General features: G+C 39.7%; 2 protein-coding genes across 2 annotated transcripts in view; one reads left to right on the top strand and one right to left on the bottom strand.

The window, feature by feature from the left end:
- The first annotated feature begins 14,363 nt into the window (after positions 1–14,363).
- On the top strand, positions 14,364–155,896 carry luzp2 (leucine zipper protein 2). Its single transcript, XM_041942812.1, has 12 exons — positions 14,364–14,465; positions 86,743–86,860; positions 91,069–91,139; positions 94,512–94,593; positions 99,789–99,851; positions 123,003–123,065; positions 133,187–133,249; positions 137,017–137,091; positions 137,854–138,021; positions 146,152–146,256; positions 149,893–149,967; positions 155,789–155,896. Exons 1-12 carry the CDS (start codon positions 14,404–14,406, stop codon positions 155,894–155,896), a joined length of 1,053 nt encoding a protein of 350 aa, XP_041798746.1. The 5' UTR covers positions 14,364–14,403.
- Positions 155,897–281,441: 125,545 nt separating this feature from the next.
- Positions 281,442–288,358, bottom strand: part of muc15 (mucin 15, cell surface associated) — a 13,601-nt gene continuing 6,684 nt past the window's right edge. Inside the window, exons 3-4 of the mRNA XM_041935459.1 lie at positions 286,322–286,492; positions 281,442–283,304 (exon numbers count right to left, since the gene is read on the bottom strand). Of these exons, the coding sequence (XP_041791393.1) occupies positions 283,189–283,304; positions 286,322–286,492 (287 nt within the window). The 3' untranslated portion in view covers positions 281,442–283,188. The remainder of the gene's footprint in view (positions 283,305–286,321; positions 286,493–288,358) is intronic.

Below are 288,358 nucleotides of genomic sequence, written 5' to 3' on the forward strand. Positions count from 1 at the left end.
AGGTCAAGTAATCTGTGTAAAATGTTTATCACAGGGTTTATACACACCAGTCAAAAGGTAGAAAAAACACAAATCTAAGTCCAATATCGCTTCTTCTGTTGTCCTTGATTATCAGTGTCAAAGCACTGATAAAAATCACAAGGACAGCCCTCAAAGGACTTTGTCAGTATTCGGCTAAAGCAAATGTTAAACAGCCGTAGATATGGTGCTCAATTATTCAGGTTTTGACAGATGGTGACTAAGAATGTGTGAAGAATGGCAACGATGCAGCTGGATAAAAAGACAATGGATGACTGGCAGTCAGATATGCATGGAGTAATGAGGCTAATGTTTAATTAACTGTATCTCCAAACAGTCACAGAAAGCACTGGACTTCAGTGATATCACTGAAGTGTAAAGTACAGATGGGCTGTATGGATAAGATCAAAATGGTCTTGATGTTTCAGTAAAACATTCACAGCGTATAGTTTTTGTAAAGGCAGCAGCTTTTTTTTGAGTGACAGTTTTTCCACTTTGATGAATACTTTTGTCACCAAAAAAACTGTCACGTTTATATTTGAGACTTTCATTAGCTGACACCTTTGTTCAGAGAACACATTCACTCATGTGAATGTTCACATAGAAATGGTTTCCTACTACTCTCAGCATTTTGCTTATCTTTTCAATTCATTATCATACTCTGACTCACTGAGCCACATATTGTATGTGTGTGCATTTGTCTAAATGACATGTGCAGTACATCATCTTGGAGTTAGCTATAATCCATTAACCAGCTGTAAAGTAAAAGGTAAAGCATAACCAAAAGCCAAAACATGTCTTTTAATATAAAGAAATCCACATAAGATGTGCCACTTAAAATTTTTACTGTTTGAAGTATTGTGTAATATCTATATATCCATTGCTGTGTAAAGTCTTATGCCAGTAATATTCATAAAACATCCCTGTATTGTCAATGGAAGGATTCATTGATGGAGCTCTTAAGTTTCACTTTAGCTGCTCAAAATTTATTAAAGAGCACCACCTTGTGGATCAGAGCAGTAATGACAATGGTTGAATTTATTCATGCTTGTTTGCACATTTCCTGCAGCATTTTGGTGTTTTTGCTTTTGTGAACAAGTCATTTTATCTGCAGCTGTAGCCCTGAAGGCATACAGAACTAGAATGATAGCCATTACATCCAAGAGAAAACATGTTATTATCTTCAATACATTAATCCCCATCACAATGCTTTAAGTGTTTTTTAAATTTGCAAGACACAGGAGGAGAATCACGTTTTATTTGGCAGCAGTGTTAACATCATTATCATTTGAAAGAATCATAACAGCGGCGCTAATATTACCAGATGCAGCTGAAAATGTTTTGCGTGGACTCTTTTATTCAGTGAATAGCCCTCAGAACTATGAAAACAGACAGCTTCCTCTTGCACAATGCTGACTGCACTGGGTGCATGTAAAAGAAAAGTCTATGAGTGTGCTATTTGAGCGTGACATATCTGCTGAAGATGTTTTTTTCATTTTCTGCTGCAGTGAGGGAATATGAAGAAGAAAGAGAACACCTGTCCCCAAAATTATGGAGAATGCCACTGAGCACAGAACCGATTGTGTGTATAATTGTATAAGCTGTGAACCATGTCCACCTTCCATGCTTGGCAGTCATGCACCATTTCCTATGACCTTGCTTTACATGAGAGAATCTAAACTGATTTTGTGTGTTTTCAATCATTTTGCTCTCCTGTTTAATTATATTCAGAATAAATTATGTTTTTGAGTCATTGTGCTTAGATGTATGCCCTATTGAATTTGCTGATGTCTAAGGCAGTTACATTGAAATACAAGATTCTTCACACACACAGTACATTTTTAAAGGTTTCCTCCACAACAAGCACAAGCTGGAAACACCAGATTTCCTCTTCATAACATTTCTGAGTTGGACAAACAACATTCACAAAGAGGAAGGAATATTATAATTAGGTCAAAAAAATTATTCTCTTCTTTATGTTGTTAAAACCATCCTGGTCTACTTGCAGGTGTCCGTTGTAGATATGGGATTTAGAGAATTGGGCAGAAAATGCCAGGGTACTGCATTAGTCATTAGCACATTTTCCGTTCTTATATTTCACAATATGTATTAAAAATATATAGTTTTATTTATTTTTTTAGAATAAAGGCAACGCAGAGAAAAAGGGACTGTAAACAAGGTGTGTGTTTATATGTATGGATGTATATATAAACGTGTATATGTATATACACGTGTGTATATAGGTTTGTATGTATATACACGTGTATATATGTATGTATATATGTATATATACACAAGCTCATTCTTTATTTGACTCCTTTCCATACAAGCACACTAATTAAATGACTTAAATGGTGTAGTTAAATTTAAAAAAAAAAAAAAACACGAAGAGTGGACAAAATAACATAATAAATAAAAACAGGATTACAACTAAAGCTTCAGAAAACCACCCTTAGGCTTGATACAAGTGATAAGAGGAACTGTTGAGTGCAGATGCTCGTAATATTTTCTAGCTTACCAGAATTTTATAAGCTCTAAATAGATGATATGGAATTGCTGGCATATGTGTATTTAAAACCTCTCTGTCTGCATATAAAGAAATATTAATAGCCTCCGGTGTAGTGGGATATATCACTGCACTGAACTCTGCTTTACCCAACTTCTCTTTGCTCCAAAACTTCCCACCAAGTTTTAGATCCTGTGATTGGGGAATAGCTTTCTGGCACTTGTCAAACCATTGTTGAGTTTGCACAGTAGTTTCTATAGGGGCTTTGTCATCTTTCAATATGGGAAAAGCATGAGGGAACAGCGTTTGCACCATATGGTGATCGTGGCCCTTTAAAATCTCTCTTCATTCTTTGGTTATTAGATGACCATTCAGAGTAATCAGCAACCTAATGATTTCCATTAGTCTCTTTGACTGTGTGATCATAGTTTAAATAGGTTATTATTACAGATCTATCCTCTGGTGAAGGCAAGGGCAGCCCAACAGGGATTATAACTAAGATGAAACCAAATGTTTGTAACTCTTTCAGAGCAAAAATAAACCCAGACATGAGAAACTGACTCGTAATCACATTAAGGGGCTCAGTGTCAGGTTTCAACATAAATTAAACTATTGCAAATGTTTCCATTTTAAGAGAGAGGGGAGTTTTTGCACAATACATGTAATCATCTTTTCTTAATTCAGATTATTCGTCAACCAATTATAGGCTGCTGTGTGTGAATGTGTACCTTAGCATGTCAACATGCAAAATAACACTATATGCAAAGTATAGTATAGTTTTGCAGTAACTGGTCTTCTGACAAGTTTTGAGCTGATGAAGATGCTACATTCAACATTAAGTACATCAACAAATTACAATTGCTACAATATTACAATGCATCTTGAGGGACACACAGGTATTTTAACCAAATTTCCAAATATGTGAATCACACATGCTCAAAATATTTCTACATTTGAAAATGTAGAATGTGTGTGTATGTAATATCTATATCTCTATATCTATATCTGTATATACATCCACAATATATATAGAAACACTTTGCCCATTACAGCCCCATGACTGCAGTCTGAGTCAGGTTACTGACTGATTACATGATAAACACCTCCCTCTACAAAGACTGTTGTGTGTAAGAAAAAAGAAAACCAGCACTGTTTTCTATGAGACAAGAAGACGCAATGCCAAATTGAACAGTTGTTGGAAAAGGCACCTCACACCCTCCACAAAGTGCTGGCTGGTGATCCATGAGCTTGAGAGGTTTAACAAAGTTGAGTGTTTTGATGAAGTGGGCAGGACTGCTGACTTCTTCTTTTTTGTCCACTTAGTTGGAACAAAGAGCCTTTGTAATGCCTCATCACTCCTGTAAAAAGCTTGGCTGATGTAAAGCTCACACACCACCATCAGTCTCTGACGCCAGCTGAATTACATGACAGCTGCTTCCGGGTGCTTGCTCTAAGTATTTCTCTCCCCACATCAGCTAGTGGGCCTGTGTCTGCTCAGGAGAGCCATTGTAGGGACCTACCTGCCTTCAGAACAGCTCAGTTATGTGGGACCCTGGAGGGCCATGCCCAAATTTACTTGGACCTGTCACAGCCACACAGCGGCAGGTTGTCAGGACAGCCAGAGCGATGCTGTAGTGTCCTCCTTAATAGGGAAGTTTCTTCCCTCTGGCACGACGCCTAGTTGAACAGGGTGAGAAACTAGGTTTCCATGCTATGAATGTGCTTAGCTCTGGTTAAGGTATTTTATACAAAATAATTGGATTCTGTTATCACCATTGTTTATTTAAAGGTTGTTCTACCAAACAGTGATGATTGTTGTGTCTTTGGTTATGTGTGTGTTGTTCACGGTTAGTGTGAACCCTGTGTACAGGGAGAATGTCCATTTGAGACAAATTGAATTGAATACAAATGATTGAAGTGCTACTACAACAAACAGTTACTCTGAAAACCTGAAAACACATGACAATACACGCAATATACATGTCCTTACTTGTTAATCCAAGTGAAAATCTTTCTCTCATTGTGTCATTATTTGTTATCTCGGGGTCCAGTTGAAATGTAAGAATTAAACTAAGGGGTTAAAATGAATGAAATACACAAGAAGATGGGTTCTGAGAAATGATTTAAAATATGTTACTGATTCTGCCAGCTTCAGACAGGGAGCTATAGTTTAATTAAAAGTCAATAACACCATGTAAGAATACTCCAATACAGATCACCCATCTATCCAATATCTATATCCACTTATCCTTTGCAGGATCGCAGGGAGCTGGAGTATATCCCACCTCACACTGGCCAGAGGTGGGGTACACCTGACCAGATTTCCAGTCTGTCACAGGGCAACACATACAGACAAACAACCTGGCAACCACATTCACTCCCGGAGGCAATTTAGTGCAACAAATCCTCTGTTCAAAATTTTATGAAATAAATGAAATTCTATTAACAGCACAAAGCTGCTTAAAGTATCCTACGTAAAAATTCACATAATTAATTGTCTCTATCACAGTGATATTGATGTATTAACATGCAAGCAGCATTTTAACACCTTAATCTGCAAAGTAACTAGTACCTACGTCATCAGATGAAGATAATAAATAGAACTGAAAAGGATGCTACTTGCATGAAATTTGAATAGTATGAAGGACAAATAGAAAGTGAACTGAAGCGCAGTCCTTGGCAATATTTCACCCTTGGACAGAAAGAGAGAAAAGAGAATATTGCATACTTTACAATATAAAATGGCAATAAACAAACATAGCTTATTTTGAAGAGAACCCCGTTGGTCCCCGTGGCATTTGTTGCTTTCAGTTTGTTTTTAAAGGAAGCTCCCAGCAGACGCACTCGGCATTCCCTCTGTGCTGCCATCAACAACAGAATCTGACAAAAACAACGACAAGTCACTGCAGCATTTTAACTCGGTACTGCCCGTTATAACTGTTGCCTCAGCTGAGTCTCGATCTTCCCTACTCGTGGTGCAGCCGCACTTTGTCAGTCTTTATCATTTTGTCAAGCGGTGCAGCTGGCCCAAAGATGCAGAGATAAACCTGCATGTTTATGTCCTCTTGGCTCGTGCTGTGGCCGGCTGACTGGAGGCCTGTGTTTCTGTTGCAGTTGTTCATCCGAATCCATTTTTAATCGTGCATCCCTGTGTGTTGCCTGTCCCTCCTGTTGTCCAGACAATAGCTGATCAGTTACAGTTTTACAGGCTTCAGGCTGGATCTCTAATCCGGCTGTTCGAGTGCAAACCCAGCAAGTCCTCTTGTCAGTCTTTCTTTTTGGTAACTGTAGTATTTGAGGTATTGCTGCTGCTGCTGCTGCTGTTTTAGAGTGCATATGTGTTAGCACAAATTTCATGTTTGCTTGCAACTTTCTTTCCAAACTTTCAGTTTCCTGTTCTAAGATTACAACCCCAAATGTGACCTTTACATCCCAATCCACTGGACAGAAATGTATGTTTTCCAATTTTTAATCTATTCTGTTCTTTCTTTCTTGGTTAACCTTTCACACACACAAATCATTCCTGTTATAGGAGATAGCGAGAACATTCTGGCTGCAACATGAATGTTTGTTTCTTGACTTTGCCGAAATAAGTGAAGATTAAAAATTAATTAAATTTAGCCTCCTTCAAATTCAATTTAATACGTTTTTAACTCATGGGGGGGTGATTGGACTTTTCCTGTTGTGATGTTGATGCCTCGATGTGCATTTAGTGCTTCAATTATCCACAAGACTGTTAATAATAGAAAGATGTTGTATCATTTTAGAATACTCTGACGAATATAGAAAAGATTAACCTTTCTAAAAATGTCTTTGTTCACTTCAAGCATTTAATCTGAAATTCAAACAGTTAGCTTTATACTATAAAGCCTGTGTCCCTGGTAGGGTGTCTGACATAATAACAGCAGTATGCTGTTAACACTGCTGTATCTGCAGTATTTTGTTTATCCAGGTCATGCAGCAGCTGTGGAACAGAAGCAACTGTGCAAGGTCTTAAAGATGCCTCACTGCCTTTTTGAGAGGGTTCAGCAGTTTGTACAGAAAAACAACAACAACAGTATTAACAAAAGGCGCACAATAATGAATTTTGTTGCTGTGGTCATTGCTATAAGTCCCAAACCCTTGCAGTTTAAGGAACCACCTGAAGATGGAAGTAAAAATCCACCAATGAGTTTAAAAAGCAGACAGCCTCTGAATTACGAGCCTTGTTAATCCCTTCACCTCAGTCAGTTCAGTTTGTATTCTTGAAATACTTCATACTTCCCTCCCCTCTAGAGTCATGTATTAAGGACACCCACCGATGCGATAGCACAGCAGTGTGAAAATACCATAACAATTCCTCGGATAGAATGGGAAGTGATTTTATTTTCTCGTTCTGGCTCATACAATAGTTTTACCGAGAGGGACACCTCATTTCAGTGCAAAGTAGGTGCTCAAATCAATATTATATGCATTCACAAATTCAATCTCTCACAATACTCCATCTATGGAACAACTCCAATTTGTGTTTCATAGCGTGACAGATGAAAATCTTGGCATCCGTCTGTTTTTTCACATTTCAAAATTGAAACTGCAAGATAATGTTATAATATGCAAATGGAAAAGACCAGCATCCTGGGAAAAACACGGATTAAACAAAACAGGTGCTGTGTTTTGATGGCTGCAATGCATATTTTAATGAATTCTTAAAAGTAAAAACAGTCACCAAGAATGCATGATGCTATGTAGTTTCTGTAAACCAAAATATTGCACGCTTATTACACCTCCTGTCAATTTCTATATAGGCTCAAAGTAATTTGTCTTTCTGCCAAACGTGACATTACAAGCATTTCAAAACAATGGTGTTCATAAACAAAAATCCACCTACATAGCAGAGTATTTATCCTGTGGAGTCATCATCTAAAGGCCGGAGCCTACTCCAGTGAGAGCAAGAGAAGGTCCCTGAAATGGTCATTTAATGGCACAAAACCAATCGAAGACGGAACAGGGAACTGTTCGAACGTAGAACCTGGGGGTGATCACATGGCAAAGATGCTGATGTTACAGAAACAAGAAATCTATATGTTTATAGATCTCCAAATGAATAGATTCTTTGCCTGGAGCTACTCTGTGGCACATACAGTAACAGCCAAGTAACCCATAGCAATAGGCTATCTCTGTATTCTTTTCAAGGCCACAAGTCCGAGACATTGAATTAAGTAGGTTTTGGAAAACTGCCAGTTTTTATATCTCAGCAGCAGAGCAATGCAACCACATAACGGTTGTTAAACATTCACCACTAGTTGTAAAACCTTGGGCCTGACAGTGTGAAAGTTAGGATCTATAGTACTCGTCCCACTCTCCTATATGTTCCTCCTATGCTTGTGAAAACATTTCCACGTTCAGGTTAAATATTCTGCTCCCTGTGTCCTTAGACCTTCTGGGTCGAAATAATCCTCCCTTAATGACAGAAATAATTGTGACATCTGTTATCATCAAGTTTTGGCCACATCACTGCCTTTCCGAATAATTGAGAGGATGTAATGTTGCTGATGAAGGACTTGAAGCTTATTCTGCTGTGAGTTGCTCTTAGTAAGATTATCAACTAAAGCTCTGAAATGTAAAGTCATAATCAGCACTTAATTATACTTGATGATACATAATTAGCTTAATTCGTAATAGTCTTCTTATAACAATCACATGGGTGAGTAATTTGTTAAAAAAAAAAGCTGTTTAGCAGTTTTGCCTTCACTCAGAGGATGCAGGGTAAGTAGCTCACTGGCTAACAACCCCACAGAATCACAATAAACTGAGGCACAATCCCACACAAATGCTCCTCTCCAGTGGCAGCATCACCGTGGTTTAAGGCCAAGGCTCTGCTCTGGGGGTCTTTCTGGAGCATTACAATGCACCGGAGTGAACAAAGCTAGACTACAATGACTGGCTTTTCCATACTGGTTTGAACTCTGTGTGGTTTTAAAACGTTCTGTACTGCGTTATCATACAAATCCATAGCTGCTCTGCCACGAGACATGGATGTCCTGCTGCTGTCTCAATGCTACAAGTGGGTGTCCTGGCATCTTACTACAGCTTCCTGTGGGTGTCCTGCCAGTTTATCGGCTTTAAATGTGGGTGTCCTGGCGTCTTGCCTCTGATTGTGGGTGTCCTGCTATTGACTTTGGTTGTTCTACCATTGTAGCCCCTTGGTCAGACAGCTATGTTTAGCTGTCCAGCAGTTATTAGTACCGATGTGAGGGGATTGTTGCCTCACAGTTAAAAAGGCCTCTGAAATTGATCAAATTTGCATTGGTTTCAGTTGAAAGATTCAGTGTGAATACCAGCATCATCTGTATTTTTGGAATAACTTGTAATGATTTAATAATTCAACCTCTTAAACACAGAGTGCAGTTAAACTTAAATGCAGTATGTTTTCAAGTTAAAAGAGAAAACACGTATTCACATGTATATCATATTAACACATTATCAATTAAGTGTTATTCCAACACTTAATTGGAGCTGTAATAACCTTTATAGTAACCTAAATATTCAAAGCAAAGGTATATTATTATGGCTGCTCTATTACATCAACTGGAAATGTAGTAGATGCTTGATACTTTAAGGCATCCACAGGCCAGTACAGCCATTTGTAGAAGGAAGTCTTCATGTGTAAAGTACCTGATGCCTCATTTACCCAATTCAGCTGCAGGACATTAAAATGAATTATGATCTTCCTTTAAAAAAAGGCTAAAAAGATGTTGACATAATTAAATTGTTGTTGTGGCGTGTTGCATTGCATTTAGTTTGTTTGGAGATGTTTTTCATTTTCATTTTCTTTTTTTTCTTTTTTTTTTTTAGAAGCTCCAATAAAGAGAGTTTAAGATGCTATGGAGCTGTTGCTATGGTGACAGAGTTGGCTGATTCAAGCTCAGCCCGACCTGGTCTTGGGAGTTGACTTGAAATTGCTGAACTACTATACAGATGGTTCATGAAGTAGGGTCTTTGATCTCTAAGAGTCTCGAATGGAATCCCAGAAAGCGTCCTTGAAAATCAAAAGAGTAATTCTCAGTAATTTCCAGGAATTCTTTGGTGTCTTGCACAATGGCTGTGTTGGCGATTCTAATTAATTTTTAGTTTCACATGGTTCTCCCTCTGTCATGTAATCAGTTCTGTGTCATATCGCACAACACAGCGCAGCAAGTGACAGAGTACAAAACTTCAGACTCAACTTATCAATGATTTTATATTAAAACCCTGGTATGAATGATTTTAGAAATTCAAACTTTGGCACTGAGAGGGGTAGTATGGAACAAAAACACTGTGGCTGACAGGTGTGCATGCAGCAGACAAAGATAGAGATTAGCTTGTGGAAAAAAAAATTTAATGAATGCAGTTTAAACATAATTAAAATAGGAACAGCTCAGTCTGTTCATGTCCATCTTTTTTTGTCTCTCAGTATACTTTATTTTCTTGGCACAATGCATGGCAGAGTAGACAGCTGAAACTTAACATAGAAACTTTAAAATGTGCCATCTCCACCAGGTTGTTGTGTCACAGGGTTTAATAAAATAATATTTTTCTTCTGTGCCCAGTATTGGTTAGCCTGACATTTTTTTTGGATGTCACATATATTGGTTTCATTTGAACAGATGTTTCAGGTGTGGTGTATGCTCTACCTCTTTGTTTATCAATAGCTAACTACTGACCAACAACAGCTGTATGGGGATTTGCGCTTAGTGACATTGAAGCTGTTTTTCTAGTGTCTCCGTTCATTTGTTCTGAACTATGATGACAAACTAAACATCCCAGGCATGATGTTGAGAGCTTATGTCAGCACCAGTTCTGAAGGCACATTTCCATACTCCTGCTCTGAGAGAATAACCAACTGACAGGGAACTGCCTTAAGCTTCAGCCTTGCTGCCAGACTTCTCTCTTTTTTTGTTTTCTTTTCCCTTTTCCACACAAAATGTTGAATGGCACTGTAGATGTTGAGAATGGAAATTTATGCAAGGGAATGCTGGATTTTTTTTCCTCTCTTCTAGTGCAAACCCTCTGTAAACATACATAATAGACTATGGAGATTTCAGTACTTGCTAACTTATCTTCCTGAGCTTAATATTCATGCAGAAGAACAGCAGAAGAGGAACTAGGAGCATCTTTGCAGAAAGCAAACAGTCATTGGTAAAAGCAGCAGCATTGCTGACAGGCCATTATTTCAGCGAGAGCAGAATCAGGATATCTTGATTTAGCTACTTAAGCAACTGTCAGTCAATATCACTGTCCTTGGATATGTTATTGCAGATGTGGAAATGTTGCCTGTTAGGACTATTGTAGCCTGATGGTAAAGACAGTGGCTTGAGACCACAAGGCTAAAGGTGAGGATTTCTGGACTAAGGAAATGTGGAGTAAAAAGTAAGGGCTCTAAGTGCCAAGAGCAACTACTTAGTAGAAAATGGTACTGGTTTTATGTGTCATATCCACAGGTGAATATACTTAAACTGTTTAAACGTGACATAGGATGTTGCTAAATAGGATTTCAGTATGCTGAAAAAGCCTTGCATGGCTAAGTAAAGGGTTTAAAAAGAAGACAAAAACATCTAAACTCATGGTGTTTTATGCTGGAGCCAGCTGAAGAATATACAGCTTCAAAGGCTCTCTGGCCAGGCCTACTGTGCTTTGACAGCTGGTTAAAATTCTGTCTCACTTTAGAAAACTCTCATAAAACCCCATAAACAACACGTTTATACTTTTGTAAGAACCCTTACTGACATAATGCATATAGCACATAACCCCCAAACTTAACTTTGACAATGAGGCGAGGCAAGGCAAGGCAGTTTATTTACATAGCACATTTCATACACAGTTGTAGTCAAAATGCTTTTCAAATTGCACACTAAAGTAAGTAGTGGTTTACAAAATACATTAAGACATCAGTGTCAGTTATTAAATGTCCACCAAAACCTTCAAACCTTAAGTCTAACACTGAGTCCCTAAGAATGAATCCCTCAAACAACCCTTTTGAAGAAGCGGGTACCGGTCAGAATGTTTAGCAAACATCAACTCAAAGTGGTCCCAAGACAGACAGAGGCACAAGGACACACATGCACACACAAACAAAAATACAGCTATATGTTATACCAATATACAGCAATTAATGATTTAACACTCAAATATGTCTCTCAAAACCAGTGAATCAGCCATTTACAGGACTGTCAGATCTTTCCGACTCATGCAAACCAATGCTACAGCATAGTACCATTCTATCAGATCGCCTGTTTGTGCTGCAAGCCCAACATTCATCATTTCCTCCGCAGTGACCACAGTGGGAATAAAAAGCAACTTTATACTTTTACTTCATAGCCAAAAAGTTGAAAATTGCCAGCATAAGATTTTTGTTGCATCACTCCGTGGATGCTTATGACTTTGACTTTGCTTTCAGGCATTAAGAAATTATTGGAGGAAGTGCGAGAAGAAAAATATGCACTTATAATAGTGTTTCTAATATGCCTCGCAGAGCTCAACCACAGCCCCTTTAATTTTTAAGTTAATGCAACAAACTCAGCTGGAATGCTGGGATTCATTCTACCTGGTTCAGATTATGGGGAAGCAACTAGAATCGCCTGACATCGGCAGTGATTTTGTGTGTTTTGGAAATCTAAAGAAATTTGTGTTTCCGATGCTCAACTGGCACAAAGCAATGGGATCTTTTCTGTTTGCAAAGTTGCTTCGATTACAGAAAACCTGCAATGAAAAGTCTCCTAGCGTCATTGTGACTCAGTTTGGGTGTGCAACTATTATATTATTATATAAACAAAGAACAGTCATACAAAAACATGTTTTCGTCCAAGTAGAATTCATAAAAATCATTAAACAGTGCCTGGCTCTGACTGAATCAAAGCATCCCATTGAGGCATGATCAAAATTCAAATGAAGCATTCATAAACAAAATATACAAATCAATTCGTGTGACATACAGGCTCAGCTATGGGGATTTATCCAAATGTAATCTTGCATAATATCAACAATTCACGCTCATTTAATGGTGATTTTTCTTCATTAAGATAAGATTATCAACAGGTTGGCTCAGAGCACTGGGACTACAAGTTTCTGGCTGATGTGATACATGATTGAGACAGATAACTTACGTCTGCAGAGGATGCTCTCCCCGGTAACCAAGGCGAGCTGTGGTCTAGCAGACTCATTACAACTGGTCACCATGGGTTTCCATGCATGAACTTCTAATTATACCACATAAATGGGGGGGAAATCTTTCAGTATGGAAAATGGACTGTGGCTGGGGTACAAAAGACTCCAAACTCTATTAAACCTGTAATGGAAATCATTTATCATGCCTATGGTGTGTGACCTCCACCTTTTTGTATGGACTGCTTAATATTCTACCTGTATTACATGGCTAGGAGTCTCACTTGGAACATCCTCTCAGTTCTCAACATTTTGTTCTTGAGCTGTTCTTACTTTCATAAGGTTAACCTCGAATTTCAAAGTGGTCTGCAGGGCTAGTAAAGCCGGGGGTGAGATGATTTCATTACTACACATTTCTGTTTTGCTATTGGTGTTGAAGCAGAGCTCTTTGTCTCACTTTACAACACAGGATTTCACTTTGTAAAATTATTAAAAGCTCCAAATGAGCTTGTTCCAACAATAAATGGATTTTATTCCCCTAATTAACATCTTGTGCTAACGAGACATTTTCAGACCATGTATATCATTGTAGTTGTTGTTTGTTGGTAATGTTGCCAATAAATGTGTAGTGAGAAATGGTGGCATTGGATTTTACTATTTCCATTCTGGTTATTTTATCCATAAATAGCATCTCAGTATAATTTCCATCAAGTAAGTATATCACAATATACTGTTTATCAATATTGTAATGTAAAATTACATATACTGTGATTGAGGATCTATGTCACCCAGTCTTACAAATTTTAATTAAATTTTAAATGATAATTAAAATCTGGTAATAACATAATAAATGAATAATGAATAATTTTTTTTCTCCATCTTCGTTGACTCTGTGACAAAAATAATGGCTCGCAAGTTTTCTGAGATGATGGTTTTCGTTTTTGCTTTTAAAAATTTCAGTTGAGCCAGTTGTTCCTCAAAAATAAATGCATTCATTTTCTTTTATGCTATTCGACACATCATATATCTGGAAAGCAAGGGAAAACATATAAGCCTAATAAAGCAAAAAGAGAAAAAAATCAATAATAGTTGGATCACAGTTTATTATTTCAATTAGTGTGGGATTTTTTCTATGCTGAAGATGAGAGTTCATTCACAATTCAACAACCTAACCTTGCTTCCAGTTTTCATGTACTTCATTACTAATTACACTTTAACTGTATTAGTGTGTTACCCTCACTGAACTGTGACTTTGCCGATACTGAACTGAGTGTTTTCTTGTGGTGGCGACCTGTGCTGCCCACTCTTGAAGCTAAATGTTTTGCTGTATCTCCACCTATAAGACCGCAGGTAGTAAAGAGGCAGAATGAAATGAATGGAGAGATTTATTGTTGGTGGAACAACCGGCACCAAACAATGGCAAGAATGCCTCTCACCAATAGCTGAAGCTGCCCGGGCGCTGACATCATATCACTCCCACATCTCCCTCACTTGATTTCAGCCCCACCCGCTCCTTTCCATTAGCAAGTCGGTCCGTGTCCCTGTGTTATTTAAAGCCAGAGATCCTCCCTCTCGCCGAGCCACTGTGTTGCATCTGTCTGCCTCGCTGCTTGTGTGTCTGGGTGTGTGTGTGTGTGTGTATGAGAGTGCGCTAAAAAACCCAGGCAGCCAGTGGGAGAGCTAGAGAGCGAGGAGAGAGACACGGGGGGAAAGGCAAAAAGCATCTGAGAAGGGAGAAGGAACGGGAGTGTGAGACAGCTATGAAATTCATCCAAGCTATTTGCTTACTGCTTCTCTGTCCAGCTTTGAGCCTCAACACCAGGTAAGAGACGGATAAGAGGAGAATAAGACCCTGCTTCAGACTCTGAAACAAAAGGGGGGATAGGTTCAAAGGATATAATGGGCAATCTTAGATTACTAATCTGAAGGTCTGTTCAGTCCTGCCAAATACTGAAGCCTTAATTCGTCCTGGCAGAGGCTCTCTGTGTGCTAAGCATGTTGGAGGCTGAAAGACTTAAAAGGAAGAAAGAGCTTATCTGTTGAACTAGGCTATTATCTTTCTCAGTTCTGGACGGGCTGAGAGACAGTTGTCCTTTTGTGGTGGTAATTCACTGACAGCGATGCCTCCTGAATAGTGGTGACATTGCTTTTTGGGACTTTTGCTGCCCGCTGGTCTGGGAGGGAGCAAGTTGAAGTCAGGGGGACTGAGAAAAAGGACAAGGCTACTTGTGTTGCAGTGTCTTGAAAAAGAGCAGGTGTGTGTGCTTCGAGATATATGTGCGTGTGTGTGCGCGATGTCGGGCTTTTGAAGAAGCTGAAGGAAGAGTGATGGACAGGAAGAATGCATAAGAGAGAAATGTGTGGAGAGGGGAGAGTTTTGATGATTAATTAAATCATTGATAAAATCGTCTTCTCTGCCAGTGCCTGACACCACTGCCTTAATGAGAGCCGTGAGAGGAAATTCAGGGCTTTGACTATACCGCGGAGACATCACACACAGGAAGGCATGCATTATAAAACTTGCCTCTCCTCTTTCTCCTCAGTGCCCAAAACATTTAGATACTGTTGTCGTCTTTTCTTGGTGAATTAGTTGAATGCAGTTGCAGAGGAATGCTTGCACCAGGAGAATGATGGCTTTGAGCTGACTGTTTTGTTGTTGATATTGACTAAATATTTAGACCAGTACCTGCATTTTTGTGGTGTCATTCGTAACATGAAAGGCTACAATGAGAATTATTTCTTTAGCCTCAGGAGTTACAGTGTCTCGAGACTTGTCGTGGAAGACATCAAGGTTATTGCCTACATCCAACAAATTTGTCAATACCAGAGAGGTACACTGATGATCTATGAGTGGTATAACTAGGGGCTGTATTGATGTATTAATCTCTTGGTTTTAGTAGTCAGCAAATTAAGCGCTCACACACCCTTGAACACACCTACAATTTTAATGCTCACATACAGCAAATACATAAAAAACCTTCAGGCAGCAGCTTTGGAAACGTCGCCTTATTTTTTTTAATTGTGCATACAGAGAGGCGTGTTTAGCTTTTTTCTAAACTGTGAAACTAATCAGTGCTTCCGCTGGTTTCTGTGGCGGCCCACCACAGAAAAACAAAATCTCGTAAGAAAACAAAATGTGGTCAATCATCTGATTTACTTCCTCAATACATACGCAGTTGTTGCAGCGCAACACTTTCTTACTCCCTGTTCCTATGTCACCTTTCCAGATCCACAGGTATGAACCATAGTTGGGAGACCTCTTGGTTTTAGATTATTATAAATAATTACAGACTGCCATGTAGCTGGAAAGTAGCGTTTCAATCAGCTCTGAGTGCAGGAAGTAACAGATGTAAGATTGCATTAGTGGAGGCTTTTTATTTCTTTTCTATAACAGCAAAGACAATACACGGCTTACCAGTTACTATTATGCTTATCTAGCTAAGTTCTGGCTTATGAAAATAAGTTAAGTACCCCTTATAGCATGCACTTTTCTTTGGCTGTGGCTATGTGCTGGTACTTCTGTCACATACCGGGAGAGACTTACTTCCAACAACAAACCCGCTCGACTACCTCACGCCCACAATATACCCACAAGGCTCCACTGGCAACATATATGTGCAGTTAGGCTAAAAAAAGCTACCTATTATATAAATTCAGATAATTTGTGTCAGGTAGTACTCAGATCTTTAAGTCAAAGTACTAAGTCCATACTGTAACAATACTCACGGTTTATGTCCCGCATTGAAAATGTTTCTGGTCAGTTACTGTTAATATAATCAGCTGTTCATTTTGGACAAGACTGCAACTATTGATTATTTTCATTATGGATTAATCTGTTGATTATTTCCTCCATCAATCGACTGATTGTATGGTGAAAATGCCGTCACAATTACCCAGAGCCCAAAGCGACGTCTTCACAATGCTTGATTTGTCCAACCAATGGTACAAATTAACAATGACTTAAAATTATTAGAATAATTCAAAGGAAAAGCAAATCCTCCCTTTTGAAGCTGGAACCATGACATGTTTTTGCATGAAAAATGGCCATTATCAAAATAGTTGCCAATTTATTTTCTGTCAATCGACTAGTCAATTCAGCTGTACTTGTATATTACTGTTGGGTAGTTTAATTCATATAAGCTTGTTGTATATTTTGGTGTGCAAAACAAACTAGTGGCTAAAGTTGTCAGAAAAATGTAAAGGACAATATTTTCCTCAGAGATGTACTGGAGTAGAGGTAGAAAGTGACACGACTCAAGTAAAGTACAAGTACCTCAAATCTGTGCATATTTGAGGAAATATACTTAATTACATTCCAACACTGGAGAGGGGATATGGATTGAACATAGGGATACAACAAAGCAGTGTTAACCCCTCCCCACCCAGTAACATTGCAGCCAAAGGAAACACTGCCAATAATGCTCTAGTTAATTTAGATGTGTGAAAAATACAGTTTGTGTCTCAAGGTTTGTTTTCAAATAGTGATCTTTTGGGTGCTAATTGGAGAGGGAGGCATTACTGTGGTAATTTGGTAGGTCAGCACAGACTGTAAGATACATCTCGAGGGGGAATGTCATGAAAAGTAATTACCAGAACACATAGATATAATCAGTGTTTCATTAGATAGTTCATTTCTGAACTCAGCTCAACTAAGGCAACAGGGTTTTCCAGGCAAAGGTGGATACCTCAACTGTGACCTGCTGAATCTGATTTATTTTTGAAAAATGGAAAAACTAAACATGAGCCAGGTCCTAAACAGATATGAAAGCACAAGCTTCGACCAGCTAGTCTTAAAATGCTGTAATTGAAAAAAAAAAAATGATATCATTTAAATAATAAATGGGCTCTCATTACAAATTAGTGAAACAAAAATTGTTACAAACTGGGTCTTTTTCCATCATTCATCTGTTCCACAAACTGAAGAATATCTTTTCCAGTACCGGGTGCTTAAGATGCAGACTGAAATACTTGAAACCAGCCTTTAAAGCTGATCATAATCAGTTCTGTTGACTTTGCATCAGAGGTGTTGATTGAATTCTAGGCTGTAATTTAGCATTTAAATTAAATAACACAAATTTTGACAACAATTTCTTTCCAGAGCTTCCTGTTCAGTGTTTTCTGTGTCAACATGTGACCTACATGACCTAAAGCTTGTAATTGAACCTTGAGTTATTCTCTTTTGTTTTGTTTTGTAAAAATGTTGAGGTTTTACCCAGGACTAAGTGTTTACATGGCATCATTTTTAAATTTGAATGAAAAGGACAGCAATGAGGCAAGGGCACCTCAATGTTATTTTCTTCTTGCTAAAGATTTGTCATCACTACGCAAGCATCCACGGATGGATTCAATGAAAGGTCAACACCGAACAAGGAAAGCAGTTGATCCATAACACCTGTCTGCTCCGTCATTGTTACACTCCTCCTGCAGTGGTTGCCATGCGTTTTGTCTACCATTACCCCTGACAAAAATACAGAATTAGCTATGCTTTTAATAGCCAGTGCTAATTAACTACCATATTATACTGCATGTTATCTTTTGATCTACCGCCGCCCTGGAGTGGTTCTGCTGAGGCAATAATAGTTGGCAGTGATGCATTTAATATAAAGCTCTTGAAATCGGTTGGATTATTGCTGACATATTCGAATTTCATTAAAAGCAGTACAGAATTTTAGATTTTTTTCCTCCTCCTTTTTGTGTACCTCCTCTCAGCTCAACATATTTCAGAAATATTCAACTTTGTAGTTTTCTTTCTTTTCTAAGTCATCAAAACCACAAGCAAAGGGAATAATATAGTACTGTAGGCTGATTTTGCTTTTAATCTATCTGGTACTCAAAACCTTTCTTGAGTTGATTGGTGCCTGAAGCACCTTGTTGTGATTCTGGAGGTCATGGAGCCAGACAAGGCTTATCGTATGTGACATCCTCATTCTTTTTGTTGGAATGGTGTAACATCGAAGAGACTAACTGTAATGTGTATCTGCAGCAGGAGAATGAATTGTGACCTGAGCTGTCTAGTCTATGTATTGCTCTGCCTTGCTGTTCTTGATTCACCATCATCACATCAGTGGTGTGTGAGAGAATCCATTTCATATGTTAACTGCAACATCCATTGTGTAGCCAGATGAAGTTGCCTAAGGAATGAGAATGAATGAAATAGGAACTATTTCAATTTTTATGTAGCACTTTATTTAGCCTTTGGTTTATGCTTAATTCTGTTTTATAGCCTTAAAATCTAAAAGGCATCTCTTGTACTTACCCAGTGTTGCTATGAATGCTAAATAAAGGATATACATACAACATTTTACAAGAATGACCAATTTGAACATTATAGAATATAATTTCTTATTATGTCTGTAAAATTAACCATTTTGGTGCCAGCCCCTACTTATGTGAGAGCCCCACTAAGAAGAATTCGATTTTAATGAATTGAGTGGATTACTCAGGCCACATAATGGTGGTGCAGGGCTATGTGTCATTGCAGAAATCAATTGGTACTCAGGCAGAACACAAGGCTACATTGACACTAGTCCCATGAGATATGACTGTCCGCCTCTGGGTCAGGGTTGGGAGGCTACTACAGTAAGACTGCTCTTCTGCATTTGGCTTGGTTTTCTTTCTCTGTGCAGATCAAACAGCTCCACCTTTTTTACACTTTCAAATATTCCCTTTCAGAGTATTTCATGAAACATATCTGACACATTTTCTTGACACTATCTTTGATGTCTCTTACCTTAGCACGCTCTTCTTGGAAACGGTGATATCTGGTGGGATCTCCACAACATCAAATATTTATGAGTATTTTGGACGGCAATTAAAAGGACTACAGAGAGCCTTGGATTATAAATAGAGTGCAGACACGCAGCCACATTGCTTTATATCTTAACATCTGCCTGTGGATATGAGCATATTGTAAATTAATAAATTAAATCTCTTCAAAGTTACAGAGCCAGACATGCAAAGGACGTTGTTCATGACGTGTAGCAATTAATGATGGAGCCAGGTAGCAACTGTAATGAATTCTACATGATGTTGTTGATCACGGTCATTTCCTGTGTATTATAACCTTTTGTGAACAGTAGGTTGTGCTTTGATCCCTTCAGGTCACTTTCGAGCAATGTTGTGTCAGAATTTACATTAAAACAATCAACTTCAATGTGTGAGGAAACCATCATCTGCATGAAACAGATGTAGTCTCCTCCATGTCACCCATAGGTTTCTGAGAGTCATTGTGAAGCTCAGTAACAGTGACTCTGGCTGTCACCATCTTGGCAGTGTGTGACTGGCGTGGGCGGAGCTAAGGCGGACTGAAGCGGACTGAAGCCTGTTTGCTGGAACCAAGTGGCTAGCTGTCACTCAAGGCAGCCAAGTCATGTACCGAGTTGTAAACATGCCTATTTTCGCTGTAAATTTGGGCATTTTAATCTGAGGGTCGATGGGGATTGGCTCACTTTTGGAGCCAGCCTCAAGTGGCCTTTTGAGGAACTGCAGTTTTTGGCACTTCCACTTTTGGCCTCATTTTCAACCCTGGAGTTTGTCGCTTGGGGGAAACATATCAGTATTTGTACATTTTCTTGTCAGTGAAACTGTTTTTTGAAGGATAGACCAACATCTCATTGTGCAACTGTTTTCTCTCTGTGTAGCTGAAATAGCTCTGAAAGGTGGTCAGCCTCCCATTCATTCATCAGAACAGGTGCCTTTGTCTCAATTTGTCACGAGTTTAGAACATTCCACAGATCATCATTTACATCCAATCAATACTTTCTCACAAGTGAGAATGAATACATTTAACCAAGATGTACAGCAGCGGAGAGAAACTCGACAAGATATCTCACTGAATGAGCAATCACAGTCTGAATTTTGCTTTGCTTTGCGCTTTAAAATGTCTAGTTGATGCTTGCTGCAAAGTTGTTCACGAATGTTGTCTGATACTTTGGGAAAGTGAGGATTGACTAGAGGTCAAGTGTAGTGCAGATGTGGAATTAGACCTAACTATTGACCAGGAGGAGGTGGTAATGCCAGTCCATACACTGATGGACTGCAAATGGTTAGCAGGTATAATGACTAAGTGGAAACAAACTGCCTCTTATCCCTGGGCATTGAGTAGCACTTGGATGATGAAAGAACAACTATTTTGAACAAATAAGGCTTACCTAAGTAAGTGTGGAATGCAGAGCTCACCTATATTTCCTTTCTTTAAGTGGGGCTTGGCATGTGTTGCCATTTGTTTCGATTGTTATTGATTGAGAGCTCCATCATCTACATGAACAGGTGCTTTATTTATACTGAACAACATCGTAGAGGCCTGGTATGTTTGAACTGACTCCTTTGCATAAACATTTATGCGTTTTGCAGAGCAGCAGTTTGGTGGAAAGTGGTTGAAGTGTCTGGCTGGAGTGATGGTGCACCTTAAAAGATGGGCATCTGCTTAATTGCCATGCAAAAGCCACCTCTGGGTGACTTTTAATGTGCAGCAGTGACGTGTGTCATGATTGGGCCGATGCACCATGAAACATTTGAATGTGTGGAAATAATTTGGAGAAACAATAAACATGATTTCCCATCTGCACTCTGTTTTTCAAGGCATCAAATGACAGAGAAATGATTATAGATATGACTTTCATGGATGGAGTTTGACTCCTCAAGATGAGAGAAAATGATATTTGTGCAGGCCAGTAACGTCCTCAGCACAAATCAGACTGTGAATGATAATTGAAATTCAAAGGACATGGCATAATGTTCACACCATGGCAACCACATTGGCCACATGACAGTAATGAAGTGGGCTACAATAAACAGAACCTTGGGTGGCTCCTACAAATGAGAAAGTAATTAAAAGGACCATGATGAGTGCGAGCTGAAGAGTAGCCAGACGTTTTATATGCAAGGCCACATTTCAGGTACTGTGCTGTTGCTTTCATTGCGCTCTCAAGCCATTTGAAATGACAGCAGTGTTTATTCTTCAAATACTGCAAGTGTGTGTCATAGATTACTTGATATCGCACTTCCTGGAACACATAAGTTGAATAGCATCATCCTCGAATGTGGCATGCTAGAAACAGAAAATTTCCTGTTGTGTAAAACAAGGATGTTTGGGATGATATGTTCCAGGCATTAAGAGGCTGGTGTCATCTCATTATGCAATAAAAAGTATTGGTATTTTAGAGTCAAAGGTATTTATGAAGGATTGAACAGGAAGTGCAGTGTTGGCTTGACTTATGCAGTGAAACGAATCTGACCAGCCATTAACTCCATCACCCTATTTAGTCTACCCTTATTGATATAAATGCGGTGCGATATTAAAAACACTTCTCAGTGTAACATGGTATAACTCAGCAGCACTATATTGTAACTGTAGCTGCCAAAATTACCATAAATTATCATAATAACCTTCATGAAGGGATGATTTATTGCAGTGCTGGTGTGTTAGACCAAAAGCAAAAGGGACACATGTATATTTTATATTTTTTAGTCGCATAATGGTGCCCCCTAGTTTTGCATTAATTTGAAGGAACAACGTTACAGTATCGGTCTGCGTAGATGGCGACGTTGTTCTGACACAGCCAGTCAGATTTTACAAAAATCAGAAACGTCAGCGTTTTATTATAGTCAGAGCAGACGGGCAGACTGCGCCAGAGGGCAGCTGGATACACAACAGCCACAGACTTCAGCAACAACCACAACACAACACATTAGCTTTCCTGCAAACGTCTCCATCTTATACAACTTACAAACAAGAACACACATCTTGTCCTGCACCATAGCTTGTTGAAGGAGCCACCAAACAAATATTCAGCAGGAAAAGAGCACTGCTAATGTCAGTTTGCAGGCTGGAAAGCTAATTAGGTGCTCAGCTACACCACAAGGAATAGCTTTTAAACGTACCTGCAAATATCACTTTGGTCCGGTGTGGTCCATACTCTTCAATACCTCTAACAACACGCTGTCTGCTCGTCATATGTGGGCTACAGTGCAAGTTTGTTTACTTTGTCTCGGCGCTAAGGCAGCCTGCCAGCTGCTGTCAATCAAACACAGACACCGACACACCCTCCATCTGGCTGTGACAAAGAGGAGCATTTCTGATATTTCCTCAAAGATTGTTTTCTTCCTTTTTAATAATAGAAAACAGTACCACTTTATTTTAAGGTACACATATTCATCATTGATTTGTTGCTGATTAACATTCATATTAGTAATATATTGGCTGTTAAAAAATAGCAAGCACAACATTGACATGTTGACATGACAATATTTTTTGTTTTGTTTTGTTTCTGGCCACCCGACAAATGTTCACTATCCATGCTCTGGTTTGGTTTCCATTATATTGGATTATATTTGGCTCTTTAGCTTGCTAGATTTTCATAGCGATTCACTAACTATATTTGCTACAGTTTACTGCTGGGCAGGTGAAACAGAGTCAGTTTTAAGAGCTTTGCTGAAAACCAAAACAAAGAGCTGAAAGGTGCTAAAACCCTTTGTAGGACTAAGGAGAACTGGAGTCGGGTGATAATTCTCTACACACTACACAAAGTCAATTGTCCAAATCAGGTATTTGGTAGTTGAGTCAAGGATCCTCAGACAAATGTATCCCAACTGTTATCAAAACAAGTGTCAGTATCCTTAGACACCTTTTCTTTTTCCGTACTCATTGTGTTGCTGTGTACGGAAGGTGCACTTTTGATGTAAATCTTTACTGCTGTATCAACCGGTACTTCATTTCTCTCCTTTGCTGCTGTCAGTATAGATATTAGTGTTTGGTTTTCACAGTCACTGTTGTAATTGGCAGGCACTTAATTGCTCAGTCGCTGTAAACATGATGTCCGTGTTCTTTCAGTGATGAGTCATTAGTGGGAGGCTTGGCTTTTTGTTTTACAGTGAAGTGCAAGATGTATAACCATAATAAACAAAAGCTGAGCACCATCGCTCGTCACACTGGCACCACATATAAAAAATGCATCTGTTGTTTTCGGTGGATAGTTGGCGAGCAGCTATTTCCTTTGAAACTAAAGGAGAATCCATCAGGTTTTTGCTCATGTATGGAGACCAATGTTTCATATGTTCTGTAATGTAGATGTCAGTCATGGCATTAGATCGAAGTCAAAGTCTATTTATCTTACATGCTTTGTATGATTTTCACTCAGTCTGAGTCTGACATCTGTGTCAGTTCCGTCTGATTCAAATAAGGTCTGCGTTTTTTGTTTGTACTTTCTTATAACAGTTGTTCGACATTACTTTTAAGTGATGGGCTCCGAGGCCCCAAGACAGGTAACATCTGAATCACTTCAGTGAACTGTATATTTAGCTGATTACTATTAGGGCTGCAACTGGTTACTGTTTCATCACAGACTAACTGCCTGTAAAATGTCTGAAAATAATGAGAAATGAACTTTTGACATTTTCCAAGAGTCCTTGATAGTACCGGTCCAAAACTCAAAGATACTGGGTTTATAATATCAAACTAGGAAAGCATCAAATACTTATATGGGAGTAGCTGGACCCAGAGAATGTTTGGTGCTCTGGCTTAAAAAAATAATGATTAATGATTTATCAATTCAACCTTGAACCTTATCAAAGTAGCTGTTGCTTAATTTTCTGCTGATCGACTAATCAACCAATCATTGCAGCTTTTATGACTTATTAAAGGTTGACAAGTGTTAGCAACTGCAAATCTGAGCCCGAGAAGTTCACAGTTCCTGTACAGAATTGTTCTTGACGTTTCTTGATGCCTCTCAATTTCCAATTTCCATACTCTTTTTCTTATTGCATGGCCACATTCACAACAGCATCATCATTAATAATACAAAAATAATCATAAATGCAAAGTCTAAAACTAACATAAGGGTTGTGGCACATTGTGTTATACAAAGATTTACATTGCGTTACAGGACTTTTTGCAGTGGGAAGATGGATTATTCCAAGTTTGCTTACCGCTTAACTTGCATATGGCCACTTGTTATGTACAGTTCACAGTCCAGTTGCTTAATCTTAAACAACTCCAACAGAAATAATTCTCATAATTATATTTGTTCCCTTTATCTCATCCATGGTAGCTACTCTTTTGTACTGTGCATACCCTTGAATACTACTACTGAAGCTTGCAGCAGTATATGCAGCAGTATACTGAGTTCATGGTATTAATAATGCAATGCAATATAATAACAATTGGTATTTTCTGTGATAGTTATCGTGCCATAAAAATCTTATACAGTTCCAACCATACTACTCTTGCTATACACTATTTACTACACAATATTTTGCATCAGTGGTGAATCAGTCATAATTTTTATTGTCATGAGGCACGTTTTACGTAACCAATCAATAATCTAAATACTAAATGATGTTGAAGTGTATTTCCAGGGAGAAGAATCTTAAAATGACTGACGTTAACAGAAATAGATCTAAATTGCTTCTGTATAAGCTCAAGACACACACCCTGTGTGCCTTCAAACACAATGGCATGAACATAGTCATTTCTCTGAGGGCAAGCTTAGTGGAAATGTTAAGACAAACAAACAAAATGTTTGACCAAGACAGACCATTCTGACAAAGAAAGGTCATTAATTCTCCTCAACTTAGATTATATTGACATTCCCATGTGATCCTGGACATTTTGGGCATTGTAAACACTCTGTTCACATATTACAATTGAATCCTTGTGTAAATATACTCCTGATAAACAGATATTCACTAAGACATTTTCTCCACCACAAGTCCTTAACATTATAGAAATTCTCTGGGAATTAATTGATTCCAATAGCAACCGTACACACAGGAGTTTAAATATCAGCGTAAATGTCATTCAGACTGAAGGAGATGAAAATGTTACTTGCTATTTGAATGATTTTCTTGTTTCTTTGCCTCAACGCTGCTATGGTGTTTTTTTTTCTCCACCTTTACTTATCCAGAGAGGAGTTGCTAAGCAGACACGCTCTTTCTTGGAACGGCATGTTTCACATTCGTAAAGTTACGCTCTTTCACACCGGGGAGCTGCCCTTCACAGATCACATGGTCTTCGATTGAACAGCTCCACTGAAGTAGTTAGTTTAGTGCTTGTTCAAGACAACCTCTATAGTAGTCATCAAGGGATAGAGGAGAATGTTCACCTTCCCCACCTTGATTTTCCTCAGCCTTTCTTGGGATTCTGCTCTCAGTCATGGGCTACTTCTCTAATCATTAAGCTGCCACCGGCAATCTATCCATGCCCCGATTTCATTCTTTTCTGCTGCTTAATTGGTTCACTATGGAATGAATCAAAATGCTCAGAGGCATAGAGGATATTCTGGGATCAGAGAACGTGGGGATATTGGTTTTGGCATGAACAGAAGACGGGGATCATAAATAACACAGGTCTACACAAAATGCTTAGATCATGTTAGAAAAACACAGAGGAGGCTCAGCGGTTTGTCTTTTTATCCATATATTTATTAAGTTCCAGCATTTGTCTGTGCTCTAGATCTGCTGCTGTCTGTTGAGACTACTCTGTTTCAAAAGCTTTCATTAATTGCTGTTCTTTCATTATTTTCCCCATAATTTATGTTCAGATGTGTTGTGATTTCTCTACATTTTAAAAGCCACGGCAGCATTTGAAATATGTCTGTCATTAGTTCCGACCTCTGAAAAACATCCTTAACCCTTACTAAATACTGGCATACTGTTTTTTTTTTTTTTTCTTTAACACTAACTACCCAAGTCTATGAAGCCAGATTGGAAGTAGCATATTAATAGTTTAAGTCTGACTTTTGTTTTGAAGTTTTCGCTGCTAACAGCAAAAATTACCTGGAGACTTAAAACCTGTTGGATGAAATCTACCAAAACCTCAATTGTAGTAAGTGGTAAGTAAACAATGGGAGATGTGATATGAAATCTATTTCAGCTCAAGTGCTGGACATGACACCAGGAACACCTGTGCAAAATAAAGCATTCCAGTCAAACAGCTGTGCTATGAATTCAGGGTCTTCAGTTCTTTGATTTCCTAAAAAACAGAAATACACACTTGCAGAGAACATTGTATTAAGCCATGCCCTCAATCTGCTTTCAGAGTAGTGTGGTGCGAAAAATATTTCTTTTGTATCCAATAATATCCTGTTCCCACAGAGTTATGAACCATGCACAGCTAAAGTGCTAAAGGGTAAAACAACGTAGTGTCTCCCTCAGTATTTTCAGTCTTTGTCTTGTCAAATTTGGCAGATTGTGAATAGCAATTGAATAGGTTGCTGCCTTTAACAACATGGTATTTTCTTTAGGGAGCAGCAACAGATGTTTCAAAATATTAATTTTATAAAATACAATAATTAATCTCAACCAATCAATGGGAATCAATTTTTACCACATAATAGCAAATTAAATACTGTAAACCAAAATTTTTAAAACATATTACATCCCAATTTCATGTATTTACATCTTGTGTTGTGCATACAGAATCTTAAATTACAAGGACCATCTATGAGCCATAACTAATGCATATGCCCATAAAAGTGTTTATAAATTCCATTCCAATATATCTATTTTTATCAACATTACCATACAGTTAAAGTAACAGTTCCAACAAAAACTGAACATTACAACCATCAGAAAGGTAAGATTTAATACAGCACTGTTGGTATTAGACTGCATTCTACCTAATAAACTTTAAATTTAAATTTAACAACTATTTGTAGAGATTGTTTTTGGTCTTGAAGATGGTCTGTTACACGTAACTGGCCGCAAAGCCATCCGTGGAAACTGTTTGGAAAAAGGCAGGCACTAACAAAAAACAACTTGACAGGTGAATGGATGAACCATTTGTCTGTCACTGTCTATCATGACGTAACTTCTACCAACCAGATCAGAGAACCATATGACATAGTAGGAGAGTGAAACTCTCGCCGAAGCCAGTCAGACAAAGAGCAAAAACATGTTTCCCATTGAGAAAAGGCTTCACTGCTGTTTTTTCCTCCTCTTTCAACACACACACACTCAAGCTAATATAAGTGATGCTACAGCAGCATCTACGCTAACCTATTTAGGAGCCGCTACTGTTGATTTCAAATGGACTATAGCTGTCGTCTACGGTGGCCGACAAAGGCAAACGTGCTGCAAAAGCCCAAAACATTTCAGGCCTCTAAGGGGAGCGCTAAGTGGAACAGCTTGATCTTTTGACCTGGGAGAGACCAGACGAGAGAGTGTGTGTTTCTGATGCTGGAAGAAAAGTGGAGTGAAGAGGTTGCTTGCTGTTGCTTTGTTGTAAAAGTATAAAAGAATATTGCCAAATGTAAAAAAAAAGAACATGTACCTTTTTATGTCGTGTTACCTCTTTACCCCACTTTTCTTTCTGTGTCAAAGACAGGGCCTTCGTCTGAAAATGAAGTGTTTTTCTGTTGATTAGTTTTCAGAGTTTGTGTGCTTTAGACTTTGCATCGTTTCTGTGCTTGTTTGCTTTTAATATATTTGCTTTGGCATTTTTTCATTTGCACATTTCCATTGTATTTGTTTTGGATTTTCTTTTGTTTTTGAATTGGCATTGGTTTCTTAAGCCGAGGCACGTTTCTCCTAATGGAAATGTTTCCAGCCTTTGCAGCATGTTTGCCCTTGTCGACCACCGTAATCGTCACACGTAAACCACTCCCGTTCCATCGCTGGATGCTGCTCTGTCAGAAATTACTGTGGTTTGGCCACAAATCCATAACTTGCAGTCTGGCAAGATCAATTCTCAGCTCACATGATCCCATTGATAACCAGAGATGTTAAAGGAATAGATATTGTACTTTTATTGGGTTGTTTTTGATGATTCATGACTGTGTGAACACAACACAACATTGAGGGATGGGCATTTGCATGTTCCCTTCCCCCTTTAGGAATTATGACAGAGAGCAGCATGCATCAGCCATCAGATTCATCTCTGCTGACCATAGTTTGGTTTCTGAGCGTTTGTGGGCCATTTCAAGTGACAGTTTTGCAACTGTTATCCCTTGCAGGTTATTGCAGTTGAGACTGAAGCAAATTTGAAATTAATTTGGTGCAGTGCAGTGGACTAAGTGTAAGCCTTCGTGTAGGTACCACGTCGTTGAGTAATTGAGGTCTGATCGGTGTTGAGAGCATGGATTGGATGAGTGTCTGAGCTGCCAGAATTTACTCCACAGCTGTCAGTGGTCTTGAGCATAATTCAACAAAACATCTTTGATGTGAGTTGCCCACTTGATTACTAAGCTCCTTCCTGAAATACACAACCCAGCTACAGTATCTACAAAGGCAGTCATGCTATACTGCATGTTGGTATATGGCCATCAGAACGACACTACCTGACAGAGATATTAACTGTCAATACTCAAGGACAAACAAAGCAAACTTGCATTCAAGAGCTGAAATTGATTTCCAAACGTATGACATAGAGCTGCCAAACTGGTGCTGTGTTTTTCATTTCCTGTCTTTTATTAACCCCTACATATTTGTTCTGTGCTCGCTGCTGGGTATACTGTACATCACAGCCAGGCTCCAATGTACCATTTTTCAAGAAACATAATATCTGCTTCTTTTGGTGAAGGCTACATAAATCTGAATCCTTTATCAGCCACCAGCACACCTCCTCGAAGACGCCCGGGCGGATTCTGTTATTTTTATCTAATCATTTCCTGCGCATATTCTGGTGTCAGGATCCATCCTGGCTGACAAGTGCTGGTTCCATTTGAGTCCCCTATCGCGCTGTTTTTCCAGTGTTTTGCCATGACACCTGACTGATAAGTGTGGTGCTCAGTGTGTATGTATAAGGAGAGGATTGCAGCAGTGACACGCAGCATTTAGCACAGAGAAGCCGTTCAGCAGTGCCCATGGTGGCAGTTTGTCTCATAAATGTTTTTGTTTTATATTTTGATTGAGGATTTTATGCCTGCAGACCTCAGCATCTGATGGCACTTTTGAGACTCCTGCTTATTCACTGCAAAAGAAAAATGGTGTCTTGAGGAAATGTGAAGTGTCAAAGATGTCATTAATCCACAGGCTTTGGTCAAAGGAGCCACAGTTTGCATTCTTTTGTGGCCACGATGAAACTAATGCCAGATTTAAATTACAACTATATTTTCTGCCTTTGTTGAAATTTTATTTTATTGTGAATTATGGCATTAAAATAGCAATGTGCCATTTTTTAGACTGGCAAGTCTCCAAACCGATGCCCTCCTTTGTGAGTGTGGCATGGCAAAAAACTAAATTGTAAACATCCTATAGCACACCTAGTCATAAATCTTGACCCTGAAACAGTGCTTGCTGAATGATGGTTCTGAGATTAAAGGGGTTTTGTCACTTGCCAATCAATTTTTAGTGTCAGGTTTGCTATTTGGCAATAAATGGAAACCCACTCATGCAGTTCACCCTCTTGTTGATTGCATCTCTCTGATCAATCTGTGTCTGTCCTGATTTTTTTTTTTTTTTCTTATTCTTTTGCCAAAGACAACTGCAAACTGCCAGAGAGCAAAGAGGAAGTCCAGGTTACAAAATATAGCCCTTCTTCTTTTGTGTGTGTGCGTATGTGTGTGTGTGTGTGTATGCGCATTGAACCTCACCACTGGTCACAGAGAGGGCAGCAAGAGGGTGTTATGTTGCTGAAGTCCACCACTCCCATTTGCCTGTCTGTCAGATGTCTTGCTTGGCTGAGCTCCACACAGTGATGGTGTTGACAAAATGACAGGAGGGGGGCACACTCCAGTGAATGTCAATTTGGCTGCAAAGCACCGCTTCCCCAGGAGCACTGAAGCTCCCACACACCAAAACAGAAACGGGAGAAAGCTGTAGTTTATGAAAGGCAAGCCCCACAGAACTGGATATTTACATAAAATATACAGGGCCATGCGCATGTATAACAACATATGATACACAGTCCCTGCATTTACATGAGTATAATGAGCACACGCCATGACTGAAATTACATCCCATCAGATCAAATTAGCTGACATGTTGACAAAATCACTATCAAAATGCTATCTGGCATTTTGTGCGTATGACAAGGTGGTGATGGTTTGCATCCTTGCACAGATTCAGTGTCATTTGTTCTCACAGATCCTGTGTTCTCAGAGCTTTTCCTCGGCTTGCTTACTGTCCCGACTTGACTTGTGGGATTAGAGATGCATTTTAATGTGTCTCTAATCTTATAATCTGTCTAATAGGGGCACAGTTACACTCCAGCCCTTTTAAATATATAAACATAGATTGGCTGTGGAGACTGTGGAGGTTATTGGGGACATTTAGTCCAGATCTGAATCTATAATCTTGCCATCAGAATTCACAGAGTATTCCTGTTTGTAACTGCAATAAGTTGGAGTTGCATTCACAGAAGTCACCCCAGATGTTAAATAAGTTATACCAAACAACCTCCCTGGCGTGTTCAGCAAATTAGCATTTGATGACAGGTGTTTGGATTAACACTGATTTAATGAGCTTTGTGAAAGTCCCTGGAGGATGAATGCAGGGTTTTGGGATTACCTACTTCCAGGATACTGTTAAAGACAGGCAAATGGAAAATCTCTGCTCCAAATCCATTAAAATGTGTCCATGTCCATATCTGCTTAAACCCCACCAGGAAAACTGAAACAACATCACACCACAGTTCAACATGAGCAAGTGAAATATGAGGATGAAGATGCCTTTGTGCTGCAGCACATCAGATTCCTTTGGGTGTGTCTTTGTAAAATGAATGAATGTCATGATGACATTCTTTATCTTGATGGTAAACTTAATTGGAAATGCACTCACAAGGTCGTTTACAAGACAGCGGTCTCCAAGGTATCCTAAATGTTTTTACCATAATTTAGAAAGCCGATTGTCATGGCAGCAGTAACTCTTTTACTTTCACTGATCTCTTGTGTTAATCAGTATGATCACATTAAAACATTAAAATGCTTGTTACTTTCTCTTTCTCTTCATAGCAATCTTGTAGCAATAGCCAATTGGTGTACAAATGCAGTCTCAGGTCTGTTAGCTCAGGTTCATACAAGAGAACCACAAAATACACAAACACACACGCATATATATATATATATATATATATATATACACACACACACGCTGCATACTTTTTCATACCACAGTACTAAATAAATCAGAAGTGTTTATTGTCATTACACAAGTGCAACGGGTTACACAAGTGCAACGAAATTACATTCGGTTACACCGCGTTATATAGACGAACAGAGGCTCTATGTGGGACCTGCAACAGTGTCGGAGACAATGTCAAAGAATGGTGTCAAGCTGTCAACTTGACAAGTTTAAAAGATGTGAACAATGGTCACCTGTGGGAGTAAAAAAAATTTCCCCACTGAACATGACCTTGTCAATCTTCTCCTTATCGGGCTGAATCCTGACAAAGGGTCTGCAGTGTCACCTGCTGTGGGCAATGACTGCAGTCAGTAAGAGCAGTTTGAGCAGATGCTTAAAGAGCCACTACTTCAGATCCTGCATTCAGAGGTACTTCACGGACAGAAGACTGGGTGCCTATAGGTTAAGGAATACTTAGGTATGCATTTATAAATCCACTTTTCTACAGAGGCTTTAAAATCCCATAGAACATTTTCAAGGCAAGGCAAGTTTATTTGAATTGCATCTTTCAAAAACACAGCATATGAAAGTGCTTTAAGAAGGGCTTAAAAGGCATTAAGAGGAGAAACACAAAGCTGTGTAAAAACACATTATAAAAGGCAGATTTGAATAGGACTTAAAAAAGTATAATAAAGAAGTTGATAGAAAATAAGATAAAAATAAACAAAAGAGATAAAACAGGAGAATAAAAGTTAAAGTGCAGTTACAGTGCAGTGCAAGATATGAATAAATAGTCCCAAATGTAATTCATTAAATTGCACTGGCAAATAGTGTTTACTGCAAGAGAAAACTAAACACTTGGAGCTTGTAAAAGCTGACAGTGTGCTCGGAGTCCACTGTCACTGAAAATGGTTTCCCTCTCAGACTGAAGTATTTAGCAAAGTCTCAGCAGCATATTGGGGTGTCCCCTATCTCAGACTCTTCATCCTGTGAGTCTCTCACAGCTTGTGTAATATGTTATACAACTTACATTAATCCAACACCTCCCAACCTGAGTTGACAACAGGTTCCTCTGAATATAGTGCTTGGCTGCGTTGCGAGCAGAATCCCATTACTTAAATGGCTAGGACTAATAATAAAATATTACTTCCGACCTAACCGGATTAACAATGATCTTGTGCTCATGGGAATTTGTTGAGCTGCCTTTCCACATGAACACCTTTTTATATATACAAAGCTTTAAAGCAAGTTCATTTTGCTTCTGCTGCTTTGTGTTCATGGATTGGAGGAGGGATAATAAATGCATGCTGGACAAACAAGGAGGAGAAAAGGCAGGGCTCTTTAGTCTGTTTATGTGCTTACTGCTGCACCTCACTGTATAGCTGAATTAATGCCAAGTACACACAAGTTAGGTCAGCAAGGGAATGCTAAGCATAGGAAAATATAAGCAGTTTGTAGACTTCACGCCACAGAAAATGCAGATGAAAGAAAAAGGGTGAGACACTGAATCAGCAACCAAGTCTGAACAGTGAAGCACACTATACGCAGCATTCTGGTCTTCTAAGGTGATGTGATGGTCCAGAAAGAACCCTTTAAAAATACAAAATGAGTCCAGGGGTGCTGTAACAATTAGCTGATCTAAAGAAAATTAATCGCCAACTGTTTTGATAATCAACAAGTGCTGAGTATTTTTCACAAATATATTGACTAAATGATGACTCATGGAAATAATCGGCAGATTAATCAACAATGAAAATAATCGTGAGTTGCAGCCGACTTTACAGCTGTGTCCTAAAGCCATGCTAGACACACATAATATATTATAAGTGCTATACATTTATAATGTAGCGTGTTTGCCGTTAATATACAAAATTCAAGTACATACATTTGTAAGATACCAACCCAATGGAGACCGACAGGGAAGGGGTGTGGATTCCTACTGAATAAAACTCCTCGCTGCTCAGTGTGGCGGTGCAAAGTGTACTTGGCTGTTTGGATTACACAGGATTTGTTTCCATGATCATTTGGGAACCCTGAGAAAGCAAAGAAGGTCCCCCAGAGAAGGCTCCATCCCCCAAAAGCTGGTGGAAACATCTACACTACATCCCAAGCAGGTCTAGGAACCTTATTCTTGATACAACAACAGCCATCTGTGAATCACCACTGTAGAGATTACATCAGAGTGGCACCGCCTGGGGAAAGGCATCATAACAGGCTATACCGTCTCTGTCACTCTATTTTCCTTGTGCATGAACATGCAAGTGAAGGTTGCTGTGGTGGAGCACAGAGACCCACCACCAGTCCCGAGTTGTGGTTGCATCAAACCCTGATAAAAGAGTTTATGGAGGATCTCACAGTGCTGGGAGGCAGGTGGCTTCTGCAAGAGCCAGAGAAGCTCACCACTTGGGCCAGGGTGAGCTTTAAGCAAAATCAAGATCCCTCGGGCTCAAGAAAGACAAGGTCACCAGCAAGTTCGGCCTTTCTCTCTGTGGAACCCCTATCCCTTCACCAATGGTGAGGAGCCTGCTGAAGGTATTTACAATGCTCCCTTAGGGATAATGCCTCAATCCAGGAAACCAATCAGACTCTGGAGTCCTGGCTAACATCTGTGGACAAATCAGGCTTACCTGGCAAGTTCAAAGCCTGGATCTACCAGCATGGCATACTTACATGCATCCTCTGGCCTTTGATATATGAAGTCCAATTAACTACAGTGGAGGGCTTCGCGAATTGGCTCAGCCATTACCTCTGCCGATGGCTGGGCCTACCCCAGCCCAGCAACATCGCCCTCTACAGCCACCAGTCTCACCTCAGGCTTCCTTTGAGGAGCCTGAATGAAGAGTTGATGGTCTGGCATATGATATACAAGCTGCAGAACAGTGTTTATTCCCATGTTTGCTAGCTTACAGGCTCATTCTTCGCTGTCTTTGCTGTTTCTCGTCGTGTTACCGTTGCCAGCAATCGATCAGTGCAATAGTGCTAAACCCTCAGCAGAAATGTGCACCATGTTGCTACATGCTTTGTGTATGTGTATCCTCATGGTGAGTGTGACATACGGGAGACATGGGGAGGTCCTTGTAAAAACATTGCTCCATAGCGCTCCCGGTGGCCAAAAAAAGCAAATGTTATCCTAAAGTTGAAATGCTGCTTTTGTTTGTGCAAAACTTCCTGGAGATTCTGCCTCACCACAATTTTTAGCTCCATCTCCTTTGCGCTTAGCATAGTTAACACTCCGCAACAATGCCTCCAGTAGTCAACCAACACTCTTGGAAGAGGACAGCTGTAGTTCAAGAAGATTTCCTTTGATGGATTATGACATAGCCGAAAAGTGAATTGGCCTGACATGAAAAAAAAAAAACCCTTACATTTTGACCTCATAATCAGCAGATAAAATATTATCTCGTCACTGTAATAATAGTTACATATTCTTACATGATATGTGTGATTCATGTGCATATGTATAATTCAGAGCTGTTGTAAATCACTGCAGAGGTATCATGGGGCTAATTTAATGAAATGTCTATGACAGGAGCTGACCAGTGGATAACACTACTGAGACTCTTCTCAACCATCCTTTATTCCAGCATGCAAGCTACATATTACATTTCATTGCCTTTAACCCCAGTTTCATAGCACACACGGTAGTTACATCAGATCCCCTGTATTAGTTAATGAATATAAGCCCTCCTAGCTCACAATGGTAATATGCTGTGACAGTGCTGAGGACCTATTTTTGACAGATAAAGGTAGTTGTGTTTGCGCTGCAGAATCATAACCGCTGTTCTTACTGCAGAGATACATATTTGGCATTCCAGTCACAGCCCTCCAGTGGGCCCGACTGAGCAGATAGAGCGATACCTTAAGCAAGAAGTGCAGTAATTGTGGTTGAAGAGTGACCTCCTCAGTCCTCATGTTTGAATTTGCAGGTTTTAACTCTAATGTGTGGGACTCTGTAATGGCACACAGGTCAACTGGCAGATCTGAATTTTGAGACTGAAATGATTAAACTGTCAAAATGTCCCTTCACTGTAATGTGTTAGTGTTAAAATGATATGGATATTTTAATCATCATCCTTGTTAGCATCCACTTACTGCTTCACACATCAGCTGCCATATCACTTTTAGACTAGAAGTGTGTCTCCCTCTTGAAAAGCAAAATATACCACAGTTTAAAGGAACCGAGCAAAATATTTATTGTGATGTCTTTCTAATTTAGGGCACCTACTGTTTGGGTGGCTCATAAAACAAACGTAAAATGTCCAAGAACAATTATTTCAAACTTGTGACAGTATACTGACAATCCTCAGCACAGATTCCCATAGCTCTAATATAAGCAAATACACCAAAGACATTTTCTGAAATATAACCATCACCCATCTCACCACACAATTAGTCACCACTGTTACGAATGTTTTCAGTCATGGCAATGTCTTTTAAGAAACTGAACAGAGTTAAGAGATCTAAACCTTTTTATGTATGAATGAAATGACATTACGTACCACAAACGATTGTACAGAGCTGACATTTTGTAACTCGATGAGTCATACAAGGACAGAGAGACAGTTTGAAGGAATACACAGGATGAGAGCTGAACCCCTGAAGTATGAAAAATATTTAAACAAGGAGAGGGAAATAAATGAAAGAACAGGGAAGGTTTAAGTCTATCAAAGATTTATCTGCCAGAAAGCAAAGGAATGTCTAAAGAAGCAGAGAGAATGAGCACAGCGCATTAGTGAGAAGACAGAGAAAGTAGCAGGTGGAGAGCTTTGCTGTAAACAGAGAGAGGCAGTTTAGACAGATCAACCTGTAAGAGGCGCTAGTGCTGCAACAAGGGCCAGAAAATACCAGAAATGTGGATCAATAGGTAAAAACGTAGATTTCTGTAAATCGTTTTAATCGTAAGGGTAGAGGGCACATTGCAGAAAGGTAACTATATCAAAACAAATAATGAAAATATACAGGATAAATAATACTAATAGCTTGTCAAGTCCATTATTTAATAGGGTTTTTAGTAAAAGCTAATGAATGTGGCATATGGAATAAGTGAGTCACTTCACTCTTTTCAAACACAAAGGCAGATTTTCCCTCAGGCACCTGCAGCAGTCTCACATCTGACGCCATGTTGATGTCACCCTCTTTCCCTGGCACAATGCCACTAATTGGGGTTTCCCATTATCGAGATGAGATGTCTGACAGCTCTGCTGTCCCCATGACACTCAGTAGATGTGCAGCTGCGAGCCTCTCAGAGTTAACCTTTATATGGATCCGTTTCTTTTTTTATTTATGTTTTAATAAAGGGGCTGACTCTCAGAATTGACAGCATAATATATGATAATATACACAGTGGTGCTAGAAATAATATAATCAGGTAATACATCACGCTTCCCCTTCAAAATGGCACAAAATGTTTCACACTGTGAAATATAAGTGGTACCTTGTGCTCTTACGTGTTCATTTTCAGAGACAAAAAGAAAAGTTGAAATAAAATAAGTTCATTAACATGCATATGAATATTCAAGAGGGTCACTTCATTAACGATTTCTGGCTAATTTCAGGAGTTAATGGAGGAGGGTGTGAGGCACTTTAATGTGTGCAAAATTACAATTTCTTTGGGATTGCTAAAGAGAACTTCATCAAATAATGTCAATGTCAAAATGTTTTTTTAAATGATGTGTTTCTTTTAAATTGTTTAATATGAGTGTTTGAGATGTTTATTCCTACAAAAATAAAATGCAGTTCTACTTAACCATGCGTTTTCAGCAGTCTAACTATGAAAAGACAGAGAACTGATTGTGCAACACATGTACATGCAAAGTAAATGTCAAGGTCTTTGCTATACAAATCCAACATTTCTTCACTGTTGAATACACAAACCAGTAACCAGCATCTCTGTGGTGTCTTGCTTCAGTATTCCTGCTTGGGTGGGTGGCCTCATAGCTGGTGAAGCAATCCTCTGTGAATTGCTTTGTGCATAATCTTATGCTGTCACACCAGGCTGCAAACATTGTGCCCAACACATAAACATGATGGCTCATATTACGGGAGGGGCAGAGAGGGTGTTGAGAAATCTGGGGTGGTATTATTGGCAAAATTAATATTTTTCACGCAATTTAGCTTGGTTACAAGCAGGTGTGAAGTCTGATGTAGATAATCTACAAACAAAAGTCATTTTTATCATGACTTTAATGGAAAAGGTCGGTGCTGGATATTATGTGATTCATCACCAGAGGTATTGAAGGATCTGAGAGTCATAATTGCCAACTGGGTCGTCCCAGACCAGAAAGGATGGCACACATGATCTCTGAGTTATGGGGCCTTTGACTTGTAACACACACAAGCAGATAGCAGCATTTGGGTGGCAACATAATCACATCAGTCGTAAAGGGCGCTAGTAGTGATGCAGCAACCATAATGGCCAACGGTATTCTGTGTTAGGAAATTGAAATGGTCAGGTGAAGGGTGTACTCATGTAATATCTGTGCAGATAGTTGTATCTCATCTTCGTACATCGCCAACCAGACTACAGTACTTATCTTTGCAGAGAGCAGACTAAACTAAAGTCTGTTATTGAATTACTATTATTAAATCTTCATTGGGGCATGAAAAACTCATTGCATGTGAGGCGGGTGTATTGAAGTTCATTGAACAATCCAATGTGCTATGTATGAGACTATGGGATCGCTTCTAATTGAATTTTTATGGGGGTCCATGTGAACAGCACGGCTGCCTATGCTTCACAGCATGCAAACAGAAAATATCATGGTTCATGAATGCTGCATGCCTGACTGCAATGTGATGTGTGACTGCAGTGGCGCCTTTCAGCACAGCTTTTATCAGAAAATCACGTCCACATCCATTAAATCTGAACAAACATCTGACTCTGCCAGATCTTCTAAACCAGATATTGAAGTAGTCGTTCACTGTGATGGCAGGTCCACCCACAATGTGCATATGAGCAATATATAAAACTAGAAAGGGCAAGAGATATTGTGGGGGTATGGACATAAATTAATACATCCGGACGGTTAGGCATGGCCCTGATATATATATATATATATATATATTATGAGCAACACTGCCTGAAATGAGTGTAGTCCAGGCAGGTCCCTCAAACAAGAACCAAGACTAACAATTAAATGGCCACATACTAAAAAACAAGACATATGTGCTCCTTCCAGGGATGCGGAAGGATTTCTTTGAGCCAGCTTCCAACCCACCAGGGTCCAAACTCTTCAGAGGATATCAGGGACAGCAGAACAGTGGCTGGCACTGCCAGTAAATGATGGAATAATCTGGAAACACAGCAGCCAATACTCTGGTCTGATGAGTATTTACCTACAGGGGGTATGCTCATCCCTTCCGTTTTATCTCAGCAAGCACATATGGTGCCCTGTTGCAGGCGCCTCCAACAGGAACGTCTGTTTTCCAGAGGATGCCTGCAGTTTATTTATACAGTTTTATGCACTTGTTGTATGACTATGCGGCTTTAGACAAAACAGACCTCTTGTCAGAATAGGGGAGATTTTCTTGCTACTGCTGTAATATTTCTGCCGTGTGTGTCTCACTTACAATGACACAAACAAAATAAGTTCCCCATCAAGAACATTTGAAACCTCGCGAATCAATGGCCGCAATCCCGCTTGTCCTTCAGACGGCAGGAGCGCCTGTTGAGCTTGCGTGAGCCACTCCACTTCATTCACTTAAGTGTGCTTTTACCCTGACATCTAATGTGACAGCTAACCCTCAGGGGGGCATTGATTGCAGTGACCCCTATGGGAGTAAGGGGTACATATTTATATGGCAGTAGACAGCTGTCCCTAAGAATAATGTAATGAAGGCCACAGAGACAGACATCGACAGTGAATAGAAGCCCCTCAAGGAGCTTTGAACTGCCTGCATCATCACCTTCATCTCTTCACAAAAATGTATATTCGCTTTAAATTAGTTTATCAGCTCGACCTCGTGGTCCACCCCCGATCATTTAAATGTGTCCCCAATCAATCATATTTACATAATGAGATTTTCAATGTCAAATGCTTGTCAAAGGCAACTGTTCCAAAAATGTCTTCATTGGAGGCCTCAGAGGTGAAGGGTTTTCTGGAAAGAGTTCAGCATCTCATCATCTGTAGCCACATTAAAGACGACAAATAATAACACGCACCCTTTGTGTGTCTTTTTAGGGGGCATGTTTCTAGTAAAGCATTTGTTGTGACAGATTAATGCCACACAGATCAAAGACAGCACATGTTATTAGAGTTGTTAAATTAATTAAAATCAAAAGCATGAAAGTATGTTTCCAAATTGAAGGTGCATCCATTTGAAGGTACGTGACACAAACATTTCCATCTCAAGCTGTGCTTCGCTGCAAAGTGAAAATGAGCAGTACAATCTCTTGCCGGCCCATTTAAAAATAAGGCCAAAATAAACTGACATTTTAGCAGATGGGAAGCAGAGTTTTGATTTTATCTCAGCTGACAAAAAAAACCCTTCAATTTGGAGGACAAATTTTCCCCATATTGGTGTGGCTGCATATTGGTGTGGCATTTACAATAAATCGGCTTCTCCCCGGTGCTTCGAAATGCCTCAGGGCTGAAAAAAAGGTCACACATAAACTGAGAAAATCATACATGTTTGAAAGCATGCTGAATTGTGGTTCTCGTATTTTTGAAGTGGCATATTTCTTTTACATTTATTAAACATATTATGAATAAATATCTTAAGTGTTCAAGATGTAAAGTGCTTTAACTGTAGTTTGAGAATTACACGGAGAAATACATAAATATGGTGCTCTAATGACTTTTAATTGTTGGCTACCTACTTGCATGACTCTTGCATGAGTCAAGTAATTAAAGCAGTAATCTGTCACTATTAATACTCTTTTTTTCTTAATTTCACATATTTTAATGTTGCCATTTCAACACCCATAGCTGCCTCTCATTGCATGAACCAAAACACACACACACACACACCTTAAAATGTTTTTTTTTTTTCAGAAAAGGTTTGCTGCTGAGTGTCAGGGCTCCTGCTGAGTTGTTTGGCCTAAGAGGAGTTACCACTTAACCACTGTCTCGTAGCAACGACATAACAAAGCACATTTCCCAGCATGGGTTCACATGCACACCTGACACAGGGAGGTGAGAAATTAAATTCAGCTTTGAAGTTAATATTAAAAGCTTCAAATATCTTGGAGCTAATATTACAACTACCTGATAGCCATCGCCCCTTTAATAGAGAAAAGCTTGTATGGAATTCTACACCTTCTGATACAGAGACTCCAGATCAGATTATGCACCTCTCAGATGTCAGGATCAGCTGACTTACTGCAGACTTATCCTTATACCATGTTGATTCTTACCTGTGGTCCTAACTGTTTGGATTGCCGGGTGTGGTATGGCCTTTTTTGACTGACGAGGACTGTATGCTTGTCAATAATTAGTATACTATATTATTTTTGTATGTATTGATGGTGATTGTGTGATGTATCAGAAATAGGATGTAGAGTATTAAACTAGCCATAAAGGCAAGACACCTCTCTGCAGGTGGAGGTAATCTGTTGAGTGTTTTCTGTTTCTGATGTAAGTCACTGCACCAAAATGATAAAAAATAAAGTTAGGTTTCATTTCTCTTGCTCCACCTCGTCAGCCCACATTTTCTCTTATTTAGTTATTTTTTAGACTATTTTATCTGTCTACATTAGCTTGTTTCAACATCAATAACATTAAAAGAAATGGACCTACAAAGTCCTAGCATTGGTACTAGCAGCAGCCTGTGTTCACAGGTTGAATGGATGCTGTTCACATGTTGTAGGCTGCAGTCTGACCAGTCAGTGATGTAATCCAAACTCTTTCCAGATAATTCCTGGGAAACCAGAAAGTGCTACCCAGGGAGCAGGGATTTGGAGGGCACTGACAGCAAGAATGTCCTGCTGTCAATGCAGATTATGTGTCTAATGGTTTCTTGGGTTCCCGGAAAAAAAGCTAATAGTGGTCCCACTCTGAAACAATTTGCACTGTTTCCCATTAATTACTGAGTCTGTGACGGCCCACCACAGTCTCATTCATCCCGCCACAGTTTCTTAGTGAACAGAAAGCATTTTTATACTTCTCACAGTGACATAAAAGATGCACTGGAACATTCCTGGCTGCATCCGAGACATTAAGGCATTTTGAGAACACAGCATCATTTGCGTTAAGAAAGATTAACTAATATTACAGCATCAATTGCAGTTATCGACTAATCGAAACACAGTTTTATCAAATTAATGTACGACAGCAAACAGATAACTTTCCCAGTAAGCGCGGGCCATGAGCTAATGTTGATTAACTTCCTGCCTTTTGTGCACACCGCCCGTCGCTGCTACCGATTGGTGTTTCTTTGATGGCTAAAGAGTATGCTGTTGATTTTGATTTTGGACCATTTGTGACCTGCGTTAAACTCAGTCTGCTTACCGTGTTTTGTGGAAATTACTTTTTTGCCGCACCTTTGGTATCTTTTCAACCAACATGTTTATGATTAAATTGTTTACTAGAGCTCAATGTTCTTCATAGATCTTGCTCTTAACACTGAAGTGCATTGGTGGTCCTACTGTAGAGCGGGATGGTGCTGCAATTGTTTTATTCTTAAAGGAAAAGCCCTGAATTTGTTCATATATTGATGTATTGATTTAGTTGGTCGTAAAGCAGCAGTAAAACAGGAGGTGAAAGCAAATATCTGCTTGTTAAAGCCATGGTAACTTGAAATAGCACAGACATAAACATGAGCCTAAACTGAGGAATCATGTTGTATGTATGTTGGAAGTTAGCTTGTTTGCTAACTCTGCTTCAACAGATCATTGCTAGGGATGCACAACTACAGAAAATAATAAGGATTCAAAGGTCATTTATTATATTAAGAAACAAAACTGTAGGAACTGTAATATAATTAATTACGCACCGTACGGCACTTGCCAGCAACACTTTTGGCACTTACACTTCCAAGACGTTAATAGACTCAGCAGCACTGAATATGCAGCCGTAGATACAGTACGTCTCTGTACAAGTATTCTATTTGTGCAATATTTCTCACATCTGATGTGTTTTGCCATGTCTACATTATACCCATCAAGTGCTTTAAAAATTACTCTTCATTTATTAATGATGGATGATGACACCCTGTGAATGAAGCGTGGCTGATTTGCACTGCCAACTAGAAAAGTGGGACTCAGGCGCTGACAAGCTGTCACTGAACACCAAACCCCCGGGCTGATAGATTTTACTTCCATTCTCAAGCTGTCTTGCTGTCATGTAGCATCCAGCTATCTCTGACCTCCCCCCCTTGAACGAAACTCTCATGTGCTCAGGTATGGCCTTCCTGCTTACTGGTATTATTTATCAAAAAAGCTTGATAAATGATTTTATATATATTATATTTAGGGCAATGGGAAATCAAGAATTTTCTCCAGATTCTGTTAAAAAAAAAATGTTTATTCCAATCTTTTCAGTTTTTCTTTTTTTTTTATTCTGTGTTTTAAGATTTAAGTGCATTTTGTGTTTCTAATCATGTGGTGGATGAATAAAATTACAACAATTCAATTAGAAAATATTTAAAATTTAATTCATATCCATGAATTTGCTGTAATACAGCCACGAACTCTTCAACAAATTCGCGTCTTGCGACTGCCGATGTGGTTTTACCCCTGACAGTTTGTTGAAGTGAAGCGGTCTTGCCGGTGTGCTGCCCCTCTCTCTTCAGCATGACTACATGCGTGTATGTGTTTGTGTGTGACACCATATTGGATTTTTATCATTTCCATCCACATTTCTGCGACATTCCTTGTTGTACAGCTGATTGCATTTTTATTATCAAATTCTGTAATTGTGTCCTTGCTTTCCCATCAAGGAAACAGCCTTTTTTCAATGGCCAAAGTTGACGCTGATATCCTTGATGTTTTTCGTCAACGTGGACTATGAGAGACTTTTACGAGGGTTGAGCTATCACAGTGTAAAAATCCCTCAAAATTAATCATTCTAGTTGAGGAAATTATTAAACTTAAGAAAAATAACTTAGACACTCATTTGCAGAGGGAGAAATCACAAGTGGTGCCAAAAATGATCCCCTCCTCGTGCTCCGGCATTGCTCGTAGTGTACGTGGAGACTTTTTTGCACGCCATCTGTTAGAGTTTGGTCGGAGGAGGTGTCACTGTTCTCATGAGCCTCGTTTCCAGCAGCACCTGCTTGCTATCTACTAACACACAACGGGGTTTACTTTCCATATTCTAAGACGAATCTGCATCCTCTACCCTATTAGAAACTGAAAGCTTTGTGATTTTAAGTTAAAACGAGTAGTTTGTGAGCACAGAAAAACGATAGCTTCCATACACCAAGTTTTGTCATCTCATAGTTTGGTCCCTATCCAGAAAACTCACCAAAGGTCTCTTCTGAAGTCTCACTTTTCCCATCCCCGGACTCCCTTGTGGACTCTTACATATAGCCCACAAACATCTAGGGCTTCTGGGAAATGGTGTCTCCCAAGGCAGCTAGAAACAGAAACAATAAATTGTCAATGATAATAGAAAGTTCTTCCATAAGAACTCTATATATACGGTATACTATTGAGGAAGGCTCTGTTCTGAGGTGGGTTTTTAGTAATTTGTGGGATTTTGAATGAGGCTCTTTTTTTTAGCTTTTGGCTCTTGACTTTGGCTTTCCATAACAGCTGGACCTTTGTAAAAGTAACAGACTGATTTGATGTTTCACCCATATTTGTTGTGCCCAGTCTTCCAAAAGGTATCATACAGCAAGAACATATAGTTGCGCATATATCTTTGTACACAATGTTCCTTTGCAATGAAGGCAGCTCAGAAAACACAACATAATGTCTCAAAGGTTATGTTTTGTGTGACCCAAATGCTCGGTTTTGGTAAAATGTGGTAACTTGTGTCCCACAATAAAAACGTAATCATTATTATTATTTTTAAATTTAAGATATTGATGTTATACATTTACATCTTTGATTTCAAATAACAATGAGCCCTAATCTTTATATCTTTATATAAAAAGCATGGTTGTGTTTCATTGATTTAGATTGGGTTTTGTAACATTGTGTTGTGTTTCATGTCCACAATTTTGCAGGCTTTATTTGATTCAGTGTTTTTCAGGTGTTAAACAGTTAATAATGGCGAATATCCATTTTTCCATGCCAGACTCTTCTTCACTGCCAGCAGATCAGTAATTGTGGAGAAACCAAGACTGGGGTGTGTAACATGATTGGAACAATATGAATCCTGTTTAGTGTGTCGTTTCCTTTGAAATTGTCCTGGCACCACATGAGACTGGATTTGTTTGGTATCTTGCTAAGAAGAAGAAAAGAGCATTGGCGAGAGTATGCCAAACGTTTTTACTCCTCCGTGTGCACTTTTCCTCTGTAAGCTCGGTCGCTGCTAACAAACAGATTGACCACAGTTGAACCTTCTCAGTGAAATCATTACACAAGACAGAGGCTAAAAGTTATGTGATCTACAGTGGCAGATTGGAAGCAAGGCAACTGGTTTAATAATGCCATTAGTAACACTTCAAATGATTGCAACCCCATGGAACTGCAATGAAAACCCAACGCAAAGGACCAGTGTTTTTACTCTGCTTGAGAAACACTAAATGCTGTTATGTGCACACCCTACCATGTCTGTTTTGGAAAAATGGGCATGAAGTAATTTTTTCAGTGCTATATACAGTATAGTCATTTTAGCAAAGTAAATGCTGTACATTGTAAGTAATACTCCTGGGCCACTCGAGCGGTCTTCAGAGTGTACTTAGTGAAACTAAACAAAACACTCTGCCCTGTGTACAACATTTCATTTCAGCAGCGTAGGCTTTAGAATTACTTGAGAAAACAGATCCATCTATTTTGTGTAACATGGCATTTGTTGCAGCTCTTTTGCTATAGCAACAGCCCATCCTCACCAGAAAATGGTGCAACCAGGTTATTACAAACCATATTTACATTTATTATTTGGCTGCGACCTTTTGTGGCCGCAGTAATTATGACAGGAGCAAGGGAGAAAGTCAGGTGACGTAGTATGAAGCGCAAGAAAGTTACATGATGAGGAAACAAACAGGACATTCAGCCAGGTGACCGCTGCTTGTGTCTCATGTGAAACCAACAGTCAACGTTAATCAACTTACTTTACATGCGTGACGTCAGTTAAACTAACTTGAGTTTCGTGACTAACAGAGTCATTTTAATCCAAACCATTATCTTTCCTAACCAACCTAACCAACCTGCAAGTGTTTCACAGCATTAACCACCAAAAGACAACCCCCTGTCGCTGGTAATCTCCAGTATACATACAGTGTATGCCGTAGTCATCCACCTATTCAGCCGTTTGGATATGAGAAAGTGTTTTATAACCTGGAGCCATTAAAGACTGAAAATCAACTGCAACTGTGACAAATTTACAAAATATACCTAATTCTAAATACTTTAATGCATTTATCAGATGTAAAACTCTTCTAATATATTGATACAATGCAGGTGAATTGATGATAATGTCATATGACATTGTACACACTGAAATTGGCACACAACAGAACATCAATCACATATTGTGGCATCTGATTATGTGTTTAGCATTAGCCTGTGTGTTTCTCCTTCATTATTTATCTGTCTGCTCGTCTCTGTCCTCCTCCTGATGCTTGAGTATTTATCCTCTTCCTACTTGTATCCTCAGTGGATTGCTTTGTCCTAATTGGAAAGCTGAGTTAATTATCCCCTAGCCTATACTTGGCACATCATCTAGACCTCCCAGGAGAGACTGTTAGGTTTGGTAATCCTGAAGAAAACAACAACCTCGCACTGGGTGAAGAACAGGGACGTGGGAGCACTCTGACCTGAAATGGGTCCCCGATTGATTGAAAAGGATTGGGGATGGAGAAATAAAGAGCATCCATCATAATTTCCAGCTGTCAGCATTCACAGGGATTTCATAGAGCTAATTGGAAAGGCCTGCATTGAATTGCAGTTTTCCATTTTGCTTCCCTCAGTCTTTCACAAAAAGGCAAGTGTTTAGTTTGTTTGGTCTTAATAAAGTCACAGTATGCCAGTATGAGGGGAAATTAACACGACTAAGTAACCTGGTTCTGGAAACCTACAAAATATTGTACCTTATGAAGACCAGCTGTGTAGGTACTGATGCAACGTGTTAATACCATTAATACAGTATGTTGGTGTTTTAAGGTTTAAACAAACTGCAACGAGTGGCATACAGTATTTTTTGCCTAACCACAGGGTTAGGAAACATTTGGCTCACAAGCCTTACTTGGCTCTTATTTTAATGATGCTTTAATTTCAAGGTTTATCACAAAAATCAATACATGAAGACCAAATTTGGTAGCAGCCAAGCTGTTATCGACGTAATTGCTATGTAATTGGAGAAATCTGACAGTGTGGAAAGCTGATAAACTGTGCCGGCTATTGCAACAAGCAGAATTCTGCATAACTTGCAAATCTACAATTATTAGTATTATTAGTATTTATTACTTAGTATTTACAATGTGTAGTTTGTCTTATCGGTAGTTCAGAGTTTGAGGTTGACTTTGCTCTTGAACTTCACTGAAGTGGCTTAAAATCCAGAAAACATCCACTAAGCTCATGGGCTTTGTAAACCAGTGTTTCCATATTATAAAATAACACTTTTAGTGACAAGAAAGCATAAAGAGTAGAGCATAATCAGATTGATTGTGTCAGTTTCTCTTGGGATGAATTTTATTCAATTGTCCAAGAACTGACATTAAACATTTTATATTATAGATGATTGATCCTGGAGTAACCCCTAAAAGGCTTGTGTGTGAACTGACAAGATGCTATTTCAGATTCCAGATGCTATTCTCTTCCAAGTCCTCATGCCATCGCCTGGCTCCCCTCCTAAAAATGAATGATATCGAAAAGTCATTCTAAAACATGAATTACATTTCAGACTTATTATAATTTAATGGAGCCCCAAGAGCCTTTCCTCTTACCATTAAGCTGAAATTTTATTGATAATAAAAAATAATAAAAAACTCAAGAGCCACCAGTTTCAAATGTTGGTTTCAGCTGAAACACTATTTTGTTTATAAGTGTTGGCAGCGTTTTATTGCTGAAGCCATTAATGCGTCAGAATCGGTTATCTCTGTCACAACATGCCCAACATCCTTAGCTAAAACAAATATATGTGAAATACCTCTTCGATTGATGCTATTTTATATAATCTCTATGTGGGAAAGGTTTTGCTAAAATCAAACAGCCAAAAGAAAAAAAGTGCTGCCGGCTTTGTATGAAGCAGTAACTGTAATCACCTTTATCAGACAAATGTGATTGTATTTATTCTCTTCAGACCTGCTGCTTCCTGCATTTTGTCACTGGTGGCAGCTGAGTACAAGTGTTTACCTCTGAAAGCACATGGAAAGTATCTGTAAATATCACTAACGCAAGAAAAACAGCAAACAATTTCACCATAGATTAATCTGAAGATAAAAAGAGTTGACACGTCGCTCATTTTGTCAGATCATTCAGTTTACTGTCGTAGAGGACGAAGAAAAACGGCGAATCCTCACATTTTAAAACTGAAACCAGAGGATGTTTGCCATTTTTGTGAACAAAATAGCGTAATAAATGATGGAAACAGCTGCAGATTAATTTTCTGTTGATCAATTGACAAATTGTTGCGTTTTTTGTATTTTTTGTTTAATCTTGCTGTTAATTCCTGTGTTGATGCTTTTTCTCCATTTGCCTCTCCATCTTTCATCATTTCTATTAGGATTTTAAGAGAAAATGGTAAAACAAAACTACCAATGACTTCTCAGCCTGAAAATATGTGTGTGGGGGTTTTTTTTTAGGCAAGTCCTGTAGCCAATAAATCTTTGGGTGTGTTGGTTAAAGACAGAGCTAACTCTGATTGAATCATATGACACAATACAGTACTCAACAAAATAAACAAAACAAGCATAAGATAGCATTTACTGTGGTGAGAAGACAGGTCTAACCTTTGTAGCCTACCAGACACCTTGGACCCCCAGTGAAGACATGAAATACAGTAACTTCAAAGAACAGAAAAAATGGGAAAGGCCTTGAACTGGGCAATAGGTTTTCTGAGCATGTAGCAAAAATAAGAAATGGATATATGAGCTGTGAAAATGAAAAATTGTTGGCAGCAAATGCATTTAATGGCCCTTTAGATTTGAAATCATTGCCTCTATGTTCTCCTTTCAGTGAAAGGACTTTCCCTGCTTTGAGTTAAGGTTTGATGATGCACACCTGGCATAACTGTGATCAGATGCTCAGCGCCGCTTTAAAACGTGTACTGACTATTTGATAAGGGGTTGACTATGTCCCAGACTCGAACGAAATCACATGCTTCAGCCTAGTTAAGAACCCTGGAGTGACGATCTCTTAATAGAGGAGTTCTGTTCAAGTAGCTGGAGAGATGCAGCAAAGGAGATACTTGATAGAGAGGCTGCTTTGGAAAACCGATGAGAAAGACGAGATGCCTTGAATGTGATCCAAATATCAACTCCCCGGCTCAGTCTCCAGGTCATAGGCAGACCCGTGTGAAAATTGGAACCTTGTAAGCTGACGGACCGAGTGAGGGAGGACTACCTCACATCTGTAACTCGTGCACATCCACTATGTTATCACGCATGGCGATGCAGTCAGCTATGAATACCAAGTCCGAGCCACAATAAAGCTAAACACTCGCCTAAGAACTGCATTACCAAGGTGAAATGTTCACCGTCCTGACCGATCAATCCCTCAAATCAATCTGCCACAGGCGAAGGATTTTCCACATGGGGGAACCTAACCAAAGCAGTGCTGCTACATGCCTTTGATGATGAACTGAAGCCTGTTAGGTTAATATGTTTCACCCCTGATCATACATTTATTAAATAGGTATTTTGCAGGTATTATATTTTTGTTGCTTAATTTTAAGATTAGATTAAGATAAGATTTTTGAATCCTTGGGCTTTTTTAAAAAAATGTGATGCTATTTTACAAGAGAGCAGAAATAATGCCTTCATTTCAAACTGCTCGTCACAAGAAAATCAGCCAACTCTTTCCTGAAGTGTGTAATTTGCAACCCATCAAAACCAAATTGACTGCAATTTAGTAGCTGTTAATTACTACTATAAAGGCAGACCACTAAATTGTGAGCGTACTTCTCTCTTGAGCAATTCCTTACTGTAGGAGCAGCAAAAGTTGGTAACACATGTTTAATAAATCATTTTGTGCCACGTTAAAATCATGTCAAAACGCTAGTTAATAACAACAACAACGACAGATGGACTGATCTCGCCTCCCTCTCCTCTGGATCTGGCCCCAAACACCACAACGAAATAATAAGTTAATTCAAGAAGTACAGAAACTCAAAACTTCTTCGAGCAGTATTTAAATCTTTTATATTTAAAGCACAAACATTTACAGACTTGATGACAGGATAACAAATAGACTTTTACTTTTTAAGACTACGAATAAGATATTAAGGGATTTGGGGAAATTTCATAGTAGTTTAAATACAAATTTCTCTCAACCCAGTTATGTTCCTCCAGTTAAGGTATTTCTAATAGATGCAAAATTAGTCACATCATAATATTGCTGTTTGGTAGATCAAAATACGGCTGCTCAAGACGTTGAATTTTACCCCTGGCTGTATTCCTTTATATCCTGCCTTCATGCCCTGAGTGTGTTTGACAAATTGTGATTCAGTTACATGGATGTAGCATAAATTTCAGAGCAGCAACGTGACTGTAGTTTATGACAGGACGGACATGAGTGAAGGTGCTTATAGCCAAGGGGATCTGGTGCATTATCTGACGCTTGATTAATAAACACTGTGAGCTTACATTAAATACAGAGATATTAGCTGAAACGTCTTCATCTGTACATGCAAATACCTTTGTGAAATGTGCATGTTTAGATGCAGTAGTAAGGACACAGCTTTCTCAAAATGACTTTTTTAAGGTTAACTGCATGTATTGCTCATAGATGATTAGCAGCCAAGCACGCTCTGGAGGCCCCAAATGTTCTTATAATGTATAATAGATACAGCAAACATTGATGTGCTAGCCAATTAATGAAATTATACTTAACATTCTGCCCCGATTTAACAGGTTGCCCACAAATCTTACGCTCCTCTCTTCTGACATAATTTGGTTTTGAACCCTGGCTAACATTCCTTGATTAGATTTCTTTATTGATTCTGCAGGAGCCGTGAAGGTCAGACTATCACTTGACTCAGAGAGACTGACCTTCAGAGGAACTCTGGCATAGACAGTTGTCTCATTTCATTTGGCTGGGATCATTTTCAGTGATTGATGTCTCTGGATATGCGATATTTTTACTTTTATTAAAAATAAAGCATCTGCTAGATGTGCAACACATTTAAATAGGCATTACACATGAAGATCATTTTACTCATCACAAGGACTCATTTTCAACCTGTGAAAACAGTTCTGTAAGGCCCTCTGTGGCTGCAAATGGAGCTTTCCAAAATCAGAGAAATCAACTCTGATAATGTCGTCAAAGGTGGACTGGAGATGTCAAATTTATATCAGAAAGCCTTTGTCATGAACTACTGGTGTGGAGATTGTCACGGTCAGGAAGACATGGCCATTTACCAAGTAGGGAGGACCTAACAAAAGACGCAATCAAGTGGCATTAATGAACACAATGATCCAGTGTTGTGGGAGCTTGACTTACGTTAGGCAATTAAAGGGTGGATATTTCTGCCTGAGTGCTGCTTTAAGGTGACGGTGTAAATCTTGTGGAACAGCTGCCGCTGTAGCCACAAGTGATAACTGGCACATCAAATTGTGTGTTACTTTAATTTTGACTTTTGTGATGAAGCTAATTATTAATTGTCTGTGACACATTTAATTGTTGTGTCAGCAAATGGCCATATCTCAGGCCCCATGAAATCTGGGAGTGAAATCTGAGATTGAAAGTCCTTTTTATTTTCTGAATTGTGTGTTTTACGATTGAATCATGGTGGATTAATAAAATAAAATTTGAACAACTCAATAAGAAAATACTCAGAATTGATTGAATATGACTGATTTTAAGGTAACACAACACAAGCTGTGTTTGTGTGACACCAAAATATAGCTCTTTTTTTTCTCTCCTATTTATTCGACTTAGGCACTGTGGGGAAAAAAAAAAACGTTATTAAGTTACATCCAAATTTTGCCATTTTACAGTTAATTCTGTTTTTATTGTCAATTCCCGCATTACGTCCATGGTTCCTGCATTGTAGAAATCATAGTAGCCGATATATCTTCCTAAAGCTAGCATTAGTTACTGGCTACATCCTAGACCGTGTACGGCTCTAATGGCAAAACCCCTGATTGTCCTGTACTGAACTGAGTTATGTGTTTTGCTGCTTCAACCTCTCATTTGTAAGAGTTAAACTGTGTCACCACCTCTTTCAAAAGTTACATAGTTAACTGCAGTGTTCAGCACACATGATTGAGTTGGTTTCTTAACCCCTTGATGCCTGAATTTATTTTGAATTATATTTAAAAAAAATAATTCTTTGTGTTTTTGGTTTCAAATTGATCCTAAATACAACATACTACATACAATAGATATAAATTTAGGTATGATGCAAATTAGCGACATCAGGCGTTATTTCTTAAATGCAATAAAAATACTTTTTTGTCAAAATCTATCTATCTATCTATCTATCTGTCTATCTATCTCATGTGCGATTCGCATTGTGGATTAAAGCGGTATGATGCGAATTTGTGACAATCGGCGTTTTGGATTTTATGGCCATGGACACTCGAACATGCCCTGTCTGACTTTGGTTTTATGAATCTCATTAATACACAAACTTAAACACAACTTAGATAACATTTAGTCTTTAGTCAGTCTTTTGAGAGAGGCTAGATGCACCTGCACTAACAATATTAATCGTTATTGTATCCATAATAACATGATGTTAATCTCCTTTGAACTAAGATTAAGATTCATGCCTTCCTCACATCTCACATTTGCTCTTGCATGCTGCTGGCACATGTAAGACTCTCGACCCTTCGCTTCCTCATCAAGCAGCAAGCGGGAAAAATTGCTCCGAGCTTCTACTGTCATCTAAGGAAAATCAGTCACCATTTCAAGGTTAATGGCAAATCACTTTGAGGGTTTTGGGCAATGGGGGAGGAATTTGTGCAATGTCACAGTAGCTGTTATAAAAGATTACAGCCCAAAGACAACAGACATTGAAAAAAAAAAAAAGCCTTCGGGTTCCAGCAAATGCTCTGATCACGAGAGCTCGATTCGAAGGTCCAGCAATGTCAGTTTATTGACCTTTTCTATAAGATTATGCATGCTCTCATATTTAATTTAGTGAAATGTGAGTGCTGTGAGCCTTCAGGCTGTCAGTGACATGGAAATATCATTTGCACTTTATGCTCTGTGTGTGAGCCTCATTTAGCTAATGAATATCTGGTTGGATGGCACAAATGTATGCATTTGTTGTATTAAAGTAATGGAAATATGTTCGAACGCGAGCTTCTTTGCATCACTGTGATTGCGTATCAGTGCAAGTAACAAGCAATATAGGTAATATAAATACATATACATGTTCCTCCTGTATTCTCTCATCTAGTGGTTGCATTGTAGTCTGATATGACCATATGACAGCTGGCAAGTGAGGCTGTCAGATGGAGAATATGTGATATTCAAAGTGACGAGTGCGATGAATCGGCAGCATGTGCTCGCAAATGCAGGATCTTCAAGCAGGTCAGTTTAAAAACAGCTTGACTCGCTGGTCAAGCAGGTTCACGGTTGTTAAGAAGCAGGCAGATGAAACTGCAGGAGCAGCAGGTGGAAGCATAGATCAGGATGGAAAAATAGAAAAGCAAGAACACGAAGACAGAATGGAAAACTGAGGGCAAGGAAAATACAATATGACTAATGAGCAAATGCAAAGCAGCTGCGTAGACAGGTGGTGTGTCACAGGAGGAGACAGAGAAGAGGGAAAAACTGTCTGACGGTGTCTAGTGGACAGGTGCGGCATGACGGGGTCTAAAATAACAATCAGCACACAACAAGAAGCTGGGGGGAGGCGGCTGAAAAGGGAAACAACGCAAATGAACAGTATCTAACCTCAACCTGCCATTTTAATGAATCCGTCAATTTAATTAATATTTTCATTTCAGCTGCATTTTACTCATTTCACTCAATTTCACAGTCTAATCTGACTTTTCATGGTCATATTGGCAGCCCCTCTGTCAAGCTTCATGATGTTATGTAGTACAGTGAATAACGTATCACAGCTAAGCCTTCTACTAAATGTAGTGAATTTCATACCTGGTAGACTTCTTACCTGCCTCGAGTACAAATTTAAAAATGAATGCTTCTATTGTTACTGCTCCTACCACCACCACCACCACCAATGATAATAATAAACCTTATTTGACAATGGGTTATACTTACTTTAGTCTTTTTTTAAACAGTTTGGAGCTGAAATAGTCCGTTGATCGATTAGTCGATGGACAGAAAATCTAATTAGCTTAATCATCTTAATCAGCAGCAATTCTCATCGATTAATCAAAAGGCATTGTGAAGCAAAGAATTTTTTTAATAAGAAATGTAAAGCTTTACAGATGTATCGAGTCTTCTGTGATAGAAAACTGACCATTTTTGGGGTCACATTTGCCTTTGAGAAATTGTAATGGGCACATTTCATTATTGTCTGAGATTTTATAGAACGAACATTTAATGGAAAATAACTGGCAGATCAAAAGATATTGAAAATCAGCTTTTGTTACAGCCCTTGAACGTTTACTTCCTCAGGACTGAAACAGCGGCATTTTGTTATATGTGTTTCCTTTTGTAAACACCAAAAACTGAACATTTAGTTGATATCAGCAGAGAGCGACACACTAACAACTGCAAACTACAAAGGCAGAGAAAATAACTCCCATCTTGGCAAGCTGAATTATCATTTAAAGGTAGGAGTTGGTCAATAGGTTGTGTGCAGTGTGTGTGTAACGCCAACAGTCTTATCTTCAGAGTGTTTTTTGATGAAAGTAGACAGATACATAACTCAGTGCCTCTCCTCATGAGCGCCCCATGATGCCTCATTTCAGGGTGAAAACATGAAAGCTATTCGAAACAAGCGCGCACCGTGTCTCCTTTCCTGATGGAGTCATCTGTTGTCTGACGCTGCTGTGGCCGTTCAGATACCACCTGAAGGCCAGGGGCTCAAATGGAAAAAAAGGGCATCAGCAGCACACACGCAGGCACAGAGCTGGAAAATCCATATACAGTGCATTCTAGACACGCCGTTGAATCCTCTTTACTACAGTGGAGGTGATATTTTCATGGATAACCTGCTGCTTTTCAGGAAAAATGGCAGTGTCATACAGAGTTACTGACCACTGACAACGGTCTACAGCTTCTTTATGTAATTTGTGAAAACCCATTTTACAATGTCTGCTGTTGCTTTTTAGCCATACTAGCAGCTTGAGTTGTCATGATACACAACAATACTTGAAATTGATTTGAAACTCGATACCTTATGGATCAGAAATCATTATCGCGTCTTTGGGGGTACTGTTGGGTCACCTGAAGAGGGGCGATATTGATGGGCTGACTTGTGGTTGATTGCTTGGCGGAATTAAAACGAGGTCTGAGGAGAAACATGGCCATACATTATGCTCTTGCAAAACCATGAGACCCACAAAGTGTACAACATACATTTACAATGAAATGTGATCAATTTCATTTTCATTTCATGCATATTAGGACAAATTTCTAATCTATGGTCTTCCCTTGACTGGCTTCAGCAAGAGTTTTGCTCTCCTACAAAGTCATATGGTTCATTGATCTGATTGGCTGAAGTTAGCCCGGGATAGACGGTGAGAGGCAGATGGTTCATCCAATCGCCTGCCTTGTATTTTTCGAAAGTGCCTGCTTTTTTCCAAATAGTTTCCATGGACAACTTCCCAGATGGTTCTGTGCAATAAACCATCTTGGAGGTCAGGCTAGTTTCCCAGACAATGTATCCAGTTGACTCTTCTTGTAGCGCCACCATGAGGTTCACATTTGTGGTTTTATCCCAACACTTATTGACAGGATTGCAATGACCTTTGGTGCAGACATTCAGTTCCCCCCTCAGGATGAAATTACCCTTAACTTTTCACCTAGGAACATCATCAGTTCTAAATTTTCATTTGTCAAATACGTCAAGATAAGTAGCTGAAAATGCTAGCATGCTACATGCTAAGCTAAAATGGTGAACATGGTAAACAACAGCATCCTCAAAGTTTTGTTTCAATATTACCTTTTTTTTAGTTATAGTTTGTGCTGTGCTTGAATTTCTTCTAATAGTGTTGTTCAATTATTTTTTTAATGTGGTCTTTTGATATATGTTGGACAGATATTAGAAACACCTCTATGAACAACACAATACAATTTAACAGCACCACAAACTGCAGCCTCCAAAATGGCCATAAAGTTGAATCACCACCTCTCTACAACAGTTGGCAAAACAATCTCACCAAAAGCTCCATTAGTGACTCTTCTACAGCTTTCAATCATATTATGCAATTTTCCTCGGTACATAAAGTTTGCCCACTTGTCATGGAATGGTAGGTTTTTTAATTTTAATTTTTCAAGCCATTTTAAAGAGTCCTCTTTGGTCCATCTTGTCTAAAAAATTGAGACTGAGGTCAAGAACGAACTTTTAATCTCAAGTCTGGAAAACAGTTTCCACAAAACTCGACATTCTAACCGTCAAGACAGGAGGATTAATCGCAGGGCTGTTGCATTAGTTTTATTTAGATGTGCCTAATAAACTGGAAGCTGAGTGAGCATTTCTTTCTCTGGATGTCAGCTATAAGCAGAGTATAACTCAAGCAAAAAGAGAAAAAAAATAAAGCTAATTAGGTCTTCATGTTTACCCCAGTCGATTATCTTACTTGGGCGACTTTCAAGTCTTGGAGGTTGTTTTTCCTTCTACACAACAATGACTGACAGCAAGTGACTTCCTTTAAGAGGTGGGAAATGAGCCCTGATATCCAACTATGCTCCATGTAGACACGAGCAAGGAAGCACACAAGCAACCAATTTGATACTCTCCATCTTACAACACCCACAGTATTATTCTTTAACCCTGTCCTGTAATAAGAGCGGTAATGAGACCAGAAAAAAGACTTCCTGCTACAGTTAGGGATTTCTTTTCCACCTGTCAGTATTATGCAGATTCCAAATAGGATGTGCAACCCAGCATGTCCTTGGTTTTAAGACGCCTGGTAATCAACCAAAATAATAGCAGCAAGCCCAGTTTCTGGCAATGCCCCCAATAATTTAGGAAAGCGGGCTAGCCTCCGTTACCTTCTGAAACAGCACCTGTTTCTGTTGGTTTGTTTGGGTTTTTCAGCCTCATGCCCAAGCTTATTCTCTTTCAGAAATTAGACAATAGCCAACCGACAGAAAATGAATCAACACTTCTGATTGTCAATTAATTAAGTCATTTGCATAAGCATAAAGGCCAAAAATGTTGGCATAAAATGTGAAGGTTTGCTGGTTTTCTTCTCTCTTCTTTGGTACTAAGCTAAATATCTTTGGGGTTTGGACTGCTGGTCGGACAAAACAAGACATTTGGAGATTTCACCTTTACATTGGAAGATTGCGATGGACTTTTTATTAGTAAGTGGCTGAACAAAAAATGAATCAGTGATGAAAATATTCATTGGCTGCAGCCATTGTTTCTTTCCTCAAGCTGGCACATAGTGTAAATCACATCTGGAATAAACTGATGGAGAATCTGCCACTCTTCTCTTCTCCTGTTGACATTTAGGTAGAGTTTCCAGTCCTCTGTATTTACTATTACACGTCTTAATGTCATGTTAATTATTTTAGAATTGGGGATGCCACACATGTGAGCCAGGTCAGAGCGCTACTGTACCTGCGATTTCACTTTTGATAGTGCGCCCAGACTTACATGCTCCTGTGACTGTCTCCCTGTCACCTGCAGTTGTCTTCATCCAGATGGATAAAAGAGCACTCCCTCTGGCCACCTCTCGCCTTTGCTTTTCTTTCTTTTCTACACTTGGCAACAGTCTTTCTGTAAGGGAATCAGTAACATGATGTATTAAGGTGGTAAAACTAGAGCAATGAATTCTTCTGTGGCTTGTGACAAGATATGTTTGCCTTTTTGTGGCATCGTTGTGTTTGATCAGAGTAGTTTAGTAGAAATAGGCTATTTGCTGGACACGGGACTGTTCTTAGCAGGATCTATCTTTCGAAAGGTGGAAATGTGTTTTGTACTGTATATTCTGTATATTGTTCATTGTGAACATACAGCATTTAGTCCACTATCTGATCTACCTTGAATGTTAGGATGATAGGTGTCTTATTGCCTAGAGCTATCGTCAGGACTCTGACTTTCATGACATGGCATAATTGTGCTCCAAATCTTTGGTCTCAATAGCAGTTGTATTGTGTAAATCCATGTATTTTCCAGTGAGAAACACATTCAGGAACTGCTTTATTTGCAACACAGCACACAGCTGACAGGCATATAACTAGCACTGATCTAAATTTCACTTGTTTGTCTTTATTGTTGGGGTAATTTACAGTGCAGTTTAAGGACACAGTAGATGTTTAGTGGCTTATTCAAATGAACACTTAAGTAGCTGGAAATGCCTTATCCTGGCTGTAAGCACAATAATAATATGGCAGGTTAACAAGCCAGGGTGAAACAAATAATTACGCAGTGGATCGTTCATTCTGGCAGGAGTTAATTCACATTTTCATACTTCTTTAAAGATAAAAATCATACGCTCATCTTCCCTCAGCCTCAGATCTCAGATTAGTTTGTCAGTTTTGAGGCTCAATATGTGTCCTTACGCTGTTTGCCAAAAGAGACTAATACGACGGGCATGATTGAATATTCTGAGGATGAATTCTTAAGGGTAAGTGAATGTAGATTTTGGCAACCTGAGTGATTGACAGGAGTTTACCTTGAGCTGCCTCTTTCGTGGATTTAATAGCAGTTATGATTGAGTACAAAACTAATAACATAAAAAAGTCACAAACTTCTATCTGTACTATTTTGAAAGTAGTTCTTGACTTTAGACTTTTCGTCAACAAAATGTCTTGGTAAGATCGTGGTTTGACGTCAAATAAGTGCATTCACTTGCATAATGATGTAAGTTTGATACAAATTAACTCATAGATGTGAGTAAAAAAAGTCAATGATGCATTACGATAACACGCAACATGACTTCAGACATTGGCGTCCTGTTCATACGCCTTTTGGTGAGACCTGGCTGGTCCTTTAAAGATTGTCCACTATACTGCACAAAGCAGAGTAATTGAAAGCTAAAATAAATATTCATGCTTTGCATTGTCAAAGATTTTTTTTATTTATTTGAGCTTACCTTGGACTGACATCCATTGATGATATTGGTTGTCTCTGAGGTGTGGGTTCATCATTTTTGCAGCACTTCTAACGTAATGTTTCACCATAGACTCATTTTATGGGAGGTGTGTGTGTGCACATTTGTGTGTGTGCAGGGGGCAATCAGGCGATTCAGTTATTAATATTAATAGAAGATTAAAATTGACGGAGACACGCCTACTTAAGCAGGATGAGATTTACACTTGGAGGGGGTAGAGGCAAGATAAAAAATAGATTAAAATTAATACTCGATGCTTATTGTGACAAAAATTTCACAGACTGACTTCTTGATATGTTGTTGATAGAAATTACAATGACTGTGGCGGGTTTATAAACTTTTCAGATCAGCTGCAGAGTGAATAATTTCCCACTTCTCTTTAACTAGTGACAAAGTATCTCTGCTGACGTACAGACATGTGCAGACAGCTCTAAATGTGGTCGGTCAACTGCAACACGGCAGGGGTATCTGCTTGATTAATGTCATGCTGCTTCCCTCATTATGCTTTCAACCTCCCGCAAAAAGGGACATTGACATGTTGACTCTTTTTCTGTTTTACTTGTCTTCTATTACTCCAATAATGACCAACACTTTCAGTTAGGTACATGGACAAGTTGTACTTTGGCCAACACGGCCAAAGGGCAATCTATTACAGCAGCAGCAAAACTCTGCCTTGAGATTTATTTTCAGTATTCAATAAAAACACATTTTACATGTACAATTTGAAAACTTAGACTCGGAAAAGCTTGCCTTAGGTCTGTATACGTACCCTTTTGTCAGCTCCCTTGAGGTTACAAATGTGCAAGACTGCATGGTCTAGACCTCATTGTAGTCCATTAGTCTAACAAATGAACACAGCGCCATGTATGTTGTTTATCATACACATTCCAGTGAGCACAATGGGCTGCGATTCAGCTGAGCAAACCTTTCCAGCATTCCCAGTATATTTATAGTTTCTGGTGTTATTTTTGTCATTTTTTTTCCACCCCTGGGTGTTGGTGTCACTGCATGAATTTCATTTTTTATTTTGGAACAGTCTAATTGTCTCTTTGAAGAATGATTTTTTGGCCTGGCTGGCCTTTTTTGTTTCCAGTAATTAAGACAAAAGGCAATATTGTACATTTACATTACCATTCAGCCCCTGAGCTTGCCACGATGAATGTTGCTGGAATAAGCCATGAAATCCGTCCCCCGACATATTTAAACATGATTTCATGCAAAATTTAACAGTGGAAATTAACAGCTGAATTCCTCCTATACCAACTGTGCCTCATTAAGTTCTTTTTCAATGGGTACTTGGTTCAGAGCAAAGATACACAATCCCCTCTTCTCTCACACTGCGATAAGATGCAATGCATATTTGCACTAATGATTGGTGTGTGGAAAAAGGTAGATTTTCAGTAAGGTAGATTGGTCTGACGGACGGTGTGTGTGTGTGTGTGTGTGTGTGTGTGTGTGTGTGTGTGTGTGTGATGGAGGAAGTCAAAAGAAGGTCAACCACAAGGTTACACATGTGAATTGTGCATCAGCTGGATCCACTTGACACACATGTAACCGTGCTACCTCGTACTGAAACAGGCTCTTTTCCTGAGACTGTCTCGAGGGTCCCGATCATTTGGTTCGTTTTTCATTCGAGCTGGCTGCTACATTGTTGGGATGTCTGGTATTTAATTAATAAAATGGATATGAACACCTGTGCAAGCATTCATTAGTGTGTCTCTTTAAAATTGTTGGGTGCTAAGAGTTGCAAATTGCATGCCGTGTTCTACCACGCTCTAAATTAGCCACTGAAGTGTACAACTGTCTGAACACGATTGTGTTCGGCACGCTAGTGGTGTAAAAAGCACTTAGTTTGAGTTTGAGCTTATTTTTGTCAGCTTTACTACCAGTCCATGTCTGAAGTCGTCACTGTCCGCTGTGAACTGCTTTGTGGACTGTATATAAAGTCATGCAAATTGCATGGCGAACAACAAAATGTACTTTCTTCAGCAAACGCAGACCACGTAAGTGTTTATCTGGGGAGACTGTCAGTCAGCATTTGCAAGATCTATTTTAAAAGACAAAAAACATGTTCGCTCTGAAGATCTCCTCCTCACAATACCACTGTGTGCCATGTGCCGTCATGCATTATAGAACAACTCTGGCAAACCATTTGATGAAGCAAAAATCTCAAATCAAAGCAAAACTTCACGTCATTAAAATATGTACAGGGCTTAAGACTTCATGGATGAATAACAGCATTATCCAATGTGATGCGCTGCAGATGTGCTTCAAATGAACCTGTCTGCTGACCCTCTCATTCACCTCAGTGCACCTGGAATCCAGAGACATCCAGAGGTCATTGAACAACCATCAGTAATAGCCACAAACATGATGAGAGCATCTTTCTTTCCGTGACTACAGAGGTTTAAACCTCTGATTCATCCATTTATACAGACTGATCATCAAAACATCCTCACATCCGCCTCTAATGGCTAGAAGAGTTCTGCCTTTTCAAAGACAAGCTGTAATTTGCTGGCATTTCTCGGCAGGTCACTCGGTTGCTTCCATTAAGAAGCTGAGAACAAGCGTGAATCCTGTCTTCAACTGGTTCAATTGGCTGAATGGCTACCGATAAGGTTCATCGAGTGACAACACTAAAACAAAGTGATTTCTTTCTGGCATTATATACTGATGACTAAATAAGCTACTAGTTTATTTATGAGTTTAATGTTAAAATCTTAACAGCATCCTGTCAACCAAAGTGTACAACCCCAAAAACAGTATTCCTTCAAGGTCCTAAAGCAGACTGGCCATTGGCCACAATGTGACTGATGCACAGTCTCTTTGTCAGTGCTATTATAACATTCTGCATTTCCATCGTTAGTTATATTAATTTAGTCATGGCTGGCCGCCAGCTCAGTTTTTAGTGCCACAGCAATCCCTGGCCTCCTGTTACCTTACATAAAAATGAGGTCCTCACAGTGAGCTGTACAGAACTGTGGGAAACAGAGGTCACTGCTTCTGTGCTCAGTATCAGCAGACACCCCGATTTGCCATTTTGGATTCGTTTCGGGAGAAAAAAGTTTGACCAGTGCATTTATACTCGGTCAGCTGAAAGGTCTGTTATACTGGTGACCGCATCCAGCTGTGATGTAGCTTTGTACTGTGGTATAACATGACATCAGTGCTGTAGGGGGGTGTGGAAAGAGCATGCAGTCACCACTAGCAACTAGCTAATAGAGCTACTATGGTGCATTTGTTTTGGTCACTCCTACTCACTCTTGCACTTGCTCCCACACCTGCACACGTACAGTATGTACATACTAAATGGTGGACACATGTAAAATAGAGTGATGTGTGTATTTTATGTTTTGCTGTTTTCAGCCACACTGTGTTTTTGGTCATTTTCAGCTGTTCATGGACATTATGATGAACTCAGTTGTCACTTTACTAGCTGTCGTTGAACTCTGTGTGGACGCTGTCGTGTGTGCGAACACTAATCACATCAGTTTCAGCTAATCTGGGGTGTCACATCTTTCCTGTAAGGCTTCCTCGTGTTCCAAGTCCTCCTCTTAATTAAGCTTTAACATACAAGGAGCTGTACCGTGTGAAGGAGCTCATATTCTATTATTACTTCCTGGATATCAGGCTGCATTACAGCAAGACTGCAGCATCTGATTAATATGGGTTTGGACACTTAGCACTTGTACAACTCTTTTCTGTCTCAGTCAGTGTTTTCCTTTTTTTCCTGGTAAACACTACCACCAGCTGAACCCGACAATGTAATTTAAAATAAGGATTAATCATGAATGTTGTTTTGTTCTCTGTCTTTCCATTTGCCACTCTCCGCTGAGGCTCCTTTACAAATTGCAGCGCTGGTGAGCTGGCAACATACTGCTCTCAGTCTTTGGAGAGAAGTCGATAGGCTTAGCACAAAGAGGGGGCAGTAATACAGCCTTCACTTAGACAATGTCTTGACTTCAGGTTTATTTGTGATGCCTACAGAAGACACACACATGATGACTTTTATTGTGTAGGCAACACTTTTACTGTTGTCATCATCAGTATATAGGCTCTTTGACTAGACGAGGAAAAAACAATATGATTTGGACTGGAGAGCCATTTCCAGTTGTTGTTACAGCCCTTTAAACCATTTTATCATCAGAGTTGTTTGCTCTGCAGACTGTGCAGCATGCACCTCGTGGTCTTTGTGTGTGTGTGTGGGTGTGTTGTTTTTGTACTACATTATTAGACATTAGTTTGACAGTTTGAAATCAGATGTGATATTGTTCAAACTTCACACCAGAAGTGTTTTCATTTTAACACATTTCTATAATTGGCTCACAGTAAAGGTCCACTGTGTGGGATTTATGGGGATCTATTGGCAGAAATGGAATATAATATTCATAATAATGTTTTCATCTGTGTATAATCACCTGAAAATAACAATCCTTGTGTTTTCGTTACCTTAGAACGAGCTCTTTATATCTACAGAGGGAGCGGTGAAGGTGTTCACTGGGTTGCAACCTTTAATACTAGATTATGTTAAATATTGACTTTCATTATCATTGTTATATTTTCTTGAAATATTGCACATTTATTATTATTTTCTGGCTGCTCTTGGTAAGTAGTTATGTGTCTGCTCAAGTTAAAAATGATTGATGTGTTGTGTTGTCCCTAAAACACACAATTTCCTAATAGTTTTCTATGTTTTTGACAGCAGTATTGACTTTATCATTGGCATATCTCTATAATGCACTATAGTGATACTGAAGGATATTTAACTTGTCATTCAAAAATGTGGAGGCTCAAGGCTGACAAGGCATCCCTATACACAACCAACCCTGTAGGCATATGAGCTCAAACTCTTGGCACCATGCAGGCTGTGAGTGGGGAAAGGCTTATTGACAACTCTTACACACTGGTCATCTGTGAAATAAATAGAGGACCTAAATTGAGATGACAAGCCTAACGAATTAAATTAATAGACACATTCCAAACTGTCATGCAACCAACAACAGAAGTGTGGCACCTCACATTTTCACTTTCTACTCTGGATCTGAAACCATATTTCCTAACAAAGCATAATAACCATTAGTTATATCAGCTAAGTGATGCCATACAAGTTACTTACACTCAAAGCTTCTAATTTAAAGTCTTACTCTCAACTAAAAGCGGGATAAATCACAAACACCCACTGTGATCACAGTTTTAAAAAGGATTTGCACACGGCAAAGTACAACACTTTTTTTTTTGGCAGCCGAGTTTCACCTCAACTGAAAGTCAGTCTCTGCCTCGATTTTGGCTGAAGGCACACTTCATTTCGTTTTTTTCTTATCACACTGCAAAATAAAGTGAACACACCTGACATTTGCCAAATATTTTCTTTGGTGCAGCTTTAATGCAGCGGCTGGGGTTCAGTTTGTGCACATATTTGCACACATTTAAAGGCGGAGCTGATTCCTTTTTGACTGCAAAAGTAGGGAAATATTTGCCTGTTTTAAAGTCTCTGGAGTGAAACTGAAATTGATTTTTCTATGCTTGCTGTGGAATTTTACCATTTCAACAGGGTTTTTCAACACAATAAAATTAACAGAATAAGAAATGGCGGGCAGTGGCCCTGATTACACTGATGAGAGCTTTGTTGATGCTTGATTGTGAAAAGCTGGCCGGAATGACACATTTATGCTTAATTACTTAGCAAATCAACAACAAATCTGCTGGAATTTGTGTGATGTTTTTGTCCCACCAGAGGGGAATATGTCATTCTGTATTTCTTTATCCTTTCATCACAGTTTTCTGAATCAGCCAGCACTTTATTCTTCACACCTATTTCTCAGGATTTATCAGCACATAATGCTTCATTTGCACATCAGCCCCCTTTCAAGTTCCTTCAAATGCTCTTCTAATTCTTTAATCAAAAACCAACCAGCAAAAAAATAGGAAAAAGGACTGGTGGACTGAAGCTAACACTTTGTGGCTTATCTCTAATCTTAAAGGTCATGAATGAACTGAGGACCCAGAGCAGCAAGAATAAGAGATTCTCCTGACTTTGACACTCACATAAAGAGACATAAGAGCCTAGGGGGAGGGAGGGAGGGAGGGAGGGAGGGATGAGCCTAAGCCGCCACTCCCCGCTCTGCCTTTGTGACGAAGTGGAGACACTTTGAGGAGCTTACAGCATGAGCCATGTTGAAAGAAGAATGCAAAAAAATACAGAGCGACAAACAAGGCATTCTGACCCCTAACGCAGTGTGAGCTTTAGCCATTATCTGTCTTACTTCATCACAGGCATCAGCTTATGATCCTGTGCTCTTCAGTCTCCCAGCAGAATTTCTCCAAATGTTAATGGTCTTGGCAGCGTTGCAGTGGCAAAAGAGCCTAAGTGCTGTCACTGGCTCAGCCAATATCTGAAGTGCAGGGCCGGGCCTGTGCCCCGGCTTTTAGCAGGGCAGGCGGCTCCTTGGGGAAAGCAACACTATCTGTACACATAGTGCCTAATATTGCATGACATATTCAAATAAAATGCCTGTTTTATGCAAATAAAATGCAGCGGCAGAAGAAGAGATCACTTGCCAGCAACGGGCAGAGTCCTTAAAATTTTAGTTTGCATTCATTTGTATAATGGGACTGTATTAACATTAACATGCAATTTAAAGCATAATGACTTTTAAGCTAAGTTTTAGTTTACAGGCTTCCACATGATGACTCGCACTACAGACCAGTTATACACTTTATGTTCATCATTTCTCTGTGAACAGCATTATATAAATTATGATTTTCATCACTGATGAATCTGCCTTTTATTTTTTCATTATTTAGTCTATAACACGTAAGAAAGAAATCACTGCCAACAGTCCAAAATCCCAAAATGTTCCATTTATATTGAAATAAAACTGAGAAAATTAGCAAATCTTCATATTTGAGAAGCTTGAACAAGTAAATATTATTTATATTATTATTTTTGCTGGTGTTAAGTTTAACTTAGGTAATGCTCTGATTGCAAATCAAAATAAACGCCTTAATCTTTTTCCAAAAGAATTGAATAAAATAGAATGAACAGATCCCCTCTGATAGTATTTACTTTGTTTAAGACGAAATTATCATTTAATTACAACTATGGGTTTTGATAAACATATAAATGAGACATTGGTAAAATAGACACGTAAGCCTTAGATAAGTGATTGTCTCACTGCGATCCATTTCAACAAAGCCTGGCCAGTGGTCTATTTTTGGCCCTGTTCAAATTGAAAAATGCAGATGAGACATCATTAAAGACTTGTCTGTGATGAAATTGTCTCTCGTGCCCAGCGTGCAAATTTTCCTCCATTTGTCCAATCTGGGAGGAAAAATGGGAGCCATCAAGCATACGTCACGTTTATTACTGTTCACTGTGGAAGCACATTGTACAGGTCTCCGAAGTAAGATGACAGTTTAAATCATTTCCATGGTGATAAAAGTCATTGTCACAGTGAATCTGTATCACACAAGTAGCATGTGCGCTTATTTTTTCTGGCGTCACCTCTTAACACATGGCATTTAATGAACAGCATTGATGCTGGTTTAAACCAATTTTTGTGTTAAGATGAAGTTATGGCTTATAGTTCAAAAATTCCTGCCGCACTATTTTCTTCTGGATAAATATCTCCAATTAAAAATGTTGGCATACATCTGAATCGGTAAATACAGCAGCATGTAAATGTACGTGTTTGCTGGTGAACTCAGTGGTTTTCAGTCACACCAAAGAACCTCTAGAATACGTTAGCTTTACTCTTATCACTCTTTAAGCGTTTTATCTACTAATGCCAAATAAAATTCAAGAATTTTGCTACTCTTGAAATATCTATGAACAAAATAATTCCAGAATTAATTTAAATGTTAAAAAAAAAAAAAGTAAAACAACATCAAAGCATCAGTGGAACCAAGACAGGTCACAAAATAGAAAATAAATGGAACTGATAAGAGCGAGGGACAGAAGTGTGTGCATGTGTCTATGTGTGTGTGTGTGTGTGTGTGAGAAAGAAGGAATCTATGTTGTTTTTCCCACAACCCGGAAACAGTTCAGTTCCAATCCAATCCAGTTCACAACCCTAAGAAGAATAAAAAAATCAAGGTTTTACCACGAATCCCCACAAAGCTCCATCAAGAGCCGCTACTCCTTGAGAAACTCACAGCTGGGATATGCACACATCCCCCCAGATTATTCCTCCTCCTGACACAGACTCCAGAGGTTGTGTATTGCAATATTGGTGTATGGTTGTCACAAAATCCCACGGCACCCACCTCCCACCTGGACTTACCTCACGCCACGCCAGTGTGCTCCAACACACCTTTTGGGAATCACTGCACTGACCCTATAATAATGGCTGTGGCTGAAAGACCTCCAAAGTGAAACCTTGCAGTTAAAAATGTTCCCAGTGTGTGATTCATTAAATGGGCAACATTTATTTCAGAATCTGAAGACTTTTGAAATGTCAAGAATATCTCACAAGGACACGTTCAAGATAAGCAATTTGTGGACAAAGCCAATAGTTCCTTTCAGGGTCTCCTCCATGTGGGATGTGGAGTTCAACAACACCGTGAATCTTGCAAAAAATTCCAATCTAGTGGACAAATTACCATTTCCAAATGTTGAACTGAACTGAAATCACAAAATGTTCTCACTTAGCTTCTGGAATATGCAAGCCTTACATCAGCTTTCATAACATGCTCATGTAACACACTCACTGAACAAAGCTGTTGCTTTAGTGTCAAAATAAATGTTCTCTTGTCAGATTGTTTCCTTAGAAAAAAGCAAAACATCTCTTGGGATTAGCCATGAAAACAAGTGCTGTGAACCTGTTTATTAGACATTGTCTGCTGTTTGTCAGATGCACTCTGACCCCCCCCTTTTTTTTTTAAATCACACAGCCTCTCATGTGTCTCTCTTCTACTCTGAACTTGTGTTCACAATCCAAGTGCCACGGATTAGCTACTTCCAGTCAATGCTCAGTTAATTAATGTCATTGAAGAGGATGGATAAGCTTTGAACAAGGCAGTGACAGCGCAGAGTGCTGAAGCGGGCTTGACTTTGTCAAATCCAAAAGAAATACCAGATTTGAACATGTAGCTACAGATGAAGAAAAATATTTTGAAAGATCTTTGCTTGCACTTTGCTCAAGTTGTTTTAGCTTTCATTCTGCGTGCTTGCTGAAATCTAAGTTACGTGTGCGACAGAATGATGATCTGGAGGTTACAGTCACATGGGGTAAATGAAAAAAAAAAGAATCACAAATGCAAGGTAGGCGGTTTAAAGTCGTTTGGCGTGTTAAGTGTGAGTCTTCCACATTGGAGGTGGAAGTTTGTCCAGCTTTTTTTAAACATGAAAACAGCCATTCAATAACCATTACGAAGTAGTTTTAGTTGTTTAAACTTTTCTAAACCAGGCTTTAAAAAGAGAGTTGTAAAATCTGAATGCTCATTTGAGTTGTTTTGGAAGACACCACCAAACTGTTTAGCTTGGTCTTCTTTACAGTTGATTTTTAGGCTGAAGAGAAATTCTACAATCTTCTATTATGTGACCTCTCTGATAATTTCTATCGCTCCATGTCCACAGGGTAGTGGTTCAGGCAGGCATGTTGAGAGTCATTTTCTGAAGGGACGCAGCTTAAAGCGCTATAAGACCAAAGGGTTACATATGAAGTCTGAAGAACCTTTAAGCAGTGCTGCGTTGCAGGCCATTCAAACTCTGTGGACCTTTCTTCAAGAGATTACATTAGTAAGCGATGAAAGTGATCTTCATTAAAGGTCAAGTGTGTAGGATTTAGTGGCATCTATTGGTGAGGTTGCAGATTGCAGCCCACTGAACACCCCCGGTCTCGCGCTCCCTAGAATCGATGTTTTGATTTGTCCGCTCCATATTTTTTTTAAAGTTTAGTTAAAAGTTTAATGTCACCGTTTATCTATTGTCTGAACATTTTTGATAAATAGTGATAATAATTCTGAGAGTTTCGAGACACAGTTTCTCCTTTTGAAGAACATCTGAATGCTGCAGTTCAAAACTCAGCAGAAAAGCAGACTTGCAGAAAAAGGTCTGACTCGGGGATGTTAATGGCCTCAGAGCTCTCAAGCCTTTCTGTATGACTGCCCTTTTAAACACCATTTATGGCATTTTTGCTCCATTATGCAATTCACAGTGAAGAGAGACAAAAAGATGGGAGACAAAGGGCATGACATGCAGCAAAGGTCCGGACAGGATTTAAATCTGAGATGTTATTACTGTACACAGCCAGCACTTTAAGCAACTGATCTGCCAACCTCTTAAGGCAACTTTAACTCTGCCCCTTTCACAGAATGTGCACATGTTTATGCAGAATTCATTTTCAATGTTCTTCACAATTATTTTAAGATTCTGCCATTGTGAGATCTCCAAAGCAGCTTTTAACACGGGAACAATTTGAACAACTTTAATTGATTCTAAAAACTGAGTTTCCTGTCATAAAACCCTATAAAACATAATACAGCAACCATGTGAAATTCATTTTTTTCAGAAGTGTTGCTGCTGGAGTGTAAAATAGTGTACTATTTTTGACCTAGACTTTTACTCCATGTATTTGATATCTGTTAAGATATGAAGTTATTTCTTTTTAATTTTTTTGCACAAGTGTACGTGTACAGTATAATTGTGTTTGCTGCAAGTACAAAGAAATATATTAAATAGTTTGATATGGCAACACCTGGACCAACAGCAATGAAATTGTTGTTAACACACAGCATTGACAAACCATCACTATTAATTTTGCATGGCATACTTGTTAGCAAACAGCTGCGTATGTTTTCATCCAGTAGTTGCAGAGCAATGTTAATATTCATTTGTAGTCATGTTCTGGGCCCCTGGCAAACATAAGTTCAATATTCGCTCTCTTTTAGCTCTGCTTTTGTTCTCTACCAGCACTAAATATGTGGCTCTTTAGCTGCTTAATGTTCACCAGCTAGTCACTAACTGTCTGTCTGTTGATTGGTGCTGAGCAGGTAGTGTACAGTGGCTTTTTAGATTTTTTTTTTTCTGAAAATACCTGCCATGTGCACCTGAGAACAACACAAAGGGAGCACTGAGGGTGAACCATAACAATACATGTACAAACAATGAGCGGAAAAGCTCTATAACGCTGATTGATGTAAGTTCTTCATTACAACGGTTTCATGTCATGTGATAGATCGTTAGTGTGTCAGTAATTAGTTATAGCTGCTTTATAGACTTCCTGTGGAGTTTTTGGCCACTAGGAGTGCTATGGAGCAACGCTTTGATAAGTGGGTTCCCTTCTTGTTTGTATTCCATTCAGGCAGCACATTACACATTCATGCCGTTCCACTGATTGATAGTTGGTAGATGAAATGCACCTTGAAATGTAGCAATGAGTCAGGAAGCTCATGAAAGAAGAAGACTGGCAGCCGGTAAACACAGCAAATACATTCAAGATAAAATGCACCCGACATGTTTATTAGCAGTTAAGGATACACACAACGCATGTTTACAAGGAAAAAAAAACACAGGGCACTGTTGAAGTGTAATCCTGAAGTACAATATGCAGTTAAAATATGAAGGGTTTAGTGAAGTAAAAGTCTGAAAGCAGGAAGTTAACATGGAGTTTAATATCTGTCAGCGAGTGAACACCTCAAATAATCATATGCAATGTGTGGGTTTATACTGTTAAATCTAATCCAGCAAATAAGTGTGACCATAATCTTTCCATTTAGAAATAAGTCTGTATAATCCTATTTCATGCCCAGTTAAAGACAGCACATGATGCCCATATCCTACCTCAGTGTTATGCAAATGGCCACTAAAATTGCATTTTCATTAGCGTTTAGCTGCAAGATATGACTATTTTTTTTATGCTATTAATATTCATGGACGAGTAGGGCTCTTGCAGGAGATTTGAGAAATGAATGATGAACTCATTTCAAACTGTCCCATGCCTTAGGGCAAAGTGGCTTCCCCCAACAAAAAAATAATCAAGTAGTAGTTTATTCTTCAGACAAGCAATTTGAGAAAACTTCCACTGCAGCTTTAAAGATACTGAGCCAGCAGAGTACAACACGAAGAGATGGATGCTTTTTCAATGCAGAAATGTGTTTTGAGACAGGGTCAAGCTGAAAGAGAATCCAGCACATTAAGCCTGTTAACAGATGGCAGAGCTTGAGATGCCAGGTACCACAGTTGATTGACGGTTTCAATGAAAAAGCACAATAAGTAGGGGCTGAGTTACGCCAATGCAAAGGCAGCGAGAAATGTGCGTGTGCTGAAGAGAATACCTGAACATGAGTGCCTGAAAGCAACCACTGGATTTGTTTCTCAAAGTTATGCATCATTACTGTTTCTGACTGAAAAAAGCAGCTTTACACAAAGGTGCACCTTTGTAGTATTTCATTAAATGTTGGTGAGTAAGAACTTCAAACCAACAGTATGAGGAGAGGAAAATAGAGATTCACATAACCTAAGCTTAACCTTAACACCGGATTTTTATTCACTCCTCAAATGAGCTGTCGACCTACATCGCCTGTATATCTTTAGCGAAAATATTGGGTTCCATTTAATTCTCCAAATTCCATTTTCCTGGATGTCATTGAAAGATAATATAAAGTAGCTCTATGATATGCTGGTTGGAGCTTGTCCTAAAATGAAGATAGCTGAAGGATGGTCAGCCATGCGGTGGTGCATTCTTCTTATTCCTGCTGTGTATGCAGGTAAAATAATCAATTTTGAAAAGTCCAATTTTCTTCTACACTCATGTTATTGTAAATAACAGCTCTCACTGCGAGTGGCTATTGGACAGGGCAATGACAGGGGTGTCTTATAAATGAACGTATCAAATATGGTAACTGGATAATTATCTAAGCAGAGCTGGAATAAAATCATATTTTCAATGGTTTTCCTGTCACTCTTGATCAAGGCCATATTCGTTCTTATCGTCTGGGGGTGAAGACCTCTATTAACCTTGGTTCATTTCAGTCTTTTTTTTCAAATTGGTGGTATTTGTAGGCATGACAGATAATTTCAGTTTCAATGCAGCGTAATGTGGCATAGTTCATGAAAAGCTCTGCAAATGACCTGCAGATTAGAGATGAATTTTATACTTAATATGCTAATAAGTGTAATTATAAATTTGATATGAAATCCATGGAGATCAAGTGGAGAATCTTTGCCTCTTTCATGTAATATATCAACACATTTAATGCGTCTTATTCTGCTGCCAGTTTGCCACTTTTGATGGAATTCTGATGACTATGGCTTTGATTAAAAGGCAGAATCGGTAATGTTTGTGTGTTTGTATTACAATAGCCTGATTTCACCCGCATGACTGATGGGTCTGGTTCCTAGAAAATTGCATTTGTCGAAGGTGGGGGTGATCTGTGGCTGTTGTTTACGTGCTTGAATCAAGGTTATCCCATAGACCTGAATGCCTCTATCAGCGTGCTGCCGTCTGTCATCTCACTCATGAGACAGAGCCTCGTCCTGGTCAGCACTTTAATGAGACTCCTCAAATTGTGCAGACTCCCAAGAGCCCTGTTTAAGAGAAACACTGTGTGTGCGTAATCACCAACAGGCAGTATAACAGTCACGCACATCTGAAGGGACCACTTTTCTTTTTTTTTATTGTGTTGTGAACATGACGTTGCTTCATTACAAATTAGATTGTATGAGAGTCATACAAATTGGACAAATTATTTTTGCTTTTGTCATGATAATGTATGTTGATATTTAACGGTGATTGCATTGGTTTACAAGCCGGGCCTTAGTGCTTTATTTCTTGCCAACAGCGTAGAAAAACACTGAACTCTCCTGCTTCACTTTAAAGGCTGAGGACATGGGTGCTCTGCTGGTAAAAGCTCGTCTGACTGTGGTGACTGAGTCAATGCATTTTCTCTTATTTACAGCAACACTTTGATATCCAATCCTTTGGTGTTAACAGGTGTCACATCTGAGTCGCTGCAAAGCACAAGCACGCAGCTGTGCATTAAAGACACACTTCAAATGTTCAGAAACCTGTCATCATCCTCGCAATCACCTGAAATCCGCTTCATCTTCTGACACAGCTTATAGCATAATTATTATATACCAGATATGGTTCAGCTGAGAAGCCGAGAGCCATTTTAGACTTGTTATTAGGCTGAAAAAGCAGTTGTTAGATGAGGTTTCTCTGTCTCATTGTGAGTGTGATCAATGGGTAAACACGGACTCCCATGGAAAATTGATTATTTCCTGCAGGCAAATATCTGATCAACCTCCCAATCTATGTTTGCACATTTTGTGCTGTGTTTAATGTACTGACCCTGCAGCAGTTGCTAGTCCTTGTCTTGTCTTGATTGCTTCCTTACACTTGTTCCCATTCATTATATATTGAAGCATTAGTATTATACCACATATATTGGTATTCAAATTGTAATCTGTGCAAATAAAAATCTAGTATAATCTGTTTTAATGTTATAAACTTCTTGCCACTGATTTCCATTTCATTGTGTTTAAAGATCATCTTAAAACTGACGCCATCTTCTACACTTGCTGTTTATTAGTCCCGGACTGACTAAAGCAGTATAATGTGTTCCCTAATCAAGAGTATCTAAAAAATGCAGTTTTATGTTAATAACTGTTGAATTAAATTCAAAGGTTTGATGGATTATAAAACATCAATAAATGAGTGTCCTCTGTGAAACGCCTGTAAACTCAGAGCACTCAATTACCCGCTAAAGCAATGTCAAATCTGCTGTTGAGGTGAGACAAAAAGCTGCTTGCAGCTTGTAAGTGTAAAAAATCACAGTCCTGCAACTTGTGTGTAGGTTGGTTCTTTGCCTGAGGATGATTTGTAGAAAACTAGCAACTACATCAGAGACAATATACCCAAAGAAATATCCACCAGAGAAAGTAGTGCTTTCCTGAGCGTAAAAAAATGTACATTTAGTAAGATTTGTAAGAGAGGAGGAATAAAAATGCACAACTTGCAGTAGTACTTTAGGTAGGCTTCTGGGAAGGACGTGATGTTACAAAATTTTATTCTAACATAAGTGTTTTTTTTTTTTTATAATGGTAAGCACAAATCCCATCCAGGGTGGTATGCATGTGGGTGTTTTGAGACCATGGCTCCATCCCAACTCTGTACAGCAAAATATGTGTGGTTGAACTGGGAGATATGTCTAAAAAATAACAACTCAGTATTTTACGTACATATATAATACCTGCTGTTTTCTTTAAAAGGTGGCTATAAATATGTATTTATATGTTTTCTCTGAATATCTCTGCAAAGATGTGATTCACAGACACAGGTTTGAAACAGAGTGGCCAAAATTGAGGCAGCAGAGGCAGAGATGGCCTGACTTTTAGTCCATATTACTGGCTTATCTCCAACAAGAAAATAGGATCCAACAAATCCCACAATATAACTTGAAAGAGCATCCACCCCCCCGGTAAATGCGCTTGTCTTCCAGCCTCCAAAGGCTCTGATTTGTTATGCAGGCCCTCCGTTAAAATGCGTAGTCTTTAAGCTCAAACTCAGATAGCCCTGGTGGCACGAGGAGTTGTTTTCTCAGACTTGGGTCATGCCTGAAACCGCTCTCCATTTACTATATAATGCACTTCATTTACTGCCTGCCTTTATATTTCAGTCTCTGAACTTTGAGTGTGAAATCTATGCACTATATACTGCCACTTCCACAATGGAACAAAAAACTAGCATCCATGGCATGCAGTCTACTTTCTGCTAGCAATCCCACAGTTTTATAGAGGCGGAAATTACAGTGCAATGTTGTGCCTGTCAGTGTTTAAATAAAATGATCGAAAAATGTCGTTACAACTGTTACATTGGGACATTGCTGTCATTAATCTTGGGCAGGACGGTCTCTACCTTTGGTCTATTTTTGAAACATCTGAAATCTGGGTGTAGGAGGCTCTATGCAAAGTTAAAAATGAGCAACACTTGAAATCCTGGAAGTTAATAATCAGTCATCACAATTGAGCAGATCTGTGAACTATTCTCCTCCATCCAAACGTTTAACTGCTTCAAAAATGTTGTTTAAAATACTCTATATACCTTTTGGATCTTTAATGATCTTGCTGAGCTTTCTGCCATCCCAGTCAGGAAAAAAAAAAAAAAAAAATCCTATTTTAGTTGGCCCAGCTGTAGCAGAAAATATATCAGATCTTTACATGACAGACTGTACGCCATGGTTCAGAGAATACACTGAGCCAAAATGGAGTCCACACCGCTCTGAATTTGTCAGTTTCAAGCTGATCAAAATCTCCTCTTGTCAGTCATTTCATTCTTTTCAGCTAGCATGGTAAGTTAGCAGAGGTGAGAAAAGACTTCTGTCGGCATGTTCGACTTTGCTTTATTGCATCATGTCAGTCCTGACCTGTGGCCAGCGGGTTTGCGTGAGAACCTGACTATTGTGGCAGGTGCAGGTGTTTCTATATACCAACAGAACACTAATACATTTGATGAAAAGCTTGATAGGAGATCTTATTAAAGAGTTGGTGAGGTGGCAAATCACTGAGGCAAGTGAGAGCCAGAAAGCCGACTCCGGCTCGCAGTCAAAGACAGGAGCCCTGTAACTGTCAGCCTGCCTGGAATGAAACAATAGATTCAAATAGAGTCTTGCCTACTCCAAATTGATAATCCGGCCGCCAGTGGGTTTCTCATCCAGATCGGAGTGGTGCACCAGCAGGGTAGTTAACCAGTAATCAAGTCACATCCGTCATCCAATTCCAAATTCTCCACCTCACGCTCCCCCCTCCTCCCTCCCCTCCGCCTGGCTTAACTCGTCCTCTTGTGTTTTCCCTGAGTGACACTTGGAAGTTGGGGAGAGGCTTCACTGATTGCCCTTGATGTGAATCAGATGCATCTGCCTGCTTGTTGCCAGTTCTCAACTCCTTAGCCGCTGGTCAGATGGGGGGGGGGGGGTCAAGACACACAGCCACAAAGCTCCCGCTCGATGAGCGCCACATTCAGTATGAACATTGCTTTAGTTCTGCTACACTTTTAAAATGTAATAAATGCATACCTGAGTCTTAAAGCGTGAGTAAAAAGCCACTAGCTAGCGGAGACTTGTCACATATATTGATTAATTGGCTTTTTCAGTAGCCAGTAGCATTGATGTGCGTCATGCCTACCTGCCATGCAGCTAACATTAGCGGTTGTATCAGCTGACGAACACAGCCTCTGAAACCCACAGAGGCCAATTGACAAAATCATAATATCAAGCTTCAAGGGAAATAAGCAAAGGTGCTCCATCACACGACTCAATTGCCTCATATGTTATTCGTGAGGCAACTGTTAAACTGTCATCTAATAACTACTCTGTTAACGAGATGGGAAATGTGAAAAAAACAAACAGCTCCCAGTCATTTACAGTCTGGTAGGGATGTGTGAGGTAAATCACACCTGTGCAATGCAGGTCAGACACGTGGATGTAGTTTGATAACGGCCTGCTGGACAGACTTTTTACCCAGTGTGTGCTCTCGTGCCGAAGTTGGCTTAAAATTCATATTGACCAGCTGGACACAGTCGCTCTGTGTTGTTCACATGAGGTGTGATCACACACAGAGGTATTTCACAAAGTGCTTTGTGTCATCCTGTGACTGAGATCCTCCATTAAGCACTTACCACATTTGCTAAACAATGCCCTCGGGGGGCATATTTACCAACAGCTGAAGATTTTCAGTTTAAGATGTTTTAAGTGTCCTTTAATGATATTCTACCTTCGTGAAAGAAATCATTATTTTGAAAGACTGTATTTCACATGTCATTACCCAATGCATGATATGGAAACTACCTTAAGTTGGGCATTTTCTGAAGTGTTGTTCTTTCATTCCAGCTCCTACTGTACGAGTAAATTGTCTGCGTTGTAAAGCCAAAGTTCACAATTTATGAGCTCGCACTGTACGTCCGATCATCAAGGCACAACCTGAGTGCTCACACTGCACAGTCTGTCGAACCCATTCTGGCTATTGACAATTGTCAATAAAGATTTGTTACAAAGGTCCTTTTTTGAGTCAGAGGCGACTGGGTCTGAAGTTTGTTTGCTAGCATGCTATCAAGGCAGAAACGTGCTGCCTTGATAATCTGTGCAATTCTGTGCACCAAACAGGCATGTATGCTGCTGCTCCAGATAGACCAGCCTGGCCTCCTTATTTTGTGTCCACACGACGTGTCGTGTTGCCATGGCGCTTTCAGATGCTCCGTTTGCCGCTTCACATAGGCACAGTGGGGAAACAAGGCAGCGATCTTGGAGAATGAACTCGTGGCTCTGCTTCAACTGTGCTAGAGCCTGAAAACGGCCGACCAATTCATCCCAATGCCCAACGGCTGGTCGGGAGAAGTTGGTCGATCCTCGCTCCCCCCGAAGGGCAAACAACGCCCGACAAAGCTGAAATTTGGCCCGACTATAAAATGAGTCGTGCAAAAATCAGGTCAAAAACAGGCTCAAATCGTTCAGTGTAAGTCCAACTTTACATAGCGCTTTACTCATATCAGTAAATCATGTCTCACACTCTTCATGAGTGGGTGGCTAAACTAATACATACAATGTTAGTTATGGTGTTATTTCAGGGGACTCTTGAAAAACACACTGTACCATATTTAAGTTCACATATAATAAGTATGCTACATCATGTATTGGCCAGGTTTGTGGGGGTTGCTTTGAACTCCCATGCTGGGCACGTTTGTCACAGTCTGCTGTTGCTCTAACAAATTAAGACACGAACATTCAGCAGCGAAGAAGTTGTAGTGTTAATGTCCTGAGGACGTTGCCTCTGGTGTGAAACAACTTACTTCTTGTAGCATTCTCTGGCAAACACTGGCAACAAAGCTGGATTAGATGTTGTCATAAAATGTCTCTGAGGGAAAAGGTGAGGCTCTCCCACACAAAAGGGAGCGCTTTATCGTTCGCAATAGCACTAAGCATTGATGTCTGGCAGAATGTGCCTTTCAGAGTAAACAAAAAAGTCCAAGCTCAATCCAGCTTGATTATAGCACAACAATTACTGAAGCGGGAAACACAGTGTTGCACAGCTTTGAAAAGCCAGGATGGGCGGAATTGCATTAGATACACTCAAATCCCAGATTTAATTGAAGCTGGCAACCATAAGAGGTTCCTGGGATGCTTCTTAAGCCGTAATTTGTGTGATATAGGTCCCTAGATGAGAGATTCTGCCATAAGACAAGAGAATGAGTCACATCAACATCATGCATCAAGCTGAAGAAAGACGCAGAAACCAAATGTCAGCATCTCTCTGATGCCAAATGTACGTATTATGTAAAATACAGGAGGAATGTGTAGAGAACAAACACTGCATGAATATATAATTAGCTACAAAAGAGGGGTTTGGCTTTGACCTGGTTCGTTTTAAATCAAATGCAGCTTTTTCCAGGAATGCTCGTAGTTTGATTGAGCGGGTTTCATGTCACTGTGAAAATGATTTGGATTGTACACGACGACGGAGACAGCAGGGTGGATCGTCTGATGAGCTCAACTGAGGCAGAAAATAGAAATACACTCAGGATTTACTTTCCTCTTTACGTATAACTGAAGGTAAACTGAGCAAGAGACAAAGAGAGAAGTTATCTTATTTATTATCATTTTATGTCATTAGTTTGTTTTTTTCATATTAAATGAAATGGAATTCATTTGTTTTTCAATTAAGAATAAGCATCATATTAGCGTTGTACTGCATCTGTCAGTGGATGTTTTTGCTTTGTTATTTTTTTACCGGCTTAAGTTTCACATTTCTCTTCTGTGCTTTGTCTCATTTGTATTTCTTTTGTGAGGATTGCAATTCTCTCTGCTATAAGTACATATCTGTCGTGAAACAGTATTGTTTCCTAGTGCAGAATGATAGAGTGTTAAATGTCGAGGGAAAGTAATTGGCATCTACTTATGCATGAAAATGCCTGCAAGTAATCATTGAATTATTCATCTAATATGCAAAGTATTTCTATTTCAATGCCTTAAACCTCCCTTGGTGGGAAATTACATAACTTAAGTGATGAACAAATTAGAAGGACTCACTTTTCAAGGATGTGAAAACGGAGGAATATCATTTTCATACCGCAATTCACTAGCACTGTAATTTTTTAGCAACTCCTCAAAAACAGCCTGAAAGGAGCGATAAGAAAATCATTTAAAATGTTTGCTGGACAGTTCACATGATTAATCACAGGTCAGAATTCTCTCCTGTGATCTTAACACACACACACACACACACATCTGAAGACAGTAAATTCATTACTTTCCAACATGCTTCCAATTTAAATCTCATAATTCAAGAAAGCGTTAAAGATGCAGAATATCTGCATTCCTTGCTCATGTGTAAAATTGGTTTACACTAACTTCATCTATCTAAATGATAAAATACATAAATGCAAATTGCTTTGCACTTCATTATTTAGTAACAGATGAATCCAGGCTCTCATTGTCAGATGGTACTTTTTTCAAATCATTCTTTTGAGTTATATGATCAGATTGACGTTTTAATTCAAACATTTTATTATTTTGCTGCTTAGCTTTATCAAGAGACCATTCTTCAATTAACAACTTTTTTTGACTTAACACTTCATAGAATCATTTGCTCAGTGAACTGCAAAGTTAAAAGATTATTTTCAGCACCTTTTAATAGTAGAGCTGAAGAGAGAAAATAATCGTCAACCACTGCAGAATCAGCTGCATGCTGAAAACATTGTTTGCCACTATGATACAGCAATAATAGGAGGGCATCCCATAGTGTGAGTGTGCTCGTCAAAACACAGTTACTCATAATCATTGCAAAGCATGCAGTCAGTAACATGAAAAGAAAATAAATAAGTTCCCTTACAAACACAGTCTTATTTTATTATAGTGCCCACCAGCGTCCATAAATACCCTCATGTCTTCAGAAAAACTTAGCAACTGCAAGATGGGAGAGAGTTTTAGAAGTTTGGGGGAGCTTTGGGCACAACAAGAAAAAAAAAATACATCTTTGATGTAGTCTACACTCAGTAAGATAAAATACAAGATAAAAGAGAGATAATCATTGACTTTATGGCAACAACACTGGCATCCAAACGAAGACCAAAAGGCAAAATCCCACATTACCTGCAGTACAAAATGATATAGACATGGATATGTTGTGCATTACTTTGACCTTTGTTGACAAAGGAAAATTGGCTTTCTCGTCATTAGTTGTTTCATCACATCCCCCTGCTAAACAATTAAATAAGATTTAATGCCAGACATCCCCCGACATGCGCGCAATTAATATTCCCTGCCGTCTGCGATGTTTATACACCAGTTGGTAAACATGACTGACTTTTGTTACAGATGTTGGATGGTGGTCATGCTCTGCTAGAGGAATATATTAATTCACTGACAGGCCTTGGGCAGTCCCCCTTATTAAAACTATTTATTTGCCCCCTCCTAATGGCGTAATTAATCCAGCCTGAAATTGGAAATACCACATAAACCGCTGTCTGCCTATAATCTGCATGACGGCAAATAAAGGCCTTTATGCTCAGTAGCTGTTGGTTTCTGTGGCTGTTGCTTTGTGAAATATTGAATATTTAACTTTGATCCTACAATCAGCGACATGGCATGGCGCATTAGCATGTGTAACGCTGGTACTACACTCACTGTTTGCAATGTATTTTCATTTCCAAGACCAAGATAATCATCATTGGACCCGTTGATAAATACAGACACAATCTGTACTTTCACTACATGTGAACGTCTTTATGTTACAGTTCAAACGGAAGCCCCAAACCAATGTTGGCTAGCATTCTGCTGCCACATAAAGGTAATATTGAATCATTCTGGGGGAAGATTCTTCACATTCACCCAATTTGAAATTCAAAGTGGCTCGGACCGAGCTACACAACACTATTCCAGCCAGTCAACAACCGATTGTGTTAATGCTTGTGCACGGGACATGGGGAGGAGGAGGGGAGCAAGAGGGATGGTAAAGCCAGCATGCTAACTTGTCATTGCGTTGTGAAGGAGGAGAGATGCCAGTATCAACAATCTTTCTCCAGAATGACCCACCCCACTGTTTATACAGAGAAAGAAAAGTAGAATAATGGGACAACATGTTGCCGCAAGTCTTGCACAGTTTGTTTTTAAGTGTGGTTTAATTTTGACAGGCCATAATCTTCTCTGTCCCTGTGTGCTGTATTTGGTGACTCTGCTACATAACCTGACAAGCCAGGATGCGGGGGACAGCATATAACCCCCCGGGGGGTAGAGAAAGGCTGCAAGGCATCCCAGTGGCATTTTGGGAGTAAACTTCAAGCAGAAACAGAGTTTGTTTGCCCTGAACTTACTCTGTCCAGTTGCAAGTATTATCTGGACTAAATAAGTTATTAAACATGTGATAGGGTTACACAAATTGCCTCTGACAAAGCCATGGCAGACACTGAGCAATGAGGTGGCTGCTTCAAAAAGAAAAGGAAATTTAAAGAAAGCTGCAGACATGACAGCCACAAGTCTTATTTTGCCAAAAGAGCCAATTTAGTTTTATATTTTGTAAAATTGTTTGTTTTTATGGATTACAGACGTTTCAGTATTAAACCCTCAAAGCCAAATACGACAAAAGCGAGAAGGGCAGTGTCCCACTCAGGTTGGAACATGCAGTCATGTAAAAATGACAGATTCTCGCCTGTGTATTTATTACAGTCATTGGATTATGTGTATAGTTGACATGGGAAATGAATGATTGATGGTGCTCAGATTTCAGCTGTGGGTGGGTATTAAAATAACAGGTCTGGTAGTGGAGAGGCCTCCGAAGACACTGAGCCCAGGGGAATCCTTTAATTTGTCCTTGTCTGAACCGCCGACTGTCTCCTGCAAATTTTCCGAAAATAGCAGCAAGCACTCGTGTTGGGGAGGGGAGACATCAGATTACTCAACCTGCTTACACACCGAGCTCCTCTATGATTATTTTACTGCAGGTAATTGCTAAGCAGAAGATGGTGGATGATCCACAATGTCCTTGTAATATGAGAAATGTGGAGCCATCTTCTTGTGATTGCTATCAACTCTTTTTTTTTTTTTCTTTTTACTTTTTAGTGTCAACCAAACAGAGGCAGGGGAATGATTCTCCAGCTCCACCCACTCTTAAACAGCAAATAAAAAGTATAACAAATAAATAAATAAAAATGAGAAAAGGATGTAGATATACCAACGTAGCCAGCTTACAGTGGGGCACATCACATGATCATTCTTGAGCGTTGAGATGCATGTATGCAGAAAGAAAGTACCATCATGCAGAAATGACTTAAAACTGAATCCAGAGAACATTAACAATAACCCTTTTTTAACATTTCTCATAAACCTTTAACTTCAAGCCTCTAATGATAGCTACGGGGTTGTTATTGTTACATTGTATGCCTTTCTGCATTTTACAGTTTTACCATATTTCCTAAAATAAAAACCAGTAGAAAAATAAAAGCCAGATCTCTAATAGAGGCCCGGGAAGAAACAAGGCTGGATAAACTCCCAGTGACTGCCATATTTTGTGTATGCCAACTAAGCCTACTGTATATTTCCCATTGCTGTAATTTAATAAATCAGAATGAAAGCCTTGTTAAGAAATGAAAGGTTTTTTGTGCACTGAAACACTACAGGGCTTTTGATTTGAAAATGACAAAGGAAGAGTAGAGTTTGTTTGCAGCATAATGCAGTAACTTCTACAGGGCAAACAGGAGATGAAAACGAGGCTTCACACTAAAGTAGGACCAAATAATAGAATTAATCAACATCAATAAATAAAGGTCTGCCTCAAATACAAGCCTGCTTCAAATAAAGGCCTGGTACCTTCTGCATTTAATGTAAATAAAGGCCACAGTCACTATTTGAGGAAATACGCTATTTTAAGAAACGCTTTGGTTAATGTGATGCAGTCAATGTGACAAAAATGTATGGGCACACAATGAAACCTGCCCAAACAGAATAGTCTGACTTACAGTGTGTTAATGACCTATGTCTTAATCTTTTTTTTTCCACATTGCCTTTCTGTCAAAGAGTTCATTAAAGGTTCCAGGACTTGCAAATACAAACAAGCATTGATGTGGGCAACATTATGTTTAAATAGAAAGTGTATGAGAACATGTAGTAGTTGCATATGTGTCATGAGGCTGTCCAGAAAAGCTGCACTTATGTCTTACTATATGTACACTGCAACAATATTTACAGTCTAGTCTTTGTCAACAATGGACCATGAGCTCCTGCAGCTCTCTCTGTGAGGCCTTGGCTTCCTTTATTGAGCCATTGCTTGGGTGTTGACTGTAGTGTTAAGTGGCATTTCCTTTAGCCTCAACAGTTCTGTTTCACACCGCAGGGTCACCCTCATATAACTCCGAGACCTGCTGTGACTCCAAGGGTGAAGAAATATTTGTCCTCAATAATCGGATCCAATAAATGATGCCTCCCCCTCGGTCTCTGGAGTTTGATGAGTTCCATGAAGACAGCCAGGGACTGATTTTTTTTTTTTAAACTGCAGATGTCTGAAATGAAAGATTTCATTATCTCATCGCAGTGCTTTATGGCCGTGTGCCTGGTGGTGCCATCTCTGATCATAAGCCTTTTTGTCAGGCATTCTGCTCCTCATTATCACACTTCTCTGTCTTGAAAAAGGGGGATCTTTGTTTGGGAGGAGGCTGCTTGAACACTGGACTCTTAGGAGGTCATGGTGCAATCATGCAGCTGTTACCATTTGTTTGTTGTAATGAGCACTTTATAGTGGATTGGCAAGAAAAAAGTCCAAGCTTTATCTAAGAACCTTGTGATATACATGTTTCTGTGTCAGTGGGTCTCAAATTATGGGTCTTACTCATTTCACAGATACCCAAGGGCCTATTCCATTGGGTAATGAATAATATGGCAGACAGGGAGGAATCTCTCACCCCATCTTCCCCCGTTGCATGAACCTGCAATAAATTTCCCGCCAATGCCATATGGTGGCAAGTCATGTGTGGGAATCAGTATGCCGTGTTATTTATTTATTTACCAGGTGTTGCTTTTCTATTAGTGATTTATGTGTTATTGTGTAAGATCTGCTGCTGGGATCTGTGACATGGGGTGTGCAGGGTTTTTGGAAGAGGGCCCAGTGCTGAAATGAAGCCATGGAATCAGAATAATGTGCCAGCACTCGGCTCCATCAATGGGCATTTCAGTTTTCTCCTTTTTTTGATCTACAGTAGCGGGAGTGAGGGATCAGATTCTCCTAATTAAAGTGATGCATGTTAACAGGGGCAGAAGTGAGAGATTTTGTGATTATCAGCAAGTATTTAGCAAATAATTATCCAGCCATATCGAGTGCATATGCTTTTCTTGAAGCTGTTGCCGTCATTTGGAGTTTGTGACTACATAAGGAAGTAAGCAGAGATAATTCTTTTGATCTCTTGAATTTTGTTGTGGGGGGGAAAATAAATATCTCTTTAATGAGCTGTGTTGGTGTTAGCTGAATTTGTGATTATGTCTTCATTCACAACCAAGATTCCAAACTTCGATTGGGTTTGCCTCTTGATCTGTGTCCTAAAAATTACATGTATATACTGCTAATTTGCAAGCACAAATAAGATTTGAGAGAGGCATGCTGCCCAAATTTCCTTTTGGGCCAAAAACTTATTGAATTGAAGTATCTGCTACAATGTTTATACAGAAAGTTTATGCAAATCTTCTTAAATGAAACATATTTCATTGCAATTATTTCTGGCCAATATCCACCTGTGACAACTAAAACAGGAGTAAAATGTTTAATCACTTAAAGCGGTTGGTTAAGGATAAAGGTGTCACTCGTGGATGAATATAAAAAAAAAAAAACGAGTCACCATTGAATTGAAGAACACTTAAGCACCAGCTTACATTGTCAGGACTGGACGACCTTTGTCGAGGATTCATGTAAATGATTCAAGAAAACTCTGTTTATTGTTACCCACCTATCTTACTTTACCGGTCTATAGCTAATTTCACTTTTAATCTTGAATTTGAATCTACCACAGCTTGTTTTAGTCATAGTCTGCAGCCATAATGTGTATATTATTAACCTCAATACATCATTTTCAAATTAATTCACATATAATAGGATGGTGCCTGTTGAAGAGTGAAATTGGTTTATTCTCTTTGCAACTCTTCAGGTGTATTTTGTCAATCCCTGAGTACAATTTTGTTGTTAAATCAGTTTTCCACTGCATTAGCCTTGTTGCAAAGCAATGGCCAAAGTAAAATAGGGGCCAGTGAGGATTACAGAGTGCAGCAAGGCCGTTTTACCCAAAAACCTGATCCACGCACCTTCTCTTGGCATAAGAAAAGCAACTCTCCCCCTTATACAACTTGATTCCAGTTCTTTAAATAAGATTACGTTATGGCCTCGTCTTTTTCCTCGCTGGCTCCCTGAGAGAGCGGTGGATGGGGTCTTTTGTGCTATTATAAACAATTACAATTCGAAGACTCAGGTTCTTTTATTAGCAGGATGACCACATTCAGATTTTCTTGATTTTTAACACCTCCCAGAAGAGCTGGTGCTGTCCTTGAGTCAGCAAACAAGGACGTTAAAGGAAAATTAGAATTTTTAGTTTTTATATTTGTGTCAGGCAGTGAAACCGACCATATGGTAACTCATAACTATTTATTTCTGGTCATGTTGATTAGTGTCAGTGGAACCAATGTTTTTCTCCCTTTCTTTATTTTTTTTTAAACATTCAAAGCTTCTATTCAGGTTTTTGAATGCAGCTTCGGATGTCTGGATGACCCTAAAGAAAAAATCCTCAATGAATAACGTGATTCTTTGGGTGAGATGACTTAGTCTCCAGTCTTGAGCTACTTTTTTTTTTTTTTTTTTATCTGATCAGCTTTCTTTCATGAAAGTATTAAGATAGTACTTCTTCAGTACATCACTCAGTGGGGATTAGACTATGTCTGAAACAGAAAAGAAAACAGAACAGAAAATCTTTACAATGGCTATAGGCAAGGCAGCATTATATAAAGAGCACATTTCATTACAAAGAAGCTCAATGTGCTTTACATTTAAAATGAGACATACTGTATAAACGTCAAACATATGCAACACAGTGGTATAACAAAACATAGAAAAACAACACTTATACAAGTTTAACACACATACAGGGAGGGAGAGAGAGAGAGAGACAGAGGAAAACAGGAAGACTTTTCACCTTAGCTTTGAATTTAGATGCAGTTTTTAGAGATTGCAGCTCATCAGCAAACCTTTCCAAACATATGTATAGTTCATACAAACATGCTGTGAAGTAATATTTGCCTCTCTGGAAGCTCCGTAAGAAATGACAAGAATGCCTCTGCAGTGCAACTCAAAAGGAGTCCAGAGAAAAACAGGATTTGACAAATATGCCCTGTAGAATTTTTCTCTTAATAATTGGATGGACTACATGAATATTTAAATGGATGCAGGGGCATACCTCTGGTCAAAAGACCTATCTCTGTAAGATGAGCCTTCACTAAATTGGTTGATTGAAAGGAATAGAAGGTTTTTCCTTCTCTTTTATTCATCCAGGGACTGTGCTGAGTAGATATTAGTTTTCTCCCCTATTGCTCTACCCTTTAGCTTTAACGATGGTGCTTTTAATCCAGTTTAAAACACCTCTTTCTCCCAAGGGTGCCAATAAAGAGTGAATTCTCTCAGCCAGTGGCACACATTTAAAAGTGAAATCTCACTCTCATTCTCTCAACAGACAAGGCTACGATGGGCTTGAAAAGAAGCTAAAGGAAGTCTTCAGTGAACGAAGCAGCATCCTGCACCAGCTCTCCAAGACATCAAAGGAGCTGGACAGCATAAAAGGCAACCTTCAGGTTGGAATTTTACTGTTTCTTTGTGAGAGATGCAGCGATGTTAGGAGGCTTAGTTGGCCGTGAGTTCTGGGCCGGAGGTAATTTCCCAGCCTCTACTCTCAGCCATTATCTGATGGCTGGGAAACCCATGACTCTCCTCACTTATTTTTCAATCAATCTGCTGTTCAACAACTCGCCGTTATTAAATATTAATGCGCAAATGTTTTTCAATTTGGAGGGCCAACCCATTGTTATGTATGTGACATGTTACTGGAAACAGCTTCTGAATAAGTCATGCAGAGATGGAAAAGCAGATCAATTAGCAGTGAGCAAACTCTTTTTTAACACTAATGGAAACAGCAGATACAAAGAGCATCAGAGAAGGAGAAGAAAGATGAGGTAGGAAAGACTGACACGACCAGCAAGCCACAAAGATTTTAACGCTGCTCCAACCAATCTTCAAAGCCCTTTAACTGGAATCATTAATACTCTTCTTAAAGGAAAACAACAGCTTGTTACAGCTTGGGTTGTATTTTCAAAGCTTCAGCCCTCTGTGTTATCAGTTATGATAACACTTTACTCACCACAGTAATTGAGAACATCTGGGAACACCAAAAATAGGTCTAATGGGGCAACAAATCCGACCATGCCGGTTAAAAAGAAACTTCCAGGTTAGTTGTATTTGGAAGAAAAACCAAAGGCTTCTGCCAAAATTGCATCCCAAACGGTTCATTGCAGACATCCATCACAGTTTTCAGACCAATAATTTGGTTCAGCTTTGATCTATGACCCACAGTTGTGAGCACTCACGGTTTACCTGGTGGTGAAGTATAATTACTGCCACTATGGGTCCACTCACATTCAGTTTCACAGCTATAAAAAGTGTTAAATCCACTGTCACAGCTTGTTTACATGCAGTAAGATTATCTGACCACTCGTGTTTCTTGCCCTGTTTGACCTCTCGGTCGGTATGTCACCTTGGAGTGTTATCATAACCGATGGCCTGAGCTACAAAAATGAATCGCAGATTGTAATAAATTGTTTCTTGGATTGTATTCCTCATTAATTAATGCTGAAAGAATGTAATGGCTCTTTTCAAACCAGACTACATATTGTCATTTGAAGACCTGCTTGTACACACAAACTCCTCTTCACACGCATATGGAAAGTTTTTAAGGTTTTTGCCCCAATTAAATGTGGCCTGAAAACAAAGACACCTAAATCCTACAGCGACAGTGATTCTGCAGAGAGGAATAAAAATGGGTCCATCAGACAACTTTAGGTGAATGATAATGACGATTCCTATTTCTGCTGTATTGGAAGGTGTCTGATAGTTTCACGTAATACTGATCTCTGACATTTTATCAAGAAATGTACCTTATTATACTGTAGGTATTATAATTCTATGAGCATTTCACAAAACACAATTATCTCAGTGCCACATACTGCACATCACTTCCCACCAGTCACTTTAGGTCAACTTCATTACAGCTCTTGGCAATGACAAGAAATAAACAGAAACTGAATCATACATTCAGATATTTTAATCATTTAGTATTTTTCGGTCGCATTTGTGTTTGCAGCAACGATCCTGCAAAACATGCCTCCCTCTTGGACATTTCGACCCTGGGTGCCAGATGCCCTGTGTTTTCTGTGCAGCGCTCCCAAAGCTGCGCTCTGAGTGATGATTTCCTCTTTGCAGGGTGTTGATGTTTTTAGGCTTCAGGCAACTTTTGTGGGCCAATAGAATAGTCGGAAAATCAATAATCAAGCAATTGATATGCATACTTTTCCTGCATTTGTGTGTGTTTGCGCTGATGTCCCATGCGCTTGGAAAAAGCTCACGTAGTCCGGCTATCACCATCCCCGGGGCAGGCTTTGATGTCTATTCACTCCAGGCGAGCTAGGTTGGCATCTATCTTCGCCCTGGGCCCTGCGCCAGCACACTGGTCAGGGCAGAGGTTGGGCTGGATTTGGAACAGTGTGCTGTGGAATAAATCTATTCTTCAGGGGGAAAACATCATCTACATAAAAATCATCAACTTTTAAAAGCGAATCAAGTCAGCAGGGAGGAGCATTTAGTATTTCTGGACAGATTTGATGGAGCAAGTGTTTATAGTTTTAACGAGTTACCCATAGGTGGAGGTCAGCAACCCTCATAATTAAGCTTTGTGTGATGGGGAAATTATTCTTGGCAGCAGCTCCCAAGTGAGATCTTGTGAAGCAGTCTGTACAAGAATAGGAGTTCTTTTGCCTAACCGTGGGCTCTGGCAACAGTTTGGATTGTACTTTGAAAAATAACCTCATGTGACATTTGCATGTAAGTCAAAAGTAGATGTTGAGTTGTTTAAATTCAATGTCATAATCATATAGCCTGAGGGGATGTGTGCATATAAAGGATTATAGACCCATCACTTACAAGCTTCTCAGTGATCCTTTGCAGCAGCTCCTGGTATACTACTTTTTTTTTTTTTCAAGACGAAAACAATTGCACAATAATAGCCCAGTGATATATGTGAAGGACAGTCACTTATGTCATCCAGTGAACTGGATGTTCATTTAGTTTGACATGAAAATGTAGGATGTGTAAATTACCGCCATATTCACTTGAAGACATTCATATAACGACAGAAGCCTCCATGCTGCATTTTACAATGCGTAACACTGGGCCAAGTTTGGTGTGAAATGAAATGAGCTGCTTTATGGCACAAAGTGATTGAGGTAGAGTGGAGGGGTAAAAAATCTCCAGTATCTCAAAACTGTACTCCAGACTTCGTTGCTCGCCACCTCTTGATTCTCGATTCATGAATACATTTCATATCTTTCATGTTGAATTTCTTTTAAGCACTTGAACCCACGAGGAAGTGAAGAGCAGCAAGAGACTGTCATTTAATCAAAAAGCTAAAATCATGTAACTAAAAACAAACAAACAGAAAAAGGATAAAAATAAAAGATTGTGTGCTGATAAGTGTGATGGATTATTTATTTCAACCACGCTTCAACTACAACTTGAATTTGAAGGCGCTGTAATGAATGGAAGCTCACAGCTCTCTGGTGGCTTATTGAATGCGTGACTCTATCTGCCGTTCTATAGTCTTCTTTGGAAAATGGCCAGAAGGTGTGTTTGATGATTTCTGGCATCCAAACTTTAAACTGGAAGTGCATAACTGTAAAACTTTTGCAACAGTAAGCCTGTTTTCAGATGACATAACAAGGCTTGTAAAAATGTGGCCTGAGCTTTTATCTTCCTTTTTTGTGGACAATGATGCAGCGGGGAGTATAAAAGTGGCCATTTGAGTTGAGGCTCAATGACAAGATGATACAAATCACTGAATATCACCAGAGCGAGAATGCAGGACCTGATGTAATTGTGATACTGATATACAATTCTAAGCTGCCTTATTTTTGTAAATGCACAGTTTCAGCTGCACGTCAGCTTGTCTGATGTGAATATACATTCTCTATTGTCAATAGCTGTGGTGGGCTCCTTTCACTGTTCTTACTCTTCAACATAAATGTGCTTGAACTGAAGGAAATTACTGTGGAGGAAGAGAAAATCTCCTCTGTGACAGGAGCAAACAGGGTTTATGGAAATGTTGTGTTAATTGCATCTGATATTACCTTCTAGCACAATTTAAAAAGAAGCCATCTCTCCCTTTGCGTCTTCATTTTCTTAGAAGTATGGAAATTTCTGTTCGGCTCATAACAAATAAAAAAATATCTTGGAGGGCTTGTAGGGCAATCAGCGACCTGACTAATCCATAATTACCCATCAGGCAGATGCTTAGGCACCAGCAGAACCCAATCTGTGCACCTGCCCGAACCCTCGTTAGGGTTTTTAGAAGACACTGATCACCAGTTTGTTATAGGCTACATAATTCTTTGGGGCATCAACTAATTTTACATCTGCTGCATCATTTTTAAATATTCACCTCAATTATTTTCGGATTCTGTTTTTTGACAGTTCATTACAGTATTCTGCATTTCGTTCCACGACTCGCAGAGTTAACGCTGAAGCTTTTGACTGTTGCTTGAAGCAACTTGCAACCTTGAAAACCTGGGTACATTTTGAAACATTTACTATGCAGTTCAAGGAAAAGCATATGCAGCATGTTTGCTTTCCCCTGTCTGTTGTGAGTGCTTTGAAATAATTCTCATGTTGGAGTTTGTCATGTAAAATGCAAAACTGTGTCTTTCCTGAAATAACAGTGTCTTCTGTTCTCTTTTAGTCTCTGAAAAATGATGACTCAGTGGCCAAGAAGGATGTGCAGAGGATTCTGGAGCTCAGCCACAAACAGAGGTAAAGTGAGGCATCATGATTGACTTAGAAATGTACCAACAGTGGGGCAGCAATTAATAATAAGCATCAGTAATGGCTGATGAATTAGTCAAATCTGAGGCATGTGATGTTTTCTGAACGTCACCATTAATTGTGTGTTATGTAAGCATTACATTATAATTAATACATATTAAAGCCTGTGAAAGTTATTTTTGGGCACCTCTGGATCCAGAGTTCCCATTCATTTGTGCCATAATGACTCAGAGATGGAGATCTTTTCCAGCTCGGATGGGCATGAAACTCTGCCGGTGAAATCATCAGTACAAAAGATTAACAACTGTTTCGGACATGTCTGGCTCTTTAATAAAAAGGCAAAGGTAAAAGCCTGAATACATAAAAACTTGGGGGTAGATGTTAACTACCACTTCCAATGTGCATTTCTTGAAGAAACATCCAATCGCGGAGCTTAAAATTCTGTTACATGCACTGCACACAGCTGGAAGCTAAAGATTAGAGTGTTTAGAATACTGACAATACAATCTGCTGCTTAAATCAGAGTTAGTTTTGGAGGAATTCAGTTTGGCACTGTGTTATATTCACCAACTCAACAACAAAGACTTGAATTTGTGCTCTGACTGTCTTCTTCACCATAGCAACGGTGGCCAGAGCTCATGGGTGCTGCAATATTTTGAGCAATCGGCAATGGCAAAACACAATTTCTCAGAAATCAACTTGAAATACAACCCCGATTAAAAATAAATAGAAACAGAAAGCAATCATTTACAAACTGTGTTTACAGATAAAGTGTTCCTGAGCCCATGTAGTAGCATCCTTCATGCAATCATGTGTTCACAAAGTGGTGAACTTTGCTCCATCCTTGCTTGTGAATGACTGAGCCTTTCCAGGATGCTCCTTTCTGACACAAATGTTGCTAGATCCTGATTGGTGAACGCATGTAAGTGACATTACCTTTATCCAATGGAGTCTCGCCCACTTCAAACCAGTGAGAAGAGCACAGAGAGACAGAAAAACAGAAAGCTCAAATGTGAACTGACTAAAACTGTTGTACCTTTGGCAGAAAAGACTGTTCATATTGGAGATCTCATCATTTACAGCAAGAAGCTGATTGAGAAAATAATCTTTCTGGGCCTTTAAGTAAAGCATGGTGTTTGTCAGCTGGCTTGTACACTGAATCAGGTGGATAATACATAATCCATTCCTGAAGCCTTCTTGTGTATATAAGAAGATAATGTGCCTGTCTCCTTTTGGTGAAAGAGCATGTCAAGCATCTATGATTTAGTACTTTATCTTTTTGCAAGCGATCTGTAAAAGTGTTTACACAAAATGCATTACCAGTTAGGATTGTCTGATTAACGTTGTGTGTAATGAGACTTTTAATGATTAGGAGTCATTTGTGGCCTTCATGCTCTCTGAAAAGTCAGCCTAATTGAAGTCCAGCCTCCTGTGTGCAGTATCCTGATAGCCAATCAATAGCCTATCACCAGTCCATGGCAGCTCTCACATGTCATCAGGCTAAAAACCATAAAGCAGCAGCTTGGCTCCATGTCGCCTAGCTAGCGTTTGTGAGCTGCAATTTTCCCAAAGTGTTATTAATCCACCTTTGCAGTTCCATGTCTGCCAAGTGTGATTACCACACGACTCCATCCTGGCGGATGCAGACAGGTGATTCATTGCAAGTCATTTATTTTTGACAACTCTTAACAGCGATTTGATTGCTTTCTGAAAAATAAATTTGCTACAAACTGTAATGCAACCAAAATGTTTACCAACAGACCTGGTGCGACGGTATAAAACCCCCCATTTTAAGGCTTCAAAATAGTAACATTTAATTCAGCTGTGATTTAACCTGCTGTACTCCTTCAGAGTACTTCAATCTCACATTTACCGTGCTCTTTCTTTCGGTTTGGGCCGTTTTGATCCTGTTCGTACAAAATGTTTCCAAGTCTTGGATGCAGGAGGTGGTATCATGAATGAAATGCTGAAGCAGTGGTGGTTGGCTGTTCGCTGTGAAGAAAAATGTTTGCTAGGCTGAACCGATGCCAGGAGACAAGACCACTGGCTAATAAAATACAACAGTATATGGCTGTTGAGCAGCGCGATGCTTTCCACACAAACACTGAGCTTTGCTGCTTGACTACACCACTGGCCAGTTACGATCGCGTCATATATTTTTAAACTTACAGCCGTGCTTGGAAACCGTAAATAGACTGTTACCTTTAATTTAACTGAGATGTCTTGTGATGTGATTTCTACAAGCATTTTTGAAACCAGTGACCCACATCACTTGCCCACTTCATTCATAATTCAGTGTGCATTGCTGTTATCTGTGCACAGGAGCATCAAACACCACTGAAATACCCATTGCATTTTAATGCATTAACATTTATGTTAAACACATATTCAATGCAGCACCAGTCTTCATACAGCATGCATAAAACCAGTGTGGAGAGTTCCAAATGCTCATAGGCTACTGCATAATACAACATAATGAATACTACAAACTGTTTTTTTTATCCATATCCTTACAATCTAGTACCTTTATGATATTTGCCTTGGTGTGTGTATCTTCGGGATAACAGCTGAACATCTAGAGAAAAACTGGCCGTAGCTGAACCTTTAAATTCAAACCGGAATTCAAAATAAACTTGTCAAAAAATGTTATAAGCTTAAAGGAAAAAATATGAAATAAATGTGCAAATATCATTCAATTTGAATGTTTGAGTGTGTAAACAAGGTTCGAATTAAAGAAAAGTCATTTACAGCACAATTTAGCTACAAACATTCAACAAATACCTCCCCATTCCCTCTAACTGCATTGCCAATAAGGTGTTAATGTTTGTATTATGGCATCATTCATTCCCACGATGGAAAGATAAAACCAAATCTTGATGTTAAATGACTAAATGTGTGCCTCTGGACCTTGAATTTGTGAAACCTGAAATCACAGTATTTTTTCAACATATTCGTTTACAGGCTGCTTTGCATAATTACAAATTTCACTCATGCAAGGATCTTCGTGATTAGATCAACTTTTACGCTTAAGTGCATTTAAATATAATCAGCTTTCTTTTTGTACACTCACAACATTTATCAACATGTGTCTGACTCCTCGGAAAACAGCATGAACTTGATTAAATCCAATAGAACAGATGACAACACATGTAAACTGCCGGTTTCTTCTTTTTTTTTTCAGCAGAAGTTAACCTGAGATGAAGGAGTGAAAACAGCTTTGAGCAGATAATGTTCAGTGCAAACCGGCCCTCTGCAGTGGTGTATTTAAGAAAGCCATTCTGTGGCCGAGCAATGGAGGCCGCTGAGAGTGTGAGGCGGATGTGCTAACGGAGTGTTTCTCACTTTCCACTCTCTTGACAGGGAGGAGATGAAGTCCCTCCAGGCGGCCTTGCAGAAGCAGCTGGATGAGGCAAATGAGAGAGCGGAGAAGCAGCAGGCCACGGTAAGACAGAGCTGACCTGACCATCAGCATCCGGCCTCCTCTAACCAGCCCTGTCACCTGTCACACAGGCCCCTCAGTGATCCACACTCATTACCCAGCAGCCAGCTCTCGTGCCTCCTTGCCTCACCACTTAATTGAAACTCTCAGAAATAGTGAGAGAAAGCTTTGTGTCCTTCCTCCAACCCCACTGCAATAATTAATAAGACCAGACAAAGGCATTATAACCTCAGCATCTGCACTTACCTATCCATCTATCTATCCATCGATAGCATCCATCTTTCCATCATTGCAGCCCAACACACTGTCACTTGGCTTCTAGTTAAATTCCACACAGTAGCCTAAACACTAAGTGGCAAATTCAGTTCACTTATTCACTTGGTCTATTTAATCTTGCAGAAGAGTGAAAACCACCACTTCACAGAGCCAAAGGTGAGGTGTTGAAATTGCTTTTTTTTTGTTTGACCACAGTCCAAAACCAAACGATATGAAGTTTATTATCATAAAAGACAAAGAAAAGCAACAAACTGTCACGCTTAAGGAGCTGGAACGGGTGAATGTTTGCCATTTCTACTTGACGACTAACATGATGAGTGAGAAAGGACCATTTGATTATCAAAATAGTTTGATTAGTTTTCTTTTGAGCAACAAATCAATTAATCAGCTAGTCACTTCTAATGTAATGATTTGTAAAATTAAGCTTTTGTTTCATGAACAAATAATAAAAAAATAACTACATATGCCAATGATACTTTGCTCATAATTGTAAGCGCTTATTTGGAGTTAAGCTTCAAAATGTATATGAAGCAGCGTCATTAAAGCCAAAAATCTAAATCACTTCACTATATCATTTATGTAGTTAAATAATCTCCCATTTTATATTACAGTAAACAATATATTTATTTGGAGATTGTCATGTCAGTGGTTTGTGCTGTTGTGGAAGATGACACTCTCTTCTTCACTGCTGCCACTTGTCTTGAAAAAGAGCCAACTTTTGTCTGCTTCACTTAAAAAGTTTAAGGGGCATAAATTCACATAAAAACACTGTATCCATAAAGCTAATTAATTTAGAGAGCAGAGATAATAAAGCCACAGATGAAAGGAACCTGCCAGCATGGTAATAGCTGTATTTTAAACACAGCTCATAGGAAGCAGCAGGAGTACAGATGAGACTGTGCTCAGCCTCCTTGAAAGATCCATCATCCGCAGTCGCCTAAGTACACATGACCTGTAACCACGCCCACACACACTGATGTGGGGGGCGGGGCAGTAGCCATGTGTCGCATTATCATGCCTGCCTTAATGGCTATCTGCAGTACTTCATCAAGAATCTCTAACTCTCTCCAAATGCTCTTCCTGGGTCCATCAATCACAAATCAGGACTAGCTAGCGAGCAAGAAGTCAAAACAACCGGACTGAGGGATGGCTACTAACTTTAGCTGCTACTAGCCAACTGTCTTGCAAAGTTAGCTATGTATATATTTTTCAAATGCAATTAAGTGTGTGTAACTAAATAAGCTAAAGGCTACATCTCCTCCAGCAATGATAAACAACAGACTGCATGCATACGTGCTGTTGGGGGATCCCCCCCCTCCAACCTCGAATGGGTGTATGACGTGCTCAAGAAGAACACAATATACACACAAACTCATTAAAAGAACCATGTAGCTAGGTCACAGAGGTGCTGTGTTACTGAAAGCTGTGTTTATGCGTCTGCTCTATCTTACTGTATTGTCCCACATTTGTATCCTCACAGCATTCAGACAGACCAGCTCTTGTTATGCCACCAAACCCTTTATCAACAAATCAGCATGAAGCCTGTATGGCTGCACTGAATTCTTCTGGGTTTTCTTCTGTTATTTACCAATGCGGAGCCTGTCCGGTAATAGTCCCAGCTTTTTAATGCACAGTCCTGAGGTTTAACGGGCACAGTACAATAACAGTAAACAGCAATAAAATCATCGGCACTCTGTGAGAACAATAGCACAGGAACATTTCAAGTGAATTCTCACCATTTTCCTAAGACCAGTGGCAAGTCCCAGTTGCTTTGAGTTTGAGTTTGACATTTATGTCCTGTCAAATGGTATTTATCACCCCCGCAGGGATTCAAGATTAAAAAGAACACCTCTGCAGCATGCATATGCCACAGACGTTCAACAGAACCATGAGATACTGTACCTGGCTGCACGTCTGGGTGTCCACATTAAATTCACTGGGAAATAGAGCTTCAAAAATAATGCAGAGAATTAACATTAAGAATATTAGAAGCACCCTTGTTGCAAAACTGAAAATATTTATCGGTACGTCTGTTGATAAGAGAACACAAAGCAGAAGAAAAAAAGTGGTTATATATGCCGACAGGTGTGTCAATGAGATTCGGGACCTCAATCTCATGCAGTGTTCTGAATGAGGGATATTTTTCTTCCCTGTGCATTTGGTCATTGCTGCACATCCACTGTAATAAATATTTTCATTTTTGCAAGCAAGGCGCCTCTCTATCTTCCTGGTTTAGAATCTTGCACTCAAAATAGAGAGATACTGCATATGCAACATCATTTTATCACTGCAATTTATTACTCATTACCATTTAAATTTAAATTTGTCCAGTACTTCCGTGATTTAATACCGCCACATCTAATGTTATTCTCACCAGCTTCAACTGTACTTACTGTTTAGGCGAAGCATCGTCCTTGTGAGCATGTGAGTTATCAATTATTAAGACTGCTCTACATACATTTTGATATGACATTATTCATATTTCAATCAAAGTTATCTCTGCATCCATGTTTCATTTAGTCCAGCTCAATAACTCAACACCTAGCTCTCATGCTATGCTCACTTTTCACTCTTTACAAAAATTCACAAACAGCTGATTTTTGTCGCTTAAACCTAATTAAGTAAAGAAAACTATAGTTATATGCAGCACACTGAACTGGTGTATAGGAGCTGTTGTTATGTTGCTCCTTTTAACTAAGAGCCTAAATGCTGCATCAGGATGTGTTTTTTTAACCATTCCCGGGGGCTGTGGCAGTGACTGAAAGGCTCAAAAATGAACCTTGATGTTATCATGCCCTACTTGGGGATGTGAGTCAACTGGTGAGGCTTAGTTTACAGTTCCCTGGGGTGTATACCTGGTATGAGGTCACCAGCCCCATGAATCATTGCCTCTTTGTCCTCCAGACTATCTCGATGACCTCGCTCAAGGACACACAAACCACCCTTTCAGAATGAAAAACAGACAGAAAGACGAAACCTTGACCTATCTCTCTCTCTCACACACACAAACACACACTCACACACACACACAGAATTCATTCTTTCAAGTATACCTTAGCCCGTGGCAGCAGTTTGCCATCTGCGGTCGGTGTTTGAACCTCTGTCTGGCTGCTAAACACAAGCCACAGGCCTGCACCAGCAAGACATGCTGAGCTCATGATAAAAGGCTTGTGATAAACAAAGATATCACTCTGACATGATAAGCATACAGGCTATTAAATCAGGCACACCGTGGAAAATAGGCAGCCGCTCACTGCAGGAATCGATGCCTCAGCGCATCATATGCGCCACAATCAGAGTCTGGGATGGAACATTTCTGACCGCTTCATGTTGAACTAACTGTAAGACAAGAGAGAAATATAATATGTGACAGAGGTTTTTATCAGAGTTAAAAAGTCTTTAAGCCTTGATGGGTGGCCAGTTGAAAAGTGAAAAATCGTTTCATTACAGCAATGGGGGGCCTCTGTCACTTTATAAGGAACGGTGTTCATTTATGGTGGGAGCCTCAATATACTGCCTGGATGGAAACTTATTACTTAACTTATGCATACTGGTTAAATTAAAGACAGTAAATCAAATGCTAACACTGTTTTTGCTACTTGCGCTGGCATAATCACAAGCATTCAGTACACTTAATGATAATGCATGGAGGCTGCTTTATTTCTCCTTTTTCATCAATGAAATTAATTAGCAAATGAAATGCTGCACCAGGACCTTCAAAGGAAGGTACGCTGTGTTAAACATATAATAAAAACAGAACGCGGTCATTTACAAATTGTGTTTACGGCAAAGTGTTCCTGAGCCCATGTAGTAACATCCTTTATCCAATCATGTGTTCACAAAGTGGTGAACCTCGCTCCATCCTCGCTTGTGAACCACTGAGCCTTTCCAGGATGCTCCTTTCATACCCAATCATGATACAATCACCTGTTACCAATCAACCTGTTCACCTGTGGAATGATCCAAACAGGTGTTTTTGGAGTGTTCCACATCTTTCCCAGTCTTTTGTTGCTCCTGTCCTGACTTGTTTGAAACGTGTTGCTGCATCAAATTCAGAAAAAAACAGATATTTACAAAAATCAATGAAGCTGATGAAGTATAAATATATTATTGAATATATTGTCTTCGTGCTGTTTTCAACTGAGAATACGTCAAAACACACAGCGTCCCAACTTCTTTGGAATGGGACAGTTCTCAGGCACAGTGATATGACATGACCTTTGATGTTATCACGCCCAGTTTTGAGGATGAAACTGTAAATAAAGATGAGTAAAATTGGTTAAAGGATGAATCTGGTAATATTTTATTTGTCCTTTTGTCAACAAACCCATGACCACACCAAAACCAACAATGATGATACCACCAACAAGTGTTGCGTGTATCCAGAGCCTGATGCAGACTATTGTTCTGTGCCATAGAGCTTCACTGTTGACTAAACACGTCAACGAGCCACACAGTTGCATTGTTGCACTGCATTACAATGAATGTGAGCGCTGCAGTGTATTTCGAGTTAGTCCCTCACACAGCGTCCTGCTGCTGTAAAAAGGTAATAGACCACCAAATGTGTATTAATCCGCGGCTGAAACTTGTCCTAAAAAATAAACCCACACTATTTACTCCTTGAGTAATGACGTCTATAAACTATAAGGCACACCTATTTCTAAAAATGTATGCCTTCAGAAGTCACAAATGTATAGATAAAAATATAGATTTTTTTTTTTAATACTGGACTACAGGAAATCAGATACTGCTTTGTTTAAATAATTGCCATAATCACCTTGATTCAACGCATTTAATTTAACAAAGATTGTTTAAATGGGCATACTCAACATCCATAACCTTCATTAAATGTGTTCACTGGATTGGAAATAAACACATAATGAAGCCGGGCATTCATTTCATTTTGTCCTTTCTCTCTTCAGATTAAATTTCTGAAAGTGGAGATGGAGAAAAAGACCAAAATCATCAAGGATTTACAGCAAGAGGTGAGTCATCAGGTTTCACTTTAAGCTGGTTTGAATCCCATATTCAACATAATTAATTCTGTTTATGCCTCTGTGAGGTATGCAGTATATGTAGCCATGAAGGAAGAATTAATGCTGATTTACTGATCAGGAACGCACTTCCTCTGCCTTGTCTGCTTCCATTTCATTCAATGATTTTCTGTTTTCCAAATGCCTTCTGACAATCTCTCGAGACTAGGTGGGAGCTGGTTGCTTTCAATCAAAGGTGGACATACTCTGGCATGAATATATCTGTTTTACAGAGTACTTCGTAAACACTGGAGTGTGTCTTTGATCATGACTGTCACGGCTTGTGTTGGTTGAGAAATTGGTCTCTCTTCTTCTGCGATGAATTTCTCTCTGCACGATTGTCGAACATGAGTGCAAAGTAGTTTGTCTAAAAAGAACTTTTTTTCTCTTTGATTCTGAGGGGCTGACACCAAAATCTGACATTTACTGCTGATGCCTCAGATAGCTAGAGGAAAAAAAGTTGTGCTGGCAAATACCATTGTAGCTGTGCTGAAAATATGTGACACCACATTATCTACCGTTTGGCTTGTTATCTGTAGAAATAAAAAATATATAAATGAAATACACCAACAAAAAGCATAAAAAAAACATGGGCCATTAAATGCAACATAGCTGCATCAGCAACAGCTGCCTTTAAAGATGTTGCGGCATTTTCAGTTGGATGTTTCCATTGTTATGTTTGGTTTGTCTGGCAGCTATGTAGCAAGAAGGAAATGTCGAAATTAAACTTCTGCAGACCAGTGCTGTGACAAATGAAATGAAATCGTGCAGCACCGGCCACTGAATTGGTTTTACTGAATGCCACGATGTGTAAACAAGCTCTCGAATGACATGACATCGATTTTTATTCAGTTATTTTCATTTTGACTGCATGCTTTATATTTATTGTGGGGGTAAGCTTTTGTGATGTACTTGACATCTGGAACCTTAATAACATGACAAAAAATTCCAATTCACTCATAATTAGCCATAAAGAAGCTTTTTTTTCATAATATAAGGTTTATGAACTTTGTCTAAAGTACATGTGATACCTTGTGTATTATCAAAAACACATGCAATTAATAAGATTTTCTGTTTTTTTTTTTTTTTTTAAATAGGTTACAAAGGCTCACAATGCACTACAATAGCACGTTGATGTCACAGTACTGTAGTACCGTGTTTCTCTGCGTTTTGAACTGCAGGCAGAGCATTTTAATTACATCACAAGATCATGAGAAATGATGATGAAGAGGGACAATTGCCACACCACATTGTACATTGGACTGTACACTGAGATTGCACTGAGAAAACCGAATTTCGCCAGATGTTCAAATTAATTTGAGACCAATTTTGACTAAATTCTGCTTTGGTAACACGATCAAGTGCTTCTAATGAAGAACCAAACAATGACATAATGACATCAATTTACTGAGATCAGACTGTTTAGAGGAGTACCTGCCAGACTGCAGGTGTCTGTGGCGTTATCAGAAATGCATGTAAACTGTAGTAGCTCACTAAAAATACAGCAGAAAGGATGCTGTGTCAAGTTTCTATCAAAGATAAAACTGAAGGACAACTTCAAGTCATATATAGAGACATAATGATAAACTTTAGCACGAAGTTGTCCTAAATTTCACAGATGGGCGTTTTGCACTATTACAGTTGTGTCATCACAGTAACATTCTTGGACCATGTGTCACCGTTTTCTGTGCATTTTCACACCACTCTGTGGAGTGCACTGCCCTTCAAAGGTAACCTGGATTTTAAGTAGCAATATGGAGCACTTCTGTAAGTGGATCCCTGTTTCGATGGTCTTGTGCATGTGGGTGACATGAAGGTATTTTATTATACTCAGTAGCATATTCAGATGTCACAGCAGACTTTTGTTCTGGTAGAGTAGGAAAATGCACAGTCGTACCTCTTCCCACCTGCACTTGGCACAGCTTTGATTCACTTCAAATGATTTCACATTCGAAAGCAGAGAGCGGAGATGCTGGTGGAGCTCAAGGTTCAGCTCTCAGAGGTACTCGGTAACGTCCACCATGAAGGCCAAATTACACACTTGCTATCCCTGAGTTTCCACGTCATGTTTTCCTTCAACTCAATGAATTATTTCAGACGAACTGACACTCTGGAACAATTTTACTTTGTCCGGTACTAGCAGCTCTGCAGCATCACCAAGGCTGTCCTTGTGGGCTTGTGATAGCTGCATGTTGGGCATTCAAACTCCACTGAAGAGCGTTTATCCAAGCACATTTATCCTTGTAGCTCATCCACTTTAGCATGTTTGTAGCTGTGATTCGCCTTTTTCACCACTGCAAGCTCGTCTCCACAAGCTAAATTAAGCACATGGGCTCGCCTTTTACTGCACCAAAAAAATAATCGTTTGTGTATTTCTCTTGAAAAGACACTTCACATCTCCACAGCCGCCATAATGCGTTGACGTGATATTAACTGCTACATGTGGGTTGCATTCAGGAACCACTTAGAAGGATGTGTCACTCGACTGTTCATGTGATTTTCTTTTACCGCCAAGAAGTAATTGATTTTTATTGTAACCCACGGTTTCTGGGTCATGGAGACCGTAGGTTCCCTGCCCCTGCGATACACAAGCCTGCTAATGTTTTCTCTTCTGAAAAAGTCACTTTTTCAGCTGATTTATCAAAAAACCACCTGGTCATCACACACAGCTTTACAAATAGGGCTGACAGGGTTCTATGATGTCTTTTTAAGCACACAGTCGTTCCTCTACTAAACCTACATGGTAGTGCCTTATCATGACACCACTGGGTGTCACTGATATAAAGTAACCCTTTTCGTGAATGTGTTCAAAAATTAATATCTCAGGTAGCTGTAAACTTTAAATGAATGTATTGAATTTGTTCTTGCATTCTTAACTCTGTAGGAGGTAATCAGAGGTAACTGTAGAAACACTTCCATAATCAATAAAGTCATTTTCACAGTAGGCGGTTGCACATGTTGGCAATACTGTGAGGCAGATCGGTTTAACTGACTAAATGACCCATAAAGGAGGCCATGATTTGACTTTGTAATGAACAATTAGGGAGTCCTTTATTCTTAAACAACATCTTGATTTGGAGCAGACACTGACGAGCAGGCATGAAATGATCTTTGCGCTAATGTTTGTCAGTGCAGTTCAGTTTTCTGCTAAACCTCATTACCATAAGCCAATCCTCGATGTACACACTAATCTTGCCAAAACAAAGAGCTGGCAAATAACGTTGCCAGCAATTTGACCTGACTTGTACAGAAAGCTGAACCGTAATTGAGGAGACTTGAAAAAATAATGCTGCGGTAGAATTCCCATGTAACTGCTTGTGCCACCAACTGAAGCAGCACTGAGGTTAGATACTGAGACTTTCTCTGCAGGCAGGCAGACAAGAGAAAGAGCAGGAGCACAAACAGAAAGCACCTTTTAAGAACCTTTGCTCCCCCATCGTGAGCGCTTCATTGTTGACATTTTGAGGTTTGCCTTTTTCTCATCCAGATCTACATATCTTGGAAAAGGGCCTTTCTAGGTTTGAGGGCCTTTAAAATCGCTTACAGAAGGGGTCATTCGTGTTCAATAGAAGTCTGGAAACTTCTCTGACATCTGTGATGCTCTGACATTTAAGTCGCGGCTACATGCAGGGAATCCTGAGAAACATTTCCCTGCATCTATTACACTTGAGTGTGACTTACAGAAAATTTCTTGCGTGCAAAAACTCAAAGGTCAAAAGTGTTCATTTCAATCATCATTTTAATACCCCAGTTTCCAATTTCTTTAGTTTTACTCTCATTCTTTAACATCATATGACACACACGTATATGTATACTGTATTGTATAATACCATTATTCAGAACTGAAATGAACATGTGTAAAGCTAACCGCATCCTTTGTTTATACCAGCGTTCGTTCGGAAAATGTGCTTTTATGTTGCACGTCACTGTGAATTGTGTTGTGGTGTCAGCAGGGAAGCTTTACGGCCACAATTCACTGTGAAGTCATTATCAATGATTTGCTTTCAGCGCTTTTCATGAGTATTTTGAGGGGGAATGATTTACAGACTTACTTGGATCCTGCTGGGATTCATCAGGTTCTCACAGAGCATTGTAATAGACAGCTTTGCCACACACTCAGCACCTCGCTGCTGATGCTGATGTTTTTTAGTCTAAAATGGCTTCCCATCATTGTCTTCTTCTTTCATGTCTTCCTGATGTAATTTCACCGGCTAAACGGCAGGAAAAAAAAAATCCTGCATCAGGGCATTTACTGGATCTCTCTTCTACTCTTACTGGAAAAAAGTGACAAGAGACTGAAGTAGGCAGAAAATGGAAACTGCATCATTATGTGTGCTGAACGGACAAAGACAAAGCAGATGAAACCACTGAAGTTAATGGAGGCTTAATATTATAGTCTGGCAGTTATGCAGTTTTTTTTGTTGTTGTTGTTCTACTAGAATTACCAGTGATTGATGAGATAAAGTTAGTTGTTCATGACCTTCAGAAAGTGATAAAATGCAAACATTAAAAAGATGTGCTGCCTAATTTCAAAAACAGATACACATGTTTAGTGAAGTCCACTCAGTTTAATAGATATTTAACGCACTTCAAACAGTAACAAAGCACAGATTTAAATGAGAAAAGAAATCTCCAAAGGTTGTGTTTATTGTAAGTGTGTGAGTCATTCTGGGGAAAGACTGTTGATATTCACTAAATTCTGAATTCTGTGACTATCTCCTGAATATCTCCTCACGGTCTGCTAGCTGTCCACTCTCTGTGTGTGTGCTGAAAAAGAATCTAGTTTCTGGCTCTGTAAATGGGAAGCAAAGTGGCGGACCGAGCCACACAACATATTGCAGCGAGTCACCAACAGGTGGCATTTGTTTCTGCTCGTGCACACGACAAAAGGAAGGGGAGGGAAGATGGGGGAGTAAAGGGGATGCTAATTTTTAATTGTATTGTAAAGGGGAGAGATCTATACACAATCTACGTTTAATCAAGTCTTTCGCCAAAATGACTGGACAGTAATGCCTGCATGTCTGTCTTATGAAAAAAAATGAAATTACCAAGCTGCATGGTATTATTGCCTTCAACAATAAATGGCTTCATCGCTCCTGCACAAGTATAGTGGTATAGTAGTACTCAACAACTGCATAGCCGCTGCATTAACACATATGATCACTGTTATGCAGACCAAAAGCGCGCCGACAAAAATGGAGGTTTAAATCAAATGGGGTGAGACAGGTGATGGCATGCGATGTCACTTTTTACACTGAACAGACAGGTGATGTACAGCCTGATCGATTGAACTCTCATATCCAAGGCCCGTCTTGTTACGAAAGAGCCATGGTGGACCTGACGTCCAGCAAGAGTGACTGTTTATTGTGAATGAAAAAGGTCTAGTGGCAGATTAAAGTGCTGTAAAATGTTATGACAGTACACGATTACCTACAGTTGCATGAAAAAGTGTGGGCAGCCCTGGTCCAAAATTATGTCACTGTGAATAGTCTAGTGACTAGAAGTGCCTGATCTCTGAAATACTTCAAGTTAAAAATGAAACATTTTCTTCAACATTTTAAGCAAGACTTGTGTATTATTTTTGTTTTGCACCGTTTTAGAAGGGAAAAAAGGAAAGAGCACCATGCAAAAATTTGGGCACCCCAAGAGATTTGAGCTCTCTGACAACTTTCACCAAGGTCTCAGACCTTAATTGGCTTGTTTTGTGTATGGTTTCATCGCAGTCATTGTTAGGAAAGGGCAATTAAGTGCAAATTTCATTGCTTTATAGATACAGTGACTCCTCAAAACGTGTCCCCACAATCAGCAGCTGCTCAGCACTCTGAAAATTAAAGTAACTGATGCCCACATAGCAGAAGTGTATGCGAAGACAGCAAACAATTGCAGGTAGTTCTTTCGTTAGTTCATAATATAATTAAGAAATATCAGTTAACATGAATGGTGGTGGTCGAGCTGAGGTCTGAAAAAACAAAGAAAGCTTTCTAAGAGAGCGTTTGTTGGATTGCTAGAAAGGCAAATCAAACCCCCTGTTTGACTGCAAAAGACCTTCAGGAAGATTTAGCAGACTCTGGAGTGGTGGCTCCACCTCCACAAATATCAGCTTCGGGGAAGAGTCATTAGAAGAAAACCTTTGCATCCTCACCACAAAATTCTGAGCCAGAAGTTTACAAAGGAACATCTAAACCTGCCTGATGCATTTTGGAAACAAGTCCTGTGGACTGATGAAGTTAAAACAAAATTTCTGGCTGCAATGCAAAAGCATGTTTGAAGGAAAAAGGGTGCAGAGTTTCATGAAAAGAACACCTCTCCAACTGTTAGGCACGGGGGTGGATTGATTATGCTTTGGGCTTGTGTTGTAGCCAGTGGCGGTGGAATATTTTACTGCTAGAGAGAAGAATGGATTTAATTAAATACCAATAAATTCTGGAAACAAACATCACACTATCTGTAAAAAGCTGAGGATGAAAAAAAGGATGGCTTCTACAACAGGATAATGATCCTAAATGCACATCAAAATCCACAATGGACTACATCAAGAAGTACCAACTGAAGGTTTTGCTATGGCCCACAGTCCTCGGACCTAAACATTATTGAAAATCTGTTGATTGACCTGAAAAGAGCAGTGTATGAAAGACAGCCCAAGAATCTCACAGAACTGGGAGCTTTTTGCAGGAAGAATGAGTGAAAATCCCCTAAACAAGAACTGAAAGACACTTGGCCAGCTACAAAAAGCCTTCACAAAATGTGATACTTGGCTAAGGGGTTGTTACTAAGTACTGACCATGCAGGGTGCCCAAACTTTTGCTTCCATTTTTGCTATTTTAAAACAGCAAAAGATGAAACAAAAAAAGAAATCCACTTATTATTAAAGAAAACTAAATAACTAAAAAATTAAATTAGCTTTTTTAATCTTCCTATGCTGTCAGTAATTCTAGGAACAAGGCAAAATTATCTGCAGTATGTTCCACGTCTGTTTTTTGTTCTGCATGTCAGTAAATTAAGCTCCTTCACACCTAGAGTTGAAAATTACAAACTAGAAAAATGTCATTATGTTGGCCCACAAAGCATGTGTTAACAAATCTGTGCAGCTCAAACTGATGCAGACCTGTGCTTTGTGGTCTGAATACTAAAAGGGAACACAGACAATGATTGTGAACTGAGCATGAACTCTAAAACAAATTGTACGATGTGTTTGCAAAGTTAATGATCATTATATTCTTCCACCGTGAGTTGGATGGAGTGAAAGTACCATCAATTTGCCATGTTATTGTGTCCTGTTCATCCTTTAGGTAACAGTCCAACTGAAGGTGCAGGAAATCTGATTTAGAATTGCATTTTTTTCAATCCTACATGCAGGTATACAGATGATGTGCTGTGCAAAGCACTGAAGCTACACAAAACAAAATAACAGCGAAAAATCTCATGGAAGTCCAGACACTGGGATGGTTCGGGCACTTCATTTAGATGCAAAAAAAATCAGGACCACAAATCCATGTGTCTTTGGTTGCCATGGCAATATGCAAACATAGCACTGTAAAGTAGAAAAAAAAATCTCACAGCCATGTATATACAGTGAGTTTAAGCCAGATGAACTGATAATACAGCAGATAACCTTCATAAACCTGCCCTGAAAAGTTTAACTGCCTATTGACTGTCAATCACACATCTGCGACGACACTCCAACAACACATCGAGCACACAAACCAGGAAATGAAGACATTTATTTTAGTAGAACAACATAGACGCAATCAGCTGCAATTGATGTCATTTTTAAGAGCTGATTGCAGGGCTACTAACACAATCAACACCTATTTAGTTGCAGAGTTTCCTGTATCTTTTTTTGTTTTTTAGATTAGTACAAGAGTAATAATTGAGGCTCTGATTAGGAAAATGTATGTATGTATTCCCAATTGCCCTTCCATTGTCAGACCTGTTTCTAGGTGTTTCTCTTTCACAAAATCCTTTTGTATTCCTCTCACTTTTAATGCAGTGGGCCTGTGCTTTCATTTTATGGCATCATGCTCATTTCACACAATTTCCAGTACCAAAAGGGATCTCTCCACACACACAGCATTGATTCTCCCTCCACTGAGATCACGAGGAAACCCTGAAAGGTTTTCAGTGAATTCACCAAAGAAAACGCACACGCTTCATTTCATTGGACAGCTTAGCGTTCAAGCGAATGTGGCTCGGGGTGAGCTGGAGGGTTAACAGGTTGTGGATCCATCTCCTCTTCTAAATCAGTGTAAAAAAATGTATTCCCGAGTAAATAAATGCACAGTATGATTGCTAATTTATATCAAGCAACCAGCAGCTCCTTCCTTAAAAACAGCTGCTAATACTGGCCTTGCTGCTCTCTTACTGTTGAGCAGAGTAAAGAGGAAATGGTTTTGTTTGAATCATGGAAGCATTATTCATTGTGTGCTGCATTAAATAAATGAGTCTTGAGTTTTATGCTATAATACTGAGTCAGTGTCTGCTTCCCTGACATTGACAGGAAGCTTGTTCCAAATGGAGAAGCACTGCATCTGTCTCCTGCAGAGCTGCATGAGAACAGAGCCGAAATCAATTCAGGAAGAAAAAAAAAGCAAATGTAAATTAAGCTTATTTAATACAGGGAAAACACTTCTGAGGTGAATAGTGGTCTTATTTTGATAGAAGTGATCAGCGGATCACAAATGGCACCACTGTAGCCAAGCTGTTTTGGGTTAAGCCAGAATCTGAAGTCGGCTCCTTAATGCAGACAGTTTTGATTCGGGTTTGTCTCGGCAAGTTTCAGGAGTAGTTTTGCACGACAGGGTTTAAAGTGAAAGTCTATGGGATTTAGATGCCATGAGCAGTATGGATAATACCTGCAGCGGATTAGAAACAGAGTGTTTTTGTGATGTGGGTTAGGCTGCAAACTGTGTCATCTATAGCAGAGGCTGCTGTGCAGGAGATGTTTCTGGCATTGTTTTTGGTTGATTCATTATCAGCACTGCTGCTTATGCAAGCGATGACGTCAGGGTGGGTAACTTCCTGAACCATTCCCCATTCAATTTTCTTGTGCTGTGTTTTTTTTTTTTTTTAAATAAGAACTGATAACACAGATCTAGAGAATTGACAAATATAGTAAAGCCTTATTAAATCCCTGTGTGAAAACTAAACACAAGGTCCTCCATGAACAGGGAGTTTGTACATGGATGCAGTGAGCAAATCCAGCACTCTGTGAAAGGAAAAAAAGATTATTTAGGGAATATTTAAATCCTGACGTGCAGTAATTCTGCCATAGCTTGTCTGTAATGAAATCTGGAGCGGCAGGTGAACCTGAATGCAGGATGCATTGGTTCAGTGTGTCATACTAACAGGAGGGCGTGTTTCTTCTGGGAGCCAGAGGGCGGCTTCTATTAAATCTGCGCTTCCTCCCAACACTGCCAAAGTGCTGTAATATGCAAAAGGACAAATTGCAGTGACCGTCTGTGAGATAGCCAATACAGTAATCTTCTTTTATTTACAGGTAATGTGTCTCACTTTAAGAATCCCCATGTATTATTCTTATAGCCTGGGATTGTCCAATTAGTTTGAAACCATAACTTATTTTCTAAAAGAAACAAGTCTCTGATCTGTTGTCACACAGCCAAGCGATGCTCCATTTTACAGAGAATTGTTATGTCCAAAATATCTCCACATTGAGCAGCTTCATATGTGACAATCAGAAGGAAACAAACAAACCTTTTTCTGTTCCCGTCTATGGCAGCAAGTAGTGCCTTAAATATCCTAAAGCCTACAGAGACAGATTTCCTAGCTGAAAGATAGTGTCACTGCCTTTCTGTGCAGCTGTACAATACACATTAAGACTATCGTAACTTAAAATAAATGCAGTTGTACCTTGATCACAGCAAGTTTGAAGTTTTTGACTAGCTGGGCAACAGATGGGTGAGATGGGGAGATTTGGTTAAAAGGCCAATTCTTTTAGACATTACAGATATGTAGGGCACTCAAGTCACGTGACTTGACACTTGCTTGACTTACATTGATAAAAAAAACAAGCAAAAAAAAAGACTTTTGACTTCAAGAATTAAGACCTGACTTGGGTAGATGACTCGAAATGACCTGATTTCTTATTAAATATTTGCTTTTTTCTAGATATTGAGAAGTTATGTATTGTTTGTGAAACACGATTGGATGATTTCTATTGCAATGCGCAAACCTAACAGCCTACTGAGACTGAGACCAGCAGAGGCTGAGGCATGAGGCAGCTACCATGAAGGGAGCTAGTCCAAAAATAAATTGTTAAAGGATGTATTGTTGTTGATGAGAAAAGCAGTATGCAAGGTCTGCAGCTCAAAAACCAATAACATGACCAGCACAACATTAAACTTCATCCGTCACGACAAAACCCACAAAGAAAGGGACGTGAGTGTGTCTTTTTAACTAACTTACTGGCTGGTCAAACGTTAGCTGGAAAGCTAATGTCAAGTTTACGCTATTTCATTGGGAAGACATATCATTAATGTAAAAGACAGTCGGGGGACTGATTCAGGGCCATATGTAAGGGATAATGTATAGCGAGCAGGTTCCTATGGAGAAATAAACCCTGACAGGATGACATAGAAGCCCGAGGCGAAGATGTGTATTGCTTCTCCTGTCTTGTTCTTTACTTTTCTTGTCTTTTGCTGGGGACATGTCATTCTCCAGCCAAGTGTTTGGTCCTCTCCAAACAAATGAAAAGCAATGTCCACAAAATGCTCCATATTTTGCCACTTAAATCAGCTGGCGATTTGTTATTGAGCTTGGCACATTAAGGGATTGCCCCTTTAGTCTCTGACCGGTAGGAATTCCTGAGCAGGCGGTCGTCAATCAAGAAATAAACACAGCTGAATTTTGCCGACTGACCAATCAGAATTGAATATTTAAGAGTGCGGTGTTCTAAAACCAGTTAAACTATGGCGACATGTTATTAGCTAACAAAGCTGTGTGCTCATGACTAAATGGTTACAGTTCTCATGACACGTACCTCGTCCTCTGCTTCTTAAGCTCCTCTTTCATACGCCATTAATTGGAGTTGTGGGTAGTTAGCTTAACATTATGATGTAAATGTTTTTGTGTCATACTTCTGTTTTCGCTGTAGAGTCTTTCGAGCTGTAAGGTTATATTGTAATTTCAGAGGCCCTCTATCCATTATACATTTGGGAGGCTTGTTATTGATTGCCACAAAATGTCAAATATCAGATTTATAGGGTGAGGGCAGGCTGCAACATTTCTCTTTCATGTTGAAAATAAATTTTAACCTTTCATGACCACTGTTTTAACTCATGTAATTGTGGAAACTAGGCAAGAATTTTGTATGACTTGACTTATGACTTGCTTGACCTCAGCAATGACGACAGTGCTTGATTCTCACCACAGTAACTTGAGGCTTGCATACACGTGATTTACTGACTATATTTCTGTGTACAGCAGGTCCTAAGTGCATGTTGAAATATAGCCATTAGAATGCTGTTGAAATGACTGTCACGTGCAACCTTGACATCTATACACCCACACTTTTCAAATTTAGTCCAGCTTTAACCTCAGTGCCTTTGACCTGCAATTCACCAGTTCAGTGCTTGCTGAGATGCAGTCAGATGTCCTTATTTACACAGAAGGAACGCTGACTGAACCACTATGTTGCTTTACAGCCTGATTTATTGAGGGCTTTGATGATCCACAGGTACATATACTATTTTACTGCATTTTACAAGCCGTCAGAAAACTCTGAATTATATCGACTCTCAACTCCACAGCTACAATCAGCCACAAAGCCCCCCCCCCCAACATCAAGGAGATACTTCTCTCTGAGCTTTGCGCCAACTTGAAGTGAAACATCATACTTCCTCATTTGCAGTGTGTGGGATGTCTGTCTGGGTAACTCAGCCACCTGCTGGCAACTCCTACATTTATGCATAAGTCTTAGAGTTTCTTCTAGAAGTGGGATTAAATTTGTGTCACTCCACATTGTTTTGCACTTAATACTAGATTTTCACTCTGTGTGGTTTCATGGATACTGGTGCTGAACTCAAACGCTAGAAAGTTGTTGGCGAGAGGTAAAGACAGGCCGCATGTGTTCAGAGGGCTGGTGTCATGCTGTCACTTAGCAGCGTTGCTTTATTCCTCACAGCCTGCCATGGATATTGATTTCTTGCCCTCAGCTTCCAGACAAGTGACCAGTTTTCTGTGGTATTCAGCTGTGACACTATAAAGTGGATGGTCTATTTTTTTTACAGAAATACATCCAAGTGCTTCAAGACTGATGAAGGCTGCAACTGCAGACATTTCTCTGAGATGTTCAGAAAATAACCTTTTTTTTTTCTTTATTGTAGCTAGAGGTTGTCTTAACGAACACTGTGGGTACACAGGACATTCAATTTCAAAATGTCTTGACACCACAAGACAGTGTCAAGACATCAGAGAATAGTTCAGACCAGAAAAACAGAGCCTTATTTTAGAAAAACAAAAAAGAATTTCTTGGAAAGCATTACAATTATTATTCCTAAGTCATTATTCTGATTAAAAGATTTATCTAAGCAGTTCCTGTAGTTGGATTATGTATGTATGCATGATCATTTATTTTACATTTAATCCTATCACAATGTGCTATTCTATTTGATTGGAAAAACGATTCATATGATGACACTAACCCCATATAAATACATACACAATTAAGAGTGTAATCTTACTTTTAAGAAGCTCTTCTCTCTCTACATCACTATAGAGGCTGTAGTAGAGACTGACGGCTGCACCACCAGATCATGGGCCAACATTAAAGGAGAAGGAAGATTAAAAAGGTGCAAAAAGCAGAATTGCTAAAGATAAACAAGCGTTCAAGGGTGCAGATTGTGTGACTTTGCCCACCTATTCTATCCCATATGCTCATGAAAGGAATCTAATGCTACCAAATTGAAAGTGTGGATGTAACATAGAAACGCTCACTTCCCTGAGTAAGTCAAGCATAAATTCAGTCAGGGCTCTTCTCCCATCAATATTTTTCACTACAGTCACTGGAAAAATAAGTTAAAATTCCAGTTCACTTTGAGTAAAAGTTTCAGTTGAATGTGACTTTTCATACCTTTTTAATTGATAAAACTGGCAGATAATCATGGTACAATCATGTCACAGTGTTTTGTTTGCTCTTTCTAGTGTACTCAGGCTGAAGCCCCAATCAGACCAGATTAATGTTCCAGGGAGATGTGGATGATAAGATATTAGCCACGCTCCTTTCTAGCAAAATTGATCTAATCCTGTGCAAACCCACCATGTCTAAAATGTGTAAAGTAAATTACCTGAAAATCATCGCTTAAGATAGAGGTCTTCTAATAATATTACCTTGGTTTTTCAACACTTTCTTCCTCTCTTACTTTGACAATCGTTAAAGCGCCATGGAAACTGTTAATAGGCTTGGTAGCATAAGGCTTGTCCACCTAGTCAGCATTGAAACTGCTGACTTTGCAACCAAATCCAGAAATACTTATTTGTAGTACTATTAATAATTTAATAGAAACTCACCAAAGATGTGGCCTGATGGATGTGGATTCTTTAATTGCTGAGGTCTTCAGGTAGACGTCTTGCACTTGTATATCTTAAAGAGACTATAATCAATATTCTTATAATATATATCAAATGACAGTGTGAGAGGGATTCTTGTAGTGATGAACTCACTTTCTTTTTCCTTTAACCTTCTTCAACCAGAAGCAAATCTCGCTGAGATTAAATCTCTGTTTTCCCAAGAGACCAGTTACAGAGATATTATCTTCTGAATCTGGAACTCCTTTCAGAGCTATAAAGTAGTGACAGTGAACAAAAGCAGTAAAGTTGCAGACCAGACAGCTAAACAATGAGCTAAAACTTGCTCTCACAGTGTTGTTTTCTGTTGCACAATTCAGCACATGATCTCCTTTGCACCAAACGGCAGACCCAGTTACTGTTGCTGGTGAACATAGTGGAGCATTTGAGCAGCTGAAGAGATAAATAGAGAGAGATATTTCCAACAGGAGATGGTAGGGACCAAAATCAGAGCAAAACATTTTTGAATATTGGACATACATTTATGAGGTGGCCAGAAAAACACAACTCCAAATGTCTGATAAAGTTGCTCCCTGCGTCATATTAATTATAAGATGATGTGTCTCAATATTGTGTTCACAACTTGTTTCTGCCCCAAAGTGCCCAAAAACGTTATCGCAGCTGTAAGATGCATTGCTAATAAATACTCATTTAATATGTGTATAACCCTTTTTTCTTACGTGTTTGAATTTCTTACTTTCCTTACTCAAAATTGTCCTCCCATGTTGTTAAACAGCGTGTTTGCAACACAGTGAAAGCACAAGAACCAACAATATGATGTAGAAAGTAAGCATCTGTCATATTAACCAGTTCAAGCTGATTATATTAGGAAGCTAACTGATGACTTGATTCTATTTCTAATGTACAATTAAAATTGACAACATATAGTGAATGCTGTTGACTTCCATTATTTATTTTCCCCTTGCAACCAATAAATACACACCTTAGTCCTCAATGAGATGCAGTATTATCTACATGATGAGTACAGCTGCAGATTGTTCTTTCAGCAACAACACTTAGTATATTCTATTAGTTTACTTGTCATGTGATGTGATGCACTGTGACATCCTTGTAAGCAAACATATTGTTACTCAGTGTTCACAAAGTCCTGTACCCTCTTACTGTACAATATGCACTGTTTAATGCACTAGAGAAAGGTCATTATAAAGCACATTTAACTTTGCAGTGCCAGATGCTGCAGTTCTTCGCCCAATTTTTCTTTTAATGGAACAAACTGAACAGAATAGTTGCTGGTAGTATCAGGGCAGATTATTCTAAAGACCATGATGCATAATTAGTGCTCTCATCCACGGACTATTGATTGTTAGGACAGTTTTAAACAGCCATACAAATGCTCGAACCAATAAATCAGTAGTGCATAAATGTCCTAAATGGCTCCAAATGCTGATTTGCCATTGGGCATTTCTTTGGGGCAAAGTATTCAGCATAGGCCCCTACAAAATTACCCTCATATTGGACAAAATGCATCATATGCCAATACAGGAAGTGTGGTGAGCTGGTGTGTGTCATGTCTTTGACCAACAGCTACTGTTGGGGATTTTTAACCATGTCAGTAATCCTTCATTTACCTTCATTTACCTTTAGTAGATGCTTTCTTCCAAGGGACATTTTTCTTCCCACACATTAGGAGCAGATTAGCATACAGTGGCTTGCTTGAGGATATTTCAATCAAACTACCAATTTAACCCTAACCATTGTGTAATCATTGTGTAATCATGGCCGGGTATTTTAGGAATAATCATCGTCATCATCATCAGAATTGTCTCATATTGGTATTCTTTTTGTTAACTTTTTCTTATTGCATCTCTGAAACCTTAATGGGAGAAATTCAAGATTTGGTAATTGAGGCTGACTCTGATCATGATGTCCACTGGGCACAAAATAACCATCATCAGTTATGACTATTGGAGCTCTTTGTTCCACTTCAACACTTCAATTCAGAGACTGGACGGCAATGTTTTGTATATCAAGGTTTGATTTATTCAATTTGAAGAAATATCAATTCATCATATCATTGTTCTTCATATTTTACAGTTGCAGTGCTTCAATTAATCTCTTAGATAATTCACTGTCAGCATTAGAGGCTTCACTGTCATCATTTCCATCTGATTTATCAGATTGTTCTGCCGTTTTTGATTCAGCTTGAACAAATACAAGGGATGACAATGAATTCAATGACCAGAAATGATTAGTGTTCAGGTGGGTGGGTTAGTGCACAGATGGGCTGCAGCGCTATTATTATTCTGATAGTAATTCAGGCTACTTCACATGGAATATTTCAACTCTTCTTTATAACACCAGGCCTTCCCAATTCCCCTGCAAGGATCAATAGAGTTTATCTTATCTCTCTTCTTCTAATAGCCTGAAGCCTTGTCAGGCATCTTACATTACTCAACAGCTATTTGATGAAGAATGGGGAGAGGAAATATCTATAGAGAAACACTGAACTGATGCATGTGGTCGGGTCAAACGACAATGTAGACAATAGTTCCATCTAATCAAAATCGCATGCATGATAATAAGACAATGGTACATCTAGACTGGCAAAAAATACCAATAAAAAGTTCTGAAAAAGACTGATAACTACTTTCACTTATTCTATTCTGTATAGCATAAAGTGCATGCTGTAATAGTCAATAATGTTCACCCTACGGCAGTGGTGGAGGAAGTATTCAGATTCTTTAAGTGAAAATAGCAGTACTGCAGTATAAGAATGACAAGCAAAAGCATTGTCCTGCATTGTCATGTCATCTAAGTAAATCATGTGAGTATTACTGGCTAATTGTACCTTAAGCATTAAACGTAAAATAATTATTAATAAAAAAAAAATTGAGCCCTGTAACTAATTTTATATACTACTACTGTTGGGTGGTTTCCTTCATAACAATTAATCATGTTGTATAAGCTTATATATTTTGTATGTTAACTTTCTATCTAAGGAACTTATAACTGCAGCTGAACTGTGCATAACATTCAAAGCAACGTTATGCAAGAATTGTTTTTTGCTTTTTTGCATTTTGGCGCCCCGGTTTCAGATTGCAAATCACTTAAACACAACTGTTGTAAAAATGGACAGCCGTACACACGCATTTGTTGTGATTATATAATTTATGATCACAAAGTAGCGAGTCGACAACTTTGCTAATGCAGCCAAATATCAAGCAAGTACAAAAACACAAGATGTTGTAGGCCAGCAAGAAGGCCAGCTCAGCATTCCTCACTCCAGGCCTGTGAAACCTCCTCTTCCTCCCAGAAGCCCAAAGCTCCTGTGCTAGAGGTGAAGTGAAATGTTACTACCACCAGACCACCCTGTTCCCAATACACAGTGTACATACCGCTACATATGATTATGTGTCAGGACAATGAAACAGTGACAAGAAAGCAATCTTTTCACTTATGCGTAATCCCCCCTTTGACCTCAAGAGTCCTTAAACTGCCAAGATGTGTTCAGCTCAAGCTGCCAAATGCCTTGTAAGATGTCTGGGGGTTTGTCATATTTTATAGCTTATCCATAGTGAACGCTTGCTTTTCTAATGCCAGTAATTTATATTAGATGTGTTCGACAGCTACATAACTGCAGAACTTGGGCGAGCCCTGCCACAATTCTTCTTGCAATGTGCATTTCTTATTTTTTCTTGCTTCGAGAAAGCAGACAAGCCTGTTGGACTGTGCTGACAGAGACTGTAATTGATTATGTTACGTGTGGAATCTGCTCATTAATATATGACACAGGCTGTCAAACAGACAGACCCAAGACTGCGTTTTTATTTCATTATATAAATTCATTTTTCATCTTATGAGGAGGGCCAAGATCCAGAGGAAAATCAGTTGAATAAGAGATAAAACAGCTAAAATTTCTATTCATAAAAAAATTGCTTTTAATGGTCTGAAAAAAATGGAGACATGGGGAAAAGAAGATCCCCTGAGTGTTATTTAATGTTAATTTTTTATCAAGTTTTAGGATTTTTATAGCTGAGCTGACACTGAACGACAAGTGGTTCTCCTCTAAAGTCCATTCTGCTTGATCAGCAGCCCCGTTTTTGGATGCCCATTTAACAGAGATCATGTCAAGACTTGCAGAGTGAAAAGTTGAGCAGCAGATATTTCCTAAATTATTTCAGTTTTTGCTGTAACTGTTTGATGGGGTGAGGGATTTTCTCAAGTAGTTTCTTTTGCATTATTGGAAACATCTAAACAAACAACGTGCAGAAGCTGCTTTCAGTGCTTTCAGGAGCTGGTGCTTAAAAGGCTTTGGTGCATAAATTAATTTCTATACTCAGATAACTGAATATTTTCCAGCTCATAATTAGGAAAATTATGGCATGGGAGCCAACCACAACCACATGGGACACATGAATAAGAATGCACAACAAAAGGCTTTGTTGTTAATTTAAAATCAAAATGCTTTAAATAATCCATAATGCTATCATTCCACTTTGTTGAGCCCAGTGGCTCACCATTGGAGTCTTTCAAAGTAAAATCAGATCTCTTAAATGACAAAATGGTGAAACATATTGCTTCAGTTAGATCCCATTTATTAGTACATATAAAATCATAATGTTAATATGGATGTACACAAAGAGTGGTTGAGTAGTGAGTTTCCAATGATGCATGCCAGGCAGAGCATCCATTCAACAAGCTTTTATTCAGACTGAACCACTGATAACAACATTTCACTGAGAAAACCTCATTTATTTCAGCTGGATTTTGTTATCCGTGGTTTTCATTGACCTCCACAGGAAACGGTGGCTCAGTTTGGGTTTGTGGCACAGTTCATTGTGGCCTTTAACTGACATGACCAATGAAGTCATATTTTCACAATTGAGACGTGTAAGCTATTACGTCGTGATGCAACAGAAACATCTTGTCGTTTTGTTTTCTCTGTCAGCACATTGAAGCTTATTGACCTTTCCAGCTGAAATATGTTGTGACAATAGCCCCTCGCTTGCACCACCCCTGAGTGGTGTCAGGCAATGTGCACGCCATGCCAAGTGTGACTCTACTTGTAGAAAACAGAAATGTCAATTCTTAACTGCATAGCACTTTTGATGGTGTATTTCAACTTTGTAGGTGTAGAGGGTGTAGAGCTGCATGCACAGGGGTTGATCTGTCCAGTTTAACACTGGAACTTGAAACTGCCTAAGACAAATTTGCAATTTGGCAGAGTTAATTGCAGTGGGAAAAAACTGACCACGATTATATTAAAAAAAAAAAAAAAAACTATCACACGAGCCAGTTTCTGACACTTCATACTGAGGCTAAAGGGATCCAACACTGATGTGTCGAGGAGTGTGAAAGTTGACCTAGATGGACAGTAAATATCAACACTCGAGGGCTGTCGGCATATCAGCACTTTATAATGTGTGAAAATAACTCTGGTGAGTTGAGTCAGATAGACATTTTTGAGTGCTGAGGTACTTGAGATGGTTAGTGATTGCCTATACTGCTGTATATGACTAAATGTTTCATTTTTTTAGTATATTTAAATTCATACAAGGCTATTTCTTCAGCCCTGACAACATAATATGATTTAGCATTTAAAATCATCACATAACCAAACGGTACCAGTGGTCCATCATTCCTTAGTGTGGTTTGTAGTTAAAGTGGGACTCCACGATAGTCACAAATCAGTGATAAAGGCTCTGTGACTGATTGAGAGGTAGATTTTGTACTACTTGTGTGCATGCTTTTGCATTTTCCTAAATGGAAAAAATGAGTAACGCATAAATGTAAAAGTGTTTCTTTATTTTCAGGTCTGCAGACAGATAACACATTACAATATGTGGCTCAGTGTATCACATTTCGCATAATGCGCTGTGACATATAAGCTCTAGAGGATCTCATTTTCACTCCAAGTGTGTCCTGGGGCTCAACTACGTCACATTTTATGACAGCTGCCAGTTTTGCATGTCCTCGAATGGTGGTCCTTCTGTAGGGGTGAGAGGAGGTGCAACTGTGAGGAATTGATTCTCGGCCAGATTTGCCTCACTGAATCACAGAACAACTGCCATCCCAGCTCATTACCTCTGCTCAGTGTGCATGTACTGTATGTGTTGTACATAACACTGTACAGGTGTGTGTGGGAGTGAGGAGTGAATTGCAAGGGAAGAGAGAGGCCACAATGCGCCGTATGTGAGAAACTGCCACTTTTTGAATTGACTGTCTTTTTGCTGCCTGCCAAATTACAGTATAGCGCTGTAAACCCCAACCTTATTTCAGTTACCAACCAATTTCAGTCAACCAATAATTATGTAAAGCTGATGTGGTTGATCTTTCCCAACAAAGTACACTATGGCCTCTAGTTTGACTGAGAAGATCAGCTAATAATACCCTGGTGCTTTGTTTTTTAGTAATAATGTGGCACATTTCAGTTTAAATGCTCTCTTTTTACCACTGGCCAGCCTGGACACTAGATGCAATCATGTAATTGCAAATAATTCCAAAGTACAAACTCTGCTTAGTGATGAGTTGACCATTTTGACTTTTGTATATACTGATTAACTGGAAAAAGTCCACAGCTATGCTAGCTGCTAGGAGGCTGTGCTTGGGCACAGTGGTGTTTTGAGCTTAATGCTAAAGTCAGCTTGCTAACATACTCATTTTTAGCAGTTCTAACGTTAAACACGTTCACTCTGCTCGTTTTACATTGGACATTTCACTAAAAACATAAATGTCAACCTCATGGTGGCACTAGAGGAAAAGTCGGGATCACCGAAGTCGGAAGGATTGACCTGACACTGCCATCCCAGAAGCCATGCAGCTAGAATGACTAAAAAACAAGACAAATTCTTAATTCTAAGTATAGACAGATGGAGCTGTGCTGTGAATGATTGTCATCAAGCATGAAATTATCAATGCATTCAGCATGAGCCATGACACAGAGTCACAATTGTGGAGGTGGCCACATCATTTATAAGTAGATGTCAAGGGCCAGCTGGTGGATGCACATCCCCCCGCCCTCCTTCTGTATCCAAACTGTCCCTGTGGTTCACAGCCAACTCGTCACCTAATAACATTGAGCTGTCTCCAACATCTAGCAGCAAATCTATCACCAGAGCACAGCAACATAATAGCCAAATGTGTTACCTCCCCCTAAATTCATTTAATGTGCCATCCATAAGCCATAATTGCTTATGGCAAGATCGTATTTTCAAAAATATCTACTACTAGGAGTGTCACATGAAGAAGAAAACACGTCCCTGATTTGTACTGGAGCCAAAAAAATGTTGAGTGGTGCTGATTCTGAAGGGAAGACCAAAGAACAGACAGTGTCTGAAACATGGTGCAATAAATAATAATCTGCTAAAAAAAAAAAAATAGAAAAAGGAGCTAGCTGTCAGCCTGTATTAGCATTCCCCAATCTGGGTTGTTCTGATCTGCTTTTCTTTTAGTTTTGACTAATGAGAACAGTGAAACAGCTTATAGCAGATTTATTTTTAAAACATCCTCCGCAGACCCATAAGAAATTAGATCTTATTGTTCGTCTTCTATTGTTGTTTTAGTTGTCTCAAATTTTAGTTGACAGTTCAAATTCAATATTTTTCCCAATTTTGGGTGTGATAAAAACGTCTCTCTAAAACAAAGAGTACATTATAGATTACTGTATGTCTGAATTCACTTGGTCTGTTTGAGATTTTCATGAAATGCATTGAGTGTTCGAGAACGGGACAATTGCTTCATGTTAATGGCATACTTTGGTGTAGCGATGAACAGTTATTAGCCTGAGCCACCCGTCATCCCCCGTGTGGATCTTCTCAAGGCTGCCACCCGCAGAGCTGTGATGAGGTTTTCTGGTCCACTCATTGTACAGTGAAACCTAGCAGCTCTACAGTCTTGGCGATGCCCAGGACCACCCTCCTGGCATCCACCGTCAAGCTGTTTCAAAGTCTGTTAGATGGCAGTCCAAGATCATGCACTTTAATCCATTCACATGCAAACCAAGTGTGGAAAAAGGATTGCTGTCGCATGTAGCATAGCATGCTGCATGTGCTGTGTAAAAAGAGCAAGCAATCAATGTCCTCTGCAGGGCAGCGGTGTCTGTTCTTTTGTCATAGAGTTCAGTTTTCTTGAATTAAAGCTGGTGAATGAATATTCATCATCCCACTTAAATTCTGCTGGGTGGGTTTCAGCTACAGGTAATTAGCTCATTGATAAACTCGTTAAGAATTTCAAATGTGTTGTTGAGTCGATGAAAAGGGTTAATAAATCTCCACTGGTTGCTATGATGATGCTGCATCTAATTACATTTGTTTCTGTAGATTAAACACAAGTGGTACAAGCTGTGGTCACATAGAAATACAACCACACACACACCCAAAAAGCCTGATACATCATACGGATCATTTTTTACATATGTTGTATGGTGGAGTGTGTTCTTTCCACTGCCTAACACTGCTTTAACTGAAACATTTTCTGTGTCTCAGAAATATTATTACAGCCAGTCTAGTTTTAAAGCACAGCAGAGACTATCTGCCTCGCACGGCCCACTCTTAACTCTGGAGACTGCACGATTTTAGTTCTTTCAGGCCTCAGAGAGGCTTTCGTCATGGCTGATCATGCTGCTTTAACAGCTCATCTCGAGATCTGGATGGGTGCCTTGGGTTAAGCAATGAGTTGGCTTAGGACCGATTTTACTAACAGATCATTGTCAGTTAAAAAGGGGAAATTCCTTCCTTTCAAATGCTGTTATAACCTTGAGGTCCCGTTCTCTCGTGTCTTTACACGCTTCCTCTTGCCTCTGTCATTTGCTTACTTCCATCTAAAAACATAGCAGTGAATTTTATTCAAACTCGACTGAAAGAGAAAGATCTTGGTATTGTGGCCTCTTACTTCCAGCCTGTGGTCATAAACCTTTGTGCTACCTTTGACCTTGAGCTGTAGTACAGATACAGTACTTAATCAGGGTTTTTCTTCATATATGCACCTGATAATAAGAGCAGTGCAGTTCTGCTGAAATTCTAGAATAAAATATTTTACATGGTTTTGTAGTCTGGAGATGCTCATTAATGCCTTTAACACTACAACTCTACACTAAATTAGTGTAACACACTGCATTGCTGTCAAAAATCACCCTCAGGCCTCCAAATTGTTTATAAAATGGCAGCGAGGGTCTCAGCTGGCACCGAACAACGAGACCCTATGACCTCTACTTTGGCATCTCTCCACTGACTGCCAGTCAGTGAGTTTAAGGTTTTACTGATCCTGTTTAAAGTTCAGTGGGGGTCTGGCCCTGATATACATTTCTGACCTTTTAGATTCCTATGAGCCTGAGTGCACTTTCAGATCCTCAGACGTGGCACTCCTGACCGCTCCTCGGTCTGGTCTGAAATCGAGAGGCAACCATGCACCGGCTGTCAGAACCCCCCAACAGCCAAATGTCTTGCAGGAGAAACTGACGCCCACTGACTCAACAGTAGTTTGACAAAGCAGTAGAAATTTTAAGGTAACATGCGGTCCAGAGCACAGGGCAGACACTAATGCCATCACTTCTTTCTTTCTCAGAACAAGAGCTTGAAGAATAAACTACTCTCGGGACACAAACTTTGTGACGCCTATGCTGAAGAGGTAAGGATTTTCAATTAGTACATTCTGTGTTATCGCATGCATAATTAATTCTCAGCTCCAGCTACTTCATTGTTCATGGAATAGGTTTAATTCATGATAAGATATTGCAGACAAATTTTGTTCTCTTGTGAGCAAGTGATGTTAACAAAATAGAAATTTTTACATCTGAGAAATGCAGTGATTATCATTAATTGACTGTGAAATATTACTGTATTTATAATTGAGGCTTTAGATTTTGTCTTATTCCTTAAGTTATTCACAATTCTTCACATCATTCATTGGAACTGTAATTAGAAAACTCTTGGTGGTACTTGCACATAGTGGAATGTTCAATAAGAAATCGTCCAGTCCTGTCTCTCTCTCGCACACAAACTTTTTTGGCTGTCCAGTGAAGCCCAGAACAACTCGTCTAACAGCGAGCTCTTTGATGGCTGTACAGAGCAATCTGAGGAACTGGGGTTGCAGTGAGAGCAGTCTGAGTATATTTCATCTGTGTCATTTTTGCCGTCACCTACTTTCCCTCTTTTTCTACTTCATCTCTGCTGCCAGTTGTTATGGTCAGCAGCGTCCACAGGTTCACATCTTTAGTGAAGCCATGAGCTCAGCTTTGAACTGCTGCTTTTGCCTTCCTGCTGACCAGTGCTCATGCTGTAATTTAGCCATGCAGGATCCTACAAGGCAGCGGGTCCTGCGGGCGTCCTGATGACATGCCCAAGTGAGTGCAGATGGTGCTGTGTAATCGTGGGCTCAATAGTTATGCAGTTGGTGATTCCAAGCATTTCCTGTTTCCAGGCTACAGTGTGTGTATTAACATTAGATTTTTCTAACGTAAAGCAGTGTGGTGAGGTAGACAGATTGATAGATGGCAGCCTTGGTGTAGACATGGATATTTTTCTTTAGAAAGACCCTGGACTTGACCTTCCCTGAGGCAGCTGGACCTTGTTTGATCTATGCTACAGACGATATCACCAAAGTTTTGGAATGAGAGAACAATTGTTGGTCGTTTGCATTTTCAGAAAACAAACACTTAAGCAGCCTGACAGGTACCAGAACTGTGATATTTGAGTCCCTCGGTAATCTGAAACCTTAAAAAATATCTGTGGCCTTTAACTAACAACCCATGCTCTTAAATTACTTAACTTGCCTGCCCCTTCTCTCTTGATTAGGCACACATCTTACTTCTGTACCTGCAGCCGACTATACTATGGGGTTACGAGTTTAGCTCGCTAACTTTGTTTTCAGTGTAGTTTCCCAGTGACTGTTTATTTCATCACGTTTTTATAACCTGAAACATGATGGTCAACATTTTCTGTCCAATTTGAACATCTCTTAATTTTAAACTAAGTGCTGGTCTAAAGTGTGTATAATGCTCTATGGAAAAATACACTCAGCTGCCACTTTATTAGGTACACCTCGCTAAAATTAATGCTGTCTAATACAACAGTTCTGCAGTAAATCCTAACTTCATGCAGGTTATGAAGCTGCAGTTTGTGGTGCATGTATATCAACGAGGGTAGAGCTAAATAATACAAACATGTCTGTATAATGCAATATAGTTTAATAGAATCACAAACTACATCCTCCACAATGATCAACAGCTGAATCAACAGTTCTCTAAAGTTGAACATCATATCCTTCATGAAGGTCGGATTTATTGTTGTTATATTAGACTGCATATGTTTTAGCTAGGTGTAAATAACTGCAACTGAGTGTATACAGTCAGACAAATGCGAATGCTAAACGGGTTAGCTGAATAGCTGAACCTTGAGCAACTGCTGCAGGATCTCAGAACATTGTATATCTCAGTTTTAAACAGTCAAAGCATCCTCAAGCTGCCAAGGCTGTCCAGAAAAGAGCGCTGACACATCTGTGTGAGAAAGAGACAAAGGGACAAGGACAAATGGAACAAATAACCTTAAGGGAATTAGTTTTATAATGGTTGCTGACCTGGGTAGCCTCCACCTGTGACTTTAGTTCCTGTTGTTACAATAACTGAACACTGCTATGAATGAGTGAATGAATTTGAGGACATAGATAATTAATTTGAGGTTATGCATCATTATTAACACGATAATAAATAGACTCATCATTGAGGATGAGGATTTTCTGGGCAAATCACTTTTGTCTTGAGGCCTCAATTCCTGCATCAGGAATGATGGACTGAAGCTGCAAACTGACCACAGTTATCTGCACACTGCAGTTCAGAGGTCCGCAAAGACAATTTGGTGTTTGGAAGCTCTTGATGAAGCTTTGAGAGTTTTTCATCGGCCCTGAAGTATGCTCCAACACGAAGGTTATTCTCGAGATCCTATTGAGACACAGGAAATTGGTGCTGGAAATTACAGGCCTCTTTCCTCCTACAAATCCTCCATCTGGACATCCCTGACTTTTCACCAGCTAAGCTTATCCAAGCCATCATCACATATTCAAACTCTGAGATGATGATGGCACATTTGACCACGCAGCCAAGTCTGATTATAACACTTCAGGAGATGGAAAGAGTACAAAGGCTATGAAGAGGGTCCTGATTGAAGCTGTCGGTCAGTCTACACTGAGCCAGAATTTTCGTAGCGACAGCAAAGGAAATCATCTAAATGGTGGTAAAATATGGCTGGTTGGATTTGTGCTTGTAGATGATAATATCTTACGCTCTGTAGTCTTAAATACTGAGTTGTGTCCTTGTCCAGTGCTTCTTTGTCAGCCTGATTACTTCTGCAGAACCATTATAAAAGCAAGTAGCCTTCAAGGTCTTTAGGGAATAAATAGCTGGGAGAATTTTCTTGGACACAGGTGGATCACTGGAGGTCACTGTCTACAATTCCCCTGGGAGGCTATAAAAGTTGAAGTAAATCAGTGATGGAAACATTCTTTCATACCCATACTTTCATCCTGGAAAGTTATTTATGATCAAAGGGGAAGGTTTGCAGACTGAACCTGTAATCACACTGTAATTACACAGCAACAGAGAGAGATTGATACTCGAGCAGGAAATTGCAAACAACATTATTCTATTTTAATTTGTCTATTGGTATGACACTGAGATATGCTTAATTAAACACAACTTCTGTTTATGGGGTCTACATTCGGTTATATAGAAGTCATGATGGTGCGCTTCCACCCACCCAAACCATCAAAAGTTGAACATAGATCAACTCTTAAGAACATGTTTACCCTTGAACTTTTACTTAATTGCTGCCTAGAAATAATCTCTTCAGGCTTCAAAGATATTTTCAATTAAGATTTCCTCAGAGGATTGAGCGAGTGAGAGTTTTAAAAAAATGCTCGCGATAAAATCTTTAAATCTGAAATCAGGGCTTTGAAGCTATGTCCAAGAACTGAGATTAAGCCAGATCCTTTTTGCTGGCCTTGGATAACTTTCTAAGCACAAGCTCCTTTTGTTGCACATGATACATTTTAAGAATTTGTGTGAGTAAACAGCAGCTTTCCTTTATGTGTGACTGGTGTTCACCTCTTGTGAAAATTGGCTTTGGGAATTCCTGCATTGTGGTTTGAAATACATTTCATTTGGTGTGGTAATGGTGTTTTAGAAAGCTGCTTTAACTTGTGCTTGGCTTTTGCCTGCTGTGTGAGGTGGAGGATCAAGCTTGGTGCTCCTAATCAGCGTGTGGTTAAAACTACTACAAGAAAACATGAAATTACATGTTGACAACAATATAAACAAGGTGTATGGTTGCTGTTAGCATAAAATGCATGAACTGACCCTGCATCTGTAAGTGAGTAAAAAGTAAAAATTTTTTTTTTCTCATAAGTTTATTGGTAACACTATATAGAAAGGTACACATATTTACCATTAACTAGCTGCTTATCAGCATGAATATTAGTATATTGTTTTTTTTTAATTAGTCATTATAAAGCACATATTAATGCCCATTGTTAATGTTTAGTTCATTTGGTTTAACCTCATCTCAAGTTTGGACTCTATAAGCTCCTATGAGGATAAACATGTATTATGATTCTTATCCTTGTTATTCCAGTAGCCTCAGTGATGACAGCAATTGAAGGATTTGTCATTGTTTGCACTAAAATCATTTCAAATGATTTAAATGAATGCCTGAGTTTTGTAAACCCAGAGATATTTCATAGTAGGTGTTTCTTGGTACAGTGTTTTTTGTCTGAATCTCAAAAACAGTTTGGAAAGACAACAGTGGAATTGTCAATGTTCAAACGTGACCGTATGAACGGGTATAGGTCGCTATGAAAAATGTATCACAGGCTTCATGAAGTTCAGTCAGGAAACTCGCTGGCAGGCAGCCACTGGCCACTGGTGCTTGTTCACTTCACCAATCACAAACACTTAGAGAATTCTGCCGTCCATTTAAACCATAAAAGAATCTGCTGCTGCTGATGATGATGATGATGAGCCTACTGCTGCCTGCTATACATATCTGGCTATTTTTGCTCTTTATTCGCTTCATTGGAAAAACGTCTTGAAACCTTTCTGAAACAGACGGTGATGTCCTCAGGGGAAACATCTGATAGCTCAGGACACCTATGTGAAAGTCAAGGTTAAGACTGCTCAGTGAAGGAAAGCATGAGAGATGCCATTTAATCTGTTATGCATCTTTTCCTCAAGAGCATGAATTTATTTTGCATTCTGCCAAATTTATGGTGGTGCTGCGCAGTCATCATTTAGATGAGGAATGTTGATACACTTCAGTATTTCAGCTCTGTTATTTCATTTGTTCTCGCATCAGGATTTAATGGAAATATCAAGTAACCTGAACCTCATGCAGATAAAATACATCGTGCTGGATTTGAGAGGATCGTGTAAAGACTGATTTCAAGGTGAATGGCCCCATGTAATTAATTCTACAAGGCGTCTTGAATGGAGCAGCATGCTATCATCATCATCTTGTGTATTTGGGGATGATTAATGATCTAGAAAATGGATCACATTAGTCTTTAATAACATCAGTTATTTTAATAAATGTTCTTTGCATCTAATTATTAATGGACTTTGGATGTGTGTGTGTGTGTGTGTGTGTGTGTTAGAGAGAGAGAAAGGCAGAGAGGGCAGAGTTGTACAGTATGTTTGTGCTAAAGCACCACGTCTACCAGTCTGAACTGGCTGAAGCAAAACTGAGTCAAAAAATTCATGTGGGTGGTTTTTTACATATTGATTTGAGGTAGAATGTGTCATTGTGATTCAGGCATTTTTTCATATTGTCTAATCAAAACAATTTAAGAATCAATGAAATGTGTTATATGCAGCACTAGTTATGTAAACAGTATGTTTAAGATTGGTGATGGTAAGATCTGGTGTGGGTTTCGTATGAGTACCACGTTAGATAAGATAAGATAAGACAAAACTTTATTCATACCCAGTCGGGGAAATTTGGGCATTACAGCAGCATTGAAAGCAGTGGGAAGAAAAAAAATAGCAGCAGAACATTCGAAAAAACAAAATGCAAAATAAAAAGACTATATATTCGTACATATTAAACAAGCAAAATTGAATTGACTATATAAAAGAAAAATAAAATACGTAGAAAAAATATATAAGAAAAATGAAAAAGTGTGTATTGCTTCAGTAGCTGTGGAAAAAAACAATGTAAGCTGCCTTCCGATTAAAAATAACAATAAATAGTATTACTACTATTGCACAGAAGAATAAAATATACAAAACAGTAAATGCTATACAATGTTGCACAAAATGTAAAAGGAAATATGTAATATTGCACAAACATATGGATATGAGCGTAATTTGTCAAACAACATCAACACAGTCTTATGTTAAGTGATGCTGGTTAAGTGATATGTAACCACTGATGTCTTGGGTAACTGTGTCAGTCACATGACCCTCATCATATACAATATATGGCCTCGTCGTCTCCCCCTGTGTGCATCTCCAAGCCCTCAGACAACTATACCTTTTCTGTTGCATCAGGAAGCAGCAACGAGGTGGCATATAGGGTTTAGTGCCATGTAATATTACAATGTCTGAGGCCTCATCCAGTGATCACAAATAAGAAATCAAAGCTGAGTTTCAACACATATGAATGTTTGATGTTTGTCCACTTTGATACTGCGTTGCTTTGGGAGATGTCATGTTCCCAGCTTCAGTGATATACCCAACAATACAACAAGTCATGTGCACAGGGAGCATACGAGAACAGATCCTGTAACTAGAACAAATATATTACTGTGCTGTTTTACTTCATTCACTATGCATTGAATAAATCAAATTACACTGACTGAAATGATTGAAATAAAATGCATACTCCAGTCAATAAGTTTTGGCTGCCAGCCAGTTACCGGTCTGCCTCAGCTCGCATGCTTCAGCCAATCAGACACACTGACAAATAGGGCATCCTAAACAGGGAAGGAGACGTAGCAGGTCTGTGATGCTGTTGTGCTCCCGCTGTGAGTGCACATACAAATGTATGCTGACGATGCCTGGACGCTTTTGCACATCTACAATCACCTCGTGGTGTCATGTCACCCGTTTGTATCTGCTGTAATGTCGAGCACTTGTGCTGTTCTCTCACAGAGAGGATTTGTGGTACATTGAGTTAGAGGTACAGTCTGTACATACAAAACAGAACTGTCTACTCTTTGCTCAGAGTTAAGCAATGTTTTGTCTTCCATCTTTTCCAATAACAATGACAGCCAACTGTTTTAAGTTGGTTTTAAGTCTCTCATCAACCTGACAAATTTGCTTCGTGACCAAACTGAGCTCCATTAAGATTAGATTTTTTTTTTTTTTAAATGATCTCCATGTTTCCAATTCAAGATGCACTCACACGGTGTCCTGTACACTGTAGGGTGTTTGAACTTGGATAATGAGAGGCTCTTAAAGGCTGTTATACCAAACTTTTTCTAATGTCTGAATTATGTCTCCAGCTTTAGAACTGGATGGTGTGGCTTCAGCTTTAACTCGAAGTTATTACAACTTTCTGAAAGTAAAAGAGCAAAAAAAAAAAAAAAAAATTGAAAAACTAATCATCAAATAATTTTGTGCAATGTTAAAAATGTTCCTCATATAAATCCCCCCTTAGACCATTATCACCTGACTCTATAGTTCCCCTCCAGCTCATGGTTCTGGTTTTACAGTGCACAACTTTACTGCTACCTGCCCAACACTAAAAGACAGACAGACAAAACTAGCAACTAGCTGGTGAACATGGTGGAGCATTTAGCAGCTAAAGAGCTTGATATTGTTCTCAGGAGCTGGTGTAGACAGAGCTAAAAGAAGGATGGATATTGGACTTAGCACGCTTGTTGTGTAGATACAAACATGGCTGCAAATCCAAACAAATTAAAATCTATCAATTTTTTAAGGGCTAAGACCAAGAGGACTATTTTGGATTTACAGTTTGTTGCAGTATTCTCAAGTAGACAAATGATTTTTCAGAAACTTAACAACTATATATTAACAAACTTAATATATAGCTACACAATACTGTCATTTGTTGTAAGTTAACCCCTTAATGCCGATTGTCACGAATTCGCTTTAATCCACATTGCAGCCGAATCGCGCATGCATTCCTCTAATGCCGGTTTGTGCATATTCAACACACAGGAACCTTCTGCATGCACTGGTTTCTCGTCGGACCGGTCAAAGTGAAAGAACCCCTGTTGTTAATTGTTGTTAAAATCTAATGGTTGTAAGCCAATTTTGTGGCTGTTTTGATGAAATAAAACACAGAAAAATTAACAAACTCAAATTTCAAAACAAATTTCAGATCAATTTGAAAGCAAAAACACAAAGAAATATTTTTTTTAATATAATTCGAAATAAATTCAGGTGTCAAGGGGTTAACTAAGTTAGCAGAGTTAGTTCAACTGACACAAAACGAGAGTGAATGAATCACAAAACAGCGTCCTGAACATCCTATAACCTCAAAAGTCCAAATCCCTCCAGAATCTGGCAGACTGTAGTATCCTCTATTTGTATGATCTTGTCATCAACAACATATAAATAATAAACCTAGCAGAACACAACTGTCAAAGACACACTCTTGCAGACATTAACATGTCTGTCCTTGGGACAGACTGCTGAAATTTAACAGTTTTGTCATCATCCTCACAAGGACGATGTCTCACAGTGATACATTTGGAAAGGGTTAGGGAAAGCTGTTCAAGTGCACCAACCGTATAAAACACTGTGTCACTGTATTTTGTTTAGTTTGTAACTATTTGAAATGCAGCCCCCCCCCCCCCCCCCCCCCCCCCCGCAGGATCTGAACTATCAGGAACAACAAGGCAGAGATGCTGCTGTGATGCTCCTGGGTCGAGGAGACAGCTCACATGATTTATTCTGAGCAAATAATAGACCAATGCTTTGGCAATTCTGAGAGCTCAGCACATTTAGTGATTCACATATTTGCATTTATGAGTTAACACTCCACAGCGTTTGACTGTGTAGCCTCTTTATATGATTAATTCTATTACCAGCAAGAATTTCAAAAGCTCCACTTAACTGATACAAGTGAAATTAATTTGTTAACATTTAATTTTATGGCCTGGGACACAGGAAAACAGACTTAACAATCTCAAATCAAATATATGGCTCGCCTCCGTGAGTTGGAGTTGTTAAGGTAGCTCTGTGTTTATTTAACCTTACAATTTTTTATGGGGAGCCCCAGGATGCAATTTTTGAATCCAGCTACACATGATAGAGATGGGTGTCTTGGGACATGGAAGCACCCTGGGAAGAGGAATAACAAGATAAACGTTCTCATAAAGAGGCACAGGTGCTTGTCAAGTACACAAAACCCTTTGAAGTGAATTTGTCCCTCAGCATCGTGTTCAGTGTGCTTTGGTGGGAGATTAGACCTCATGTCACATTTTTACTGCCTGTGTCAAGGAAGTATAGAGATAGACAGATAGATAGGAGAGCAAGAGAGGTTTATAGAGATAGACAGTCGGATAGAAAGGAGATACAGTAGATAGAAAGACGTATAGATGGGTAGAAAAAAAGAGCTATATGTGTAGGTAGAAAGACAGAAAACCCCCATGCTAAAAAAAGTCCAGACTCTGTGTAAAACGTCAATAAAAATAATTTGCATTCAATTGGAAACAAACTGTGTTTACCAACGACAGCTTTGTGAAGTGTACCTGAGCCCCTGTGATAACATCCTTTATACAATCACGCGTCATCACCTCAATCCACACATATCAGTGTCTCTTCAGTGTCGTTCAGGTCACATGCTCCATATACGTAATGGTTTATTCGCTAACTGTGTTTTCACTGCACTTAGTTGCAATTCATTTTAATCAATCAAAAGAAAGAGACAGATAGACACACTGATAGATACAGAGGCGATATAAATAAAGAAGTTGAAAAAAAGAGAGAGTAGATAGGTTAGATATCAAAATGGTTCTTTTTTCACCAAATTATAATATTCGTTCTGTGAGCTCATGAACTGAAATATGATACAGCGACCTGTTGATCTGTTCTTTTAAAACTCTACTTGGGTTCAAGGCAGAGAATCAAGGCAATTTTATTTGCATACCAATTACACTCATTTACACTCTTGGAAGTCTTCACAGCACCCATGGTATTAAACCCTTGTAGCCTCACCGAAGACACGGAGAGACACCTTCTGAACTGCTGCCGAGTCCTGCGTGGAGGCTTTCAGTGTTCATGCTCACATCATGAGCAGCTTGGAGGATGGCTGTGTATCAGGCTATCTGGGAGACAGCCTCTGTGTTCCATGTGCCCACTGATGTGGAGCAGCAGAGTAAATGTCAGGCGGTGCTGGTCACTGTGTCTGTTTGGGGGCGGCAGCAAAGATCTGCTCTGTTTGTGTGTGTGCTGCTTAGCGATGACAGGCAAGAGCCCGTCGTGACCTAGGGACCTGCATGTGTGTGGCGGTGGTGTCGGTAATGTGTGTAGTGGGAGGGAGAAATCAGGTTTAGACAGTGGGCAAGAAGCCAGTGCATGACTGCATCATTGTGTGGACTATGCAGTTCAGTGGAGGGTGGATTTGATATTTTCTTACTCTCAGTAGAGCCTTCCTTTAAGCCAGAGCTTTGCCCAGGGAACACTCACAAAGAAGTCTTCTGCTGCAGCTGGCAGAATCCTGCTACGTGATCTAAAACCAATTTCGCTATTTGAATAAGCTAACACTTATTTTCTTATCTTCCCCTTGCAGTCCAAAAAAATCCAGGCTCAACTGAAAGAACTGCGGTACGGGAAAAAGGATTTAATTTTTAAGGTAAGTTCGAACTGAAGGTGGGGTGGCTTTATAGTAGCTCCAGACCAGGGGTAAACAGGTACTTCAGGCCACCTTGAAAGGGTGATCCCATCACAAGTGGTACTCCAATTAATTCAGTCTGCAATTACAAAGTCACTCCCAGTCAGCAGCCTGCAAAGTCAATTGGCCAGCCCATAGACCGCATACCGCTCAGTCCTGGCCTCCGTTTTCCCCTTTGCAAGATCCATCCCATCCTTTTCAATCATGGGAGGTATGTGGATAAATGATGTGGACAGCAGTGGAGGAAGTTGATACAGAATTATGCATCAGGAGACTTCAAGACACAAATTACAGATGGCATCATGTATTGCTACAATTCACTGAGTTCCATATATGATAGTGCATCCAAAATGTGTCTCCTCCTCACAAACTGTACGTCCTCCGCATGCACAATATAAACAGTTCAAACAAGAAACTGCTCTGCCTCCTCCACTGCCCCTTTTATTGCAATGACTAAATGCTCTTAGATCTGAGCACTTGTGTAATATTTATTGGTATTTACTGGTACATGGCCACTGACCTTTCAGGCCTTGTTTGCAGTGTTAAAATGTCAGTCGTCATTTCTGCCACAATTCCCCATAATGCCATTTCTTTAAATGTATGTTTTGATCTTTCAGACCCATCATTCCTAAAGCTATGTCAGACATAAATGAATATAAAGGACTAAATCCTCACAGGCTGAATTTAATGCTTCTAGCCCAATGACAGAATATATTGTCCCTGGACGTCCTCTTCCTTGTTCTATTTCTAGCCTGTGAATGATGGATGCATTGACTTGTTTGCTCGGTGTCACTGCTCGTAAATCGTTGTCTCTAAATTGCATCAGTCACTCACACAACACAACCTTATTGCTCAATGTCACCAAACACTTCATGTGGACCTTTAAAACATTATGGTCTTTGATGATTTGCAGTTAGAGAAGGATGAGGCTAATTTGATCATACTCTTTGTCTTGTAAAAACATTCAGTGTCATCTCTGGGAGATGGCTTGGAGTCTACTTTTTCTTCCCCTGATGGAAAGGTCAGAGGGAAACGCATCATGTCCCTCTGACCCCCTGAGCCATCTGGCTACTCCTGAAAACTCATATGTATTCCCCATATGCTGTGATCAAAAGCCCAGCAGGGGACGAGGGAGCAGGAAGTAGAGAATAGTAGCTCAAGATACAGAAATGTCATCAGCCTCACAGGGGGGGGATGTCAATCAGGGCACCCTGACTGGGATGCAGTTGAATTGGTTATGATGGCTGTTGTGCCATATCAAATTGAATATTGCAGCACAATGTCACAGTACACAAAAACAGAGCAACTTGACAAGACTGGAGGCAGAACAAAATCAAGAAACCTCAAAACCTAATTATTTTATCTTGAGAACCATTCAGTCTGTCTTAAAATTGACAGATAGAAAGAAGAAGAATTGTGAAACCATAAAAACAAAAAAGGGTACTAACAAAATGCAATAATGCAGATTCATGAAATGAGGCCATACTGCACCTACAGTACCAGAAAAGCAGCCAGTACTGTCAATTTTCCATTAATAGTCCTCAGATTTGAAGGACAACCTAAAAGGAGACCCACCTCTGTGAATCTAAACCATGCAGTCCCAGTACTTAACTGTAAACCACTACACACAGACAGGTTCCCATCCGCTTCCTCAGCCATAACATTAAAGCCTTCAGAGGAACTGACGGTGCCTTCCCTGCATTTCCCTGCGAGACAATATTTTTGGCAGCCGTATTCAAGCCTTCACATCTTCTTCTCTCTGTCAGTCCACTTTTAAACGTATCCCTTCAGCTGTTTCTCCTCCAGCTTAGGGAGAAAAAAAAACAGAAAAGAAAAATGACGGCTTCATGTAGTCGCATGCCTCGTCTAGCAGAGTGGCTAGTACCCCACTGACCCCACACCTCTATAATGGACTCAGCACACAAATATGGAGCTTTAGACTTGGAGGCACTAACCCTGAAAGTCAGCATTTCTGGGTCAGTGGCCATGCGCCTGCAGCCCTCTGAGGACTGTACGCTGATGATGCTCTGTATAATGGATGTAATAGCTCTCTACTATAATGCTGCGCAGCCACATGCATGCACTTATAAAAACACAGTCTTCAGATCCTTTAGAAGACAAGCTAAAAGCAGGCTGCGTGTTTTTCTGTGTGCTTGTGAACCAGTCCAGCCTGGACCCTGATTATTCAGCACTACACGTTCTTAAACTCAGCACTTGGTGTTGTTTTGCAATATTTCTTCTCAATCCAACACATGAAAATGCAGAAACGTCTCGGGCAGCTTTGAGTGCAACAAACTATTTAAAATCTTCTTCTTTTTTTTTTGTCTAACTATAACATCATATCAACATCCACTGCCAGTAATTTAATGGCAAATATCCAATAATATGTCGCTAGTCTCTTTGAAATTGGACTGCTTTTCTTATCAGTGCCCTTCTGTATCCCATCCTAAATTTTATTATCTTTGGATTCCCTCTTAAGCACAGCCCAACAGCTACAAATGACTTTGTGCGATTGCCCCAAACTCCCTGTAAATGGAAAAAAAGACCATCTGAGAGACAGATCACATTCTTTGGCTTCTTTGTAAACCCATGGTGGTGAACGTTGCCCTGTCCTTGACTGTCACTGCGTGACTCATCTGTCAGGGAAAACTTAAACGTGGTTTCAGCTGCCCCGTTGACTGGCACAAGTAACAGACATGTTCATTACTAAAATTACCACTTTACCGGCAGAAATTAAGATGAAAATGAGGTGAAATCGGCAAATATGCCAAGTGTTTCCATCGTGTCACAAAACACACTGAGGTACTGCATAAGTCTATAAAACGCACCAAAAATCACCAATCAGCCTCATCGCCCATCTCTGATAATTCATGCAGTTTTTCCCAGAGATGGTGGATGCTGTTTGTTGGGTTTGTTGACCTTGGGTGTTTCAGAATGCAAGACCAAGCAGCTTATCACTTTGAGAGGCCAGTAAAAGACACCTAATAAAAGTTCATCACCAATGCCAGTTTTACATGGACTGCATGCAAACTATCCTGACACAAGTTTCTGTTCTTCTTACTGTTAGTTTATCAATAATAAAATACTCCTCAGAGGTAACTATTGTTGATCCTGAAATGGAGTTAGATTGACCCTTTTACTGAAAAAAAATGCTTTTTTTGTGTGTGTGTTCAGCTCAGGGATTAAACCTTAGAATCCTGCTCATTAAGAGGGTTTGATGGTTTCAGAGGGTCTGCTCCTGTAACTGTCAAGGTTAAACCTTTCTTCTCTCTAAAAGGACAGATGTGATCTTTTTTAATGTGGCTTTGAATGAATTTATGCTCATCTGTTTCCTTGTACCCTCCGGATTCTGCACTTACAGACCAGAGGCTTCATTCATTAACTAAAATCGAGCTAAGAATCCATTAATATAATGCAGCCATGATTATAAAGGTGTATGAGATTTCAGCACTCCTCTGTTTAAAGACACAAGGGATTCACTGAGTGCTAAAAGCGTATAATGTACATGAGGATTATTGCTCGATCAATGTGCATGACTGTGTGTGTGAGGTGTAGTTTAAAAAAGTCAGGACAAAAGTGATGATTGGCAAAATAATGAAGAGGAATCTGAAATCTTTGTTCAATCGATTTGTGTCATTGATAGTGGTGAAGAGACGAGGAGGGGGTGGAGAAATGCTTTGTTTGCACAGACCAAAGAGGGCTCAGCTGATTCAAATGTCTTCCTGCAGGGGCAGCAGCTAATGGACCTGGAGCACAAGTTAACTATAGCTAAGGAAGAACTGGAGAAGACTGCACTGGATAAGGTGAATATTGGGGGGGTGACTAATGATTTTAATTTTGCTGTAATTGTGATACTTTTGTAACTTTTGTTATTTGTAGGTTGTATAACTAAACTTTTCCTCTCATCTAACCCAACAACCCTGTAACATCAAACACTTCATAGAGAAATCTAAATTATGTCATGAATAACGTATTCATATTAGACATGAATGTACGTTGTACAAACCTGTTTTAGAGAGTGTAGTTTAGAGGACGGAAGTTAAGTGTGAAGGTAAAAACAACTCCCAAAATAAACATTTTTATGATAGGGCCTTTTTTTTTTTTTTTTTAAAAAAGTTCAGCTTTGGCAGGTTGAGCACATGCAGCAGGTTTAATTTATGCTTTATAATGTTATTTTTCTAGGTGGCTATTGACACACTGTCACTGGGGACAAGTTAGATGAGTTAAAAATGCAGGGAGAGAAAAGTGCTGATCAGGAAAACGGGTAATTCTGGTGCTCAGCTCAGGAGAATTGACATCAGAGGCTGTCGCAAAATAATTAAACCAATCAGTCCGTCCATTATTATTATTGATTAAAAGTAAATGATCTTTTGAACGTTGCTTTTTTTTTCATTACCCTGGTGAGTTCCACTTCATGTCCTGCCTAACGATGCCTCCTAGCTGTTCTAAAGTCACTTTAAAGCATGGCCTCCCTTGGCTTTAATGCTTAAGTAAATTTCTCATGTGGATGGATGGAAGGAGGGATGGAGAAATCTTCTTGTGTGTGTAATCTTGTTTGGGGACAGGATTCTCAGATGAAGGCGCTGAAGGACACAGTTCACATCTGCTTCTCAGCTGTCCTGCACAACCAGCCCAGCAGCAGCCACAGATTTCCCACCTCCCCCACCCACTTGTTCAGATACTCATCACTCATCAACAGCTCCAGAGTCACCTTTCAGCAGCCACATGCCAAGGTAATTCAGTATTCCACTCAGCTCCATCTGATTTAATGTTTATCTAAAAGCAGGCCTGAGTTGTTGTAAAAGTCCATCCTGTTTATACTTAATGAATTAGTTGAGTGATATACACAGTACCATATATCTACTGTAGATGTGGTCCTGCTGTCCTTGAACTAACGATATTGTCTCACTGTAAGATGTCTCAAAGACATGCATTTCTCAGCCTGTTTACATCTGGCGTCAACATGCATCATGGGTGATCCGATCACAGGTGAACAGCTGAGACACGTCGCCATTCACCTGTGTATCATGCATCTCCAAGGTGTCCAGCTAACTACTCGTGTTGAGCGCAGGACAAAACAAAAAACTTGCATTTCATTAGCGTTGGTGGCTGTCACCTGTTACAGGAGTGGCCCAGTTGGGTTCTTATCACCTGAGACACGTTAATGCCAGGTGTAAACAGGGTCTATGTCTTGCATTTATACAATGTGAAGTATTTTTATTGTTCATCGTGAAGTAAATAGGCCTTGTAAATACTCTGAAAACAGTGTTACACCTCTACTTTTAACCTCGTACATATTGGCAAGCAAATAATTAGCTTTAGTAAATAAGGGAAATAAATCTAATTATTTAAGTTATCTAATCATTGTTTCTAATTAAAAAAAACAATTAAGCAGTGCATTTTTAAGACATAAGATTATTTATAAACACCATAATATTTCTGTGTTTATGGTAAAATCATGATCTCTGCTCATTTCATTTAGAAAATCCCATTTTTAATCAGTTTAAAAATACTAGTTAAAATTATCAAACAAACGTCTTTAAAACTTATGTGTAATTCTTTGATGGAAAGTAGCATGGCTCAAACTACACTGACTTATTAGCGGTGGATTTGTATGGATATTAAAAAAGTTGTGATGACACATCACAGAGGCAAACAAAAACAACTAAAGGTAAGTTTGGTTAGGAGTTAGGGGTTTTTGTTTTTATGTGCAACTTCACCCCAAATGGTCAACTTGTGTTCCTCTCAGGACTACAAGAACTGTTTAAAAGTCTCAAACTAAATTTTACACTTCACTGCCACAATTATAAGTGAAGGAAGTTGAATGAACAATGCAGGTTGAGCGTAAAACGCATTTCTACAGCCATCTGGTATACCTGATGCATGACCGATCGGCCTTTTTCACAGCAGACATTTTGACTTGTCATGGCGGGAAAAGCTCAAATAATACAATTAACAATGGCTCTGCCTCATTCAAGTGCAACAGCAGGCCATGTCAGAGAGGCAATATGCAACCTAGACGTGCCCTGGAACAGGTAGAGCTAAATGGAGAGCAGCCCTTATTAATCGTATTAATTTCGCCTGACGTTTTCCTGCTGACATATCAAAGTATCTACAATCAAAAGGCCTATAGCACCGACTTTACTTCACAATATCTGGTCAATTTGACTGTCAGTGACCCCAGTTTAAACACAGCAGTTACAATGTCTTAGGATGACAATAAGATAAGTTTGTTTTGTAAAGTGAAAATGGAAAGCACGTTGGATTTGGGATTTGCCTCTGGAATGTTGCCGTATAATTTTCTCTCTGACTTTCCAGATAAGATAAAGCGGGCTGCTGGGTTTTTTCCCTCTGCTCTCTGTGTAAACACTTTCAAATTGAAATTCATTTCACACTGTAACTCCCATCCTGGTGACATCATGGAATATAACCTGGTGCCAAAATATTCACCTCACCGCACATCAGAGCGCACATAATGCACTGTCTGCGATATGAATTTAAGTGTTAGCCGATTATTACCTCCTTTTCAAGTGGCTATTTGTCAATCTGATGCCCTGAGTATCACTCTCCAGAGAGAAATAGCCCAGGAAATAATTACTACCAAATATAACAGTTGGGCAAACACGATTCCAGAGGTTGTTCAGAATAATAACATGTCTAAATCAAGCAGCACTCTCAGTAATTTATGTCAGTCTTTATATTCTATGGTGTGGTAGCTTTGGAAGTAAAGCCCAATTACTTTAGGGCATTATGGGTGTTTTGGTTATTGGACTTAAATTTAGTTCTCTATGAAATTATTAACTCAATGTGACACAGTCTTTTGTTTGGAGCTTCTCAAAGTCAAGGTCACACTAGACTCAACTAAGGGCTCAGGATTTAATCCCTTTTAGGAGTAAAAAAAAAAAAAAAGGTGACTGCCAAGAGGATTCATTGTAAAAAATAGGATTATGTCTTCAGTGTAGATATTGTTTCTTGTTTTTTCAGAGGAACACTTTGACATTTTAGGACTATTGTCAAGTGTTTACCCAGTCAATACCTTTTGTTTTTCAAAAACAACCAATACTGACTGATTCAGAACAACATTTCTCTATACACCTAAAAATGAAAGGACATACACACATTGTTTCTTGAAAATATACTTCTTAGTACCTGCAGGTATTTTTCCCTCTACCAAGCAGTCATGTCAACCTCAATCAGAGATTGGGTTAGTTCTGATTTCTGAAACGCAGTCACAGCACTCACTTTGAAATCATCACGTCAGCCAGAGCACCGCATCGCCTTATCTGCCATGATCCTGGTGAGCAATTCTTTCTTTAAGAGGCTTTTCTCTCCTCCAAGCAGTTGCAATTTACTCTATGTCTCTTTCGTAGGTGCCTAAGAGATCTGGCATGCCACTTAGGGGATTTTTTTTTTCTTTTTTTAAGTTTTCTTTATTTCTCATTGCGGTTCAGTACCACCATCCCCACCACTGTCCTTCTGCTGTGGCATCATACAAAACACTATTCTGTAATTGACACTTTCTGTCCACATTTAAACTCTTGCCACCGTTTGCAGCCAACAGGGATGATTATAACAAGTGTGTTTTTCCCTGTCATCTACCTGTCATTACCAAATAAATGCAAGCACATGGGCAAACTAAGCATCTCACAAAAGACAAGCAAAGAAAACTCAAGGTAGGTGTGGGTTGATTTTTCTATGCTAATGAAGTTTATACTTCCCACTTCATTAGCATACAAATAGCAGCACTCCACTTGTGAGTATTTGCGAGCTCCATTATCTCCTGTAGCCGCTGTACACGTTGACGGGCTGTCTGATAAATCTGAGCGCGCTTTCACTGTAAAGATTACCGTGGTGCTCCATCTGTCCACTCTGCCTGTGCATGTGGAGGTGGGTCAAATCTCATTTAAATCACTGCCAAATTTATTTCAAATTAAGTGGTAAAAAACAACACACAATAGCACTTAGTGTGCATAACAGAGCCAACCAGCCCGCAGCTCAGAAGTTAAGTAACAATCCACTGAGAGGGGGAGGCAAATGTCAAGAACTTGATAACTTTGATAAGCATGTTGTGTTCCTCATTATGCTCATTAACAGCACTCAGTGGTGTTATTATTATATCCTATATCAAAGTTTCTGTTACAAAGTTTTGAACCTGACATATTAGCATAAGATAATTGTAGCTGTATGCATTTAGTTAGACATAGTATCTCTGAAAATATTCGAATTACTGTGCACACAGCAGAGGATGAAGGCTCTACCACCATCGTAGAAAGGAAAAACATGTCCTAAAGCTTGTAACATATGAAGGAAGCCTTTATCCACTAACTGGGTGATAAAACATACACCTGAGTTTCCTGAGCAAACTTAGACTGAAGTCTACTTTGTGTTTTTAAAATCCAAAGCGTGTACGTGCAGGGATGTTTGCTAAACAGCTCACTGACACCACCCTGAGCTTCACGCTCGTACTTTGACTTAACATAATGGGCCTTAAGCTCTGGTAGATGCTACAGATAAGACTCTTCCAGATCTTGCCTCTCACACACACGGCCGTGTACACACAGACACACACAAAGCTCTTGCTGCTGGTGAAAGATTCATTAGTGTGAGGATGCAGAGATCAGCAAGATTCGAGTGGAAGTTGCTTCATATTTAACAGTCTCGGGGAGAGAGCCAAGTCTTGTGGTCCGATAGCATGCAATTTTCATCAGAGTAATGGGAGATGATGTCTTAGATGCTCGGAGCACTGTGCCGGTGGAGAAATCGGACATTTCATTGCCCTGCTCTCAGCACTTACTATTTACTTTCATGATTGTCTCCTTGTCTGTATAAATCCACGGGATATTCATGTCTGCCACGCAAGGAGGAGGATAGTAGGTGGTTGACAGTGTAAAAGAAAAGAAGCTTGAAGATATTCATCAGCTGAATTTGGATCGTAGAATAATATTTCATCATCCAATAAATGTGAGAATTCTTACTAAAAAGTCCACTTACATAATGGTGTCTAACAGAGCTCTTTTTAATTCAATCCTTCTTAGACATTAAACTTACATTATCGCATATATCAGTTAACGGTACATCGACAGGTTTCAGATAAGAGAAATGTTTGTATTTTAAGAAGGAAAACCCCTTATCGACTCATTATGTAACGTTTTGAATTTTTTTCTTCTTGTATAAATATAATCCACAATGAAACCGAACATTCCCTGACAATAAATGTTCTTACTTTGAGCACTTTATCTAGTTTCTACTGGTCCTTTGGAGGCTGATGCCTAAAATTCAGATGTTTTTGACAGATGCTGTCAAAAGTTAAGAAATAATGGATGAAATGTTTGCCCAAAAGTGGCCACTTCCACAAGTAAAGCCAATTCCACTGAACTTGCCTAAAAAGATGTCTCAGCTGACACAGTAAGAATGGAGTTTGACAGTGACAGGTTAAAACTGCTTCTGTTCATATTGCAACCATCTTGCTTTATGCTCTAAAGAGACCATGTTTGACCCAGTTAAGGAAGATACTATGTACTAGTCTTGTGCAGAAGACTGACTGCAGCAGACTGACAGAGTCACTTATGGAGAAATATCTGCTGTACAAACTTGTGTTAACTTTGTCAGCAATGTTCTTATTTAGTCTTAGTCCCATTCAAATGTCCTTGTTAGGTGCTATCACATGTATCAACCTCGAGTTGACTAAAAGTCAACAAAAGGCAAAGAAAACCTAAAACTATATGTTTTGGTAAATTTTTAGTCTTTTGGTCATCAGATTATATTGAACATTGAACATTTCAGTCAGTCCAAACGAGCCAAAACCATTAATTTCTTACTAAGTTTCAGTCAAACTTACTTCACAGAAGCTTTTGTCTTATTATCTGAGGAAAAACACAGGTTGAATGAATATGAATGTACTGGACCAGACACTTTCTGTAAAGATACAGAAAGTGTCTGGTCCAGTGGTCTGATGGCATCATTTTAAAGAATATATTCAGATTCATTTTGATGGTAATGTGAAGGACAAATAAACAGCATTTCTGTGTCAGCAATTACATGGCAAAAACATCAGTTTGGAAGTGAGCTGCTCAGCTGTTGGGCGCATACGAGCCTGTTGTTTGGATGTCAAGGCCAATGGCTTTTAGCAAGTTGGTTGGCTAGTTTTCCACTGCAGCTTTAAAGCAGCTTTGCAATCTCGCTGAAACATCAGCATTCCTCTGTTTGCCCCGCGACAGTTTCACGTAGGAGTTTTGGTCTCAACGCCCACGTGAGCCACTGGCCTATAGATCAGGAGTGCAGTTAGCCGGTACAGATTGTTCCAAGTACAAGTAGACTGACTTTTTGATGGGCTGTTGCTGAATTAGAGAGTAGTTTGATCCTCACTGTGAGTGAGAACTTCAGCTGCCCCTGAAAAATGTCAACATTTCCTATGCAAAAGGGTCGAGCAGAAGGCAATCGCTACACTCGGGGCCCTCAGAAGAAAATATTGTAGTTTTGAGAAGACTTCATTTCAACAACTAGGGCTCGATGATTTCTGAATGCAGAAAACACGACACAATTGTAAAGTTTGACAATAAAAATGGATTAAACTGTAAAATGCAGAATATCATGGAAACTGCCAAAATAGAGACACACAGAATTCAGAAAAATTTAAATGGAAAACACAGAATTTGGAAAAAAAACTGAAACTGATTTCATATGGTCCTCAATAAATGTCAGGGAGCCTGCAGGCAAAGGATGTCCACTAACTTTTTTTTCCCCTTAGATTCATTGGTGGAAAATTTTGGAAGATTTGTACCATGCATGAATTTTGAAATGAAATTAACAACATTTGCTAAGGGAGTCAGTCAATGTGGACACTTGTGAACATTAGTAGGTGGAGGGGCCTATGATGCCTATTCACATGACTACCAATGTCTCTAAAAAAAAGCCTCAACTACCAGGAATGATGACAATAAAACAACTGCCACTGGGTTACTCTGCTGCTGCATATGTTTAGAATATAATACTGTAGATCTTGTATCCTAATAGAACGCCATGGATGAATTGTGTAATTCTCAAGTCATATAAGCCATGACCTTAATTATCATAGACATTGACTTTGTTTGTAATGTATTCTAAATTATTATATCTTACAACCAGCAAATGCACATAAATGACAAAATGTTCCAACCATGGTTCAGAAACATTATGCAAAAGTCTCTAAATTTGATTTGAAGCCATTTAAGACTTTGAGACAATAATACGTATAAATGCAACACACACACACACACACACACACACACACACACAGGGCTCTGTGAAGAAGCTTGCCACTTGTTCGAGACAGAAGTTTCCAGTTAGTTTCAGTTACTCATCAGTATTCGAAAGAGAGTTTCTAGTCGGTGATGAGAAAAAAAAAGTTGACTGAATTTTGCCATGTAACCTTCCTGAGATCTATAGTTTTTATTTACTATGTTTTTGGCCCCAGAGAAGAGCATTTCATAATCCACTGATTCAAAGCACATCATCCTCGCAAGACTCATACGGACATCATTTCAGGTGGTAGTGATATAGATTGCTCGAGTATCTCCAGAGAGAGCCTTTTCATCTCTGACTGTCCAGCTTGTTTTCCTCCCACTATCTGGGCATTGCTTTGCCTGCTTTTGCAGTGGATCACTTCACTGAAATATCATTGTCCATCATATGCAGCCCTCATAGGAGTAAATCCCAAATCTACCTCCCAAAATTATGCTTACTTTTCAGTCAAAGCTGATCTGTGTACGGCACATTTATACAGAAATCAGTTGCATGCTGGATGGGAAGCTTCGTCAGGCTGGATGTGGTCTGCAAGCCGCCAGTTGACCATTGAGGCAGTTGATAATTGTTTAGTTTTATTTTTTATCCATTAATGAAAACGACACCATCCATGATCAGTTAACTAGTGGACAATCTCCCCGAGCTCCGCCCTTCCTGTACCTGAACATGCTCTACAGAGAAACAGCAGAAAGAGAGGAAATGTCCTCTGGTATTACACTCAACTTGTAAACACACTGATTGTGTTGCAACCTCTCCTGCTTAATGTTGGCCTACTTATGCTGTTGTTTTGTATACACCGAAATAAGATGGGGAATTAAGTAGATTTTAAAGGATGAAATAAGAAATAACCTACTAAAACCAGGGTAATGTACTCCTTCAAATATTTTCAGCGTTATATAAGGCCTCCATCCCCGCCATAGTGTCACTCATTCACTGGGAAACACAGCTCTAAACCTACATGGTTAACATGGTAAACATCAGCATTGCCTTTGCCAGCATGCTTATGTTAGCATTTAGCTTAAAGCACAGAGCCCTGCTACGGCTGTGGACTTTTCGTTGAATTTACCAAACATAAATCCATGATCGCTGTAGCTTTTAGTTTTAGATGAGGCTCGTCTTACTTATTTTAAGCCTACTTTGTATAGCAGACTTAAACAGCTGGTGTGTTGCGGTGGATATGAAGACCGGCTTCTAACTGCAATAACTTAAATTTAAAAACTACTTGTGCAAAAATCTGAATTATTAAGAAAAAGTTTTTGATCTTTAAACTGGGTATGTGATGGTTTGAATATTACTGGGTTACCTCCGAGCCTTAATATTTCAATTATTCTCTTTTTAGTTTTCAGCACTGTTTCTTTTGCCCTTCGTGCTGCCTGTTATGAAATAGTTATTCCAGCCATGATTTATTTACTACAAATAAATAAGCTGAATTAGTTTAAATGAACAAGTAATAAATTAAACAGTTATGAACGTCTGACTCAGAACTGTTTACTCTTCAAGAACCTCAGAGCCACTGCTGCATCAACAAGCCATTTACACTTTTCATTTTTAACCCCAAGTTGAATGTTCTCTTTTTTCTGCAGGATATCTCTAAAGTTCAGAGAATTGTCACAGCCAGTAAATCGCCCGCGAACGTCAGCGTAATGAGGAGAGAGAGTGGAGGAGTTAAAGAGTGCCAGGTGGAAAAGGTGAGCCTTCAGAGTAATTAAACTGTAATGGCCTATGTGACCTGAGGGCCTGCAGCCACGAGGTTCATCTGTTCACTGAATTCATGCTCAAGTCCCTCATCAGAAATCAAAGAAGCCACTTTTACTCCAAATGTCTTCATTATGTTCATTAATTGGAAAACTTTCTGCAACAAGTTTCCACTTGATGTTTGATATTCAGTTAATCAAAACTCCTCTTTCTCAAATGTGACCCATCTTTTTATACACTTCTCTATATCATTTTAAATTGAATGTGTGGCTGCAAGTCATTATTATCTTCATTGTCGATTAATCTGTTAACAATTTTCTCGATTAATTGATAAGTTGTTTGGTTAATAATTAACAACTAATTAATGGTTGCAGCTATGTATATTGTTGTGTTCCAGACTGTTGGCCAGACTCTGAGAACAAATTCTGCATCTATAAAACTTAACATTTTTATGTCATTTAGGTATTAACATTGACTATAAAATAGATTACGGAGACAAGCAGGTCTGAAACTATTGGTTAAATGGATTAGTTGACTAAATGATCAAACGATTAATCGTAACAAAACAATCATTAGATTATGTTTTAATAAACTAATCGTAATTGAAGCCCTGATAAAAAGATATAAAAAGTTGTTGATTAGAGTTCTGCATTGTTCTTGGCAGGTCTGGTGTGTGCCACAGGGAATAATTACACAGCTTCACATGCTTTAGAGCAGTTTTAGAGAAATTATTGATTACTCAGCCAACAGAACAAAATTACCAAAATTGACTGATAATCTATTACTTTATATTTAATTTTTTTATTTAACATTCTCAAGCTCCAGCTTCTCCAATGTGAGGATCTGCTGCTTTTCTCTTTGTTTTATCCTTGTAAACTGAATATCTTTCTTTTTCTAATCAGTAGTTCAAAACCCAAACAATCTGAAGACATCGCACAGGGCTGTGAGAACATGAGGTTGGCATTTTCTAGACTAAATGATGAATTAAAAGAAAACAATAACAAACAAAAAAAAAACAATCATGAACAGAGCAGTTTGTTTGTTGCAGCCTTGCATCATGCTAACAGTTATTCCAGCACTGCGTTTTAACTGCACCTGCATGGGAGAGCACTGCAGTTAAAGTGAAGACAGAATTTGCACGTTCACAGTTACTTCAAATAGCTTTTCACTCACAACTGCACTTGCCCAGTACAAACATATTCCTACACTGAGGATCCTCGTTGGAACATTCGGGGGAGCTGAGGGCCTCACTAGCACTTTGAAAGCAGTTACTGAGGGAGGAAAGAGAGAAGCAGTCACTCTCCTATTCACATTTGTTTTGTGACAGACTTGTTTCTCTAAGATCCAGGCAACTGTGAGCAGGCAGTTATCAGTAAAGGCTCCGAATGATTATCTCCAACACTGTCACAAACCAAGAGGATTTGAAGAAAGCAGGTGAAGCGAACAGAGTCCATAAGGATTTCTGACAAGTGGCTATCAAGAACTATTACAGATATAAGTTGATAGACCACTGGAGACAGGGGAGTATGGAGGGATGTCACCCACAGAAGAAACTACCCTCTGTGGAAACCATGTCAAAGAGATAGTTCTTTAATGAAACTGTGCCAAAAACAATGTTCACTGGTGTCCCGTAATTGATTACATAATTTTGGCAGGGTTGTAAAAATCCTGCAGCAAGAGGGAGAAACACTCGGATACAGATAAGAGGAGACATATTTGAAACAGCGACTCAGATATTGTGTTTGCTCGTGAACACCGCCACGTCTCCCCCTGCCCTCCCCTCCCCGTAGGCTGGGAGGAAATGAGGAGAGAAAGTTTGTATGAACATGAATAGCTTGCAGTCGAGGCTCCAGTTTGAAAATGTAATGGAATAGGTTTGCTGCAGTCTAACAAATGCTTTGCTTTCCAAAGACAGAGCCCACACCGAACTGTCTGAGATGTACATATCTACAACCTCGATTCCAAAAAAGTTGGGACGCCGTGTAAAACGGAAATGAAAACAGAATGCGACCATTTGCAAACAAACTCTGTTTACGGATTTATGAAGTGTTCTCAAACCCATGTAGTAATAGGTAGCACTTTTTATTAAGTTGCGCATATTCACCATTGAAAAGTCGCTTATTAGCATGTATATTAGTAGCATATTGCCTTTTTATTAATCATTATAAACCACTTATTAATTCCTCATTCTGCATAACCATATTCTACGGCTACTTTTCCTTCTATAACCTCCTAATTACTGTTTATTCATAGTAAGATAGGAAGTTGTTGCACATGAATTACAATCTAAATAGCCTAAACCTAACCCTGAATAAACCTAACCCCCAGAATAATACATTAGAAGATCTTTTAAATGACTAATCAAGAGCCAGTATGCTACTAACATACATGCTAATAAGCTTCTAATTAATGGGGAATATGTGTACCTTAATATAAATTGAGACCAATATCCTGTGTGGACCTGTGTTTGCTGGCAGCGGTTTTATGACGTGTTCCTGAGCCCATGTAGGAACATCCTTTGCACAATGATGTGTTCACAAAGTGGTGCTCTAACCTCACTGTGAACCACTGAGCCTTTTCAGGATGCCCCTTTCATACCCAATCATGATACTTTCACCTGTCACCAATCAACCTGTTTACCTGTGCAACGTTCCAAACAGGTGTTTTTTGGAGCGTTCCACATCTTTCCCAGTCTTTAGTTGCTCCTGTCCCAACTTGTTTGAAACGTGTTGCTGCATCAAATTCAGAATAAGCAGATATTTACAAAAATCAATGAAGCTGATGAGGTCAAACATTAAATATGTCTTCTGTTTTCAATTGATTATTTGTCATAAAGGATTAGCAAATGATCACATTCTGTTTTATTTATGTTTTAAACAGAGCCCCAGCAAAATGCATTAGGCTAGGGATTGTCTCATGGTGGTAATGAAGCGCTCTCCAGGCCTTCACCTTCATTCCTCACTCATCCCTCATACGGTTAAATGCATCCAAATATCGTTGTGTACAGCAGGTGCTTCAAGCAAGTAATTCACAATTTACCTAATAAGATTAGAGCGGAGTAATTACTGGAGATGTTGAAGAGACAATGTTTAGTTTTCATTTGATGTAAAGCTATATTTTGTCCCTGACAAGCTGCAGCAATGACAGAGGAAGAGGAAAGTCACTACCACAACGGCCTCAGGTTTATCACAGCAGGGAAATGATTGACACTGCTATTAGCCATATGATGTAACAGATCCTGTAGGGCGCCCACTGATGATCCATATTGATTGTTTCATGATTGATTGTTTAGTCTATGAAATGTCAGAAAATGCTGTCAAGCTTTGCCAGCCCAAGGCAACATCTTCAAATTGCTTGTTTTTTTTAATCACAAACTGTAACACTAATATAAAAACATTTTACCTAAATTACTGTCATAAAGCCAATGAGAACGTTAATTGGTTGATTTTATGGTTGTAGAGTTCAATTAAACTTTTTTTTGTGGAAATCAAAAAGGCATGTGAATGTAGCTGATTTGGGTTTATTCATCTCAAGCATTTCCACTGAATACTCACAGCTGGGAAGTTGACACAACTTCCCAGCATGTACCCCCGACACTGCACCGAGACATTTTCCCTCTACTCCTATAGGCCGGGGGCAACTGCTTCCAGAATCAGACGGAGGAATCGGCCCCGGAAAGTAAAAAGCTACCAGAGCCGCAGCAGGTGAGCTTCATTCGGATTTATATGGAAATGATAAAATATGCAGACATTTCACAATCTCCTTTTGTCACTGCAGTGAATTCTTGTTCTTCTTTGGCCTCACAAGAAATTGTGAATCAGTTAATCAGGGGAAAAGTCTTACAGGATAAGACATTCTTCTTATTTTTACAAACCAATGAAAAGACCAAAACCAACAATGTGTTAATCCATCTCACATTATTTTTCACCTTTCCTACCCTCTATGCGGCACTCAGCCGCAAACCCATTTGTTCTTACTAAAGACACAAATATTTAAAAAGTAGGTCACAAATATATAAAAAAGCCTCAGTAATTTCTTAAAACAGCTGGCCACTGCAGTCTTTTGCAAACATTATCAAACAAAGTGAAGAATGCATTTTGGGGGGGTTATTATCAGCCGTGGTACTTCGGTGCACCGTCTATGATGTGCATCTGAAACTGTTGTTCGTGGTAATGAAGGAACATGGCAGCAGGTGCATCTTTGTGGCAGATTGATGTGTTTTTTAATAGTTTTTGGACAACAATGAAGGACTATAGCAGAGAAATAAGCTTTATGGCACTTCAGCTATACATGGAATTAACTGAATACAAACATGCCTTTTTCGAGAGGCAAGCTATTTTATCTATTTTAAACTGTTGCATCACACAACAGTCTTTTTATCAAAATACTGATACTATGTAGCATGACAAGTGTGTTTTAAAGTACTCGGAAAGGAAAGAAAGGCTGAACGGATGTAACTAGCTCAGTGTGAATACAGTGACTGTCAACTAACAGCCTAAACAGATTCAACAAAATACAACACAAAAAGAGAAACAAAGCACAGCAAATGAAACAACGTGATGTGAAGACACACAACACCTACATGAAATTCCTAAAAGAAGGCAACCAATCTACTAAAACCTAGAATTCAGTGTGCTGGTGCCCTGCTATTCAACGCCCTGCCAAAGCCTATGCATAACTGCCTCCCTCATCATATTATTGAATTGAGTCACACCTGTTTGGCGGTGGCAGATGGTACAGCAAAACAATGCATCTCATTTCAATGCAGCGCAATACTGTGTAACTGAGCAACTGTCTTGCATTCCAAGTGGCAGCGATCCATTTTTAGACACACAGACTATTTGCACAAGAATACGAGAATAATTCAAAAGAGATCTCGACAAATGGGCAGATTTGACTTCACTGGTTTGTTTTGTGCCAGAAAGATATTCAGTGAGAGGGTCTGAGAACGGCTTTTTTTATGTATTACAAGAGTGGACTGTGTCACTGATTCAAAGCTGTACAAGATAATGGTATTCTGTTTTAAATTCAATGTAGTGAAATAGTACGTAATATGTTACATGTTACTGAAGTGAAAAGCAGTTCATTCCTCGAGGCATTTGTGCTGCTCTGCATTGACACAAGATGCAAGACGAGCAGAAAATACAATAATCGAGAAAGATCTGTGAGTGAATAATGTACACGTGTGGTCGTGTCTTGTATTAAGACCAAAAGATGATTTTCCTTGATGTTCCTCTTTTATTTTAAATGATAACAATGTCCTTTAGGAGCAGTAGCAAAGTTGGCAAATGAGAAGAAATGACTTGTAACGTCTCAGTTGGTCTGATGACTTCTCAGACTGCTCTCAGTGTTATCTTTTTTTCATCTCTTTAATTGGGAAATTCTCACATTGTGTTGCAGCACTGAATCTACAATTGGCTCTCATTTCCTGCTGTCTGTTGGTATCCCTCATGCACAGCACTTGCCATTCATGGTGTAGTAAACAATTTGATTAGCAATGATTGGCATTTCGGTCTCTGTGGATCAATCTGCATTAAAGTGCGCTCTATTCCTGTCACTACTCTACCTTCATTATGCGTTCTCATGTTCAATTGACTGCGAGACTGAGAACCTGAGTGGCATCTCCCCTTATGTTCAAATGTTTTTGGAAGAAAAGGCTATTCTTCTAGTCTTGCACCTGTTGAAGAAGGGTTTAGAGAAAACAGAGCCCAAACAAAGAACATCTCCAGTTTTAGGTGAGATGTATTGTACAATAAGGCTTCCTCTATTCACTCCCTCTCCCCTGGTGGACTCATCAGACAAAGAGGCTCTCATCGATGTGGCCTGAACATCGACAGCCTGACAGACCAACATCACATAACCACAGAAGGGTTTTCAGCCGGATTCACTATCAAATCAACAGCACTGAGGAAAATAACACTGTTTCACTTTGATAAATATACTGTGGAGGCTTTAAAGCCACAGCATGCAATCTAACCTGCAAAACATTAATGCAAATGCCAGGTGTACCTGCTAGAGTCCATCATTAAGATTCTTTGAGAGCAAAAGTATAACTCCATAACACTTCAGCAAACCCTGGCGTTCTTAAACAACAGAGCAGATCTCTGAAGCAGTGGCATCTGGATTGTTTATTTCTGGCATTCCTGAATTCATTAAAAATGTCAGAGTGGAAGCACATAAGATGGAATATAAAAATCACATTGGTTAATGTGAGGAAAGCTAAAAAAAAAAAATATATATATATATATATATATATACTGAGCCAGACATGTTCAAAATCATGAATTATTAATTATTATTCAAAAACATAATAAAAAAATAATTGCGTCAACTCTTGACTCTCAACTCTCTTCTCTTCTGTAGGAGAACACTGCCTGTTTTGCTAATAAAGACACCGTCAGGCAGCCACTGTGTTTGTTTATGGATTTTACAATAAGAAGGGCTCGATATCCAAGAATAGTGAAGAGAATGTGTTTGATAGAGATTGTGTTTTTTGTTTTTTTTCTAATTTGCCAACATATTCAAAGAAATGAAAACCATCTGCCTGCTGTGACACAGTCAGCTGGTTAGTTAGTTGGCGTGCGCCACCAACAACAGCGCAGGGAAGACGGTTACTCTCTTCTTACCAAACTCTCATCTAGAGTGCACAGTAAACGTCGCCCATAGCACTAGTACAAAGTGCCTGTCCATACCTATGACAAACACACCATGAAACAAAAGAAGGTCAAAATTGTATATGTAGCAGTAGAGAAAACATACAAGTTGTTGTTTTGTCAGATATTTGTTGTAAATCAACTTGACTGTTGACATTAGTAGCACATTGGTAGCTTAGGTAACATGCTAATGGTCCCAAAAAACAATTTAAGCTGTCCTGAAGTGAATGTAAACCATCCCAAAATCAAAATGTTGTTTCTTTACTTTGTTATTATCATCTATAGTTGTTCATGACAGAGTTTATGTAAAGCACATACAGGGATACCAACATACACTTAAGTACAAAGTACAGCAGTGTGCTTCAGTACACAACTGGAGTAAATGTATCTGTTTACTTTCATCTCTGACAGAAGATTGTTAAAATGTAGACTCCATACTCAAAGTACTCCAAACAGTGCTGACCTGATGTACTTCAGTCCATTTATTGACTGGAAACTTGTGTTGTCACATTAAACTTCCTGTCCTGCTGTGTGCTTGGTTCGGTTCGCTCTATTAGCTCCGTTAGCTGTGTAAGGCGAGAGACACTGAGTATTCAGGTGGAAACAGTACTACTATTTTATAATTACACAACTGCCAAATTATATGGTCAAATTCAAGGGTTAGTTTCATGCCCCCCACCTCTAAATGTACTATTGAGGTGCATGTTGCCTCTTTTTGTTTGTTTTGCTTCAAGCCAGGTGATAGAACAATAACCCACTGCCATGCAGAGTGATGTTATAACAGTTTGCAGGCAGCCAGCACGCCTTTAGGCATTCTGCAAAGTGACACTGGTAAACATGAAACAGATGCTTTGCTTGGGGAATTGGTTTCTGTTGCCTGTGTGCTTAAACATCTCATTGCCAAAAATAATCTTTCAAAATACCAAAGAAAATTGCCTCCTATTAATAAAATACATTAAAGCCCAATAATTCTGCTTCATATTGTTTGCGGGAATTTCTGGAAATAGCAGGAACACACATCTCCCAAACACCCTTAAACTCTATTGTGTTTCATGATCCACATGAACATGAAGACTGCTGTTACTGTCAGAGTGGGTCTTCAAAACAGGGAGAACTGCTGGTTTTCCATCCCGCCAGGTGGTTAATTGCATTCATTCCCTACTGTAAGTCATCTTCTCGATGACAAGAATAAAACATCAGCAGGACTCCTTGTCAAGGTCAGCATTTCAAAACCTACAAACAAAACTAAAGTGAGGCTACTGTTAAACTTTGGCTTTAACCCTTGTATTGTCTTCCCATCTACTGTGCATCTTTTGTCTTCCCGGGTCAAAATTGACCCGGTCTGGTTTGACTGCTTGTAAAGCATGAAGTATAAAATAATCATCAAATTCTGTGTTGAACCTTTTTAGTCAACTTGTTTCCAACACATCAACATATATTTTACACTAATTTGATGTAATTTATAAAAAATTACACTTCATTTTTGATTAAAAAAAAAAAAATCTGATTATTTTGACTATGGTCTGGCATATGTCAAAGTTTAGTCAGGACACTGTTTTGAAATAATGTAAATTTTTTTAATGGCAGCAAATAGTCACACCTGTTGTCCTCCCGGGTCAAAATTGACCCGGTGTGGTTTGACTGTTTATAAAGCATGAAGTATAAATGTGTGTGTGTGTGTGTGTGTGTGCGTGTGTGTGTTTATTGTACTGGAAAGCACAATAGTATGATCCATTATAAAAACACACATAATTCAAAGAATATAGTCATAATTAATTTTACTTGCAAAGAGCATAGTATGGAACCACCCATGTCATTTCCAAGCAATTATATGAGAGAAAACCATAGTTATGATATGCAAACACTTGAAAACGGGTCAAAATTGACCCGAAGACAACAGGAGGGTTAAATAGTAATTAAACAACAGCATTTAGTTTCAGTTTTTCACATTTTTCAAAGAAAATCAAGTATAGCTGACTTGTAGACCAAAAAAATACATGCTCCCAAATTAGCTTGCATCATGTTGATCCCCACCATGAAAAAAGGAATAAAAAAATCATTTCACACTGTAAACTCAGCAGTAGTGAAATTTAAAGATGGAGGTTATTCCTCTAGTAGTGCCATGGGGCAGTCTTTCTATGAGTGGGTCCCTGTTCTTCTTTGTAAACAAGATAAAGCAATAGTTCCAGCAAGCAGGCAGCACAATCCACATCCTGCAGTGGGTTTCATTCTCCTCTGCTTATTGACAGACAGCTACCAAGCAAACATGGATGAAAACAATGCAATATTTCAAACAAACATTGGGAGGAAGCAAATGTCCTCTACATGTTTGTTAGACTCAAGGACACATTCAGAGCATTTTGGTAAGAAACAATGAATGTCAGCTTAACTGTAGTTAACAACAAAACTCTGCAGGGTACTTTAAGGTTGGTTTTCAGTGCTATTGACTGCTTTACTGCAACTTTCTGGACATGTTGGAAATTTCCAATGTGAGCTAAAGAGGATTGTCCTAATGTGCCATTAGTTTTGGTATCTGTGCTGCTAAGGAGGAGCAAACTGGAAATGACATTATGGTGAATTTTCCAGTCATCCTGTTCTGTAAGGATGAGAGGGTTAAAATGAGACATTGTGTGGTTGGAACCAGGACTGAGATAGGAATCAGGAACTGTCTGATTGTAATATCCAGTACAAATGGCAATAGAAGTCTAGCAGTATTATATCTAAATAACAAAAAATACATTTTTCTACTCCCTTTGCATCCCACAGATATTTAGCAGCATTTCCTGCTCAGATTACAGACCACCTTGTGTACTGTGGCACATTTTGGTGTCAGTCTTGCTCATTATGAATCTTTATCTTCTGAACCTAACAGCAAAGGAGCCAAGCGCAGACTGGAAAATTCAACACAAAGCTCTCAGACGACAGCGAGGAGGCAGAGGGAGGCAGCAGCAAAAAGACAAAGCCACATGAATACAACTGAGCGGACAGCATATCATCCAAAATGCAGAGCTCCTGCATTGCCTGAAGGATCTTTCTAAGAGCACACACTTGCGCACTCTCACAAAAAAACATATGTGCGCCCACACACACACATGCACGCAAACACGCAAACACACACACACACACACACACACAGACACACACACACACAGCTACACATACACATATCAGCATTGTTTGCAAAAGCTTAGACACTGGAATTGTCAACAAATTTCAAACTGTCATCTGAAAACCTCCATAGTAAAATGGCATGCATTCTAGAAATTCTTTTTCAAAGGTAGCAATGGCACTGGTAACTTGTTTCATGATTGTTCATTTGTTGTTTACTTATGAGTTTTATTCTGAGTGAGGACACTGCTTTCTAAATGTGTGATCTTTCTAGAAAAATCCCTTTGCACTGGTGAGGTCTGACACTGTATCCTGTGATAAATATATCAATTGACAAATAAAGATATTACTACTATTACTACTACTACAACTACTACTACTACTACCCAACTTAGAATATTGTTTGTCACTCATTGTAGCAAGGTTAATTTACTCCTCCACATTTTGAAATATAGAGGCTCAAGTTGGCTGGCCAACTGTTCAACATTTAATATTTCAGCACTCTTTCTGCCTTTAACACTCCAGAGGCAAAGAGCCAAAGACTCACAATGGGTCGTCTCCCTGAGAATGTGCCATGCACTGAGTAGTAACTCCTAGCTACATGTATCTGTGTTATCTGACCTTTCTGTGTCCTTTCAATAAACTGTAATTTTCAGTAAATGTGTGAAGAATAAATGGTTCTTTGTGGGAAAGAAATGACTGAATATGTTTGTGATCAACAGAGAAAAAGGTTGCACGGTGCAAAGAGCAGTCAGGATTTACGCCTGGCGAATATTAATCAGATGTCCAGCACTACTAGAGCAGGTTATTAGGGAGGCACTGGCATCTGAGGTCAGAACAAAATCTGTCATTTCCAAAAGGGAAATTATTCACAGAATTTTAAAAGCTGACTTTGTTGAATAATTATCTGATACAAATGAGTCAGGTCACAGCATGACCTTTTTTGACCGAGCTGTCCAAACTGCAAACCCAGTTTATTCTTTTTTTTCGCACTATTCTGATACCTGGATGATTGGAAATTTTCATAGATGAGTTGTGGAAGTTATCTAAGAAGATTAATTTCTCATAGCATCATTTTTATGTTTTATTAAAGTCATATTTGATCACTAAATTTGCTGCCTCTGTGCATTACTGTATCAGGTTGACATTAGCCACAAGCAGCCTTTTAGTTTCTATGTCCTGTGTGCAGTCACGTACAATGCATCCATTAGGGTTTATTATTGATTAATCCACTGCTTATTACAAAAATATTTTACTATGCCTGTCACAATATCCTACAGCCCAAAGTGCTACGATGCAACACAAGTTAATGTATGTATTAGTGAAATCATCAAATATTTTCTCTTGTTCTACCAACCAACCCACTCTCTCTTATAACAACAATTGTCCAATCCAATACGACAGTTATCCAAATATCAATGCAATGATTGAACAATCCGTTTTACACCACATGCTTAACATAGAATGACAGGCATAAATACAGTATTTCCTTTGCTCTGTGGAGGATGCTGACTTCACACAGCTCACCCAATCTGCCACTTCACTGCTTAAACGCTACACACTGATGAGCTACAGCAACGTCAAAGGAGAGGGTCGGGAGGGGGCAGCACACAAGACAGCGTAAAGGGTAGGAGCCAGGAAGGGGCAGCACGTACAGAGAGAGTGCAGGAACAGCTAAATGTAGCACTTTGCTTCTTGAGTACAGTTTATTCAACATGTTTGTAAGCAGTCAAGTCAAGGATTTTGAAAGGACAGTTTTCAAATTTCATATGTGAAGGACATTCATTTAAAGTCTCATACTTGTGCTGTGTGCAGTTTTCAGGGGCTCTGTTGATTTTGCCTGACATCTATAATATTTACTATTTTCTTATGGCACTTGATGGACAGGAACGGCTAAATTTAAAAGCAGTTTACAAGTATTGTATTTACCTCTTTTATATGCAGTATAGTAATGACGCCGCTGAAATAAGACAAACTGACATGTGATGCGCATTGTCTTTCCAAAATATGACTCACAATATCTACAGAAGTCTATGGAAAAGAATGATTCAACTTATTCCCATGGTCTATAGCGTTAAAAAAAGTAAACACAAATCACAATAACTCAGAGCATCAAAGCACAATACATATAGAATTGTGAGAAAAGCACATTGTACCAGACCTAAACAATGTTAGAATAAACAGGCGAGCATGAATAATAAAGGAGAATAAACCTTAAAACAATGGATGATTAAAACCATAAATAAAACATCAAGAATAACGGGTGAATTCAAATAGAGCAAGACTTAAAAGCAACATCAAGAATAAAGCCCAGTGTGACTCAAAAGTTGAGAATTAAAAAAAAACGCTAAAAATCAAAAGCAAAAATAATAAAAAAAAAAACTTTTGTTAAAAATATGTTTTCAAAGGTGATTTAAAAGATGATACTGATGTAGCAAGCTGGCGTTCCTCAGGCAGGTTGTTCCATAACCGAGGAGCCCTAACAGCAAACACTCAGTCCCCTTTAGTCTTTAAGTGTGAGCTGGGAACAGTCAGCAGGGTTCCTGCCTGAGGACCTCAGGTTTAACCTGCATTTAACCACCATGTTATGTAGCGAACACATTTTCACAAAGGAAACAGCAGAACACCTGACGTTCGCTGCAAAGAAGTGCTACAGCATTATGGGATCATGATCACAAGTATGACTAAAATCTGCTTCCTATTCACTCTGAACACACCTTTAGAGGTCGCCTGAGTGCTGATAAAGTCAATGCAAAGTGGATGCAAATTAGCCCTGTGAGGCACAAACTGAGGCAGGCTCAGTCAAATTGAGCAAAAATATTGTGCTTATGCAGATGCTGAATGACTTCATGAATGTCTAGCAGGAGGAAAAACAAACTGGAGGAAACTGAAATAAATGGAGCTCTAGGAGGAGTTTGAAGTAGACCCGTCACAATTATTACGCTTATTTGAGCTGATAGTGATCAATTTGGAACTGATAGAATGGTTTCCATTCATCTGTATAACAGTTGGATGAAACGAACAGAAATGACATATTTACATCACAATTTCCATGTTGTTTTCCACCATGAGGTTTGATTTTCGCTTTTTTTTTTAAATTACGTAATTCTCTTTGCACCCCCATGTTCTGCTATGGTTTAATGGCACCTGATTGGGGAGTTTGTCACAAGTGCTCAACTTTTAGAAATCGCATAATGGTTTTGGATGGAAATTACTTTGCATTTTCTTTGGCAGATTTTCTGCAAATTCAGTTAAAATTTGTGCGACATATGGATGGACACCTTGCTAATGTTAGAAATGCTGCAACAAACAGAAAGTGAATTAGGTGTGCTTACATCACCCAGCGAGGCAAATAAACTTTATAAAGTCAAAAAGGCAGAAACAGAATTTTTTATGTATGTCCAATGATCAATGTCAATAAATGGCTCTTCTTTTCTTCTATATGTGTGTTGAACTATTATTAGACTTGTAGTATAATAGTAGCATAAAATGAACAGAAAAAGGCATTTAAATTATTAATTGCAATTATTTATATGACAATTAATCGTTAACTAAACTTTCATGATTGTGAAAGGCCTAGTTCTTAAATCAGTCAGTCACACATGCAATAAACATGTGACTAAACAAGGAATAACAGAGGTTCAGAGGTTTAAGTTGTGTAGAGAAAGTATGTAAATAAATAAAAAAAATAGCATTAAAGCATAAAATATATCTGTCTTTAAAAGCCACAGCCACTCGCTCACCTTCCAACATCTCTATCACCAAAAAATACGTCAGTCTCCAGCTACACTGCAGAGGGTTGCCTCCAACGTAAATCTACAATGTTACGACACTGTTAACAGTGTGTTACTGTACATCACTGTCGGCATTTCAAAACTTGATCCAAACCTTCAGACATCACTCATATGTTTGGAGTCCAAAGTTATTTGTGAAAAACTTCCGTGGCTCCTCTTTGTGTTTCAAAAGCTCCCGGCTGCTTTAATCAGCTTTGTGCTCACAGCATCCCCTTCATGTGACATTTGGTGCGGTCACCGGATCCAAGAGTGTCCATGCTGGAAAATGTTAGGCGACAGGTGCACAGCTCTATTTTAAGGCCTGTAATCCATCTTTTTTTGCAAGTTCGAGAGCCTCCTCCAGGTCGGGTATACGTCTTGCTGAGAAGGAAACAAAGAGCCTGTCGCCAGGATTTGGAAACCAGATCTTGCAAATGCCGCTATTAAACCTCAGAGCTGCCAGTGGCCAAAGCAATAGGGAAGGAGAATAATGTTCAAGCTTGCTATGAAGTCAACAGGCTTGGGATTTGATCAAAGTGACAGGGTGGTTTTTGTATGCCATCTTCATTTTACTGCCTCCTTTTCACAGCTTGTGGAAATGATGTACTTTTTGAGGACAATTACTCAGACTTCATTTGTTGCTGAGCTACACAAGAAGCCTGTTTCCAAATGCACCCAGCCAATGAGGAAATGGTTTCTGTTTAGTGTGAATTCAAAACACGGCTGATTGTAAAGACTAAACAATTTATTTGATTTACTATTAGGAGAGACAGGTCATAAGAGCCATTGAACCAGCAACAAATCCAGGGTGGCTCTCTTTACACAATAAGACGTGCATGAAAAGAAGGTAGTGGACTCCTGCACAGTGTTGCTGTTCAGTTAGAGAAAAAAGCACAGTGATCCTGCTCACACATGCAGTGCTGATAGTGTGCAAGAGTCCGCTGCCTTCTTTTTACTTTGTAAAGCTTTAATTCGTCAGAAGTGCTACAGAGACCTGAGGAAAAAATGACGAATGAGTGGATGACAGGATGGGATGGTCAGTTTTTCTCTCAAAGGCAAGATATCTTTCAAATATGGAACAAAATCAAATATTTAATCTGTAATGATCAGTCCAAAGTCAAGGCCATGCCTTATAATCCAGCGGGGGTCAGTCTGATCTATTCTTACATCCTGTAGCCCTATCTAGAAAAAAGATGCAGTGCTGAATGAATTAATAATAAAAACAGCAAACCACCAGAGAAGTGATGAGTGGAAACTAGAGATATCTCAAGCTGATCTGGCATATTTTAATGGACCGGTGAGGCTAAAACGAAGCAAATCAAAATCCAATGCTTTTTTTTACTGAACTCTACTGTGTTTTGTTCTCAGCATGCTAGTGCTGCAGCACTGCTCGCTATAATGTCAGCACTGGCTCTACACTGCAGGCATTTCACGGCATATGTGAGTGAAAATTAAGATTGTGTAGATGTGAAAAGTGATTCGATTGCACTGGTGATTGACGCTGTTTTGACACCTGGGCTGGCAAAATTCACTTTAAGCCCAAACCATAACAAATATCTCTGCTATATCTCCTCTCGATTTTTGATTATCAACGAACAGAGTACAAAACATTCTGGAAGCAGCTTCTCATTCTTTGCTGGCACACACCGTCACTTTCCCCGGTTAAAATGACAAACATCACTGGCTTTGGGTCAGCTGTCCCTGATTAATGATAATTACTTCTGTAAGTTCATGGCAAGCCAAACTTAAACTTGGCTGTTCCTGGGTTTGTGTGCTCCCTGCAAGCAGCTGTCTGTTCTCTGCCAAAGCTTGTTTAGGAGGTAAAAGAAGCATCACTCTGTAACACCACAGTACAACCTCAAGTGGACAGAGTGTTTTTTGTAGTCCCAACTCCATTAGAGAGATGCAGCTTCCCTCCAGCGGGTTGCTTCACTTCAATTTCAGGAGTCACATTCTCCCAGTTAAACTCAAATCATATCTATAATTTAAGATAATAATGAGTTTTGAACCACCGTCAGCATTTGGATCAAGCCGTTTCTGGTTAAACAAAAAGGATCTTACTCTTTAGGAAAAAGGCATCTACAGGGATCATTTGAATATATAGATATACGTTGACTGTGTGCAAACGTCGAGCTTTCCTTAAATATTGGACAAATTTCAAAAAATGTTGTCCACATTAGTCACTTAGACACAAAAACAGGGTCCATGAGCAGATAATATTTCACCAAAATTTCTCTCATTAGTCTGGCACTGAAAACTTCCAGGACACAAATTACTGGGAGATACAGTCCAGTATGCTCCTGAGTTCAAAATTAACTGGTCAGCAAAATTAACATAAACTGACATCCCAAGTAGCTCAAGTGTGTCAAGATACATACTCAATCAACATCTAGCTAAATATAAGGATTGTATCAGACTTAGCCAATAACAAAGTCCTACGATGGGGATCAGGGCCAAAAAAACCTTGATCCAGACATCCCTAGTGGAAGCAAGTTTTAATTCAACAACATATGTGGCACAAGTGTGGATACAGGCAAGGCTTTTTAGCAACTTGTAAAATGCAACATTACAGCAAGGACAAAAATGTAGGAGTCAGGTGAGGCAAAATGAACAGAGGGTCAGCTCGACAACATCATCTACTGTAGGATTAATGGATTCCATTCAAATGAATTGTATGCTTTTATTCATTCTACCTCGATTTTTTTTTTTAATTGAATCCCTAACGCACGCACACACACACGCACGCTCACACACACACAGTGCAACCACAAATACATGAGGAGAACTTTCTTTAAAATGCTTCTAACTTCATACTGCGTTAAAATTTATTCCACTGGTGAAGTGAACGGGCCTTATTCACAGATGATATTTTGTCATTTTTGCCGCTACCTTGTCATAGCAGGAAAAGCACAGGTGTCAGTAATAAGAGGAACGGTGTCCGTTCTATTCAAGCATCCCAGTAATCTATTGCAGTGAGCCAGCATGCACAATACCAGGACCACAAAACTGAAGGAGCTAAATGGAATTCAGCCATCATTAATGTTATTATATACACCTGTGCTTTTCCCACTGTGACCTGTCAAAATGTCTTCCATGAAATCGGCCTTGAGTGATAGTCAGTATGGAATGAGGAACTTCTCCTGTGGTCAGGTGTCACTGTTATTAGAATTTAAATAAAGAAGTTAACTTGATAAAAGCCATTGCAAACCGGCGTTTGCTTTTACATTTGGATTAAGGACTTTCAATATTTTTTTTTGCTCTGCTTTAAACCACCGTTGACTGCTGACTCCTCGCTCCTCGCTCCTCTTAACAGATGTTGCAGGTGTTCGACTGTAACCGCTTCAGTCTGGAATCTTGTTTCTGCTACAGGCAGCGTAGCAAAAGTAATTGACGGCAATCAGCTGAGCGAAAAAAACATCTAGCCTGTTGCACTTCACATTTTAACATTTGTTGTGGCTCAAAAACTGGCATCCATAGAAAAAGTTTGGTGTCATTTTGAACCAGATCATCTGCAAATTAAGTCCATGCCCCACCACAACACCATCTTGACTGTAAGCTGGTGGAGATCTGTACTCCAATGAGTGCACTCTTGTAGTTTGTTTGTTTTTCAGATTTATTCCAACTCAAGACGTCGATTACATTTTTATTTAACTATGCTGCTCTCTAGATATTTTTGTGCCACACTGACTCCATGTCTGATGCCATTGAGATCTATGGAGAATTAAGGCTAATTCACATTCCTTTTCTTCACCAACCTTCCTTGTGACGATTTCATTTGTGCTACTTTCACACCTACTGTTTGGATTGTTTCTGGGACAGGATGCATCACATCTGAACCTGGAAAACACTTTTCCCAACAATAACTTCTCATGTGTGTTCACTGAATTTCACGATCATTTGACACAGTCGTGGGCTTCTCTAAGTGGAATTAGCTCGCCAGTACAATATAGCATCGGTATACCTCGTCTGACGTCAGCTGTGTAGAGTGGAGTCAACATGACCATGAATCCAGGCCAAAGTATAGTTATATATAAGATATATAAGAATCAAATTAGACTTTTTGGTCCATGATTACGATGTATTTTGTTGGCAATCTGCCATCTAACTGAAAGCCATAAGTATTCATAATGCATAACTGCATCAATTAAATCACCATTGAGGGTATAAATGCGTACTTTCAGTATTATTTAATGCTTCTGTACGTACTTTATGCATTAGAAAACAACATTCTTTTTCAATTACAAGTGGGGAAACAGGCGTGTAGCTAAGGTTCAAGACAGCAAAGGTCAGATGTGTTATGACAGTGAAAAGCCCACGCTTCTTAAGCACATAAACCTAATTAAACACTCACTCCAGTTACATAGCCTGGAGCTGTCTCATCTTTTTAAACTTCTGCTGTTGGTGGCCATACTGAATTGAGACACACATGAATGACTGCAAAACCTTTATAGAGCGTGCACAAGTGTGTCGAGATTGCCCACTTCATCTGCTCTTTTATCCACAGCTCTTAAAGCTCTGCTTGCTAATGTGCTGAGAGAGTAAATGATTTTAATGAGGTGGAGGGTTGTGATGGAAGAGCTGCTTTGCACTCCCATCAATTCTGAACGGTGTGGGACACAAACCTGGGTCAAAGAGCCGGTGCAGATACATTTTTCAAGCAGTTATTTTAAACCTATTTTGAGTACCAGAATAAGGACCACAAGTCCAGTGGCAAGTGGTTGGATGTGTCACAGATAAGCACTTACTTTGACTTTTAATATTCTCCTATGATTGTCTAGTGCTCATTTAGTGCCAGGACTCCCACTTGGCAAACACCACCCACTTGGCACCTAATTAGGAAACTATTTACAAATACACACTTCTTGTACGTCCTTGTATCCCCAGCTGTTATAAATGTGTTTATTTCCTCAGTTTTTTTTTTTTTTTTTCAATTTGTGACGAGCCAAAACCAATTAGGCAAAATTATTAGTAGGACATTAGTTGGAGATGATTTTCATTTTTATTTCTATATAAAAAAGAAAATAGACCATACAGGTCTGTCCTTCCTTAATGAGGCCGCTGATTTTGAAAAAAACAAAAAAATGCGATGATTGCTCTTGTGTAAACTTAAATAACTGCACCTACCATCTAAATGTAAAAATCTATTCTCCACCAAGAATGTAGTTATTCAAATTTCATTCACAAGACAGAGCTGGGGACATGTTGGAATTTAGCGTATGAACTTAAACTGAAATGCAGTACAGGAGCACACCAGGCTGGAATCAATTAATCAGCTGATCTCAGTCTTCAGCTGATAAGTAATGATCCCTTGATGTTGATTGGTTGGCCTGGTGTACTCCTCTTTGGTTGGAACGAAAACCTGCAGCCACACGGCCCTTTATGGAATCAGTTTGACATATGTGTTATAAAGCCACAACACCCAATGTTTTTAAAGGGGAAGCCAACGATCTACCTTGTTCTGGACATTTTAAACAGAACTCCTCGCCTTGTCTGTGAAAAATATATGAAATAAAATTTGACAAAGTGAATCCGACCCATCTGTCAACCGTCTCTCTACTTGCTGACCAGAGTGGATTTTGATCTTGTCCCATATCTATTTAAGTATGATGTCGTTTCAATCCATCCCTACCGCCCCGTTTTTGCAAAAATCAGCAGTTTCCCACTCCCTGCACTCGCTCCCTGACCAACTGTAAAATGTGTTTAAAAACCATCCTTTAATGTCAAGGAGAATATGGTAAAAAGATTTTCAGGGTCAATCACCGTTCAACTTGCTGCAACGCTGAAGATCCTCCTTTCTGTTCTGATTTGACAAGCTTTTAAGCGGCATGTTACAGCAAACATGGCCTTTAACTCGGAATCCACTTCATCTCACATTGAAATTCAGATAAAAGATTCTGCCACTAGAGGCAAGGTCCACTCCAGTGTCAGAATGAACCAAAAACATTACCATTTTGTTTCTTGTTCAATGCTGAGTATAATTTAAGCCGTATTTATCACACTGACAGTATAAAGCAAACCTTACAAAGTCTGTTTTTTGCAGCTACAAATGGATGAGCATGGATGAGTGACACACATATACACACACGCACACACACAAATTGTGTCCTGCACAATCAGTCCGGTCAAGAGGACATCAGTGACAAAGCAGCCAGTGCCCTCAATGCCTCCACCCTCATCTCGTCACAGAATACTTCAGCTGGAGCAATCGACGGTGCATTTTCAATAAAACAAACTACCCTTGCAAAAAATGAAGACAGTAACTGTACTGTTGTATAACAATACTCTTAGGACAATCATGTAATGTTATATATGTTATAGGCTATTCTGATATGTAAATCCTGAGTTGGTCTTTGCTAAGAAACAGACACCGACTGTTTGTTTTTTGGTTTGTGTCTCTGTTTCACATTGTGGCCTCACAGACAACACAGATTTGAATGCAGTTTTCTGTAATTTGATTTAGGTGTGAATCCGGATTGGGCTTTCCTGCCGTAAGAGCTAGACCGCCACTTCATCCGGACTGACACATCAGTCGATATTATCTTATTTCTGGGATACAGTTATCTGTGTATACATCGGTCAATAAATTACAAGAAATGACAGTATAGAAATTCCAAGCTATGTTTTAATTTATTTCTTTTAGAAATGGTGTCAACATTGCAGGTTTTTCCACCACAGAGCACTGATATTTTGATTTCTCAGGAGTAAAATGTCCTGCTTAGCATGTCACAATTCTTAAGAAGAAAAAAAAAGGGATTTGCATCAAGATTTCTGTTTAAAAACCTACCTCTCGGTCGATCTTTGATCAGATTTTTAACTCTGCTACATATTGATATCTGTATTAACCTTGAACATCCACCAATGGGTGAGGCAGTAATGAAGAAAAACTATGGATGGAGGTTTTACATAGACTGCCCTTTTGTGAAACCTTTGTTGAGAGATGTATTTGTGTCCTAATGAGACACTGCCTAAATGTCACACCAGAGGGCCACCTGAGCCACCACCCAAGAGCCTCTGTGATCAGCTCAAGTGCCCCTCTGGTCAAACTCACTTCTGGTAAAATGAAGCATCCATCTGGTTTGGACCTTTGGGGAAAAATGAACACTGACTCTAACCCTTTTTCATCTTTGCACCTGCAAAGCCTAAGCCTCAACCAGTCTTTTTTCACCTCTATGGAACATTACATCTGACCTTTTGCACTTACATGTGAGTCTAGAGGAGACTTCCACCTAAAATAACAGACAAAGTATAAAGCAAAAGAAGACATAGAATGATAAGACTAAATAACAGTCAAAGATTAAAGATATGAATTTGAGATAAAAACACCACAACAAACAAATGACTTTTGCATTGTAATACAAGTAAAGCTCAGACACGAGCCTTTTCAATTCCAATTGCTTTATAATCACGCCACCCACATTTTGGTTGCATAAGCTCTCATTTCAAAGCAGACCAGCAAGCAAAGCCTGGTATTGTAAAAGGACAATTTTCCAGCCTTAAGAAATTCTGAGGCAACAATGATGAGCACTTTCCTCAATTAATGTAAATGGGCACTGTTACAAAATGAAGTATCCTTTTCAAATGAGCTATGAAAGGAAAAATAAACAGAATCGTAATTACCATTTTCATCGTGTTTTAGAAACATTAATACACAGCATGTGTCGGGCTGTTACTCATGGTGTTTTGTATTCATTCATATAAATCAGTAATTCATTTATTTTAGCAGAGCATACAGCAACTCTTCAGAGACAGCATGTTCCTGCTCGTAGACCTGAAGCCTGCAAAAACCTTTTCACCCTGCCTGCTGTCTGACATGGTAAGTGGTCTGGAGACTATAGCAGGCAACATACGAGAACATTCGTACTTCTATTGCTGTATTTAGACTGGTACATTTGTACCACATTTGACAAATGACAAGATGACAAACTATTAAAGAAAACATAATGTGATAGAGGATAATCAAAGGACACGATCTGAAGGTTACTTAAGATGGAAAAAAATCCAAGGCAAATAAACTCAGTTATAATTGTAAGGACAAATTTTGAATAAGCCTGCCCATGATGAAATACTTCCAGGGGACATTGTGTAAGGCTGGGCAATAATCAGCTTCATACAGTGACCAAAGAATTGCAACAGCATTGACAGGTTTCTGGCACAGCTTTTATCAAATAAGCTTTCTCAAGGTTTTACTGGCTCATAGCACAAAATGACCTTAATATATCTGCCCAGGGTGGACAGGGTTATTGATCAATACCAATGAGGCGAGTTAGATTTCTGGCCTGCAAAACTCATTTTCCGGTCTTTACACCATTTTCAAACCAAAACTAAACTCTGTCCTCTGAAGTTTGACGCCATTATTACCTACTTGCATTTTAATGGAACAGAGATAGAAGATGTTGCCAAAAAGACAGTGACTGGCCTTTTAAGCCATTTTTAACTGCAAATCGTGGACAGTTTCCTTTATTGATCTTTCAGTGAGTTACTTGATAAATTGTTTTGTCCATAAAATGTCAGAAAAAAGGTGAAAAATCACAAACAAAATTCAAATCTCAATTTCCCAGAGTGCAGGGTGACATTTTCAAATTGCTTGCTTTATTCAACCAACAGTCCACAGCCCAAAGATACTGAAATTGCTTCCACATATGATAAAGAAAAGCAATCAAATAATCACATTTGAGAAGCTTAAATTAGCAAATGTTTGGCATATTGCCTTGAATAATGATTGAAACAATCAATTATTCATTATAGAAACTGTTCAGAAAACACTGTAAGAAAAATACTTGGCAGGCGATTGGACGGACCATCTGTCTATCACCATCTAGCACAGGCTACATTGAACCAATCAGATCAATGAACCATATGCTGTAGTAAGAGAGTGAAACTTACAGAAGCCTGCAGTTGTTCCTCACAGGACACTGATTGGTCCAAGTAACAGGAAAATAGCTGCAGATTAATTTTCTCTCAATTGATTAATCATTTAGTTAGCTCTAAAGCAGTGTGATTATTACAGTATTTTAATCACAATATGTACCTGATCACCTTCTGTTATATAATGAACCAGGCTTAACTGTCTCACCCTTAAGAACAGACTGCAGTTCGTCATTATGCAGAAGGACCAGCTGCTACATTATGCCCTGCAGGTTAAAACAAAAGGCTGCAAAGGGTCCAGCTCTCAGTAAAAATTTTCTACAATCAGGCACTCGCTGAGAGCAGTCAGAATGTTTTTAGTAAACAACTGAGTGCCATTAAAGTTTGGATGAACACCATGTTTCACTAATAGCAGATGTTCTCCAAAGACTGAATTTAAAAATAGGCTGCAGCTAAAACACCACTTTTTGAATAATTTACACAAATAACATATGTACAGACCTTTGTTGAAAATTGTGCACCTCCGTCTTGGATGCTGTGAGAATGCTCATTAAGCCCCTCAGCCATCCCGAATTTATAACAACTGTCAACTCTCTCATTAATGCCAACGCCATAAAAATGCATCCTACAGTGTCTATGGCTCTGGGTAACCTTCACTGCCCTAATGCACAGCAAAACACTGTAATGGTCAAATGCATCTTTCTCCTCTCTCAGACAGTCAGTGCTCACAAAGCAAAAGATGGTTCACACAAATGCCACTGTATATGAAGTTCAGGTGGGATTAATGTCCTGAGGATGCACACCCTAATTTTGATATGTTATATGTGGTAGAGAATAACACTACATTATTTAGCAAGTATTTAATTTTTATAATACCATACACACCATGGGTCTTTAAATAACTAGATTATGATCACAGGAACAAGGAAATATCATTTTAATATTTCATTGGTGCAACCCAGTGAAGATTATATGAAAGTTCCATGTTTTATTAAGCAGCAGCCCCCGACACAACGTGCCTTCTATGTACTGCACCTTCTTTATTGTGCAGATGCAAAAGGGCATTTGTATGTTTTTGCTTGATCATACAGAAGCCATTTGTTTGTAACAAGGTCTGGAGAGAAAACTGTACTGAGCGCCGTATTTCTTAAAGGAAGGCTGAATTCAAGCTGCCATAGGATCCAGGATATTTGGAAACTCAACAAAACTTTCATAGGTTTAAATTTTAAAACTAACAATCAGCATTACAGGATGCTTTCAGTATGTAAATGTTATTCTATAGAAAAGGGTGTACAGCAAGGCCACTTAACACAGAAATAGGAAATGGTTGGGATATACAGCATTCAACATTTTTAGCACAATATTTGATTATGACGGAGAAAGAATGAAATGATTGAATGTTCAGTATAACAGGCGCTTTTCTTCCATCATAACTCTACGCTGAGCACAAGCACAAATTCTGTCTTTGTAGTGATTTTTGCATTGATTTTGGTCACGAGGGTGCAGAAGAAAGGAAGCTGATTCAATCACACCCTGAAATTATTGCCTAAGTCGTTACTAAACAATTACTCACAATATGTACGTGCCCAGTAGAGCAGCAACGATTAATCAATCAGCAGGAAATTAATTTGCAGTATTTTTGATAATCGAATAATCCTTCTTGTGTAACAGTCTCTGGTTCCAGCTTCTCAAATGTGAGCATTTGATGCTTTTCCTTGTCAAAGATGATTGTGGACTAGGGATGCTCAAATCCAATTTTTCAGATTTAATCTGATTCTAATTCCTGACACTGGATATCTCCGGTACCGAGTACCAATCCGACTCACTGTGTGGAAGAGGCTGGGTTCAAGACAACATCGGGCTTGATTTAAACACTGCTCTCCTTAATTTTCAAAACGAAACGTAACAAATAAATACATACATACACATTTCCAGATGTCTTTTTCATTATTAAAATATTACAATTAAATTACAATTCAGGTGTAAACCTTTAAAAGCGGGAACAAATCAGGAATTCCAATTCCAGTATGAAACAACACAACTGCATCATATGAGACAAAATCTAAACATTCACTTGCAATTAAGTCACAAACCACTGTAAACAAACTAAAAAATTAAATCACAATTCACAAGTAGTCACAAGTATGACAAGTAGTGTAATCAATCAATTTAGTAAAAACAAAACATTTAAAATAAACAGGGATCAAAATTCTTTGGAAAGTTTCGTGCAAAAAGGCATGAAGACAAACGTATATTAGAACTGAAACTGGCAAGGATTGGCCCCATTGTCACTGACACCTGTTTGAGCCAGAGTCGGACTGGTATCAGGTTAGCAGCATTGGATCAGTGCATCCCTAATTGAGCATCTCTAGGTTTGGACTGTTGGTTGGTTGAAACCAGCTTTCTCTATAGATCACCTTGGGCTGTGACAAATTCCAACAGGTATGCTCAGTATTTTCTAAAATTTTATAAACTAAAGGATTCATCCATTGATTAAGAAAATAATCACCAGATTAATCAATAATGAAAAAAAAACAGTACCGTATTTATTGGACTATAAGCCGCTAGTTTTTTCATAGGTTTTGAACCATGCAGCTCATACAAAGGTGCGGCTATTCTGTGGATTTTTCTTCCACCGTTAGGGGCGCTCTAACTGGAATTAGAATCAAAACTAGGACAAAATAAATGCAAAGAAGAATACGCTACTTCCAACTACCAACGCGTTCAGAAAGGCTGGACTGCTACGTGAAGAGAGCGGCGCACCTTCAGAGCCAACCTCACCGGAGGATGACAGTGACACGGAGAGTGAGACTGATGGAGACAGATGTGACGAAGCGCTGCTGAGTTTGTTCAACTCCAACACTTGCATATCTTTTTTTTTAAGTAGTGCGGATGCGGCTTGTATGCAGATGCGGCTTGTATATCATTTTTTTTAATTATTTTTAAAAAATAGAGCGGATGCGGCTTATATGCAGGTGCGGTTTATAGTCCAGAAAATACGTTAATTGCAGTTTGAGCACCCAGCAGATGCGCAATTATCAACCCCATGAAGTTGTGTTTTTGGCTATCTGACAGATTCACTCACAGATTCGCAGTTCAGGTATTACATGTTTACTTTTTTAACTTAGCTGCTTGCTAACTTGCTGCTGCTGGAACACAGTTGATAAAAGTAGTGAGACTGAGCCATGAAACAGGTTAAACAGCTCAGATTAACAAATCCTGTGTGTATCCTGTGTGGCAAGTCTCTGGGTTCTCTGTGAATGACTATCACATTACTAGTTTAACATAAAACACATTGATCTATGCAGCTTTAAGGCTGTTTACATAAACGTACATTACTACCTCTATAACCTGAATGGTAGAGAAGATTTTAGACCAGGCATCTCAAACCGGTTCCATAAAGGGCCGTGTGGCTGCAGGTTTTCATTCCAACCCAGGAGGAGCACATCAGGCCAACCAATCAACATCAAGGGATCACTTAGTTGTCAGCTGAAGACTGAGATCAGCTGATTGATTGATTCCAGCCTGGTGTGTTCCTCCTTGGTTGGAATGAAAACTTGCAGCCACGCGGCCCTTTATGGAACCGGTTTGAGACGCCTGTTTTAGACTGTTCCACAAACAATAACAACCCCACCCACTTCCCTTTAATTTGAGTCTGAGGCCTAATCAAAGTTTTCAGTTGTTCATCATGATGTATTTAGCAAGACACATAAAAACTGCATAATGCTGCCATGCAGTTGCTTTTGTTTTGGTGGAGATTTGAATATAAAAATATGCAAAAGACAACAGATACTGCAACCCTGCACAGCATGGTCTCCCATATTTCATGAAATTAACGCAGTGACTTGTAATACAAACATGTTCTGTCCACAAAAACTGGGAGAAATACTGCATATGTTTAAGACAACAAAAACAGGCCTGAAATACTGCGATTACAGCAAGTAAAGCAGACAAGAAGCAACAGCAAAGTAATTTCAATTGCCCTCTGTGCAGCAGTCCGGATGGCCTTGCAAGAGTTAAAGAGAAAAACAGACACTCAAATAGGTTTTCTTCTGTACGTGATGCTTTGAGGTGAGCATGGGTCAGTCAGGATTGCTAAATGTTTCTTTCGCTTCACAGTTAAAATGTGCATGTACGACTTGGAGAAGGAGACCTGTGAAACAAATTGTTCTCAATTGGCTGTCAAGATATGAGGACAGCAGTCTTGGCCATTTTAGCTTTGACTCTGGAAACAATTAGCCTTGGTATACCTTTAACTTGTGAAGATCTTTCATTCTTACAAGTGTAGTTTCAAATAGCTTCCCAGCATCTTTAGGTTCACTTAGTGAGAAGAGCATTTTCTGCAGTATTTCTTAAGTGATTTTTATGCTGTCCAGCATGAACTTTTCCTTGTACATTTCTTTCTGTTTACAGCCTGTGGTTCACGGAGAGGGAAGTGAAAGTCAAGACTGCTGTGGCAGGAAGGTCTGGGCTGACTGACCATGATGTGTATGCATGCAGTCAATTGCAGTTATTCAAATAGTTAAGAAAATGTTTGCATCATGGAACAGGCAGAGAGGAGGAGGGGTGAGGAGTGGAGTAAATTATCGACTCAAGGAAGGACAAAGAGGGGACGCAACACAAAAGGTGCTGTTGACTGGCTGACTGCCACAAGCCTAAAAGGTGCTGTCAGACCATAATTGCCAAGGTAAACTAGGCAAAGTTTTAGTGTAAACGCAGACTAACAATAGTTGAACAATGTGCTTACAGTACAATAAAACACAGACTACAAATGCGGTTTCTGCCGCATTGTTACATAATGCAACGTGTGATCAAGGACTTTTAAGTTTAATGTCAATGATGCATGAAATCTTTTGAGACTCTGACTGGAGCAACCACAATTATGCAGCTATGTTTCCTCTTTGTAGCAGCTGTGGCTCAAAAGGTTGTGACGAGCAGGCTGTCCACTGATCGCAGAGTTGGTGGTTCAATCACCAGCTCCTCCTCTCCACGAGAGTGTCCTTAAGCAAGAAGATAAACCCCAAATTGCTCCTCAATGGTATAAAGGTGTGAATGGGTGAATGAGAGGCAAAGTGTAAACCACTTTGGATAAAAGTGCTACATAAAATTTAGCCATTTTATTACAGTGAGTATCAAGTTTCCAACTATAAACCCTGAAAACACTGTATTTTTATATGTTTGGCTCATAAAAACTGAGACATCATGTAAGCCAAAAGGGTTCATTTGGTTAATTTATGTACAAATACTACTTTAACACTGTTTACAGGACAATAGGGCTGAAATGATTTGTCGATTAACTGATGATAAATGGAAAATTAAGAGGTAAGAATTTTGATAATTGATGAGCAATTTAGTCTTTCTGTATGGAGTTTGAATTTTTTGATTTTCTTAGTCTTCTATGATAGCAAACTGAACATCTTTCAATGTTGTATTGTTAGTTGAGCTAAGACATTAATACATGGCAGCTTGGGCCAAAATGTGTGATGGGCGTTTTGCATTGTTTTCTGACACTTTATGGACCAAAAATGATTATCAATAATTGTTAAATAGCAATTGTCAATTGTTTGTTGCATTAAATCTGCAATATTGCACATAGCAGATTTAATGTGAGAAAACTTAAAAGGAAAAATCATATTATTCCCTTTACACCAAAGCAGGTTAGACCTGTTTGGATTTGCTATTTCACATCAGTACACTATATAAGGGCTACAAGATACAGTCGGTTTTGGAAAGTGGACACCCCGTGTTGCATATTTGTAACACTACAACTCTGCCTCTGTTCCAAGAGACGGAACTGTTGTAATTTCTGGGGGTTACTGTCCTTGGACCTTCTTTCTAAACCCAATGTACCACCTCTGATGGATAATTAGACCTCAGACCTATAGCACACACCCCTATTATCAATAGGAAACTGCATCAAATTAGCTAAAATGAACAATGCCCTTGGATTTCAGTGTCTCTTCCAATTTGTTCACCCTCATTGACTAGGCTGAATAGGGAAAACAAATCTTCACATTTCATTTGGGATGGTGAGCAGCCATTCACCCAGACCTAAAATCATGAGCGAAAGGACAAGTTTTAACTTTTGGCACAACTACTGGGCAAAATAAATTTCAAAGGTCACTTTATTACAGCCCGGATTCCACTAAAGTTTGGCTGCTGTATAAAACATCAAAAAGACAGAAAGTGATAACTTGTTAATCCTTTTTGAGATACACTCAATTAAAAACAGTACAAAGACAATGCATTTAATGATTGACCTCATAAACTTCATTGATTTTTGTAAATATTTGCTTATTCTGAATTTGATGCAGCAACATGTTTCAAAAAAGTTGGGACAGGAGCAACTAAAGAATGGGAAAGCTGTGGAACGCTCCAAAAACACCTGTTTGGATCATTCCACGGGTAAACAGGTTGATTGGTAACAGGTGATAGTGTCATGATTGGGTATGAAAGGAGCATCCTGGAAAGGCTCAGTGGTTCACAAGTGAGGATGGAGCGAGGTTCAACACTTTGTGAACACATGATGGTACAAAGGATGTAGAAAATGGGCTCAGGAACACTTCAGAAAACTGCTGTCAGTAAACACAGTTTATTGCAAATGATTGCAATCTGTTTTTATTTGTTTTTCACAGAGTCCTGACTTTTTTAGAACCAGGGTTGTAGTAGAGATAAGTCCACGGGCACCAGACCAGGTCAGGAGTAGTTCTTATAACCTTTCTGGTCAAGAGCTGCTGACATTTCATGGTAAATCAACAACCTTTTGAGAACTCACATGTGTAAAAACTAGTTGCAGTTCAGGGAGCTAAAACCTCCTCTCATATGAGGCTCAGTATGTCAGAACGGCTTTTAACACCAGCTGGGAAAAATCTGACTTTTTGGCTTCTGGAATCAAAGTGAGAGTCGGTTCATCAAAGTTTTTTGGAACACAATTTTCAGTCCGTCTCTGCTGACTAGACATTTAAAAATATGGGAATAATTGAGGTAGAAAGCCACAAAGAAACAGTGAGTGATAGAGGGGCTCACCTCATATTCTCATAAAGGCTCGCTCTCGCTTGTTAAGCCTCTGCTATAGAGAGGGAGTCTCAGAATGCTCTCACTGCTGAGGGGGTCACTGTAGGTGGACGACTTCTCTCCTCTGTCCTCCATAATCTCTCATATCTGATATTGAAGCAGACAACCGAAAAGATCCAAATGTCTGTTAGCCCCACCTCAACCCCCCAGGGTGATGGCTGAGCTCTTAGACGATGACATTACAGAGTGTAACAGAGCAGAAGAGAAGTCATCGAGCATGTTATAATAAGAGTCCGTATAATGTCTGAAATGAAACATGGTTGGGTCAGTAGTGACATTTTTCACCATACAAAAATCATACAGAAAGATTTACTGCTGAAAACCTGGGATTCAGAACTTGCTTGTCTGCTTTCATCCACTTAGCATTAGAAATGAAATACTACCAGTCATGTGAGCAAATATTATGCGTTTACATTTTATAGAATTTTGTGAAAGAGGAATTTATGTTCGAGCTACTTCCATGAATAATTGTACTCCATGTTCCTCTGATATAAAGTGCATCTGAGTGCCACAGGGTAAGGCTGTTTTGACAACAATTAATGCTGTTTAAATGATTTTGTCAGAGTTTTTAAGGGGAGAAATGACAGACCTCATCATAATCAATGGTTAAAAGATGCAATTATCAAATTTTATTTTTGTGCATGAACGGAAAGTGTGGACACATCGATATATTTCATCAGTGTGCTAAGTATGTAAATTAAATGAAATGTTAACCTTATCAGGCCAACTGTTGGAAAATTGCAATCGGTTTTAGCTGTGCTAACAAATATCTCTGCATTTTTTGTTTTAAAGACCATCTTACATAGTCAGTGGGTCCTATTGTTTAGCCCTGGAATGCTGTTGGATGGTAAATGTGTTTATAGTGCTGACCATCAGGCCATGAACTCACACAACCTGCAAACTTTGGGGGTATTTGGGCCTCACAGTAGCAATTTTGACTTGACTTAGCACTATTAAAATGCTTAACTATACCTTTAAATAATATTTGCATGAACTAGACATTTTCATAAGGCCTTAAGAGGAAAAGCATAGTGCAGACTTATGTCTGTCACTTTTAAACATCTTTACTTCACCTGTTTTCAAAAGCTGCACTGAGATCTATTCATGGACGATATATTCATTTCTTGACCTCACAGGCACAGTCAGTAATTGCAAGTGACTCTTAGTCAACGCTCGAGGCAAAAATGAATATAAATCATCTCATGTTTCCACTAGAAATCCTGATAAAGCCTATTCCTGAACTTAAATGAGTAACATGGTTTGTGACATAACCAAATGATTTCTGCTCCGGCTAAGTGTCATTCTATGTTTCCAGGGGAGCAAAATCTAAATTTATTTTGTGGGTTGTTTTGTCACTGTTACATTTCAGTATAATTGTTTGGGATGTCTTGTACTAATGTCAGAAAAATGTCACGTATGATGTTGGGCAACAGCTAGCAAGCTGTTCTGAACCAGAGTAGATCTGCAATGATTAATAAATCAACAGAAAATTAATTGACAACAATGTTAACAACAATTTCTTTCAAGCTTTTTAAATCTGAGGATTAGCTCATTTGTCATGTATGACATTCGAGTGAACATTTCTGGGTAAGGACTGTGTTACTTGGACTGCGGGAAAACGTTTACTATTTTCAGATTTTGATCAAAAACGTACAATGTTGATTCCAAACACGTTTCAAAAAAGTTGGGATGGACGCAACAAAAGACTGGCAAAGCTGTGGAACGCTCCAAAAACACCTGTCTGGATCATTCCACAGGTAAACGGGTTGATTGGTAACAGGTGATAGTATCATGATTGGCTACGAAAGGAGCATCCTGGAAAGGCTCAGTGGCTCACAAGCGAGGATGGAGCGAGGTTCACCACTTTGATTGGATAAAAGATATTACTGCATGGGCTCAGGAACACTGTATAAACAGCCTATAAACACAGTTTGTTTGCAAATGACTGCATTCTTTTTTTATTAACATTTTACACAGCGTTTAAAATTCTTTTGCACTGAGATTGTACTTAGATTAAAAAAAACTAAGTCAATTAAAATGTGCTGCAAGTAAACGTTACTGCGTTACATTTTGGACATTACTGGTGATACATGATGCTACTGTTTTCAACAAGTAATTCAAGAAGCCCTTTAGGCTAAAATTCCATTAAATGTCTATCCAACAACACTACTGGAACAACATAACACCACGTGCCCTGAAGTCCAAAGCAACAATAAATTCCATTTGTAGACAGATTTTGCAGCCTGTGCATACTGCTGTCAATTAAAAATACTGTGCACAACAACCTTCCTCTGTGCAGCCTCACTAGAATTAACCAGAAAAGAGGACAAAACTCAGACAAACACAAATGATCAACAATAAATAAAAAGAGCTATGGGCACTGGTGGGTGCAGCAACCAATATGAGGCTACAGAAAAAAAAATAACTGCCTCTTTAACAGCAGAATAAAACATCACCAAAGCAGACAACACAGAGATGTACAAACAATACAAACTCCACAGTGGCTGCAGCCACAAACACACATACATTAAAGTAAACAGAGCGGCACAGGTTTTACACACCAAGTAGCACACACACACACACACACACACACACACACACACACACACACACACACACACACACACACACTACGTCGCTAGGCAACGCAGTGGTTGCTGATGTCCCTCTCGGTAGCTGTTGACTCACCTGTCTGAATGGCACTCCGTCAGTCTTGTCAACAATCTGGTTTTGCTTCAATTTCTGTGGTTGACCATTCTCTGATCATACTATAACCAGTCCACTCAGCCTGTCTGCCCCAATATAACCAGTCCACTCAGCCTGTCTGCCCCAATATAACCAGTCCACTCAGCCTGTCTGCCCCAATATAACCAGTCCACTCTGCCTGTCTGCCCTAATATAACCAGTCCGCTCAGCCTGCCTGTCCCAATATAACCAGTCCACTCAGCCTGCCTGTCCCAATATAACCAGTCCACTTGGCCTCTCTGTCCCACTCTAACCAATCCATTCAGTTTCTCTTACCAACTCTAACCAGTCCACTCAGCCTCTCTGTCTCACTATAACCAATCCATTCAGCCTCTCTGTCCCACTGTAACCAGTCCATTCAGTCTCTCTTACCAACTGTAACCAGTCCACTCAGCCTGCCTGTCCCAATATAACCAGTCCACTTAGCCTCTCTGTCCCACTGCACTGAGCTGAAATAGGCTCTACAGTCTCAACAGAAACAGCAGAAAGATCTCAAGTTAAGAGAAGTTGTGCTATTTCATTGAATTTTGTTTTTTCAGCATCTGTAAGATGCTTTTTTTGTCTGTCAGTCACTGCTGACAGAGTTCTGCTGTCTTCCTACGGTGGCATCTCATTGGGTTCTCAGTCAGTTTTAGTCAGGATGGAGGCAAAGCAATGCATATTATGGTTTGGCGGTAATACAGTAATACGGTATCCCGTGGTATTTGAAAACAGCAACGGTGTCTGTTTCATTACCATTATGAAAAAAGTCTGCTGCGCAATATGCACACATATCTAATAAACACCTTAAGAGTTTTCGTCCAGCACCCTCTGTGTGGTGGAAAATGAAAAGTTATGACAGTTGGAAAAAAAAAAAAAAAAAACAGTTGAAAACTGCTGCAGTGTGACAGCTTTTTGGAAGAAGACTAAGATCCACTTCTCTGATGGAAATCAAACACCACCCACTTTCCACTGGTGTCGAGGGTGGCCCGGAGGTACTTGTGCGTATGTGCCATAAGCTCACCATCAGAGGTTGAACGTCTGTTATGTGTCCTGCTCAAGCCTGGAAAAGTAAATATGCCTGAACAATAATAATGCACTTGAACAATAGCCTAATGTTGCGGTGTGTAGGACACACACACACGCGCACACACACACGCGCACGCACACACACACACGCGCACACACACACGCACACGCGCACGCGCACACACACACACACACACACACACACACACACACACACACACACACACACACACACAGTCTTCATTTCTGCCACAGACTGTGATGCCATTTTTTGGGCAATAATTGGACAACAATGCGACACAGAGAATCATTACTGGGCAAAAATGCTTGCTGATAATGTAACATTTGATATGGTTTATTGATAAAATGCCCTGAGATAACTTCTGCAATGCTTTGGTGTTATATAAACACAATACTTTTTACTTGCTTGACTTATTGATGTCTGGTTAGAATAGAAATGTTTCTTCCTTTTTCTGTAAACAAATATTCCAAGATGCACTGGTTATTCCTTCTAAATTGTGATGATGTGCTGTTTTTTTTTTTGTCATTGTGATTATTGTGATAAGATCTTTGGATTTCAGACTGTTGGTCAGACAAGAGAAACAAAAGCAAGAAAATAATAATTATTATTACAATTTTCTGATTTTAAAAACCAAAGCACTGATCAAGAAAATAATGTGCAGATTATTCAATAAATAAATGGCAATAACCCAAAGTGGACTCGGGATTTAAAATGCTGACTATAGACTCAAGCATCCACAGTTTGAGTCCCACTGGGGCCCTTGGTTGCATGTCATTCCTCCTCCCTTTCCCCCTCTCATTTCCTGTCTCTATATTTAAACAAAAGGGCTCAATCAAATGCAGCCCTACACACTTTAGCACAAAATTCAGCAATAACCACGATGAATCGGTTACTCATCACAGGCTCAGAGTGTTGAGACACTCTGACAATGGAAAAACCTCGGGCAGAAATTGCAACCCCATTTCAAAATAGTTGCTTTTTGTTTCTTTTGAAATGTGTGTTGGCTCATTAAAAGTAATTACATGAGCAACTGAAATGCCACACCACAACTATCCACTGAGTGAACAAACCATGAAGGAAAATTGCTCCGTGTGAAACAGGCAAAAAGTGAAAGCTGCCATTTTCTTGTTGGTTACACTGGTTTAATTCACTCAAGTCATGCAGGGGAGATGAAAACAGATGTCTGCGGCTGATGGAAAAGAGGTTAACCAGTGAAAATTCTAAATGGCATTTGAACACTGCAGTGCAGTAGGGAGACTTTGTATTTGTGTGTAAAGCTTTTGATTTTCACCTTTTACCAATTTTTACTTAAAACACCTGGATTTTTAAAAGCGGCACTGACTTTCACACACATTTTCTGTCCCCTATATATCCAAAAGTTCTGTTTAAATCAGGTTCTGTTATTGTGGGCTTTTGAGACTAGACTTAATTTATTTTTCTTTTCATGCATCTAAAAACACAACAGATTCCCAGATTTCCTCTGCAAAGCGAAAAACAAAAGCTAATGAGCCATGAGTATGCAAGAAAAAACTAAAAATCAAAAGTTGCAAAGAAGCAAGAAACTCAATATGCCTAATTTTAGCTGCACAATGTACAATATATGTTAGTTTATGAAATTGTCATGGCTGGCTCCTCAGCATCATGTAACCACCTGAATCTTGATGAACTGTTCCAGTTCCAGCTTCCCAGAATTGCCTTGATTACTCCTCCACTGCTTCTAATGGCCCCAATCTATTTAAAGTGGTGTTTCCAGTCACTCCCTTGATCGTCTCTCATGTTTTCAGGCACAATACAAATCGCTAATTTTAAAACTTCACAAGCTGAATTTGCCCATCTGATCAAAAAAACATCCTAATGTATTTAGGGAGCTACTTTTCAGCAATTAGAGACACAAAGTTCATAGTGATTTGTTTTATTGGTCGGTCAAAACGTAATTCTTTATTTCGCTGCAGTGGAAATGATTAATCTCTCTACCACTCAAGTTAATAATGTCATAAGGGGCAGACTGAAACAATAATTCAGGCCAGCAATCTGACTCCATCCCAGACCACTCTGTTCATGCAAAAACACCAGACGGCGGATATTGTAGACCAACCCTATTTGTTGATGTAAAGCCACCAGCCTAGTTAGCTAAATACAGAGTTAGGTCAAATGTTCAAATTTGGGGTGGGCAATATTGGATTGACTATTGTCCGCTTTTCTAGAAAGTATGCAGGCAATTTGGACCAACAACAGATGTAACAATAATTGCTCATTTTAACATATAGGAAAAGACAAACAAGTTATTTAGGGAACGCCTTTGCCTATCATTAGCCCCTAATGGTCTTATCATATATTTGGCATGATGAGTGTTGTTTTTTTGGGGGGGGAAAGTAATCAATATTACCTAATTTGTAGTGTTAACAAAGGTATGGTAGACAATGTTGGGGCTAGGAGACCTGTTAGGATGGCACACTCGCCCATTAAGTGCGTACAAAAAGGTTTGTCTGGGCTCTTACATGTCAAGAATAGCAGGAGGTGTTTGTGAACACGCTGTTTAAACTGATGAGTGCAGCTGATTTTTGGTGTGTGCACAGCGTCATTTCTTACTATAAATCATTAATTTCCCATGCTTTTCATTTTTCACACACTCCCGGCGAATAAATCATTTCTTGGCCAAAGCTACGGCTGCTGTTTCATGAGCATAAATGCACACATCATTCTCCCAATTTAAAGACTGACTTATCCTTTGTAGCTGCTGTGTGATGTTGCATGTGTTTAATAATCTCAAAGGAAAGAATCTGAAATAGCCAGTTGTGGACAACAAACAGCAAAATCCCGGCTACATTCAGTGACTGAACAACATTACTCTAAGATTCAGACATTAATCTAACATGTTTCACACCTGCCTGAGTCACACTGATAACTGTATTTTGATGGGTATTGCAGTTGATTATGTTATAAATTTGACACTATGGAAAAGTAAAAGAAGTAAGATTGAGGACATTCACCCAAAGATTCATTCATTCCGTTATCTTGTCCCCTGCTGGATACTTTGCATATTTTTAAGGAAACTTCTTTTCTAGAATTAATTGAAAAACATACTCATGACACCATCTTCAAGTCCATTGGACATAATACCAACCAAATCAATATTAGAGGTTCTGGATAGCATCGTCCCGAGCCTGTTTTCAATCACCAACAGCTCTTAATCACCCAGATGTGCTGCAGATTGTCTCAATAATGCCAGTGTCCAGCCACTTCTCAAAAAACATGGTTTTACAGATCAATTTCTAAGCTTACCTTTGTTTAATAAATCGTAGTATAAACTGTCTCAAATCAGTTGTTGGAAGTCTTGATTAGTAATAATATTTTTGGGAAATTTCAACAAGCTTTCCGACAGCCACACAGCACAGAGACTGGCCTCATAAGAGTAGCCAATGATATTTTGATGAAGGCGAGCACAGGTGAACGTTTTTTCATTTCAAGGAAACCATCTGTCCTTCCAGTTTGCCTGTTTGCAATAACTCACTCTGATATTGTGCAACATGCTTTCAATAGTCAATCTGTATTATTGTAGTAACTCGCAATGTCATAGTGTAACTGCAGATAATGTCCTTTGCTATTGTTACTGTGCTACATTACTGTACCGTTTACCGCTGTTAGAGTGTATGCACCGTCTACTAGTCTTATTGTGTCTACTGCCTTTTCCTACAGTGTGTTACAGATGCAGCAATCCAATAAATGGCATTGGATTGAAATAAATTGCATTGTTAATATCATTAGAAGAGTCAGTGTGACCTCTATCATTCAGTCACTGTGGGCAGCTCACTCAGTCTTTAGCATTACACTAATCTCTGGCCTCATGGTGCCATGCATAAAAAGAAGAGTTTAAATAGTTCCATGCAGTGGAGCATATATATTAAATTTGGGAGAATGAGAACACTAGTATCAGATCAGATTGGTACTTTGTATCAGCAGATGCCTTAAATGGAGGTACTGAAAGTGTTAACGGAACAGAAAGTTGGACTGCCGCATCCCAACAGTGTACCGATTCACCAGCATCCTGCCTAAACCCACCTGTTGCCCACAACCTTTTCCTGAAACTCTCCAGTCCATCTCCTGTTAGAAGACCAGCTACAGTACAGCCCAGCAACTTTTCTTTAACTTACCATTAAAGCCATCACTTAAGCTATCATCAGTCTCTGGGTCAGACATAGAATTTGTTTGAAGTTCAGAGTTTCGATTCTAGGCCTGGAATCATAGCTTCCAATATCATCTGGGATAGTGTGTAGTGTTTGCACTGGTCTAAATGAAAGAACTTATCAACCTGTGGGGAGCTTGACTATTACAGAGTGTGAATGAGAAGGCTATTGGGAGGGACTAGATAGTCTTTGAGCCCTTCTTGACTCCTTAATGGGCATCCTCTGACAACGTGTTTTTCAGTTAGCTGAAATGAGATTCAGCGTGTGACTCCATCAGCACATCTATGCGTGACACACAGCGTGTCTCCACTTTGCACAAATGGCTAAAGCCATTGCAAAGAGAAGCCTTCTTATCAGAAAACATCGGATTTGCACCTGTTCTTCATTCTGAGTACTCAGACTGAGACAGCTGCAATCATTTCAGCTCTATATTAAATGTAACACCTTCATATACCTTTGCCTTTGTGTTAGTGTGATTATATGTGAGGACATGATGAAGAACATGAAGATGAAGATGTTGACATGGCTCAGTTTGACTAAGAATAAATCTCTTTTTTCCCCATTTGGCCATTGAGCTGATACTAGAACATTTTCTGATTTCACCACCCATACCACAAAAATGCATTTGCATATATCTCATTGAGAACGACAGAAGGAGTGCCTGTAACTGACACACACACACACACACACACACACACACACACACACACACACACACACACACACACACACACACACACACACACACACACACAAAGCGGAAAAAGGCAATCACATGCTAAGGAGTACACACTGTGATTTGTGTAATGCTATATTTGGTAAGCCAAAGTTCACCAACAATTGTTCACACAAAAATGGCGTACATTTGATGACTGCACCTTTTAAAATGTGATGGCTTGCTGCTTTTTACGTCTTACATTACAGTAAACTGAAAATCTTTAAGTTGTGGACTGTTGGTTGGACAAAAAAATCAAACTGAAGACGCGACCTTGTACTCTTTGAAATTGTGATGGTAGTCCTTTTGACTGTTTTCAGATATTTAACAGACCAACTGCAAAAATAATAATTAGATGCAAGCGTAATTTTGAGTCAAAAAACATGTGAATGTTATATATATATATATATATATATATATATATATATATATAAGGAATATAGCCCTTCACGTACCTGGAGGTCCAGTGTGTATCATTACTGCTGCCTCTTGAACACAGTAAACAATTCCAGGGAAAGCCGCAGAGGCAATTTTCCATGCATAGATGGACAGTGCTGTTATCTTTCAAGTATTATGTCTTACTTCTACATGTGTGTGCATCCTAATTTGTCAAGGCTACTTGATTTGCTGAAGAAGCTTGTTTCATCTCTGAAGTACACAAAATCGGAAGGAAATCAAGATCCAAGGGCTGCTTGTCTTCAAGCTAACCTATTGCTTGTATCTCACAGGCAATACTGTGCATTTGCTTGCTGACAGGCCAGTGGCCGCCAGTTTCAGCTTTCAGCATCCAAAGATAAACACACTGTCAGCTATGCATCGCATTTATACATCATCTTCCCAAATGAACAACTTGAAATGAGATCAAACATCTGGATGATTAATTATTTAATAATGGGGAAAAGTGATATGCTTATATGGCTAGAAAAAGTAACTACAAACACTGAATAACTTTGAAGATTACCAAGCCCATCAGAAGAGCAGGTGATTCTGCAAAGGCGTGATAGTTCATCCACACATGTATGGGTATAACCCGAGTCGTGACCTCTGTATTGTTTGGGGAAATATGAGTGCATTTTTGTAGACTTGGAGGAGTTTAAGTGGTAGAAGTAAACACAGCTAGTACTTCAACATAAAAATGTTTTGCTTGTAATGACGAAACCACAGAGAAACCCCTCAGGTCTACAAAGTGCGACAGCATCTTTAAGCTCAACGTTGTGGTCTTCCGGACCGTTCCTTCACCGTTTTGGTTCAATCTCACAGTTCTCATCAACCTTGTTTCCAGATGCAGCAAGCAGCTGCTTTGAGCAAAAAAAAAAAAAAAAATCCACCAACAAAGAAAAGACAAAGGCAACAACTACTAGCTTGTGAACAGAATGGAGGATTTAGAGGCTAAAAGCCAGATATTCCCCTCATGAGTTGCTCAAAAGCTAAACACAGAAATGATATTGTCCAATTTACTGTCCAAGTGACCAGAAACACGCTTCCAAATGAATATTAATTTCGCTGTGTATCTGCTACATGTGTAAATAGGTAACTGCTTGCTAACAAGTTCACCATGACAACTGGTGATAACTTATCAGTGTTGTGTTTACAACTCGTTTTCACTGAAAAAGAAAAAGTAGGGGTTTAAAAAAATGTTTTTAACAAAACGCTGTTCATCCTTTCTGGAAATATATCTACCCTTGCAGAGATAAGATCATCGAGAGTGACAACATTCTGTTTCTGAGCCTTTTTTCAATGTTCATTAATACCAGTGACAAAGACCCATCGCATTCACTTTATTATCATAGTCTAGAGTCACATCTCTAATACACTAAAGTAAGAATGACTTTAACAGTTTTCTTTTGTGTGAAGCCAGAAATTCAGTGCTTCTATTTTGTATTTAGGGGAACCTCTCCACCTCCAAACCCAAACTTTTTTGCATTCATGGAAACATTTCTACCAAGAGACATTCCATTTCCTTGCACAACTGATGATTTCTCAGATCAAACAGAATACCGAAAAAATGTTTCTCTCGGATAGGAGAGACAGCGGAGTTTGAGAAATTGATCTTAATGAAACCAGCATGCAATTACAGCGTATCGAAATACATCAGTGGTTTCTAAATCAAGTCACGGTTGCACTTACACCAAAGAGCAGTGGAAATGCATTATGTTCAGCCTCAGCCACAGCAAAATCATTAGTGTGTCAAGTTGACTCATCGGTAAAGTGACAATGTAGTTTGGTGCAAAAGCAGTGAAGTTCTGATAGAGGTTAATGTGTATGGAAATGACAGGGCTGCCAAAGGAGAGCGTCCCAATATTTGCTCTCCACACTTTGATAATTATCTGGTTGTGTTGGCATACGCAGCATGGTGTATTGTAATCAGACGTGAGATCAAACCAAATAAGATAGTGAGAAAGAAGGAGGTGTCGAGTTTCTTGCAGAAACTGCAATCAAACACGTGAGATATACTGTTAACATCTTTACTGTATTGCTGCAATAGAGGCCAAGGACAACCTGGACGACAAAAAAAGCCCTCAGCATCAAACCAATAAGTATGAAGTCCCATCCGACTTATCATCTGTTATTATCTGAGGAGCCTTGGAGTAGAGTTTGCTCCATAATGAGGCCAGGAAGGAGTAGTTGTTGCAGAATTTCTTGGGGGAGAAGTGTTTGTTTCCAGCTCAGAATGATAAGGCTGTTTATTGGCTAAAAGAGTAAGGAAATCAACTCTGTAAAATCCATAATGATTTTTCATTTCTAGCAATGGCGTTCCAAAGGTTTGTCCTTGCCATGATCCTCAATGAAATTCCCATGCCACCACAGCACCTTCACAACATCATCTTTGGTAAAATGCCTCATGGTGTGGCACCTACTGATGTAGTTTGGTCCTATGGGTGCACGTTAATGGGAGCTCCAAGTAGGATTTTTGTGTTGGTGAGGGATGAGCTGCAGTTTTCAGTGCTACATGGCCAGCAGCTAGAGCAATAAACATCAACAACAACATAACACACATCTTGTAATGGGAGTGGGTGGGAGCGTGAGAAAGCTGCAATACTCCCGTTACTCTAGAGAGAACAAAGAAAGACATGGGGATAGAAAGGCCAGAATAGAAAAGATTTTTTGTTTTGCCCTTTCATCTACCATTTTCCTAATCCATGTAACATTTTCCTACTGCTGGGTGGACATTCTTTGACTAACACAACCCACTGTGTTATCCGTTATCTTTGATCTTAGCTCACACGCTCAAAACAATCACTTAGATAGAAATGGCGCAAGATGATGGCTGAATCTGGCCTTAGGAATAGCATTTTCATATGTAAATGGCATTGCAAAACATCCCCATCTGCTATATTTGCCTCCAGATGGACTTTTGAAGTACTTTGGTCTCTTTCCCACAGAATATCCAGAAGCTTTTTAAGACAACTCCATCTACACAGCCTGGTGATGGTACATCAAGCCATCCATTTATGTCTAGAAAGCAAGTTTTATTGCTCTCCAGCAGTGGTGCCAAATGAGCACGGGTATTTGTTGTATTACATGAGCAAAAGTAACAACAGGAGTGGACACACAACCGTGGTTAATTTACCATGCGCTAATTTAAAAGCTATGGGACAGTTAAATTACTCTCCAAAAGCTTCAAGGATGAAACAGCAGCACTTCAGTGAACCTTGAAGAACAAGCTGTTGGTGTCTGACAGCTGACTGGCATGACGATAATTCTCCAGTGGTTTTCAACCTTTTTAACTTCTGACCCATAAATTAAACAAAAGTGTTTACTTATTAATTGAATTTCCTTTTGGTTTTCCTTTTTAAACAAGTCTATAAAGCACAGAAAAATGTTGAACTGTTAACAGTGCGACTTGTTTGAGTTCTCTTAAATAATTCTCTCACCGCTGAAAATACTCAGGATCAGTACCTGGTTTCAAGTGATTCGTTTCCCATTTCACCGGTGATGATTCTTTTAACCTCATCTCCAAAAAAGATACTGAACAAAACATTTAATGGATAAATACCACAATATCTGTATCAACTCAGCAAATGCAAACTAAATAACTGCATTTTCCCTAATAGTTCAAACGTACTTGGCATTGAATTAAGTAAGTAACTAAGTAAGAATGTTTATTGTTTCATATTTAAATTTCAGGAGCAAAATGTGCCTGTGTCAACAGGTCACATGATGGTTAATTTATCTGTTTTTTTACAACTTTTTTTTTCTTTACCATGTACATGTGATCTGTTTATAGTTAATGTTTGATATGGCACAAATCACTGAACTACGCAATAAGCATGTTAGTTTTATAAAGGTCATGGAAGATAAAAAGGGTTTCTAAGGAGGTCTTTGGAGATTCAGTAAGTTTAAATATATTATGCATCATACACACACTTCCCAGCTCTCTTGAGGTTTGAGATCAAAGCAATTCCTCATTCTGAAATAATGAGGGAAGGAAAGAAAGTGAAGATATCCTCATCAGATATGTCAGTCTCCCACCTTGAAAGTAGTATTAGCAACCTTCAGTCTCAAGCATTATTTTAGTAGAAAAACGACAATAACTTTGGACCACATGCAGACCTGGAAGCCAGAATAAAACACCTGGGATTCTGTACAGTCATTTGAGATCCCACCAACGCCAGCCCAGTTATTTAAATAAGAATATTACGTGGTCAAATCATTTTGGATCACCTCAAGCATCTTCACCATAGCACCCTCCTTTTCACTCACACACTCACAAGGTTACCATGGAAACAAGGAGTCTACTGTTCTAGCCTCCTTACAAAGTGCTGCAGCCTCGCAGCAGACCAAACCCGCCCCTGTGACAGTGTTCCAAGAATGCAGCATTGTCTAAACCCGCTGCAGACAGGTTCATGCTTTCGTGGAGTTTTGGAGTGGGTATTTCTGGTATATAATAAGCAAGATACTGTTAAAAAAAATCCTTGAATACCAATTATATACTCATGTCCCAAAAGTAACTGTTTACAGTCCCTAGATAAATCCCTCCAAAACTAGGCTACGCCTATGGTGTTTAATCCTTTGATGTCTGAAAAGACCACACAAAGGGATTATTAACAGGATGTTACTTTGTTAAAACCAGCTGTAAGAGGAGGCAGATTTTCTATAGTAGAATAAGTATTAGTCCTGGAACAAGCCGATGATAATAAGCCCAACTGTGCTCATCCATCCAAATGTACTTAACTCCTATTCTTGAGTTACAGCATGCCGAACTATGCCTTTCCAAATCTTTCAGAAAAGACTTTGATGGTAAAAGCAGAGCCTATGAATAAAACTAGGAATGCAAAAAAGGCATCATGCACTTTTTTCTTTTTGAAAATGCCGTTTTCTGTAATCTTGCTGATTATATGGAGGGCCCGATCATTAGAAAACACAGAACTTTGTAAATTTTTAAATGTATTTGTGAAATGCTTATGAGAACCTTTTTGTCTGTGCAAGAACAAAAAAGTATGAATATGTCTAATTGGTGGCGCAGATCTCTGGTCACATCACTTGGTATTTACCTACATTTGAAAGTGCACTTTAAGCTTTCATACTACTTACTAATAAACTTAGATCTTGTAAAACACTTGCCTGGATGATAACCTTTTTTATTGCTCCAGATATGGAAAAAGATATGGAGAAATATTCTGCTGACCAGGTGTTTAAGCATATTGCATGCCTGGAATGTAGATGGATGGGGAGAAGGCTCATCTTTCCTGATTAATATTAAATTTAAGTTGTGTCAGCTGTAAATCACAAATACGGGTGATGAGATTAATCAAATCAATCCAACTGTGTGATTTACTAAGCCCGAAAGTGCTGCTTGGCACTCATTATTTAAGGCCCACTGAAAGCATGTCTTAACTTCCCACCCTGTGTTAAATTAGCCCATAGTTGTGAGTGGCATCCTCTAAAACGGCGCTTTGCATGGCGAGCTGACTTGATCGAAGAGACCAGAAACAAGGATCAAGGATGAAAAAAGAAGAGGATGAATACAGAGACGTTACAAATATTTTCTTGTGGCTATTTTGTTTTGATGCGACTTAAAAAAAAAAAAAACAGAATGCAGGAGAACAGCAAAAAATATTCACAATTAATTTGATGATTAATGGAACATGTCCATGCATGGGTATTTCAGCGGATAGAGGATTACAGAATTTATTGGCTCGGGAGTCTATAAATCATTTAAAGCTGTTTTGTTTTTTAACCTACAGAACACAGCTCTGACATGCCCATGTCCAGTGAAACTAAATGTGTTCTGTAGTGATTCTATACTCCACCAATTATTACTGCATCAGTCACAAAATGGCTTGTGCATTATTTTTCATACATAAAATGCATATATCACTATTGAACCAAGGGGTTGTGGCTGAACTTCATTTGCATTAAAGTATGCAATTAAACAAGACAGTGCCACCACTGTGAAAACTCATTTTCATGCAAGTATGCGACTGGACAACCACCGTATGTAATTTGTGCACAAATCAGTGATTGACTAAGCACTGGCCATCCAGCTAACATCCATAAGGGAGTACAATTTAGGACCTACCGAAGTGTACAGCAACATGGTGGAAAAACAAAGCACACTTTTGTCTTCATTTGCTTTTTAACTGATCATGAACATAAGTTTTGGTTAAAAAGTTGTGGCTTCTTTTTAAGCCAATCATTGCAACATGAATTCAACAAAGCTCAAACAATGTGCTTTGCTTGACTGTGTTCAATTCCCTACCTTTTATTTTGTTTTTTTATGATACAGTTTTATTATGTGGATTCTGTCAGCTCCAACTATGAGTTTATATAATGTGACCCCTTATTATGTTGCTATGGAAAAGTGAAGACAGGACAAGATGTTTCATAACCGTTTTTGAAAGAAAAGAAAAAAAAAAAACTCAGTTGTGAAGCAGTTTCTAACCCTTCTGTTAAACTTTGTCAAAAGCTGTCAGCCAAAACCTTGGGCTTTGATACTGCATAATTCTGGTTTTACCAAAGGCGGCAATATAGAAGAATATAGGGTCAAGTTTGCAGACCTCCTCCTACCACTTCTTAAGCTGAAAGACCACCAAAGCACAAATCTACACGAGAATTACAGAATCAAGGTTGTATACCTCGAGCAATCAGTCAAGTTGCAGTTCACATCCATGTTTGTCCTGACTCACAATATATGTAGGGAAGACTTAGATAGACTTAGACTTAGATATTTAGTGTATTTTTGGGCAAAATGGAAACTATACAGAAACTATTATTAGAGAGGACTGATAGAGGGCTTCATTACGTGATGCAACAACAATCACCTGAAGCTCAATATCAGCAGAACCAATGAGCTTGTGGTGGACTACAATGCTTAACTATGGATGTTGCTGCAAAGAAGCTACAAATTAGAAAACTTAGCTGCTTCTAGCACACCTTCAACTTAGCAGCACAAAGATCTATACAATCATGACAGTTTCAAGGTGGGCACCCAAGATTAGTGTCACCAATCCAATCCAAATCACCAATCCAAAATATGGCCACAATGTCCCCTTCTGTTCCTGAGTTGATTACTGCTTCACTTTATCCGATGAGACATTTGTGGGAAATTTTGCCATGGTAGTGTATGAATTCTTGAGTTATGGCCAAAAGTGTGTTTTATAAGGTTGCAGTGACTTTGAACTTTGAGCACCAAGTTGTATCAATTCATCCTTGAGTCCAAATGAGCGTTGTGCCAGATACAAGGAAAACTCCTAAAGGCGTTCCTTAGATATCCCATTGACAAGAATGGGACGGATAGATAGATGGAAAAGCTAAAAACAGACTGCCTCTGGACACGGCTGTTGCTGGCACAGAGGCATAAATATCATGAAGCTGTCTAACAAGTGTGTCCAGGAAGAACTGTATTTAAAACACTCCAGCATAGAAATTTAGTGATTATTGCAACATAACGTTCAAGGTGGCGGAGTGCATATGGTAAAATTGTGGGGCTGGGGGCTTCTTTTCCAAGTATTATCAAAACCCTTTGGTATTTATACATTTTACAGGAAATTAAAGGCAGCAGCAGTATGCTTTTTCCTCCAGGTTCCCTTTACACTGACTATTACTGCATCATTACAATGCAATCATGGTTGGAACTGACCTACTGACACCTTTCTACTAAACACAATGTATTTTGAGTTTTTTCATGCAACTTTCTCTTTTTTGGAAGTTCCACTTTGCTTTCTAGTTGCACTGTAGTAGATAAACCCATGTTCACACTCCTAGAGCAGTAAGCAAGCAGCCCATTCATTGGGATCCCCCACTTATTTCATAATCCCATATTTACTGTGAAGGGTTTTGAATTAAACAGTAGCATCTGCTGTTAATCCACGTCCTGATGTAGATCTTGATCACACAGAGCTACATGCTGTTTATACATTCACACCACACTCAGCTACCAGCACATACGCATACACATTCTCCAAACAGTAATCTAGACTCTTGTACACACACCACCGTACTGACACTGCATCTAATCCAAGGTTCACACCCTGGCCCTATCTGTGGAAAATAATTTCCAAGTGCAACATCAATCTTAGTAACAATGGGCTTTGTACTGGCAATCAAACACTAATGGAATAACTGAACTTGTTGCCTTGAAACAGCCCATTCAGCATTTAGTGAACCATGCTGTATGGACAAACAATAGCTCCAATTATGTAAAATAAATAAACACACCAGGACCTGTGGACACTGAGTGGCTACCTAATTCAGCTTTCACAACAGTACCTTCAAATGATAAATTGAAGCATCTATCTTAGTTACTATTAGATTTTCATACTTTCTCCAGCTGGAGCCACCAGCTGTTTTTTCAGTTGCCTTTGAAACTAGCAGGGAGGCAGGCTTGACACAACCCTGCCCCTGAATGTCTGGCTTCCTGAGTACACTGTTAGTGGGTGGGGATACACAACACCAAGTATCCAAAAGGGAATTCCCAGCATTTAAGAGCCACAGATGAGTCTGGGCTGCTGATACAGTCTATCCTTGCTTACATAGCCGTGGTATTGGAGCATTTCCCATTAGGGAAACATGATAAGCAGGGCTCAATTCTGTAACAATACAGTAGGTGAAGAGGAACAAAGCTGAAGGATAAATGAGGCGAAACCTACCTCATAAGATGGGTTTACATCAATTTATATGGTTCCTGGCACATGGGCCCAGTTTTACTCATTACTGGTGTATTTTTTTGTATTCTCTTAATTTCATTTCTTTCAGAATTGTGTGCTTGTGCTTCTAAAGACCTAAAGTGTACTTAATCATTCCTTGCAAATATTTTCAACAATTTCTCATCAGTTTTTACTAACATGATGTAAACACTTTTAAGTCCTTGAACGAAAGGCTGATCTTCATTCAGTATATATTCTGTTTGGCATTAGTACAGAAGGACCTCTTTTTTTAAATAAAATCATTGTTAAGAAGGCATCGCCATGCTTATCTATATCTTAACTCAGAGCTGGCTATACTGAAACTGGTCTGTGCTAATTTACTACAAACATTCAGTCAAAACAGGTACAGCCCAAACAACAGATTTATGGGACTGCATTATTATCTAGATTAAATTTGCATACAGTACATTGCCAGAAAAGATGACAGCAGCAGCTTAAAACAACTTGTTTTTAGTATCAAAGCAGGAACTACCTTATGTTCTTATCATTTAGCAAAAACTGCATTGAAGAGGTCAGGACACAAAGTCCAGTTTGTACCAAAAGTCAAAGGCGCTTTCCCTTAAACGTGACGGTGTTCTGTCCCTAATCCTACAAGACCTTCACACTCACACACATTAATTTATTGTGGCCAATCGGACTTCTACATATCAAATGATGTCTTCAAAATACCCTGTACTTTTTTTTAATGGCTGCAGCCCAAAACACAATCAGCACAGTACTGGTTGTGGCATTTTAAAGAGAGTTTCCACAAAATGTAAAACTGGCATGCTAAATGTCTATGATGACTAAAGAAAAAATGTCAATTATACCATGGGAAATGATATAATAACTGGCAAACTAGGGCTGTGCAGAGATAAACCCTAACATGTTTAATCACTGGCCCCATGGAACCTCAAGCCCCTTAATTTAGAGTACATTTTTGGTAGCCCAAATACAAACTAGTGTAAAAAAAACCGTACAGAAAGGCAATTTAACACAACTTAACAGCCCAGCCTATCGATACTATAACTGGTCTTTTCCGTTTGCTTATTCATCAATACTCTTGTTGGTTATTTCCCTTAGTAATAATTGCTTTTTGAAAAATATATTTAAAAAACAGAGTAGATTCAGAACAGGATAAGAATTAATTTATATTCTAAACATAACTAAATGTTTCTAGAGCAGCAACAGTAATGTTTACAAGTCATATATCTCACTGGAAACAAATCTAGAATATCAATAAAATAAATATTACGCCTGACTTCACAATATTGAGTGATGTTTAGACAGAATGAAGAACACAGACATCAGTCATCACTTATTCATCCTGGTCCGTCCCCCTCCCTCTGCTGATGTTATGGACTGCCTGCAGGTATCACTTTAGGAGGAAGGACGGATTGGTTTGTCTCAGCCAGCAGCTACGTTTCCAAGAATTTGCCAAATTTTAAGATACATGGCTAACTAAGCTACACAGACTAATACCCAAAGCTGGTGTGTAAAACATAGCAGTGGTGGATAAGAGATTGCTCACAGAACAGACTGAAATATCCCTTTTCTACAGGTTTATTTTTATGCTTGTAGAACAGCTATGTTATTAAAGTATTGTTTTTTTAGTCGCAAACATTTTATACCCTGCATTTACAGTAACAAATGTCGTTGGAGGAGCTCAGCCCCGACACAGAGAAGAGAGGAGATGCTGCAGCGTGATAATAAATTACACCAAAACATTAAAAAGCACAGATAAAAGAACTAATAACGTCGGAGCTGATCAACACTGCGGTCTTGAATAATTTATCCTCAGGGTCCTGACTTTGGGTTTTGGTGCCATGCCTCTGCCTCATACGTGCTTTCGCTCACTCCACTCCTTGCATTGTGCCTGAGTCAGTCATGTCTTGCAACAAAAACATGACAAAAATCGCGTTTTGTTCAGCTGGACAAAAATAGCAGCCAGCTGGGTACGGAATTTGAAGAATACATTACTCTATTTAGTCACCACTTTAATTTTCCTTCATATTTCAGTGTTTACTCACTACTTTAATCTGCTCATCTTGCTTCTCCCTTCAGTTCCACACACACGCACACACATGCACAGACACGCACACACACGCACACACACACACTCGGCTTTATTGACCTTCTTCGTTAGCAGTGTGTTTTCTAAGCTTGGCTGGCTACATAGATCCATCACAAAACAAATACAAATCTAATGGAAGGTATTTCAATCCATGAAGTTTGTTTTTCAATTAGAACCTGTAATCGTGCACTTCTTCGCTGTGTCATTAGTCTCTGCCCCCACCTTTTTTCAAATGCTTACCTTAGAGACAAAGGAGATGGTGTCATTTTCTAACGTGACCTACAAAAGCCAACGGCTGGCTTACTGCACCCACCTTTGTCAACGTTGCTACATAACATAGACCTTATGAATTCTGCAATGCAGAAAATATTTTTATAACCAATTTTAATTGTTTTAATCGATTAGTTGGTGCAGCCCTTGTTAATTGTTGCAGCACTTGTTTTATTATGAAAAAGGAAGAAAATCGATGCTTAAGGAAATATCAGAAATACTCCTTTTGTCTCAGCTGGCTAGGCTTGTCGGTGTCAGTGTTTGATTGACAGCAGCTGGCAAGCTGCCAAAGTGTTGGTGTTGCGCTGTGGGGAAGGAGAGACTTGTAAGACAAGTAAACAAACTTGCACTGCAGCCAACATGTGATGTGCAGACAGTGTGTTTGTTACACATAGAAGAGTAAGGACCACACCTGCATCTATGCAGACCAAAGTAACATTTCCAGGTTCATTTACAAGCCATTTAACGTGCTGCACCTGAACAACTAATTAGCTACCTAGCATGCAAACTGCAAACAGCGCACCTTTCCCAATGAATGTTCGTTCGGTTACTTTCAGCTGAACAGTTTTAAAACATAGACATTCATTAGACATTCAGCGACATACCCGTTACACCAAATGCATTTACATAAGTTACACAAGGACAGCTGAATGGAGCACAGCTAGTGATAAAGGTTGAGCAGGTGCAACAAAACTAACAGGTATGTGAGGGAATCAGTCCTGTGGATGGACCATAGGTGTGGCAGGGTTAAAGTGTGGCCACAAACTTTCCTGAACCGGGTAACTTTTTACAGGCAGCAGATAAAAAAAAGTCCAAGAGTCCATTGCAACAACTGCAGGTTTTCTCCTAAAAATAGTAATAACAGAGTTTTTTGGATTCACTAAACTTAAATAACATTACAAATAATTACAGGTCAAGTTTATTTCAGTTTTCTACTTCCATATGATGTTGGACCCAGGAAAACTTGAAAGAATAAAAGGAGAGAGATCAGTGAGTGTAGTGAGAGGAGTCATGGTTCGAAATCCCTTGCTGAGACCTTGTGAGAGATCTTACAGGCTACTTTTGATCATTATTAGAAGACCAAGCATCAAAGCTGCAGTGGCACCCTATTGTGTCTGTGGGCTTTCTTTCATTCTTTTTTCTTGGTAGCCTATTCCTTTAGACCTTCTCAGAGAAGACATCTCACATGTCACAGCAAGACAAACAAAGATTATTAATATTACTGTTATGATTATTAACATTAAAGAGGACCACATTCAGTTTAGGTGGTGCAGTTCCTGGGTCCTGCTATGATGCATATCTTGTAACTGGCATCGCTTAATGGGGAGCATCAATGGAGTCATCTCAAATGTTATTACATGCACCCGTGCTTTGACTGACATAAGGGTGTATAAACTCTACGGGACAGTTTGCAGGAATTTAGGCACACTGTTCGGTCACATTTGGGGATCAATATATCAATCAACACTTCATTTCCACATGCTTCACCAAATGCAAATGCATTTCTTACTATGGTTTAACAACAGATATTTGACACACAAATTTGTGAGATTGAAATTAATTTGTCAGGGAAGATGCAAAGCAGACAAAACACTGGACTTTAAAAACAAAAGACTCAAAACAGTAAAACTTTCTTTTAAAACGGAAGCTTTAAGGTTCCACCCGAGAACAACAGAGATATAATACAGGTGCATTATCACCATCAACTGTCATTCTGGTGAGTGACATGTGGGAACGTGGTAAGAAGTGCTGCTGTCCAAATCATATATATATATATATATATATATATATATATATATATATATATAAAGCAAAGATACTAAAGCGGTTTTCTCATATGTCCACAGAATCAGGTCCGGACACTGTCCAGAGTCACTCTTTCACACCTGTAGCACAAAATTCTCACTTACTGGAAATACAGGCACGTGGGCACAGTGTGCAGGAGGAGGAGGACTCATGTGTAATAATGACTGTTTTTGAGTTGATATCAGTACTACATGTATTTGAACACATGCACAATGTCAGTGAATGAGTGGGAAGCAACATACAGGCAAGTGGAAAACAGTACAAAGCAGCTACACTCAATGACACAGTATTGCCAAATCTCTACCAGTGGACACATTTCCACCATTGCACTGTACATACTATCATACCACTCAATCCTATTTCAGATCATTTACCACATGTTAAATTTCACTTACATTTTGAGCTGTAATAACGAATCACCTCAAACTAAATTATGTAAAGTAAATGAATAGAAGAATGGTTTTATGAACCAGATATTATTATGATACTGGATAGCTAATTTTGAATCAACGTACTTAAGATTCTATGAAGCCAAAAACAAAAACTTAAATCTACAGCACAATCTGAGCAAGTAAAACTTTTTGGAGAACAACACAATATGAGGGATCACGTTTATGGGCACTGAGGAAATGGATGCGTTTTATACCACACAACTACCAGCACTAGGAAGAAATTAAGTTCACTCAAGGGTAAACTTTCAAATAAATGCTCCATCATTTCCAAGATTCATCCTCCTACACAGTGGACCAAAGCACCCTCACATCATTATGGATTAGACTGTTAATTTTCCACCTGTTTTGGGTTTTGTTATTGCTCAAGTTCACGTATCAAGTGACACATGAAAGTGATGTGAGAGATTTTGTTTTAGACTAGAATTTTGATTTATTTCCAAGGTTTGCTGTACTGAATAACCAGGATTTTATATCACTTATCCAAAGAAAACAAACGCCCAAAGGCCTGCATTATCTGCAATTGTACAAGTTTCAGAACATTTTTGTGTGCAGCAGAGGGGCTTGCCTGTCAGTATATCACACAAGGTTTGTGAAAACTGGGTCAGAATGAGGCAAAAGATTTGAAAGTGGAAAATGTGCACCTATGCTTATTAAAGCATGTCAGGCTCCGGGATTGATTGAACTACACGGGGTGTCTAACTTGGGGCAAAGAACATTTATATTTTGAGATTTTTAGAAAAAGATATTTCAGTGAGCATTACATCGATTGCTCTCAGAGAACAGCAGTTGCCAAGATGTGACAGATTACAGATGTCAAGAAATTTTTAACCAAATATTCTTCATTCACATTGCCTCTCCACATGGCTTTTATGAATAAATTCTCACTTAATTGTTAGGAGGTACTGATAAAAAAAATCCACGACATAGCGGTTAGCACAACCCGATGATTTCCTTTAAAAAGCTGTGACTTGTACAGTGCAGCAGGCTTGCTGCATGGGGGAAAGAGTGAGGCAACTTCAATGTGTCTGCTTTTACCTTTACAGATGTGCCCTCATATCCCTTTTTTCCTTTTATCATTAAATTATCCTCATACGATATTCTTAGAGTGTTCTTCTCTTTTCTTTCCCTCATTGTTGTGAGGTGATGTCACCTTGACATGAAGGTAGAAACATCTCGCATTCCCCCTGCCGTTCCATCTACGGGCTGACCTGTGGGTCGCGTGGAATTCTCAACGGGGATGGACTCGCAGCAGAGCGTCTACCTTTATCTAATTATATGACAGCTTCAAGGGAGGGAGAGCTGCAGCTCCACGATCCCTTCATGGCGCCTAATATCCCATTCCTTTTCATACTGAATCTTTTTGTTCAAAGCAGCCCTTTAATGCTCACTGCACCCTCATCACCCAGGCACTGGGAGAGAGCGAAGAGGCATAAGCACGGGCTTCAAGCAGGAAAAAAAGTGAATAGTTAGCTTCTCCAATCACACCTATTGAAGGATGTGTCAGATATATTGCATCACCTCATATTTAGCTCATCCTAAAGTTTTTCCTGTGTGAGGCCCTCTGTGGTTCAGAGCGGCAATTGAAATGCAGGATCTGTGCGCGTGCACGTTGAGTGTGCATGTGTCTGAGAAACAGATGGAAGATTTTGATGTCTTTGATCTTTATCTAAAAGCCCAGTTAGATTTAGATCAGAACATGAGAATTTGCTTTATGCATGTCAATACCACAGTGAGGAATTATTTATGTTAATGCTACAGAGCAGCTTCATGTATACTGAAAAGCCTCTGTCTCAGTGTTGCATCTCTCATGAATTAGGAATTCAGGTGATATCTTTACTGAACATATAAAATTTATCAGGAGTGGTTAATTTGTTTCCCCATCACTTTTTACTTCACTTTCATGTTCATTCAGTTGTTGTACATAAAAACATAAAAGTTCACTGACTGACACAGACAGTGAACCCACTTACAGAATAAATATCTGACATTTTGTACTTCCTTTTGACTCAATAGGCACTGACTTTAGGGATGGTATTCATGAGGTGATGATCAGTATCTGGTTTCCTCTACACATGCCACTGGAAATTGTCTCCAAATAGTTCAATCTTTGTTTCATCAGGCCAGAAGATTTTGCTTCTCGTGGTCTGAGAATTGTTTAGCTGCCTTTTGGCTACCTCCCAGCTGGCTGTCATGTGCTTTTCTTAGTGAGGAATGGCTTCCGTCTGGCCATTCTACCATAAAGGCCTGATTGGTGGAGTGCTGCACTGATGGTCGTCCTCCCATCTCCACAAAGGAACTCTGATTTTATTCATAGTCAAAATCGGGTTCTTGGTTACCCGTCTGACCCTTCGTCCCCAATTGCTTAGTTTGGCTGTGCACCCAGATCGAGGAAGACTGCTGGTGGTTCCAACAAGCCTCGAGATCGACGGTGTTGGTTGTTGTTTTTTTACTGTGGTATTATATCACAGTATTATAAGAAAAAAAGCGATATTCCACTCAAAACATGTTTCTACATCTTTTCGCTATATTGCCAGTGTTCGGGAACATACATTAAGAAAGAAATAATACTAAGAAATGGATGTTTATTGGCTTCAGATAGGAATGAATGAGGTATAGGCCTGTGTTTTGCAAGGAGTAACCTGCCCCATAATACAGGTTAATTAGTAAATGTACAGCAAGTGGTAGGATTAGGCATCTCAACAGCTTTTATTTGGTAGTGAAAGCACAAAGTATATTATACAAGAACAACAGTTGGTGTACCACAGGGTATGTCTATAGACTAGAATACAATTCCTCTTGACTGTCTCTCAATATTAAATACACCAACACTGCTCCAGCGTGTAGCTCTATAATAGATGCTTCTAGCCACATTAGCTGCAGAACATGCTAACACTAAATTAAACAGGCTAACCCGCAAAATAAAGAGTAAAGCAACATAAAAATGGCTTTGATGGTTTGAAGTTGATATCGATCCATCCAATCCAGCTTTGTATTGGCCCTCAAAATAGTCCAAAGTTAAAGTAAAACATGGCTTGGCTCCTTATGCACAGTGTAACATTAGTAATGTTAGTCTTTTCAGGCAGCAGCGACCGCAAGATGGACAAACTGAAACTGCAGCTACATAGTCTGAACAAAGCTTGCCAGAAGAAGACAAGAAAACGTTTTCTCTGCTCTAAGCATTTTGTACTAAACAACTATTTAAAAAATATTAAATCCAACCAAATTTAACAAAATTAGGGCTTTGATCCCTGTACAGGTAGCATGGTACCAAATCTGGCAATGATTTGGTGATGGTTAAACTGCTGTGCCCTACTCCTGTGTGCCAAGAAAAGGCTCCCACAAATAACTCCCCCTAAAGCCCTGTATACATTTCTACTGTAAATACATCTAATATTTAATACAGCTGGGTCAGCCTGTTGGTACCTTTTGACTTATTCAGTGCATCACCTATGACCCACCTAAAGAAGTTTCAACTTCCCTCTTTTGAACACAATATACTGAAGGTTCACTTTGCCAAAAACGTAGCCACAAAGGAGATGATGGGAACATATTAACCTGCAAGTGTCTCACCATGGCACAGAGGCACCCCCGTTGGGAGACAGAAGACTGATAGAGACAGACGGTATCGAGGTCATGCCTGCAACCAGGTCTAGTTCAGCAGACAGATGCACTCAGGGTAATTAGTGATAAACAAAACTCAGACCATATCATGCCTTTAACAAACCACTTTAGGCTTAATTCCTCTTGTATTGCAAACTATGTGTTTGGAATCACAAATCCACATGTTTACTGCGAAGTTCAAGACTGTGTTTTATTTGAAAAGGTTTTATATTAAATTAACATCATATTTTTGTTTGCTTTTACCTTTCAGAAATGCACATTCAATCCATCTCCGACAGCTTTGCTTTAATTGCTTTTGCATTTTGCTTCTCCATATTTATGCTGTGATGTCAATGGTTCTGACCTGTGAGAAGCACAACTCTAATGAAGAGAAAATTATGATGTTATTATAAATTGCATCTGCAGTTTAATTTAGCTTGATGGTGAGTCCAGAATTGTTTTGAATGGCAGTGGCTATGGCATGAGAGTGTACTGCAGCAGTACAGCAACACAGATTAATTCAGTCTCTCATAGATTTGCATTAATAAATGTGTAAATGAAAAATGTATTGCTTTTACTCAAAAGCCAGTATTTCAAGTGTTCCTCAAAAAGATGACCTTTGCACAATCAAGGCTTAAATCACACACTCAAGGCTTAAATCACAATCCTTAAAATGATAAACTAATTTACAGTTGGTCCTAAAACCCACTGTTTGTTTGTGTGTGACCATCAAACAAACACACACAAAGCTGCTTTTCAAAGACATCAGTGTATCTGATAATCAGACTAATTAAAATTAATCATCTTCAAAACTCTCACGATAAATGCTATAACTTAAATTTAGCTCATAATAAGAAGTAGGTCTACTTTATCATCCAGTTTGCATAGTCTATGCAGGAAATAGGGCTTAATGATGTGCACAAAAAAAGACACATATTAAGATATGAATCACAATTTAGTGAGGATGGCTATTTTTGCATCTCATTTTACTGAAGAAAATATAAAAATGTGATTTTTGCTTGGGTCTGTACCAAACAAACATGTTCCCTTCTGTCAGAGACTATGGTTTGTAGCCCAGGGCATCTCCATAGCAACACAATGCTTCATTTATAATGGCATGTTGTGACACATTTTACCTTTACCAAAAAAACTGCACCTCCTGTGATTTGGTATTGCACTCAGCCACATTGTAATTTCCACAATATTTTGATTAATTGTTCAGACCCAGCTGAAAATTGTAGTTACTACAGTGCTTAACCACATAATAGGAAAAAATTAGGAATACATTTTGCAGCAGAGTATACTTGTAAAAAAAAGTCTGCTTTTAGACACAGCTATAGATTAGTAAGACGCATGCATACGTGCACATAAACTACAAACACTCCAGCTTCTCTAATGTTTATTTCATCTCTGCAGTGTTTTTTCTCAGAGGTATTAAGGATGAGGCTGCCATCAATCACAGATTTAGGACAGAGCACTGTGAGCCTACAGTACAGACCACCCTAACCTGAACCTTTACACAGTGTTACTCTGTGGTATTCATGCTGTTTGCCAACAAAACGCACACAAGTAGCTCTAGCTCAAAAACATATACTGTAGTCTTAGATGACTGCACTGTGCAGAGGCAAAGGTTCACTGATAAGCACATGAACAGTGTGCCAGCACAGCATTCAATCAATTCGATTTAAATCAGCCGCAGAGGGGCCTCAGAGGAGACAGCAACTTGGTCTCTGCACACCAGTTAATCAAAGTAACGTTACACATGTTGGTAACTTCAACAAATCCTTAACAAGACGCTCTTTTCTCCATACAAATCCATCATTCTGCTGCATCAGCTAAATATCACCTGCAAGTCGCATACTGAAACACAGACCCCGACAAGTCGCTCATCAAACAGTAGCTTAATAAACGTTATCAAGCAGCCAGCTGTCCTACCTGACCAGGTATGTGTTGCTCTCCTTCACGGCATCCGTTTCAGAGCGTCCGCCTTGATAATAAATTCCGAAGAGGACGAAGAGGAGCCTGTCTTATCATATAGACAGGCTCCTCTTCGTTTTCATCCTTCCTTAGGCCACACAGGCCAAAAACAAGCTGACAGAGGTGCGCACTAACGTCAGGGGAGGTAGCTGCTGATCCGCTGTCTGTCGCTGGTGCTTACTTGCACTGCTAGCTAGCCAAGAAGTTAGCTTCGGATGCGGATACTAGCTAACTGTAACTTTAACGTTTCTTCAGCCGCCTCCTAGTTGTCTCCCCCGAGTTGTCTTCGAAGTATTTGCTTTCACTATCCTCCTCTGTCTTACACTCAAACGCTCTAGTTACTTACTTATTCACTTCTGTCACCTGTTTCCACCATTTCGGGTCTCGTTAACTTTAGCCCGCCTGAAATCGGAAATTGCATGCTGCGTTCAAGTACACACCGAAATTACGCACACTCATAAAAAAGTAGGCTAATGTCGCCATGCTGGATGCGACACAGAAACAAAATATCAATAATTTCTGTGAGTTTTAATAGCTCCTGCTTGGCTAAAGAAAAGCAAAATCCATTATTAATTCTAATAAAATATAAGTATATATAAAAATAATAGTATGGTTAATTGAAAGGCACTATGAAGTGTTTTTGTTGTGGTTTCATTTCATAATGAATATCTAAAAATATGTAACACAAAGAATCACTCAGTAATATCTTCCTGTTCCTGTTCCTCCTGTTTTGTGCATGTTTCCTTTGCCCATTGTGTGTTCAGCAGTGCCAGTCTGTAAAATGAGAAGCAGCTGGTCATAAAAAAAAAGTTGGCTATGTATTCTCAAATCTCAAGGAAAGAATACAACAGACTTTGTGTTTTTTTTTTTCTCTGACAGTATTCTTGTTTTGTAAATTAAATAATTACCAATCAAGGGATTTCCAATGGTAGCTTATGCCAGAATCATTTATGTCTTTCCACATGGTCACTGTGTCATATAAGGAGATCCTGGTTTTTCCATGACTTGACCAAGATACATAACAGATTACATTAACCCTGACTTGCAGTGTTTTGTCCCACCCAATGCTCATTTTCTTTCCCGGCATGCCACATCTGTAGGATGGTGCCATTTTCAGGCTGATACTAGTCTGATCTCTGCCTTAGGGGTGGCTGAGCCATGTTTAAGTTTAAGAATAAACTTTAGGAAATCTCACTTATAAGTGAAGAGTGGCAGGAAGTTAAGGACGCAGGATGCAGCTCAGCAGGCTCAACTGCCACGGTGGACCAGGACAGGTAGCGGCAGTGGAAAGAACTTAACAGCTTCCCAGCTCTTCAATTTATTATCTGGATGAAAGACAAACTGACACTGACTGGAAGAGGTTCTTCAAGCAGGTAGTGAAGGATGAAACAGACACTATCTGCAGAGAGCAAGAAAAGTGGGGGGAAAGCTGCCGCTTCAGCCAAGAATACCAATTGTGTGTCTTAAGTTGACCTAAGAAAGCGGCACAAATTCCTAGAAACCACTGTAGCGACAATGCCTGGGCAGGCTGGACATTTTACGGCTGTCTGCAGCGTGCACACTTGAGCGCTGGCTGTTCTCGTAGTGATGGGATGGTAGAGGCAACAGTGCAGAGGAAAGCCAACTATGAAAACTTGGAGAAAGAGAGCTGGAGGCAGTCATGACTGGCTGACAGCACGACGGTCGTTTCTTCAGCAGGAAAGTGAGGAGCCATCAAAAACTCAAATGCTGCAGAGTCGTTTTAATGATCAGGACGAGTGATCTGTGGACCAAGCATGTGACTCAGACACTAGCTAGTTGAGCTCCAGGGAATTTCTGGTGTTTTTCTATGTAGGACAGCTGAGCACTTGACGGCGATATTGTAGTTTCTGATGTATGGTCATGTTATTTTTACACTTTTCTGTACCCTGCCCTGTGTAAGTAAAAATCCCAGTGTATGAAGGTGCAACTTACTTGAATGTGCTCAGGTCAGTGCAGCCTTAAGAGAGCACAATTCTCCACTGTTCTTTGCTTCTGTGACTATTTTTAGCTCTCCAGACGGACATTGTGTGGCTGTGGCTCTGACAGGAATGAGGCCATCCGAATGCGGGGAATGAACCTGTGCCAACCGCCAAGAGTCTCACCCCTCTGCATATTCACTGTCCAAAACGTAACATCTGGGACGTTTCCCTGTCAGCCTGATTTCCACACTCGCTGTACTGCCCCAGTAATCAAACAATTTGCTCGTCTCTCTCTCTCTGTGAACCATTATTTGAAAGGCCAAGTGACAAATTAAGGGAATGCCAGACAGGGTATGGTACATGACAGAGATCTGGCAGAGGCATTTGTGCCGTACTTTGAAAATAAATTGGACGACGGTGTAACAATTTAAGTTTTGATGGATATACACATTAATTGTGTGTGTGTATGTCTGTGTTGTGGAGATGAGCCTGCAGCGATCCAGAATCTGGTGGGAACTGGCTACCACCATCAAATTTGTCCTCTGCTACTTTTGTACCTACCAGAGTGTGCGAGCATGATATGCAATCAGCTGGACCATATTTTACTTTTCCCCTATTTTTATAACTCTTTATACAGTGGTCATTTAATTGGCTGGCTAGAGTCCATTCAAATGCAACATAACTCCTGTCGACTGTTAAACCACTGTTCTAAAACAGTGAGCAAGGTCAATTATACTGCATTCATCCACAGCTAACTGAGCTGGTCAAACAGACCTTCTAAAAACAAACTCTGAAGATGAAGGTTTCTTACTTTTGGACTGAGTCAGGCCAGGCAAGCTAAGAAAGCTGGCAGCTGATGGTAGCGCCATATTTACCATACAAACATGAGATGGGTCATCAACCTTCCCACCTAATGCTTGGCAAGAAAGTGAATAAAATGTCCCAAAATGCCAAACTATTTCTAAAAGGATGAAAATTTGAACACAGCCTTTTAGTTAAGTGATCATAGATGTGTGGTTGTGATTTAGGCAAAGTAATAATCCACTCAAAAATATATCTTTTAAGTACCAAACACCACCTGCAGACTTGAAATCTGGCTGTAAAGTCTTTAGATTGTTCCTTTACAAATGAGAGCAGCATTCATAGGAGCGTCTCAACAATGACTGACTGTAACCAAGATTAATGCCAGCCATTGTGATGTGAGCAAACAAAGAGCAAACGCGTGTCTTTATTTTATGTATTGAATGAAATGTGCTGTAAAAGTAGGAGCCTACTATGTACACAAACCTTGAGAGAACAATGTCTCATTCTGCAGGTATTGTACCTGCCAACACTTGAGCAGATCAGGTGTGTTTCACTTTTCCATATACAGAAGTCATCAGATTCACTTTTTCTATTATGTGAGAGATCATTAGTGGAAAGCGAAGATTTGATGATTATATGTTTCATGATATAATATCAAATTCGAGACCTTGAAGGTGGTTTTCATTATTCATTGAATCTACTGTATTCGCTGGACATTTCAATAAATCTGCGTAAGTCAATTTTAACCTACTTTCACTGGTTTTAATCATGAAGAAAAAGTTACATACATATAAAGTTTTAAGTACATCGACATTGTTTTAACTCTTTCAATAAGTCTCGATCATCTCCTTAATCATTATATAATTGTCTTTGAAGCTTCAAAGATATTATGTTATTGATTACAGGTTTAGCTGAGGATCTGCAGGAATATTAAGCTCCTGAGAAACCATCCATCCCAGAAGAAAAATGATGAGTTTCTCGCTGAATATTGATAGAGCCACATGTGCCAAGTTAGTAGCAATTTTCTACTGAGAAGCTGTAACCTGAGATTAGCTCCAGTACTGTAAGTATTTCATGGGTCTGTGACTTTTTGGTTAAATGTACAGTACTTGGCAAGCTAAAAATGAAAAGCAGCTGAACCAGTCGACACCTCAACTTGGTTTGACTGAGTAAATTTATTCAGTTCTTCTTTTTTTCCTGGTTCTTTGCTGCGAGCAGTGGCTGAAGTTCAGCTTCAAACTGTACGTTTGCTTTTGCAGTGCCAAGAAATCCTACTTCATTTAAAGAGTGAATGTGATCAAATTCATCTTTAGTATGTGTTTGTACCAGGTGTGGTTGTGCTTTGAGCCCTTTAATTTCATGTCCTAAACTGGATCACTTTACTGACCTCAGGTATGTCAAATTTCAACAGTAATTGTATCCAAGTATGATGGATGATTGAAGAAGTCGGCAAAAGTTTTCCTAAGCACATTGACGAGAGCACATTGTTCAGAGTTAAGCAGCACTACTGTCGTAGTGTACGTGACCACAGCTGAACTGCAGATTCAGCGTCAGGCTAAAGTCGAATCAGTGAGAGATATATGGCCTGATATAGTTTTTAAATGAGGATTGATGATTTAATTGCAGAACATTATTAAGATACAGAATACCGCAAGGTAATAGAAATATTAAAGTCTCCATTAGTGGGAGTTCAGTCGGAAAATTAAGGCATGGATTTTATTTTGGGGGACACAGCGCAGACCAGTGCCTCGATGCTTTCCAGGAACCAATTTTAGCTCATGAAGTTGGACTTACTGTAATCTACACCCATGAAAAGTCCCAGATAGTGAGCCCCCAGCAGTCCATCTAAAAGGGGAATAGCAAGCTGATAGTCGCCTATCAAAAACACAGCACCGGCCATAATAATAGGTTTTCTGCAGCAGTCACTGCACGCTGACAGTTGTTTCCAAGCAGCAACCAACTGTATGAAATGTCACTAGCTTTTTGCCATTCATGCCCAACACCATATGGACCAATTCACTAATGTGGCCCTGCTGCCCTTTTTCTTTTAGTAAGCCACAAACCTGTCTCATTCACCACACTATCATGTCTCCACTACTTTGCTGTCTTTTCTTCCACCACAATGTTTGACCTTTGTCACCATCTCGCCCTTATTCTGTCAGCACGCTGAAGACAGCCTCTATGCTGGGATAAATATGAATAGTGTAGTCAAGGATTGCAGGGTGAGCATCAGATTTAGATTGATTCTGGTTGGTGCTGCGTGTCTGCCTTCTGAAGGAATGTTTATTCTGCCTTATGGGCGGGAAAGAGGGCTGCCTCAGTCAGATGTTTTGTTGATAATCGACTCGGATCGTGTGATGTGCATTTTCTATCCAGAGTAACTTACTGGACTACCTTCTGCTGGTAGCAGATAGTATGTGGCTCTGCAACTTATCACAAAATGGTTTTCCACACTGGCATTTGCAGGATTCTGGGATGTTTTACCAACATTTGTACTCCCTCCTGCTGCCTGCCTACTACAAAACCTTTTTGTTGGGCTAATCAGATCTCCAAAAGTAGGATTAGATAATTGGTTTACTCTAATAAAAAGCTGCACCTCTCTCAAATTTACAGTATAATTCCAGATCCCAATGCTTATGCAATAATGGGCACTTTTTTGCTTTGTTGGAACTGAAGTTGTCTTTTGATTCCAAAATGCAAGGTACTACAGAGTGAACCAATGTGTGGATGCACAATTTAGTTAAATCCTTGAAATTTTATTGAATCGCTGTTTGCTTACTATTAGCAACGAAAGATTGCAAACCATTCAAAATCTTGAACTAAAGCTCATCTGAGAGGCCTGTTACCCCCACCTGAAGAGTCACACTGCTCCAAGTGCCAGTTTTTTTTTTGTTTTTTTTTTTCGTAAACAGGCTTGTGACATGATCTTACTCACTTGGAACTACTGTATTGCTCCCTGCTCCACTTAATGGTTCCACTTTGAAAGGTGAGTGAGCGCCAAGTTCAAACAGATTGAACTTTCACAGCAAATTTGAGGCCAAGGACAACACAGCAGTGAGCGCACTGTCACATCTGTCCTCATGGGAAAACAATGTGTCACTTATGTGTTGGCAGCTCCGTACAGGGCAGTTACTGGGCTGTCCAAGTTTACTTGAGTCAGTGGGCTCCATTTTTGTGGCGTATTGTTCAGGCTCAGTGAGGGCTTTTTTTAAAAAAATCCCGCCTACACGTGCTTGGAATTAGTAAGGCACCTTGAACTTAAGTGTGCCAAAATGGGAGGAGAGGCACAGGCAGGTGATTCAGAACCACTGTCAAACAGTATATTGTCGGCACCGTGCTGCACTTCATCGTGTGTTTGCTCAAAGGACATCAAAGGCCCAAGCCACATGTTCCCATGTTCATGTTCTGTACTATTCTTTTGTCTTTCCCAAGCAGTTTCCACAAGAACACATCCTGCTTTATGGCTAACAAACTTTTCTCGTAGATATGCTGATCAAAAAGACTTTGACAGAAATTTCTCAAGCAGGAAAAAGATAGTTAACAACACCAGCCAATACAAAGACGCATGCAGCTGACATCAACAACAAGAATGATCATAAGCAAACCTGCAAAATACATACACTGACAGCACCACCCACACACGTGCACTCACAGGGCAATGATGCTGTGCTTCATCGCCTCTGTAGTTATTCAAGAGAAAAGCAGAAAACCACATGCAACAGACTTGACTGTGGCATTTCTGCCTCTTGTTATCTGTCTTTGTCTTTTACCTCTATCAAGTCCATGTAACTCTTTTTCCTGATTGGCTGAAAAGCGGTTCGAGCAGCATGTGCAAATCCTGCAGGCTTGAATGTTGCCAGAAACTGAAAGCTTTGTCAAGGGTGCTTGAATAATTGTGAAACAGGTTTTCTGTTGGAATGGAAAGGTAGTTTTTAAAATCCACAATTTTCAATAAACATTTGGTTTCAGTCATGCATGAAAAATGCACCACACATAAATTCAGATCCCAGTATGGGAAGTGGCTGTGCCAGCTGTGCAGTAGTTACAGCCACATCTCTCCTGCGTCATTTGGCAATCAGGAACACCCTGACCAGTTGCACCATGCATCTTCACCTGTGGCTTTGTCAATGTGTCCAATAAAGAATCGCAAACACATTACAGATTTCCCCCTTTTTTACTCGTGGAGTTTGCAAGAGTAGAAATAGCTGCTAAGGAACAGCTTCATGGTGGTCCAGCAGTGGCAGAAAAGTAAGAGAGAATCAGACAGAGGCTGTCAGAGAAGCAGTGATAGAGAGGTGGAGGCTTGGCAGACAAGCTGCAGCAGAGTGGCAGAGAAGCAGCTCAAGGGTGGCAGGCTGGTTGCCTCTGCCAGGCTGGGACAAGGTGCCTCTGTGTTCACTGTATTTTTGCTAGATTTTGCAGCGTTGTCTGAGCCTATGGGGCAGTTTTTCATCTATTTATACACAGTGTTAGAGTGAGATAATCAAAAAGTGAAGCATTTACCAGCACAGGTTTTGTTGCAGCTTTGTTCTGTTTTTGGATGACCACCTGTGAAGAACACACTCATAGGAAAGCTGTGGCACGGATAAGCTCGTTGAAATGTCATTGTCAACCTTTACTCAGCGCTCCGAGTGTGTCTTAAATGTCTTCAAGGTACCATGTGGTGCTTTTGACTGCTTGCTGTGTATATAGAGCAATTCATTATGAGTGAGAGCCTTTTGTTTGTTCGATGCAGCCACGAGCACATGGATGACACAATACATATTGCCAGTGGTGGAATAAGTACTCACATCTTTTACTTAAGTAAAAGTACTGATGCCAAGGTGTAGTTCTTTGTTACATTGAAAAATGCCTATTATCGTATAAGAATTATCGGTGTATTTATGTGTTCGTCACGTTAATATTGTGGCTGGTTAAGGTGGATTTAATTTCGCTGACTTAACATACTGGTTAGTGAATTTACCCAATTAAATCTTTCTCAACCTGTAATAATGTGTCATAATTTATTTGTTGATCACATTTTATATTATTAATCTGAATCTGCAAAGTAAGTAGTTACTGAATTTGTCAGATAAATGTGGTGGAGTGAAAAGTAAAATATTTACCTCTGACTTGTAGTAGGGTAGCCCAGAAGTATAAAGTAGCAGAAGATGGGAATGTTCCTGGTTACTTTCCACCACGGACATTCCCATGGTTTATCACTCTCTGGAAACACACTAAAGACCAGCAAAGCCAGTGAAGAAAAAGACTGCAAGTATATCAATTTAAGGATATAAACAATGCTGGTTTCAAAATTGATGGCCGCTGCTGGCTTGACAAATGTTTTTTGAGGAGCTGAATGCATTCAACAGATTTGTTAGGCTTCAAGGATACAACAAGGACACATTGAATTGTAAACAGAAGAAACTTCACAGAGCATCTTTTAAAATCTTCTGGATACACACTAAATATAAGATGCCCCTGCTTATAACACAGTGCTTGCTACATTTGCTTTTGGGAAAAGAGGTTTTGGTACTGAGAAGCCCTTGAAATGAGATAAGGTTGGGATTTCTACCACATTTCATACCATTTCAATGTATCCTGTCATTATTATTTTAGTGAGAATACAATATGAACGCAGATGCAGGAAAACAGCCCAATGTCAAATCATGATAATGCTTTTGACCACCAGTGGCAGCACTGAGCACAACGCTAACACATGAAAGAGCCTCTCCTTCACACTGGGTAACATATGTCTGTCAGTTATGTATCTCTAGTCTTTACGTTTATATTGGACAATTCTGCACTTCATACAAATTGCTGCACTTAAAGATAATTAGTTATAAGGAAAAGTAATGATTGAGTTACTTTTAAATGTCCGTTTCAGTTCATATAGCTGTATTATTTTACTGCTGCTGTGGCAGCGTGGGACAAAACAACTGTCAAAGTTCGTCATCATAATTTAAGCATTTTACCATTCTAGCGATGGGAGTGATTCACACTTCTGGCTACCAGAGGGCAGCAATGACCAGCATTCCTACCTGTAAGCTACAGCTGTATCGTCCCGCTTAGACGGGATGTTGGCATGGTAACCGAGCTTCCACTGTTTTCGTGTAAGACAAAAGTAAAGAGTAAGATCCCATTTAAATTTCAGTGACTGCAATGATGTTACTTAGTTTGAAAAGCAATTAGTCACGTTTCTAGTAACCGCCAAAGTAGTGGAATTACAGTAAGGTGTCACTTATTCTTAACACTGCTCGTTTGGAGGATATACCCAGACTTTTCACACTCTGCAGAGCACAGGTCTACAAGGCAGAGGTCAGAGGTTATTTACTTTACATTTCTTTGTATTGGTGAGCTTGCTGAAATGTACTACTCTGGCAGTGTTGATTGCAGTAAAGGAAAATGTCACCCAAAGGCAGCAGTGTTTTCTGTATTCAGCGCTGCAGCACCAGCAAAATCAAGCCTTTGGTTTTAGGTTTTAGTCTCTTCAGGGGGATTGTTGTTAGTAATAAAAAGAAAAAAAAAGCTTGTGCTTTTAAGAGTGGCTGTGCATATTTAAAGGAGGGCTTGTAAAATACTGTCATAACTCCTTTCTTCTCTGTCCCTCCTTTTTTGCATTTCCCTCAAAGACTCCCTCGAGTCAGTTCTATCAAATGGCTCTTTGTTTACTTGTAGTATATTGGCACTTCCATTCTGATCCGTCTGATCTTCCTGTCTGATGTCTTTCTCTGTGGCATTTTTCAGCTGTCTCTCTTCCACGCGACAATTGCTCGCTGTCGCTTACACCACTTTGGTCCTGTTGCCTCTTTCTTTTTGTGAACTCCACACCTTTCTTCTCCTGAGTCATATAGTGTATGACATCCTCCGACTTGCTCCATCTTATCTGTTCTGCTCTCAGCTCTTCTTTCTTGCCTGTCTGGTGCTGTTTGCGAGCCCGTTTCACCATTCCCTGTTGTCAGTAGCCCAAGGCCATTTTACTCTGGATGTTTCTGCCCGCTGGTCTTTTCCTGCTTTACTGCTTGAACTCTTGACCCTCCAGACCCAGCATTTTAGCATTTGTATCTACAGCTTGGTTTCCTGTGTGTCACTGCACTTGAACGGATTGTATCTTTGACCTCTAAAGAGGTACTGATCAATGTGAGGTCCCTGTTTTACCTTTGTCAAGCACTTTTTTCCCTTGAGTTTGTTTCAGATCTTGGAAACATTGTTGGTTTCTACAATGTTAGGGCAGCCTGTTTTTCCCTTGTACTATTGCTTTCTGTGTTTCTGCTCATACTTGTGCCATCTTTCATCCTCTAAAGTCATCCTCGCATTCAAAGATTCTCACAAATTCCTCATTCATAACTTTTCATAGCTGTTAGTGGATGCAAGCAGCGTGTTGAACCGGCCTTGAATACAGCTCTCATGGGTTGCAAGCCCATTAGATCCTCAGTTGGGTCTTTTCCCTTCCATCAGCTATAACTATTGTTATTGTTATTGCATGGTCTTTCAACAGATGTCAGCAGCAATATTCACAGCAGTCATTAGATGAATCTCACTGAGACAATTATACGCAGGATCTGAATTGAATAAACAACATGCTTTACACTGTGGTGCAGAACAGCGGCTCTTATGTTGGGAAATTGAGTTGAGGTCATCAGATAAGTTGTTGACTGACTTCCTGTGAAGGAAATGCTGACTGTAACTTCTCAGTCAAACTGATAAACAATGAGAATCAAATATAATAAAGATGGTACAGACAAGATATAGTGTTGACAATGACAGAGAGAGGCAAAATGCTGACTAAAACCAACAGATTTAGGTAGAGAAAACAATAGAAAATAGTGCACCGTCAGGATTTCCTTTAAATTAATTGAAAAAACTACAGTGAATAGCCAGATAAGGCCAAATGAGGAGAGGAGTTAACAGGGTGTTGGCCTGCTTTCACGTCGAACAGACCATGCCAGCATTTCAAATGCTGGGAAGCCGAGTTTAGGCATAATACATAAATTTGGAACATATAGCAATGCCAAGCCTTACTTGGCACGTACAGTCGTAACACTTGGGGAAACACTGTACCAATTTTTAATGAGATGCATTAGTTAAAGTTAAGCCAAGTTTCAGTTAATGCTCCAGAGTCTCGTCAGTACAGAGTGATTTAATTCATCCAGGCAATGTAAAGCACAGTCCAAATAAAAGGATCCCCTGGACTTTTGTTATTAAAGAGATCTTTTGCTGTTTATCCACTTGGCTTCCTTCTAATGGCCGACAAGACCAGCCGCACTATTTTTACTGTTGGGGCACATTCTCATTCCACTAGTGGATGAAAGCCTAATTGACGCCATCTGTTCAGAGGGCGCCAAAAGTTGAGCACCTTGTTACTGTGATGTCCCCTCTCCAGGTGACCACCCCCCTTCCAGGACCTGTGGCTGTGTTGGAGAAATGCAGAGGCAGAGATTTTATAGAAGCGTTTGAGAGCCCTTCACCGAATGCCCGAGAGTTTAAACATTTTCCAGTGATATGGCACAAAAACAAAACTGGCTCAGTGGGACACCTCCAAATGAACAAGCATTATCTAGAATGTAGTGAAAGTGCATCCGCTGTCCGACAGGCATCCCGGGTTGTGTGCAGCAATCATTCATGTTTTGAGGCAGCTAGCCAGTTCGCTGTCATCCTGACTGGAGGTGTTTTCTCTCTAATAGGCTCACTTTCCTCCAGAAATTACCCTAATAATGTAAGAAGCTGCAGAAGGACCTTTCTGTCTGTGTAAATCAGTATTACCTCAAGTCACCTCAGACCACCCAAAGAACAGTGGTTGTACGTGTTATGTAGGTCATTCTTCAATATCATAATACCACCTAGAAACATGACTTATAATGTAACAATAATGCTTTTTGTCATTTGCAAACAAAGCTAAATCTGCAGCAACATTAGCAGCTACCACTGACTGAATCACCGACCCGGTCTCATACAACATTTATATGCTACTAATGTGCAACAGCAAATACACAGTGTGATGCCAACTGAATTACGTTTTATCAACGTAATGAGGAAACATTTTAATGAACGAATATGCAAAACACTCACTGACAGTTTATTTGTTTTTCTTCTCCCAACAGTTCTTACCAACTTGATGAAAGTTTTTTATTGTTGTGTTTGGCACTTAAAACACTCGGTCTGTCGATTTATTACATTTAAATGAAAGCATGATCTTGAAGTGCTTTTGTTGCCTAATGGTAACCATGTGCAGGGCTCAGGATGGTCTATGGTTTCGATGTCATTCCCACCACCTTCCAACAACTTGCATGTGGTAGAAAAACTTCTGAAAAAACACTGAAAAAACATTGCAAATGAACATAAACCTGGCAGCAATTAAACTTCCTTGCGAAACCTATTTGGCAAAACAAATTAGTAGCACGGAGGCATAATCTTGAGGAGACAGGGATGGAATGACGGATGATTTCACCAGGCTGATCTGACTGACAATGAAAGTGACAAAGTCACAGGTTACAGAGGGCACCGGATTTTATGAGGATAGTATTTTTGGCCACTGTAGCATCGAGAGCAAACTTTCCAGGGACACGAGACAGGTAAGAGCAGTAGATTGAGATGGGACCCTGCAGTGTTACATGAGGGTTATTTAAGGGAAGGAATTTGAAACGAGAACAATCTCCTGACTTTGTTGGGAAGGGGATGAAAATCTTAAGGCTGTCAATAAAATCACCCCAGGACAGAAAAAAAAATGTGTTTTTGTAATGGAAGTGAGGCAGAGAAGTAGAAGTGGTGATGATCAAACTATGTCCGGCCAAAGCTGGGCGGGTTACGCCAAGATGTGCAATTCTAAATGATAATAAGGAGGAGGATAGTGAGCGTGCACCTTTCTGCAGATTCTTTAAGATTAGAGCATGGGGAGAGACATTATATGTGGCAATGAAAATACAAAATCTGAGATTCCCAAAACAGGTTAGGAACAAAAAAGTCACTTAACAAAAGAAGAGTTCCAGGGAAATACCACTGACAGATTTGTGGAGAAAACAGGGAGCTGAAATTCTGTACACAGTTTCCTTTTCCTCTTGAATTACAAAACTAAAATCTTGCTCGGGGCAGAACACACAAAACACTGCAGAGACCAACTAGTGTGCCATGGAAAGAGATGGTGAGCTCTCCAGCATGATCAACGACAGCACAAGCTGGAATTATATCACTGTCACAATGCAAGATGTTGCACATCTGAAGCTTCCTGTAACATGTGAGAATGATGATCTTTAACTACACTTGCGAATTTAATCAAATAACAGCTAAAACCTCTGTGTTTTTTGTTTCATTTGCTGGACATGGTTGCTATTTTACCTTCTATTTATAGTATGAAATGTAGTAAATAGACAACCATTGTTCCCACTCTAGTGAAACCAAAGAATCCTCAGTTTCCAGTTTAATTACTCAGATTTCTGTTTCTGAACATCCTGAGCTCACATGAAGCTCTTAAAACTTGATTTTAATAAACTCTCCAAGAGACGGGAATAAAGCAGGAACCACCGCCTGGAGGACCTGATCACGTCAGCTGATGTTGTGCTTCAGTTTAGTTCCTAAACAGAGCTACTCTTAATCAAATTAACACAAACCCATTGCCATAACGTGAGCGTGGGGCTTCTGAAGCCCCCTGGGGATCTGAGGATGTGTAAAGTTGGTGTAACAGGGTAAATTCCACTCTCTGGTCTTATTAAATATTCACATGCAGTAAACACCAGCTGCATTTACGTGGAACACTTGCTTCCGTTTATAATCAGAACAGGAAGCTAATCAAAGTAAAACTGCCTCTTGTAAACATATCAATCGGAATAAACCGACATGTTCTGAATGAAATTCCATGTTTTGAAAAGGGTGATTTATCCTGTTTGGCACATCAATATATAAACACTCATACTGTTAATCGACTCTGGGCTCCTGGGGTGCAGGTGCATTTGTGTATAATTTTAGTTTTGGCACAGCATGATCACTCTGGTCTGTCTAGAGTGAGGCCGCCTGCAGTGCTTTTGTCTGTGGGCAGCTCAGGCCTTTGGCCTCCTGAGCAATAAGAAAAATTAAATAACAAAATCTGTTGTTCGTCCACGCCCATCAGAACAAAGAGGCGTTTTCTGATCTGACACCCTCGACAGGACATGCAACAACGATGACCGATCTCCTCTGTGTATAGACTTCATACTGCTCACCACCACCATACCTCCTTCTCTGCTCCCATCACAATTAATATGACTGCTCGAGGGCTTTGTCACTAGAACGTAAACAAATGTTGTTGCTTGCTGAAACGACTGATGCTGTCATTCTCGGGAGGACGGTCTCTCCTGAGGGCTGAGCGTTGTGGAAAACCAGCCTGGTCAGTGATGTGGCGAAAAGAAAATCAAAGTAATGTGGATCACTGAAGCGGGACTGTCTGAGACGCAGCTATCAACGGTGGGACAGTGGACCTCAGGCCCGGGACAACGTACAGTCCAGTGAGCATAACAAGTGGGCATCCAGCCTCGGACTCCTTTTCCCTTCAGCGCTGACTTCAGTGCTGCTGATTTTACTTCAGAAAACATTAGCAGCTGTAACCATAAAGACTTCTCATTTGGTTTCGGTTCATTTTGAATAGGTTAATAAAGTGAGCCTTAAACTTTAACTCGCTGTATGGTCTTTTGCCCATTTTATTTTACCTTGTTGGTCAATAAAGTGCCTGTGAGGCTGCTGTAAACAACTGACTGAGTTACTTTTGCCCTGCTTAATGTAAGGTTTGCACTAAATGAAATCCTGATATGCTGTTTGTTTAAACGGCGTATCATTACTCTGGCCATTTTGTGGAGCTGTTTGCCTCCCTTATCTACTTCTTTACAGTCAGCATCCATGGAATTTCTGTCTTTTACTGCGCTAAATGACAGCAAAGGGGTTTAAACCTGAGTTTGAACTGTGTACTTCACAGAATTAAAAATGCCAGACTCTTGTTTCTGGCCTGGGTCTGAACACTCTTCAAGGGAGCAGCCATTTTCTGTTTGATCACTGTTGTATTGTTATTTTATCCCTTTTTTATAGCAGCCATTACACATCATAAGCACACTGTGTGCTCTCATATTTTTAATAAACGTCCCACTGAATTGTCTCTTTTTTGTCAGTTTAAGTGCAAACGGCGCAGTCTCCCCCACAATGCATCTGTTAATGATTTCACCCAGCTGTGCATATTATTGCTCCATCCAGGAAACAGTCAACAATCAGATCATCTGGACTTCAATTCAATTTTTCTAAACTTAGCTCTCCAGGTTTTCACTCACGTCTGTTGATTACTTTGTAAGCGCTGCCCCGACAGGTGTTCCTGCCGCTCTGATCGTTAACTCTGAGAAATTATTAACAGCACAGTCATGAGCCCGTCAATTCACTGTTGCCGCTCATGATTTTCTTCCAAACTGACTTGTTAAGACACTTTCCATCAATTTCACTGAACGGCCAGGGGTTGCCTACGCACCCTTCTTCCAGATATCATTCTCACTAACTCCCTCAAATAATGTAGGTTATGAAATATGCTGGAGTTGGCAGCTCCTCTCTTGCTTTAGTTGTAGTGGAAACTCTGTTCCGAGAGGGACTAAAAACAGCCTGAGATCAGACTGCTGAAAAAAAGCATTTTAGCAGGATAACTTTAAATGCATCCATCTCCCCAGCACACATATGTAAGCTTTGCCCCCCTACTTGTACATGTACATCTTACTACATCAGTAAGCACTCTAAACGTCTACCTGTGATAGCAGATAGCAGCTAAAGCTACAAATAAATTACTCTGAATTAGACGTTGTTCTGTCTTTGTTAAAGTGAAAAATGTCTCCAGCGATTTCAGCACAGTGGCGCTAAAGGTGCAACGAGGTGTTGACAGTTTTTCTGATCCCTGATCAGTGCAGCCAGTGAATGTTCTGTATCGTTGAGGGACATAAATGAGAGACTGCAAAGATGCTACAACTTTCCGCTCACATATAATTCATGAATATGATTTATCCATGTGTTTTTGTTTGTGTTTAACTAGCTGACAGTACAATTGTTGTTGTTGTTGTAACTAAACCGCTTAAGTGCAGAAATTTTTCTTCTTCTGTGGTTTTGGCAGTTCCCAAACAGCTTCAGGTGCATTATCGCCACCGTCTGTACTGGAGTGGAACGGATCCTGACTTGCATGGAAAGCCAAATGTGTGATCATCTATCGTTTTTCCAGCTCACTTTAGATTAAACCACACCCGCTTCCATATGAAGACAGATGACAATGGCTGCGTTGCCACGGCGCAGCTACAATAGCTTGGTAAATAGCGACATGGTGCACTAACTCTGATGAATTCACTGTTTTCCAGACCGCAAATGAGACAAGAATTAGCGTGATCAGGCCAGCTGAGACACCTGTGTCGATAAGGGAATATGAAAGTGTCTTTGCCTGGATTTTATCTACACCGCATGAGGCCTCAAGGTTTCATTTAAAGTCTTCATCTCCAAAATTTGGAGTTTGAAGCATCAAAGGTTGCAGCGTTTCATAAACCTTTTAGCATTTAAACCACCATTCTGGAATAATAATTATCGTCAGTAAATGCTCAGGATCAGTGCTGGTTGACCTAAGCCCACCCTGGAATGTGATGAATCATGTTATTGTAAGTGATATACTACTGTGGGCCGGTTCTTATCAAACAGAAACTGTTTAGTCTCTGTTGGTGATTATGCATCTTCATGCTCTGCTCGAGGGCCAAAACTGTTTTATTTAACCTTTGGCTCGTAATGTTTGTCAGCAAGGGTCTCCTTTAACTGCTTTGCCAGCAGTACTCAGTGCCAACTTGTAGCTGTAAGTTGCCAGTTATAAATGACTATCACGACATATTGTTCTAAAATTTACATTTTTTATTTGAAGTTATTTCTAGAAAAATTTGATTGTTTTTCAAAACCCTTTAAATCCATGTATCAAAATGGTATAGAGGGATTCTTTGATAAATGTTTAAACTCTGAGCAGCAGGCTACAAATCTGTTTCAGTCATGGATTTACCGTTTTAGGGAGGCTGATTACTCTGTCTTCAATAATATGGAGAGCCTTATGTATTTTTAAGCACTGTTTTACATCATCTCTCCTGCACTGTTACAAAGGCCTGTTTTTATGGTCTTAATTAACAAACTGTGTTATGGCTTCAGACTGTGCAGAGATCCACCATCATATCTGGTGGAGTATCTTATTTTAGCATCCCTGCAGGGATGCTGGACAGTGTGACTGGGCCAGGATGTTACACGTTAAATTCTACTGGCAATTCTTACTACAAATTACCAACAACTATCAGTAGTTTGCTTTTACTACTTTCCACACCACTTTCACTACCAGCTACAGCTACTACAAACATTATAGATCTATTACTGCTGCTATCGCTACTACTAGCTACTACTCAAACGGTCGGAAAAAGTGACATAAAAAGATAAAACATTCATTTTCTGCTGCTTTTCTAGGGCAGGGTCATGGTAGCAGCCAACTATGGAAAATAGACGTGTCTCTTCCTAGCAAGGTTTTACAACTCGCCTTGTTTTCCTCCTTCGAGGCGTTCCCACGCCAGATGAGACATATAATCTCTCCAGCGGGTCCACCCTGGAAAACCTCCAAAGCAAGGCGCCCAGGAGGCATCCTGATCAGATGCTCGAACCAGCTCAACTGGCTCGATTCGACCCGAAGACGCAGTGGCTCGACTTTCAGCTCCCTCTGGACGTCTGAGCTCCTTAGCCCATCTCCGAGGGTGAGCCTTGCCTTCCGGCTCAGTTCCCTCCTCACCACAACGGTTCAGCGCAACGCCTGCATTACTGCTGACGCTGCACCAGTCCACCTGTCAGAGCTCCATCTTACCCTCTCTTGTAAACAAAACCCTGAGATACTTGAACTCCTTCACTTGGGAAAGCAACTCACTCCCAGCCCAGAGGGATCACTCCAGTGTTTTCCAGCAGAGAGACCTTGGAGGTGCTGTCACTCAAACCTCCATTTATATACATGTATATTAAACCTATTTTTCTTATGTTAAAATATACTGTTACTATTCTGTACTTTATATGAATATTTAATGTATTCTGTGTCAGGAGTCAAGGTATTTGTCAAAAGTGATGAACATCCTCCTTACTGTTGCAATTAGCATTGCATGTATGCGGTTTATGATGATAACGCCGGCGGATCCACTGCTTGAGATTCATGACCATTTTTGAAACATGGGACCTTGACTTCAGGAACAGGAACATCATCATTTTTAGGCAGCCACTGCTGATTTTGCTGGCTGAAGTGACATTACTGTCATGGGCAGAAAATTAAAATTCATGAGTCGGTTGGAAATTTTTACTTTTTAATGTTTCCAGCTGATATGTTTTATCAGAATCCTACAAAAAAGGTCTCAGCTGTGTGTTTGTCGGCTACTTACAAGATATAATATCCTGTCGACAACTACATGATATAACATTTTATCACTATTTTTGACTAAGATTCCTGTTTATTTTTCTTTGTCGATGTGTTTTTTAATCAGTCTTATTGCAAAAGAGGTCTCCACCTCAATGCATCTCCTAGTCAAACTAAAGGCTTAATTAATGAAAAGTCTGGAGAAATTGTTAGATTTAAGCTTTGTTGTTAGTATTTCCAAAAACTATATTTAATTTTTACATGAGAAATGTGGAGCAGGACAAAAACCCAATGATACAATGTCAAACTCTGGTACGGTATCAGAGCGGAGGCAGGAAGTCTGCTAACAAAAGCATCGGTAACAATTAACAGGCAGGTATAACAGGCATAGCTGGAACACCGTGTCAGCAAAGGATACAGACAATCTGGCAACGGTGAGCGGGGAAGTGGTTTGCAATCATGGGCCTAACGAGGAACAGGTGTGTAGAGAGGAGCAGGATCAGATATTTGGCAAAAAGTGGGTAACTCTCTGGGGGTACAAGGGATGACATGGTTCCATAAGAAGTACAGGGGGTCATCAAGAGAGGAAGAAAGTCTGAAACTACAGAGCTCCCTCTGTAGTTTCAGACTTTCTTCAGCTGTCACAGATCTCCATATGGAAAATACATATCTGTTGCGTAAAGGACTGGTGCTATAGTTCCTGCCTGTCTAATGCTGCTGCTGCAGCCACTTTAAACTGCCTCTGATACAACTGTGTCTGCCTCTGCAAACATTATTCCAAGCACCAAGATGCAATAATTAATTAATATACATTTTGCACTGCAGTAAAATACATACATACAAATAAGCAGAACTGCTATGATGCTTCAAAGGTGAGAAAATGAAAAGAAAGCTGACAATGTATTTTGGCATCTTTTAAACTCTCTGCCCCTAAAATACAGAAGCTAACACATTGGATCAATAGTCTATAACAAGAGATCAAGGCATCGGCATGTTGTTACCGAGCCCTGAAGTGCTCCAGTCCCTGTGGTATGTCAAAAGCTAAGTCATTATATTCACTTCACCTGTATCAAGTTCCTCCACCCTGCTCCTCAGGAGCTACACTAGTCTGCTGCTTTCACTATGATGGCCCGAGGCGGTGCTGATGCGGTGAAATGTGCTGTGAAAATGCTTGGGAGAATACCCACAACTCTCCCGATCAATAGGATTTTTTTCCCCCCTTAGAAGTCGACACTGCGGGGAGTTAACTTAGGTGAATTTCATTATAACGACAAGCAACATAGTAGTTTAAAACCTGTAGCAAGGATATTAGCTCTGACCTTTACTTTTATCTACCCACCATTTCGCAGGAACTATCAGTCTCTGGATGATATGCATCCGGAGACTTTGTTGGATAAGGGTCGGGTTTGTTAACTCTCACATATGTGAATGTGACATTGACATTGTTCATTGTTTGTGGATTAAAGCAAAGCCAAAATAAAGAAGTGAGAATATATTAAAGTCACCCAGACGGGCTCACAAAGACACACGGGTGTCTGTCCTCTTATAACCCCGGAAAGTGGAAAGTCACTGTGTTTTTAATATTCAAGAGCTACTTGTGAGCTTTAATTGTAAGGTTTTTAAACGAGAACAAGTAATCAAGGGTACAGCCTGCCAATTCAGCCTTGAATTGTAATGTGTTTTGCACCGAGCAAAAATAGATAGGCATGAGTGAATTTAGACCTTTTTTTCCTCCCTGCTAATTCTCCTACAGCATCAGAGAGAATTGATAGGGAGAAAGTGCCAAGTCGCTCAAGCTGTTCTTGAAGCTCAGTCTGTCGCAGGGACAAGACAGGTCACAGCTGATACCTCAGACCCCTGTATGCTTCAGTTAAATGTTTAAAAAGAGCTGCGTATGTCTCACTTCCCAAAAGTCACCGGGGTCAGCGCAAAACAGCGACGAACACGGGGACTGTGGTGCACTTCGAGTCTGTCCTGCTGCCAAATGTCCTCACAAAGGCACCAAATGTATATAAATCTTCAGACCCTAACAAATGCATATTTATCCTGCGTGACTGATATTTCCTAGTGCCCTGCTGTTTTAGGAAACACTGAGCTGGAGCTGAAATTAAAATTCATTTTTACCAAGAAATAAGTTGCTACAGTAACGCCGTGTTGGTGTTGTTTCTACATCATAATTATGTTGCTTCAAGACTGACCTGGAGTGACCACTCACGCCATTTTAACTTAACTTTAACCCAAACAATGATCTTTTCCTAAACCTAATCAACTAGTTTGCTGCCTAAACCCAACCCAACTGTTGCTGATAACTGAAAATAAAAAGTTAACAATATAACTATGAGCTCCACCCAGAACATGAAATCCAGTCTACCAGGTCACAGTCGTATGTTTGACCCATTCATCCACCATGACCTGCTCCAGATGTGGACTGTCACTTTGTGGTCACTTGCAATGATGGTCCTGGAGCAACGCTAACATGGCTAAACCACATAAAATGCTCTCCAGAGGCTGACGCATGATAGTCACTAGACTGGTCTGATATCTTCGTGGGCGTACCCAAAAAAACTCTCTCACTTCAGCTTGGTGAAATACAAAAAGTCTGACGGCTTCTCCCAAATGTTTAACATTATGACAATGAACATAACCGAGCCCATGTTGGATAGAGAGTGTGAGGCTTTTGTTTGTTTGTTTGTGAACATGTGGATCAGTGTATCATGTTGCTTTTGTGATAGAATAAAAAGACGGGAAAGAAAAAATTTTCCCAACATTCACATACGTGTGTGTGTGTGTGTGAAAATACAGAACGGCTGGTAGTGCACTACGGAAGTTGACAGCACGTCTCCTAGCAACGGCAGCCCTCAAACATCAGTCGACCACCTCCGTGAGAAATGCCCACAAAAAGACTTGGACAATGTTTCCACAAACATGCCCTCAGCAGCTGCGGTACCATAGTGTACATGTCCTCACATGAACGCACTGAGGAGGATTCAAAGCCACCTTTACAACAGAAAACACGCTCACCGGCCACTTTGTTAGGAACACTTGTACAATCTGATGCAAAAGAGCAGCGCTGCCATGAATTCTGCTTCTATGGAACTTATAAATGTTGACACTGCCAGGGAGGTTAGAATGCTTCATCTCTGTTATTTAAAATACTTGTGAGTGGTGGCATTATATTTAAATGTATGTAAATGGGGTGGACAAAATATTAGGAACACCTCTCAATATAATGCAGTCCAGCTCTATTATATGTACATTAGATTGTACAGATGTTTCTTATATAGCATCTTTTCCAGCGCTTTTTTTGCTTTGTTTTGGGTAAATGGGACTACAGACATGGTGTAGTAAACAAGCACTCAATGCCTTTGATGTTATGACATCCTACTTAGTGTCAGCAAGCTGTCCGTCTGCTAATTTGAATCAGATTCACAGTCAGAAAACATCACTGACATATTATAGAGAGCTACGCTGCCATAGAATCTAAGAGCTCTCCTGCAGTAATTACAATGCATTAGACAGCTCCAGAGAGATACAGAGTTACACCAGTGAGAGCAGCTTAACCCCGCTCTCGCTGACACAGAACACTTCAAAGACCTCCACGTCCCAATATTGAAAACAGATCTCGGTGTCATTTGAAAAATTGTGCACTGATGCTAATGCTCAGGAAGATCTGAAGTCGCTGTTGCTCAGTAATTTCTCCTTTATTAAAGTGCGCTGGATTTGTACTAAATAAGATCTGTCTGCATTAAGAGTAACCAGGTAATCCCAACAAATGTATCACCCCACACCTTTTCATCAGCCACAGGCTTTTCTCACAAGTGCTGTGCTACATCAAGATGATAGAAGTACTGCAGCGTCGACTGAAGCTCTCATTTGGACCTAATCCTGATGGCACAATGCACAACAACAAAGGCATGAATAAAAAATCTGTGATTTTATGTGCATGTGGAATAAAACTGAACTTAAAGTGAGCTGTGTCATAGCAACAGTGACAGTGGCGAAAAACATCAAGAAAAACAAGAAGGCCAATGAGTGCAGAAAACGTTTGATGTAGATGGCTTCTCTCACTCCTCTTTCAAACCATCATGCCTCATCGTGCATTAGAGGCAAAACATCTTCCAGAACCTCCAGCAAGTCCAGCTGCCCTCGTTCAGCACTTAGAAACATATTTAGCAATACAGATCCCGGAGTTCCCTTCTGGTGTTTGGCTTGAAATTACACTGAATGAATCACTGCCTTGAGAGGCTACACAGTTGTAAAAGAAGGGGTGTGTACTTACACGTGCAATGCATCAGTTTAAAGTGCAGCCAAACATACAGTGAGCACAGAGGATTCATCAAATCATGTTTATTAACCCAGCTCAAACTTATGTACTCTAGTGTGTTAGAAATATAACTGAAGTATAGGAAAGTACAAGTACACTTTTACTTTTCGTGCTTAAAGTATGTTTAACATATACTTGTAAAATGTGTACTTCTAAATACATGTCAAGCTCTACTTAAATATATTAAAAATGAATATACTAATTCTGCAATACTTAAAGTAGCAAGTATACAAAAAAAATTCTTATAAAAGGTGTACTTTTGTATGCTTATTACAAATTTTACTAAGTCAACACATTGTACTGCGAGTGTGTTTTGAATGCTCATGAGTCCTGATTTTCACTGGTGGTCAGGACACTTAAAGTTTCTAAAACGTTGCACCAAGCAAGCAACTATTTACACTTCAAGTAGACTCAAGGACCTCTCAAGCGTACTTGAAGATGACTTGAAGTACATTCTCCAAAAAGTGTCATTTAAGTATAATGTTTTTTTCACCTGGGAAAGAAGACAGTCAACAATGTTGTCGAACACAGTAATACTTAACTGATTGTTACATTTTGGCTTCTTCTGTTCGATAAATATGTGCACGCGTCACATCTGCTGCATGCATGCATTGTTTTCCCATGTGCATGGAAAATGAATCCTGCACAAGAAAGACAGACTCCGTCAATGAATGGCTATTTCTGAAGAAATGCTGGTAATAAATAGAATCAAAAGTGGATAATGGAATAAAGACAATCTTTAATGTCATTGTCTGTGAATAGGAAGGGTTGACCAGCTAAGTCTGGGCAGGATTACACTTACTTTGAATAAGAAAAAAAAAGGCTGTATTGAAGGTTTGGCACGGTTCTGCATATTGACATCATTTACTTTGATTTGCTGTCAAAGTAATGAAATCAAACAATTTGCGGGTGTTGCATTAATTTGCAGTGGTTATAATGATTTCACATGTGTGTGGACGGCCCACTCCTGCATGACTGTCGGGATGGCATTTCCTTCAATGTCCTGCATATTTCAGGTAAATAGGAGAAAAGGGAAACATTAGAATGCTTTGCCACAAATAAACATCATTTCTTACCATACATTGTACATCTGGCAGACATTTTCAGATTTCAATCAGGGCACTTTTCATTTTTGCATCAAGTGTTTTGTGGGCACTGTGTGTTCCAAGGTGTGCTTGTGCTTCGACTCTACGCCTGGCTCTATCATGTAAGCAACAGGAACAAAACCTTCTACTATACTGACTTGGACAGGTAAAGCAGCACAAGAAACATCCCTACATGTCAAAGATTCTATAATGGTGCACTGTAACAGCAAATTATGCAGGAGTGCTTTTCCTACCATAACATGTAAACATGTCAAATATTTCTTTGAAAATGTGTCTTACATCAACGATCCATGCTGTACTGAAACAGAATATATTAAAGCACACATATACACAACAATGAATGAACAGTTACCTCTTGTAAGATCTGCAGATGTTTGGCTCGTTTACGGCCAGTGACAGCTCCCTTTTTCTGGAAAACTGTCCGACCGTGCCATGAAGGTCGTCTCCTGTGGATGTGTTGTAATTGGCTGAAATTCAGCATTTATCTGTTGCACATAAAAAAGTGGCAGAAGACAAAGGACACTGTGCTCAGTGAAATCATAACACATAGTGGAAATGCACAATGAAAAGAGGCACACTGGAAGCAAACATGTATTTACCTCATTAATATGGAAAAGTGCAGGCCACCACACTTTCCCCTCTCCAGCACCTGGATTTCCATGCACTACTTCTTTTCTTCGGTAGGAGAAAGTTTTAGACACCTTCTCTCTTACATCTGATGCCCCATTTCTTTGTCTGACATCAGTCAAAAGTTTAACTTTTCCAGACTGTCATCTGTTTCACCAGTGGGGTGTGAAGGACAATAGTTGACCTCTGCCTTTTTAGCTTTCTTTACATTTTTGGCTGGGAAACACTCATCTCTTGATTTATTAGCCACTCCAGGACATCCACTGTTCCGAATCTTTGTAATTAGCCATTTTGTATTTCAAGCTAATCATCCAGCTGTAGTATCCAGTGGCAGACAGATCTTGCAAACAGGGTCATTTTTTGATGAGCGCCCCTGCTACATCATCTATCTGATTTTGTGGATCCGCTGTATACTGGAAAATTCGAAAAGAGATGCTATGTTATTTAATTACTACTAGATTACTTTCTATGTGCTAGACTTCTTAGAAATAATTATAGATCACTTCACAGCATTCAGATATTGCATCAATTATTCATTAAAAAAATATTTTATATTTTATATATTAAAAAATGTAACTTATTAACATTTTTAATGATGAATGCAAAGAAATCTGTTGACAGTAAATAGAGTAAATAAAGTCCCATGTGCAAATAATATCATGTTGTTGGAACTGCAGTTGTTTCATCCTTTCTGCAAAATTTAACTAACTTTAAATTCAAAATACAAAGCATTAGCATCAAAATATACTCAAAGGAACCAAAGCAAAAGTGCTTGCTAAAACATCCTTTTACCATGCGTGTAATAACAAGTACTTGTACTTTTACTTATGTAACAAGTAACTAAATGCATCAAATAAATGTAGTTGAGTAAAGTAGGAAGTAACACAAAATGGAATTACTCAAGTACAGGTACCGCAAAATTGTACTTAAATAGGCCATTGGCTACAACTACTATACCGGATCAGGAAAAAAATGCCCTCAATGTCCATTAAGTCTGCAAAGGTAATGTCATTTTTATGCCTTTAAAATGTAATAATAATAATAGTAATAATAATAATGTGAGCAGACGGTCCAGCGTTGTTCTTTACTTTTCTTGTCTTTTTTGCTGGGGACATGTCATTCTCCAGCCACACGTCAACTGTTTTGTCCTCTCCAAACAAATGAAAAGCAATGTCCGCAAAATGCTCAGATTTACCAATCACAATGGAGTATTTACAAATGCCGTCCTGTTAATATATATATTAACTATATATTAAAAATACATGTCATACTTATTGGACACGTTACATTGATTAAATGCGTATTTTCACGTTAAAGCATGTTTTTCCATTTTAGACTTTTCGACCTCTAATTTTACTTGGCTGAATGTACTCAGTTATGATCCACCACTGCCGGCTGCTACTGCTGCTACTGTAAAGTTTCAGTGGCATTAATGAACCTTGCCTGACAAGAATAAACCTCTGGCAGGAATCTCTGGTGGCTTTCTGGGGCTGTAACCACTGTGTGGCAGTAACGTTATGATATTACATACAGAACGCTGCCTGAATTGTGAGCTAACGTCGGTTAAAGGATGTTCCGCCCTCATAACCAAACCATCTTTCCAGCTCTGTCTGTCACACGGTTCACTATGAACGTCACAAAGGTAAATACTTGTAAATACTTCAACCTACAACTCTTCTTTTGTGTCTGAATGTTATCTTTTGTTCAAGAATATGTGATTTATCAAGCTTCATGTCGGATTTCCAGGAAGCAGCTTGAGCAGAAGTGCGCCTTTGCGGGTTTGACTTGCTGCCCCCTACAGGCTGTATGTGACAGATAAGATAAGATAGCAACACTGGTAACTTTAACAGATACATTCATCTGTTTGCAGAAAAAAATATGTTGCTCTGATTGTGTAAACAACCATTAATAAAGAATAAACTGACACATGTGAGGTGAAGCCTCCTGATATGTAATATACAAGACAGAAGGCAGCGCTTGCTCTCAACATGTACAATACTTCTTCTAAGACAAGAACCTGCGAAATGCAAAGTACATAAACAGCAATGCTTGTTTTAGCTTTTAACCCTTCCCTTTTGAAAGCCTCTACTAAAGAGATCAAGAACCAGACCATAACCATAAGTGCAGTGTCCTGATCAGAGACTAGGCAGCACAATAGTTCTTTTCCATGTAAAGTGGTAGTTGCCAGCTGGATCTGTATCTGTCTGTAAGAGTGGATTTCACTCCCTGAGGGGCTGCACATCTCGTTGAAACAAATGAAGGAGTGTATTTGTTGTTTGAAAAGTATCTACAGTGGAAAACAACAACCACCTGAGGTTTTTTTTAGAGCTGAATCTCAAATTAAGTTCGACCAGTCTGTTTCCCAATGCAGCTTACTAATAACAACCAGAGATGTGCATCATTAATTCATGAGTGGTGGGGGTGGCAGTTGAGATGTGTTGATGCCTCAGAGGAGGGTAATTAAACAGATAGAGCTGTTTCCGTGCAGTAAAGTGTGCTTGCGCCGCAGCGCCACGGGAAACGGGATGTGTCTGTTGATGCTCACGAGAGGCTTATAATTTAATAGAAGCCTGAAACTCACATGTATGTTGACTCAATCTGCTCTGAGCTTCAAAGAGCACACGAGATGCTGGGGTCTAACACGCCCCCCTCTTGGGTGTTTTGACAGAAAACCTGCTCTCAAGTGCTGTTATCACATGATCTCCTTGAGGATACTCTGCTCGAGACCAAAGAGCATATTTAGCCTCCTGTTCATTTACTGATACGTTTGTTTACATTTGAAACGCATAAAGATGTTGGACAGGGCGTAAAGTAAGAAAGTATATATTTACACAACTGATGCACCAAATTATGAAGTGCTGGCACGTTTCTGGAGTATTTTTACTTTTGGAGAGTTAATACTTATAGAGGGAAAACACGCAATAAGATACAGAAATGTGATGGATTTGGAGAAGTTAGATCAGCTACAACACTTCTGACAGTTTAAGCTATGGTGACATACTGTGGGACATGATTTGCTAGTAACATACAATATACACTGTGTGTAAAAAAAAGCAAAAGGAATCATTCTTGAAATTTAATTGAACCTATTTTATAATATACTATTTATAATTTGTACTTTTTACTTTTGGATCGAGCATTTCACCACAAATATCTTTAAAATTTTGTTCCACAGTTGACAGCAAGTTGAATGTAGAGCTTTTTAATTGGACTACAATTTAGTTCATCCTGTGCTTTTAGCTCAAATGAGGTGTGTAAGTGCTCCAACTCCTTCTTGATGTCGTCTCGCGAGGTTTCCACTTCAGAATGCACCTTCCAAACCCAATGCCCCTGATGAATTGAGAAGAAAGGCCCGAGCTGTCTTAATATGTCTCCACTTAGAGCCTCCTAAAGCCATTCAGTGCATTTTTAAACAACATGAATGTGCAGCTTCTGCTGTAGTGAAGGACTGTCGAGTGAAAATGAGAGTGCAAATGAGCAGCTAATCGTCACTCAAACACATTTATCTTCATAACTTCATATATCCAAATATGGGCATTAAAACCCACTAACACACACACTTGCTGTGCATCCTTGATAAGTGAAATGTTCTTAAACGTTGCAATTTTAAATATACTCAACATCTAGCAGATGGTACATTATGTGTTTACTGCCCCTTAAGACAACGTGCATTAAAATTAAAAAAAAAAGTCAGCAAATCTTTAGACTGAGAAAGTGGAACAGCTGTAATTACTTCACAAACTGCACCAAGGATTAATCGATTAAGGAAAAAGTTGGTGATTAATTTTCTGTCAATCAACTTTTTTGATCCAGCTCTTCACTGCACAGAAGTGCAGTGAATAAGTAGAACAAAAGTATATTTGATAGATGGAGCACATATAGTAAGTGCACACCAGCATCCAAGTTCTGATCATATTCCGGATGTGATGTTTACATAAAGCATGGACCTGGTTATTCAGACCCCTGTATACTGTATGTGATTCTAATATTATCCAGTGCTTTGACTCCGGTGCATCCAGGAAAACTGTCATGTCTCTACAGAATAACTTGACTTGAGATGAGGCTCACTTTGGTTTCTGCTTGCAAGGACACTGCTGTATTTCCAACTCAATCAACCACCAGCACCACCACCACCAACCACAACAACAATAATTTAGCAACAATAGCAACAGTCCTTTAGTCTGTATGTCTAAAAAAGCTTTGACTTTAGTTAAGATTAATGAAAAGTTACAAAGCACTTGTAAAATGCTGTAATAATAAGATGCAGCCGTGGTCGAGCATGGTCAGAAATAAGGTGTTTACATGTCACATTATCCTGGTTTTGGTTTTGAGAGGACTCAGTAGGGTACCTGGTTTCTTGAAGCAGCACATAATGTTTACATGAGTTATGCAAACCAAGCAGAACAGCATTGTGTGCACTCACTGGTTTCTGTGAATTATGTACATTAAAACCAAGACTTTCTTTGATGAACTCCAGTTTTATGGTAGACATTCTGTCGTCAGGTCGTTATGTTCTTTGTTTATGTCATCACTTACCCACAGGAAGCAAATTCATTTTCATTATACTGCAGTAATGTCATCACTAATGACTGATGACTTCAGTTTAAGGACATTATAATGTTATTAACGCGTCAGTGCAGGCAAACACTGTACACCTGTATTTCAGTGGAGTGAAAAATGCAGACAGAACCAGTGCATCACTTATTCTGTTTCAGTGTTCATGTGTGCGCCTCTCTCTCTCTCACACACACTCACACCCTCTTTACTCCTCCACGACTGTCATCAAACACGGCGCCATCTTTTATTCCCTATATTCACTGTCAAGCTGCCATGACATTGTCTATTACAGTGCACTTTAAATATGCATTGCAACGGCGTCAAATTGAGTTCAGTGTGTGTTTGCGATTTAAGAGCTGCAGCAGAGAGTGTGGGGCTTGAATAGGCACGGTATGCGAAACGCTGCAGTGTGAATTGACCAACAACCTTGAGCTTTAATGTGTATAAAGGACGTCAAAGTCGTGAAGGCACAAGTGTCACGCGGCACTTTTCTTCTGGGACCAACAAGAGATTGACTTGCAGGTTCTCATATAATCTGTGGCACCTCAGTGGCTGGGGATAGAAACAGAGCAGGTGTCATGCTCACCTGACAGCAGGTTAACTCAACTCATCTCTAAAATCCATTCAGCCCTTTTGTGTTTGACATCTAATAAGCCCAGACTTAAATTAAAAGCCCATTAATGCCACCTAATCGTGCTTCGCCTTTCTCCCTGCACCACCCCCCTTCACTCTTCCTCCATGAGGAATTAGACAGGGCTCTAAGAGTGTATCTCACCTATAGTCCTCACTGCACAGCTCCACAGTTCACTCCATTAAAGAAGTTTCAGGACTGGTTGGAAGAAAGATTAGACTGCTGTAATAGAGAGTCACAAAGGGAGAGAGGCAGGCTACTCTTTTAAGGCACCATCATTTGCTGTCTTACAATTAAAGACACTGTTGATCATTCTGCCATTATAACCACATTCACACCTGTTAGTAACAAGAAATTTGTATCTGGATATCGAATCCCGGTAAGGAAAAGTTGTTAATGCTTGCAGAATGCATTGTGATCAAATGCCGTCGGATTGGCCGATGGATCGACTTAATACTCCCATCATGTTGAAACCCTGCCTCTTCCCTTTATCTCAAACAATCCCGGCAAAAAGCTGCAGACTACCACTTTCTCAGCAAAGGAAAAATAAGTGGAGCTTATGCAGCAGCATCGCTGCAGGAGACACTTGAGGGACCACTAAGACTTGTGAGAAGAGGGGCGCTGAGCTACGGTAGCATTAGTGCTAGCAAGCTTCTCCACTGTCGGAGATTTCTTACACTTCTCACAGAGCTGTAGAGTTAGCAAGCTGCAAAAAAGAAACCTAATGATGCCTTCACCTGTTTCATGACCCTTACCTTGCATGGTCAAGCCTACTGTCAGATCAGGTGATCCTACAAAACCGCACGTTCAAAGACAATTTCCCAGTGGAGAAGTTTTTAAAATCCTTGCTTCCCACAATATCATGGAAGGGTAGTGAAAGATTGTGGTTTTGCAAACCAACTATGATTGAAACTGAATTAATTGATTGGGCTACTGAAACACTGTGCGTGTGTTTTAGGCATCTGAGTCACTTGGTAAAGGTTCAGTTTAATGACGAGGCGAACGTTAATTGCCGTCTGTGATGGGACGTGAACTCTGCCCTCCGGTATGAAAGAGGGGTTTGCTTCATGGACATCCACCAACACATTCTCCACACCATCAAACATAGATGCAGTTCTTATGGATGCTGGTTTAGCACGTTGTTTCAGTCCCTTGAGAGAAACCTCCATTACTTCCCTCTGTGTTTTTGTGAGGTTTTGTGCCATCTTGCTGTCTTATTTGTTATCCAATAGATTGAGACAGATGCACTGAAAAGCAGATGGTAATGTAACAGACCCAGATGCCAGCCTGGGAAGCTTTGTGGAGAGGTAGCTGCACTGTGCATGCACCAGGACAACCTGTGCTTCCTCACTTTTGTTGAGAGTCCTCACCTGGAAAACGACATAATTGCCTAAACTTCACAGAGCCTAAATCACTGAGGTGACAGATCAGAAAACACCAATACGAGTTTTTGAAACGGTCATATTGTTTTCTCAGAGAGCAAAGACAGACAAGCCATTTTATCATTTAGGTATGAGTGATCCTTGCTTCTATAACATTTGAGCCTCTGAATCACAACAGCATCACAGTCACAAATCTAAAGTTACCTGAGAGAGATCCTACGCTCCAAGTATTTGTACTGTACCTCCCATTAAATCATCCTCTCAATTATTTTTTGTATCACAGGTTAGAGAGGCAGATGGTTGAGGATACATCCATTCTTTTATTTATAAGCTCTGTTAATTAAGTCAAAAGGTGAAAAGAATGTGATAATAATTTTTTCTGATGGTCATTATCTCTCTGACTGAGAATGTAAAATTCAAGTGCACCTCAGGACCTTGCCTGAGTTTATTCTCTATCAAATGTGGAGCTGCGCTGAGAAAACATATTTTTCAGCAAGTTTCTCTTAGTGCAAGACAGCAATGACAAAGTGCCTCTGAACCTATTGCTTTGAAACACATCAGAGAAAAATAATGCTTTGTGGCACATCTAATTCATCAGTGCACCTCTACACCCTCTTTTCGCCAGCTTCAATGGTGATGCATTTTTTTCAGCTTGCCTCTGCAAGAATCAATCTGCAGAGGAGCATGGACTCTCAACGTGTTCTGTAACAACAGTTTGACCTCGTCGATTATCTTTCAGCCCAATTTATTAGTATTATTTAAGCTCCAAATGAATCGCGGAAAATGTATCTTCGTAATTCAGACGACTCCTCACCGGAAAGCCACAGCAGTCTTGACCCACATGACCACTGATTCTGCACAGCATTACCTTTCTCCCTGCCTGTGATCAGAGCGGCCGCCACCCTGTAAGCACACTTCATGCAGCAACTCAGCGGAAAAGTTTGCAGTGCGCTGCAGGAGTTTTTCCAAGCCAATTGCCACATCAGCTCACTATTTTACACACCTTTAGCCAGGTGACAGGAGCCCATCATTAAAATCAGGAGCTGTATAAACTTTTTGGAATTAAAGCCTGCAGCTAGAGGAGCCACTGTGCTAAGTTTAGGTAATTACTCAGGAACCAAAAGTAGCACTCAGACTCGGAGACCATGCAAAAGTTCAACCAAGAGCAATTTATTATAACATTAGTTAGTAATGGAAATCCAGAGCGGTGGAGCGGGGCTGGCCGGATTGTGTATTGTAAATCAGAGGCAAACAGCAAAGCAGGCAGGAAGAACACTGGTGAATGATCAGGGTGTAGCAGGCAAATCAGGAAGGCAGGAGAATATGGACCTGAAGCACAGGTAAAATGGGATTCAACAGGTTCAAAGGCAGCAAGAGGAAATTGCAGAGAACGAGAGGAGTCAGCCAAACGTGACTATGACACACAGAACAATCTGGCAAGGAGTAGAGTGAAAGACGGGGATCGATGTACTGCAGGCTGCAGGTGTAGTTGATGAGTGGATTGGCAGCAGGTGAGTAGGCGGAGGAAGGTCAGCACGCCCTGTTTGAAGCACAAACGCACAGAGAGGGAGACACAGGACACCCGATAGAAGAAAAAACAGCAGAAACACTAGATAGGATGGAGGAATCCTGCTTGACGCTAACACAGTCTTGCAGTCTTGTAAAAACCTTCTGCCACATCTCTGACGCAAAAAATATTTGTGTAATGCCTTCTATGATCTGTCCTTTCTGCCTCTTTGAACCATGAATCATTCAAGGTTTCCACTCTCTAGATGCCCCACTGCATGTAATCAGCTGACCCTTTATGCAAGACAAAGTGAAACTGATTTATACTGTAATGGCCACAACCCCCTCACTGTGCTCTTCGTATGGCGGTCAAGTGGGGGCTCCGTATGTTATTAGATTAGATTGTATGTTATTATAATGTATTTTCGATGCCAGCACCCAGGAAGTGGTGTGTCCTTTATGCAGCAAAGCAGAGAGCAAGGTTGTGGACGTCAGGGCGGTGGAAGGACATATAGTGTGTCGGATTTTCACGCAGGAGAAGGTTTGTGTTGTTTAATGCTCATATTTTAAGTTGCCGAAATTCAACTATACCTCAACAATAGTTACGATAATGTATCCCCAACCTGGACAATAGCAGCCATGCTAAAAAGGAGAATTTTAAAAACCTTTTCATTAAACGTGATCCGGGGTTTTGCTGAATCATCCTATAACGATGTTCTTGTCTGACAATAAAGTTGCGTCAAAAATATGGCTGTTATGACAATGTGGGTAGATTGAAGTGAATTTAAAAAAAAAATCCACTTAGTGAGTGTTTCATTCTCATTCATACAATACTGTTTTGATAGAAGATTCTAGTACCATGCACTACTTTTCAAGTGAAGTAAAGCAGTAAAATTAATATTTTTAACTTTACACTTGAGTTGCATTAACATCTCTAATGCAGTCTATAAAAGCTGATTATTTCAACCCTTTCACACGTCTTTATTATACGGCTATTGGGTTACATTACATTGTACAGGTTCTACATGGTTCTTTATCAATTTCTACAGGCGAGCAGTAAGAATTGCTGCACTACACCACTGTCAGAGCTTATTGTCCAACACAAATCTCTGGCACCACCTCCCCCCTCACATAATCCCTTTAAACGATGATATAATATTCAACAAAATACTGTCACAAAACTTACTGTCTGCATTTTAGGTTTTGTTTCTAACTTATATGAAGCTGGTTTAATGGCTGCGGACGACCAGGAGTGTTGTAGTGTTGTTCCGCAGCAGTTTGGGCCAACAAGTCAGATCTAAAAGCCAGAAATCCAGGCTCTAGCAAAGGAATTGTTAAGTCATTGGTAGTGATCAACATGGCTTTCACACACTGCTGGTACCTAATAATAAAAATTGATAATAAACAAACACTGGACTCTGTGGATTTTGCATTGGTGGAAATTGTTGATCACAGTTTCCCACATTTTCCAAGATTTTAAAGCAATATATAAAGATCAGTTGATTGAAAGACTGATCACTTATGAAAACTATCAAATATTAACTCATTTGGTTGTCACTTTAGCCATAGAGCTAATTCACACACACACTCTGAATTCCATCATCATCCATCATTGTTGTTTTGTCTCTTCACGATCATGTGTGGGGTTGATATTATCATGGAGAGCACAGCGGGAATCTTAATTCGTAAAAAATAATAAGAGCCTCGTCTTGCTGAATAAAAACATCTAATTTCCAGTCATGAGTCATGCTTTATGAATATTTTCCACATCTGTTGTTTTGTTTTGGCTCTGAAAGCGTTGTGTCTCAGCACTAAACCACAGCAAATTGCAGCTTGAAACAGAAGCTCTGTGACCATTGTTGCTTTGATGAAAGCACCTCTGCAAGCACATCGGCCCTAAATTGATTGGACTAAATTGATTGCCTCTGCACACTACAATAATAAATATGCTATACCTTCCCAAGAGGCTTGAGCATGTACACAGAGTGGTTTGAAGTATGCATTGGATAAAACAATTAGTCAAAGTCAGCCCCAGTTTCATGTCGTATTTCACTGGTCAGCTGGAACAAAGACGGACAATCAACAAAACAATCAAAGAGGCAGCGTTTCTCTGCTTTCACATCAGGTTTACGTTCTGCTCAATCCAATTATTTTTCCTTATGAGGGACCATTCAGGTGAGATAGCTTGAAAACTGTGAACTCATGAAATAAAAAGAGGGTCTGGCACTTTTAAAGCACGGCCGCAGAGGCTGGGGGAGAGTTGTACATTTTTTGCGCTTCAGTTCACATTTCACCTTAAATTTTTATTGGCAGTCCGATGCCGGGCTAAAAGTCAATTGCTTGCATTCAATGACATAATTAGGTTCTGCGATTCATTTGCAGGATATGTGAACAGTAGAACCTCCTGACTACATGTTTAAATATTTTTCATGTCTTCAGTTAATGTGAAACATCAGATTATTCCCTCTGTGACGACTCTCCAGCCGCTCTGCCTTCTTGAACCCTGTTAAACTCATCCGATAAGTTCAAATATACTTGATCATCACAGAGAAAACACGGCTCTTCCCCTCAGCTCCTCTTTCTACACTGTATGCCGCTCTCTTTGTTTTCCTCAGCCTCTTTTCTTTGTCAGTCTTTTAATATGTAATATCGCCTTTTAAGATTTGATAGCAAGCAGGAAAAAATGAACACAGTTGCCGGCCGTGACTGTGGATTCCCGGAGCAGCTGACATTTGTTGATCTGGAGGTCGCAGAGCTGAGGAAATCTCATCGGAATGTGCACATAAAAAATTCAAATGCTTTTCTAAAATTAAATGGCTCTTTGCCGGCTGATCGCCGTCAGATTTGAGGAAATATTTGCTTTCCTTTGATGGAAAAATGTTTAGAAAGGGCACTCAGCCACTTGATTACTGTAGCTGTGGTCAGAACAAACAGCAAGTCAAGGAGGCTTTACAGGGAGCGGAGGTTTTGATCATCAGAGCAGGGGCCATAACTCATTCTTTAGACGTATGTACAGTCATAAAAGATAAGTCCCCGAGCAGCTGGGGGAATAAGACACTGTCAGATGAAGAAACACACAACCAAAGCTCTCTGTGACACAAAGAAATAAATCATTCATTCACCTGCTGTGACATCTTATTCTGAATTGATGAATCTTTGGGAAACAGAAAGTAGACGATGAAAGATTTAACAAACCACGAGCAGATCATTAACAGTTCCCATGTTGGTTCAGCTGTTTGCATCATGCCAACATCTGCAGAGTAAAAGCCTTCACTGCGTCAGACAGTGGTTCCCAACCTGAGGGTCGAGACCCTCACAAGAGCTCGCAAAGCAAAGATGAGTGGTCATCAAAGCGCGTACACTGCACCAAAGTGCAGTGCGCATGACAAACCAGCTTTGCTGAGATGAGCTCGTGAGCGCTGCAAAGATGAGGAGACGAACGCGTTTTCTACCCACAAAAACATGGCAGAAAAAAGGAAGAAAACTTATCATTTTCACAGTGAATGGGAGGAAGAGTTCTTTTTTACTAACGTGAAAGAAAACTGTGTGTGTCTCATTTGCGGTGCGACTGTGGCGACGGCTAAGCGGCACAACATGGAGAGACACTTCAGTACATGTCACAAAAGCTACCATGCTAATATAATATAATAATATAAAATTAAAGGTACACTGTGTAACTTTGTTATTTCAGAAGTGTATTATCAAAGTGGTAGCCCTTTGCATTACTCAGTGCCTTTGAAGTAGCTCTTAGTTTCAAAAAGGTTGGTGACCCCTGCTCTAGAGGCTGTGATGCTCAAGATGGGAGCAAAGGAAGAAGTCAGGTGAAGTTTAAAGAAAGATGCTAGTGGGAAGTGAGATATGAATGCAGTCCTTGGTGGAGGGTGTTTCTGTGGCTCTTGGGTGTGTTTATGTTCGGCAGATTTGTCGCTTTTCCTCCAGGTGAGACACTAAAAATTAACATATTCTTCTTCTTCTTCTTGTTTTATGGGGGTGCTGTGTGAGTGTTTCAGAGGTTACAGCTAATGCTCTGCACACTGCCACCTGCTGAACCAGAGAGGAATGTAGTTTGTTGCCATAATACAGCCAAACAGGGACAGTTTCACAATATCAACCATGTGACAGTGAAGGTCCGGCATGATGAAGCTTCTGGTTCGGCCTAAACCAAAGCAGGTTGCAACCATTTCACAGCATTAACCACGTGATGATGAAGGACCAGTGCGCCTCTCAAACGGTCATATATGTCTTGTTGGGAGTCACTGGCAATCGAACTTGTCAGTAATTTAGGTATGAGGTATGTTTGTGCATAAGGATAGGAACTACAAGCACATAACATGATAGTCTATATTATTTAACTCTGCTTTTCCTCCACAAATTGTTACAGACGTCAACAAATTGTTACAGACGTCAACAAAATTATCTATTATTGCATGAAGAGCAAGGAATTTGTCCTTTTTCCTAGTCAGTGAAAGTTGATCAGATTTCTTGTCATTTTCTGGCACTTTTCTCCTTCTCTCCTTTAATTTCAGTTTCTCCAAGCAGGGTTGAAAATCAGCAGCTCACCTCGTCAGCAACCTTGTTTTTTTTATTCTCACTTAATTTACTTCCACATAACTGTTCCACGCAAAGCTCGGTTTCGTTACGTGAAAATACCACCATCCACTGTTGAACACTGTGAACGCAGCGTTCAGCAGCACTTTTGCATGTTTTATTTAGCAAAAAGGGTTTTAAAAGAAAACACTCCTTCACAAAATAGTTCACTTAACTGACCCTGGAGGCTGAACGAGGTCTTGCAGAGGAGAACAGAGAAGCTAAAATTACAAACCTAAGATGAGAATTGTGTGCTGTAATTTGTGCTTGTACACGAGCCTCGCTGACATTTCAGTGGTGGTATTTTGTGGAAGTCTTGTTCTCTGCAGTGCTGCGTGCTTGCGCTCTGGGCAACATATCACTTTTTCAAACGTTATTCATTCATAAACTACAGTTTGTTCCATCCTTTTGACATTTAAACATGGATAACAGAGGATCCCAAACTGCAATTTGATGTTGTTCATGCATTATTAATATTCTCCAAGATACTAGGAAGTCACTAAGTTTCCGCTTTATAGTTACTTTTACATCAAGGATGACACATCTGAGGCCTTTATGCATGCTCCTTTTACACATGCTGTTCAGAGTTGAAATAACAAGTGGTTAATAAATGGCGACATAGCTTTTAAGGGAAGAGGAAAAGGACCAGGGATATCCAGTAATGTCTGAGCATCAGCACTTTTACAATCATTGCAGTATTTTGGGGCCACTCTCATGTCTAATCTCCTCCTTAGGACTCAGACTTTATCCATGTTGACTTCAAACTATTTCAGGACTCGAGGTAGTGGCTGATTATTTTCAAAGGTCGGCTTTGTCACCGGCAATCACCGAATTCCCCTGAAGTCCATTAAAACGCTTTCTGTGAAAAGCAGAAGCTGTTTCTGCATCGGTGAATATTGGTGTCAGGCAGTTTCGGTCAGCGTTTGGCTTCGGTGTCAGCAAGATATTTAATTATGTTACACCCACCAGTGTGTTTAACTACACCGTGAGACATATTAAAAGTTTGTGAGGGCAAACAGAAAAGATAAGGCTCAGAGGTGCCTTTAGTTCGTGGTAAAGGTCACACCAGGGGGTCATTAATTTGTCAGTTTTCTAATTGAACATTTCGCTGCTGATGTTGGAGGATGTATTTAAAACTGAGAGAGGCCTTTTGAAAATACCACACCAGTTAAAATGTAATGTGCGTTCCCCTCAGCGTGTTGAGGAAATCGCAGTGTCCTCTTTAGAAGTCCTCTGGAGGGTCTTATTATTACTGTGAGGTGGCTGCACCGGGAACAACGGGACTCGTGACGTTGGTCAGCCGGCTACAGTAGCGGGAGTCTGAAGATGGTTTTGGGAGGAGGACTATTTAAAGCAAGGTGCACACTACCTCCTCTGCTGAGAATGCACTTTATGCTTGCTGTGGGAGGCGATCAGAGCATGTGGAAGTGCAAGTGCCCTTTTGTGGCATAATGACAAACAAGATGTGTGCAATTATAGTGATGATATAGTGAGCTAACATAGCATAACATAACAGACAAAGAGTCTGACATTGAGCAGCTAAAGCTAGCTCAAGCATCAGCCACTCAAAATGAGACTAGTTAACTTGCTAGCTTGTTGGCTTGCCGCTGATCAGTTTTCTCTGGCTTGTTCATTTGAGAGCTCATATTTCATATTGGCCCTTTGGATCACACGACCACCTCTCTGCTTCCACAGCTGTCGGCTCCGTCTTCCGTGCAGGTGCAGCAGCGTCTGAAAAGGTGAAGCTGTTGCTTTTGAGCCGACAATGACGTGTCCACGCACAGCGCTGTGGGACATCTTTGAGGATCTCCGGCAAACCAGACGATGTCAAACTGTCTTTGTGAGCCTCTGCCGCTGAGTTGTATTATTAATGGGTTGAGTTTGAGGCTGTTCTGCATGCAGATAAAGAAGTGATGGAGACAGTAGCACAGTCAATGAAAGTGATGAAACCACAGTGATAAAAACAGAAGGGGGCAGGATGCTGCTTGTTCTTCATCATCTACAGTTGAAGAATTGCTGCACGCTCATCAAACACCTTTTGCCAGCAGGAACAGGATACAGCAGTGGATAGTTCACCTGTTTTTTTAAGGTCTCTTTGATTTTCCCTTGTCTCAGGTGCATGTAAAGGTACGAGGAGCATTCGTCTTCATCACATGGACTCACTACATCTTTCACTCAAACTCCTGATAGACTCAGATTTGTCAGAGTTTGTGTCTTAACTGGCTCAATAAACTGCCTCAGTACCGAATTCTGCTCTCTTCAAACACATTATATATGTGGAAAAATATTGCTGACCTTATTGACTGAAATACATTGAACAGTTCCCTGATTCATTCAGTAAAGTTAACATTACTTTAATATGCTGAATATCATGCTGAATATAATCAAATATTAGTGTATGTGCTGAGACACAGGATAATCGTACTATAGTACAAATTGTCATATATTGGCCACTAGTTATGCCTCACTCTTAACTCATGCTCTGTTCACTTTAATTAAATTTTTTGTGACAAATCCAGGAGGCAATGAGACATTAAATTAAGAGTTTGTTTGAAGAGCTGTTGATTTCAATATAAAGTCACATCTCACACACCTCCTCTACCAAGTCGATGTAATTTTTGCGTGTGACATGGTGCAAAGCTCGATTTCGTTAACACCTCGCACCTGTTTCTGTATTTTCTTACACACATGCACTAAATAGCCTGATGGCAAGATCAGCTGTTGTTAAAGAAAATGCTGAAATTTTAGATTAATCCACCAATAAATTCATTGTCGTATGCACAACAATCACAGTGAAGTCGCTCAGAAATAAAAACAGACAAGACAGAAAATCATGTGAGTGAAAATAAGACTTAAAGAGAGAAAATACTGCAGATGTTAAAAATAAGAATATAATATATAAAAAACAATATTGTGGTGGACAGGTGGACAGTAATGGTAAAATGTACAAACTGTGAACAGGTTGTGCAGTAATGTGGTAGATATATCAGTATAATGAGAACAGGTTGTAGACACCTGTGCACATAAATATGTATATACTGTGAACAGGCAGTAAAATGAATAAACAGTTAATTATTGATATACTTCAATGTATGAAATAATTTTAAGTCAAAAGATGCATTAAACTGGGCATTAAGTACAATTATGTGCTTAATTTCTGTGTAAACTATATGCAGAATAAAATATTCCCCAACATGTGAGAATGAAGTGGAGATATTTCCATATTTGACAGTGGCGGCTTTGTTTAGGGGAAACTGAGCATGTTTTTAAAGGTGGACTTGTCTCAAAAAGGAAGATCATCCTGGGCTTTTTAAGGTGGGATGTTTTAAATAGGAGTTATGTTTTTTACACTTGACTGAAACAGCTCTTCTACTTGATTGTACTTGTATCCTCATGAGCTTTTTGAGGAGGTTTATTAAAGGCAATTTATTTCTTCAACTTCTTCTTCTTTTAAACTCCTCGTTCTGAAACACTGTTTGTTGCTATTACTACACCTGATGTGCACAGCATGTTATCTGTTGCACCTATAAATCAAACCCTTTGCATTGCGTCAACATTCACAGATGTCTGGCACCGTAACTGGCCTGAGCTGACGGATAAAACCACAAAAGAGCAACAGTAATTTAGTTAATTAGCACGGAGACTCATTAGAAACATCTTGTGAAGAAATCAACTATAAAATCGCCGTAGAAATACATAATTTTGTGATTTTGCTTTTTGGCTGGAGAGCAAAATGCTCAGCCAGGCTGGAAATGACTGAAAGATGGAAATCACAGCAACTAGTTAAGCAACTGTTGAATCATTGATCCTGAACAGTGAGCCCAGCGGATGTGTTAGGCTCGTATTGTTATGCTCATATTGTGCTGTGCAACAGCCTTTAATTTGACTAGGACAGTAAGGTAAGATGCACCCTGCATAAATTCACATCACTGCTTTTCTGCCCGTGGCTTTGATAAAACACCAACCCTTCCTGGTATCATCTCTCTTATTTTATGGATTGCCCAATTCTCAGTATTTGTGCCGGGGGTCTTGGCCAAGGACTGCTCTTTTCCTCCTCGCCGCTTTCCCTGGAGGATCCTTTTTTGCATAAAAGCAGACTTACAGTCCCCAGATATCCCTCAAACAAAACTCCTCAGTGACATTGTGAGGACTGTGGGTCCTGGCTCCTTTGTGAATAGCTCTCACTAATTAGGTTTCAGACTATTTCAAAATGACAAATGTTCAGCCCCTCCTGGAAAAAAACAAAAACATATTAACTGTGGTCTTAGTTTAGTTCTCATATATATTTGTGTCCTTGTCAGGAAAAGGAAAAGAGAAAATGCCCTTCATGACATTTTACATCTGAAACAGGGTGCATTATTCCAACATGCCATTATACCAGAGTAGCTGCTAGTAGCAGCAGAATCTACAGCAGATGCACTCAATTAATCCCTGAACTAATTATACGACAACACCTGAGAGAGCACTAACAGTGAGCTGCTGACACTGGCGTGCTGCTGTCACTGACCATATGCAACCTTTGGTGCATTATTGCAACACTTTTGTCAACAAATGTTCTTCCTTTGAGTTTAACTGAATGTCAGCAGCACAGTAGAAGAAGTTATTTTAACCGCTGAACAAGACGTCTTAGCAATGCTTTATTTTACAGCCCTGTAACATCAATTTCAAAGAGTTTTTCTTTTTTTTTTTAAATAATGCAATTTGGTAGGGATCTACATAGGAAGTTACAAATTAAATCTGATGGGTTGTGAGATTATTCACAAGATAAGAAAGCAGAAAAAAATGATTTCTGATGCACAAAATTACAAAAACAGTCCATCAATCTTTGCCCTCTTGGGAGTGACTGGATAATATTGGTAATTTCACGATTTTAAGAACAAAAATTAGGTTTTGGTTGAACTTGTCACCGCTGGCAAACAGACACAGATGAGGGGTCATTGCTTTGTTTTAAAAGGGTCTGGAAACCACTTACTTGGAGAGTCTTCTAGTCTGTGCACAGCTGCTGAGCTGAAGATGCAAAAACATGAAATTAGTCAAGAGTCAATATAATCAATTTACAGTATTCAAAATTAAATGAGTAAGAAACAAATTGTGTATAAATGGAGCTCTATTTCCCCTGCTATAATCTGAAATTAGCAAATTATAAAGAAATTGCCCCAAAAGTTACCCCAGACTTCCATATGGAAGCCACTTATTCACATTATTTTTTATTTTATTTTGTAATGCACTTTGCCACTTCTTAAGAAAAGTGCTATATAAATAAAGTTATCATCATTATTATTATTCATTATCTCTCTGAACTAACCCACAACTCAGAACAACAGTTGTTTCCTGACACCAAATCTACCCAAACTATATGCAATTAAGAGCAAATGGGGTTAATACATAAATAATGTCGTACAGTTTTCTTTATCACCCACAAAAAAATATACAAGGACCCTGTTAAACCCTCACAATCCCACTGCAGGCCCAATAAAAAGTGTTCAGTTCTCCCTTTGGATGTATTCATGTTTGGTTTCACAGCACTGAATCAAATTTAATGTGACTTTTATAAACAACAGAAAAAGGTCCTTTAATGCCAACGTGAAAAAAGATCTTTACACAAGGAGATTGAAATGAATACAATACACACATTAAATACACAAATAATGCCAAATTCCAGAGACGTTTCAGCAGGTTGCACCTACAATATCACACAGAACATAATTAATGTACATGTGTTTAAGTATTGTAATAGAGACTTTGTCATTTGCTGATTTGGACTTCAGTTTTATTGTCATGGAAATTGTTTGAAGTCCAGCAGAGGCTGTGTGAAGGTGAGTGGTGTAGTCATGCTCGTAGAAAAAACACCCTTATTTCAGTAAAGCCCAGCTGGAAGCCCACTCCGACGCTCTCGTCAGATTCACAACAATTGATGTCCGAGGCTGATACGGAGTCTGCACACGTCATCTGGCGATCTCGCTAAGTGGTGTGTGGTCTCGTCATGTCTCCTCTCGCTCTTTTTTTTTCCTCTTCCTGGACACAGCTACCGCACCGAAACACGCTGAACGAGTCCAAGATGCTGTACATTTCTCTGCTCAGTCCACAGAAGTGATGCAGGATTTGTTTTGCTGTGTTTCAGGCAGTTCCTCTCCTTCGTACCACCTTGGCCACTTGTTTCACTGCTTGCGTTTCATTTCTCCTTTTCATCAAAGTGAGCTCGGGGCCGGGCGCTGTATCTTCACCCAGACTTTTCTTCAAAGGTCATCGCGTGGAAAATATCAAAAGTCTCGGATCCCTCTGTCTCTTTCACACATTCACGCAGTGGAGACGAGAGATTTTGACACGTTGCTAGGTTACGGGTGCCTGATACCGCTGACAACATACACAAAGCAGACATATTTTTGCAGTGAGGTGTTGCTAGGTTACAAGTGCCATTGTCGTGAGGTTTTGTCACTCTGTAGAAAGCCTCCAATGCAACCAGCTGATGTATGAATTTCTATCGTCCTCAAACTGAGCTCATATCCTCAGTAGGACGTTAAAACAGCTTCTCGAACACCAGCAAAACAAATTTGACTTTTGTTAAAGCTGATTGGAGGTGAATATGTTTTCATTGCCGTGTGAAGCCTCAGTGTAAGCTCAAACTTTGCTGTTACTAATCAAAGTTGTCTGTTACCTCTCCAAAGGTTCAGGAATGATAAAACAATTCATAGAAATATTGCGAAGATAACTTAAGACAAATCGTAGCATTAATGATGGTTGAATTCCATTTAGCTGCTTCATTTTCATGGTCCTGGTCAAACCAGTATCATGGCAAAGCTTTAAATAGACTCGTCGGTCCGCCATGTCAGTTGGTAATAATAAATATGCAACATCCACTTAGACTTTCAAAATAAAGTTTGCTGAGACACATTTGAGGTGACGGTCGCGGTTTGGTTAAGTTTTGGTACCGAAACTTCTTGGTCAGCTTTAGGAGACGATCATCATTTGGCTTGAAATAACTGTCATTTACAGAAGATCAGTTATGTACCTATGTTACAGGAACCAAACCCTCTCCTGTGTGACAGTCTTGCGCTTGACCCATCCATCCACCCCCACCTTCACCATGACCCCTTCTCTACGTGAACTTTGTCGCACTTTTTCACTGTGATCGCCTATTCTCTCGTTATCGCCCCCTGCTGGTACTGCACCTACCCTTGATGCCTAGGCGAGGCAAATCATGACACTGACACACTATCCTCTCGTGGATCGGTGGGCATGTTACATGCTTTGGCGTGATACTGGACTGAGCTGGTATTGTGCATGCTGGTTTACTGTCACACAGTCAAGGCTTGGTGGGACTCTATTGGCCTGAAACAGAATTAAAAAACAAAAAACTTTCCATCCATGAGCATGTGAGCATAACAAAGCTCTTTAGTCAGGACGGCATTTACAGATGCTCTATTTTTTTGTTGCTGCTGCACTTCTGGCTTCTTCTGGTTGGTTGGGGCGAGGGTGGAGCTACGACCTCCTCAGGCCAACAGGGGGGTCAGCAATGACAAGAAAGGCACAGATTTACAAGTTTAAATTAAAAAGTAAGGAATCATTGGCTCATAGTTTGTTCATCTCCTGACTAGCGGTTGTATCTGGTGGGCTTAATAAACTCTCAGCTCTAACTATTACTCTTATTCCTAACGCCAACACTGTTTGCTGCTGCACCTCCCTCCATCACCCCACCCCCCTTGTGGCTGAGGCTTAATACTGGTGAACTTGCTAAGATCTGTTCATGTATGTTCACAGCTGTAGCATTAAATGTACGGGGATTAGTTCTCTCGCTGCTTGGATTAATGTGAGCCACCCTTCACTTGGTCGGAAATGAGCTCTTCGGCACCTGTAACCACACCCAGTAGTGATGTCACAGGGGCTGGAGCTGAAGGTGGAGATTTTCAGGGGATGTTAAGTGACTCTGACTGAAGACACTTGAGATTTAGATAAAAACATGGCTGAGGGCCACACTTTTTCCTACTATTGGTAAGAATCCAATATCACGACTGTTCACTATACAGCTGTGAAGTACCTTCTTCCCGTCCTTGCTAGCCTCCATGTTACTGCACAATGCATCTCAAATCATTAATATTTTAATCATTTCACATTACAGACTTCCTAGACTCAACTCATCAAGGAAAAATCTCGCTCTCCCTCCTTGTCACATAGTCTCTCTCTCTCTCACTGACTCACATACAAACACCCTCTACCCATGAGGACCATTTGAATTTATTTTATGTCTTTTGTCATGCGATGCATCTTACAGTCGTCAGTATTCCTCATCCACTGTAGCATCTAACGTTAATAGGAGAGTGAGTGAATGTGGTCGTCACACACTGATATAAAATCATTTTTATTTTGCACCTAAAGAACAGAAAACATTATCTACATCCAGTGTAGAATATTGTTCTGTCCTTGAGGGGTTTTTTTTATAACTTATCTCTTGGGTGCAGATGATTTGAGAGCACTTCAGCAAGTCAAGGCAATCATTGCGCACAAATAACATTACAGCTGTTGAACGAAATGTCTCTCATGAAATGCAGTTGTGGTGCTGAAACCCCTGGTTATTCCTCTTAGAGTATACACTTTCAGAGCACATGAGTAACTGCTATAGTGGACACCGCCCTGATGAAATGTGTTGTGATAATTTTGCATATTCCAGTTCAGAGATGGCATGAGGGAAGCTTAGCTGCATTGTCCTCCATTACCAGCATCAAAGGACTATACGGGGAATCATGAACAGATGAAGGGGATAGAGGAAATGCATGTGCTAGAAGATGAAGTGTCACTTTTGTTTCATTCACAGCTTATTGGGCAGATGAAGCATCAGCATTCAACCGGCAGAGTGAAACACACTTTGAATGTCTTAGGAATGGTTAAGACTCGTAACTGTCCAGCAGAGGAAAAGAAATGTGTGTGTGCCGTATGTGATCCTGTGCATTAAGAGACAGGGATGCCTCACTTCAGAGAAGAAGGTCTCGAGGTTAAAGGCAACTGGATGTTTTTGATGAGTTGTTTGGAGCCTGTGATGCAGCTATAGGCTACACTGTTAGGATGTCTTCTAAACCCATTACAGGCTGCAACACACTCACAAACAGACGCACTGCACCGGCAGGTAAAGGAGACACAGGGCCCACGGCAGGTTTGTAGATAATAAATAGAAAATCACATCTTATTCCGGCTCTGTGAAGAAGAGACTTGGGACTGTGAATGTGGCACAACTGCAGACAGAATGGAAAGTTACACTGAAATGTAAATGACACTGCACAAACTGTGCTTGTGGGACAAAGTAGATGTTAATTAGCGGCGATAATCCTAATAACAAAATGAGCATGATTTTACCTTTTAGAGAGAAGAAGTGGAATAAAGAGCTGATGTAAACAGCTTTAGTTTCAGAACTGTTGTCTTCTTTGTTCGTCGACAGTGCCGACTTCATTTTCTTAATTTCCCAGAAAATTAAAACAGCACTTCTCCAGTACAGAAATTCTTTTTTCTTCATCCTGATGAGGGCGCACTACCTGATCTGTTTGTGTAAGAAAGCACAGCGTACTTGAGAAGAGCTCTGGTCTAGACCTTGCTGTTGTGTGTCTGCATTTTAAAAATGATGATTATTTTAAAAAATAAAATAAAATAAAACTCCATTGACAAGTTATCAGGGTGCTCCTTAGAAAAACTCTCTTTCACTCTCCTTTTTGGATTTTTGAGTTAGTTTTGATTTATTTCTCATGAAAATGAAATGGAATTTTTTTTCATGGCCACTTTATTAATAGCAGGATTCGGCAAGCATTTTTTTAGAGAAATCTGTCAAAGTCGGGCATTAAATTCACTGAATGTGTTGCCATGTCGGCCTTGTTGAGGTCTTCACTGGTCCAGCTTGTTGCAGTGCGTAAAGAACAGGAGAAATTACATGTAAGACATGGTGGTGACTCATACTGATGTAAGTGTCCTCTCTCTACCACAATTTGGATTGGGTCTAATTACGTCTGGGTCTCTCTGGACCAGGTCTGGCTGTCCTCTTGTCCCTTTTGGTTTGGGTCACTTTTTTTTCAAAAATGCACCAATCTGTTCCTGCTCCCAACTCATCACATACGGACGCTTGGGCAGGACCCGTCGGGATCACTTTTTAATGCACTGGGCATCCTTTCAGTGTCATTTTTCAACATGCAGACCACACTGCATGTATCAGACCATCCAGTGTGGATGGTTTACATGGGTCAAGCTCAGGACTTATACCCAGGAGACCAAAAGTGAAGGTTATTTTCTTTTGTAATTTATTATAAGTTATATATCTGCATAATTGGTAGACTTAATTCAAGCCAAACCATGATCTATTCCTAACCAAAGCACAACCTCTTCACACTAACCACATGTTTATTATTGTTCTCAGCGAGCTTTTTGCTATGTTGTATATTTATTATTACTAACCTCACTGTGGAGCGCTGCATGTTGAAAAATGACGATGAATGACGATGTTTGAGTAGAATTCCCATCTAAAGAATAGAATAGAATAATTACAATTTTCCATACAATATTAGTATTTGTTGTAAAAATATCTTGGTAATTTCAGAAGCATTGAACTGTTTTTGATTAAAACTAGTCATACTCAAACTAGTCATTTGAGTAACTGCTGTTTCCCCCCCTTTACTTGAATGCAGCCTGGTGATGTAAATTCATATGCTGATGTCTTGTCAGCTACAGGGCTTGAAGACAGGACTGGTTAATTTATGTAAAGGAGTGTGGGCGTACAGTCCACTCCTCTGCAGTGATGTTGTGGATTTGAAGGCCGAGGGAGAATAGGCAAGAAAAAGATGTGACAACACGCCAGTTGGCAGGGAAGTGCTTGTCTGACTAGTGTGTGATTTAAATGTTTCACGGTGACGAAGACGTACGATTTGTCAATGATGCAAAAAAAAATAGTTTCCACATAGGCGACCACAAAAGATTGGATCAATTACTTTATGGTTGCCACCTCTGCTGACACAGGCATGGAAAGACGCGTCCTTATAAAATCATTTCTGCGTCAACTCCGCTGAATCAGCAAATAAGATCCGTCATTTTCTCAGATGTGGAAATTTCTCATGTGTCTGTGCCTCCTATAGCCTGATTAACTTCAGGTTATTCAGGCTGTATCCTGTGGAAGTGGAGGAAGACTTTCAGTTGAAAACGACATAATTTAGGTGAATTTTTCATTAAAGCACAGATAGATTTAATACTCCAGTGTCCCCCAGTGCTTATTAAATCAGGCCAGTTTGAGATAATGGATCTTTAAAATTCTACAAGCAGCTCCAGTAATCTCTTCCCGCTCTCCTCCCTCTCCTCCCGCTGGACTCTGTTCCCTCACACCATATTTATTGCAGGATGATTCAAGCCTGGGCAAAAGGGGTGGAGAGCGAGAAAGAGCGTGTGAAAGAGATTTTCAATAGATAACGTGTTTATAATATTAACTGGGCGACCAGTAGCCGGCATCGGAAAAGGAGCAGCAGGTGCCAGGAGTGCTGATGATTTTCAAAAAGCAGCAGAGAGCAAAGATTAGAGAAAGAACAGCAATTCCACTTCACACTGAGTTGACGCAGTCAGTAGCTCCTCACTGGGATGAGGCGCTAAAGAGGGAAGTAAGGTAACTACACTGAAGTCAACTTTCTTCTTCGAGGACCAGGCAACGTTTTGAAATCTATAGCTGTCACATTTGATGTCAGTATTGATTTATGAGGATGGCACGCTGAAAAGACTGGCAGCTTCAAGGGATCTCACTGTTTAGCTATGCAAAGCTTGCTTTTAATCCCACAGCAGGTTTAGGCGCTTCCTGCTTTGTGTGCAGTCCTGGCTCGGCACAGCAGAGCAGCATAATGTGTAATGATTGGAATATTGAACTACACATGACTAGAAATAACAAGAAAGTTTCTCTCTCCAAAGGAACCTCTCTGGGGTTGCATTTTCCCACACGGAGGGCGAATGAAATATGTTTTAGCAAGTAGCAAATCAGGAGCATATTTGTTGCTCAAATTAGTTGCCTTTGAAGGAGCATTTTTGTGCTGCAGCTAAATGGAAAATAAATAACGGTGGTAGCTGCAAGCCGCAATTGGACAGGCCAAAGATAATGCGTACTTCAGGGGGGAATGTTTTGCAGCACGGCATAATGAGACTCCATGTAAAATAAGAATAAAAATTAAGGTGCAAATTTCACTTTAACAGTTTCAAGGTCACTTCTCCCCATCCTGTCAGACGTTGTCACAAACTCCAAATCATCTCTGAAGTGGCCACAAGCTGTTTTTGTCTGATACGCTTCCATTAATACATCTGCCCTGCCCGCGATGGTCTTATCACGGCTTTAGCATCTGCCTTCGACGTTGGTTTTCCTCCGCCTGTCATTCCAAACTTTGGGCCTCCGAGTAAAAAAGCTCAATCATCGGAGAGACGGGCCTACAGGCCAATATTATGTGCAGCAGTGTGTGATGTAAACACCCACTTCTACCCAGCAGCATAATTTTACCTTCAAAAAAGAAAGCACTCAGCTCTTGTTGTCAGTGTCGCCAGATGAGGCCTCCACATATGAAAACTCGCCGCTATGAACAGACCGCTTTTCCCTCTTTTGTTTTTATGGCAGCCTCGTGTGCTCAGATGGACATGTTGGCACCATGATGGCTACCCTGCTGTGCTGATTATGACTTTCGGCACTTTCTGTATATTCTTCATATTTCAGAAACACTTTAATCTCGTTGAGAAGTCTTCTTTTCTTTTTCCAAGAATTCAGTCCAACTCTGCGTGGGAGTCTGAGGTCAGTGAAAGTTAGCAACTTCGGTTTCACATTAGTATCCATGATACTGACTGCACGGTTAGACAGAGTTGGTGAGGTAATTTTGAAAATGCTACATACTCACTCAGTTACCACTCATTTTGGAGCATGTAGGTGCTGCTGAATTGTACTGTGTTATACTGACAGGTGTTTCTATTAAGTCTGTCCTTACGGATGTGAACATAGTGGACAAAATAGTGGAAACATTGGTCAGTATAATCGGTGAGAGGGGGCGAGGGTGGATGGTCATCCCCCTTGTTAACCTGCTATCCTGACATCCTCAAGTAGCAGAGAGAGTGCAGGGGCAGAGGGGTGGTTTACTTTAATATGTCCGTCTTGTCTGCCTGACTCACTCAACCTTTAGCTGACTGAGGTTTGTGCAGGTTAGAATCTATAGTCCCAACTATGGCTCTGAAATATCCGCAGTCCAACTGTGCTGTGTGTCGATAAATCCATGGCGCTGAAATAGAAAACAGATTTGTAATTGCACTTTATCCGCCCTTCTGCCAGTTTAATCTTAGATCAATAATATTCTCTATAGTTTACACTCAATTCTATACCATATTGTAGCCTATATACTCTATAGAGTAGTGTCACCTTCATGATCAAAGCAAAAAGTAACAACATACATTTGTAGAAGAGCGAGAGGATCATAGAGACACACTGCTGCCTGTAGTATTCCTGTAATATTCCTATAATTAATGATCATTCAGTAGCATTTATGCTGCTGAAAGTGCACCTCCAGATCAAGCCACCTCTGTAGCAAAGTATTTTAGGGGAGGCAAGACTACAGATAGTGTTTACTGTAAATGTCTGGTGTAACACGGAAGCAGTGCAGGTGATGCGACTGAGATTAACCTGCAGTGACTTTAGGACACTAAGGTGCTACAGTTGCATAATTTGAGGTTAAGTTATGCCGTCAAACTATGACACTATGTTGCGTTTTGATAAGATAAGATAAAATAATCGTTCATCAATCTCCCCTTCACACCCTGTGGGTGAAGCATCCTGTGACTAAAGGAGCTGCCCAGTGCTGTCAGACTGATCTGCATCAGGTGGGACATGTCCTCCATCAGGGATGATATCTTAGCCGTCATCATCCTTTGTCCCACCAACTCTACTGAGTCAAGGGGGCATCCCAGTACAGAGCTGGCCTTTTTAATCAGCCAGTTAAGTGTCTTCCTGTCTTCCGATCCCCTCTATTAAAAATGTACAAATCACACAGTGAGTATATTGTAGCACAACTGTACAGCACCACAAACTACAGCCTCCTCTTTAAAACAGTTCCAACAAACACCGAACATTATAACCTTCATGAAAGGAGGATTTATTGCCGCGCTGTTGTGGTGGACCTCATTACTTTGCATTTTACTTTGTGTACCTCATAAACTGGCAGTATTTAGAAATGTATGTGTTGATGGGACAAAAGTATTTTTCATTCCTTGCTCAGTACATCCCAGACAAATATGTTCAAACTCTCCAGAAAAAGGTCAAGAATGAACAATTGAGCCAACATGGATAAGGTGGTCTTTGAGTGGGTCAGACTCTTCCATGACAGCTAAACCCCATCTGCCGAAGTTCATGATATTGCATGTTTGAAAGCTCCAGATCAAACGAGTCAGGATCCTGAGTTGAGATTGCTTCACTGAAAGCTCCTCATACTTTTAGAGCTTTATCACTTAAAACATGTTACCTGGACAGTTTGTTATAAGAGACAGTATGATTTTCATTAAGCTCTTGTTCAGCTTCAAATCGTTAATTTATTAGGGGAAGGCTGATGTCTGGTAATTGTAAGGCTCCTCTTGCAGGTTTTTAATGCAGTTTGTGGTGGAATATGTTGTTCACATTTAAACCCCTTGCCAAAGTGTTAGCTGATAAGAAAATAAATTAAAAGTTTCCTGATAAAGTTAGTGTGTCATTTCATAAATGTGACAGCGTCGGGGAGACTTGAACATACACTTGAGGAACAACCTAAAGGTACATGAACCGTCACGAGGGCTGTCTGCCCCTCTGTATCTGTCTACTGTTATTTCCCACAGGCACATGCACTTCTGAGGAACTTTTCAGCCCTGTCACTCTCCACCTGTCCACCAGATGCCCTCTGAGTTTCCCACCAATCCTACTCACCTGTTCACACTCCTGAATCATACCCACCTGCTGACACACCTGCCTGTCATTATCCCATCAGTCCTATATAACCCGCTCACCAGCTCTTTTTCTTCCTGTCGGTCATGTCACCTGTACCTGCTCCTTTACCCGATATCCTGCTTGATATCTGCTTCCAATATTTTTGACCTTCTTCCTGCTCTGCTCCTTTTGGTTTGTTTGCTTGTTTGGACTGCCTGCCTGTTTCTGACTATAAGCCGGCTAATTAGAAAATTAGTTCAGTTCTTGTTCTTAGACCTGTTCTGCTTCAGCGTCTGCATTTGGTTTCTCAGTCCTATTCACACACACAGCCATAACAGTGTTTTTGTGTGCATCATCCCTTGTGCTCCCTAAGTAAATGTGTTTTGTATTTTGCCTCAACACCCCGACGAAGGCTTTCAGCCAGAATGTATTGGTGTCAGCCAGGTTATATTAAAGGCTCTTTATTATGTTCAAGACTGAGAGTGTCTTCCTTTTTTTTTTTCTTGTGATTGAAGGGAAAAAGCACTTTTACTTTTTATTTATAAAAAACATTTTTTCTGTCTTTCATGCTTTCCCACCTGCGAAAACACCCACAAGCATCCATTCAATTCTTTGCAGTTTGAGAATCAAACTTGCTTGAGATGTGCAGCCAATCAGTGAAATTCATATCTGCCCTTAATGTCATGCTATTGTTGGGTGGCCATGCACTGCAAACAGAAGTGAAAATCTGTGTTGCCTTACAACACAACTCATAAAAACATAAAAGCGGACATGATTTGCACTACAATGGGTTACCTTCAGTTATTCAAACAGGTTTGAAGGCTCGGTGAGACGACAGAAATGCAAATGCCATGCAAACCACAAGCTGCCTTGGAGATGGGGGGTGAAAATCACAAATCTAGAGAGCATGGATTGTTGTGGAAAATGGTCAGCAGTAGGGTAAAGCACATCTGACTTCTTCTAAGTTGGATAAAACGTGGAAAAACACTGGTCACATATGGTCTTTTATTGCAACACAGGCTGTACTCTACAAAGACTGGACTCCACACGTGCCATTAAAATGTCACAGAACACTTGCTGAACTGTGAAAAAAAACAAAATCAAAAGGAATAGTGAATTTTATTATGGTGTCTGTAACATTAATATTTACCGGCCTCACAACAAGCAACCAGTGTATTCTATTTGTCACATCCCTCATCTCAACAGGAAGAAAACAGTGACATTCATACCACACCCTGCAATGATGACGCTCGTCATTCTTTTGATTCAGTGGCAGTCTTTACAGTGCAGCCAAGCCAATGTACAATATATGAATTATTAATAAACTATAATAATAAAAGGCAAAAAAACAACAACTCATAAGTACCAGAGCAACTCTCAAAACAATAAAACACAGAGCAACCAGCTGAACATTTACAGTCAGGCAAACATAAATAACAGCAGCTTTGCAGTAGATCAAAAAAACAAAGAGTCATTAATGGAATCAAAGTGGAAAAAAAGGAGAAATAAGATGTTATCTACAGAGGATGTAGCATTAACACTGCCTGCTTTCAGTGCCTGCACACACTGTAGGATGACTCAGTGATGTGAGCGTGTTAAAAAAAACAATGGCCTTGTCTACATGTATGCAAATACAGTCCACATGGCTTTCATTTTACACAATATCAATTGACACACAGGAACGCAAAAAAGTCTGCTGTTGTTCCAGTTGCATGATTGCAAAATCATTTTCACAAAATCTCCATTTTAGTGACCTGAAACTGTTTAAGGTAATTATCCAGGACCCAAAAGTATAATTCAGACTCAAAGACCATGCAAAATAAGATAATAAGATAATTTATTAAGTACAATAGGGGTGGAAATCTGCAGCAACGAAGCACAGGCAGTGGCTGAAATCTCAGGAAGGCAGGAGACCTGAAGCACAGGTAAAAAAAAGGATTAGGCAGGTTCAAAGACAATTCAAGGAAACTGCAGAGAACTAAGAGAGTCAGCCGAGCGCAGTAACACTGTGACACAATCTGACAGAGTAGAGTGAAAGACCCAGATTTATATACTGCAGACTTCCAGGTGTAGTTGATGAGTGGATTGGCTGCAGGTGCACAGGTGATTTGGCGGAAGGAAGAAACTAGGTCGCCACGCCCTGCTTTGAAACAGCCACAACAGCACAAACACAAGGGACGAGGGAAGAGTCCTGCTTGACTCTAACAAAAAACCTGTTTGCATGTGAATCAGAAACAAACGCAGAGGAAAATGTTCATTTTGCAAAATACATGTAAAGACTTAAAACACCCAATCCTGACTTTTATTTTAATTTTAAAAAGTTGCTCAGCAGCTGCTACACAAGTCTCTGTGTGCACCAGTCAGTATCAAATTGATAAATGAAAGTAGAGCGATGCAATAATTTTGCCACCTGCCTTGAATCCACAGAGCTGAGGCATGAAGTCCAACAGCCCTGGCTCCTGAAATTTCATGAAATGAGGTCCGTGTTGGAAAATTTAAATACATGCTCCATACATGAAAAAAGAGAGAAATACATCCTCCCATCACTAAAGGATTATGTGAAGACAGAACAAGGAAAGTCAGTGGTCTGAAACTGGGATGGTGGATGGAAGAGGCTCATTGTGTTTGGGGGTAGAGAAGCAGATGTGTTTCCCTGAAAGAAACACATTATTCACTGTAAATAGAGTAAAACTCTATTTACAGTGAATAATTTCATGTTTTTCTCACACAACAATGAAAAAAATCTCACCTTATTGTTAGCACAAGGAAAAGATGACAAAAACAACCAGACGTTCAAATGTGTGATACCATGGACGACTAGTGTGCTTCATTACCTTTTTGTTTTTGAATTCGCTAATTGTACTGAACGTGTTTTCAAACCTTTCGACCTGATGAAAAAGATGAAAATGTATCTCCATTTTATGTAGTTTGTGGTAGACGAATATACTGGACAATATCTTTATCCACACACCACGTGTCACCTTCATGATCAAAGCAAAAAGTAACAACATACATTTGTAGAAGAGCGAGAGGATCATAGAGACACACTGCTGCCTGTAGTATTCCTGTAATATTCCTATAATTAATGATCATTCAGTAGCATTTATGCTGCTGAAAGTGCACCTCCAGATCAAGCCACCTCTGTAGCAAAGTATTTTAGGGGAGGCAAGACTACAGATAGTGTTTACTGTAAATGTCTGGTGTAACACGGAAGCAGTGCAGGTGATGCGACTGAGATTAACCTGCAGTGACTTTAGGACACTAAGGTGCTACAGTTGCATAATTTCTTTATCCACACACCACGGGGGGGTGGGGGGGGGGGGGGGGGGACCTTTTTCCCATCAAGGGCCGTTTCAATTTTAATAACATCCTTCGAGGGCCATGCTCAGCAGTGCCCCTGGAGATTTTCCACGGGGCGGGTCTCACCGGTGATTGGGCAGCACAGCGGCGCCCCTGGCCATACTAAGTTATTGAACACATTGAACACATATATCACACTAACCTCTGTGTTGACTGGAACTGCTTCTCCTTGGTGAAGGTGTCTGATGTCAGATGGTAGTGATGACGATGATGATGATGAGGAGGATACTCGCAGCGGGTTTTCCAGGCTTGGGTCAATCAGTCAGTCTTGAGCAGAACTGAGTCTTTGCAAGAGCCGACCTGCTACTGCTCACAGCAGTAGTCTTACCAAATGCCTGAAGGAGTTCTGCACTCTCAGCACCGTATTCAGATGTCATAGCAGGCTTTTGGTGCACACACCACAGCTTTAATTTCACATCAAATGATTTCACATTTGAAAGCAGAGAGCTGAGAAGCTGCTGAATCTTGAGGCTCAGCTCTGAGAGGTTCTTGGTATTGTCCACCATGACACTTACTATCACTGAGCTTCTATGGCAGGGTTTCCTTCATCTCTAGGAATTCTTCCAGACAAACTGACACTTTGGTGCTAGTAGCTACGAAGCTCTCCTTCACAAATTCTCCTTCTGAATGAGGCTTCAGCTTCATCGCTATTAGGTCACTCACCACAAAACCTGCATAACACCGACACTGGAACGTGGTCTTGTGAAAGCTACCTAAAGACACCTAAACTCCACTGAGGAGCGTCAACTTTATCCAAGAGCATTTGTTGTTGCAGCTCATCCAGTTTAATGTGTTTGCGGCTGTAATGATGCTTGAGCTTAACCTTTTTTTTATAACTGCGAGCTTGTCCACACAAACTAACAAAGTAAAATAAATAAAATGTCAATTTTTCTTGGAAAGCGGTGCATCTACTTATGTTTTGTTGACAGCCACCACGGATGCATTGACATGATATCAACGCTGTGTTTGTTGTGTTCAGAGACCACTCCGAAGAACATGTTAGTCTACTATTTTATGTTATTTGTTTTACCACTGAAGAAAAGTAACTGCTTTTTGTATTTATAAACTGCCTGGCAGGCTGCCTCAAACGGTCTCATAGGCCACAAGGTCCCCCAGTCCTGACATACCACCTGGTCTCATAGCAAATATGTAATTATTTGTACTGATGCACTGTGACTTTCCTGTGTAGGAATAAAAAAGGGAGACTGCAGCTACATGCCAGGGGGGCTGCAGATACCAGAGGTATTTTCCCCTACTTGTCAACAAGATTTTTAGTGGAAACTCAACCTCATGTCCCTCCTGGAGCTCCAGCCAAGACAGACCCATTTAAATCAATGTAAGCAGAGCATGTTTGCTGGTACATGCCCACAATCTATTTTACAACAATTATAAAATGATTCCTTGTCAAGAATGCAACAGGAAGTGCGAGCCAGAGGGGCAGATATGCTAAAATCACAATAAAATGTAATTTCTTGAGACTTGGACTTTGTCTCTGTTTCATGTAGAAAGACGATGTTTGGGGCAGGACATGGTGAAAGGATTGCTGAAAAGCGTGAACTAATAGGATATCAGTTAGAGCAGCCTCATATGTATTCAGATACAGCAGCTAAGATGAGTGTCAATGCAAAAAGAGTTTCAAGGCAAAGCAAAAAGTAAAGGTGTAGAGGTTGGGGAGGTGGCTGGACATGTAACGTCTCTACAGTAATGTGAGAGACTCCACAGGGATCCAGTAAATGTCTGCTTTTATAAAACCGTAACTACAATTTTAACCTTAATTGTACCTCAAATCAAATTGCAGAATGCAAGATTGGAAGCTGTTGTCACACTACCTTGATTGACAGGTTTTTTAAAGGTACCATGTGGAGTTTTTGAACACTAAACAGCACTAAAGAACATTGTGTGGGTGTTAAACGGTGTTCATGCCAATGCTTTCATGCTATACATGCACCTGCTCTTTTAGGATGGAGGAACACTTCAGGTTAGAAAGCGTGAATGCAATTAATGCTGTTTCCAAAGCATGAAAATTAAATGAAAAAGGAAATGCACTTAAAAAGCTTGTCAGGCAGCTTTTGACCAGAAACAGTGAATGTAAATATACCTGTTTATTACAAGAACACTGCATAAGGTACTGTTTTTACATATAAACATACAAAACTAGCTTTCTGATGCAACTGAAAGCTTCCTTTTCTTCTTCTTTTAATTGTTTGTGTGATTATATTATATTAGATACTTTAAATACAGTAGGCGTATATTGTAGTACAGAAAATAAGCGATTTAATTGAGACTCTAAAAGTAGGAAAACAACAAACAAAAGCAGTGCATGCACATTTCCTCTGGACTCTTCTTGATGATAACATCTTGTTATGACATATTGCTTGTCTTGTCTTTCCGTGTGCCTGGTTGACACAGAACATACAGTACGATGTGTCTGGATCTTATTCTTATGTTGTTTTCATGTTGATCTCTGTAAACCAAATTGGATGCCCTGGTTGCTATGGAAATGGGATAAGAGTCTTGGATCTTGGAGAGAGCGTGTACAATCCAGCAGGAACAGGCTCTGTGTTGACAGCGGCGTACCACCGGCTGGGTGAGCGATAAACACAAAGAGCTGGATGCAGATTTAGAATGGGAAGCCTGTGTTTCCGCCGCGCTGGCATGCAAACTGTGCACATATGTGAGATGTTGTCGTCTCTGCTCCTCTGAAGTAAACGAAGAGGAGGAGGATGCAACTTTTGGCAATGGCCAGCAGCTAATGGGGACACAGTTCGAACATGTGTGTGGAAGGTTTGTTAAGGAACAACAATAGTAACAGTATCGCCAAGTATCACCTGACCTGTTTATTTAACCCCTCAGGATCCAGTTTTCTCCCTGCAGCTTTGATCATGTTATCCACAGTTATAAAATCACATGTGTGTATTGCAGCAGCTTTTCAGTGAATGTATTCAAACTCAAGACCCCATGTGTGAATGCAGCTGCTCCATCAAATGGAAAAATTATAGATTGTGTTCTTCAACATTTTATTCTCATTGTTCTTAAATTCAGCATATTTGATGACATATTTGGAAACTTTGGGATCTCGGCTGGAGAGGGTTTTACGGGACTAAACAGAGGCCTTTTAGCCTCTTTTGGTTCATTGTTTTTGTTTTAAGACCTGAGCACATTAACACAGGGTGTTTAGCAGCTTAAAGACGCAGTTTTTTTTCACACCAAATCTGAAAATGTATTTAGTTTTAGTGTAAATGTTCGTGGTTGAAAATGAAATACATTTTAATTTGAAAATAAATTTTAAAGCTTTTCCTGAAAGTATCTGGTGCACATCCCAGTGTTCAGTATGACAGAGGAATACAGATTACATTTTTACATATAAAATGTTTTCTTAGCTTCATCTTTATTATATGTTTTTTGACTGGCAGTCATATGAAAGTATTTTGAGTTTCATTTGATTCAAAGTTATTCGACACATTAAACGTTGACAGGTGGATGCAGTAACACGTATTTTTGGGTGTTTTCTCATTATTATTTAAATAATTTACTTATTGCCTATAATTTCAATTATTTTATTCAAATGTATAGACTTTGTTCCACTGCTGTGACATGAACGGTGCAAAAACACATCCTTAAGACTGAGTGATGCCACAGCAGCTCTCACATAGCTCCAGTTTTTAAATGCTGTATTTAAGACATGTTTAAACACAAGTTAAAATGGTTAATAGCAGGATTCACTTTAGTCGTATTTGTAATATTTTTGTTCAAACTGGCACACTGTCCTGAGGGTATGCCACAAATAATTCATGAGTATTCATGAGCATTTAATACAGTTGCTCTGAAGCTCTTACTCCACTAAGTGCCATAAATGTGTTACATGCCATATTTAAGGTGAATTGCCCCCAGAATGTGTCTGTTATGCTGACTGTTTGTAGTGCTGTTGAACCACTCACATGCTGATTTATTGACCTCAGCTACATGCAGTTCATTGACAGTGAAAGTGATGTATGGGCACATACTGTGTGTTTGCCCTCAGAGTCACCTGCGTATCAGGCACTTCAGAGTTATTTCTGGCAGCTGCCTTGTAGCTAATTTGTAGATACTGTCAATTTGTAATGGATGTTATTGTACAAGGATGTAAAGCGTCAGCTGACTGAAGACACCTGGTTCCAAGTCCTAATTAATACAGAGGACAGTGAAGTGAGAGGTAGTATTATTCAATCTAAAATTATATACTGCACACCTATGAGGCTGCAGTTACCTGTTTCCCTGGTATTCCCCTATATCAAATATATGGTATATCGTGTTTAATGGTTTAATATGTTTAAATAAGGTAATATTTAAATCAGAAATATGATCTAACATGGAAGAGCAGTCTATTTATTTTTACCTTTGCTTGAATTTTACAAATGGACTATAACTGGAACACTTGATTGTCTAATTATTAATTGTCTTTTCTTGCATTAAAGCTGCACAAATCAACATTTTCATATTAGCAATGGATCGGATTACTATCAGATTACAGAGAATTATCACCCAACTCAGCAGTTCCTCGCAGCTCAACTGTACACTTTGGCGCCTTTCAGCTCCTTGTTTTTATTTTACAGCCAAAACTTTCCTGTTTTGTTTTTCTCTTTTATCACTGTCGTTTCCAGCTGCAGCAGCCTTTCAGTGAAAAGGCGCTGATAAACCCACTGCACAATACCCTCCCAGCACCAAACAAAGTTACCAACTAGCAGTAAAAGAGATGGATGTTTCCCTCAGAATCTGAAACCAGACCAGAGCTAAAGGGAAAGTGCTAATACTGCTCTGTTGCTGCTGTTAGTGTTTGCAGGGTGTTCTGCCATCCCCAAGTTGCCAAAAATCAATTAATACGGCTTTACGAAAAACAAAAAGTGAGTTACAAAAAGACGTTTGGGTAGTAGAGGGTATTGAGGTAAAACTGAGACTAGCAGCTATTAAATATCTCTACTTTTGGCACCAAATTTCGGACAATAACTCACTTTTTTGTGTAACTAATGCCTACTCCAGCTTTTCTAGCAGCCTTTAGTCTTTACACAGTGAATTATCAAATATAGCCTTGTTCATCTGTCTTTCTGTTGAGTATCACAGCCAACCAGGTTTTAATTTAGTTCCGCTGAGAGGCATGTAATTAATTCTCCATAAGCAGTAATGAGTTGCATTGTAATGTAGCATGTAATCACCTCCTGTCTAAAGAAAAAATTGCTCTGGTGTTTGCCTGTGCGTCTAGATACACCTGTCTTAAGTGTTTTTCTCACCAAAATAGATTCAGCCTCTTCAATTCTCACTTTGAAGTGCCTCAAAAACATTTCTCTCCCCTTCGTTCGTTACAGAGGCACGAATACAGTGGGAAGAAAAAGTAGAAAACAAGGTGCGATTGGTTTGATGACAGCGAGGGAAAGGGGAAAAGGAGTACCATCCTCTGCATTGCAGGCCTCAAATAACTGTGAGTGTCCTCGGTGCACTGGGCTGTGGCAGATTTTAATCAGCTCCTCGTCTCAGCCACAGCATGATACGCACCACGGGAGCAGTGGGACCCGGAGACACACACCACTGACACCGAGGATCTCTTAATGGCACTGAAAGGGGCTAATAACGCAGGACATCAATTATCAATAGAGGCATGGCGTGAACACTGATTGTTAACTGTGTGGCACCTCAAACCACAAGAGCACCTCAGTAAAAGTGTGTATTTATTGCCACTCATGCAGGCGCTATAAACGAAAAGATTTTAGTGGCTGATGACCATCTATAGTAGAAGCTGTAATGATGTTTGTCATAAGCTTTATCCTTGAAATTTGAGCTCTGTGGCCTGGATGCAGCAGGGCGATTTTCAAAATCAAACTATCAAACGCTAATTAGCTGCAACTGCTCACATTAAATGCCCGCTGGGGATATGTGGCCACGCTAGGAGCCATCATGTTCGTCTCATAGCGTCAGCGGTTGCTGCAGTGGCTGCTTTGCAATCAGCTCAGAGTGCCGTCTGCACGGGCCTTTCCCACACAAGACAAGCTTTCAGCATTCAAATGATAAATGGAGGCTGGCTGCTGCCTGTCTCAGACATTTCTGCAGGGGAGTATCAAAGGACTCACAAAGCATCCCAGGTCGAAAGTCTGATGTAGAGTATTGTATTATTGCCTTAGAAGGTTGGTTTTTCCTTTACGATTGTGTTTCAAGGTACCTCAGTCCAACATTTGCCTCCTTTTACCTCTGGTTGGGTCTCAGCCAACTCCTGGGGAAAATATCTGGCTCACTGGAGCTTGATGTTTAACTTTCTTCAGCAGCTTCTTGTTGCTTTGTCTGCCATTAAGGCAGGTAGCATTCAGTGGGTATATCAGAGCTTGTTTGGCTGGAAACAGAAGCACATGGGCCCGATTACACCTTTATATTTAACAGTGAAATTCTGGACGGAAATAAATTGATTTCATTCAAATTGCCACCATTGTTGGACTTAATAATACATGCATTCAAACAATAATTTTGCATTTTGGCAGACAAATTTTTGTGCTGCTGATCGGTGCAAACTGTCTCTGCAGTGCTGACCTGTGAGGGAACAGAGAGACCCAAAGAAACCAGAATGTTTTGTTCGTTTTCACAAAACCCTGCACTGCCAGGCAGTAAACTGGCCCAAAAAAGAGAGGCAGCATGGTGAGATATGAGTGAATGGTGGTTGACAACAACTCCCATGATCCCATGCTACTTCATGATGTCATCAAACTGCATCTTTTGTTATTGTTTTCATTGAGAGATCGTTAGCAGCAGAATTAACATACTGTGCATTTAAAATTCCACAAAACAGCTAAATAAAACTAATGGAAACGTTTATGGTGGTCAGAAAAACATGAAGGTTGGAGGTTACTTCACATTTACCTCTCACATTTAATGGCCAAAGTAACAAAGTCACACTCACCGTAGTCTCACTACCACTGTCTCCTCCACATATTGTTCTTGCAGAGTTTCGTTGTAAACGCTTTCCATTTCATCTTCATTGCCTTGTCTGTTTTCAGAAGGTCTGAGTATTTTTATACCGACAAATGGAAACCATCAAAACAGAGACACCGGGAGTCTTCTCCCAGATGATTCACACTGGCAGCAGCATGGCTGGACTGATAATGGGATCTGCTGAGGAAGACAGCCTCTTTGCGTGGAGCTTGTAAATTGTTCATTGAGAGCGCTTGTGCAAAGCACAATGTATTCTTTTAATGACTGAACTCCGTGGCTGATTGCCGCGGTGTGAATGCAGACATCCTGGATGATAATGGTGATAATGAACTGGGAGCATGCAGGGACTCAGCTCGGCACACACTTCATTGCAGCAGTCTGGCATATGGCGTGAGATTTTTGTGCCTCCTCAACATTTGTTGACCTTGATTTGAGCCTGCCTGCCTCCCATACATAATTAGTACCTGTTAATTCCTGCATTCCTCCCCAGTCATCTGCAGTCAGGTGCCAAGTGAGAAGTGGCAAGTGCTTAACCAGCCTTCCCTGTTTCAGCTGGCTGATGAGTGGTGGAGGGGTGTAGTCAACAGCGGTATTGCTGACCGGCTAGCTGGCTTTTGGCCGCCCCGCTGACTCACTTAGCTGATCGATAGCTAATTCCCTTAAATAATCAAGGGGCCTCTGCAATGGGAATGTGGTGGGAGGTGTGATAATTGATTACTTTTGCTCTACATTTTCCCCAGTGAGCTCACTCTGTACGATACTCGGCCGCATTTTTCATTGAGCTGTTCACGAGATGCTGAGGTATGCTCCTTCCATGCATCACATTTGGTTAGGGCCAATATGAGGATATAATTCTCCTTTGCTAAGACATTTATTTTGGTGCAAATCTTGCCGGGGCAACCTTCAAGCCCTGTCTAACTTTACCTCTTATACAGAAATGCGGATGTTTGTTTTTTTCTGCGATGAGTTTTTGTATTTCTGACATTACACACTTGGAAAAAAAGGAGCCACATACGCCTTCAGTAGCTTCCATGAAGAATCAGGATCAACATGTTTGGTCACACATCCCAAAATCCTACAGACTGAATATATTAAAGAGGTCTGATAGCATTCCTCTGAAAATGGACTGTAATAACAGAATTATGCATGGACGATGATGTTCAAGAACCCATAAAAATCCATAAGTTGAGCGTATCAAGACGCAAAAAACACTGAACAAATTTTGCATCGTGACCCCATTCAACCTAAAACGAAACAAGGCTCTGCTTTTCTTTTCCTCGCCAAATCACTCATTAACATAAATCACTTTTTTTTAGCTTATTTTGGCAGAGAAACAAATTGTGCTTAAAGATAGTTAAAAGATTAAAAAACAACATTTTTGCAGCTGCTCAGATGTGAGATGCAGGACTCAGCTGTGCTGCTGAGGAGAGGAGCGAAGATGAAGAGGACCAGAGGCGGATTTTTTGCCTGCCTTGCAGTTCTCATGCTTCAGATCTTCTATGTGTCAGCCTGCTTGTGTGTATGTTTATGAGTGTGTGTGTGTGTGTGTGTGTGTGTGTGTGTGTGTGTGTGTGTGTGTGTGCACGCGTACATCTATGCCAGGAGTGCAGGGATGGAGGAGAAAAGCCGAGAAATAGCATTTTACTCTTGAAGAGACACTTTGACTGGCACAAACCATCTGTTGTTTTATTCTGTATTCTTTTGCTTGTTTATCTGCCAAAACCACAAACATTGTCAGGAGGACGAGATATAAAGGGAGGAAAGTGCAAAAGCACTGAGCCAGCAGCAAGTCAACACAACTGACAGCCGCAATCTCACGAGTGAACTCACACTGATTCATTTCAAGGTGTAAATTAGTTGGTTTGGACACATTTCCAGTGGTGGGGGATGCTTACAGCCTCTCTGGAACCAGGAAGGTCGCTTTTATCTCCCGTCTGATGTGAACTAACACTCAGTGATGGGTGGAATCAGCGCTGGGTAATCAGTCTGTAACCTGTTCAGCAATATTACACAGATATGAGCCTCGTTCATGCATCTATCAACGAGGCTTACTGACGAAACAATCTCACCTCTAAGTCCATGAAGTGGCTCATCTTTGAGGTTTTTGATCATATCACACAGTCTTCATCGGCAGATGGAGTTTGCCCAGTTGTCACATGAAATTTCTCCTTTTACAGCATCATCTTTCTCAATGTCCCACCTCATCGTAAAATTAATATAGATATAGTACTAAATTGTGATGAAGTCATTTTAATAATCCCACTGGTGCTGAACTGTTGTAACAATCGTTAAGTCTTCTTTATAGATGTGCTTTAGTGACCTCACAATGTGATAATAATTACCTGTAAAGCATTTTAGCAGCTATTTGTTAGGTGATTTATATCGTTATTCATATTAGTTTCCCCTTTAAGTTTGTTTGGTTTTGCATGTTGTGACTTGGTGTTATGGTGTGTTGGAGGCGCCCAGTGGAGTTGCATGTGCTACGCTTCTAAACAGCTACTAAATGGACCTTTACGTGATTATTTTGCCAGATGCTTTTGTGATATTTTGGGAAATGTGATAACTGGATTTGCTATACAACACATCTGAATGTAATGACTCATAACAATTCATCTATTTATTATTATATACAGAATTATCTTTTATGTATTATATTGCCAAAAATACCAAATTTAATACAGCTTCAGATTAACTCAGTTCAAGACAGTGGAGAAGAATTGGTCTGATTGACTCTCCTCTCTGTAGAATTACTCACTTCCTCTAATCAGGCCGTTTTGCAGCATTTGAGCTGGAAAGCCTCCAAAACAGCAGGTTTGCCCCCATTTAAATACACAGAGCTGCAGCTGTCGGCGGGCAACCATTCTGCCTCTGAACACTTTCCATTGAAATCCATACAATTTAATCTTGAGTTAATTCATTTGTCTTTGTTAATTAGCATTTCACTTTGTGACTCTACTTTATTAACATATACCTAAACATTATGCTTCTTTGTCTCTGCTGTCAAATAATGAATAATGCGGCCACTAGGGTAAACCGGTATTTCCTGTTCAGATCAATGACACAAGCACACCTGTCATTAACTTATTTAAATTCCAGTATGTATTGTGACCACGACGAGAACATACTTGGTCTGAGCTGGAATCCAGGTCATCACGGTTGAAGCCACAAGCATCCACCCAGCCACCACCCTGACCACACTGTGCTGTCAGACTACCACCTGTTTCCTCCAGCTCCCTCACATAATCCTCTGTAAACAGTCTTATGACTTCCTCCAGATTGTTGTTGGCAGTTGGCTCGCTGAGCAACACAAATTTTCATTGAAGAAAATCCAAACTATAATGATGTAAATATTGGACATTTAGACCCCCGGTGCAAACATCTGTCCACAAAACACTGGGATTATGCTGCACAAACTCTTCAGATGAACCTGAAGGACAATTTTCTGCCTTTTTGTCTGAGATGTAAATATGCGGCTCTGTAGTGGACCTGCAGGAGGGTGGCTGGGTGCCTTTCATTTTAGGGTCATACTTTATTTGTGCAACAGGGCATAAACACAATACTGACACATTATCACCTTTTAACATTATATTAGCAACCAGTAATGTGTTTAGAAATCCTGCAGATACAGAGCAACAACAGCATTCATTATGGATCATGTTTCTGGAGTCTGGCGACTGCATGTCAAATTTTCTGTCTCATTTCAGCTTCGTTTTTCAATCCCTGCCAACTCTCCAGGGAAATGTCTGGCTCTTCAGCTGTTAAACACTTGACAATAGGTGTGTTTCCAACCAAAGTACCTGCAACTTTTAGTCCCAGGAGCTACTTTTCAAGAAGCAAAAAGGTTCCATCAGCCTGTTGCTGTATATCTTTAAGAGCCTTTTCACTGAAAGCGTCTAATTACTGACCAAAATAAACAGTGCTGTGAGCGCACCAACTATAACAATTGAATTTATCATTACAAGTTTAGACTTACAGGAGAGTATAGATGCAGTATAGCAGCTTCTGCATTCACAAGCTGTATGAATAGTGATGTCTCACGATACTTGTGCATTAACTTAGTTCTGAAAACTGGCAAGCACCTGTAAAAGACACTAATTAACATTAAATTGTTAATGTTCATCCTGCATGCCACTCATTCCAGATCCGCCCACCTGACTTCCCCGCCCACTCACCTGCCTCCCATTTCCCCTGATCAACCCAGCAGTATATATACCAGCTCACTTCCACTAGTAATTGTCTAGATTGGATCCGGCCTTTTCTGATCCTGTCTGTCTGATCCTCCCTGTTTCCTGGTTTGATGATTCTTTGCCGCCTGTCTGGTTAGGTTTGCCCTCCCTCACTGATCTCATGAGTTTGTCCCTTGCCTGGCTTTTGATTAAAACTTTCAAAAACTTTTACGTTGCTCTCTCTGTGTCGTACTTTTGGGTTCAAGCCTGTTCTGTGCCACAGTCGTTACACATTCATACACAAGCCAACACAAGATGAGGTATTTCTTTATTGGGCACGGTGACTTTTATTGCTGGGAGTCAAAACTATTAGCAAAACATGTCTTAGATTCCATTAAAGCTGATGTTATGTCAGGAATGAACATGGACTGCACTCCAAAACCTGAAAGACTTGCAGTGTGACTCCCAGTTCTCTCGTGAAGGCTTGAGACTTGACATGCACTTTTCTCAAAGCACTTCAACAAAGAAATTCATGTTCTCATCGGTCAGATCTGGTCTCTGTGGGGCGTGGGAGCTCACATCCCTTGTGGGGACGCTCATGCTTCAAAGCAACTGGAATAAAGCTATGTGACCCAGTCTGCAACAAGCTGGCAACCGCTTTAAGCACCTAGTCTGAAACCTGCTCCACCCAGCCTTTGGCCTTATAATTGTGTATAATATGATTCCATTATGTGCAACTTGTTCCAACCTGTACTGAAAGCAGATAAAACTCGTGTAATGGTGTTCAGACAGTCCAAAAAGAAAACACATTGTACCCTATTATCATCTCTATTTATACCTGATTGATTATAAGGGTTTGATGAAAGCATTAAGTCATTATCTTTCGCTGCTTGGATTTATTACTGGGCTTTACAGCTCTTTACTGAATTGAAAGAGCAGTTATCGCTGTACCTTTATGCACGAGTTGACTCACTCTCTCTCTCCTTGCAGAACCCCCATTGGTGTAGTTTTATTTATATTTCAATTCTTGCCCCCTTTCTTTCTTTCTTTTATATCTTTTGAATCATACATGTCCAAAGTCTAGTTAATCCTTAGGGATGCACGATAATTATCAGGCCAATAGTTATCAGGCCGGTATCTCTGATATGCCAGTTTGTGATGTCAGTTTGTGATGTCAGCGTGTGATGTCAGCGTGTGATGTGATGTCAGCGTGTGATGTCAGTGTGTCATGTCACAGCGTGACGTCAACGCGTGTCATGTCACTGTGTGATGTCACTGTGCTATCTCTGATGTCACTGTGTGATGTCACACTGTGATGTCAGTGTGTGATGTCACAGTGTGATGTCACCGTGTGATGTCACCATGTGATGTCACACTATGATGTCAGTGTGTGATGTCACTGTGTGATGTCACTGTGATGGTCATTTATAATTATATCATTCTGAGATATTAGTGTTCAGTAGGGATGCACGATAATTATCGGGCCGATAACAAGAAATTATGACGTCATTCCGATAAGTACGTTATCATCACGAATAGCCCCAATAACGTATAGGTGTTTGTCAGCACGGCAGTGCCTTGCTCCCACTATGAGACCCGGATGGCCTGCAGTGAATGCTGCGTTCAAGTGATGTTAGCATAATCAGAAAAACTCTTTCTCACTGGGAAAAATCAAGAATACCCCCTCATGCCAGAAAACAACTCGTTAACTTGGTCATAATTTTGCTAGTTGCTGACTTGAATTAAAATTTGCAGTATGTTTTCACATGTTACACACAAAAAATAGAACCATGAACTTAAATAGGCCAAAAAACAACTGGCAAACGAGGGAACGGGGGAATGTACGTTACACCTTCAACTAGCTATTTTAGCTGTAGTTTGCGACTGTTATTTTTCACAAAATGGATGAATATTTTTCCAACTCTGAGGTGGTGGATGATGACTTTGTTTACGATGGACGTCCTTACCGTTTTGAGCCAGAGTACACGGGCGAGGAGCTCGTTGAAAGGAGGATGCGGAGGCAGAGAGAGGAACAGCTGGCCAAACAACAACAAACGCATATCTCCTGGCCGCAAGTCCCACTCTGAGCAACAGAGGCATTCCTCCTCTGTTGTCATCGATGAACATTGTCCACAAGAACACCACCAGTTGCCGTTTACTCATGGACGCGCAGCCGTTTGTTGTTGTTTTGGCCAGCTGTCAGTGTGTGATGTCACTGTGTGTGATGTCAGTGTGTGATGCCAGTTTGTGATGTCAGTTTGTGATGTCACCGTGTGATGTCACCGTGTGATGTCACCCTGTGATGTGATGTCACCGTGTGATGTCAGCGTGTGATGTCAGCGTGTCATGTCAGCGTGTCATTTCACAGCGTGACGTCACAGACATCACCATGTGATGTCCCTGTGTGATGTTACTGTGTGATGTCACACTGTGACGTCAGTGTGTGATGTCAGTGTGTGATGTCACTGTGTGATGTCACACTGTGACGTCAGTGTGTGATGTCACTGTGTGATGTCACTGTGATGGTCATTTCTAATTATATCATTCTGAGATATTAAAATCATCGTTTGTAGGGATGCACGATAATTATCGGGCCGATAAAAAGAGATTATGACGTCATTCCGATAAGTCCGATATCATCACGAATAGCCCCGATAACGTATGTTTTTGTCAGCACGGCAGTGCCTCGCTCCTACTATGAGACCCGAAAGGCCTGCAGTGAATGCTGCGTTCAAGTGACGTTGGCATAATCAGAAAAACGCTCTCACTGCGCAGCGGCTCTGAAAGTAAACACGTACGTTGCGTAGCAACCGCCTGTCACTGTGCGCAGGCCGGCAAGCAGGAAAACTTATTGCTTTACAGATATTCAGCGAGATCATGTCAAATGTGGAGAAGTGACGGGATATCCCAGACCTGAGAAAGACGTAGCTGGAGACAGAGTTTGGTTTACCGCTATTTTTTCGGACTGATGGATAAAAGTCCTGCATCAGCTGATTTCTGCTTTCAGCGTCAGACACTAAAAAATCTGTCTCCAGTTTTGTCTCCACTCAGCAGTCTTTTAGCAGACCGATCGTCCATGCTGTGTTTCTCTTGGTGTTTTTTTCGTGTCTGTCGGCTTCAATCTGGTCAATCTCTGCATCCTCAAGTCTTTTGTGTCTTAATATCGCTCCTGTCGGTCCAGCGTTGTTCTTTACTTTTCTCGTCTTTTTTGCTGGGGACATCATTCTCCAGCCAAGTGTTTGGTCCTCTCCAAACAAATTAAAAATAATGTACGGAAAATGCTCCATATTTTGCCTCAAATCAGCTGGCGATGTGTTATTGAGCTTGGTACATTAAGGGATTGCCCCTTTAGTCTGACTGTTAGGAACACCGCTGAATTTTCGCGATTGACCAATCAGAATTGAGTATTTAAGAGTGCCGTCTTCTAACTTCTGTCAGCACAATATGCACTGTGCATTATTTTTGTTGTCATTGAGGAATGCACATTTTCAGTTTGTTTAAATAGAAATGTTTGAATCTAACTTGTGCCAGTGCATTAATTTTCTATGTATATTTATTTTTTGTAAACTTCTGGAATACACTTTTTCAGTTTGTAATTCTGATGCATGTATTTGCATCATTTCAAGGGGCCTTTATTTTTTATATCAGTGAGTAATGCACCTTATTTAAATTGATGTGAGATATCAAATAGGTTCGTTTGATAGCTTTAAGAACATGTTTGAGAGGCTTACCAATAGTTTTTCATTGGAAAAATAAATATCTCTTCATTTAAAGAGTCAAAACTGTTTTTGGTTTTGTTCGTGGTATTGATGTCATGATGTTAGATATATGTGTGTGTTATCGGTATCGGCCTTTAGGAGCTGAAAGTTATCGGTTATCTATATCGGTTTAAAAAAACAGTTATTGTGCATCCCTATTAATCCTACATCCACAGGACTGCCTTAATAAGACCATGTGTAGGTGGCTGAAAGGGCTGTAAGAATACTCTGCTTCTGCAAAATTATTTAAAAGTGCTGCATCGATGTGCCACTTAAAGAATTTAAAAACCTCACAGAGAGCCTTGAGGAAGGCTTATCAAGCGTTTGCATCATCTTCACATTATTGTTCAGTCTGACCCTGCCTCTTTAACAGACCGTGGTGTTCAGCTTTGACACAAGAGACCGCTGGTCGGTTCCCATTTCCCGCTGAAATTCAAGGTTGATTCTTTTCTAACTATGACCATGATCATACCCTAAAGCCCTGCACATCAAACCCACACAAGTGATCTGAATTGACCTCACATAATTTCATCCACCTTTAGCCTGAGACGAGGTCTTATTACTGAAGCCATCTGTGTGGCTTCAACAGTCCAAGTCCATTTAACTAAAAAACAATGGTAATTTTAACCCAAACTGTCATCTTACCAGAACATTAATCAATTTGTTTTTTGGGCCTCAATCTAACCAAACCTTAACTGGAGCAGTAAGACCTGAAAACTGTCATTTGTAACAGATTTCAAAGCACAAATGATGCCGCTCTGTCGATACAGGCAGCAGATCAGAAAATATTACCAGTGTCCTTTGTTCAATGGGAAAATTGTGGACCTCGTCATTCTCGCCCCTCTTAATACCACTTCTTAAACAGAACATCCTGCAGATTCTTTACATTACCAGGGCACGTTTCTCTTCACATCGTGTGAAGAATGTGCAGGAAGTGTTGAGTGTCATTAGGGGAGGTGGAAGTGTTGTGAATGTGACCGTTTTGTGGAATGGATATAATTGGTGCTGTGGAAATGTGAGCTTTTGTAGTAATTCCTCCTCCCTCCATGTGTTTTTTTTTTTTTACCCAGCATTTATTAACAGCCATTTGCTTGTTGGACACAGCATGCCGGCTATTGTGACTCAACCAGTATTTTAATCCCGACTTCTCAGGAAAAATGACTGTATTCATACTCTGTTTTTTAATGTCAGTGGGGCTGAGTGGAGAAAAGGCTAAGTGTAAGCCAAACCATTATTTACCTGGCACCTGTGCCTGGAGAATACACTGTATGTTCTCCAAAAAGTTTTCATGCTTTGAATACCCCTGCCATGCACCACAAGAGGTGTTAGTTTGCATAACTGATACCAGAAACCCTGCTTATTTTACACAGCACTTGTCAGCATTCGTTGCCTGTCCATGCAAATATCACTCCCCTGTCTCATCTGTATATTTGGAAACCTTTCGTATTTGTTTATCTTCCCCAGAACGGACTCTGTCAGAGGAGGACGCTAACCTTTCAGATCCACCCCAGTGACCCAACAGCAGCAGCAACCAGTGTGGAAAGATCCCTGACAGACAATACCCTGGCAGACACATGGGTAATGTAGAAGCTGCAGAGAGCCGGCGACCGGTGCGACGAGGCGGTGACAGAGCAAGAATGTTAACCTGCTGTTTGGCCTCATTTCTCACTCTCACTGTCATAACCTATTGAGTTAGCTTTTAAACACACCCCAGGAATCCCTTTAATGTCACAACAGTCTGAGCTGTCGGTGTGCTTTTAAAATGCAAAACAATACCATCACACACATACAGTACGTTAGTTTAGCATTTCGGGAATATTGTGCTCGCTTAGTTAATTCCCTGAGGGCTTGCCTTAAACTTAGTTTGCCCAATTAAAAAAGAAATCACTTTAGATGTTTGCGAATACTCTGGCACTGACACAAAAATTGCTGCTGATAACAATCCCCCCAAAAAAACCCACACAAAATGTACTGAACAGAGCTGCCAGATCAGTTCCTCATTCGTCTTACTGTACTAATATGTGCGAGATGCAATAAACGACTACTGTGGCTCCAACTGTGGAAGCTAAATTAAAACCAAGCCCTCGTTCCATTCATGCAAATTGTCATATGGAGTAACACGCCTCTTTTCTTCTGTGAAAAACACGTATATACCAGTTATTGTCTGGGGTATAGCACATGACAATGTGTTTCCTATTAACTTTAAACAGGTAAAAAATAGTCTTTCCTTCTGGAAGTCACTTAAACATGAATAAATCGTAGAGGCTATTGGTATTAAAGCTGTTGTGGTACTTCGGTCTGATCTTTATGCCTGGTTCAGACTGCATTTTTTGTCTTATTGATTCACTTCAGCTCAGATCTTAATTTGTATTGTTGGTTGATGTATCAGTGAGGATACTCTGTGGAAGCTACGTTCCCTTAATAAAACTGCAGTTTAATCATCATTGTTCTCATTGTTTTCTCATTTTATCGTTAATGCTGGTATATATTACTATTGTCATCATGCCTTTCTCTTATTTTCACTTATAGCTGCTTTGTTATACAAATGGTGGATATGCTACTTTTTGTCTAGTTATTATTGTTATGTATGGCGCTAGAACAGGGAGGCAATTAGCTTAGCATAACGGCAGCAAGGGAAGCATCTTAGCCTTTTTGGACTGTGCTGTACACACTGAAAAGACCAGGAGCCTCCACACTGGAGTACACACAGAACAATACTTCCTCTTTGACTCTCACCACCCACCGGAGCAGCAGTTAGGAGCTGTCAGAGCCCTGCAACACCTGGATGACAACAAGTGTCCAGGCCCAAGAGAAGGAGCACAAACATCTGAGGGATGCACTTAAAGCTTAAGGTTACCCTGACTGGACCTTTACGAAAACAGCTGCAAGATCCAGGAAAAACATGAACACTGCAGGTGCTGAAGACAAGAAGAAGAAACGCTGCGGCATCGTCATTCACTGCGCGTCTGGAGTACCTGAGAAACATCCCGGTGTTTTTCAAACCCAGCAACACACTGAGACAGAAACTGTCCCACCAGGAGGGCCGCACACCCAAACTCAAGAAATGTGCATGCAGTCCAACGCAGTGAGGAATGCACAGACTTGTATATCAGAGAAACTAAACCAACATGCGGTCAACACAGCAGGACTGAATCCTCAGGTCAGCAGTTCACCTACACCTGACAGACAAGGGACACACATAAGGGACAACAAGGCACATTTTTTGGACAGAGAGGACAGATGGTTTGAAAGAGGAGTGAAGGAGGTTACTTATGTGAAAATAGAGAAACCATCTCTCAACAGAGGAGGAGGACCATGACACCACTTATCTCTCACCTACAATGTTGTCCTGTCATGTCTTCCCAGGAGATTTAGCCATTTTTTACTATTGGCCTCATGTAGCAACTCCAACAACTGTCATTCACACCTGGCCTCAGGTGACTCCGAAGACTCAGGTGTTAATGCTGTTATATCTTATTTGTTTAATCTGTACAAAAAACATAAAAAAATATATATGCAGTTTGAGAAGAAGTTATGTAGTGGAATTATTTGCTGATGCACAACTGATATTTGCTAAGAATTAATTAAAGCACTTAATAAAACCACAATCATTTTTACATTTCTGTCTGTGTACATACTAAACAAACAAAAGGGATAAAGGTGCTAGTAAGTGGATTTTTGAACTTTGAACAGAGCAGGGCTAGCTCTTCCCCCTTGCTTCCAGTCTTAATGCTAAGCTAAGCTAGCTACCTCCTGGCTCCAGCTCTATACTTTACTTACAGACATGAGAGTGGTCTCAATCTTCTCATGTAACTGTCTGCAAGAGAGTCAAAGTGTAGAGTGTTTTCTGGTAATATTGTTTTACTGTCTTTGTGATGCGTGCTGAGACAATCTGGTGATAATGCCAACATCTGGAATATTTGAAGTAACTGATGTCTCAGTTTGATCTTTATCTGTCATTTTTTTATTGAACCTTTGAAGTCAAAGCTAGATGGTTAAACTAAAATTAAAAGGTGGAGGAAAATATGGCATTGTGAGTTGTACATGCAACAAGCAAGGCTGACATTTAACATTTCACTTATTAAAATGATTAGTATTTTACCTGTTGAAAAATAGACTTAATTCTGAAATTCTCAAGTTCTCCTTCTGTGTCACAAATCCACCAAATGAATATATTTCCTGGTTGTGTCAAACACTGCAGCTGTTTAGCTGTTAGCTGAATGTGTTGTCAAACCCGAGTTCAATCTGTCCTTTATTTCACCAGAATTTGTCTCTGCGGATTAGTTGTGCAGGTTTGGAAACAGCAGCTGCACATCAGCCTCCATATGCACCCTTCCTACCATTCCTCCCAGTTGTCAAGTAAAAGTGGGGAATCTGAGGTCTACTGGGACATGTCGCTGATTTATACCAAACACTGATGTGCCTTTTCCCATCATATTCTGTTCATTAAGTTCCTTTCAAGGAGAAGAAAAGAACAGAAACAAATTCTTTTGATCTTCACTCATGTCGCAGACCATTTTCATTCAGAAAATAACATCATTACACAACATTACTGCATTAAAGACATTAAAGTAGACCTGAAATTTAAATTCTCCTCACTTTTTAAGCAAGGAAATACAAACTCTGATGATGTTGCAGCCATTGTGCATGTTTTTGTCCACTTTTCAGAATAGGATAACACAGTTTTTGGACATATTCATGGAAACATCATCTATGCTTTGGGTCTCTCGGCGTTGGTTCCCATGGCAACGGCTGACTGACAGTTGAGGGACCGGTGTTGCCAGGAGAAGCGCTGTCAACTTCCATGGTGTGCTTCTGACTGGAGCATGTCACATCCCTGTGTAGCCTACAAACACCAATACAAGACATTACTTCCTTTTTCAGCAAGCCCACATGGCATTGGGTACCGTTACAACCCGGTATCACACCAGAGCGTGTAGTACACCCGCCGGTTCACCATGTCTGTGTCAAATTTTTACTTACCATCCATCCATCCATTTTCGTCCACTTATCCGGGGCCGGGTTGCGGGGGCAGCAGTCTAAGCAGGGATGCCAAGACTTCCCTCTCCCCAGACACTTCCTCCAGCTCTTCCAGGGGGACCCCGAGGCGTTCCCAGGCCATAGTCCCTCCAGCGTGTCCTGGGTCTTCCCCGGGGCCTCTTTCTGGTGGGGCATGAACCGCCACCTTATTGTGGTGGAGGGGTTTGAGTACTCAAATGATCCTAGGAGCTATGTTGTCTGGGGCTTATTGCCCCTGGTAGGGTCTCCCAAGGCAAACAGGTCGTAGGTGATGGGTCAGACTAAGAGCGGTTCCACAGCCCCTATGAAAGAAAAGACAACAAGGACCATTACATCGCCCAGACTGGCGTGACCAGGCCCCACCCTGGAGTCAGGCCTGGGGTTGGGGCTCGCAGCCTGGTGGCCGGGCCTTCACCCACGGGGCCCAGCCGGGCACAGTCTGAAGGAGCGATGTGGGCCCGCCCTCCAGTAGGCCCATCACCCACAGGAGGGATCAGAAGGGGCCGATGCAGTGGGATTTGGGTGGCAGTTGTGGGTGGGGGCCCTGACGCCCCAATCCCTGGACTCGGAATCTGGCAATGGGGACAAATTTTTACTTACGTAAGTGTAAAAACAACCAGGGTCACTTCATCAGGACCCCTTGGCGTCACCTTTTAAGACACTGGCAAACCCTTTAGCATAATTTTTCAATGTGCAGCGCTCCTCAGTCCAGTTAGCAACGTCTGGTTACTCTTTCAGAATGAAGCTTGTTGAGAATAATAAGAAATGTGGTTAATGTCGTGAAATGTTCACACTTTTGTTCGGTTTAGGCACCATGCGCAAGTTAGTTATGTACATTATCTCACTTACAAAATCAGCCCTCATGTTTGGTTTTACATGGGACATGAACACCAGTCTCCTGTATGAAAGTCCTGTGTTTGACCCATCCAACCAACTTTTGTTGCTCTTTTGACGTGTTGGGAGTAAGAACGGGCTGTCTATAGAAGTCAGACTACCCTGCACGTTGAAAAAATGCATTAAAGAGGTACCCAGTGACGCCAAAGCTTGCCAGGACACATTTCAGGTGACGGTTGAAGTTTGGTTTGGTCTAGGCAAGAAAACTACTAGGTTGAGGAAAAGATCATGGTTTGGCTTAAAATAACGACCTACTTAAAATAATCGTCACTAGTTATTCTCACAGGAAGTGAGCCCTGGTCTCCTGCGTGAAGGTCATGTTTGTGATCACCATTCTACCCCACTTCCATCATCATCGCCCCCTGCTGGTACTGTATAGCTCATCCACGAATGTACTTTTCACGCCTAAGTGAGGCAAAACATGGCGCTGGCATGCCATCCTCTAGTGGCTCAGCAGGTCTAATACACACTTTGGTGTTAGACCACATAATTTCATGTTTTGGGAAATACACTCCAGTAACTTCCTTCAACTTCCACTGATAGCTGATCCTGAAACATAACCCGTGCAAAATGCAAAAGAAACAATATACAACATGTTAATTAGTGAGCTTTAGAGGTCCTCACAGGCAGATTTAGATACCATTGGATGAAAGCAGCCTTGCTGTTTCCCCTCTCTTCCAGTCTTTGTGCTAAGCTAAGCTAGCTGGCTGCAGGCTCAAGCTACATATTTGCGATAGAGTTGTGAAAGAGAGTATGAAACAGTCCCTCAGGAATATAAAAACAGTTGCAAAGGAGTTCTTCTCATCGGACTCTTGTCGAAAAAAGCGAATAAGCGCTTATCCAAACTTGTTGAGCTATTCCTTTAAAACATCTGTCCGTTCGCAGCGTTCAGCGTTTTCAGTCCCTTGCTGCCGCTAAGTTAGTTGACCACCTGGAAAGTGGAAGCAGTTGTGGTGATGGCAGATGATTAGACTATGAAAACCCCCGTCAGCAGCAGGTCGTCCTGTAATCAGAGCACAGCTTGTTAACTGCCTGTGTGGCTGTTGGAATTGAAGTGATATTATGAACTACCCACAGAGATACTGCACCAATTAGTTTGTTTGTAACAGTATCGATGCTTTGAAGTAAAAACAGTGTATAGATGCTTTCACCTGGAGTATGATTGGGTGTTTATGTCCCTGATCCTGGTCCTCTCACCTTCAGCCTCCACCCTGAGGTAAAGACCCCATGCTCACTGAAAATCACAGGATTCCAGCATAACGCACTGTTGACCGTTTAATTGTTGTAGAGGCTCATCTGATAAAGAGACTGTGATTTGGGTCATTACAGCAGGCTAATCTTTCAGGTTAAACTCATTTCCAGAGAGTTAACTTGAAGAAAATGAATTTGAATTTAGCCAATAATAAAGTTGACATAGCCTCAATTTAGATAGCGATCGTTTAATTTCATTGGAATTAATTTGGCTCAGCTGGAAGTGTAAATTAACCTGCCAATACCCTCCAATGAAATATGTACATTCTTTAGCGAGGACTTGGCGCCAGTTAATTGATTTCAGCACCCTGCCAAACAGTCACATCCTAAATTGTTGTGCTTAATTAAAGCAGGCACAATCTCTCCACAGAGCACGTTTCTGTAATGAATGAACGAAACCCTCGTTTGTGCAAATATGTTCTTGTTACTGAATAAGCAGTGTGTGTATATATGCATGTTGTTGTGTGTGTTTAATGAGTAAAAGAACCATTTCTGTTCGAATACCTTGAATATCCTGGGAGGAGAACTCACCTGGAAGCATTTAATATCAAATCAAAGAAGACATTGTTAGGGGTTTGGTTGTTTATTTAGGCATGATCAAGTTTCATTACACTTCACAAGCAGTGGTAACCGATGTAGAAGTCTCCCATTATCCATAAGCCCTTCATCATTTCTGCAGTCATCACTGTGGTTCCTCAGCACTGCGACACAAAGCTCCTCTCTCTCCATCAGACAAAATGCCTCTCGCGCTGATTGATGTCTGAAATTAGGACGAGGAAGGAAGCAGACCTGCCACGCCTGCCTCCGAACCATCTAACCACCCCCCCAAAAAAATCACACATCTCAGAGTTATTGTTGGCTGTTTAGGCCAAGCTGAGGTACATATCAATCATAATAAGGACGCATATTGATTGAGTGTGGGCTTCACTCTGGTAATGATGAGTGAAAGGATGGAAGCAGCAGGAAGATGGATTTTCTGGATGGATTTTCTTCACATATACACTTAAAAAAGTCTGTTTTTTTTATATAACGTAGAAAAGTAAGCAAGTTTAGAAATGAGCAATTATGAAATATTAGATGTTTATGGTACAATGGCATTAGATACATAGAGAGCTGCAGTCCCTGCCTATTCCCTCCTTGCCCAGCTGTATTGTCTCAGTCAAAAAAAAAAAAAGGAGACACTTTCCTTGCTGAAGGTTGTCACTCAAAGTTAAAGCAAACTTAGGAGAAGCATAACAATAAAAAAAAACAGTTTTGAAAAATTCTGCATCAGGTATGTTCTGATTTTTCTCAAGGCATGCAGCAGGTAAACGCGGTGTAACTCTCCAAGGTGCACGCTGTCGCTACGAGAAACTTAAATCTCTGTTTGGACACCTGGAGGTCAGAAGATCTAAGCAGTATATTATGATGATATAGTTGTTGCTACTGAGTAGTGCTAAGACCAAATACACAACTCCCTTCCTGAATACCAAAACCTCAGTCTATGAATAACAAAACAGCATCCAGCCTCCCTCCACCTCCCTCGCTGGCGTAGAAAAACAAACTCAAGTCTTTGGTTTGACGGTTCAATTCTCAGTCTCTGGCTGTGCGTGCCTGTTGTGGAATATCTGAAAGCGCAGTTCAAATTTAACTCATTATTGCCTTCCTTATGCCATAACAGCAGGATATTGTTGATATGGATAATGTTATTGTTCACTGTGGCTTCTGAATTTTGTTGCAAAGGCCTCTGAGAGCCAGCTGTGTCAACTGTTACTGAGGCTGCAGAGCAGCAGCACTTTTTCCCTGCAAATGTTTTGCATCAGCAGGAGTCACATTCTGGTGTCTTCTCTTTAGCTGATCTGATCATATGCAAATGTATTTGTTTGTCTTTAACAGTTTTTTGTGGTTCCTATCCACACAAAAACATAACTAAAATGAAACTAAAAGTTAGAACCAATATTAATTTTTAACATCCTTCATTGACCGCAAAGAATATTCTTCACTCGGAGAGACATTTGATTCCCTTTGGCAACACATAGAAATGGCTGACAGTTCATTTTGGCTGTTGCAGTGTAGTTCAGATAGATTGCCTTCAGCGATCCCTCTACTTCAATGCAATAAATCTACTCAGCACAATGCATAATCTAACATAAGTATCATTTGTGGTGGCTGACAACAGACCTTTTCAAACTCATTTGTAATTTCCATCCACAAATGTCACTTTCAGTCAATTTATGTACAAAACTCCACATTCTGGGTTGTCTACCAAATGCCAGTAAAGCATAATTGGCAGACTTTCATTGAAGGGAGATGATGATGATGATTTTGGTCTTGGGAGTCTTTCAGTGGCGTCCTGGAAGGCTGTTCATTTGGATGCTGTCCCCTTGGAGTCCTGGGTTGTAATAGGCCGAACCACCAAAGTTCAAGTCCAATGGTTCGCTGTTGTCTAATCTGAGAACTAGAAATTACATCAAACATTAAACATTTGTATTGAACTCATGCCTCATTATGACCTTGTATAATGCAGAAAAGTAGTCTGTATTTCCGTTTTCCTGTTTTTGACTTTTAACTATACTTGGTACTGAAGGAAAAATCCACCTTAAAACACTTTAATTACTGCTATAATACAACAGTTACTGTATTTGTGGCAGTTATGGGTCTACTTTGTTGTTTAGGGATGCAATGTTGTTATTCTCACATATGTCTGGCCAAAAATACACAATGCAACATCCTATTGATATACTTCCAGTCCACCGTTTGTGTGTAAGTGTGGTTTTACTGGCCAAATTCCTCCAGAATCAAAGAGCAAGGGTTCCCTTGTTGAGCCTCCATTTTGAACCAGCATTCAAAGGAACCAATCATACAAAGCTCTTTTCCTGAGTAAATCATCATTGTCCTCTGCACCTACAAGTACTGAATACCAAAGGTTCACACCTGTTATGTGGAGCTTTTTGCAAGTCATTTGGGGAAATGTCGGAAACCACTACACCTAACTGAGGTACGAGCAAACAAGGCAGATTGAAGGTAAGTGGATACACTTACGCTTAACTACAAAATAACAACTGCAACGCGGAGACAGGGTTGCCAGTCCTCCAGGGTCTGCTCCGAAAATTTTACCCCAATTTCCGGGGAGGAAAGAATAATCAATCCCTGATGTTATAACAAATTCAAAAAATAAGAGCAAAGCATGGGCTGACTTTACTGTAAATAACAAGTTAAAACAAACCCTTTATTTTCCGGTTAAAGTTGAGCTTTTTCTGATCCAGACTGAGGGTCTAAGAATAGAGGGTGATGTTTGTTGTATTTATTGTAAAAGGCCAGGGCAAATGTGTAATATTTGGCTGTGAAGTAAACTGAACTGTATGTGTACTGTAGGTTGTGCTTGGCCTTTGGTAATAAAGGTTGGTTAAAATAGAGCTGAGGCCACATGTAGTCATTCCAGCTGTCAAAAAGCAAACTGTGTATTAAAGGATAACTTTCGTTTTTTACAACCTGGACCTTATTTGTAGCATTAAATACACCCATTTACTCACCCAGACAACTTTGGTGGCATTTGGAGTCGTTCTGAAGAAATTAGCCCCAGAGGAGCAGCGCGTATATCCGTATAATGCGAGTACTTGGGGCACCAATGCGCAGCCTCTATATAAAGCATAATCTGTGGCGAAACTCGTTCATATTCCAATATTTTGTTATGATATGCTGGTGCTATTCCCCTCTGAGCCCGTGGTGGCATGTCATCAACATCGTCTAGTGTCTCTAGACAGCTACTTCTGACGTGGATGACGTCATTTACGAACGCCGTGCACTGCGAGCAGCCAGCCACAACACGGCTAACTCTGCGGCGGTCGGCTACAAATACGCAATAACGAACCATAGCTGTGCCAAACTACAGCTAAACTAGCCGACCGCCGGCTCAGAGAGGAATAGCACCAGCATATCAGAACAATATTGGAATATGAACGAGTTTCGCCGCAGATTATGCGTTAGAGGCTGCGCATGGATGCCCCGAGTACTCGCATTATACAGATATACGCGCCGCTCCTCTGGGGCTAATTTCTTCAGAACGACTCCAAATGCCACCAAAGTTGTCTGGGTGTCTAAATGGTCTCATTTAATGCTACAAATAAGGTCCAGGTTGTAAAAAACGAAAGTTATCCTTTAAGTGAGTTTTCATTTGCTGATATATTAGTTATCACTGAAAAGCAAAAAACAAGGTCTTTGGTGGTCAGAAATCCTCCTTTAGCCTGTAACTTATTGGTAACTACAGCTTGAGGGATGGTTTCCCTCAGCAGTGGAGGAAGGATATAACACCCCACCTACAATACTGTCCTTTCCTGAGAGTTAGCAACTGCTCGCACCTGTCTGCAGGTGACTCCAGCAACTCTCACGACTGCAGTTACGCAGGCAGGAGCATTCAGAACCAGGTGGTATCAATGACCTTGATGTATCTGAACCTCCCCACCAGTCAGTTAGAACTAAAGTAGCCCCTCGGATGAGAGGCGAAAGGTTTTTGAGTTTCTACGCCCAGCTGACCTTGATTCAGCCTTTCTTGAATAATTTTTTGAGCTGTTTTACACAACAGAGCTTTCTCTCCACTTTCTTTTGGAACATTGCTTCCGGGCGTCGCCGGCATGTTTTTCAAGGATCAATTCGGTGTTGCTCCACCAGTGTTTTAGAGTGTATGTTTGAAATGGGCCTAAGGACCCTTCCATTTAGGATGTAATCTGACTCATCTTAAATATGCAGACAGACCAGTGTGCTGCAGCAGAAAAAAACAAAACAAAACATGCAGCTTCATTTCAGCTAGCGGAGGTTAAGCATGAGGGAGTGAAGAGGAACTGAACAAAATGCTCTCTTTCATTAAGTTCATGCAAGAACGAGACAAATTGCAAACTGTCATAGTACATGATCCTATTTTGCATGGTAAGGTTACCTTATTAAAGCAGGATGTAGTTACACATTTGTGTGTGTGTGTGTGTGTGTGTGTGACTTTGGGTACTTTAGGGGACACAGTTCAGACTGAAGAGTTAAATGGGGGACTGTCTGGTGGCACTGGGGACAAAAGCTGTGTCGGTGGATTCTGCAGGTTAGGTTTAGGTTAGGGTTGGGTTTAAGCGAGTAGAGGTTAGGGTCAGAAAAAGTGTTCAGGAAATGAATGCAAGTCCAGGTTATTTCTTGAAAAGTGACTGAAGGAAGTTTGTGTATGTGTGTGTGTGTGTGTGTGTGTGTGTGTAGTAATAATAATAAGCATAATATTTAGTCTTTTATTTTTAGCATTACATTTAGGGTTTGCAATCTTCCTTCCACTTACCGGAGGGTTTTTAATATGACTTTCAAGTTGGAAACCCTAATTAAATCCTGATCAAGCGATCACAGATAACAGTGTAATTACATATGTCCCCGGGTGGAATTTTCTCTTCAAATACCAACAAAGTTTACCATTTACTGTATGAGGGGGTGTCAGAGCTAACATACCTGGGTCTGAAGGATACTCTTCAACCAGCTTCCTGTGAGAGAAACCCATCTGGTTTTTCTTTTTCAGGATCAGGTAGGCCACCAGTCCCAGAAAGGCCACAGCCACCCCTGTTCCCAGTACAGCCCCCCACGCTCCGTTTCTTTTACTCGTGTGGGTATCTGATTCCAAACCTTTATTGGAGAAAGAGAGGTCGACAGACAGTGATAAATAATTTGTCAACAGTAAAATTATTTATATCAACTGCTGTCTTTGAGGGCTAATTTTCAGATAATTATTGCTGAAATGCGTTTTTGAAATTGTGTTTCCAGTGGCAGCACTCTGCATAGATACACATCCCAATTAGTCAGCTGTACAGATTTGTCTAATTTGCACTGTGATAATTAATGCAATTAACATGCCAAAATCATGATAATTTCTTGAATACATTAGAATATTTTAAGGCGGCAGGCTGTGCTCATCTCCATAAGGTGACATGTGACTGAACATTACTTTAGTTCTCCATGAATTCTTTACGTGTAAATATAGCAGCGAGCTAATTACCTGCACGCATTAGCGTCAGCGCTCTCACATTATGGCAGCTATACGGTGAAATGAAGAATGAAAGATGTGACATCCAGTGCTAACATTGTCTTTTCTTTTAACATAATGTAAAACTTTCCTCAGCTTCACTGTTTGGGTCCGGGGCAGCAGCAGTGGATAAAAGGCAGTTTGTGAACGTGACAGAATTGTTTCCAGCATCTTCTGACACAGAACTACTACATTTGTATTTTATCAGGACTCACACATAAATAATTCAGTGGCTCCGTTTATCTACAAATGGCTCAATTTACCCACTTGCTCGGATCAATTTACCCCTAACCTGGGGGAGGTGGAACCAAAAGACCATTCTTGTTTTCTATCGCTGCTTTTTTCCGCTTCATTTGAAGGTGGACATGATGCACTATGAGTGGAAGTACTTGTTTTAGCTATGTCTTAATTTATTCTTGCTAGGAATCTGCTTTAAGTAAAGATTTTGCAATAACTCTGCATGTATTATTGCTGAGGTTACAGTAAATCATGTCAAGTTTTGAAATATTCAACCACTTTGGTCTAATAAAGCTCAGTTCTATTATTGAATGGAAACACTGAACATATACATTAAAGAGGCCCTGTGGGCGCATCCTACAGACTATGGTGATCCCCTGACTTTTCCTCTAGCAGCACCAAAAGTTTGAAATTTTTGATTTTGTCTGAAATTTATCTCTAAGTATTGGATGGGTTGCCATAACGTCCATGTCATTATGAACTGTGATTATTTCGGTGTGCCTTTGACTTTCCATCTAATACCTACATCCACAGTTGTATATTGTGTTTAGCACTAATTAGCAGATGTTAGCATACTAATATGTTACAGTAAACTAAGCTGGCCAACATGGTAAACATTGCACCTGCTGTTGCATGCTAACATTGACATTGTGAGCATATTAGCATGCTAATGTTAGCCTTTAGCTCAAAGTAATGCCTCATAGATGTGCTCTTAGTCTTGTTGTATTATGATGAAACATGATTATGATTCATAGAGGCCCTGATGTCATTATAATAACTGTGTGCTGCCCTGGTCTTGTAAGGTCCCACAGTTGGACTGAATGGATATTTTCATTGTGGTTTCATATCCAACCCTCTTCTGGGACGGGTTGTAACCGAATGTAATGTGTAATAATTTTGTTGCACTTGTATAATGACAATAAACACTTCTGATTCTGATTCTGATATCTATAAACTCGATGCTGATCTCTACTCAATCGTCTGTGCTTTAGTGCAGTTTTTGTGTTAAAACGGTCCCTGTCATGGTGACTGTGGAGCAGCTTTTTCTTCCCGTGTTGCCCACACTTTCACAACTGTTTTCCCGCTGTTTATTGCCGTCATCTGTTAGTGTTATGTCCTGCTGTCACATCTGTCCATATGATGTGGGTTTTATTTTAATCCTGACCTCGCACCAGCTTTCTGAAGCCCTTTTTTTCCCCTTGCCATAGTGTCAGTAGTGAGTTCGCCCACAT

The sequence above is a fragment of the Chelmon rostratus genome, chromosome 1 (genome assembly GCF_017976325.1).
Source record: "Chelmon rostratus isolate fCheRos1 chromosome 1, fCheRos1.pri, whole genome shotgun sequence".
Classification (NCBI taxonomy): Eukaryota; Metazoa; Chordata; class Actinopteri; order Chaetodontiformes; family Chaetodontidae; genus Chelmon; species Chelmon rostratus.

Bases quoted from the DNA above. Each gene is read 5' to 3' on its own strand.
- luzp2 (XM_041942812.1), top strand. From the start codon at position 14,404: ATGAAATTCATCCAAGCTATTTGCTTACTGCTTCTCTGTCCAGCTTTG. The intron at 86,861-91,068 runs GTTGGAATTTTA...GTTCTCTTTTAG, and splicing joins GCATAAAAGGCAACCTTCAG to TCTCTGAAAAATGATGACTC. The intron at 137,092-137,853 runs GTGAATATTGGG...GTTTGGGGACAG, and splicing joins AGAAGACTGCACTGGATAAG to GATTCTCAGATGAAGGCGCT.